Below are 288,358 nucleotides of genomic sequence, written 5' to 3'. Positions count from 1 at the left end.
GATGGAGGTATGACTACATGATGAGTGCCAGGCGCACTGTCTGGAGAATGAGAACAGATGCGCTTGGGACTCTGACTTGGGGGGATGGGTGGGACATGGAAAATGTATATAACCTAAACTTATGTACCCCCATGATGAGCTGAAATAAAAAGGAAAAAAAAAAAAAAAAAGAAGTGAGGGGTAAATAAGGAGAATTAGTTGTGTGTTTTATAAAAAGAAAAAATTCCCAACCCTCCTCCAATTTCTCTGCGGTAGGAACTCCCCCTTTCCCATCCCAACATGAGATAGGAGGTTTATTCCCTAGGCAGGTAAAACAGAGGGTCTCAGAACAGAATGAGGTGTCCAGGAATAGAGATGTGTATATCTGAATTTATGATTGGAGGGGACATTGCACTACAAATCCACTTTTGTCCATATGATAGGTGTAAAGTGGTATCTTACTGGAGGCTGAGCACCTTTTTCTAAGGTTATTGACATTTTTAATTCCTCTTTTGTAAAATGCTTATTCAAGTCTTTTGCTCATTTTTAAAATAGGTAGTCTGTCTTTTTCTTATTGATTTACAGTAGTTCTTTATATATTCTTGATGCACAGAGATTCCTTAAAATGTAGTTAAATTATTGTTTTTTCTGTATGAATAGAGCTTTTGGAGTCTTATATGAGAAATCTTTCCTTTCTGAGGTCATGAAGATTTTCTCCCAAATGAACTTGTAAATCCTTTACAAAGTTTTGTCTCTTTGTGTAAGTCCACATTCTACCTAGAATTTATTTAGATGGATGGTATGAGGTGAGAGGGTCAAATTTTATTTTATGGCCATGTGGATGCCCAACTGTTCTAAATCTGTTCTTTGAAAATATAGCACTTCCCTCACTGTTCTATGGTGCACTCTGTCACAATCAAAATGTCCATAGCTATGTTTCTGGGATTTTTTTTTTCTGTCCCATTTGTCTGTCTATCCTGGTACCAGTACTACACTGTTTTAATTACTTTTCTTTTAAATTAATAATAACAAATTTGATATTTGTGGAGATAAAGCCCAAGGCCCTAATCCTTGCCCAGTTACTTGTGTTGCAAACATCCTAAGGTCACATGGGCCTGCAGGACAGGACTCTTGTTGCTTTTTAGTAAATAATAGTAGCCACCAAAATGTTTGAAGTGGGTGAAGGTTACCTACAACATTGCTGCTAGAGTATAGTAAAAGCATGTCTCAAAACAGAGTCTTTCACACACGTATTGACTATATAAATATTAATTAGTAAGCACGTACAAAGCAGTTAGTGAAACCTCTTCTATAAGCTCCATGAAATCTCAAGTTGCTATCACCCTGCATAAAAAAGTTCACTTGAGGCAGACGCAACAATTTTTCAGTGTTCTGCTAACCCACAGGCAATTATGACACAGAACTGTGTATGGATCAAGCCTGGAATCTCATGTCCAAATGTACAGATTGCAGATCTCACTAGCTCTTATATCCTGTTTGTCCATGAGTAAGTTATCTCTAAAATACTTTAGCCCATCTATATATCTTGAAGACCTTTAATTTCACTGGTTACCTGGAGTTCAAGTCTACCAGTCTTATTCCTGCCTGGCCCCAATCAACCAGCCAAGCCATTTGCCACTGCCCAGGAATCTATGGCTACTTGTACCTCTGACCACTTCTCCACCCAAGGGAACAACTGAGAATACTGCTTGCAACTCCACCCACTGGAGGAATTTCTTTCACTCCTGTCCTTAAGGCCACTTCTGAACAGTAGCAGTAATCCACCCATGGCTAGCACCAAAATATCGTGGTAAACCGTCTGTGAACCAGACTTGAATTTTGTCCACCTCTGCCAGCTAATGAGGAGCCTCCCGCTGCAACCCTCAATGAAGCCACAGGTTCCAGTTGAAGCAGAGGCATCATTGCCACAGAGACTGTTGCCTTGGGGTTCTGGGCCACTTGTTTGTGTAATACTTGGATCTTCTGGGCCTGCTCGGAGCTGACCTTGAATGTAGCATTACCTTCTGAGCTTCTAACATGGCCCGTCTGAGAATCCCCAGCTCGTGGTCGGCTCCATCACAGGGGAACTTGGGGTCTCTGGAGAGGAATCAGTCCCTACTAGGGTCAGGACACACCAGGAGTTGTTTTTCAAAGGGCAAATCGTTCTCTACTGCAGAACGGCATCACTTCAGAACCGTAAGGACTCCTTCTCCACCGTGAGCATCAGTTCTGCCCATGGCCTGAATGGAAGGGCAGCCTGGACCCACTGCAGAGCCTTCTCTTACTCTGAGCCTTAGTTAAAACTGGTGACTTTCTGAGTCACCCACTAAATGGATCTGAGTAGTGTCCCCAAGTGCAGTATGTGGAATGGTCTTGCCAAGTGCCTTGTCTTTTTGCTCTGCTGCTAGAGGGTGTAAGCTGCCACCACTCCCCTTGTACCGCAAAGGGGGTTTCCCTTCTTCCCCAGACCATCAGATCCCTAAAATCTCTACCAAAGTGGCAGATCCTTGTAGCTTCATGGTATTTATCTCTCACCCTCGGCCACCCTCATATTTCACTAGGGCATCTAGAGTTCTTGCCACTTTATACTCAGTAGGTCCTCTTCACATGATGTCATCAACAGAGTGAACCAAGGCGGTTTGTGGAATGTCCAAATAATCAATGTTCCTGTAGATTCAAAATATCACAATAGAGAATAGGAGAGTTGACATAGCCCAGCTCAAGAAAGTCCTGGTGCACTTCCCAGTACAAGCAAGCTGCTTTTGATTCTTTTTATTGATGACAATTGAAAAACATTCATTCGCCAGATCAATAGCTGCATGCCAAGTGCCAAAAGAGAAGCTAATGTGCTCCATCCAATAACAATACTGCATCCAGCACAGCCGGTGCAATTGGCTACCATTTGTTTGTTTGCATAATCCACTGGCATCTGCCATGATCCATCTGGGGTGCACAAGAGCCACACAGAGAACTTACCGGGAAATGATGGACTCACACCCGATACATCCCTTGTCTTTAATGGGGGCACTAATCACTGCAAGATCTCCCAAGACGATTTACTGTCTTGGCCAAGCAATGAAAAAGGGAAGCTCTTGTCACCTGCTGGCCATGAGACCCCCAGGAGTTAACTCCTGCGTGTCCGGGTTACACATGCAGCAGTGCTAAGCAGATGCCCATGGACAGCATCCAAGCAGCCCTGAGGCACGAAGTGAGAGCTTCTTGACTGGGCCCATCAGAACATATGGCATCCCAGGCTGCGCCTCACAAAGCGCTTCAGAGCCTGCACTGTACGGTGGCTGCAGCTGTAGCTGGAGAATGACATGAGTGAGGCTGAGAGGGTCCGGATCATCCCCAGAGGCGTTCCATACCCTGACTCCTTAGCATGCTGGCAGGCAGGGACAGGCAGACCACATCTTCCGTGTTAACGGCTGCAGTTCTTTTACAGGCCCCTCCGTCAGCCGGCGCAAGGCTCACAGGGGTAGGAGCACGCAACACACATTTGTTGGATGAAAACACGAGGAAATGAATTCAACGGTAAATCGACAGTGTATTGATCCAAGTCACATTAAAAGGTGTGGCAAGTATGGATTTTCGCATGCCTAACACGCCTTAAAGGAAAGGTGCCCCTGGTAAACAAACCACGTGAGCGTGAGTGTGCCTGGATGCAGACTGTGAGAGGCGACGGCGGTGGGGATGTCCCCGACGTGGGCCTAGGCGGCAACATGGCCCTAAGGGGACTCCAGGGGACTCCAGGGCTGGAGGGTGTTGGCAGGCCCCACAGTGCTCACAGAGAAACCCATTTTCTCTGTCAGATCCCTTGCCTATGCAGTCAGAGCTAAGAAGTGGAGGAAGTCCCCAGGGTTTAGGTTAGCCGACTAAAGGTGACCCACGTCCTCAGAAAGGCTGGTGACTCGCTGTGGGAACTCCCCGTGGCTGGAGTGTCCGGGTGGGGTCCCGGGGGCCCTCTGTGCCTTGTGCCAGGCCTAAGGAGGAAGGACAGTTGGTAAGGTGGAGGACTTTGGCTTCTGACTGCCAACTCTGTCTCCTCACTGGGGCAAAAATGAAGGTTCAGCCGCCAGGCAAATGTGAAGATGGCTGCGGGCCGGCCTAAAGCCGGCGTGGACGGTTCGTGTAGGGAACAAAATAGAAAGAGACGGAGGGAAGGAGAGAGGGCAGAGGAGGAGCAGGAGGAGGAGGAGGAGGAGGAAGTGAGAAAGATGTTTTCTCATTGGCTTTTTTTTGTGTTCCATCATTAACAAGATGAGTAAAAAGATCAGCCCAGGGGGGAGCAATCGCTCTGGACTGTGCCCAGGAAATGAAGGCAGCAAGTCAAAGAAGCTGGCGTTGTCCGGGTCACGGACAAACACCCTACCTGGGGACCTCGCCTGGCCTGTGGCTGCCTGCGGGGAGCCCTTCTCGAGAGACAGCGTTGCCAGAACAGTCATTTCACGCCTCTCACGCCAGCGCACACGTGCAGTATTGAAATACCGCGTCATAATAGAGTGAATGTATTTAAAAGAGTGGAAGCATATAAATAAATAAAATATGTAAAGCAAACTGTTAAAAAATTTTAAAAATAAATAAAATAAAATACAACGTCGTTGGGTTAAATCTTCAAGTTTGAATGGATGCCTCCTTTCAGGGAAGAATAAGAAAAATTTGAATTTTTTTTCAACAGCGTGGCCATCAATGAGGAAATCCGGAGGAATATTTAAAATAAATAAAGACTGTCATCTTGATCAAGGCACACATCTTCTTCCCAAGTGCTAAACTCTTCTGTGAACTTTCTCACTTGCCTCCCTACTTGAGGGGGACACAAAGGGGTGCCTTATCCACAGCTCCATGACTTTCTAGCAGCTCTTTTATGTCTCCTCATTTTGAACAACTGGGTGTAGAAATAGGCAATTCGAAATCCCCCCTTTTGAACCCTAAAGTGTTACACAAACGAAAAGCATTTTCATTTCCAAGTTTAACTTCAAAGCAGAGGGTGATATAACCTCTCAAATGTCTAATTTCTTTAAATGAGAACAAAGTACAGTTGCATTTACTTTTAATTTTCCAAACAAAAAACAATTGTTGGAGGGGAGGCAATATTCTTTTTTTAAAAAATAAAATGAAGACAAAAAAGGGGGAGGCCTATGTACTACGTAATAGGATACAAAATGGGCATGTGGCGGAGACTCTAAGGTGAGACAGATCACATGCAGAACTGTGGTTCCGAGGACGGAGGCTAACTTCTAGGGGAAGTGGTCAGAAACTTTAACCCTCACCTACACTGCAGGCTGGAATGTGTGGAGACTGGAGGAATTTGTGCAGAGGTTTTTTAGAGAGAGCTATTGGTATGCTCCAAGTCCCCAAGGGGGAACAGTGGGGCTGCTTGTCCTCAACTCGAACTGCTAAGAGAGGCAGTGAGGGCACCATGTGCATGTCCCATGTGGGGGTACCCAGGAAACTTGAGAATGTCGAGTGGCTCTGCCGATAGCTGAGTGGAGGAGGTGGCTGGGGAGGGGGCTGCACCTCCAGGTCACTGGGGCAAAGAAGCTTGAATGCTTCCTGTGGACCAGATGGGGGCCACATCCATGCAGAAGCCATTATGGGTCACTTTAGGTCTTGTCCAGGAGGGCCACCCGGAGGGGCACAGAGCTGCAGCTATGGCTGGATTCCCACGGCCGTGGACAAATCACGACAATGAGTGTTGGGAGCGGTCTCTGATTACGGGTGAGCACACAGCCAATAGAATCATTGCTGGGAGCCTTGTCAGGGCCCTCTACCAATCACTTCCCGCCACGACTACCTGCAATGGTATATAAGCCCACTGTCCTTCCTGTTCGGGGTCTCTCGCCATGTAACTAGACTAGATGCCTCATTAAACTGCTGTTGGAAGAACTCCAGTTTATTGCGTCGTCCTTGCAGGCGAGTGCGGTGCGACAAATGAGCCAGAACATCACCCTCTGTTCGGGAACTGCCAGTGGGAGAGGCCCACTTGTGTGGGTGGCTGAAGGATGATCTCTGAGGAACCCACAAAACCTTCATGAGAGAAAGAACCAGCCTTGGATGGCTGCCAGGACCAGAGAGCAAGAAGACAACGCACGACAGTATCAACTCAGACCTGATGGGTCCTCTCTCATCTCCTTCTTACCCTCTACGAAATCGCCAATCCTGCAGGTGTCAAAAACCATGGCAAACTGGAGGGGTTTGGGGAGATGTAGCACGTTGGTTGGGGAACAGGAGAAAGACCCATTTCCCAGTCCCCCTCAGCTGCAGGCTGCCCACCTGCCACCGCCCTCCATGGTGGAGGAGGGTCACCTCTGCTTACATCAAATATTGCAGGGACTGGAAACGCCCATTTCTCTCCTGGAACAATTCATATTACTTAACAGTGACCTGAAAAGTTACAGGGCTGCCTGAGTTTTTATCCAGAGACAGGGAAAAACCAGCCCCAGTGAATAGGAAGGCTGTCACTATTTATAGGCTATCACATAGTTAACATCTGTCAGTATTTAAAGGAATACTGATAGATAAAATGACTTCATGATGGTCCCCCATAATCATGTCTGTTCAATGAAGACGTTAGGAGTGTTCAGAAAAGAGAAATAAAGCTCTGAAAAATTCAATGTCTCCTTAATTACCTCTATTATTACCTTTTAAATATGTTATTTTTTTCAAATGATACAAGCAAATTCATCGTAGAGAATTTAGAAAATACATTAAAATAGTAAAAGAAAATTTCAAAACACAACGTTACCACTATTTCTTTTTTAAAGTATATGAATAGAATGTGTCCTTCTTCCATGGGGAATAAAAAGGCATTCAAATGTTCCAAGGATTGTGTTTAATAGAGTAATTATGGGTTTGCCCTTCGTCATTGCTCGTACGTGGAAGCAGGCAGCTCTCATTTCCTCTCCCTAGCTCACTGCCCATGCCCTCTTGACCACCCCTCCCAGCTTTTCTGGAACCCGCTGCCCATGAATCCGCTTCTGCCATGGCTGCCGTGTTCTTTGAGATGCCACTTTGTTTGCCATTTTCCACAGGTCTGAAGGTGGAGCCAACTCAAGCCCGGCCAATCTGAGCCCTTCCCTGTGAGCGTGGAAACAGAACCAAGAGATGTCAGTTTATATTCTTTCCTTCTGGTAACTGGAGATGATAACATCCTTTTCCTCTTGTTGGAACTGGATTCAGAGAGAGAACAAGAGATGAACAATGACACCGACACCCCAAGAGAGGCAGAGATGAACGTGGGAGAAGATCCGACGGTGTTCAAGTCTCTGGGTCAGTTCCTCCCCGTGGTTCCCTGGCATTTCTCTCTGGTTTCCATGTGACACACCTAAAACAAATTTCCCCTTTTCCTAGAGCTTGTCACTGTTGAATTTCTGTAATCTGAAACCAACTACACTAGTTAATATCTTTACATTTTCTAATTTTCCTTTTAAAAAACATATTTACTTGCTTGATTGAGATTTTCCAAAGACATAGGACTAGCCCTACCTTTATGTGGGGTCTGGGTCCACCCTGACAGGACACAGGCAGAAAAAGCCCAGTGGATATTTCCTTTTTATTCTCTTCCCATGTGTGTGCATGTTATGTGTGTTTAAAATAAAATAACAGTATTAAACAGGGAAGAAAAATCACAAAACAGCAGCTGTATGTTTGTGTGTGTGTGTGTGTGTGTGAGAGAGAGAGAGAGAGAGAGAGAGAGAGAGAGAGAGAGAGAGAGAGAGAGAGAGGGACGCTCATTTCTACTCTTTCCCTGGTTGAGTGGTTAATGTCATCCCTGACTTCTTACATGGCTAATGGTCCCCAGGCTTTTTGGAATATGTTGCTGTCCATCTACCAGCTGAGAGGAAAGAGACAGAAGTTTGGTCCAGTCCCAGGGGCCATGTTGTGTTGGCTTTGTCTGACAGATATACTTTCATCTTTAAAGTTTGCTTAAAATAAGTGCGGTAGATCACTCCTCGGGATGCCCGCCCAGCCCCAACCTCCTCATCTCAGTCACTCACTACCCGCATCTCCAGCCGGTAGGATCAGGAAGGCCGGGTTTCCGTGTTTCTGTCACGTGACTCTCCTCTGCCAACAGCCACAGCTCTTGTTATACCAGGATGGACATTTGCCCCAACTGAGTTCATCAGATTCTCTCTTTGGGGAAGACTCCACATAGCAGGTGTGGAGGCACTAGGACTGAGAGGCCACCCGGGATCAATGCTGGGGAGACTGTTTTGCCATATGTGTACCGCGTCAGGGAAAGCCAGTTTGAGGATTAAGGTAAAGTAAAGCAAATGAGCCAAGAAAAGCAAAAAAGAAGGACCCTAGGCCCCACAGAGGGGGATCTGTGGCCTTGTAACCTGAACGTATTTGTTTGCTAGGGCTGCCATGACGAAGTGCCACCAACAGGATGGCTTAAACAACAGAACTGTGTGTTCTCGCAGTTCTGGAGGCTGAAGTCTACATCAAGGTGCCAACATGCTGGATTTCTCCTGAGGCCTCTCTCTTTGACTCACTTCAGATGGCTGTCTGCTCCCGGGTGTCCACGTGGTCCTCCCGCAGGGCACGTCGGTCTCCTAATCTCCTCTTCTTACAATGCCAGCCATGTTGGATTATGGCTCACCACATGATCTCATTGTACCTTAATTACCTCTTCAGAGGATCTATCACCAAATACGGTCACATTCTGAGGTACTAGGGGTTAGAACTTCAGCATATGAATTTGGGGGGTGAGGGCATAACTCAGCCCATAACACTCTTTTTCTGAATTTCCATTTCCTGATTGTAACACCTGGCTTGGAGGGCACTGCTATGGCCTAGGGGCAGGTGGAGGCTCAGCCAGGTTGGTTTCTGGGATTCCAAGGTGGTAACTGCCTGGTTTTATCCCAGGGGTGGGTCCTAAAAGCAGTACATTGACTGGAGTCTTTGCAGCGATTACTGAAAACCCTATAGGGGCAGAGAGAAAAGAACTTCAGTTCTGGAAAAACACGGCAAGCTGACAAGCCTATACCTGGAGCACGAGGAAACCAGATGCACAGAAAAAGAGGGATGGGGGAAGAATTTTAGAGAAATAAATTCATATTTCCCAAATGAAACACAAAGGCATTGACAGAACTCAGAATTTCTTTGCCCTTGCTATTAGTTTCCTAGCGCTGCTCCAGCAAAAGGCTGCACAGTGGACACGGCTGAGAACAGCAAAAATTTATTCCGTCTCAGTTCTGGAGGCCGGAAGTCCAAAACCAAGCTGTCAGCAGGACCACTCTTGCTCTAAAACCTGCAGGGGGGATCCTTCCTCTCCTCTCCTGCTTCCAGTGCCATGTTAGCAGCCTTCAGCATTTTCTCGGCTTGCAGCCTCGGCACTGCAGTCTGTGCCTCCATCATCACCTGGCGTTCTCCTTGCATGTGTCTCTGGGTCTCTTCTTTGCTTTTTCCATCTCAATAGATTTAAGGGGTACAAGCTGAATTCCTTACCTGCATATGTTGTATAGTGGTGAAGTCTGGGCTTTTGCACCCATCACCCAGATAATGTACATTGTACCCAACAGGTAATTTTTCACGCCTTGCCCCCTTCCCCCATTTGAATCTCCAATGTCCATTACGCCTCTCTGTGTGACCATACATAGCTATGGGTTAGCTGCCACTTTAAGTGAGAACATGCAGTATTTGTTTTTCCATTCCTGAGTTACTTCACTTAGGAAAATGGCCTCCAGTTCCATCCAAGTTGCTGCAAAAGACATTATTTAATTCTTTTTTATGGCTGAGTAGTATTCCATGGTGTGTGGGGTGTGTGTATGTGTGTGTGTGTATATGTGTGTGTGTGTGTATCTATATCTATATATATCTCACATTTTCTTTATCCACTCATTGGTTGATTCTTCTCCTCATCTTATAAGAACACCAGTCATGCAGGATTAGGAGCCCAACCTGCTCCAGTAGGACCTCATCCTAATTTAACACACTGACTGCCATGTGAGTTGTATTTAACTCAGGCTAGTTTTGAGCCCGGGGCCTCATGAAGAAAAACCCTGCAGTTGGTTTGTGAAAATCTTACTTGTTGATGTACTTATTGTTACAATTAATATTGACAATTCAATTCTAAAAACGTAGATTACATTGCCTATAACTCACACACAGAAAACTATAAAAAATAACAAATTAGAAAGGATCGTTTTTGTTTTAATAAAACACTGTGGCCCTGGGGAAAAAATCTTTCTTCTAGTGCGAAAGTCAATGTGTTAACTAATTATATCTGCAATGATTATATGCAGTCCCGTTCTGAAGTGCCAGGGGTTAGGACTTCAACATATCTTTTGAGGGCACACAATTTAACTCCTAACACCCTTATGAAGTTGATACTGAATTTTATCTGCTTTTTCTTTGGAATTACATCTGAGGGAAGGCCGCGGTGGGAGACATACTCTCCAGTGCTCAGGGCTTCTTGAGGTCTAGATCCACCTGGGGCTTCAAGACACACAACATAAGGACTGGGGAGGGGCTCTGGGCACCCTGAACACACAGTTCCTCCCCATTCCCTACAGACCTACTGACGACCACCCGTCACCCCTGTTTCTTTGAGGAAAGGGGCAGCTGTTTGTTTGCTCAGAGCCCTCCCATTTCTTCCAGGCTTTGGCTCTCTCATTTCTTCCCTCAAAACATTTCAAACTCTTTTTCATGTTTATGAATTCTTATATGAATCCCCCAGCACAAAACAGATGTTCTTTTTTTTTTTTTTTTTTTTGAGACAGAGTCTTGTTCTATTGCCCAGGCTAGAGTGAGTGCTGAGGCGTCAGCCTAGCTCACAGCAACCTCAAACTCCTGGGCTCAAGTGATCCTACTGCCTCAGCCTCTCTAGTAGCTGGGACTACAGGCGTGCACCACCATGCCCAGCTAATATTGTATATATATTTTTAGTTGTCCAGATAATTTCTTTCTATTTTTAGTAGAGATGGGGTCTCGCTCTTGCTCAGACTGGTCTCGAACTCCTGACCTCATGCGATCCTCCCGCCTAGGCCTCCCAGAGTGCTAAGATTACAGGCGTGAGCCACCTCACCCGGCCCAGATGTTCTTTTTTAGTGTCAATATACTTTGTACATTCATCTCTCAAACATTATTCATCTAAATTGAGTAATAAGGACACAAAGCTTACTTTGGTTTGGATTAACATACAATTGTGAGACTTGCATCCATGCAGCTGCAGATGTATTAATATCATAAGATTTATCATAGGCTTAGGCATCAGGACCCCTCATTTACAGAGGCCCCTCCAAGGCTGGGAAGGGTCCCAGTACTGTGTTCTCATGTACAAGTGTTGTTGTAAAACTTACAGGAGTATAACTTGACTGTGATGTTATGGCCACTGCCTCTTCTCGTGCCCTCTCTCTGCCCACCACGCTTCCCTTTGTGTCAGGTGGCATTTGAGTGGTCACACCTAAGGGGAAATTGAACTGGAGGGACTTTTAATTTAGCCTTAATAGGATATATTTATGTGGTTCTCAGTCACTTCTACACATAGTTAAATTACTGCTAATAATTCTTTGTAGGAATAAACTTTCTGCCCACTGTGCCAACTAACAAAAGGCTGTGACAAATGGTTGTGCTCAGAGGCTGAATTGCAATTAGAACCTGTCCTGCAGGCATGTGGGCAATGGAGGGGGCATGGTGCATGGAGCTGGAAGCTTATCTGTGGAAAATTCTTCCAATCATCAGACAAAAGCAGAAATTTTAAGTGGAGAATGAGTCTTCATCAATGCCTAAGCAAAGTGAGGTTCTCTCCTCTAAGGGATTCACTTAATAATGAAGTGTAGGCAATTGCACATTTTGGTTTCTTTTGGGATGCAAATGATGTGAAAAATCAATCAAAATTCCCACGTTTGCAGGACGCAAGCCTACAGCAGAGCTATAAACGTGTTTTACACATCCCAACTCTCAATGCCAAACAAGCTGATTCCAGTCAAGCATGCTAAAGGAAAGACTGCATTTCAGTTATCTCTACAAAAGATGACGTTACAAAGTCATTGTCATATGATCAAATGTATGTGGCCAATAAAAATTATAGAAATGATCACGGCAATTAATAAAAATACTAAGTTTTAAAATTATGTTTAGAGCATTTATCAGCTCTTTTAAATTATAAATCGTTATTTACTTTATCATTTGAAATAAATAATCATTTTATATCTAATGTTTTTGTTAGGAGATAGTTCTCCATGGGTCTCTCATGTTTCTGCCATCTGGTAAGCAGAGGCACTACAGCTTTTGTTCCAGGACGTATTTTTAAGAATGTTTGTGTAGAGAACACTTTGGAAGATAGAGATCCTGTCTCCTTCCAGGGTAGAGGGAGGGGTTGTTTGCTGACCAGTATAATAAAGACAATGTCTCCCTCTGGGGCAAGTTAGATGGCAATCCCTTTGCAAATTGGGGTTTCCTAAGCTTCAGATTTCTCAGCTGTGCTGCTAACCACTGTGTGCAGCGTCCACCTGGGTGCAGCTCCGCTTTCCCCGGTGGGACTTGGGGACAAAGGGAACTGAGGCAAATATGAAGCTCATGTCACTTGCTGTACTGGGAGTAATAAAGTAATCAAATAAAGGAGTAAAATGCATCCCAGCAAGAACAGATTGAGACCTGCTTGCTTCTCTGTGTCTCCATGTCTCTGACCCAGGGGTCTTGTGTTTTCTGCCTGCATCCATGAGACCTTGGGAGATGAGCCTTTTAGCTTGGGAGGAGGGGGCATCTCAGGCCCTTCACAGTTCTTGGCAGTTTTACATTTGTATTTTCAAGTTTCCTTTCTTAAAGAAGGACCCCAAAATTGTGAAAGCTTCAAGACCCATAAAACCTGGATCCATTCTGAGCTTATAGATAATGCTTTTTTATATCAGTCTTCATATCCACTAGATTTTACTTTGATTTCCAGCATTAGAAAATATATTGAATTCAGTAGTCTTCTCTCACTGCTCCCATCTGTTGCCTTCCCTCACAAGCTAGTACCCAGGACAGTTTTTAACTTAGTCCCATGAAACACTTGTGCATATGATCAGTTGTCACTGATCACTAAAGTAACAACGTTTGTGAATTATATTCTTTAAAAAAGGTTAGCGCTGATTCAGGCTTACCTCTATAATGCCATTATATTTGTAAGGATATACTCCTGTATTTGTTAGAATCTTTCAGCTCCAAATAATTAAATAGTGTAAGTCAAATGGAAAGATGCCTCCAGACAGGGGTCTTCATAGGTGGTGAATTCAACTACGTCACAACCACATCAAACTTCCATGTCTTTTCACCTTTCCATTCTGTCATCTACAGCATATCAGCTGGCCCTCCTCCAGGTTGCACGAAGGCAACAGCAACTATGGCCATTACACCCTTACACACAAACGTTCCCACGCAAAAAAGGTACTAACTCTCCCTTAGGTCTTTTTTTAAGAGCGCACAACCTTTTATCAGAAGAGAAAGAGTCCCTTCACGTCTCTTTGGCCAGAGTGTGGACATATGCCATTTCCTAAGCCACCAGCTGATAGAGAGAATAGAATCAGAATGATTGACTTGGAAAATCAACATTCAGCCCTTAGTCCTGATACTTGAGCAAGCTTTACCTGAAGTACGTAACTGCAGAGAGCAGTGTGGGGATCTGAGCAGAAGTCAGATTTCTGTCAGCATAGAGAAGCATAAGGGAGTGGTTATTGAGTGGATAATGCGATAGTCACTCACTAGCTTTCTGATGTGCTTTCTGGAGGGAGATCAAAGGGGTGAAGGCATAATTAGAGCATTAGGAATGGCACATAATGCTGTATGTCTCCAGGGAACACGTGCTGAGAATGGCTAAATTCCATCTCGGCAGGAGCCAGGTTGAGACCTGCTGGCTTCCTTGTGTCTCTGGTGTTCACTCTGCATGTGTTACTCAATCCAGTGCCCTCTTACTCCTACCCGCACCGTAATGAGTGTCTTAAATGCGGGCAGTCCTCTTTGCATGGCTCTGATAAGCAGAAGATTCAGTTACCACAGTTTAGTGTTAAATAACACTAGCTCTTCAACATTTCAGACTTCAGTTACCACGGTATATTAACTCTGAGTAACTTCAGAAAGTACAAACTTCCCAGCTAGCTCTTTAGCCCACAAATCACTACGTAAATAACATGAGTATCATAGTCAGTGACCAGTCATGTCTGTTGTGGACACTGTGAAGAACAGGATGGACTCCCACCAAAATGCCACACAGACGCCAAGAGGGTGTGTTTGTTATTTGCATCAGTTTGTTATCATAACTGAAACTTTCTGGGGAGACTAAGCAGCCCTCCCAAACGGGTTTGAAAATGGCTTGAACAGAGGAAAGAAGACTGGCTGGGTGTACTCGTGTGTTCGGGGGAGTGGACTAGGGTGAGGGCTCTGCATGCAGGCAGAGCTTGTGTGATTTGAATCTTTCACCAGCCCCAAAGGGGGAAGCACACAGACTTTCTTACCAGCTCACCCAGGCAGAGGGTGGAAGGCGAAGAGAGAGAGGTGATACTTCAGAGATGTCAGCAGCCAAACATCAAAGAATGCAGTCAGATTCTTTATCACAATGCCACTTGTTTCAAAGTCTGCTGGTGATGGTCATTCGGTTCACACACAGACAGCAAAGCATGTAGTAGTGTTGCTTCCTTGTCTCCCAGCGCTAAACCCGCATGACATTTTTCAAAAATGGACAAGTGAAAGAAGTTGTCCAACAAAGATAAAAGTGCACCAAAGACACAAAGAGTGATAATGCTGGAAGTGAAATTTGGATGTACTGGAAGTGGAATTATAGAAGACGGCAAAGGTGATTCTGCCACTGCCCTGTCTGAGGGACTCTTCACAGCTGCCTGCAGCCAGAGGAACTTTGTGACAGCAAGATTATCACCTCATAAAGGGGAAAGTGGCTGTGACCAAAAGGATGAAGGTGGCCCTGAGGCAGTGACACAGGAAAAACAAAAACACCCTGACATTAAAGGAAAACTCAGAGATATTACATGACATTGAAAGTACAAAGAATAAAATGGTGTACACTGATCCAAACTTAGAAAGGAGGATGACAATTCACCAAAGCATAAAAACGATGATCACTCCGTAATGTAAGTTATAAGACAAGAAGAAGGCAAGCACTGTTCACTATTCTTGATAAATTTTTTACCAAAAAAATAACTTAATTCTCAATGTTTCTGAGGTTTTAAATTACAGTGTCCTAAATAAATAATTTTGCTATTTTTTCATTTCTTTTTACACTTATAACTGACAATTGGAGTGTTCCCAATGTTTTGAAAAAATTTTTAAAAGTCATGAAAGAATAATAATTTTCCCCATTGATTATTGAGATCATTTTGCGCTGTTGAGCTTGCACGATCATTTTTATGGCCTTTCACTACCATGCAAATCAATGCCTGTACTTACTTTACCTGACTGTTCTGTGACACGGCTCTTTTAATCATTCCCCTTTGTGAAATGCAATTCTCTCCTGTTTTCCCATGACCCCACTATCTCCAACTTCCTAGCTCCCCTCCTTCCCATGTTTCTTCCCAGCTTCTCTTCCTTTGCCTGGATTTTGGGTATTGATGATCCCAGGGTTCTGTCCTGACTCTTTGCTTCCTGTGCTACATACACTTCTGGTTCTGGCCTTTGTAATAGTTACAACTTCTCTGCTTTAGGTGGTGAGGATGGTGTTAAGGTGAAGACAGTGAAGAAAGGCAACCTAACCAATGGGTAGGGAGGAATTTAGGAGGGAAAAAGGCAGGATGTGTGGTGTCCTCTTTATTTCACAATTTGGATTTAAGACAAGAGCCCAAGGAGCCAACTAACAGCATTAATGTGGATATCTATGGATATCTATGAAAATTTCATTAATTCATTCATTCCACCAATATTTACTGACTTGTACTATGCAGCAGGCATTGTTCTAGGTGCTGGAGTACTATGGACTGACACAGATAGTATAAAGTACAATTAAATATCTTGAGAGAGACAAGGACGACATTCACATAACTTTTTTTTTTTTTCTTTTTGAGACAGGGTCTAGCTCTGTTACCCAGGCTGGAGGGCAGTGGCATCATCATAGCTCACAGCAACCTCAAACTCCTCGTCTCCAATGACCCTCCTGCCTCAGGCTCCTGGGTAGCTGGACCACAGGTGAGCGCCACTAAGCCTGGTTAATTTTTTTTTTTAATTTTTTTGTAGAGATGGGGGTCTAGCTATGTTGCTCAGGCTGGTCTTGAACTCCTGGCCTCAAGTGATCCTCCTGCCTTGAACTCCCAAAGTGCTAGGATTACAGGCGTGAGTCACCAAGCCTGGCCCACATAACTTTTATTATAGCATATTGTTATAATTGTTGTACAGTTGACCCTTGAACAATATGGAATTAGGGAATCCAACACCCCATACAGTTGAAAATCCATGCATAACTTTTGACTCCCTCTAAACTTAACTACTAATAAGCCTACTGCTGACCAGAAGCCTTGCCCATAACATAAACAGTTAACATATTTTGTATGTTATATGTATTATATACTGTATTTTTATAATAAAGTAAGCTGGAGAAAAAAATGTTATTAAGTGGATTAATAAAATGTGGTATATGTATACCATTAAGTACCACTCAGCCATTAAAAAAAATGGTGAACTAATACTTCTTGTATTAACCTGTATGGAACTAGAGACCATTATTCCAAGTGAAGTATTGCAAGAATGGAAAAGCAAACACCACCTGTACTCACCACTAAATTGGAACAAATTGACCAACACTTATGTGCACATATGAAAATAACATTCATCTGAAATCAAGCAGGAGGGAGGGGGAAGAGGGGATGGGTAAATTCACACCGAACGGGTACAATACACATGAGCTGGGGGATGGGCATACTTACAACTTTGACTTAAACAGTACAAAAGCAATTTATGTAACCAAAACGTTTGTATCCCTGTAATATTCTGAAATTAAATAAATAAACAATGCCATAGACCAACTTGACTTAATTGACATGTACGAAAAAATTGGATAGCCATATGCAAAAAAAAACCACTTTGATTTATACCTCAAAAAAGAGAGAAAATGTTATTAAGAAAATCATAAAGAAAAGAAAATGTATTTGCTATTCATTAAGTGGAAGTAGATCATCATAAAGGTCTTCATCATTGTCGTCTTCACCTTCAGTAGGCTGAGGAGGAGGAAGAAGAAGAGGGATTGGTCTTGCTGCCTAAGACCAACCTTGCTGTCTTGGGGCAGAAGAGGAGAAATATCCCCATATAAGTGGACCCTCGCAGTTCAAACCTGCATTGTTCAAGGGTTAACTGTATTTTATTGTTAGCTATTGTTGTTAATCTCTTATTGTGACTAATTTCTAAATTAAACTTTATGTATGTATGTATGTATGCATAGTAAAAAACATAGTGTATATAGGGTTCTGTGCTTTCTCACATTCTCATGCATTCACTGGGGTCTTGCGATGTATCCCCCAAGGATAGGAGGAGACTACTGTAATTGGTTTACACAGCACATATGCATTTTAACTTCCCTCCAGAAGTACTACCCAACCTCTGTCATTTAGTCCATTAATTACTTTAGTGGAGGAAATTACAGATCTACCTTATGGGCAAGATATTTTATTTCGGGGCAAGAGGTTCCTAGCCCTAAAAGCCATGCCATATGCATCTGCCTTTTAGGATAGGCAGTGCTATAAGTCAGAACAGACTGAATTAAAAATCTTGAGATGACTCTTGCAGACATGTCTTGCTTTGTGAAATCGCAGTGTTCCTGAAAAGTTGCGCATAAATCAGTTTCTGTAATTCCTTACATTTATATAGTGTGTTATGATTTACAATAGATTACATAAATTGTTCATTCCCACAGAAGAGAAACCCACAGTTAAGAAATGTTCCATGATCGTAAGTAATGGAGCTGTGTTTAAAATAATAGAGATGGATCATGGTTTACATATTCTAATAACTACACACTGAAAAGATTCCTACTGTGATTGCTTTTGCAAAGCTAAGAATTCTCTCATAAATGCAAACTTCTTCCAATTTTCTCTGTGGGAATGCTAGATATTTACAAATTAGGTTTGTTGTGTAACATACACATGTTCTATGCATTACTAAACCTAGTTCTAAATACAGTACAGCTGAAATTTGGTGAGTAACGTGATCGTTCGGCAAATGTTGCCAGCTCCTATCATATTTAGAACCCTGTGTTCTGAGGTGCTCAAGTTCGCGCTGAGGAATTTGCTAAACAAATCTCTGGCAAGGAATCAGCACAGTAATTTTCTGTACCCTTAAATCCTTTCAAATAGAAATGGCAAACACATCACCTGAGTCCTCAATTACTGAACTTTCGGAGTTTGAATCTCTTACCACAGTTGGGAGTTTTAACTCGCTTGCTTCCCAAAGGAGCATGCCATTTACTTATATTAAAAATTAAACAGAAAAAAACTTTTGAACTCTGGGTGATACAGCAATCAGGGTTAAAAATGACTGATTTCGTGTGTTTCCGTGGAAAGATGAGAAAAGACGAAGCAGGGTGCCAGCCCCACCAGGGGTGCGCGGGGCTTCCACCAGCGAGTGGTGTTTGTGCGCGAGAGACGGTGTAGACGAGAACCCAGAGTTGCCGCGTGGACGGTGGAGGCCTGGCTTCGGGTACTTTCCAGCATCCCAGCAACTTTTTGAGTTTGCAGCAGCGATTCCGAAGACCATCTTGAAAGTGTAACAGGTTTGGGAAGAGACGGCTAATAAACGTGCGTGGGGTTTGGGGACTGTGCACAAGAAAAGGAGGAGTGGAAAGGGGGAAACGGGGAAGATGCAAGAGGAAAAAAGATAAAAGAGCCGGCAGAAGAAAGAGAGAAGCGAGGGCCGGTCCACGAGCAGGAAGAAGCCGGAAAGGAGCAGGAGCGGCTGGCGGGCGCCAGACAGCTGGGAGAGGACGCCCAGCGGCCGCGCAGGGCGAGCGGTCCTCCGGCCGACAGGGGGCGCCCACCCCGCCCCGCCCCGCGCGGGCCCCGCCTCCCCGCCCCGCGCCTGCGCTTCCTGCCCCTCCTCGTCCGGGATGCTGCTGCCGCTGCTGCGGAGTAGCTGCTTCCCTTCCTCGGCTCCCGGCGGCGGCGGCGGCGGCGGCGGCGGCAGCGGGGACGGGGACGCGGGGAACCGGCCGGCAGCGCAGTTTCAGAGCGGAGCCCGCGGGCCGCCGGAGCCGCTCGGGCGGGCGGACGCCGAGCCCGGGGCGGACCCCCCGCGCGCGGCGGAGGCCGAGGGGGCGCCGGGGCCCGGGGCGCGCGGCCGGGGGGCGGGCGGCGGCGGGCGGCGAGCCGAGCGGGAGCCGTATGCGTGCATGGATCCGGGCGCCGCGCTGCAGAGGCGGGCCGGGGGCGGCGGCGGCCTGGGCGCGGGCTCCCCGGCGCTGTCGGGCGGCCAGGGCCGCCGGAGGAAGCAGCCCCCCAGGCCGGCCGACTTCAAGCTGCAGGTCATCATCATCGGCTCCCGCGGCGTGGGCAAGACCAGCCTGATGGAGCGCTTCACGGACGACACCTTCTGCGAGGCCTGCAAGTCCACCGTGGGTAAGGGCGCAGGCCGGCCCCGGCCCGGGCTGGGCCTCCCGCCCCCGGCGCTGCGCTCCCGGCGCCAGGGCCGTGTCCTTGGCCTCGTCGGCCTGGTTTCTTCTCGCGCCTGGGAGCCTTTGCCCCTCTCCTGCTGTGTGCCTCCGGGTGGCCTTGCATTGGGGGGATGGGGTTTCCGTGGAACCCCTTCGATCCCATCCCTAAAGCCGGAGTTTTTCGTTCAGTCTCTACGCAGACTTGCCCTTGGGGCCTTGCGGCCTCCATCCTCCCCGGGCGCAAGCCTCTCGCGCCCTCCCGTCCCCGCTCGGAGCCGGGTCGCTGCCGTCCTCTCCCGCGCTCTCCACGGGCCAAGAGGTCAGGGTGGCGCATCGGGCCTGCGGAGCTCTGGTAGACACAGCTGGTAGAGAGAAACTTACGGCCTTTTACATACTCACCCAGCAAAAAGGGGGTGTGACGTGGGAAGCAGGCAGGCAGCGAAGTTAATACCAAAGGCCACTCACAACACCTGCGTGCCCCTGGTTTGGTGACCGACGCAGGTCATTTATGGCTAGTTTTGATCTTGCCTTGGGCGGAGGAGTATTTTCACTGTAAACCAGGACTTGTTTTCCCATTTTGAACCCATTTTTCATGATGCACTGAAATGACGAAGTGTAAAATTGCCTACGGAGAATATTAAGACTAAAACTACACCAAGTTTCTTCTTTTAACTGTAAACGCGGGGCAGAGGAACTTCAGCTGTATTTATCCATTATCTGGAATAACCCGGTAATTGGCAAACATGGGGATAATTCCTTACAGAGTGAAGTGAATACCTTAACCCCAGGTCAAGTGTAATAGCTTCGGTATCTGAAAGTGAAGATGCAGGGGAAATTTTTAATGAAGTCATACTTACAGGACGTTGGGTTTGTCAGGTGGATGTGGGCAACAGTTTCTGTGGAAAACCCCTTAAAAGCTGTCAAAACTAGGAGAACCCCATAAATGGGATGATTCTTCAAAATAAAGGGCAGTCACCTTCCCTGACAGGCAGGAAGGGATTTCCCTGGGGGGTGGTCCAACAAACACTGAGCAATATGGAGCTTTGATATACAGAATTAAAAGTATCATTGCATATCCTTACACAGATATTTAGTATTGTAACCAGCGGTAGTTCCAAAGCTGTTGGTATAATTTTGAGATGCATTGGTTTCACATTGTCATGTAACAAATTTACAATGTCTTGTTGGAAAATTTTTATATTGTTTTTGAGAAATTCCCTTAATGTTTTCTTGGAATAGATCATTTTGGAAATATTTGTGCTGTCTGTACCGTTTGTTTTTAAAATATTGGCCTTGGGGACATGATATTAAAATTCAGTAGCAGAGCTGTATATTTGTTTCAAATATCTAATCTTGGCTCAGAGTACAGAAAGTTATTAAATCATCAAATGAAGTTTATGCTGTTATTTTAGTACCTGACATAAATAAAGTAGGATTAGAAACAATTCAGAATTATCAATCTTTTGGGGCTCCACACACTTAAATCTATAAAAATGGAGGGTGATATGGTTGTACTGTCTACAAAAGATATCAGTACAGGTACCAATAGGTGGGTACCTGGGAGGGCTTAAGTGGATGAAGGGTGAGGTAGATGAGCAAAGCTATGCTTTAAAAGGAGGAAGAGGAAGGGTTTTCTAAACTGGGCGGCATTCCTCCAGAGTAGAGGAGGGAGAAAATAAATAAACTGGGCAGCAGTGGAGCAGCACCCCCACATTCTTAGATTCCTAAGGGGCCATGGGAATGGATGCTGCGGGACGTTGACTTCCATGCTAAGGAGGGTAGACACTATTTTGTGGGCACCTAGAACCATAATGGCTTCCAAGTAAGGCTTGGCATGATGACAGTGAAACTAATTTGGCGGAGCTGCATAGGATATTTGGGAATAAGGGAGAAACCAGGAGGCAGGGAGACCAGACAGTTTATTTCTCTGTCCCTTAACAAACACACATAACCCCACACACCAAGTGTGGTTGAAGTTTTTTTGGCTTGCTCATTTTTGTTTCTTCCCCACATAGCCTTTAGTACTATAATACTATAGTACTCAATAAATGCTTCTGACTTTGGGAAGTTTTAAGAGGAAGATGGTGACCCTCATCCTGCTCCAGAGCCTGAAGATGCTTTAGGAAAGCTAATTAGCCCCCTTCAGTTTCTGCCACAGATTTGCTTTTCACTTCCAGTTGTCAGGTCATTTGTTGAGCACCTACTGTGTGCGGCGTGTTATGCTATCCGCTGGGGATTCAGCGGTAAACAGGACATGGGCTCTGTCCAGAGTGAGTCAGCGTTCATGGGGCACAGTGTTACAGGTGTGCACAGAGTGTGGGGACACAGTGGGAGGGCCGCCACTGAAGGTAGGAGTGAGGGTTGGTCAGAGAAGCCTTCATCCTCATTGGAATGTTGCGAAGATTAGTTCATTCCTCTAGTTCCTTTATAAAAATGATATTTAAACATAGTGCTGGGTGTGGTGTAGAATTGTGGTTGCCTCACCTGAATGAGCTCATAGGGTCCTTATGAAGCTGGTTTTTCTAGTTTCATTTCCATGTAGTACAAGGAACACCGCATAGAGAAGATTCTTTTCCATGGTTGCAGTTTTCCCTTTCCCTGCCAGGGCTTGTAGATGTGTGCCTGCCACTCATGACAGCAGAGTCAGGAAAAGACCGTGAGCCCCACTGCATGACCAGGGGAGGGTCCGGGAGCATGCCTAGACCAAGTGGGTCCCCAAAGTGATAGTATTGTGTAATTCACAGGCTAGGAGAGTGTGTCCAGTAAGTGCCTTTTAAAAGCAAATCAGACTGACTTGGACTTTGTATAAAGGATCGTAGTAGAAATCCTTAGGGATTTGATATGATGAACCATTATGTAAAATTATAAATGAGTAAAATGTCAATTTTCTTTTTGTATCGTTAATCAGATCAGAAGCTGATTAGGTTAAAAGATACATAATTCACAAGGATATGAAAAGCTAAAAAGATTGTTTTTAATAATTGAACTATTTAATGGAAGTTGTCTAAGTGGAGTATTATTTTCAAAGGGACTGTGTATTCTTGAAATTGAATTACTTTGTTATAACTAGCATAATTTGACAAGTTCTTTAAATAAATACAGGGGCAGGTTTTTAGAGTTTGAGAAATGGAAAAAGTACTTGACTATAGAAATTTACAACTATCTAACATACCTGGACCACTGTTTTTCTCATAGTGACGCTTATATCACAAGCATACTTAATTATCTACTATGAATCTGTGGGTGCAAGTGTGTGTGTGCACATTTATACCATTACTTTCTGACTGGAAGCTGCAGAAACCATTTCGGTCTAGCAACAGTGAATTCTTGATCTGTCTTCCTCCTGTTTGACTCCCACTAGATTTAGCACAAACAGGAAAATGAGCTGTTAAAAAGTATATATCAAAAAGCAACCCCATAAAATTATGTATTTGTCAACCTTTGTTTTATTTTTATGTAACTGTTGCAAGTAGCTGTTAATTTTGTTTGGACTGAAATGGTTTTACCCGGTAGAAACCCACCCAGCCCTACTCATGCTCCAGCAACACTGCATTTTACAAAAAACACTAGAGTAAGGATACGAAACCTGGGCTCTTTAGGCTCTGCCACTAACTAGTTTGTGACTTTGAATAAGTAATTTAGTTTTATGTGCACATAAAATATAATATTCTATTAGTAGGCACTGCTGTTTGGTGGGCACTTACTGTATACCAGCAAAAGGCCTCACAGAAGCCCTGGAAGTGATCCCTATTTTACAGATGAGAATACAAAGTCTCAGAGAGGTCAAAACTTACCATCTATGGCACAGCTGGTTAGTAGGTGGTCAGGGTCAGGGCACTATCTTTCTGTCCCTTAGCTTGCTTTGAGATTTAAATTTACTTTGCTTTGTTGAAAATGCTGATGTCTCACACACGTAGAGGTCAGATGTGGTGAAGGCCCTCCCTGGTTTTCTAATTTGGTCCTCATAACAGCCCTATGAAGACAGTGGTATTCCATGGTATCAATGAAACCAACTTTCTTTAATGATGCCCATGTCACCACTTGTCACTTGCCTTTTGAATATTAAAATAATGCTCTAAGGATTGCATTTTTGACCTCTATATTCCATCATTCACATATCTTAAGCCTTTGACATATTTTAAAAAATTTTCCAAAATAGGTATATTTAAATATAGGAAAAGTCTAAGTAAGGCAGTCTAGATCAGGATTCTACTATTCTGGGCAGTAAAATTTTCCCCAAAATGCTGGAGGCCAGTATAGGATTGGCAGTTCTTTTCTTTTGCCAAGTAAGAACATTCAGCAATCACTGTCCTGAACTGAAAAAGAAGAAAAAATTAGGAAAGACAAGGTACTGGCTTTGTTTTTCTCGTTGTGTAGCAGCACGTTACAGTTCACAGCCTGGCCCCTGAGAATGCCTGGTCTTAGAAGATGACAGTACTTCTTCAGAAGTCATTTTAACTCAGTTACTGGCCCTATCCCTGTATTGTCTTTGCCTGACTCTCCCCCTTAGTCTGTGCTGAGATGAGGATGCACTCAGGGTCGGTGGGCCAGGCCTCAGTGGGAGGTGGAGTGTGCTGGGGGAGTGGGGTGGTGCAGGTGACTCCATTTCTTCCGAGCTGGCAATTGAGCCGGCAGCAGAATTGAAGGGTCCAAGAAACACAGGTGAGTGTAAATCACTGGCAGAGATGGCTATCTGGGAGCCTACCCTTGACTGTTTGGTGATAAGACAGGTGGCGTGTAGTCGGGAGTGTCTTTACCTGGAAACTGTGGTGTGGCTGTTGAGGGAAATTGACTACTTGCACTTTATTCTGGAAACTTAGGGTGGAAATTTTTGTTCGAAAACCTAGAATGAGCATTTAATATACTGGATTAAAATGCTTATCTCTGTATTTTATTTCACTCTTCTGTATTTATATGCAATCTTCCAAGCCATGACTGATCTGCCCAAGTATTTCACTTAAAAGAGAATTAGGGGAAATCATCCAGAATTCCTCTCCAAAAGCCCAGGCTCTGCAGCCCTCCAGTGTGGTTGCACTCCATCTGGAGAGAACCTGCTGCAGACGCCCCTGCCAGGATGATGTAACACAATGACTCAGGGAGATGCGAGTGTGCAAGAAACTAACATTCAGTTCTTAATTCCCACATATGCTGTGCATTATGTGATTAGGTTCATTTAATGAACTTATTGCAGGCTGATAGACTTGCACAGTGTCCCCTTTTGTGGAATAAAGTAGCTATCTTTCGGAGAAAGTATGCAGATTTAGTTGGCATTGGGCTGTTAAGGTTGAATAAAAATCTATTTAAAGAGGCTGAAGTGCTTTCAGCCCCTCCCCTGTCTGCACTCACACTGAAGAAGAAAGGTTTCATTATGCATGACAGAGATCCAGGTTCTTAGAGAACGCCTCTTTCCAGTCTGTAGAATCTGCCAGCAGCAATCTGTCAATAGATCTTGGAACTGGCTGTAGAAGGCGGAGTAGGTTCCTTTGAGAACTGATAGGTCCAAATTATTCTCTAGCCTTGGGTGCCAGATGCTGTTCCAAATCAGCATTGCTTTGAATTTGTAAAGAAAGCATAGCTCTGTACAGCGGTCACTCAGCACACGTTTTTGAGAGGCGCTGTGTGTCAGACACCACTCTCCTGGTCATTTTATAGGGTGCAAGGCTCAGGCCTGCTCAGCTGGCTTATCTTTCTCAGAAGGGGAAGCGAGTCCTGGGGGTGGGTGTACGCAGTGTTGAACAAGAGGTAAAATGCCACTGTGCTTCAACGAGGAAGAATCTGTCATTCTCCTTTTGTCCTTTATTGCACATCTTTGACATTTGGGAAGTATTTGGAAAACCAAAACTCAGACCAAAAATAGTGCCCTTAATTGAGTGTGATTATGTTTGTTTGTCTTTTAAAATCCCTATCCTTTAAAGCCAGGAAGCACCACACAGGCTTAACAGAAAACATTTTTCTACAGAAACGTTTTTGCCCCCAAATCTTACAAAGCCCACTGTTTGGTTTCTGTGCTTATGTAATACCTTCGTAGTTTACAGAACAAACAAAACAGCCTGCAGTGCCAACCCGGCCGGCTACGGCAGCTGACAGATAGGACTCCCCAGGCCCGGACTCGAGTGAAGGGACAGGCCCCTCTAAACAGGAGCTTTGCTGTTTTTCACAGGCTTTCTGTCTCCCTTCGTGCCTTGTGTGTGGTAGAACCTTAACGCTCTTGTTGATGGGCTACGGAATCACAGAAACCCAGTCAGCCTTCTCCTTGGTCAGCTCTCTTTCTAGCTGCTCCCCAGGTGGTGGTATGTGTGGAAAGAGTAGACATTGGAGGCAGAAAGCAGTCCTGGATTTAAGTTCCAGCTGCCACTGTGCCCTTAGACAAGCGACTTACCTCAGTTTCCTTGTTCATAAAAACAAAAACAAAATGGGACTTACACTCTTTTCGTATCTCATGGTACAGGAATAAGTGAGAATAAAGTATCTCAGGTGCCTGGCCCAGAAAAGGCAATTTATAATTCTCTTCTCTTCCTAATGTATCCTGTAGATGTGAAAACTCCAAAAAATTCTTTATCTGTAAATAGGTGAATATGAAATATCAAAATGTAAATGCATGACCTGGGTAAAATACACAATCCATTTGACAGTCCCTGTGTTTTTATGGATCTCTTCTGAGTGGTAGTAAAGTTAGTATTTTTTGCATGTGATCTTCTTGTGACCAAGAGCTCAAAATGACATGGTGGCCACAGCCTTTCAGATAGAGGTTTGTTTATAGCCCAGGAGCGGAGAAGGCCTCTTGGTGCAGGAATGAATCTGCCCCAGCCAGCCAGCTAGCGTACCTCACTCTTAATTTTCTAACACTTGCCTAGCAATGCAAAGGTTTTTTTTCAGCCTTAAATATGTGTTCGTACCTCCTTTCCAGCCACTCCCTCCTCTGCTTATTCATTAGGTGAGGCCGCATAGGGAGTGGGGAGGCGCACAGCCTGCAGCCAGACAGCCCAGGTTCAAGTGTGTGCTCTAATCAGCTAAGTGACCTTGGCATCTACTCTGACTTCAGTATTTTCATCTATAAAGTGGGGACAATAATGGTATCCATCTCATAAAATTAAGATGATCCACTACAGTGATTTAATGTACATAAAGCCCTTAGAATAGTACCTGAAATACAGCAAACACCAAAAAAGTTAGTTCTTAACTTTCTTTTTATTTGTGAAGAGAATAAACACCTTTCTATGGAATTCTCTCATGCATGCGTATTTCCATGAGAACGGAAATGTCCAACTCCTCTGACTGGCTCCGACTTTCCCCCCTCTGTCCCCGCCTGATGCAGTCTGTGCTGCTATAGTGTGTTCCAGTCAAGTGCAAGCCTGTCTCCTATGCTCCTGTGTACTGAGACATGGGGTGGTCTGTCGGTGCTGGGTAGAAGCATGCCAACTCTGGAATGCAAGAGAGGGGTAGATCTTATTAAACTTAGGATGGACATTTGATATCCTCAGGCCTGAATAAGCATTTTTTTTCTTTCTTTCTTGCTCTGCTGAATGCAGTGGCGCGATCATAGCTCACTGCAACCTCAAACCTCTGGGCTTAAGTGATCCTCTGGACTCAGCTTCCCCCGGGACTGCAGGCATGCACCACTGCGCCAGGCTAGTTTTTTTTTTTTTTTTTTTTTTTGGTAGAGATGAGGTCTGGCTATGTTGCCCAGGCTGGTTCCTGGCCTCAAGCAATCCTTCCACTCAGCTTCCCAAAACACTGGGATTACAGGTGTGAGCCACTGCACCCAACCCTGAATAAGCATATTTTAATGGCATATGGCAACGTTACTATTTTAATAGTACCTGCTTCTGAGATGATCAAAATGTTTTATAGTTACACTAGTTTCTATTTGATTGGATCTTCATAACACAGCTTTAATAGGAAAAGCCAGATAATATTAAATAACATTAATAGGATTTCACAAATTAGGGTACTTCCTGAGGACAGTACAGGAATTGTAAGAAAGTTCTAGCAGTGAGTTTGCATGGTATGGAGGTTCATTTTGAACTCTTCTCAGAGGTGGTATAGTTTGGGCAGAAGACTGACTTCGTGTTTAGGTTACTTGTTTTCTTTTTGTTTGTTTGTTTGTTCGAGACAGAGTCCTGCTCTGTTTCCTGGGCTAGAGTGCCATGGCGTCAGCCTAGCTCACAGCAACCTCAAACTTCTGGGCTCAAGCGATCCTCCTGCCTCAGCCTCCCAAGTAGCTGGGGCTACAGGCATGCGCCACCATGCCCGGCTAATTTTTTCTGTTCTTAGTAGAGACGGGGTCTCGCTTTTGCTCAGGCTGGTCTCAAACTCCTGAGCTTAAGCTGTCCTCCTGCCTTGGCCTCCCAGTGTGCTGGGATTACAGGCGTGAGCCACCGCGCCCAGCCTAGGTGACTTGTTTTCTAATGTTAGATTTGCCTCTATCTCTGTGACCTTGGAATATTTCTTAATTTATTTTCTCACAACTCACTGAAAATGTTTAAAATCCTCTCCCTCAGTAGGAATATTATGTCCCAAATTAGATGACATTGTATAAGATACATCCTTGGAAGAAAAGCCAGTGTACAAACTTAAGATAGTTACTGTAAATTGCAGTAGCATCACAACCACTGTTTGAATTGAGGCTTACTTCCAAGTCTGAAAATCCTTCAGTTTTGTGAAGGTGTTAGTAAAATCTATAGTTTGGCGCAAACTCAAGATCTTTGGTGGAGGGGGGGCGATGGAAATGAGCATGGAAAGAAAAAGGGTGCAGTCTGTTCGACTGCAATCCTAGACGTGGACCATAGCGTTATTTTTACTTTCTTGGAAAGAAGTGTGAAGAAAGCAATTTCTGTGTATTTGTGCTGTTTTCATTTTTGTAACTTCTCATGGCCCAGCAGAAGGAAACACAGTAGTGTTTTGGAAATGTTTTGCCTTAAGAGGAACTTACAAATCTTATGAGCACTGAGCAAGCACACTGAGTGCTCATGCCATTGCTAAGATTTATGGAAGGCAACTAAGAAGGCAAAGTGCAAAGTTAGGCTTTGTCTGTAACCACTTGATTATGGTGATTATGGGCCATTTGCAGAACGTTTCACACTTTTTTCTTTTTTCACCCATCTGACTTTTATTATAATAACCTTTCACAGTGGGCAGTGGTCTAAATTTGAATCTTGGTTCTGCTGCTCAAATAGCATGTGGCATGACCGTAGCGAAATTACCTCCCTCACTGTGCTCGGTGTCTTCTTCTATAAAATAGAAGTAACAGCGCCCACCTTGCTGGGCTGCTGCGAGGATTGGATGCCTTGGGTACAAGGCATGGAATGTTCGACAGATGTTTGCTATCATGTTATTACTAAAGGAAACGAGGGTCAAGGATAAGATACAGTGACTCAAATAGAGCAATCTAAGCTCATCGTTAATATATAGCCCTGTAACCTGTGTCCTTTTTGAAAGCTTCGCTAAAGTAAAAGACTTTCTAAATTGGTAAGCTTAAAGAAAGGTAAGCTCCTGTTACCAGAATCATCGACTTGGTGGAGCACTTCATCTAAGTGACTGGGTGAATAAACTGTTACTGTAATAATCCACGGGGATGAGGGTAGTAGGGAGAGGCTGCGAGCATGTTAAGACTGCCCCGTGCTTTGCGGACTTGTAGAAGTGAAACGCTCTGTTTCTGTGTGTGCACATATTTATTTCTCCCACGTGTGTCCTGGGCACTCCTGCATTCACTGCTCCCGTTCCACATCTGCCCGCCCTGTCGTCTACTTGAGTACTACTTAAGTGTCTTTTTTTTTTTTTAATTCATCAGTCCTGAATTTCCCTAACTTTTCCAAAAATAACCAATATTTCTCCTTACATGTACAGCACTTGGTGGAGAAGAAGGGGTGATATTCAGTCGTCAGATTCATTGAGCTGCTGTTGTGTGCCAGGCGATGTCCTGGACTTCAGGGGGCAAAGATGAGTTTGTCCTCAGAGGGCACATCGCCCGTGGGGGGTGACAAAGAAGGAGCAGTGTGATGTGGGCCGGAAGAGAGTCCAGGGCCAAGAATTGGGAACAGAGGTGAGGAGAGGGCGAGGGTGGTGCAGTCAGAGAAGGGTTCAGCTGGGAAATCTAGGATTTAAAAGATTTCTGGGCAGACAAGGAGGTTCTCTAAGAAGAGAAAACAGCAGAGAAAGACACTTCTTTGCCAAGTGCGTGGTGTGTTAATTTAATTTAGGTCAGTGTGACTGAGCTTTTCCAGGGCAGGGACTGTCCCCATGAACTGATGGGTGGTGGGGGCTGGCTGCCTCCTCCCTTAGTCCAGATACCTGCAGGGAACTGGGCCTACTGGGCTACTGATGGGAATGAAGTTGCTCCCCTTTTTGTCCCTTATTTGTTTGTAAACATTTCCTCCTTGGTGGGAGGAACTCTACTGACTTTTCCCAAAATTAATCTGCCAAATAGGCGAGGCTACTGGCAACTTGTTACCGTTTTTGAGGTCCATTTTCATTTCTATGAAGTGTGAATATTAAAAATAGACATTAAGAAATTTTTGACTTGATGTAAGAGGCTTTTTAGAAATGATTAGTTGTATACTTTTATAAAAATATATTTCTAAGCCATAAATTGGATTGTTTCCAGTCATTACCAGCTATGTAATGGCTATTAGATGATACAGGTATAGGATATTTCCTTTAAGAGAGAGGACTATTTTAATTAACTGTTTGCATACATGGAATTTTAGATTTAGCCACTTTGTATTTTTTTCTGTTGTTAGTGATTTTATTGACATTAATCTGCTCACTAAAACTAGATAGTCTTCGCTGTGGCTAAACAGATTGTTAATCCTATTTTGTTTTCCTATTAAGAATTAGTGATGTGTTTATGATCATGTGATAATAGCGCTTATTTTCTGATTTTGAATATCAGTGCCCTGTCCTTTCATTTTTATTCATTAAACTTTGTGGTTACAAAAATAGTCCTGGTGTGGGAATACTAACGTTGAATACGTTGCTCAGGTCTTTTGAAAAAAAACATCTGACATGCAGAGAAAACGGCATCATCAAAACAGAACTTGTCTGCTCTGGCTGCTTCAAGGGACTCTTGTAGTGGATTCGAAGCAGAGCTCAAGAGTGGTGTCATGCGCCAATTCTTTTCAGTCAAGTAGCAGCCATGTGACAGGTTTTTGTAGACGTTACATCCCCTAACTAAAAATTTTAAAACAAACTCATTTGAAGTAATTGGAAACAAAACTTGAAAACAGAATAGTAGTCAGGACAGAATGTGAATTTGGTTTGTAAATTCCATCACAGATTAGCCTGGCAGTGTTTTGTCATTAAGCTCTACCTTTTTAAAATCAGAACCTAGCAAGTATCTTCATGCCGTGTTTTGTATCTTGTAGAACATCACTGTAAGTTCTGCGGTTACCTTGTCGTTGAGTCATTAAAGAACTCCGCTTAAGGATCTTAGTCATGCACAACGCTGTTTCCTGTTTCAAGGCTATGTTCCAGTGTCATTTGACTTTGGAAAGGAAATCAGTTCCAGAACTGAAAGTGAAATTGAGTTAACCAGCTTTCCTTCAGGGATATTTGAAATTGTCTGATGTGAGAGGTTAAGAATTGAAATCTAACAGAGTGTTCTCCAAGCTTTGTTTTTTATGACATTTTCATGCAACATCTCTTTTATAGAAGGAGGGCCTCCCCCAGGGTTGTCAACATGCCTTTTGGTGTGCCATTGGTATCTGCCATCTACTGTGTGTTACTAATTATAAAATTCGGTCACGTCTTCCACTTCCCCTCAAGAACCTATCTGACTGCAAAGCTGCATCAGTTCCCAGTGACGGAGGGTCCTCCTGCTCTTTGCCCAAGGTGCCACCACAAATGTGGTGCCCGCCAGCCTGTGGGAGGCCAGGATCACCCACCTTGGGGCCCGGAGGCAGTCAGGAAGTAGTTCCTGTAGGGAAAGTATCTCTAGTTCTGAATTCAGCCAGCATCCCTTTCATTTTTCTTAGTTGTAAAAATTGTGTTAAAAAATACTGTCTTGGAATATGTAAGTTTTCTGTAACTGAAAAACATATAAGGTGACATACACAAATGAAAATTTGATTTTAAAAAATATATCTGAAGCGTTATGGGCTGAATTGAAAAGAAAAGATGATCATGATGGTTTGCTTAGTAATATTAAAATGAATAAAAATTAAAATTGGATATGTTAATTTGTGTTAGAGTACATTTTTAAAATAATTCCTCCCTCCCACTATTGATAATATAGTAAATGTCGTGTTTATATTTACCTGAATTTCTGTGAGTGCCAAAAATTTTAATACAGTAACTTCTAAATTCAGATTAAGGCTATTTCAAATCAAGGTTAAGTTTCCAGTGTTCCATATTAGAATTTTCCCCAAGATAACATCCTTTGCCAAGCCATCTTTTTGTTGATGTAATTATGAAATGTGATTTTAAGCCAGCTTCTCTGCTGAGCTGTGGTAGTAATAAATCGTGCTATGGACAACAGATCCTAGCTCCGTCCATCAGGGGAAGGCCTGGCGTGGGCTGGCATTCCCGTGTGCACTCAGGCAGGAGGGTGGCGTGGAGCCGCACATCTTGGTGTGCTTCTGCCTTGTCCTTGGAATTTATCCCTGATGCCGGTTTTCTGTGTGTTTGTTTTTCTGGTAATAATACAAAAACATACAAATAGAATTATTTTGTGTGACAAATTTCACCTTTATTGTTTTGCTTCATATTTATTTGTTTTATTTACAGGTGTTGACTTTAAAATCAAAACTGTTGAGCTAAGAGGAAAGAAAATCAGATTACAGATCTGGTAAGTGGAAGAGCCTGCATCCAGTATTGCACTGTATGTTTTTAATCATCCATACGCTTGTCTAATGAGATTAACTACTGAGCTGGTTCGCCTCTCCTACTTTTCTGCTCCTTTGCTTATTTTAAAATCAACAGTGCTTCCTTCAAAAGAGAATTTAGAAGAGGCTGTCATGTCATATTCCACTTGCATATGGGGAGTTGTGGAAAGAAGAATGGTCCTAAGGTCATTAGGTATGAAATGTCTGATTTAGAATGAAAAGTTTAGTTTATTCTATCTGAAACAAGAAACAGTACAATTAATCAGAGTATCAGCCTAAACTATTGATACAGTTTTACTATACTATCTTAACAGTAGCATGTTTATGGCTGCAGCGAAGAAGCCTGGAGAGTGAGTGGCAATGAAATTGCAAAAGGCGTTTTCCACAGTTTGTTGAGATTGAGTATTTTTCCTTGCAAGAAGTGGTCCAAGGTCTGGAAGAAGTGGTGGTCAGTTGGTGCAAGGTCTGGTAAATACAGTGGATGACAGAGAGTTTCCAAGTCCAGCCTCTATAGTTTGAACAGCATTGTTTGTGCAACACGTGGTCAAGTCTTATCTTGCTAGAAGATTGGCCTGTCTCTGCTGACCAGTCTCGGCTGCTTACTCACAAGCATCCTCATGATTTCATCCAGTTGGTTGCAGTAGAATCTGCTGTAATCGATTGACCAGGTTTCATGAAGCTGTAGTGGTTAATATCAGTGCTGCACCACCAAAGAGACACCATTAGTTTTTTTGATGAATATTCAGTTTTGGTGTTTCAGCATTTCATTTTTATTCAGCCATTGTGCCAAATGCTTGTGATTGTCAAAAAGAATCCATTTTTCATCACATGTAACAATATGGTGTAGAATGATTCACCTTTATGTCATGACAGCAAAGAAAGGCAAGCTCCGAGACAATTTCTCTTCTGACACTTGTTTAATTTGTGCGGAACCCATCTATCCAGCTTCTTTACCTTGCCCGTTTGTTTCAAATGGTCCAATATTGTTGGAATAGTAACATCAAAGCTTGCCGCTAATTCATGCATAGGCTGAAATGGATTCGCTTCCACTACAGCTTTTAGCTCATCATTATCCACCTTGGTCTCAGGTCACCCACATGGCTCGTTTTCAAAAATAAAATCACCAGAATGGAACTTCTCAAACCATCAACATACTGTGCATTCATTAGCCACATCCTTCCCAAACACTCTGTTGATATCTCGACCTGTCTGCACAGTATTGGTTCCACGACAGAACTCATATTAAAAAATAACATGAAGTTTTTACTTATCTGTGGTTGCACAAAAACTGCTCTAAAAATTTTTTGAAAGATAATCACAAGCCAATATGTGCATTTGAAAGACTGAGGATGTACCTTCACAATAAAAATAAAACAAGAAGTGTCAAAGTGAAATGTCAGCAACATCACCTGTCAAACTTAGTACTTAAGGAAATCAGACATTTCATACTTAATAACCTCCTACTTCAATGATAGCTAGTTTGGAACCTTTTTTGCCTCTATCTTCAAATCATTTGACATGGTATCAAAACTGTCATCACTAAAATGATTGCTCACATACCTGTCCTCATGTATTTAGCGTGATAGCATTCAAAGAAAGTCCAACATGTTCATAACCGGATTTGCCCCATCTGAAGGCAGATCCCCTGCAGACAGTTCCGGGGCCGTTCATGGTGGCACTTTGCTGCGGGGTGGCCTCCTCCTTCCAGCAGCACTGCTGACGCCACATGACTGGGGCCCCCATTAATGCCCACTGGAGATGAATCCAGGGGCCTCTTTCTAAAGAGAAGCCCTTTTGTCAGATCGTAATTGGAATGCGAAACTAAACCAGCTGTGTTAAAATTTCATTCAGCACTAATAGCTCTCCCTTAGCCATTAGCAGCCCACAGGTGGAAGGAAGGACAAGCTCGGGTCTGGTGGTGGTTTACGGTGGTGCTGTTGAGGTCTTCTGAGAATGCTGTTTTGTTTTTCATGACACAGATGCAGTGTACTCAGCTCACTAACTCCTCTCGGCAGGTCACCCTCAGCTCTGATTGTTTGTCCACCATGTGTGTGTTTGCTTTCATCTGCGTTAACCGCTGCTTCATCTGTGGCATCACCGGTCACCTAATGCTTGAATGTTAGTGCCGTGTCTTCATTCTTCATCCGTGTCCGTGTCTGGGCGCAGCTGCCGCTGAGCCAGCTTTGCTTACTTGCCTTCCGGAGGTGTCTGAGGTAATGTCTTCATTTGGTCGCCCTTGACTACATAACACACCTTAAGGATTTTTTGGTTTTGGGGTTTTTTGTTTTGTTTTGTGCTTTTGCTTTTTGTATTTTTATTTTTGGCTTGACTGTGAAACATCAAGCCTTGTCTAAATACTTGAATTAAAAAAAAATAGATATTTCCTATTTTAGTAGCCCATGATCAAAAAGGCAGCAAACTTTGTTTCATGCATTGCTGCCCATTTTTTAACTCTGAGTGGCAATAAAGTGTCTTGCACACAGCTGCTATTTCTGATTATAAGCTCTTTAAGGTAAAGGATTTGGGATGTGTCCATCTGTGTACGCAGCACCTGTGGGTGAGGTATATTTGGTGAGATTGCTTCACAAAAGGTAACGTAGGTACTACTGGAATACGTGTGACGCTTGCTTCCTCTACCTTAGAGGCCTGGGGACTGTGGCACACATCTTCACTGATGTGCGAATACTGTCTTCAGCCCTGATGGTAGTAATCGGGTTTATAAAAGTATGTTCAAATGTCCTGGTGCTTTCCTGGAACTCTGCCCACTAAGACTGTCTGTGCTGGTGAGGTGGATGCTTCTGGAATCTGACTGCAGTGCCTTTGACTCTGAGCTAAGGGCCCTACCTCGTGGAGTGCCCTCCGTGGAGGGAGTGTGAGTGTGGTTCCAGGAAGAGCACAGGTGCCCAGAAACTGCTTTCTTCTTGGATGTAAAAGCATCCTCCAAAAATAACTCCCCTGCTTCCACCTTGACTTCTCACCCCTCTGCCTTCGTTCTCTAAATTTTCACAACTGCATGACACTGGCGAGGGATGTAGCTGAGGGAGGGAAACGGAGGCACTGGACTCACTGACAGGTCCACTGCAAGTTTCCTACGTGGAATACTCCATGAATCACGAAGGAAGTAGAATTTGGCTTTGCCTGAAGGGGATTTCTACAGTGACTCATTTTCCACGATATGCCAGCCACTTTGTTAATCATATAATACTGAAGATAAGATTTGTATTTTCCGAAATATTTTATTTAGAAGATGAAAAAATGTTTTTCTTCATTATTGCTATCCAGTAGGTAAAAAGGAAGTATTGGAATCGTGATTGTAATTCTTACTACTTTTTTAAAGTTATGGGTGGTTTATTGTGGAGTCGCGGGCAGTCCTTGTGCTGTTGCTGCTGTGATCTGCTCTGTGGCGGGCACGCCGCCATGGTGTCACTCGTCCTGAGTCGAGGGCAGAGGGGCCAGCGTGGTTGGAAGCAGCCATTCACGGAGGCGTTGCGGACTCGCCGTGTGCTCTGCTCTGACTTTCCGGACTGTCCATCTGTGAAAGCATCGCCCAGTGGTTTTCACAGCGGGGTCTTGTTAGAAGAAGTGCATTTTTTCTCGATTTCTGGATATAACCAAACTAAAAATATTATTTGCTATAGATTCCTAAAAGTTTAAAGTACCAAAAGCTGCGGATGTCATCACATTTTTATGTCAGTATCACGCTTTTCAGGTCTTGATTATCTGTGGTCCGAAAAGGACCATTTTTTTCTTCTTTGTACTTAAGTATTTCTGCATGAGCGCATGTAAGAACTTTATGTAAGTGTAGCTAAAATAAAATGTGTTGACTAGGATACATAGTTTCGTGCATTTATATCCCAATGGTTATCCTGGAAATTAGTCACAGTGAACTAGTTGTCCTTGTGTTGAAATGGACTTGAAGCTATGAAATTTGTCTCCTACCTTTAGGCAAGCCCAGAATTAAAATGCTTCATTTAAGGGTCCCTTTGTTCTGTCCACTGGACCAGTCTTCACTGTGGGGGCTTTTGTTTTAACTGGTCCTCTTAGTTTGGCATCGTTCTTTCATTCTCTGCTTGGAAGAGGGGGAACATGCATACCCTGAAATTGGTTTATGCCCTGAAAATTAGTAATTGCACTATTTAAATGGACATATTAAGTACGTCAAATAAGAATCTTTGAATAGTCTAAGCATTGTTGTATTACCAGACTAGAAAAACAGAATTGAAGGAATTTTTCAATTTGCAACAAAAGCAAAGAGAGACATCAGAACAGATCACATGCTAACTGTAGTAAATGATGATTTATTAATAGCTGACCTTGATAAATTGGAAATCTCTAGAAATCAACTCTTTATGATTACTGAAAAATTCAAGTTTATGGAAATAAAGAGGGGAAATAATTAGGATTCTGCATCTTCAGAGAAAGGCAGAGCATGATCAGTGCATTGATACCATCGTCTAATTTTTTGAAAAATGGAGGCCGAGCGCAGTGGCTCACACCTGTAATCCTAGCCCTCTGGGAGGCCGAGGCAGGTGAATCGCTCAAGGTCAGGAGTTCAAGATCAGCCTGAGCGAGACCACGTCTCGACTAAAAATAGAAATAAATTATCTGGACAACTAAAAATATATATAGAAAAAATTAGCCGGGCATGGTGGCGTATACCTGTAGTCCCAGCTACTCGGGAGGCTGAGGCAGGAGGATCGCTTAAGCCCAGGAGTTTGAGGTTGCTGTGAGCTAGGCTGACGCCACGGCACTCACTCTAGCCCGGGCAACAAAGTGAGACTCTGTCTCAAAAAAAAAAAAAAAAAAAGATGGAGATTTATGTGTGATTTTTATGGTGCTGGCACATAGTAGGTGTTCAATGAATGCTTGAATGGAATCAACATTTCATTTACTCCGTTCTTCGAACATACATGATAGCAGATAAGTTAGTATGTAGGTAGGGAAAGTCATTTAGGCAGGGGCACTTTAGAGAATAGAAAATAAAACCTTTGTCAGCCCAAATATTTTGGGACTATGGTGTATTCTCTCAAAGGAACATGGTTTTCTACCTTCAGTTTTCAGAGCCAAGCCCAAAATAATGGAATTTAAGGAATGGTTTTTAAAGTCAGCAAAAAACAGTGAACTTTATAATGGCAAGCTTCTTAATGTTTCTAAGATTTCTAAGTATGTTATTTATTCAACATTTTTTTAAACTACATCAAAAATACCTTTTATTATCCCTATTCTTCGATTGTTTTTATTAAAAGTTGTATTATCTGTAATTTCTCTGGTTTTGAGCCCCCAGTTTCTGGTATCTAAATTTATTGAATATATACAGAAATGAATGTGAGTTGATTTACACTAAAAGCCAGATTAAAATTGCTTATGTGCACCGTCTAGGGGATAGACATGCTTGAAGCTCTGATTCAGGGGGGTGGGGCAAGGGCAATGTGTGTAACCTAAACTTTTGTACCCCCATAATATGCTGAAATTTTAAAAAATTGCTTAGAATGAAGATGTATCAAAGTACATAATTCTCAAAATGCTCAGTGAAGATCTTATATCTGATTGTTACTTAAATTTGCAGTTCAGCTATATTGTGCTAAGTACAGATTTCAGAGGAGGAAAAAATATGTGTTCTATTGACTTTTTAAAGAAATGGGAAATGTTTCTTAACAGTACTCAGCACAGAATTTTTTAAAAACATTAAAACATTTTGTCAGATCCTGATTTGGACAAGCCATGACTTGTGATAGGATGGCAAACTATGCTCTGAAGGATTTAATAACTCTTTACTGGTTTGAAAATATTAATGTATATTCCTGAATGCCGAGGACTAGAGAAATAATTTTATTCGTTTATTCCCTGTGGAAATCAAATGGTATATAAATCTCTTCTTTCTCAGCTGCCTTGAAGGTGCCTGTTAGTGTTGTCTTTTAGTTGTTTTTAGAAATCCTGAAGAATTCAGTCTCCTTCTGTCTGCCATATTCTTTAGATTTCTGATTTCCAATTTTTTTTGCAGTTCTGGGCCAAAATACAAAGTTTGCTTTGCCTTGAAGGGGCACCAGCTTTCTGAATTTTAAACATGTAACCTTCTGTTCAATACATGTTTTCTACTCGACCCTGGTGGACAAAAACAGACCAGCCTCTGCCCTCCTGGGGCTTCTAATCAGGGCCCCAGGGTATTCATAGCATCCTCTGGAACAAAGCAAATGGCATTGTTAGTGAGCTTTTTTTGTTTGTTTAACAATAAGGCATAGCGAACTGATTTGGTGGCAAGTCTAGTCTGAAGGAAGCTGTAAATTATAGTGGCATTGCCAGAGGGTGTGTTTGGGGACCCAGTCCTGCAAGGTGCCCAGGGAAGTGTTCTTCCCCTTGCAGAAACTCCTCTGCTGTGGTGTGACCTTGCATTGAAGAGCCTTGTTATTTGTGTACACGATTGCCCCCAGCTTACTCGACCCTGGCATACCTGGGTTAGGGTTCTTTGGGAAAAGCTAAATTATATGTGGTCTTTAAAGAAATTGTTTACCGGCCGGGCGCGGTGGCTCACGCCTGTAATCCTAGCACTCTGGGAGGCCAAGGCGGGCGGATTGTTTGAGCTCAGGAGTTCGAGACCAGCTTGAGCAAGAGCGAGACCCTGTCTCAACTAAAAATAGAAAGAAATTATATGGACAGCTAAAATATATAGAGAGAGAAAAAATTAGCCGGGCATGGTGGCACATGACTGTAGTCCCAGCTACTCGGGAGGCTGAGGCAGGAGGATCACTTGAGCCCAGGAGTTTGAGGTTGCTGTGAGCTAGGCTGATGCCACAGCACTCTAGCCTGGGCAACAGAATGAGACTCTGTCTCAAAAAAAAAAGGAAATTGTTTTCCTTGTTAAGTCCTTCCTGATCAGAACCTCCTCCATTGAGCATCGTTGTAATTAGAAGTATGTGATGGTTCTCCAGCGGTTTCTTGGCGTATCACATGGAGAACCAGGTCTCAGCAGCATCTGTGCCCTGTGAATGTGCTCACGTCTTCCTTCAGGTTGAAGTGGCCAGTGTCAGCCTGGAGGAACAAGAAAGTTTTTAGATTTCAAATTAGCAATCATGGAATAGTGAACTTCACTGTATTTGCAAATCTGTTTGGTAACTCTCCCGCCTTTTGCTTTGACCACCTTTTCTGTTTAGGATTAAGAAAATAACAAGATTATTTCTGTAGCTCTTTTTGTTAGTGGGGGACTATTGGTCATTTTATCAGCAAAATGAGATATTAACTATGTATGTTAAAGGAGAATTGTAGATTTAATAGTGTCAGTCATTGTCTCTGCATGTTCTCACTGCTGATAACTGCCTACCATAGAGGGTGTTAGAATTTCTACCACTTTACTGTGAGGCAACTAAAATATAAAATAGTTCAGGAAAGTTGTTCCTCAAAGAGGCCAAGTCATGGAGTCAGCAGTAGTGCCCAGGTGCCCTGGGCCTCTGTCCACTGCCCTGCCTGCCCACAGCAGAGTGTACCAAAAAATGACTGTCATCCACCCCAGGTAGGGTTTGAGACAGTGCTTTTAAGGAAACTGGGAAATAATAGCACATATACCTGTTATTGAACAAATTTATACAAGCAAAACACCTAGAAAAGCTGACTTGAGCATATTACGATTAAAAAAAAACAGTTTTGTTTCAGCCTAGTGCCTAACTCCCTGTACATCTTTGCTGTTCCTCTTGTTCCCTCCATTTCCTCAGTTTCCCTCACAGTCTAGTAGACTGGGGACTCAAAACCTTCTAGAACAAAGTTTATGGTTTGTGATGGGAAAAAGTGTGATCAAGTGAACTTGCATTATAATTTATAGTAGTAAATTTCCGTGTACTGTTATGCTTTATTCTAGAATGTCAAAAATTTATTACAAGCCTAATGTTAGTTTATGTTGACCCTTTGGGTATAAAGTAAGAGATCAAAAATTGCTTTTATGCTTTATTATTTCTGCCCAAATTGTCACATTGGGAAGACATTTTATTTGAAAACAAGATTTTGCTCTATACAGGATTTTAGCATCTTTAAACTGTTGTGGGATTGACCACTCTCCTCCCTTTTATTACGACTTTTTGCCATGAAAATTCTTATTTTCTTATTTTCAAAATCTTGGTTTGGAAGTAATTGTGACTTCTTTGTATTTTTGTCTGAACATAGCTAGTTCAGAGACGCTCCGCCGACTAACAGCAGTGCCTGTGCCCAGGTGTGAGCACAGACGTGAGGCGTCACCTGGTGCACAGCAGGGCTGGGCCTGCAGTGGGGATGCTGCTCTCCGCGTTGGCAGGACACGTTGGGGGCGATCCCAGACACGCTGGCCCTGCTTGTCCCCACAGGCCCAGGGCTGCTGACTTCAGGCCATGCCTGCTAGGATTGCAATTGTGAATCTTTTTCTTCTCTTGCTTGAAGTGGTAGTTGGTGATCCCAGCCCCACGCTCAGCACTAGCACTGGTGGCTAGTGAGTGGGAAATGTCTCTCTGACGTGGGGCCTTCATTCTTCGTAGGCTCGTACTGTGTGTGAGAGCGGGTGTGCATGTGTGTGAAATTCGCATTCCCTGTGCATCGTCATTGCTCTCAGGGATGATGAATGGTGTTGTAAACTACCTACAATGTGAACTCTTAGGAATTGCTTTGCAAATACTGCATTTTAAAAGCTTTTACCTCCTGTTTTATTTTGGAAAAACGTAATGATCATATATTTTGATGTTGTATTAGCATGATTTTCTATCTTTTAGGGGAAAAAGTTATTCTAGAATAGTATGTTGATTTTGGTTCATAATCCATCTCCACTCATCTAATTTAGTTAACCCATGTACAGAGATAGCTTGTATCTCATATAGTTTTAGTCAACCTGAATTTTTCCTACACTCTTTAACTGTAATCATCAGGGGAAGGAAAAAAAAGAAATGTTCATGTTATTCATGTTCTTTCGTAGTAGAAAAACAGAAGCATAGTGTTTGCATTGGATTATAGAGTTGCTTACTTTGGTTATTGTTTAGGAACTGATTTTTGCTGCTATTTCTTAGGGACACAGCAGGTCAGGAGAGATTCAACAGCATTACCTCAGCTTATTACAGAAGTGCCAAGGGGATCATATTAGTGTATGATATCACTAAGAAGGAGACGTTCGATGATTTGCCAAAATGGATGAAGATGATTGATAAGGTAAGTTGCATTTTTCTGTCCGATGTGAACACTCCGCTTGTGGATGTTAATCATTATAAAAGGAAGAAAGGGAAACACATTTACTGAACATGCTTTTGTACAAACTAAACCATCATTTAACCCACATGACAGCCTTCAGGGGAGTTGTATAATTCTGTGTTGTAGACGAGGCAAAGAAGAATAAAATTTATCCAGAGTCAGCTTATAAATAATAAAACCAGGATTTTTATTCTGGTACCCTGGACTACCTGACTTCATGGCCCAGACATGCTTAGTCCACCATATCCAGCTGCTGTCATGGAATTAGAGATAGGACATTCTCATTTCTGCAGAAAGGCCACTTGGACACCCATTTCCTGAGCATCCACAAAGCAGCCACCTGGGGAGGAGCCCTCCCCGCCCCCAGCCTGCTCTGCACTTGCCATTGGTCACGCCAGGGTCTACAGTGACACATCACAGGGTTCCGATGTCCCCTCATGCTGAAGCCAGCGTGTGCTCCTAAGGAAGTTAGAAAGGGACCGTTTTTTGTACTCTAAAAGGTTGGAACTAATGTGATGAATATAAAACCGTAAGAAATGGCCTAAATCCTAAGGCCTGGTTAGGTACTTGAATTTGTGACTCTGACAAGGTCTTGAGGTCTAATGCTGCCTCCTTCTTTGGGACTTGATGCTTGCTTTTCATCATTATTTGAGTGGGAGCATCGCTTCTTGAGTGCTTACTGCAGGTAGGTGCTGTCCCTGTTGCCCACACATCACTGGTAGGAGACTGACGCCCTGCTTGGCTGAGTAACTGAGCCACAGCCACACCATTCAGGTGTCTTTTGTTGCAGTCTGTTTCGAATAACTTTCTAGAAATACACAAAATTAAATGAGTTATTCAAGTGATTTTAACTTTTTTTAAAAGAGAGAAAGAGACAGGGTCTCGATCTTTTACCCAGGCTGGAGTACAGTGCGCTGACCCTATCTCACAGCAACCTCAAGCTCCTGGGCTCAAGCGATCCTCCTGCCTCAGCCTCCCGAGTAGCTGGGACTGCAGATGTGCACCCCACACCCAGCTGTGCCTGTACATTTTTAAAAAACTTAGAAATGTAGCATAACTTTTTTTCTTGATTGTAAAATCAATGATACTTTCATTGTAGAAATTTGGGAAATCAAGAAAAACACAAAAGAAAATTTAAAATTTATAGTTTTATTGTCCTGAAAAACCATACTGAGCTCAGTCCATTTATCTTGCTTAGTTCACTAAATATTTTATCATGAGGCTCTTCCTGTGTCATTAAATGTTCTTTAAAAAAATAAACAAAGCATGTTTTTGGTTTTTAATGGCTGTGTTTTTTAAGAAGTACTTTAACTTGATTCTTCATCTATTTTGTGGGACTTTTAGGTTTTTTTCAGTCGATGAAAGTTTTGAATATAGAGCTTTGCCTGTGTTTTGAATCATTTCATTAGGATGGAGTCTTAGGATTGGTTGGGTCAAAGGACAAGAGCATTGTGATTCTTAGTGCTGTGACCAGGCTTCTCTCTAGGACACGGTGAGCCCTGTCTCGCACACCCTGCGCCCACGGATGGTGGACATGACCACACAAATGTAAATGAGCGGAAAGCATTATCTATGTTTACCTCTCCTCTTCAGTACGTGACAGTGCCCGTCTGTGAAACGGCTTCTTTTAAATTCCACAGTATGCTTCAGAAGATGCAGAACTTCTCTTAGTTGGAAATAAGTTGGACTGTGAAACTGACAGAGAAATCACCAGGCAACAGGGTGAGAAGGTGAGAGGCAGGGGGGTCCCAGCCCCAAGCTCAATGCTTAGACTTGATGTTTTTTTCTTTTAATGAATCACCTATTATTTTATATTATGAAATAATTATCAATACAGTGATCACTCAAGTTATATCCTTCTCATTTGCTTACTTTTTTTTTTCCTGACTTCCTGCTTCTTTAAATTTTCATTTTGAAATGGAGGGAGAAAACATAAACAGATTAGTATACACAGCATTATTATCTAACCTGACATTTTATAGAGAAAGATTTTTTCAAGCCATGAAATTGCCTTCATGATTTGCTCTTGCTCTAATGTCTTTTAAGTTTCCTTCATTTTTGCTAAGAATTCAGTCATGGAGAAATGATGCTGCTCGCATGTTAAATGTCAGATGTGTCCTGACACCACCCTAGGGATTTTGTTGTGTTTTGTTTTGCTAGTTCTCATAATGTTAGAATTTGTTACACTTGGGAATTTTATATTTGGGCATAAATGGGACTTTCCAGCCCTTCAGTCCCACGGCTTCCCTGCAAGCTGAGCCCAGAGGCTGGGACTGTCCCCAGGAGCCAGGCCTTGCGCTCGCGCCTGGGTCCGGGGCAGCCCGCACAGAGGACGTAGGTGCGTGTCTTCTCTCAGTTTGCACAGCAGATAACTGGGATGCGGTTCTGTGAAGCAAGTGCCAAGGATAACTTCAATGTGGATGAGATATTCCTGAAACTCGTCGATGACATTTTGAAAAAGGTAAAAAAAGAATCTACATCATGAAAATATTTCATCTGAAAACTGTTGTTTCCTTTATCACTTAGTTGTTGAGAATTTTTTATTTAGATGCAAAAGTACAGTACTTACATTTAGGCTCGAGAACCAGCTGTAGTTGCCAACGCGGCCAGACCATCCACCTGCTGGAGTGACGCCGGTTTCCCGTCTCGGGCTTTAGTGTCCTTAGAGTGGATGTGCAGTGTATTTGCTTAGCCTTGAAATAGGGTTTGGTGGAGTGACTTAAGGTAAAGTAATGTGCCATGTTTATTTGACATTTATTTTTCTTTTTTCCTGTTTTCCCATGAGAAGTTTGATACAGACAGTAGAGGCCTAGCAAAGTGTGCCTGTCTCAGCGGAGAACAGAGCCCCTTGGAGCCGAGCTTGTCTCCCTCGGAGCTCTGCTCCCTGGTGGGAGCCACTTTGCAAAGGCCTTTCCATGTCGCTAAATCGCAGGAAAACTGCTGGACAGCTTCACTGAGCAGAGGAGTTTATTCAGGCATCTTTAGGCTTACATTCAAAGATTAGTAGTAGGAACTGAAGTTTATTTATACTACTATTAAGTGAAATTTGCTCAGTTCAAAAGGTTCTAATAAAGTGGTTGTTTATATAATTGCCAAGAGAGGTTATTTCTTTCTTAGGAAGCATATAAGTCCTTAGAATGCAGACCATTTTTTTCATTTGTTAATGTATTAAATTTTCATTATACTGGATACTATGAAAGTAAATGTTTATGAGGTTGGTCAGGTCTCTTCTACCATAGGGTATTAAATAGACTCTTCCTGACTATAGAGTACCTGGTGTTTGGTTGTGTGACATGCAGTGCCCTGAACCTGTTTTGTTTTGGTTTGGTTTGGTTTTTTGGCTTAATATTTTAATGTCTGATTAATCTTTGATGATCAGAGAGGTTTATATAACAATACTTTGTTTACTATATAACTGGACAATTTGCAAAGTATTTACAGTTGACCTTTGAACAGCACAGGGATTAGGGATACCCCACACAGTCAGAAATCTGCATATAACTTTTGACTCCCCAGAACTTAACTATTAACAGCCTGATGTTGACGGGAAGCCGTACCAGTAACATAAGCAGTTGATCAACACATATTTTGTATATTATGTGTGTTATATGCTGTATTCTTACAATAAAGTCAGTTAGAGAAAAATATTGAGCATCATAAAAAAGAGAAAATACATTTGTTATTTATTAAGTAGAAGTGGGTCATCATAAAAGTCTTCATCCTTGTCATTGTCACATTAGGTAGGCAGAGGAAGAGGGGGGGTTGGTCTTACTGTCTTGGGGGTAGGGAGGAGAGGTAGGCACACTTAGCATAACTTTTATTGAAAAAAAAATCACACATAAATGGGCCCGTGCACTTCAAACCCAGGTTGTTCAAGAGTCAACTGTAATGTACCTTAGAAGGTTAAAATGTGTTTGTCTTTTCTGTTTAACCTTTAGATGCCTCTGGATATCTTAAGGAATGAGTTGTCCAATAGTATCCTCTCATTACAACCAGAGCCTGAGATCCCACCAGAACTGCCTCCGCCAAGACCGCATGTCCGATGCTGTTGATTGGCTACTTAGAGACAAAGTGGAAACAGTTTCTGGAGAGGGGAAACGTTCTATTCTGCACTACAATCATTTTGACAATTTCCTTTCGCACTTTGTAATCCAAGTCAAAGCTATACACTAACTTGTAAATATGCAAATATGCAATCCTGGGTAAGTTTTGGTTATAAGTTACATATTTCCCTCCAAATTATTATATTTCATTCATTACCCCAGTGTCTAGTGTACATGCACTGGGAAACCTAGTACTTCTAATATGAAGAATGGGAGAATGAAAGGTGTAGTGTTTCTTGAAATAAATAATATAATTGTCCTTGTTAATTGTATTATGAGGACAGAAGATATTCTGATAAGAAGAGAGAATGTGGTGCTTTGCTTGCTGTTTTAAAGAAAATTTGTAAAACTAAAGACTTTTTGGAAAAAAGCTATCTTAAGTGCTTTTTCTTTACAAGACATTTCCCCCAGCTGTAGCATCTTTGAAGTATTGGAGTGTTTCTGCCACAAAGCGAAGCTCCATTCATGGTCATCATTGAAGGTTATTTATTATGTAATGTAACGGTAGAATATTACTAGTTAGAGGGTTGGATTTGACTTGGTCCTAAGGCCACAGAATCTCTCTCATGGTTTCCTGAGGGACATACCTTATCCTTTTAAGAACTACAAAGATTCAATAAAGAAAGAAATGTTTTTGAAACTATAGAAAAAGATTTTAAAACAACGCTGCTGTCCTAAACAAATCCTGTTTAAAGGAATTTTAGAGAGATACATTTTACTATATCAAAGAACATATGTGTATTTGCCTAAACATCCTGTATCTTTGTAATGAGAAAACTTCTCCCCTTTATGGTGAAGCTTACTCCAGTTACGCCTAGACCGTGTTCCTTTTTTTTTTCTTTTTCTTTTTTTTTTTTTTTGGTCTGATAATTTGTGAACTCTATCTTTGGTATATCTTTTATTAAACTGCACTGTTTTGTTTAGTCAAGGTAAATAAGTAATTATGTATTTGAATAACTTGGCGTGTCTCGAGTGTTGTGATATGAAAAGCATTGTGGTCTTTCTACACTAATGAAGTGCAAATAAAATTTTGTATTTATGAATGACAGTTGAGTTGCCATATTTATTTATGCAATTGTCTGTTGTATATATGACCATATTAACTCCACACCTTAATCTGTTGGGTGTTTTAAATAGGAAAAGTATAGTCTTCTTTACAATGGAAAATAGTTTGGTGGTTTCTCAAAGGGTTAAATATAAAACTACCATGATCCAGCAATTCAGCTTCTAGGTATGTGCTCAAAAAATGGAAAGCTGAGACTCCAGCAGATACTGTACACCGTGTTCACAGCAGGTTATTCACTGTAGCCAAAAGTGTAGCCATTTGGGAAATGACCCAAATGTCTATGAACAGAATAATGGGTAAAGAAAGCGTAGTTCAGCCTTAAAAAGGAAGGAAATCCTGACACATGCTACAACGTGCATGAACCTGGAAGACGTTCTGCCAAGTGAAATAAGCCAGTCACAAAAGGACAAACACTGCATGTCACTTACACGGTGTTTAGAGCAGTCAGATGCATAGCCCCAGGAAGTAGAATGGTGGTTGCCGGGGCCTGGGGAGAGGGAGGAGCCGGGAGTGGTGTTTGATGGGTACCGAGTTTGAGTTTGGGGTGGTGGGAGGTTTTGGAGATGGATGGCGGTGGTTGTCGCCCAGCGGTGTGAATGCGCTCTCATGCCACCGAATTGTACACTTGATGGGGTGAGGGGTGTGTGTGGTGTCCTCAAGAAAAGACTTCTATTTGATGTGTGTATTTTCATCACCCATGATTGATCATTGATGGTGCCAGCTACCCATTCTCCCACCTCCAAGCCTGCTCTTCTGTGTTCTGCTCTGTGATGCTGGGGCTGGGACTCTAGAATGTATTTGCCAGGCCCTCTTGCTCTTCCTCTTACGATCTACTGGTGGGAGAAACTCGAGGGAGGTGGACAGCAGCAGAAGGGGCCTGCTCGCCATTCCCATCAGCCTCCCTGCAGTAACAACAGACAGTCAGCTCTGACTGCCGGCTTCCTGCCGGACCCCAGCTCCAGCCTCGCTGGGCCCTGTCCGGGGTACTCATATGCGCTTGTCGGTGTCCTGCCTGGGGGTCCATCCCGGCACCTGCTGGGCTGCATCCTCAGCAGTCCGTGTACCCACTGCGTCCTGCCCTCGGTCTGGGCACCTTCCTCAGAAGCTCGGGCCCAGCCTGCAGGGGTCCTTCCTCTGAGCTCCAACGTTGTGGCAACACCCCCTTTTTTTGCTCCTCCAGCCCTAGGGGTAGTAGCTACTTCCATTATTAATTGCTAAGTTCCCTTTCTGTTGGTTTAGCATTTTAGCAACTGTGTAGCTAGTTCCCTGTATTAAATCCCTCGGTTTAGAAATACCTTATTTTTCCTGACAGATAGAGTACCTGGTACCAGGAGTAGTCTCAGGAAACAGAGCCTCAAAGATAAGTTTAAGAAAAAAAGTTTTGTCATGAGCATTTGTGGCTAATTCAGCAATCTGTGGTCTATTTAATATTTACAACCCAATCTTAGTTTTTGCGTTAGTGTCTGTCAACTGTAGTATTAACAAAGTGCATTCTCGTTCAGTAGGGTAGTTTAGGGGTTAAAGGTTGGAATTTGCAAGAAGTTTTAGAGTGGTTTATAGCTCTTGAGTTTGATTAAATTTTTGTTCCTTGGTTTTCCAGTGTACTTCTGGGTTTTTTCCCTCATGAGCACGGTTTTGTGAGAGTAGGACTAGGACTGATTGTTCTGTGCTCTTAGTCTCCGCGGTGGTGTCGGGGCTGGCCATTCCGCATCCGTTTTGCCAGTGTCCTCGTGACTAGTTCCGGCCTGTCTTGCCCACATGACGGCCCAGCAGACCATCATGTGATGAGCTGAAACTCAGTTTAGTCTCTCTAGATTTGTAAAGGAAACTGTCCTTTTGGAAAAGTGGCAAACAATATTTTACATTTTTATAGCTCATTGTCCTAGATTGGTGTCTCATTTGATTCTCACAGAAACTCTGAAACACATAGAGCCAGCGATAAAATGAATTTTCAGTTGTCCACATAGATGGAAAGGAACATAATACAAGAAAGTACAAATAACAATCACCTACAACCAGCTGGGTGCAGTGGCGTGGGTCTCAGTCCCGGCCGATCGGGAGGCTGAGGCTGGAGGATCACTTGAGTCCAGGAGCTGAGTTGAGACCAGCCTGGGCAATGTAGCAAGACTGTCAGAAAAAAAAACCCTAAGACCACACGATCTGTAGATTGTTATGGCCACGAAATCATATTTCTATTAATAGTCTATGAACTAGGTTTGAAATGTGGTTGGGCTGAGGATCTGCGTGGAGAATTACAGTGACTTCCCTGTGAAGCAGCAGGGATCATTCTCTGAACTGACCTCCACAGAGTGCTTCAACTTGGCACGTGGTCTTATTTGACTAATTGCTTAAAATTTGTGAAATGTGAGGGGTGAACACTAGTTGATGACACAACAAAACAAAGAGGTGAGTCTCGCTTGTCTCTGGCTGTAAAACAAGCTGCCTAAAATTAGTTTGTTTTTTTCCATGACTGACGTACATTATTACCAGGGAGAGAGAAAGTACTAGTAGGTCACTTGTTGCCTAGGATTTGTCACTAGGCCCACAACTGCAGTGAAGGGTGGGTCAGGACATGAGCTAAGGGCCTGTCACTTAGGCTGTTAACACTGTAGTCAGCCGACTGGCTGGTGGCAGGGCAGACGTGGGGCACAGTGCCCTGGAGCCCTGTCAGTCTGGAACCAGAAGGAACCTTTGGGAAAAGAAGACTGTACGTAGTAAAACGTGCACTGCTCACTATCCCGGGTGGTCTCAGCCTCTGAACACTCGGCAGCCTCTCCTAAGTGTTTGATGAAGCCTGTCCTCGTGACAGAGATGACGTAATTACTGGAAATGTAGCTGAACTTCTGCCCACACACGAAACCTAAAGCATGTCTCGTTCCAATAAACCTACAAGCGTGACCGAGAAGGGTCTGAGTTCTGCACTGGTGTTATTAGCGAGGGCAAGCTGGTAAGTTTGATCCTTTTGTGGGTCCGTCAGCTCTGTGCCGTAGGCTTAAATCAGAACCCTGACAGAGGAGAGTGAACCAGCCCAAATCCATCTGCCGCTGGCAGAAGCAACTCAGTGCACGTGCCCAGCGAGGTGGAAGGTTCCTGGGCACCATCACCCAGCAGAGACGTGGGAGCTGCCCAGGTGGTGAGAGCTCGGTCACTGCTCTTGACCCATGGCAGGGGCAGGGGGTTTAAATCCTGGCGGGCAAGGCAAACAAGGAATCCATAAGTCTTACTAGATTTCTCTCTTTAAAAAATTGCACACCTTTCTGGTGTTTGTCCAAATACGGTTCAACAACAAATGCTTGTGATTAAAATGTATGTTTCATTATATCAAGAATATGCTTTTTCAAAAGACCGAAATAAGGGGTGCTGCCTCGGCCAGGCCCTCTCTGCTTCTGAAGCTCCCCTGGGAAGACACTGTGGCCTTGAAGTCTGTCCCGGTCCCCTCCAGGCCTAAGGCACCTGTGGGGCCAGCCGAGGAAGCCTGCATTTATCTCAGGAGGCCCTTAAGGATCTCAACCCCAATTTGCCAAATTGCCTTTAAACTCAGGAAATGGCACAACGGGAATAAGGTCTGTAGTTCAGTGAAGAGTCCTGTACAGATGTCAAGTTGCTGGTTTTGACCTTCACACTATAGTTAGATGTTACCGTGAGGGACACTGGGGAAAGGGAACATGGCGACTCTGCACGACTTCTGCAATTTTTGGTCAGTCTGCACTTACCCCAGTGATAGCAACAGCGAATTATTATTTGTTTGCCAGGCATTGTTACTAGAAGTTTGCAGATACGCTCTCATTTAAGCCTCACAATCACCCTAGGAGGTAGCTAGCATCTAACATTATCCCCATTTCTCAGAAGAGGAAGTTGAGGCACAGAAGTTAAATCATCTGTCAAAAGATTATAAGACGGTAAGTGGTCAAGAGTCGAACCTACAATCTGGCTTTAGAGACCACATTCCTGACCACTGTGCTCATGGACAGTCTGACTGTGAGGACCAGCTGGGAGCCGAGGGTATTTCAGGGGTCCCTGGGCCCAGAGGACTCTCTGGTGCTCAGTGCTGTGGAGACATCACTGGGTTTAGCACAGAGAGGTCATTGGTGACTTAGCAGAGGGTTTTGCAGAGCTGTGCGTGGGAGTCAGACTGCAGTGCTCTGCGACGTGGCTCTGAGGTGTGAGCAGAGACAGCCGGTGTGAACGGCTTGTGCAAGAGGACTGGCTGCCCGGCCCAGAGAGGTGGGAGCTGCAGCTGGGGACAGGAGAGCTTCCCAGGGTGCGGAAACCCTCACTAGCTTAGGTCCAGGGGAAAGGGCTAGCAGCAGGGGAGAGCGCAAACACAGGAAGAGACGGAGGCTGGGTGGAGAAGGGGGTGTCCGTTCAGCGCACACTCAGGGCAGACGCTGTCGCAGCCCCCGACTGCTCTGTGCGGTGGGAGGCAAGTCGTCCTGGGGGGGGGGACCTTGAGAAGGCCACTGGCGCCGGCTGGACTAGCACAGTGGTCAAGAACAGGACACTGACACTGGTGTAAGACTGTCACTACAGACCTTGCTCCAGTTTCTCTGGTCAGTCTTTTCTTAACAATCATGCTCTCTTTCCAGATACCTTCCCCTGTGGCTTCTGCAGCCCCTAACGTCACTGTCCCCAGACTCCTCTAAGCATTTCTTCCTCCTTCCTCTGCCGTCTTTCAGGCTTTGCACTCCCAGGGAGTGGGAGGCTGCCAGCTTCCATCCAGCAAACAGTCGTTTCCTCACTGCTTTCATTTTGCTCAGGTGTCAGGTAGCCCGGTGCTCCTGGGGAGGCTGCAGCTTCCTGCGGCCCTAGGGGTGAATCCTGACTGCACACACCCCCAGGGCAACGGGGTGACACCATCCCTTTGCCAGCGATTGTTGGCGTGGGTGTGCGACCACATCTTGCCAACAAATGAGTTCAGTTCTGCTACAGAGTTTCTGGGAAAGGGTTTTTTTACTCCTGAGGACCCACGCACAGGTGCTTTGCTGCCTCTGGAGTGACCATCTTCGTGGGGATGCTTGAAACTGCGGCAGCCGTCTTGGAACTGTAAAGGAATTCCACCTTAAAAGACTCCAAAACATTGAGGAAGGCAGATGAAAACAATGAGGAGAATCCTGGTCCTTCATTTTCAGAGCCACTGAGTTAACCTGAGCCTTTAGTTTTCTAGCTATGTGAGACGGTAGCAGTCTACACCGGTTTCAGTTGGGATTTTCCTTATTAACAGCTGAAGCATTCCAGGTTCCATCCTCCCCCAGTGTTCAGTGTATACACTTGCCCACCCCTGTGGCTCAGCACCCACCTGGTATGCCGATAGCTTCCGAGTCTAGCGCAAAGCACTCCTCAGCTGCAAATACAGAGATCAAGCCACGTGCTGGCATCTCCATCTTGGCTTGTCACAGACGCCTCTAAATCAACTGACATTAATTTAAAACTGATATTCTTTGTATTTGTAAACCTGCCCCCTCCGATTTGTTCTCCTGTATTTCATATCTCAGTGAAAGGAACCACCAGCTACCTGGCTTCCCAAATCTGAAGCTTGAAAGTGATCCTAGACCTCTTCTTTTCTGTCCACGAATCCAACTGATCTTCAAGCCCCATTGAATTAAAGTCTTCTTGCCAACCTTCTGCATTAGTTGAAGCTCCTAGTTCCTCATTTCCATTTTTGCAACCGTCACTAATTTGTGTACATACTCTAATTATTCTCCCTGTTTACAAAAATACTCCCAATCTTACTGTGACTATTTATCAAATCCCCTTTTATCATCTATACACATTGAGAAATTCCATCTTCTCTGTGGAACTATCCCCAAATGGAGAGATTTTTTTTTCTCCCAATTCTACCCGATTCAAAGATATCTCCTCTACTTGCTTGTAGATGGTATTATTCTGTCTGTGTATTATACTGTGTCGCAGAGAGATAAGGTAACTTGCCCAAATCTGCACTTCTAGCAAGGGGTAGAGCTAGTCAGATTCCCCCGGCTTTAGACCCCCTGCTGTCTTCTCTCACAGTCTGAAAAGATGCACTAACCCTTTGGCTTAAGTATGTAGTGACATATTCCTTATTTATTTGTGACAACCTTTCAGTGGGCTATTGACTTCCTTCCAACTAGAAGATGGCCCAAAAAGGTGTGTTCTTATTGTCACTTGAATTTGTTAGAAATCACCAGTGTGATTACAGCACAGACACTGCCTTTAGATGGCTTTTAAAAGCAAACCTAAATAGAAAACAACGGGATGGTGAATTTAATTATTCATAATGGTTAATAGTTGCATTAACTGTAAACAGTTTAAACTTAATTAAAAGACAAAGATTGTCATATTGGATAAAAGAATGCTGTCTACAACAAACCCACTTTAATTACAAGGACAAAGATAAATTAAAAGGATGAAAAAAGACATATCATGAAAACACTAATCAAAAGAAAGCTGGGGTGGTTATTAGTATCAGACAAAGTAGACTTCAGAACAACAAATATTGCCAGGAAAAAGAGGAGCATTATATAATGATAAAGGTGTCAATTCACTAACAAGACAATAATCTCAAATGTGCAGTCACCTTACAACAGAGCTTCAAAACACATGAAGCAAAAATTGATAAAACTGAAAGAAGAAACAGATCCAGAGTTATAGCCGGAGATTTCAATGGTCATTTCTCAGTCATTAATAGAACAAGTAGATAGAAAATTAGTGAGGCTATAGAAGACCTAATTGACCTAGATAACCCAATTAAACCCAATTAAACTTGACCTATCCAACAGCAGAATATATTCTTTTTTTTCAAATACATATGAAACATTCACCGAGATAGATCATATTCTGAACCATAAAATAAACTTTAACAAATTTAAAAGAAATGAAATCATAAAAAGCATGTTATACCACAACTGAATTAAACTAGAATAATAAAAGAAAAAGATTAGGAAAACCTCCAAATATGTGGAAGATAAACAATACACTTTGAAATAACCCACATGTCAAAAACGAAGACAATATTTAAATTTAAAAATATTTTGAATGGAATGAAAATGCAAGCAAAACATAAAATTTGTGAGTTGCAGCTAAAGTAGTGCACAGAATAAAACTGATAGCATTAAGTGCTTATATTAGAAAAGGAAAAAGGTCTTGGATAACTTTAAGAAACTAGGAAAAGAGCAAATTAAACTCAGTGCAAGCAGAAGGAAGGAAATAATAAAGGTGAGGCATAAATCAATGAAATTAAGAATATACAAATAATAGAGAAAAGGCAATAAGCCAAAAACTCTATGCATACAGCTCAACACAAAAACCCCAAGTAAAAACTGTGCAAAGGACATGAATAGACATTTCTCCAAACAAATATACAGATGACCAACAAGCACATGAAAAGATGCTCAACATCACTAGTCATTAGGGAAATGGAAATCAAAACCATGAGATACCACTCCATAACCATCAGTATGGCTGTTATCTAAAAAAACAAAATCACAAGTGTTGCTGAGGATGTGAAGAAATTGGAACCCTCATGTACTGCTAATGAGAATGTAAAATAGTGCAGCCACTGTGGAATATAGTATGGTGATTCCTGAAAAAATGAAACATAGAATATGATGGAGCCATTCCACTTCGGGGTGTATATCCAAAAGATCTGAAAGCAGGTACTCAAACAGATATTGTATATCCATGTTCATTGCAGCATTATTCAAAATAGCCAAAAGGTGGAACAAGCCAAGTGTCCATTGATGGATGAATGGATAAACAAAATGTGCCATATATGTACAATGGATTATCAATTATTCAGCCTTAAAGAGGAAGTAAATTCTGACACATGGTACAACATGCATGAACCTTTGAGGACATTCTGCTAAGTGAACTAAACCAGTCAAAAAGGATAAATGATGTATGTGATTCCAATCATATGACGTACCTAGGGCAGTCAAATTCATAGAGGTAGAAAATAGAACGGTGGTTGCCAGGTGCTGCAGAAAAGAGGAATGGGATGTTAGTCATTAATGGGCAGAGTTTCAGCTGGGCAAGATGAGAAGGTTCTGAAGATGGATGGTGGTGATGGATGCACGACAATGTTAATTAATATCTTTATTAGCATTGAACTCTTTGCTTAAAATGGTTAAAATGGTAAATTTTGTGTTATGCATATTTTACCAAAATTAAAAAATAAATTGGAAAAATATAGATCTTTGAAAAAATTAACAAAATTGACAAACCCATAGCTACACTCACCAAGAAATAGAGAAGACTGTTACCCATAATTGAAATAAAAGAGAGGACATTACTACAGACACTAAAGACATTGAAAGAATAATAAAGAAGCAGCACAAACTATTATATGCCTATAAATTTAACAACTTAAATAAAATGGACAAATTCCTTGAAAAACACACTGCCAAAGCTCATTCAAAAAGGAGCAGGAGGCTGGGCGTGGTGGCTCATGCTTGTAATCCTAGCACTCTGGTAGGCCAAGGCGGGTGGATTGTTTGAGCTCAGGAGTTCAAGACCAGCCTGAGCAAGAGCGAGATCCCATCTCTACTAAAAATAGGAAAAAATTATATGGACAGCTAACACATATATATAGAAAAAAATTAGCCGGGCATGGTGGCACATGCCTGTAGTCCCAGCTACTCAGGAGGCTGAGGCAGGAGGATTGCTTGAGCCCAGGAGTTTGAGGTTGCTGTGAGCTAGGCTGATGCCACGGCACTCTAGCCCGGGCAACAGAGTGAGACTCTGTCTCAAAAAAAAAAAAATAAAAAAGGAATAGGAAACTTTCATAATCTGATAAAGGTCACCTACAAAATGCCAACAGCAAACCTCATACTTAATGGTGAAAGACCAATCACTTTTACTCTATGATTAGGAACAAGGCAAGGATATTTTTTTTTATTCAACATCATACTAAAGGTCTTAGCCTGCAATAAGGCAAGAAAAAGAAACAAAAGGAAACAAATAAAACTGTCTCTATTCACAGATGGCATGATTATCGACCTAGAAATTCACAAAGAATTTACAACAAAGCTGTTAGAAGTGGTAAGTGAGTTTAACTAGGTCAGGATACAAGGTCAATAGACAAAAATTAATTATATTTTTATTTATTAGTAATAAACATTTGAAGATTAATATTTTTAAAATACCATTTAAATGGCACACACATGCACTCTCACACACACATAAAATAACCCCAAGAAATTCTTACATACAAATCTAACAAAATATATGCAAGTCTGTATGCTGAAAACTACAAAATCCTGATGAAAGAAATTGACAAAGACCTAAATAAATGGACTGACATGCTCTTTGTATGGATTGGAAGACTCAAGATTGTTAAAGTATCCATTCTCCCCAAACTTATCTACAGATTCAACACCAATCCAATCAAAATCCCTACAGAATTGTTTGTAGAAATCAACAAGCTAATTCTAAACTTTATATGTAAAAGCAAATGAACTAGAACAGCCAAAGCAATTTTGAAGAACAACAGTGGGAAGACCCACACTATCTGATTTCACTATAAATCTACAGTAACCAAGACATAGAGGAGAAGCTGGGCACGGTGGCAGCACCTGTAGCCCCAGCTACTCAGGAGGTGGAGGCAGGAGGGTTGCTTGAGCCCAGGAGTTGGAGACCAGCCGGAGCAACACCCTGCCTCCAAAAAGAAAAAAAAAGTAGTGAAGAAATGACAGACATACAGATGTGTGGAACAGAATAGAGTTAAGAAATAGTCTATTCATCTATGGTGAATTGATTTTCAACAAATGTGGAAAGAGGCAATTCAACGGAGAAAGGATAGTTTTTTTCAATGAATAGTGCTGGAACGGTTAGCTATCCATATGCAAAAAATGAACCCATGCAAAGAACTAACTCAAAATAGATCCTGGACCTAAAAATAAAAATTCTCTATAAGAAAACTTAGGGGGAAATCTTCCTTTCTGCAAAGTCCTAACCCCTCTTGGCTTTGTGAGGTAGGGTGACAGAAATGTGACGATAAATGAGATAGCAAAATGAAGGTGGCTAGCACAGTGCCTGTTCTTGTAAATATTGAGCCCTTTGTCACTTTCGTTCTCTTTCCCCCCATGACTGATCCCAAAATAACTCACCACAGCCTATTTTACAAAAGCCAATAAGAGAATCAAGTGAGCATGAATACACTGAATACCAAGACCCGGGTGGCCATCTATTCAGTCTAGCATTTTCATTAGGTTGTTTATTTTCCACCAGAAATGAAGGCAGCTCTGTCATCTGTTTAGTGCTTTGAAAACATACGGATTGCTCTTAATCAGCTACACAAATTGCCCACGCTCCAAGCTGTTGAAATCGAATACAAGCTTCAAGTATCTGTGACTGAACTTTATTGAAAACTCTGTGGAGTAATAGGTCAAAAGTCACACTTTTCATTCCTCTCTTTAGTATTATTTACCAGGTCAAGATAGCTCATATGTGAGCTGGATAAAGAAACTCATGGTGGCAGGGCGTGGTGGCTCACGCCTGTAATCCTAGCACTTTGGGAAGCTGAGGCAGGAGGATTGCTTAAGGCCAGGAGTTTGAGACCAGCCTGAGCAAGAGCAAGACCTTGTCTCTACAAAAAAAAAGAAAAATAGAAAAATCAGCCTCATGTGGTGATGGCATGTGCCTATAGTCCCAGCTACTCGAGAGACTGAGGCAGGAGGATCATTTGAGCCCAGGAGTTCAATGTTGCACTGAGCTATGATGCCACTGAACTCCAGCCTGGGTGACAGAGAGAGAGAGACACTGTCTCAAAAAAAAAAAAAGAAAGAAAATAAAAGAGAAAAGAAAAGAAAAGAAATAAAAAAAGAAAAGAAATTCATGGTTTTGACTACCAGGATTGTCTTCACTGTGCTTTGGTGTCATGCCTTCATCTAAGATGAAACAACTTTGGGAAATCTCTCATGGAATCCATTATTACCTTCAGTGAAGGGATATTGTTGAATACACCGTAAAATTGAGTTCCAATTTTTTTACTTTATTATAGTGTCTATTAATTCACTGAGCCACCTTGAATTTCTTGGGCAAGTATATGAACTCCAAATACAATGAAAGATCTCGGTGCTGTAACCATCTCTGAAGAGCTGCTGCAATAATGCAAATGTTCCACTAGGAGGAGGTAGAGCACTAATGATAAAAATACTGCCAGTTTAACATTTATAAATTGTACAATTATTTCTAAATTAGAATCTTTATTATTTTAATGTTTTCCACTATATGCAAAAGGCATACATAATTAAAAGATATCATCTGAATATATGGTATAATTTGGAAGAAGAATATAAATTTTAAAAATTATGCCCTACATTTTAGCAGCAATTTAAACAGACCTAATAAATTCAGTCGGAACTCAGGGGAATTTTCCTAAATAGAAGGCTGAAGATTTTTAAGCATAAAGAAGCATTAGAAGTAGACAGCTCACAGTAATAGTTTTAAAGATAATTCTGTTTTTTGCTTTTTTCCTAGGTGCCCTTCAAGGAAGACAGACTGTATTTTATTCACAAATCTATTTGGCATTTGCTTTTCAGACTTTTGTCATGGAACACACTCAAAGATCATGCCTATGACCGTGGTATATATCTCCGGTAGCCAAGGGCCAGTGGTAACCAAAGAGCAGGTTCCACAAAGTGGCGCGGTACCGCCCCCCCGCCCCCGAGCCTGGGAAAGGTGCATGAAGGAGACACAGCACCCTCAGGTACCGTGGGAGGAGCAAAGCTGCTGGGAGTGTCAAAAGTTCTCTGAGAAGGAGAAAAGAGAGGAGGAACCAGTGGGTGCTACAATGAATTTTGTAAGAATTGGTGACACCACAAAACTGGGATCTAACTGGCACCTGCTAGAGCAAAGCATGATTTCCCCTGCTATGTGATTATAGGTGAGTAACAATTACATTTAGAATGTAAGAAAAGGACATCAATTTTGCTCCTGTTTCTCTCCTGAGCAATCAGGGTTAGGCAGAGACAGTGCTTGGGGCAGCTTTATGGGGTGCCCAGGAGGGACAGGTAAGACAGGGGAGTTGATGAGAAAAGGGGGATGCTCTCCTGTCCTCTCCAGTGGAGACTGATCATCAAGAGGAGGCAGCTGTGGCTCCCAGGGCTCTCGGGGTCTCTGGCCTGGAGGGCCAGGGCTCCTCAGGGTGCAGGTCCTCCTTCGGAGGGTGAGGATTGGTTTGGTTCTGTTTTGCTTTGGTAACTTTTATTGCAGTATAACATACATAAAGCGAAGAACACAGATCATGAGTTGTACAGCTGATAGATTTTTCCCCAAGGGACCACCCCGTGCCCAGAACAAGAAAGGGTCTTATCAAAACCTCTGACACTCCCTCCTGCCCACCCTCCTAACTTCTAACTGCATAGATTGGTTTGCTGTGTACTGGGCTTTATATGAATGAATCGTACACAAGGTGCTCTTCTCTGCCAGCTTCTTTCAATCAACATGATGTTTGTGAGATTTATCCGTGTTGTTGCAGGAAGTCGTAGCATGTTCAACCTCTGTGTATAGGACAGTTACGTGCCGCACAGTGGTGTTTCATTCAGCAATGGACTGCACATACAACAGCCGTCCTTAAGATTATAATACTGTATTTTTACCTTTTCTATGTTTAGATACACAAATACTCACCTTTGTGATACAATTGCCTATAGTATTCAGGACAGTAACATGCTGCACAGGTGTACAGGTGTGTAGCCTGGGAGCAACAGGACATACCGTACAGCCTAGGTGTGAAGCAGGCTCTACCATCTAGGTTTGTGTAAGCACACTCTAGGATGTTAGCACAACAACGAAACCGCCTAACAACACATTTTTCAGAACATATCCCTATTGTTAAGAGATGCATGACTCTGTTCCATTTTATGAATAAACTACAATGTATCCATCCTATGTAGATGGAAGTTGGAACAGTTTGGGGCTGATATGAGCATACTTGTTCTTTCTTCCAGTGGGCTTAGGTATGCATTTCTGTTGGGTATACCTAGAAGTAGAATTCTGGGTCGTAGGGTACACATATTCAGCTTCAGTATATACTGACAAATAAGTTTCCCACAATATTAGTGTCAATAGACAGTGTATAAATGCACTGTATACAATACCCTGTGTATAGTTCTATAATTAAGCTGCTGATAAATAATATTATTGAAATAATTTATTTTTTATAATAAAAATAATTGTAATTATTCAAATAACTAAATGTTTAGATTATTCAGATAATAAAATAAATATTTAAATTGTTTATTTAAATGATTCAATAAATGTTTATGCTATTTAAATAACTGAATATAATTATTAACCATAATTATATTAATATAATTTCTTAACAACTTGAAACTGCCCATCTTTTCCATTTTATCCATTCTGATGGGTATATGGTGGTATTTCATTTTGGTTTTAATGTTTTTTCCCCATCCTTTGCCCATCTTTCTATTGAGTTGTCTGCCTCTTCCTTATTGATTTGTAGGAGCTCTTTACATATACTGGATATTCTCCCAAAGTATTCCTATAAAGATATAAATGCTAACCAGGGGATGCCAGGGAAACCCAATGTCTTTGAGCAGACAGATCCTCAGGGAGAAAATCCTAGCGGATGAGCCTCAGTGGCGGCTGGGCTTCCCTGGGCTGTGGTTGGGAGAGAGCAGCAGAGGCCAACACCATCACTAGGATCAATTGAAGGAAGCAAAGGCAGAAGTTAAACTCAGTCCAAAGAATATGTGACTTTGTGTTTTACTGGACAACTTTCTGTAGCATCTTCTGAAGTGTTTGAAAGCAAGTTCTAGAATGGGGCATTCCTTCAAATTGTGATCTCCATGATTGATTGGCGTTACAAGAAAGGTTTACTTATCGCTAAGGATTTGCTATAAAATGAGCCCGACTGGACACTAAAAAGAATCTTGACATTGTTTTCACTCTTTTGGAAGTATTAACATTGGTTCTGTTCACTTTCCACTCAGATTAATTCATAGAGAAAGTTAATGTTGGCCTTGGTCACTCAAGACGTAGGGCTTTCCAGTTAGCCCAGGCAAGACAGCCAGGAAGGCCAGAGACCTTCTTAGCAGTGGCCCCTCTGACTAAGGTTATGATGTGTCTGCAGCTCCTGGCAGGCTGTGCCACGAGTGCTCGCGCCTCCACGGTGACAGCCCAGGGCACGTGCACACCACTGGCCGCTGAAGCTCTTATCGCTCCGCAGAGGGGCGAGAGGCACTTGTGAGCAGATTTCACCAGAGCCGGAACCCTTAGCAAGAAGGTATACCTGCTCGGAACCAGCCCCACACTTTTTTTTTTTTTTTTTTGCATTATGTGCCTGATGTGACTTGTGATGACTACTTGAAATTGCCACTTAAATCCATTTTCACATTACAGGAAAGGTCTGATTTCATAGGAAGAAAGAAATACTTTAATTCGAGGCAGTGCAAAATCTTTAGCCATCCGCCAGCACTGAATTTCAAGCTGTTGGCTCCTGGCTGCAGAGGGCGGCTGCTGCTATTCCATTTCCAGCACAAGCCTGGCTTTCTCATCGCCAAGGCCGCTCGCTGCCCCAGGCCACCGTGGAGGGAGCCTCCCAGACTCTTGAGTTTCCTTTCTCCCTGGGTTCCAAAGCAGGTGTTCCTTTCCTGCCCTACCTTTCCTCCTGCCTCAGGACCGTAAAATCCGCCGGGATATTGCTTTCTCACTCTCCCATGCCCTCATGGGATGAAGCTGGTCCCTTTCAGGATTTTATGATTTCCTTTTCTTTTCTCCGCCATCGTGCAATTATCTTCATCACCATTTATGACTTTTCCTTCATTAGAAAAAAAAAAAGTGTCATTAAGTCCCTCATGTACTTGAAGCTCTTTCCGGAATCCCTGGGCCCACCACGGCCCCACGCACAGCTCGGCCCCACCCTGCCTGTCTCTGTGGGCTGTCTTGTTGCCATGGCAACCAGCAACCAGCCAAGGCGGGAGCTCAGCTGTGCTTGCTGGGACCTTGGGCGTTGGTCCAGCCCGCTGACCTCCCCGTAGCTGACATGAAGTGACCCCATTCTGTGTCCTTGTGGTCCTGGGAGGAACCTATCAGCTCTGTTCTCTTTCTTGACACAGCTGCTGGTGGGGGTGAAGCTCATACCCAGGTGAGGGTCACCAGAAAACTCTGCGTACTTTCTCTGCAGAGACATCAGGCATCACTCTGTCCTCACAGCAGGTTTATTGGAAAGTCAAGAATGGATGTCTTCTAAGCTGAAATGATGGTCCCCGCTCGGTCTCAGTGTCTTCATTAGGAATCCGGCTGGGAGCAGAGAAGAGAGAAGGACTCTAAGACATTGGAGGGGAAAAAACCAGAAAGATTTTATATACCATTTGCAAATAGTTTTTATTATATTTTCAGCATCTTGCTGTTCTAAAACTGCCTGAGTAGCTTCCGCTTGTCCTAGGGAAGGTTCCTGTGGCACCCCGTGGAATTTCTCTCACAATTGCTTCTCTGTAAATGGGCTTGAATACAACATGGATGGATTCACAGTCGCTTGTAAACCACCTTGCACCAAAGGCTCATCAGGGGAGGGTCCCAGGAGAGACAGCTCCACGGGGGAGGGGAGGGAAGGGGAGGAGATGGCCCCGGGGAGGGGACCACTCTCAGCAGCCGGCAGGGCTGGTCCTGGATGACTCAGCTGCAGAGGCAGCCGCCAGTCTGACCTCAGGATGAAATCTCCATTGATCAGACGGTTGTCTGGGGACCTGCGGATCAGGACATTAAAGAAGGACTTGGTCTCATGTAACTTCACCACTCGCGATGCTGATACTCATAACCACACTCTGTCGGAAACTCGGCTCCCCCAGACGCTGTCTGTGACAGACGTGGCGACTGGAAACCGTGGGGTCCTCAGTGTCCACTGACCACCCTGCGAGAGGGCCTGGGCTCCAGCAGATTTTGATTTTTGTTCAAAGTCTGCCCCTTCCTTACTAACTATGAATTTGGAAAATTCCCTGGATTTCCTGAAGCCCCTTTTCCTCCCATCTGTAAAATGAGACTGTGAGGGGACAGGAGAGAACGTCCGGGAAGTCCGGAGGCACGCACGCTAGGAGTCTCCGAGGTGCCCTCCTCGGTGCCCGGGGACAGGCCTGCTCCCAGGCCAGGGGCTCCGGGCCGAGCCCGCAGTGCGGCGGGTCCGAGTCCTCCGCGGCCGCTCTGCGCAGCCCGGCGCCTGGGCAGCTTCTCCCCCGCCCTCCCGGCTCGCCAGAAGCCCCTCTTCTTGGAGAAATTGAGGCTCTCAAGGATTTATTATTGGCCATTCGGGAGTTCTTCAAAGCTGACACTGAGGTGTCAGAGGAGGGACAGCATGTGACCACTGGATTGGAACAGGAGCCCCGTGCTCAGCGGTGACTGCTTCTGAGAGCCTCCGCGGCGCGGCACGTCCTGACACGGGAGGGCCACTGAGTCCCGGAGGGCCTGTGGGCCGGTCTCACCTGCCCCGCCGCCGCAAGGAAACCCAGACCGCCCACACCCGTGAGAGAGCCCAGGTCCCCTCGCAGCTCCGCGGAAAGCTGGCTAGTCCGTCCAAGCTCCCTCTTCCATCCCGTTTGGCATTTCCCACACCTTTGGTTCTAGCACTTCACAAGCACCTCTGCTGAAGGTTAATCGTGTTCTGCTTTGAACAGCCCTTCCCTCCCCTCCAGAGATACCACCTGACTTCTGTCTCCACAGGCCGGTTTTGCAGTTTTCTGATATTAGTCGAGACTAACTTCTGGAAAGAGAAGCCTTAAAAACAAAAACAAAAACAAAACTCAAACTTTCCTACCAAGCGCCTGCTGCACAGTCAGGTGGCCTCTCTGACCTTGGTTTCTGACCGTGTGAAATGCTACAGGACTTCTTGAATGAGTCTCTTGAATACCATGAGACACGTGTACTCTAAGAAAAATCCCTCTGTGAAAATCCACACCAAATAAAGGTGGTTAATCATGATTATTACAAAGTGACGGTAATTTCCTTGCTTTACAAAATGATTCACTACCAAGTTGCTTTAAATAAAAAGCTCTCTTTCTGTATTTTAAAATAGATGATCTATATGAATTGAACCAATTTTTGGGAACATAGTCATACCTATTTCAAGGCATACCCAATTGGACCCTATTTAGTTTTTGTTAATTTCTTTATTTGTTCCTTTATTTGTCCATCCTGTTTTAGTGGTCAGCCACATGGACTCTGGAGACAAGGCCCTGGGGGGGAGGGAGGAGGGGTATGAACACAGCTTTGAGTTGTTAATGTTGAGGTGACAGCATGGCGAGAGAGACAGAGAGAGAGAGGAAGAGAAGGAAGGAAGGAGGTACGTGGATGGATACATAGATACATTTAAACCACAACCTTACAGAGTTATTCAAGAGTTGCTACTTCTCTATGATTCTAAGACAGGGAAAGAAAAGTCTTCATCTCGTACAAGCTGCATTGTTGTATTATAACTTGAGAATTTAGCATTAGTTGCTATGAAGCAGTATAACTGACTTTCGAAAATACATATTGCACTGCTGCTATTTTTTTGGCTTATGAATATGAATTGAAAAATAAACAGTGAACAATCAAATTTGTAATCCATGGCATTGATCGGAAGAAGGATTAGGAAGTTACAGAACAGGCTGAAATGTGGTCCGCAGTTCTGGGTGGAGGCCGGAGGTCAGCCTTCACTAGTGGAGCGGGTTAGTTCACGGCCTAGGCTCATTTTAATCCTTTCCCTTCCACTCCTCTCTGTGAATTTACCCAGGAAAACAGCACAGCCTGTCACCTAGGTAACTGGCTCCCCCGCTGACTGGTGGAGATTGGAAACCACACCCTTTCTCATTGCAAATTTGCATTTGCAGCTGGTGACCTCGAAGGAGGACAGAAAGCTAATCTGATCCCCCTGATGAATGAGGGTGCCCAGCCCTGCCTGATCCACTGGCTATGCTGGGAATGCAGCAGACAGCGTCTGCTCCTGTGAGGAGCCTGTTTAAGCGGTTACATGCCTGTTTCCTCCCTTAAGGAGCCTGGGAGGTGCTTGGATTTGAAAATGATAAAGAGGAACATGCTCTCTGGATGTCCACCTTGTGCGAGGCCCTGAGGTTTCTCACTTTGACCATTGTTTCTACCGTGTTTCCAAAGAGCCTGCAGGTTAGACCGGCTGAGATGAGGACAAAGATGTGGGTTCCCAGTTTCGTTATGTTAATTACAATAAAAAATTAAGAAGGGGGAGGTGAGAGAGTGTGCCTGGACAAAGAGGACCCCAGCATTTGTCAGCAGGCTAAGTCTTTATGCTGCGGCTTTGGCGACAGCCTCTCCTTTCTTTGCCCCATTGTGTGCCAGCGGCTGAGTGACTTCTGAGAGCTGGGCTGTGCTCCAGCTGTATGCAAAGCATGGAGGCCCGAGAAGGCAGGCGTTCCTGGGGAGGGGCTGTGTGCCAAGTCCTGGAAGGGGGAAAGGGACTCAGGAAGGGGCCGCAGTGAGGTGGGAGCTGAGGAAGGGATGCCAACTCAGCTGCTGTCTCCTCTTCATCTAAAACAGTGGTTCTCAAAGTGGAGTTCCTGAAACACCAGCAGCACCTGAGATCTTGCTGGAAATGCAAGTTCTCCCCAGACCTGCTGGCTCAAAAACTCTGGGAATGGCCCCAGCGATCAGTGTTTAGACAAACCCTCTGCGTGACTCTGATGCACACTTAAGTTTGAGAACCACTGCCCTGTAGTTCCAAGGAAAAGATTATTTTCAAATTCAGAAGACTGAATAGCTTCAGATGCCAGTTCAAAGCGGGAAAACAAAACATAGTAGAGAATAATGCTGGATAAAAGCTTTTCTTCCTAAAATACGTGAGAATTGATACATGAGGCAGGGAGGTCACAGCAAGTGCACAAATGTTATTATAACTAGTGGATAAACACTATTTTCCATAATTTGGTCAAACAATTTGAAAACTTATGGCTAATCTGAAAGAGAAAGTGCTACTTTTTAGTTAGAATTTTTCACTTTGAATTCTCCTGGTTTTGATTCTTCTAGAACTCACTGGTGTAATACAGGAAGCTACCTACTAAGTACAAACAGCGAAATACGTCTTCAGGACTTTCTTCCCTCCTGACATGAAAATGATTAAAAACAACAGTCAGAATTCCCGAAGGAGATAACTTCAATATAGTCTTACTTACGGTGACCGATCAGTCATTGGTTGATTTGACGTATGGCAAATAATAGTAGTTTATTCACAGCTAAGAAACCTGGGGAAGAAGTATTCTGTTTTTGACTTTTGGGAAATAAGAAATGCTAAATCAATATATGGTTTACTGTACTCCAGGTAGAAATGTAAGTATTTTGAAATGAAACTAAACCAGGCAACCTCTTCCTAGAGTCTGGCCCGGACCATAGCGAAGCCAGGGGCCCCCCTGAACTTGCAGGTACTTTCTTTCCCAAGTTGACACTGTTTTACTGGAGACTTGAAGTGAGGGGCTGCACGTCCACACAGAAGGACGAGACTGTCCTGCGTGACCTTCCACTGTGGCATGGGGTTCCCACCTTGTCTCTCAGATGAGATCGGGTTCGTCCAGGGTGGGATGGCCACAGATCTTACCTTGTCTTTCAGCACAACGTTACGCTGAGCCACAAACAGAAGGAAAGCAGGGAAGGGACTGTGGGGGAGGGGAGGAAAGGAAAGAAATCTCCCTGAAGTGAACATGCCTAGACAAGGACTGAATTAAATGTGATATCTTTGTAAACCCTTCATGCTAGGTTTTAAAAGCCACTGTCTCTGTTTTTGGGATCACAAAAGCTTCCTTTTTCACAAATTGGCACAAAACTACACACATGCTATTAAATCCACATATTTGAGCATTTGGATTACAGTTAATGATACGGTTTAGACCCTTGAGATCAAGGTGCAATTTTGCACATCCATAATTTTTCTGTCACTTTTTCTGTAAAAAGAAAATCTCTGACACAATGGTGACACTTCTGAGGAGTGAGAAGGAGGAGAAGTGTGACCATTCCCTGGTGTCCCTGGATCCCAGACCTGCGGATGCCACCTGTCCTACGGAGCAGAGGACCCTCCACCTGAATCCCTAAACTCCTGACAAATTTTTGGGAAGGAGAAAGAGGTGATGAAGAAACTAATCTTTACCAAGTATCCACCATGTGTCTGGAAATGTGCTCGGTGTCCTGCACACATAGTCCCGTGTAGGATGAAGGCCGAGTGACACCCCACTGCCACTGCTTCCCATCCAGACTCCAGGGAGGCTGAGCTGGCAGCTCCCACCTCTTCCCCCTGCTGACAGGGCCAGGAGCAGACACTCGGCCCAAGCTGGGTCAGCTGGACTTTTTCTCCTGGGAGCTTTGAAACACAAGTCCTGAGAAAAGGAGCCGGTCCTCCGGAGGGAGCAGAGCTGCAATGTCATGAATGGTCACAGTCAGCCGTCATTGCAGCAGACCAAAGCCACACGCAGAGAAATTACAAGAGCTGAGAGAAGCTGCGGGTGGGCAGGACACGTAGCTTGTGGAGAGAAGCGAAGGCAGGAGCTCCACTGCTGCACAGAGGACGGGGCTCTTGTTTTCTAGAGCAGTGTGGCCGCACGCCACTTCACGTCTTACAGGCCTGCGTCACTGTCCACGCATGCACAGCCCAGTCCCCTCTCCTTGGCTGCCAGGTTACATCTATGTCGCGCAAACCGTTCTTGTTATATTAATATTAACAATGGCCAGATATTTTCTGGACAGACCTCATATACCCCAAACCTAATCTAGGGACAGAAGCTAATTTTGGGTGCTATAATTCCTAATCTTCTTTTTTTTTTTTTGAGATGGGGTCTCATTCTGTCACCCAGGCTGTTGTATCCTTAGTAATATGATCAATATGATCTTTAACTTGGTGTTAACTTAAGTGGGTGATGTTCTTGGTGTGAAAGGACATACTCGGTCTGTCTGGAAAGTATACAGCTGTGTAATATGAAAAATAGAGACATTTGTTGAAGAAGATACAAGATACAAGAAACGTACATAGGACAAGGACAGCGCAGGCCCCTTCAAAGTAGGCACCCTGGGACCCCACACAGTTCTCCCAGCGTCTCCTAACCTAACCCGTACACAGTCAACATTCTCAGGTGTTCTGCTTGTTGCAGGCCTTCCAGAACATGGACCACTTTCAACAGAATCTCCATCTTTGAAGTGTTTGTGCCACACTTTTATTTGCGCTCCACTCATTGCACTGTCCCTGAAAGCCTTCTGAATCATCCAAATAGTTTCCTCAGAGGAATGTTCAAGCTTAATGCAAAATTTGATGCAGATTCATTGCTCTACTCACTCAGTCATTTTGAATGCGACATCCACACAGTGCACATGTTCACTCAACGGGGTCTAGCACCCACTGACTAGTACAGTGAAGTTGTCACTGTTCATGCATGGGTGTCCCAGTCTCCTATTCTTGGCTGCCAGGTTACATCTATGTTGCACAAACTGTTCTTGTTATATTAGTATTAACAATGGCCAGATATTTTCTGGACAGACCTCGCATAGTCCAAATCTAATCTAGGGACAGAACCTAATTTGGTGTGATATAATTCCCAATCTTCTTTCATTTTTTTGAGATAGGAGTCTCATTCTGTCACCCAGGCTAGAGTGCAGGGGTGTGATCATAGCTCACTGCAACCTTGAACTCTTGGGCTCAAGCAATCTTCCTACCTCAGCCTCCAGAGTAGCTGAGACTACAGTCACGTGCCACCATGCCTGGCTAATTTAAATTTTTTTTTTTTTTTGTAGAGACAGTGTCTCACTATGTTGCTCAGGCTGACCTTAAACTCCTGGCTTCAAGCAATCCTCCTGCCTTGGCCTCCCAAAATGCTGGCATTACAGGTGCAAGCCACTGTATCCGGCCTCCAATCTTCTTATGGGAAGAAATTAACATTCTTGACTTTAAAAACCTAAAGCAGTTTAATGTTAAACTTTAATGGGATTAAGATGTTCTGAGAAACTTGTTATTCACCCACCTAGTCAAGCAAGACAAAGATGATCTTTAATCAAACATCCTTTTCTGATTATATCTGGTCTCGAGATGATCATCTAATAATCTTTTTTCTTTTCCTGTAAAATGTCCCTGCTAAGAGGAAATTGCATTATTCTATTAGGGGCCTTTTCCTCTGAATGCAAATTGTATTAATTCCATACATAAATGGTCGGAAAGAGCTGGGCATGGTGGCACACGCCTGTAGTCCCAGCTACTCAGGAGAATGAGGCAGAAGGATCGCTTGAGGCTACAGCTCTGAACAGCAGGGATGAAAAAAACATGATACCTACATTTATGGGGCTTATAATCTCATGCAGAAAATGTTGTGAGCAGGGGAAAAGCTGCTGCTGCCTCCAGAGCTGCCCCTGCTGTCACGCAGCCCTGTGTTCCTAGGATCTAGCCTGGCCCTCCGAGCTGGGTCCTGTGTTTTCCTGTTCAGCATGAACCACTTCACAGAACCTCAACATTGCATGAGGTCACTCTGGGACCATGACAGATCAAGACAAAAACAAGACCATGATCTTTACGTTGTGCAATACTACTCTTAAATGCAAAAACATGAGCTTTAGCTCACATGTGAGATCACAGATATTATGCAATTTGTATTTTGAGTCTCACACATTTATGTTCTTACTAGAACAGTGGAAACACTGCCCCAAACTAACACAACTATTTTTGTTTTGCTTCTTGATATTTGTACATTTTACAAACATTCTCTTCCTCTAGCTTACTAAGGAGTAAGGAAGAACTGAAAGGAAAAGGAACTCTGGGGTTAGCTAATACAGGTACATAACACGAGTAAGAAAGGATAGGAAAGGGTTCCTTGGCTGTCCGTGGATCTTCCAACACCACTGCCTTCTTTCTGCGTTCAAAGCCAGTTCTGCGGTCATTCGCCTTGAGCCTCACTGAACTCCATGCATCATGGTCCACTGGGATGTGGTGCACAGGGGTCACCAGGTGGCAAGGGACAGCAGACATGCACCTTGCATGCTTCTACTGTGTTCATCCACAAGCTCCATTATCCCTTAAAAAACACAGGTTCAGAGATAAATGCATTAAGAATTTCAAGTTCAATGCAACAGCAGAGCATTAAACCGAGGGTGAAGCCCTTCCAAGCCCGGATCCTGTGGGAACGCACAGGTTGTAGGGCAGCCAGCCCTGCAGCACCGATGTGCATGATGAGGGCGCAGGGGAGAGCAGTACAGGGTCCACGCTGCAGGCTTCTCCCTAGAGAGAAAGCACAGAGCTGAGAGCTCGGGCTCCCGGGCAGACCCAGCATTGCCAAAGGTGTATCCTTAGATAAGTTACTTACTCTCTCTGTGCCTCAGTTTTCTTGTTTGTGAAATGGGGACGATAATGGCACCTAACTCATGAGGTTATTGTGAGGATTAAATTTTAATACATATAAACATTTAGAATCACATACTTGGCATCTGGCAAGACGTGAGTAAAGCTTGGCTATTGCTGGTGGAGATGAGCGTATGAGGCTGCCATCACTCCGCAACGCAGCTCCTCTGAGGCTATGCCCACCAGCCAACTTCCTGACCATGTCACTTCCTATATAAATCTGCTTACAGGCAAAGAATGTGCTTGGTAGCTCCATTTCTCATTGGAAAATACACAGGTATTCTCGTTTTCAGATGTCAAACACAAGAACAAAAACCTGCAAGGGAAATAATTAGGCTTGGCAGGGCTTTCTGGTGAAATAATGGATCCTAAGGTGGAGTCCACAGATATTGTTCTCTCAGTTGTGCAGAAACCAAGACACAAGGAAATTCGTCATTCATCAAACACCACAACACTGTTAAGTGCCGGGCCAGGCCTTGAACTCGGAAGTGCCATGGGAGGGCACATGCACTGCCCTACTCTGCTGCCGGGGAGCCGCCAGAGCCCCTGGGGCTATTTCCCAGGGATGTCACAGGGCCAACTTCACAAGACGCACAGAGAGGTGCGAGCCAGGTGGCTGGGAGAGAAGAGACATGGTCACCAGAGACACCCATAGATGTCTTGCTCTTCACGGGAAAGTTAATTCAAGGCATCTGCTCTCTGGGTGGTCAAAGCCAGGATGACAGTGAAAACAAAGTTTTATATTTATCAGAAATCTGAGGCCTTTGGGAGTACATGGAGTCCACAGGAAGAATGAGTTCTGCTCAAGTTAATTCTATATAAGTTAAAAATTGAAAAGGTAGGGAAGCAGTTTTTAAAATTTAATTTAATAGGGCCATTGTGTGTGGAGTAACACATTCCCCACACCGAGCTCCAAGGAAAGGCTGGCCTTGAGCTCCTGAATTAACTGGCTGTCTTTAGACCCCTCCAGGAGTTTAACTTTGGCCCTGGTAGAATGTTACTTGAGAGGAGCAAAAGAGGAAGCAGTTAGCTTCTTTGAAACTTTGGGAAAACAAAAACAATTAAAGCTCCAGGAAAACTGCTTGTGATTTTTCGACTTCCATTCCACAACACCACTGTGTTTAGACCAGTGTTCCTTTGTGCTACATGGGGAAATACACAGAGGACAAGTGCCCAGGAATGTGCTTGGGTTGTACTTAGGCGCTATAGGGTGAATAAGAAGCATGATCTTGATCCACGCCTTCAAAAATTATCTCAGTCTCAGACATTGATCTGAGCACAGACAGTGTGATTGGATCAAATGCCGATTTGATAAGATGTTTTAGGAGAAAACGCTTTTTTTTCTTTTTTTAGAGACAGGGTCTTGCTCTGTTGCCTAGGCTAGAATGCAGTGGCATGATCATAGCTCACAGCAACCTCAAACTCCTGGGCTCAAGTGATCCTCTTACCTCAGCCTTCTGAGTAGCTGAAACTATATAGTTGCGTGCCACCGTGCCTGGCTAATTTTTCTATTCTTTTGTAGAGATGGGATCTTGCTACGTTGCTCAAGGTGGTCTGGCATTCCTGGACTCAAGCGGTCCTCCTGCCTTGGCCTCCCATAGTGCTGGGATTACAGGCATGAGTCACTTCACCTGGCCTGGAAAGCCCTTGACAGTAATAATATTAGCATCATAGAAGCAAAACTCACATCATCAGGGTTCATGATGTTTTCATGATTATGCGTGTATGGGTCGGGGAGGGGGGGACGTTGACTTAGCTTTTTAGGTCACAGACTTAAACATTTTCAGCTACTCATCTGTCATGGCTGCTTTTCCACATTAATGAGCAGGGAGAGACTTGCCACAATCCCATCTTTCCCCCATTTGTCTGTTTTGGAGGCTGTTGAGGTCTCCCCGAAGCTATGTTCTGTCCAAAGCTCGGTTAGGGGGAAGGACAGCCAAGAGCATGACCTGAAACCCCGACGGGAAGGCACTTCTAGGGGACAGAGGAGCAGGCAGGTGCTTAGAGAAGAGGAGCATCCTTCTCTGCACTGCCTTTCTGCTTCTTTAAGTTGATCCTGGGTTCTGAAGATTCATCTTTGTCCTTGTCCTTCTCCTTCCCCAAAGACTTTCAAGCCCTCCATTCAGTGAGTGCGTTTTCACTGAGCATCTACTACATGCCAGGTGCAGCCAGCACCCATCTCCCTCTCCCTCCCTCTGCCCCTTCCTCAGCCGCTGAGACCTCCCCTTCACACCCACCCACACTTAAGGCCCTGGGCCATGACCGACTGGGAATGTGCTGGCACTGCACACTCGGCCTGTGTCAGGCACAGCACGGGGAGGGAGGAGGCCTAACCAGGGCTCAAGTGCCATGGGAATCACAACAGTGCCATATTTATCCTGCACAAACAATCAGTGTGCACAAATTTCAGGATAAGTCTGAGAGCTGCACTGTCAGTTGCTAAAAAATTCATTGAATAAAAGAAATATATGTATTTATTTATTTTGCTATGCAAAAGCATAAGTATTTCTCTCCAAATATGTCAACATGAATGTTTGCTTTTTTAATTTTTAAAATTAAGGACATACTTCCTGTTTACCAGGTCTGAAAAAAAAAAATTAAGGACAAAGAATATTCCGCATCAATTGCTATTAGGTACACTGCAAATTTCAAATGAGAGGGGAAATAAAAAAAAGACACATATATATATTTTGCTCCTAATTCACTAATGTTATTGCAAACTTTGTTGCTATTTGAGACAGCTTGTGAATGGAATGATATATAAACACCTTGATAATAGTAAATTTGGTCGAGGAACTAACTAAAAGGCTAACTTGAATGTATAGAATGCCTAACTTTATTCTGATTTAAGAAATGCAGCCTTTTATATATAATAATAGAACTAAGCAGCAGATATTCTTTGCTGACTTAAGAATTGAGATCCTAGGTCAGGCACAGTGGCTCACGCCTGTAATCCTAGCACTCTACGGGGCCGAGGTGGGAGGATCACTTGAGGTCAGGAGTTCAAGACCAGCCTGAGCAACAGTGAGATCCCATCTCCACTAAAAATAGAAAAATTAGCCGGCTGTGATGGTGTGTGCCTTGTAGTCCCAGCTACTCAGGAGGCTGAGGCAGGAGGGCTGCTTGAGCCCAGGAGTTGGAGGTTGCAGTGAACTATGATGATGCCACTGCACTCTAGCCTGGGCCACAGGGGGAGACCCTGTCTCAAAAAAGAATCAAGATCCTGTTGTTGCTGTCCACAGAAGATGCTGGGCCAGAATAGTGTCATCACTGCTGGTGTATTCAGGGTCCTTTTTGTGGGTACTGCATTTACTTTGACCAAAATAGATGAAGTGACCCCAACTTCAAGGATAGGCTGAGAGAATGAAGAAAGAAACAGAAGCCAGCCAGGGAGAGAGCTGGGCTTTCCAAGTTGCCTGACCTTAAGGAAGCTGAAGCTGTTCAGAAATCCTTCCTTGAAGAAACGCAGCTCAGTGGAGTTAGTGGCTCAAGGTGGATATGAGAATGCATGAGCCACCTGACAACTGCACAGCAAGTAGTTACTGCAAGGGTCACAGCAAACTCCGCCACCACCAGTGTTCCAGATGCTTCTGACTACGCTCCCCCAAAATTAGGGAATTGTAAGTGCTTAGAGCTTAGCTGACCATGATGTGGAGTGAGAAACAAATGTCAACACTACAAAATCTCAGTTAAAAATGTTTTTGAAGTCCTTAACTCTGAATTTGAGCAGCCTTGGAGGAATAAGGGCAAATATATTTGTTATGGACCATCTTACACTGAAATTTACTGGAGTTGATGCTTACTTTGTGTAGATCCATTTGTCTGTTTCATTTATTTTTCCCAGCAAAAAGTATATTTCTATAGAGAGCTTTTTATTTTATAAATACACTATGAGTTACCAAAATATCATGGATTTTGTTTATTCCTAAAACATGCAATTTAAATGTACATATACCATTACTTATGTTAAAAATACGCACTGCTCAGTTTTGAAAGATAGGCAAAAAGGTGTAGGAGAAAGCTGAAGAATGCATATTTTTTAAGCTAGTACATTTTGCTATGAATCAGAAAATCTGATAGAAACTTGATTGTGTTTGTGAAAACTGAGCACTAAAATCTTTGAGTCGTGAGAAAAAAGAATTGAGACAATCAATCAGAGCTCTGTCCCTGAAGAGTAAAGAATGCCCTTCAAACGTCCTTCTTTGGGACCAGACTGACCTCAGCCGAAAACACAACGGACCTTGGTTGACCTCTGACCTCAGTTGACCTCTTCCCTCATGTGCAGAGCAAGTCTGGGCAGATTGCAGCTCTGTGTGGTGTCTCTTATTCATCAGCAACATGGCGATAATAGCAAAAAAATACTCACCGGAGAGTTGTTGAAAGGATTAAATTAGATCTTGTATGTAAAGGTCTTTGCACGTTGCAAACACACAGAAAATTTCCCATTCATTGGCCAGGAGACATTTGGGCAAGTCACGTAACCTCACTAGGTTTCAGCTCTCTTCAATTCTAAATTCTCTTTCCAAAGAGCCTTCAAGGATTACAGAGAATTGTAATTAGCATATCAAGCACCAGCCTAATTTGTGCCAGCTCCTGCTATCCCTGCAATTATGATGTTTATATGTAAATGTCTGAGTCCCTGAATGGTGCTGCCTGGCTCTACTAAGAAAACAGTATCCTGGTCTTGTTGACACTCCTTATTTCCTCAGCAAACCCTTGTCCACGGAGAACACAAAGGTACACGTCTCACCAGCCCCTGAGGAACCGACAAGGTGGACAAAATGCGGCTTGATTTGTGAAGATTTTTCTTTGTATTCAGTGATGGAGACAGAAGTGACCCTGTGAGTGACAGCAGCCACCTTCCTGTGAGAAGTGTGTGTGGTTTGGGAAGCTACCTCTTCGATTTGGATGGGCTGTTGCAATTAGCCACGATAGCCACTTGAAGCTTTTTTAAACTGAAAGGGAATTTTAACTGACCTGAAATCACCACCAAGATGTGTGTGTGTGCGCGCGCGTGTGTGTGTGCGTGTGTGTGCGTGTGTGTGCGTGTGTGTGTGTGTGTGTGTGTGTGTCCAGAAGAAACGCGTACAGTCAGGAAGGTCTGGCTGAACAGTCTCAGATCTGCTAGCCGACTCTCTTTGGCATCCAAACATCTGCATCACCCCGACTTAAAGCTCATTCATTCGGCAAATAGATTTTGCCCAACAGAGAACACAAAGATGACTAATCACTGCTTTGTCCCTCAGAGAGCCTCAGTAAGGAGCCAGTCTCTAAGCAAGGATAACAGTATCCCACTATGTCAGGGAGATGGACGCCATGGAGGAAGGAGAAAACAGTTTGTCCTTGATGAAGGTGGGAAGGGCTGATGAGGAATGACCCTAGTGAGGAGGTGGCCATTTTTTCCTTTTCCAAATCTGTGTTCCTCCCATTATTAGGGCTTCTTCCCTGCTCCTCATTCTAAAGGAAGATGCTAGCTCATGCCATCTGTCAAGTTTTGAGGCCTCCCGTTTAGAGACATGACACTGTCCCAAGCTAAATGTGTCAGTGGGGGACCAGCTTGGCTGACAACTGCAAGCAAATCAGAGTTTTGCTGACTTGCCTGGGCACGTTCCCTGTAGGAGACCCCACAGTAACCTCCTCACTAACCTCCTCCTGCGTGGGGGGCTGCCCAGCCGATAGCTTGCAGCTACCCGGGGGCCAGGGGAAGCAGCCGTTGGTTATGTTCCCTGGACACAGCTCCACAGTCCACAGTGGAAAACATAGGTGGGCTTTGCACTAGGTCGGGGTCTCAGCCCCTGTCATTGGGGTAATTTATTTATTAGAATGAGGCCATTTTGAGCCAAGAAGAATATGGAAAACTGACATGTGGTTAAGTCCCCTCACTTGGTACAACACAACCCAAGGCCAGTATGTAAAGTTGTCCAACAACTATATGAGCTTTGGTGTCCTCAGAGCAGGGCTTCTTAAATTCACCAGGTGTCAGCATCACCTGGATCCCAGAGTTTCCTACTCAGTAGGTCTGGGGTGGGACATGAGAATTTGCATTTCTAGCATGTTCCCAGGTAAGGCTGCTGCTGCTGACCGCATTGAGACAACTGTTGCCTCAGAGAATGACTGATTGTCCTTGCCAAAACAAACTCTCCGACAATTTTTTTTTTTTTAAGAGATGGGATTCTTACTATACTACCTAGATTGGAGTGCAGTGGCTATTCGCTAGAGTGCCATGGCGTTAGCCTAGCTCACTGCAACCTCAAACTCCTGGGCTCAAGAGATCCTCCTGCCTCAGCCTCCGAGTAGCTGGTACTACAGGCATGTGCCACCATGCCCAGCTAATTTTTTCTATATATTTTTAGTTGTCCGGCTAGTTTATTTCTATTTTTAGTAGAAACAGGGTCTTGCTCTTGCTCAGGCTGGTCTCAAACTCCAGAGCTCAGGCGATCCTCCCGCCTCGGCCTCCCAGAGTGCTAGGGTCACAGGTGTGAGCCACTGCACCTGGCCATGACCTTCTTAATTATACTATTCTTCTATTAAAATTAGTTTACATTCTTTGGGTATATTTTGTCTAAGAATGAACAGAGGTGACCTACAATTTATTATGTATAATCCCATGCTTATAATTAAAATAACACTTATAACTTCATCTCAACCCTCAGTTTCATAAAGTTGGGAAGAATTTTAAAGCTTATTTAAGTTCAACTCCTTAATTTTATAGATAAGCCCTGAAAGGCCCAGGAAGACTGAGCTACTTAGTCCAAGGGAACTAAACAGATCACTGTGTCCAGGCATAGAATTCATATTGTTCTATCTCTTCACTGCTAAAATTTGCCTGATATAATTTTACAAACAAATGATACTTAAAATGTATTTTCAGGTGTGACCCCATGCAGCGTCCTACCTCCTGAGTCAATCGGAAAGCTTACTTCATAAGTACTGCTATCCTCTGTGGAACCTTCTACAGACCCATTGTTCTATTTTTGCTTTTCATGTAAACCTACCCTTATTTTATACATAAAGATGAGAATTAAAGTTGAGCTGGAATGCAAAATGTATCAGAAAGAAATGGTAATTGGCATCTTCTATTTCAAATCAGCATTTCTGTGTCAAAGGGCAGTAACTCTGTAGGTAGAGAAATCAGTAATGGTGAATTATAGTAAAAGCAAATATGGTGAAATGTGGAATGTTCTCGAATAAAGGGGTGATGACCACATGGCCCATTAATCTCTCTTAAGTTTTTGGAATACACATCCTGCTGACCAGGAAAGGTAAAGAACTTTGATTAGTTTTCCTTAAAAAACAACGTCTTTCCCCTGTGCATCAAGCTTAGACTCCCAGAATAATTTTTAAAATTTTAGCAGTTGTGTTGTGAGAGAGAAAGAGTTCAAATGTTTAATTTAAGGTTAGCAAACATGACAAATGCTTATTTAAGGGGATACTGCCTCCTTTGATGAAAACAGACTCTTAGAATCACCTGGAATCTGTTTTAAATTATACACACTCCCATCCCCTAGGGCTGACAAGTCTAGGTTCTCTCCTCTCCCTGTGGGGGAGGGGCTGCCATCCCAGCACCCACCGAGAGGGGGTGGTGTCCCAGCACCCTCCAAGACATCTCACTCTTTCTGGGCAGAAGCTGTGGTTCTCAGCCCTGCTGGCCCCCTTCTTACAAATGTCTTTTACTTTCTTTTCTTTCTTTTTCTTTTACTATGTTGCCCAGGCTGGTCTTGAACTTCTGGCCTCAAGTGATCCTCCCACCTTGGCCTCCCAAAGTGCTGGGATTACAGGCATGAGTCACCAAGGCCAGCCCTCTTTTACTTTCTTGAAATGAGAATCATAATGTGTGTGTGTATATATCACTCCCCTAATCATACATTTTTAAAAAAGTTGATATACAGTCCCAGTGGTAATATAAAAAAGAAATAATAAGAAAGCAATTTATAACAAAATAATTATGTATTTCAACATATAAAGCTTAGGTACAAATATACTATTTAATACAAATATTTAATGAAGTAGTCAGATTTTCTACATAGAAGCAACTACTAAAATTCAGACAAGTACAGGTGTGGTATATTGAGGCCTCCAAAACCTTAGGTGGCACTGCCTCAATAATGAAATGATCAAAGATGAAAAACACATTGAAAATCTCCAAATAAAATGAAGTAGACTCTTGATTTCTATTGTGGTTGCATCTCTAGAAAAATTCACTAGATATTAAAACAACCCTAAACAGTACTGTTTTAGTGTGCCTATATCAAAACATTACATTGTACTCCATAAATGTAATACAATTATCATCACATAATTTAATTATGAATGTCAATTAGATATAATAATTTTTATAAATTTTTACAAGAACTTAAAAAATACTGCTTTATATGTAAAAGTACTGTGTTTATGTATAAAACAGTTACTTCTAGAATCAGATAATGATAAGCAGATTTTTTACCCAGGTGAATGTTTCCAGGGACATTTGGAAGTCATGCAGTAAGTGGGACAATTCTTCTCTGGACACACTGCAAGACATCTAGGTCGCCTGACTCCCCCCTCACTTAAATGCCAGTAGTGCCCCACAAGGGGAGCTGGGAGGCACCCACGCCCCTAGTGCTGGACATAGGCCTCAGCTTCAAGCTGGGGCGGCGGGCTGACTTCAGGAGGTCCCTTTTTAACTATAACTTCCCTGCGGTGCCAAAATACTGCTCACTCTGTTAAAAATTTCACTTTCTTTCCACTCTTTTCAAAGAGGATGATTTCTCATGACTTAAACCAGGCATGATTTCATATTCTAAATGGGATTTTGTGTTAAACTAAGGGGTGGGGAAACTGGAAAACAGACAGATGCCTAGGTTGGACACGGTAGTGAGGGTGCAGAAATTCTGTGTATAATCCTACCTGTGAGTATAGAGCACTGTGGGATATGTAGTCCTGAGTAAACCATATTTTTTTCCTCTATGAGTCGAAGTAAAAATAAAATTCATTTCCCTTTATGTAACTGTAGAGACACAGAATAGATTTCTAACTCTCACCCAGAGTCTGGTTTGCCCAATTTTTAAAGAGTGTAGAAGACTATTCCACTGGTCTTAAATAATGATGCTGATGATACTGATAATAATATTAATACCTTACCCAAGGCCACACAGACAGCAAGTGACTTAGGCAGGATTTGAACTCAGATTTACCTGATGTCAAAGCCTGAGGTCTTGTTACCACACCACACTGCTCTTTGACAAAGGGTCACCAACACAGTCACACAAACATTACTTATCACACCAGTGCTGCCTGCAGTTCCCCAGGCCTGTACTTAGGCCTCTGCAGAAGAATGAGGACGTGGGACCCTGGAGCATGGTGCCAGTACTGGCAATGCAGGGACTGGCACAGAGGTGGTGGAGGAATCGAGGGTGGAACTGCGGCTGGTGAAGCAACACAGGTCTGCAAGCACAGGAGCCACTGCCACCCGTGACTGCAAGGCGATGGTGGGCAAAGAGTTACCAGCGGGAGAGCCCATCCAGCCAGAGCTGCAACCTCAGAAACCCACGCCACGGAGGAGACGGGGCCACTGCTGGAGAAGCCACCCGAGGCAGAGAGACAGGGAGGAAGAAATACCCTGGTCTTTCCCTTCCTGGCCCCCTCCAACCTCCGGACAGCTGGAGCCTGGCAAGCCACCCTGTAGGGGCTGTTCCCCAGCCATACAGAGCAGAGTAGCCGAAGGGCAAGGACTGCCTTTGAGGGCAGGCAGACCAAAACAGGCACACCCACACTGGGTTTTGTCGCTTCACAGAACAAGCACTTTGAGCCTCCTTCAAACAGTAAATGCCCTAATGCCTTTAGACTAATGTGATTTGACAAAATTTTTTTAAATCATATGCGACTTTAAAAACACCTATTATGCAAGCAGATATCTCTTTAGACCTGTAAGTCACTGAAAATTAGAAAACAAAGAAATCATTATTGGCTAGATGAATTGGTTCATGAAACTGTAATCCCAGCTGCTTGGGAGGCTGAGGTAGCAGGATCACTGAGGCGTTTGAATCCAGCCTGGGCAATATAGCCAGACCCCATCTCTGAAAAAAAATTAAGAAAAAAGATAGCAGGCATTATCGAACACTTCCTTGCCAAGGGCCAGTAGCTGCATCATGCTAGGCTAATAACGAGGGATAAAGAGGACGGATTTTGTTCGACTTACTCCCTGAAGGAAAGGGAAGCCGGCTACAAATCGTACAGTCATCTGGCTAATGTCTGTGTAAGACTAATTTGCTAGAACGCTTTTGGGACAGGCTTTTGCTTGAGCGTATGTGGTATGAGGAGCCATCAAGCTTGTGTTAAGAGTCCTGGCCATATTCTTCTGGAATGTGAGGGTGCTGGAGACGTCTGGGTCCCTGGAGGAAGTTGGAGGCAGAGGTCCTGGACCCTGGCTGCAGTCACCTGGGCTCTGGGTGCCGAGATCAGCCACCTTCCGACGGGGGGGGGGGGTGGGCGCCCTCTAGAGGAGGCCGGAGGGCGGGCGTGGCGGCGGGACCCTGCCCCGCCTCTGCGGTGTCGCCGTCCTCGCCCGCCAGCGGCCGCCGGCGTCCTTCTCCAAACGCTGGATGAGACGCGGCCGAGGTCTCATTAGACGCTGCACGGAAGGGGAGCCAGTGCGGATGACGTTCCGTGTGTGCTGTCTCCGAGTCGGGGGACCCCCGAGAACGACTCCCGAGACGGGCCGGCGGCGGGGCAGGCGGGGTTCTCGGCGCCCGCGGAGCGCGGCGGGCGAGGCGGGGTGTCTTCTGCGACGCGGCTCTCCTCGCTTACAGGATTAAAATAAATCGGTTCATCCTGTATTCTTTCTAGGTAGGGTACATCTGCGGTGAAGACCGCAGACTTCGGAGTCTGTTCTCCCCTTATTTTTGCGAGTCCGCCCCCTTCTCCCACAGGCGCTCCCACGGCCGCTCGGCCTGCTCCCCGCCGCCGCCGCGGGGGAGCGAATCACGCCCGGAGTCCTCCAGCCGCTCGCCCGGCCTCCGGGGTAACGTCCAAACGCCGGGGGAGGCTATTCGGTGCCACCGCCCTCCGGCCTCATCGCTAAACCCCACCCTGCCCCTGCTCGCCCGGCCAGCTCTCGCCACGCCCCGGCGCGTCCCGGGCACTCGGCCCCCAGGCCGAGCAGAGCTGCCGGGGAACTGCCACCCCCGGCTGGGCGAAGTGCCCCCAGCACCTAGGAGTGACCGCGTGCCCCTCTGCCGGGCGCAGGCTGGCCCCTACTCTTTTGAGTACTGCCCAACATCCAACGCCCGGGACATACACGGCGCGCCCAATGACCTGAGAACGTACTTTACAGTTTACACGGTGTAAACTGCTCATTTAACCCTCACGCACTCGGTGGCAGTATTTTCTAATTATACAGGTGAGGGGACGGGGGCTCAAAAAGGTCAAGTGCTTGCCGCGTTAGACTCAAGCCTCGGCTCCCCGAGCGGAAAGCACGGGGGACACAATCCCGCAGCCCTGGGTTTAAAGCCCGGCCAGCCATGGCTGGGTACGGCACCTCAGGCGAGCGACTTCGCCCTGCGCCTGTGTCCTCATCCTCAAAGAACAGAGCAATTCCTATCCGGGACTGTTGCGAGGTTTAAGTAAACAATGCCTATCCGGTGAGTCTGTCCGGCTGCAGGCTCCCCACCGAACTATAAACGCGAGTCCCTTTCTGACCCAAGCTCGGCCAGCTCCCGAGGCCGCCGGGGGTGCCAACTGTGGAGCACGTTTTGACAAGATAGCTGCGCCGGGACCAGCAATCCTTAAGGGAGCGCCGGGACTAGGGCGACAGCTTGGAGAGGACAGCGGGGGAGGGAAGCGAGGGGCCTGTGGGGGGCGTAGGTCAGCCGAGGGAGAGCTGGCGCCCCACGGCGCACGCCGCAGAGGGCCCAGCCACACCTCCGGGGCCCTCAGTCTCCCCCAAGTGGCCGGTGCCTGTCCCTTCCCCCTCTTCCCCTACACGTCTTCCCTCCCTCCCTCCCCTTGGCAGTGTCTGCAGAGCCTCAAACCCCAGGGAGGGTCCCAGGGCGGCCAGGGCGCGCAGACACAGCCGGCGCCGGTGCCCACCGGGCGCTCAGGCCACGCCCTCCTGTCCCCCATCGCTCCCGGCCGTCCCTCCCTCCGTCCCTCCCTCGCTCCCGGCCCCCGCCCGGCTCCGGCTGGCGGGAGGCGGGGCATGCGCACGGGGCGGCGGGCTCAGGGCGCGGGGCGGCGGGGGAGCGCGCGTGCAGTTTCTCTCCGCCGGGAGCGGCGGGGGCGGGCGCGGGCCGGAGCGGGCGGGCGGTGGGCGGGGAGCAGGACGCGGGAGCCGGGCGCGCGCCGCTAGCGCCGCCGCCGCCGCCGTACGAGAGACCGCGAGTCCGGAGCGCCGCGTCCAGGGGATGCTAGAGGCCGGCAGCCGCCGCACTGCTGAGCCCAAAGAACTCAAGCGGGGGTGATCTCAGCCAGGGAGAGCGCGGCGGCGGCGGCGGAGAGCCCCACGGGAATCCTCAAGGCCGGGGTGCGGGGAGGGGGGACGGCGAGAGCGCGGGGCGCAGACCGGGCGGGGCTGGGGGACAGTGATGAGCGAGCGCGCGGGGAGGCTGCACGCCGCCGCCGCCTGGAGCATCTGCCGCCCGAGCTGCTGCTGGCGGCCCCGGCCCCGGCCATGGAGACACTGAACGGTCCCGCGGGCGGCGGCGCCCCGGACGCAAAGCCGCAGCCAACGGGCCAGCACCACCGCCACCACCACCTCCACCCGCTGGCTGAGAGGCGGCGTCTGCACCGCGCACCCTCGCCCGCCAGACCCTTCCTCAAAGACCTGCACGCCCGGCCAGCCGCGCCGGGTCCGGCCGCGGCCGGCCCCTCCTCCGGCCGAGCCCCGGCGCCCGCCGCACCGCGCTCGCCCAACCTCGCGGGCAAGGCGCCGCCCTCGCCGGGGCCCCTGGCCGCGCCTGGCCGCCTCTCCCGGCGTAGCGGCGGCGTCCCCGGCGCGAAGGACAAGCCACCGCCGGGCGCCGGGGCCAGGGCGGCGGGCGGCGCCAAGGCTGCCTTGGGAACCAGGAGGGTGGCGCGCGCGGCGCCCGCCGAGCCGCTGCCCCGGGCGGGGAAGTCTCCCGGGGCTGAGCCGCCGCCCGCTGCTGCCAAGGGCCGCAAAGCCAAGCGCGGTTCCGGGGCGGCCCCCGCCCGCACTATTGGCCCCGCGACTCCGGCCGCCCGGATCCCCGCCGTGACCCTCGCCGTGACCTCGGCGGCCGGCTCCCCGGCTCGAGGCTCGCGCATCAGCCACACGGACAGTAGCTCCGACCTCTCCGACTGCCCCTCCGAACCCCTGTCCGACGAGCAGCGCCTGCTTCCGGCCGCCAGCAGCGACGCCGAGTCCGGCACGGGCTCCAGCGACAGAGAACCCCCGCGAGGAGCGCCCACGCCAAGCTCCGCAGCCCGGGGGGCGCCGCCGGGCAGCCCCGAGCCCCCAGCGCTCCTCGCCTTGCCCCCAGCCGCCGGCGCCTGTCTCGGGGGCCGGAGCAGCCCGGGCGGGGTTTCCGCGGGGTCCTCCGGGCCAGGCTCAGCGGAGGATGCCCGGGGACGCGGACCGCCCGAGCGACCGGTTCCCGGGACCCCCAAGGAGCCCAGCCCGGGCGAGCAGCCGCGGCTCGTGCCGGCGGTGGAGGAAGAGGAGCTACTACGGGAGATGGAGGAGCTGCGCTCGGAGAACGACTATCTCAAGGTGAGCGAGGGCTAGGCAGCATTTGTCCCGGAGGCGCCCCGGAGGGTCTGGCTGTGGCCGGGGACCCCCAGCCCCACCTTCTGGGGCCTGCACTTTACTGCCCAGGCACTCTTCAGGCATTGGGAACTTAAGCCAAAACTTCTGGAAGGGGCAGCAAAACCTGTGGGTCCCGGCGTGTTCCTAGCCCGCTTAGCTTCTCTTGTGTACAGAAGTCTTGCTTCTCTTGGCTGATGCCTTTTACTTTTGTTGACCTGTTGGGGGGAGAGGTGGCTGTAATCGTTTCGGACTCTTCTCTGACCCGCTCATACATGCCCAGCCTCACCTGTGTGAGCGGGTTGTCCCTCGCCGAGGAGCTCTGGCCTGGCCACGTGCAGCTGTGTGTCTGTCCTGGAAAGTGCCGTGGGTGGGTGGCCCAGGCTGCGGGGCGCCAGCCGCTGCACCTGCAGTTGCCCAAAGAGCTAGGGGCTCTCAGTTTCCTCAGGGCTTCGACAGCACAGGGGGTGGGGGCGCCGTTTGCGGTGATAAACAAGTTCAGGAGGGGTCCTTTGAATGTGGCCTGGGTTGAGGAACAGCAGTGATTCCCTGCGGGCCAGTCTTTTGTAAGTGTCCAGGAGCCGGTTTTCCAGTGTTAGGAGAGGCCGCGCCTGCACTGTCTAAGGAATCGCAGCCTCTGCCGCACTGTCTCCCAGTCTTCTCCGGCGGGGCCTGCCAGCAGTGGCCTTAGTCCTGTTAGCATTGGGGTGCTTAATCCGACTCCATCTTTTCCCCGAGGAGGGAGCTGGCGCTGCAGAAAAAAGGGTTTAGACAACGTTGGGGGAGGGGTCAAGACAGGGGACTTGAGAAAAAAGAAAGGGGCATCATATTGATGGCAGCTGTTTTATTTATCATAATCCTCAGGTTAATAACTCCAGTGGTATAAATCCATTCTTGTATGTGTTAAGTTCTTAGTCTATATCTTCCCAAACCAGTGGGGCAGCCCTGCTTTATCAGTGGGTTATGTGATTTGAGCTGTTTTCTCAGCAAATGATGAACCTACCCAACCGAAGCCCTGTAAAGGCCAGTGAGACCAAGGATTCACTTTTTAAGGTGAATGGTGGTGAAGCGTGCAGTTCAAACGGGAACCAGAGCATGTTAACTGCCGGGTAGCCCTAAAACCTAAACCTCTTATCAGGAGCTGCTCCAACCAACTGAGCCCAGGAGTTATTTTATCTTGTGCAGAGAGGTAGCAGTGAGGCAGAGAAAGAGAGGTGATAAAAGAGAGCAGATTGGGGCTGGAGTGAAATATTTCACATAGTACGTCTGCTCTTGTCACCTACTCTTATGTAACAGACAGCAGAGGGAATTCAAAGGTGTAGAAGAGAAAAGGTAGCTGTGCTGTGTGTGGCTCCGTCATGACAGGCACTTCTGTAAGTCCAGGACAAATGTAAGCTCCCTGCGGGTGAGAAAGATAATCTTGTTTGATTTTTGTGGCCCCAGTTTTTAGCATAATCTCTGACCTAAGGTGCTTCTGATTGAGTGGTGTTTATCCAAATGACTGCTGTGCAACAGAAAGTTGAGTTTCTTTAAAGAAAAGATGTTTCTCATTACACCTTAGATCTTAAGGGAGGCAGTCCCATGCCATTTCAGAGTTCATTCTTGGCTGACTGGTTGTTTGCTTCATCTTTTCACATTTTTACATTCTCAGGGAATGAAATAGGTGTCTGACCCTGGGGTCTGATCTAGTGTATTTGACATTTCAGTGGATCTTCACAACATAGGATGTTATTGTGATAATTCTCGTAAGTTCAATTTCACAGACACATGCTGAGAACCAAAAATCATAAATGACTTGCTGGAGGTCGCACAGCTAATAAGTGGAGGCACTTCTATTTTCCCTGCCATCAGAGCCTCTGCCCCTTTGCCTGCACCAGGCTGCACCCCTGTTTCCAGCAAGGCTGCTTGCTCAGAGCACGCTGCTTCAGACTTGTTTTATAAGCTCAAATTGTTCCCAGTGTTCAGTTTTCCTAGGGGACCTCTGTTTTCTTTTCAGGTGAAAGGACCATAATGAACACCTCTCCGCTAGCCTGTGCGTGAATGGTCATATAAATCCCACCGGCAATGTTTAATTTGTGGGACATGTTCAGTTGCCATTTCCTGTGGTGAAAGTGACACCTCTATCCATTTACTATGCCTGAGTTCACCCCGCAGCCCTTCCTCTGACAGCAGGAGAGAGCAGGGCCCGGAGGAGGTCTGAAGGAGGCTAGCAAACCAGAACGACTGCGTGTGTGTGAGAGGTACATGCTTGGTCACTTGAAAGCTTAAATTGCAGTAGTTCAATTTGGGACAGAAACATAGGCATCCTAGTGGACTTTTCCACAGGTCTTTGAGCCTGCCCACTTGTGCAAAATTGGGCTCAGAGCCTCAGTGACCCCATAGGGCAGAGACAGTAGTCATGCCTTTGCACTTGGTGTTTAGAGTATGCACATTATAAATCAAAACTTCTCTTGTCATTACTGTTGCTCAGGGGCACTTTTTTGAAGATGGTAGATAAAAGTACAATCTTGACCTGCTACTTTCTTAGGGGATGCTACACAGAACTCTCACAATTAGATATAGCATCTCTCTGTTCCAATGTTCTCTCTTCTAACAAGAGGAGACCCACAAATTTTACTTGGATATATTCTGGAAGATTGTGACCACATAAAGTGTTGCATTCTTTCCCGAGCGAGTGCTGTCAACATTGCTGTTACAAGACTGTCACAGTTTCTGAGCTAGAATGACCAAAGCCTATTTGAACAGAAAAATAAGACCTGCAAAACCAAAGGAGGATGTCTTATTGATCAGGAAATTTTAGTGGAATTCTCTTGGTTTTTAGCCAGACTGCTGTAGTTTTTGAAATTGCAAATGTCAACAGAGAAGTGCACACATTCCTTTGTGCCGTGTGGAGCGAATTCAGCCATCCCTGAGTCTGCCTTCTGTTCCTTCTCCACCTTCAGCAGAGGGCACCAGGGTGACTAGGTGAAAAATGTAAAATGACTCCATCCCTGTTGTTGGCTTTTGCATGAAAACACAGATAGAAAAGCACTCTTTTTTGTCCTTTGACCTCTGATGAATGCAAATGTATTTGGAAGTATTGAGGAGTTAAGGTGAGAGGTTGAGTTTAGTTATCCAGAGGCCTTCACTTCTTTCTCAGATAAAACCCAGGCACGTTTCTTAATGCTGAGGACTTCAACATGCTGGTGTGTCTCTTCCCTGCCAGGCGTCCAGCGCTGTGTTTTGCTCGAGTGCTCTGAGACAATCAGACAAGCTGGAGTGCTCATCATCAACATATTAATTATGTCCTCTGTTTCCACAGGCTTTTCAGAAGGATTTAATCATTTTGAGTTTATTGGCCTATTGTGAAAAATGCTTTTTGCATTCACACCCCACTCTTCTTCGCCCCCAAATAGTGTTCTCTCCTATGCTGATCTCTTGCAGGGTGGATGAGCATTGGGGTGGGAAGGACTGTTTCTTTTTGCTCTACTTTTTCATTTATTTCATAAGAATTATTTTTGGTTAAAAGAAAACAAGTCAGTGCTAGCTACAAGGGCAGATAAAATTGGCTTCTTGGAGAGGAGTGATTTGCGAAGGGAGATATAGGTTGGTTTTATAGGCTGCAGTGTCTCCTGGCTGATCCAACCTTACCACCCTCTCTCACTGGAGGTAGATTTTGAGTTTCAAGGTCTGACCTGGTTTTTTACGTTTGCTGCCCGGATGCCAGTGCTCAGCATGGCTGGAGGGGACACTGCAAGGTGGGTTTCAGCAGTTCTCAGCAGCTGAAGTGTTTCGGCTCCTCCTTCTCTGCCGTCCCCTCCTTCTTTTTCTTTTGGAAGGGTTTTTGATAGTATTCCCTATTTTTCTCTGACTTTCTGCTTTCCACACCCATTCTTTATTCCGCCAGTGAAACAGCAGCTGTACTAGTCTTAGGTGGCAAGCTGATGCAGAGGAAGGCTACCAGCCCATCAGCTGCTGGCCGAACTGTCACTTGGTAAACAATGGGAGCAGCCCCTGTGCCTCCTTAGCTCCAGCTGGGACTCTAGGAGAACATTGCCATTGTCCAGAGGGAAATGAGGTGGATTATTCCTGTATTACAAAAGACAATAGTTTCTGTCTGCACCTCCCAGAAGATGGAATTATTGCAGCAGTAGCCAGATGACTGCTGCTATGGTCCAAATTGGGTCTATTTATAGAGGAGTTAGTAAAATAGAAATAGTTATTGATTTCAGGTTGTTTAAAAAGAGATTAAGATTTGAATACAGTGATCAGTATGATCAAGAGTTTTCATTACTTATACTAAGAAACTATGGATTTGGGTTTTAGTATAAATTTGTGGATAAAATTATCCTCTAGAGGTTTTCATTGAAACATTTAATTTTAATCTTGGTTTATTCTAGTGTACACATGGTACCTCATTATTCCTCTAATTTTATATATACATAACATATATAAAATAAGGCTTTATTTGTTATCTATAAGCAAGGGGGAATATTTGGATAGCTTCACACTACTTCAAGATTTCATTTTATATAAAAAAATTAATTTGAAAAAGATATTAATTAAAACTAGATAAACTTTTCAGTGAGATAATGAACTAATATTTAAGTATCCTACAGACCTGATGTTAATTCGGTACAATACTGTTGATTAAGGACAGTTTTTTTCTTATTTATTTCTGTATATAAACAGACAACATCAATTTTCCACTTGTGTTTACTATCTTTATTTGGTACCTGCCAGAAACATTATATGTTCTGCTTGATTTGGTTTTCTTAAACATTTAAGTGGCGTACTTCTTCAAGGTTCTGCAGTACACTGTTTTCTAAATTGGAGCATGTTATCAGAAAATTAATGTAATATCAGTTCGAAAATCACTATCCGTCATGACCCTAATTCGGATAATCACAGTTTTGGCTTTAAATGGCTCCTGCCAGCGTACATGGTTTATACTTTGCTTCTCTTGTGACTTCTTTTTACTGAACTGAAAATTGCCTTTTTTCCAGGCATTATGGAAAGAGTTGAAACTCTGGTCTTGGTCCTGTTTCCCCAATAGACTAGTTGTGGGAAGCCATTTAAACTTTTAGAATCTCAATTTCCTCATTTAAAAAATGAGGGTGCTGATACCTGACAGTGTAGTATTTTCCTGAGGACCAATTGTTCTGGATATGCCTGTAAGTTGACAGTTGTCAAGCTCTAAATGTTAGGCTGCTTTTATTGGTTTATGTGGATGGTGGGCTTTTAAAAGTACAATTGAAGTTATGTTATTATTTCATTTGCCCAGGTTGTAGCAAAGAATTTGTAGTATTTACTGGAAAGAGTGTGTGCTTGGAAGCAGACAGCCCTGCGTTTGCAGTCTGGCTTCAGTTTACTAAATATGAGGCATTGCACATGTGACCGGGTACTGTTTGGTTTCCTTGTCCATAAGATGGGGGTAATACGTTCCTGACAGGGTTATTGTAGGGTTAGTAATGAGGGTAGAGTGCTTAATAAAGGTTGTTTTCTGTTCTATAAATTTAGATAAAATATGAGTTATAAAAGTTGTGATTTAAATACATGCAATTATGGTCTCTCCCTAATTTTCTTTTCAGCGCCACTAATGTTGGTTATTATTTATGCCAAAAATATTAGCTGTTTACATCTGGCCTGCTCAGTGATGTGGAGGTGTGGGTGCGTCTAGCCCTTAAACAGTTTTTGCAGCCTGTAATGATGCTTTACACATCTATATAACCATGCAGCATTTAACATTAGGGTGGGTAAGGGCCCTCCTGTTGCAAAGTCTGAAAACTAGAGAACATTTTTATACCTGGAAGCTGGATCTTACATCTTCTTACGGCTATATCACTTTTTTTTTTTTTTTTTTTTTTTTTGAGACAGAGTCTTGCTCTGTCGCCCTGGATGGAGTGCAATGGCATCATCATAGCTCACTGCAACCTCCAACTCCTGGGCTCAAGTGATCCTCCTGCCTCAGCCTCCTTAGTAGCTATATCACATTTTAAAAACTTTTGTTTGACTTACAGATAATTCCAGGCATTAATGACTTTGGCTTTAATAGACAAGCTTTCTAGAAGGAGAAGCAATCACAAACAATTCTTTTTATGAACACAATGGCCAGAGTCACTGTGTATTTTTATGTACAAGTGTACTATATCTGCATTGATTTAGTAGTAGATATATTGTGATTATTTCTTGTATCGAACTATTTTTAATTAATTACCCAGTGAAACAATTACCTTTTAACTGTGCTCAGAAGCAAGCATTGAGATGAGGCTCTTTCTCAAAGTCTGATCCATTAGATTCATGGACGGGATGTGAGTGAAACTTGACTTTGGTTTTTGAAGATTCAGGACTAGCTTTCTATTCTTTATGAAACAAGTGACCACTGCAAGGCCCGTTTTAAAGTTTGTCATCTGCGATTGGCCTTCTCTAGCATGAGTTGGGCCGGGGGGCACAGCTCCTACACGGCATCATCACAGCCCCAGTGACCACCTCCTCTTTGCGGAAGGTTGGCAGGCGCCTTTCTGAAAGAGCTGTGTTCTCTGTCCCCCGGAGAGCCCAAAGTGCGCATTCTGTTCACGTGTGTTCCATTGACCAGCTTTGATGCTCACTCCAATAACTCCCAGTCCCAGCAGATTTTCCTGCCAGGAATGAGATTTACAAGGAGAAATCTCCATGAAGGACAAAAGAAATGAAACTTGGATATATTTCACAACATTTTCAATGTTAAGATTTATCTTATAGGACATTTTATATTTTTAATGATGTTTTCATCGTTGGTGTAGAAATTTGGGGGGGATTATGGGATGGGGAAGCGGGGAGCCCCATATGTCTGTACTTAGGTCTTACGCAGCTGCCCCCCGCCCCCAGGGACGGAGGCAGGGAGTAGGGTGCTGGGCCCGAGAGAAAAAAGGGGCCCACCCGAGGTGAACACGGTGCTGGCTGATGAGTGGCCGTGGAGTGGGAGGGGCAGGGTGCCCAGGGACGGCTCCTTGGGCTGCCCTGTGCTCAGTGCCTTCCTGTGGATGGCAAATGAGAATGGAGGTGTGGGAAATAATGGATAGTGGAATGGGAAAAAACAGACCCAATATGTATTTGAAAAATGGAAAATGTTCCATTTTTAGACAGAGTCAATTAGTCAATGCTGAGATTTGTGTTGTGGAACAGAATTTTAGGGACGTTTGCAGGTATGTTCTAATTCCAGGGCAATTAACAGTTATTATTCCACTAAAGTTTATGGTCTTTGAAGGCTGAGTCTGTCTGGAACATGCCTTAGAGATACCGGGTTAGGTCAATGTGTGGTTTGAATCTAAAGTTTAATTATCTGCAGAGCTGATTTCATTTTGATTATGTAAGGAAACATTGGGAGTGGAAAAAGTTCCGAGAGGCCACAGTGAATAATCCAGGCTGCTTTTTAGTTTCTGGATCCATAAGATTTGCACAGACATTCAGTGATAGTACCTCACGGGTGAATGTCCAGAGACCCCTCTGCTGTGTCCCACAGGTGTGGCCATGAGCTGATGGGTAAGCGTGTAGGTAGTTAGTATTTGATATTGAGGAGCAGGGGTGGAGGGGAGAGACACTGCCCTTTTTTGACGTACTTGGCTCATAAACCTGCTCTGTTTGGTTTGCATAGGATGAGTTAGACGAACTCCGCGCTGAAATGGAAGAAATGAGAGACAGTTATTTAGAGGAAGATGTTTACCAGCTGCAGGAACTTCGGCGAGAACTGGACCGTGCTAATAAAAACTGCCGAATCCTGCAGTACCGTCTCCGGAAAGCAGAGCAGAAAAGCCTGAAAGTGGCCGAGACGGGGCAGGTGGACGGTGAGCTTATCCGAAGCCTGGAGCAGGACTTGAAGGTGAGCGAGCGGGGTTGGCGGTGTACGCGCAGCTGCCGAGCTGGGGTCGCCCATCTGACCATGTAACCTGAGACCCCAGTTGTCCTGTTCTTCCCTGCTTGTGTCTGTGTCAACAGAGTTCAGCATAAACAGTCTTGGTTTACTTTATGGCTTACAGAGTATGTGTAGTTGTAGGACTTTGGCCAGAATTTTAAATCTGTCATAATATGAATGTAAAGAATCGTAGTAATGGATCTGCGGCGAACAAGAATTAATATTTGCCAATTAATCTGACAATTACATAGAAATTGTGTAGAAACTCTAAAAGATCTGAACTATTTTTTAAAAAATCCATTGACTATCAATTTAGTTTAAGGCCACTCTTAAAAGTTGACCGACCATGTCACTTAACATTTTTATTGTTATTTAGGTTTCTAGGTCGCAGAAAACCTAAAATTCCCATAACCCAAGTGAGGCTTGTGTAGTGGTGATTTAACTGAAGGAAAAATAGGATCAAAACTAATTGTCTGAGTGTCTGTGAGAATGATTGGCGGAAATGGGAATGAGTAAAGAAATCCCAGACTTTATACAACACTTGCTTCCTCCATGGGCAGCAAAGCTTCTCTTATGACCCGATTATCAAATCATTTATCTAGAGGTGAATTATGTATAATGTCCTCCTTATTATGGGTATACTTGTGAGACCTCATGTAGCCGTTTGGTATGTTAACAGGAAAAGAAACTTTCTAATTCCACCAAAGGTATAAACCACTAAGAAAAATGTCATCCAGTGTGATATGGGGTGATTGATATGTTTCTTACAAAGTCTCTTTCCTCATTTGCTTTTAAGAAAGTAGAAATGTTTAACTGCTTAGAACATTCAGAGCCACAGTAGACAATTTAAAACTTGACTGCATTGAACATCTGCTGTGGACAGAATTATTTTATTTATTTTTTCAGCAGGCAGGTTCAGAATTACCTTAGGGAACAGAAATGTTTATTTGTCTATTATTGTTATTTTTAATTTCTCACTTAAAGCATACGAACTGGGCAGAGTTGGCATTGTTGATGATATTCTATGAAGGCATAGGACTATCCAGAGTGGTCTTTTTTAAAAAAAAAATTATTAAGCCAGTCAAATGTAGCAGTGGGGGGTTGTATACCAACTTTAGTGACACTAATGTTAGTAAGTTCTGATAACCCACTACCATCGGACCAGCCAGAGTAGCCTTTTAATCCAAATGCAAGTTATATTCTCCCTCATACTATTGATTTCATGTTTTAAACTAATGCCCTCCTCCTTTAGAAATAGATCTGCTAAATATTGCCAGGGTCTTTGCTATTTGGTATAATATCCTATTACTTAATGACTTTGCCTCTAATGCTGTCTGTGTGCACCCTTAGCACATAAAAAGCTCACGTCCTGACAGTTATCTCTGTGGGTCACTGCAGGTGGCCAAAGACGTGTCTGTCAGGTTGCACCATGAACTTGAGACCGTGGAGGAGAAGCGCACTAAAGCTGAGGATGAGAATGAAACTCTCCGACAGCAGATGATCGAAGTGGAAATATCCAAACAGGCGCTCCAGAACGAGCTGGAGAGACTGAAGGAGGTAACCCTGGGATTGCGGACATCTCCCCTCTGGTTTCTTAGTTAGACACTGGGGGCTCTGGGTGTCTCATTCTTACTGTGGGCAAAAGCAAGGTTGGCAAACCATGGCCTATTTGGCTCAGGAGCTAGGGATGGTTTTTCTAGCATGGTAAACAAACAAATAAACCCACGTGAAATAAACCCGCAAAAGCAAAGAAGACTATGAAATGAATACTGTGTGTTGCTTGCAAAGCCTACAGTATTTACTCTCTGGCCCTGTATGGAGAAGGCTGGTTGAGCCCTTGTCTAAAGCTATTTTTTGTAATTTCTGCTTAGATGAGCTGACAATTAATTCCTTTGATGTGTCCAAGTGGGGCCTGTTATTACTAGAATATAGAGTTAAGCAGGAGCTTTTTACTCAAGATCTTGTCTAATGAGCTGGAAAGCGTGTTGTAGTTGTCTGTCAAAGCTGTGTGAACAGATTATATTATGTATGCTATTTGTATATATTCTGTAGCCAATATGATTTATGTTTAGGCATTTTTTTAATTTTAGGGAGTGATTATTCTAGCAAAGTGGTCTAGAAAATGAATATATACTTTCTTCATTTGCACACTGCAGTGCAAATCCTGTTTCATTGTTGACTTCCATTATGAGATTAAAGCTAAGTATTTTCTTGGAAAATATCTTGCATAGTGATGAAATTAAAAACTACTGGCGAAGGCTTTGAGATGTGTTTGATGCTGGCATGTTACCTGTGCCTGCTGACAGGCTCACTTGGCAGTTGGTTTTTCCTCTGGTTAAGTTACTGGATTCACCCATCAATCCCTATCCGTCCAGCCGCCCACCCGCCGCGCTTTGCTCAGGCCCTGCGCCCGGGCCTGGGGTGGATCTGTGCACGTGCAGCACACGCCCTGTTCTCACGGTGCCTGTAGTTCAGTCTGGCCCAGGGACAGCAAAACAGACAAATTGCAGCAAAGTAGCAGGTGCTGTCCTCTCCGGGCCTCCCCTTCCCTCCGCTCACAGCCTCGCTGGCCTCCCGGCCCTCCCAGGTGCTCACACTGCCTGTGGCTCGCTCCTTCATCCTTTTCAGGTCTTTGCTGAGATTGACTCAGCCCCCCTCCCCTTGGCACCTGATGGAAGTTGTTGCCATTTCTACCCTGGCGTCCCCATCCTCCTTCCCACCCGACATATTGTATATTTTGGGAAATTACTGGTATATTGTCACCACTTATCTGACAATGTTACGTGTTTTCTTTCTCTGTCGTTCATCCACCCCCTCCTTCACTGATGCCACTCTGGAATGCGAGTCCATGGGACAGGGAGATGAGTTTGGGGACAGAGGTTTTGTCTGTCCCGTTTACTTTAGGGCCCCTGTGCCTAGAACAGGGCTGGCACCTGCCAGGTGAGGGGTGAGTGAAGGGGGCAGGGCATGGAGCTGTGGTGGTGCACGGGCTCCGCAGAGGAAGAGGTTAGCTTCTGAGAGCTTGCTTTCATTGGGTGACCCTTGCCCCTTAGCCTCCATTTGCATTTGGCCCACGATGGAGGAATTTGTCCTCTAATTGAGGATCCCTTGCCTCTGTTCTTATAGTTGCTAGTGCTGCATTCCCCCTTTCCCTGTGGTCTAAGTCTGCTGGAAGGTGTAGTGGTTTCCTTTCTCAGAATTTCCAGTTTGAGCCTGACCTTGTGGGTATGGAAAACAATTTATAGTTGGCCCTTGAATAACATGGGGCTTAGGGGCACTCACCCCATGCAGTAGAAAATCTGAGTATAGCCGGGTGCTGTGGCACATGCCTGTAGTTCTAGCTACTTGGGAGGCTGAGGCAGAAGCATCACTTGAGGCCAAGAGTTTGGGCCAGCCTGGGCAATATAGCAAGACCCTATCTCTTAAAAAAATAAAAAAAAGAGAAAAGAACATCCACGTATAAGTTTTGACTCCCACAAAACTTAACTACCAATAGCCTGCTGCTGACCAGAAGCCTTACTGATAACATAATAGTGGATTAACACATACTTTGTATGTTTTATGTATTTAATATTATGTACTGTATGCTTAAAATAAAGTAAGCTAGAGAAAAGAAAATGTTATTAAGAAAATCATAATGAAAATATATTTATATTCATTAAGTGGAAGTGGATCATCATAAAGGTCTTCATCCTCATCATCTTCATGTTGAGCAGGCTGAGGAGGAGGAGGGGGAGGAGAGGTTGATCCTGCTGTCTCGGGGGTGGCATAGGTAGAAGAAAATGCAGTTCAAACCCACATTGTTCAAGGGTCGACTGTAAACATACATTTTATAAAGTTTTACATGTGTATATGTGTGTAAATATATAAATATACATATAAAATGTGTACACATATATTTTTTAAGCAAGCAAAGATTGTTTTGCATACGCCTAAATGGATTTGTATAGGACGTGGCATCTGTTTGGAGGAAGTGGTGGTTACTGTTGCTCTGGACATCGAAGAGCAAGGCCAGGGTACAGTGAGGGTCTTCCAGAGCCTGGTCAAGGCTGATGAGAGGACAGAAGGCAGAGGGGTCAGCCCCTCCCTGTGGGCTAGAACTCCTTGGAGGAACTGCTCAGTTGGGATGAAATACGTGTTGCACTTCCAGAGTTGCCGACTGTGGGACTGCATATTTACCCCGAAATTCTAAAATGAATCGTGAAGCTGACAGGAGTCTCAGGAGGGTTGGATGCTGGTAGGTTATACCAGAAGCAAAGAGGGATGGAGACTGGTGATGCGAGGTTCAAAGGTGGTGGAGGGGATATTTATGGGAAATGCTAGCTGTTGTCTCTGCGAATGGGTTCTTTTTACAAAAGCCAGAGCAGATACGTATGAGTTTTGCTCTAGTGTGAGGACAGCAATTTGTCTACCTTGCCGTGCTCTTTGTTGTTCACCGCTGATGTTCTGTAACCGGGTGCGTGCATGCTGAAAAGGCAAGGGTGGTTCATGCGTCCTGTGCGTGTGGATAACAGGAGCTGCTCCAGATGTGCATGTGCCCCCTCGGCCTCAGAGGACAGGGACACACGGTATCTCTGTGCCTCTGAAGCTGCCTTCTCTTTTAAGCCCCTGACTGTTTTCAGCTGCCTGGTGGAGTCACCAATGTGAGTTTTTCCTGGCAGTTCAGGCTCTGTGTCCAGAGCAAACTCATCACCCCTTGCCCCAGCCTGTGCCACCTTCTGTCTTTCCTGTTTGTGTAAAGGTACCACTGTCCTGTCGTCTCCATGGCTGACGATGGCAATTACCTTTAACTCTTGCTCCCCATCTGCAGTTGCTTGCTAAGTGCTGCAGGTTGCTCTTCTGGCAGAAGAGGGCTGGCAGTGTGGGCTGACCATGTGCATCGAAGGTATGTGCTGTTTCCATTCCTCCGTTTTCTGTTCTCTCCTCTAATTCTGAGTGTGTCACCCTCTGCTTAAATAAACAGGCTTGCCTTGGCTCCTGCTTGTCTGACTCCATAGCATAACACGCAGGACTGTTCCCATGTGGCCCATCCCCACCTTCCTGCTGGGTTTTCCACCCTGCGCTGTAAACTCTGGAGTGAAACGGAGGAGCAGTTGGGAGGATGACTAGGGACCATGTCCCCTGTCTCTGAACTACTTAGAGGTGTGTCTTGGAAAAGTCACTTTGTCCCTTGATAAAGAGGGCTGACCTGTCTAGAACTGTCCCTCTGGCTAGCCAGCTTGCTTGCTCTCTTCCTGTGCCCGTTCACCCCATGGTCCGTGCCCCCAGGTGCCACACACCCCTGCACGTGTGCGAAGCTCAAACAATTTTTGAATTTTTTTTTTTTTTTTGGTGTATTTCTTCTATTCCTCAACTCTGTCTATAGTGGAATCTCTCAAAGGTTGAAAATGGTTAACTTTAGCTTAGTTCCCACTTCTTAACGATTACCAAATACTTTCACTGAAGATTATTTCATTCTGCCACAGTTTTTCTGAGTACCTGTTAAATGCTAGACACAAATAATAACCAGATGAGTTAGCCGGCACCTGCACGGGACAGAGACGTGTTAGAGATCACTCTCCTCCCCCCGAACAGTGCAAGCATCGTGGACAGCTGTGGACTCCTGTCTGTCGTATTGTTTAGTATCATTTTAGCTTCATCTTTTAAAAGTCATCTTCCCCCAGTTGACTAATTGAATAGTCAGTGCTTATTTAGATTAATTTACATGCTGGCCAGTTTCTTTACTCACCGTTGCTTCTCGCGTATTACTCTTTCTTCCTGGTCCTTTTGTAAAGAAGATAATTACTGTTTTATTCATCCATTAAGGTTTTCATTTCAATGAGTTTATCTTTCATTTCTAGAATTTTAAAAAATTTGCTTGTTCTTTTTCTGGAATTTTCTTCTTTATCATCTGTATTTCTTCTTTTACGTCTTTAAATGTTTTAAAGTCACCGTCTCTTTCAGGCTGTTGTGTGATCTCAGGTCCTTGGTGTTACCTGTCCTTCCGTTTGTCAGATCAGCCGACGCTCGCTGCTCACGGTGGGCACCCTGAGGCCTGCTGCGAGGTCCTGCTGGCGAGATGTCTACCTCGGTCTTTCCCAGAGGCCTCAGGGGCACTATGCCCTGGTTGGTGGCAGTCTGGCCGTCAGCCTGCACGTGGCACAGGCTTAGGGCATTTTACACGACTGAGGAGATTGTTTCCACCTGCTCCCCCCGCCATGAGGCGTGCGTTCTCGGAAGAGCCCTGTGGGTGTGTGAATTGGAGTCTCGTCTCGTGGTCATGGCTGTGAGGACCTATTTCTGGGTCTGGTGACTTCACCATTCCCCACCTCAGCCCCTAACACATATTCTTGGACTAACTGCTTGGCAATCCCTTGTTCATTTCTGACACTGGGAAATTTTCCTTTTTTGTTTTTTTATTTGCAAGTTCAGCTTCACGTCCATTTCTGTTTGTTATCTTTTATGTGGCATTTCTAGCTATGCTGGGAAGAGGCTCCTGGTGCTCAGTGTGCTGTGTTGCCATAGCTGGATGTGACCCTTCGGGGTTCGGCGGAAGTTCCCCAGTGGCAGTCCTGGAGCCCCCCCAGCAAGCACAGTTGTCGCCCTGTCCACTGTCCTGCCTCTCTCCACCTGCTGCTGCCCAGCGCCCGCGGTCTCGCGGCTGCTTTGTACTGATGGTTTCCGCTGTATCACATCTGCTCACTGTCCTCTCAGGGCATCTTTCTGCTTTTTTCTCAGCCAGCGAGTGGGACTTTCTCTGTGTCATTACATTCAAACTGTCAGATGGCTGGAGAGTCTGGAAACACAGGTGCACAAACATAATCGATGGTCTCCTGCTATTGTGCTACAGTGCGATAAAATAACATTGTCTGTTTCCAGACGATATGGTCCCCCTTGTAAGCATCTTTGGGCGGAGTCCTCGTGCCAGGGGACCTCCTAGGACACTAACCAGGTAGTGGGTGGCTACCTTGGGGTTAGGGCCTCACCCCTGGCCCAGCCAGCAGTGGCCCGCAGGGCCAGCAGGTCACGTGGTGTGTAGGCAGCATTCTGTGTGCTAACTTACACACCTTCCAAGGAGTAGAGCAGCTCCTGGTTTCATTTCCTAGTCATGATTTTGAGGGGTTGGGTGGGAAGTGGTGGGGAAGGAGGGAAATCTGGTGCCCTGAACGATACCCCAGCTATGCGGCCTGCTGGGTTAATACTGAGGCAAGTGGGATGGAGCAGGGGGAAGAATCAGGGCTGCCTGGTTGAGCCTTTCCACAAACACGGAGACTCAAGAAGAGTCATGTGTGTGTGTGTGTGTGTGTGTGTGTGTGTTCACGCACACACCTGTGCAGCGTCTGGGGCCTGGTGGGAAACCGCCTTCTTGTTGCTGCTTATTTGGGCATTTGTGTGTCCTTCGTCCAGGCCAGGAGGGCAGGGGTGCGGCCAGACTAGAGCTGAGTTGAGCCAGGGAACCTGCACCAGGTCCGAAATCCTGAGTTCGGAGGCTGTGGAGGGTCAGGAGCAGGGCAGCAGACGCAGACGGGTTTGTCATAAATATTTTTGATGCTTCCGCTGTAAATGGAACAGTTCTGGTGGCTGGGAAGAAGGAAGGTGTGTGTGCAGTTAAACAACCATAAATAGCACTAATGGCTGATTCCCACTCTGCTGCCGAGGAGGGGCAAGAGCGCATCACAGCTGCTCTGGCCACCCGGAACCTGTTCCCTCGGAGCTGGTTCTCATCAAAATCTGGACAGAATCGCAGGAAGTTCTTGCAAGAGGCTGGTAAAAGTCCCACCGCCCTCTTCCCAGCATGTCTGGGTTCTCTGCGGCCTGGGGCCGTCTGTCCTGGCCTCTGCGTGACCGTGCAGGGTGCAGGCAGGTTTATTTGCTTCCTCACCTGAGCCGAGGCTGAGGAAGGTCGGGGCTTGCCCAGGTTCAAGTACCTGAAACGCTTCAGTTTCTCAGGGTATGCTATTTCAGTTCTGTTGGCAAAAGAATATTTCACTGCCACTTTATGTGACTATTATGTTGGAAAAAAAGGAAATGGAGGTGAGGAGGAGACGGCGAAGGAGTGAGCACCGTCCCCGAGTGTGTGAGTCGCCAGCGGCCAAGGCCAGACCCGCATCGGCACCTCAGTGCACCAGGAGGGTCCCAGAGGTGCTGTGGCCCCTCTCAGTCCACCAACGTGGAGGCCAGGGTGTGGGTGGGCTGTGCGCCACCTGTAGCCGGGGAGGTGAGGTGCAGCCGGGCTCTCCCCGGTCCCCGACCCTTCCTCTGTCCTTTCCTCCAGACCTCGGCCCTAGCTGCCACCTTCCTTGTAGACCTGAAGGAAGCGGCTGGTGACTGGAGTCAGAGCTCCAGGTAAGCGCTCTGGAGCCAGCTTGAGCGCAGTGTCCCTCCAGGGAGCTGCAGGTGTCTGTGATGCTGGGGCTCAAGAGCCACCAGCAGCCCCTGGTGGGTGGGCCAGGAAAGAGCACCTGTATCTTTTCCTAACCCAGTAATACTTTTCTATAAAATTAATTTCTACTTTTGTAAGTATTTATTAAGCTTCCTCTCTCATCTCTCCTGAGAATATTACAGGAGGAGGGAGGAGGGTAGGATTTATTAATACCCTGGGGTGGGTGGGGCCTCTGCCTGCCCTGCCCCCTGCCCAGGCCCTTTCTCGACAGCCTGTCCCTACCTGTCCAGCCCCCGGGTTGGGGTCCTTCTTTCCCGAGGGTTGTTCCCCGAGTCCCACCCCTACCTGTTGGTACCCTGCCCATTCTTTAAGATTCTCCTGAAATGCCACCTCCTCATTGAAGCCTTCCAAACATACATTTTCACATGCTTACACCAGGACATGGTCATTGTGGGAAACTTGAAAGATAAAACTGTAGAGGGAGAAATTTCCCATGATTCTAACAACCCAGAGATGTGTCTGATTTTTCATATGAAATTGGAAACACACTATATTCTTCTGTGCGTGGAAATACGGAGAGGAGCCAAGTAGGATTTCGCAGATCACACGGTTTGTTGCCGCACGAGAGATTGTTTTTCCCCTTCGGTTCACACCAGGGAGGGGAGAACAGCGAGAGGCGCGGCAGCCACTTAGCCAAGTGGCCCAGACTGTTCGCGCCCAGCTGAGGGCGGAAGCTGGCTCCGTGCAGGTCTCGGGAGACCGGCCAGAGCAGTGCCCCGGGGCCCAGGGACGGGCCGGGTCGCTGGTGCTAGAGGGCGGTAGTGGTGGCTGGCGGGGCTTGGGAGCTGAGCCCTGAGGCTGACAAGGTGTGGCCTCGTCACAGCACAGGTTCTGGGTCCTGCTAGAAGGGGCTGACCGTGCAGCCCAGGGTCTCCCGGTGTCTGTCAAACTCGTAGGCTCACGTGTGTTTTGAAGTCGGCGGTTGAGGTCAGAGGCTCACGCGTGGGGTCTGATGAGGGAGGGGCGTTCACTCCGAGTTCTTGTCACAGCAAAACGTATGTCACTACTGAGCAAGCGATGTGAGTGTTTGCAATCATTGCAAAGCTCCGAAACGTATATATTTCTTAATGTATTGTTTTTTATTTTTAATTAAACTTTTTGTTTCCAGATGCTTGTAGGTTCACGTGCCGTTGTAAGAAATAATGCTGAGATCCCTGTACCTTGTGCCCAGTTTCTCCCAGTGGTAACACCTGGAAGACTCTAGGGTAGTATGTGGATTTGGTCCAGATACAGAGCGTTTCTGTCACCACCTGACCCCTCCTGTCACCCTCCCATGGCCACGGCCAGCTTCCCTCCCACCAACCCCCCTCCCTTGCCCCTGGCAGCCACTGCCCTGTTCTTCACTTCCATGATTTGTCAGTTTCAGGAATGTTACATACGTGGAATCATCCAGTATGTGACCTTTGGGCACTGGCTTTTTGGTGCTAAATAAAAGTTGTGGGAGGCGGTGGTTTGGACGATGCTCCTGCACTGGGCGCAGCAGGCGACGGGAAGTCAAACGGGGTCACTCGTGCTGAAGCTCCACTCTCCAGACCAAAACTGAGGGAGGGAGAACAGCCTGACTTCCCAGAGGAGCCGGTTTCAGTGGGCATGATCATGAGGCTCGCTGCTTTAATCCTTACAAGAAATAATAATAATAATATTAATAACCCAAGTAACCTGGTGCGAACTAATCAGTTTCCTGTTCTGTCTCCCTGTCCCTGCCTGACAAGAGAAAGTGCCTTTGAAATGACCAATCTGCTTTTTTTTTGAGACAGAGTCTCACTCTGTTGCCCAGGCTAGAGTGCCATGGCGTCAGCCTAGCTCACAGCAACCTCAAACTCCTGGGCTCAAGGGATCCTCCTGCCTCAGCCTCCCAAGTAGCTGGGACTACAGGCATGCGCCACCACTCTCGGCTAATTTTTTCTATATATTTTTAGTCGTCCAGCTAATTTCTTTTTATTTTTAGTAGAGATGGGATCTTGCTCTTGCTCAGGCTGGTCTCGAACTCCTGAGCTCAAACGATCCTCCCACCTCGGCCTCCCAGAGTGCTGGGATTACAGGTGTGAGCCACTGTGCCCGGCCCCAATCTGGTTTTTGTTCATGGTTTTTTCTGCCTTCTTCAGTCCTTCTCTGTATGTAAAACCAACCTCTTCTGCTCAGCTCCTGGCCGCACTTATTCTGTTTTAGGGAAACAAGTGTTGCCTAGAATTATAAATAAAGCCAATTGGTATCCTTAAATTTGTTGTAATTTTGTCCTTTGACACTGGAGATTCATCCAGGTTGCTGTCTGTATCCTTAGTTGTTCCTTTTATTGATGAGTAGTATTCCATGCTGCGGTGTACCACAGTTTATTTAACCATGCACTTGCTGAAGGATATCTGTGCTGTTTCCGTTTGGGGGCTGTGTGACATGGTAAATATGTTTGGTCCCTCTCCCCACCCCCTTTCCCGGCATACATTCCTAATACCCTTGGAGTTTCTGAAGTGCCGAATGTCTTTTTGTGTGTTAATGAGAGCTGGTGGGGGACGCTCCTGCGTGCTCTCAGGCCGGGGGGCTGTTTGTCAGAGGAACCAACCTGGGACTAGAGCCACCCCCCCTTGCTGGGAACTGCGGAGGAGAGGGGGCCGAGGGTTGCATTGACCACCAGTGGCCTGAGATGCATAATCATGCTGGTGTAATGAAGCCTCTGGAAAGACACCTGAGGACAGGGTTCCAGGTTGCTGAACACTGGAGGGGCTGGGAGGGTGGCCCACCCCTGAGAGGCATGGAAGCTCCCAGGGCTTTCCCACATACTTTGGCCCAGGTAGCTCTTCCATCTGCTTGTTGCTGAGTTATATCCTTTCATGATAAATGGGTAAATATAAGTAAAGTGCTTCCTTGAGTTCTGTGAGCCATTCCAACAAATGACTGAATGGGGGACAGGGAGGTCTGGGGGTGGTTGTGGGAACCTCTGATTTGTAACCAAGTCAGACAGAAGTTGTGGGTAACCTGGGGCCCACCTCTTGCAGTGAGCATCTGAAGTGGGAGGTAGTCCTGCGGGACTGCGTTCCTAGCCTCTGGGATCTGATGCTGTCTCTGAACAGCTAGTGTCAGAACTGCATTGACTTATAGGACACCCAGCAAGTGTTGGAGAATTGCTCGGTATGAGAAAACCCCACACATTTGATCGCAGAAGTGCTCTGTGTTGCATGTGAGTAGAGAAAGACAGAAAAGCAGTTTATTTTTCTTATTTCACAGGCTATTGAAAATAAAGTTGCTGTGAACGTTTGTGTGCAAGTTTTTGTGGGACATAAGTTCTCATGGGATAAATGCCCAGGAATACAGTTCCTGGGTCGTATAGCAGTTGCATATTTGGTTTTTTAAAGAAAATGATGAACTGTCTTCCAGAGTGGCTGTACTGTTTAACATTGCCACCGGTGATGTATGCGCACTCCAGTTTCTCTGCATCCTCACCAACATTTGGTGTCGTCACTTTTTAATTTTAGCCATTCTGATCAGTAATATCTTCTTGTGGGTTTAATTTGCATTTCCTAGTGGCTAATGATGTTGAACTTCTTTCATGTGCTATTTGCCATCTATAAATTCCTTTTTGGTAAAATAGCTCTTCATATCTTTTGCCCATTTTCTAATTGGATTGCTTGTTTATTGTATTGTTATTTTTTTAACTGTGAGTTTTGAGAATTCTTTGTATATTTCAGATACAAGTCCTTTGTCAGATACGTGGTTTGCAAATATTTTCTCCTACTCTGTAGCTTGTCTTTTCATCCTCTTAACAGGATTTTCTCAGGGCAAAAGTTTTTAGTTTTGATGGAGTCCAATTTATGAATATTTCCTTTTATGGTATCAATTTTAAGAGCTCTTTGCCTAACCCTAGATTCCGAATATTTTCTCTTGTGTTTTTCCTAAAAGTTTTATTATTTTATGTTTTACATTTAAGTCCAGGATCCATTTTGAGTTAATTTTTGTACAAGGTGTAAAACTTAGGTCGAGGTTCGCTTTTTAGCCTGTGGATGTCCAGCTGCTCCAGCACCATTTGTTGCTCCCTTTCCTCCAGTGAATTACTTTTGCACTTTTGTCAAAAATGAATTGGGGACGTGTATGTGAGCCTGTTTCCACTGATCTCTGCTGATACTACCCAGCCTTGATTACTTAGCTGTGTAAGTCTTTAAAGTGCTTTCTTGGTATGGTGTCTATGGCATTTTGGACTTTGCCTAATAGTATGTGTATGTGTGTCTACACATCCCTGTCCTTATCAAGCACGCGGTACATGTTTGTTGCACAGGTGAAGGTTTTATCATCTTTATTTTCGTTTGAGAAAGAGCCAAAACATTATTTAAAAGTCTTTTGCTGAGGAATGTCTGATTCTGTAAATGATTGCCTCAGGGCAGTTAATCCAAACTAGTAATTTCACTCTGGGTCAAGTTTTTTGATAATGACTGTGAGTCATAAAATCACTGTGTTTGGTTAGTGATAAGCAAAGCTGCTTCTGTCGGTCAACCTCCTGCACATCAGCCAGGCCCATTGCAGGGTCACGCAATGCTGGCTTGTCCCCTGTGAGCCGGACAGCCCCCTCCTCTCTCCTTGTTTCCCGTGGGGCCCCACCCGTGGTGCTGTGGTGCTAGGTGTCTCTCAGGGCAGGCAATGGCACCCTTTGGGACACACATCAGAAGCAATGATGCCTTGTGAGCCAACTCTTGGTTTGCAGACTTCCCCAGAGTCGCTATTTCTCCCCTTCTCCAACACAGCCTTTCTTGGGTGCCGGGACTCTGATAATGTGGAGGGCAGCCCCGCACCATGTCGCCCACTGGTAAGTGAGCACTGGGATGGAACTTCTGATTTTTAGTGAAATGGACACTGGGTTCAGGTTGCTTATCTTGAGCATAATTAAAATACAGGCAGCACACATTTCTGAATAATTTAGGCTTTCACTAGGCTGTTAGCTGCATCAAGTTTGTAGCATTGTTTGTGTTATGGAAATACAGACTTCTCACAATTTACCTTTGATTCCTGGGGGTCTTTTGAATTTATCTGCTGTAAATCATGCTATTGATGTAATACGATTTAGGTCAGTTTCATCCTCGGGCACAGAATCTAGAGTCAGAGAAATAGAAATGCCTAGAAAATACTCCATGGGATTGTCTGTTTCTGAGTGTGCTGTCTTGGTATTTCCCTGACGCGAGTGAGCCGTCACATTCATTGAGTGGTATGATTATGAGCTGAATAAGCAATTTTGTTGGCTTTTTTCCCCCTGCTAATCAAAAATTATTCAGCATTGAGAAGAGATCACGTTATATATGTAGTTACACAAGCAAACAAAATGTCTCACTGTTGAGCACTTAATCGAGCAGCGCTTGAATTTCTGACCCAAGGATGAGCCTCAGAGAGGGGAGAGGGGAGAGACCCTCCGCTCTCCCAGGGCCCTTTTCCTTGCGGTTTATTTGTACAGGGTGGTTAATTCTTTTACTGAAAGGATGTCTGTGTGGGATGGTTGTTCCCTCTCGTCGCAGACACGCTTTCTCTCCGGCCGTGGCAATTTGACTGCGACAAGGGAACGCAGGAAATGCGGGCGCGTTCATCCATCTGACAGCTGGCGCTGGGTGCAGGCGCTCCTCCGCCTGGGGTGCCCATGCGAGCGGTTGCCCAGGCAGAGCCGTGTTTATTCATCAAGCACACGTTTGTGTTTATTATTTACTGCTCCACACTTGGGGTCGACCCTTGGTTGCTTTCCCATCACACTTGGCTTCATCTCGTCTGGCGGGAGGAGTGAGAAAGCCGACGGTGCAGTTTGGGGGCCCCTGGTGCAGGGTTAGGGCGCAGGGCAGTGCCCGTGGGACTGTCGGAGACCTGGGGGAGTGGGAGTGAGAGGAGGCTCTCGAATGTTTGGTCACCTGTGTTTATTCACAGGGATTAGCAACAATTTTATTTTCGCAAATGTAAGATGTAAAATCATTGCTGAAAAATTCTCTGCATATTATTTTTGCAAATCATAGGAAACATTAAAATTTAAAGATGATATAATTTTATGCAACAAGTTCCTTTCTGTTTTGGTCTAACATGTGAGTTTAGCATGCTCTTAGCGACCAAGAGCGAGAGGAGGGCGGCAGGACGTTCTCGAGAGTGAACTAGCTGGCTGGGTGGGTGGAGGGGCTCGGCGGGGCCAGTCTTTTACTTTTCAACTTTGGATAACACTGAGGGTTTCTTGTTTGTTTCTAAGGGTTCTCGTGTGTAGGAATTTTGGTTTTGGTTTGGATTTATCGTCTTTATTTTCCCTTGGGAAAGTGCCATAACATTATTCTGGATTTATTTATAAACAAGGTAACTCACAGGTCACCTCTGTAATTAGGCCTGTATGTCATTTCATCCCATGGGGACGGCACCTGTGGTGGTTGCTGGAGGCACCACCTTTGAGTAATCTGCTCAGAGCTTACTTTCTCTACTGACATTTTGGGCTGAGGGCTGTCCTGTCATTATAGGATGTTTAACAACACCCTCAGCCTCTGCCCACTGGATGCCAGCAGCAACCCCAGCCCCCCCAATTTGTCACAATCAAAAATGTCTCCAGACATTGCCCGGTGTCCAGGGGTGGGGGCCGTCCCTCCCCCTTGAGAACTGCTGGCTGAGAGACCAGCAAATGCCAAAGCTGAGCAGGAGACCTCTTCCTCCAGCTCCCCTGGCGCTTTGGAGGGAAGAGTCCTAGTTCCACGCAGATGAGCACGTGGTGTTGTCGACCTGCCCTGGCCGTTGACACAGTGTCAGGTTCTTCGCTCGTGAAGGATTTGTGTGACTCGACTGTGAGGTGGCTGCACAAGGGCTGTTGCAGCACCTTGGGAACCCTCTCGTCTCCCTGCTTACTGTGTCTGGGTGCACATCCTACTCCTGAGCCACCCCTCTCTGAAGGGCAGGCTGCCCTGCGTTTTCTAACTCAGCGAAGAGACGGGTAGAAGGTGGTGCTGCATGTTCACCTCTGCTTTCGACCTCTTGCAAAACACCCTTAAAGGCAGCCTTCAAAATGATTGTGTAGCCATTTGGATCCTTCTCTGCTGGAGGATTAGAGAGCAGAGGTGCTGGGAGCAGGTTTTGACAAGTCGCCTCCTGTACCTCTGCTTTGTTGAGGCGATGAAAGGGAGTACATAGCACCCGCCGGGGACCAAGCCCTTTAGCCTGGTGATGCTCGTTCCTGCTGCCCAAGCCTCACCAAGGCGGTTACATCAGGTCCTGGCTGGGGCGGGGGGACCCTGGTATCTGTGGCTTTTTTACCTTCCCCTGGTGACTTCAGGTCAGCAGCGGTGTGTCTGCAGCATCTCCCTAATTATAGCTAAATATTCTCACCCAGGAGAGGTGCAGGGAGTTGGTCAGATTGATGAAGTATAAAAATAAGAGTTTCCCAAACTGGTGTTTTGTGAAGATGAGGCTTTGGAGTGACTTGGTTAGACAAATGACCTCTTTCCGTCAGAGCTACAATATAGCCTTACCCTAGTGAGTTAGTAAATTCACAGTCACGAGTTTTATATTGCCATGACTACAGAAGTTGTAGAGGAAAATAACTACATGGCTTCCTGTCCATTAATTATAGTTTTCCTAAAACAAAGCTAAGGCCAGATTCTAGTATACACATGCAGGTGGCCTTTGTCTAGACTAATTGAATCTGCCACTCGTCAGTTCAACTCCATTCCTCCCTGCCCCCTCAGGTTTGTTTTCTCTCTGTCCATTTCTTCTTCTGCTCACCGCAGGAGCACACTCCTCTAGCCGCTGTGGAAGACAGTGCTGGTTCTGTGTGGTTTGTCCTTCCAGGTGCTGTCCCAGGCCCCACGACTTGTAGGTGGCAGACAGGACCTTGCTCCAGTGCGTGACATTGTGGGGGACAGAGCAAATACTTTAATTTTTTTTGGTTAACCAAAATACCCTTCCCTTTCCTGAAGAGAAATGGGGAAATTCAGAGGTATTTGTGTGAAATGTATAAATGTGCCTACTCTCATATAGTAAAGCTGTGTGTGCAAAATAGAGACACAAAGACGACAAAGAATTGAACCCCCTGGTTTTGTAACCCTGTGTCACATAAACAGTCTGGGTATAACTGTATTAACAGAACAAAACAAACTCTCTAAAATAATTTAAAGAGGTTGATTTTGAGCGAACATGAGTGACTGTGACCCAGGGATACACAATCGCAAGAGCTCCTGAGAAAATGCGTGCCTGAGGTGGCCGGGCTGCGGTTTGGGATTACACGTTTCAGGGAGACGGGATTGCAGGTAAGATCATAAATCACTACGTGGAAGGTAGACATTGGTTCAGCCTGAAAGGCGGGATGTCTTGAAGTCACAGGGGGACTGAGAGATTCTTTAATTGGCGATTGATTGAGAGGGTTAAGCTTTGTCTAAATATTTGGAGTCGGCAGGAAGAATGCCCAAGTTGAGATAAGGGTACTTTATCTGTCATATGATACCGTGCCAGCCAAAAAGACCTATTTAACTAGATTTTAGGATTATAAGACATGACTTAAACCTTGCCTGGCATGGCCTTAGGTCTTGTGTGTGATTTGATATCTTAATGCCACAAAGTCTGTTCTGTCAGTCTTACGATATCTGTTTTAACATTAATGTCGGTCAGTTGTTATGTCTAAAGTCCAAAAGGGTGGGGGTAAAAGAAGGTGTGTCCAACCTCTCTTCTTGCCACGGCTGGGAACTCAGTTTTAGGGTTTTTAATGAGGTCCCCTTGGCCAAGACGGGGTTCATTCAGTCAGTGAGGGGTCTTAGGATTTTATTTTTAGTTTATAGCTACTTCCATGGACAAACCATATTTCACCAACTGTGCCATCAATTAAAAGATACACCATTAAGAGAAAGTAAAACATGCTGCCAATTAGATTGTGACATGACGTTGGTCATAACGTGCAGCCTGATTTTAGAGGTGTTGAAGTGTGACAATGTATATCTTAAAATCAATGAAATATGGTATGTACCAATGCTCCTCCACTTATGATGGGGTTACATCCTGATAAACTCATCGTAAATGGAAACTACCTTAGGTGAAAAATACATTTAATACACCTAACCTACCGAACATCATAGCTTACTTAGCCTGGCCTACCTTAAACGTGCTCAGAACCCTTGTGTTAGGCTGTAGTTGGGCAAAATCCTCTGACACAAAGCCTATTTTATAAAAAAGTATTGAATGTATTGAACACTGTACTGAAAGTGAAAAACAGAATGGTTGTATGGGTATTCAAAGTATGGTTTCTGCTGAATTTGGATCACTTTCACACCAGTGAAGTTGAAAAGTCATGAGTTAAACCATTTTAAGTTGGTGACTGTCAGTTTACATGTATTTTAAAAGTTCCCTTAGAAGCTCTGTTATATCCTGTGTCCAGAATACTTCCTACCTGAGTTAGCAACCTCAGGAAGCATGAAGGGATTTGAAAACATGCCTGGAACTATTTATTGCCACGTCTGACTAAGGGAGACTCTCTGAGGCACCATGTGGAGTAAGTAACCCGCACTGAATAGTGCTTGTGTTATAACTCTTCATCTTCCCTTCTACCAGGTCGTAAAGTCCAGGAAGGCAGGACATTCGCATACAGGATGCTGGGGCTGTCCTTTACTTTGATCTTGAAAACAACAAACAGGCCAGACATGGCGGCTCACACCTGTAACCCTAGTACTCTGGGAGGCCAAGGCGGGAGGGTCACTTGAGCTCAGGAGTTTGAAACCAGCTTGAGTAAGAGCGAGACCCTGTCTCTACAAAAAATAGAGAAAATCAGCCAGGCTTAGTGGTGCACCTGTATTCTCAGCTACTCGGGAGGCTGAGGCCGGAGGATCGCTTGAGCCCAGAAGTTGGAGGTTGGGAGGTTGCAGTGAGCTGTGATGACGCCACTGTACTCTAGCCAGGGCGACGAGCAAGACTCTGTCTAAAAACAAACAAACAGCAAACATACTAAACCAAACTTACAGAGTGGCTGACAGTAAATGTAAAGTTTTGTGGAGTTCTTCCACCAGGCTCTAGTTTGACATTTATTAAAGAGCTGAAACAGGGAAGTTTAAAGTTTAAAGAGTTTTAAGGATGGCTTTAGAGGAAGCAGTAAGAACTTTCCTATGGCAATGTCACCTGTATTTAGAGTGCCTGTATTTAGAGATTTCAGCCAGTTTCAGAGTCTTCCAGAATATTTACAAACGCCACGCCCAGCAGTGCGAGGGCCGCGTCATGGTCATGGGGGCCTGGGCTGGCCGTCGAGGTGGGTGTTCTTGGATCTCTTCTCAGAACCTAATCGACAGCAGGTGAAGTGAGCAGAACCATTGAAGATGCCAAGCCTGTGACTAATGTCTCCCTCAGTTTCCTCAGAGCGGAGAGGTGGCTAAAGGCATACTTTATTAATGATGCAGCCACGGGCGTTGAGTCCCATGTCACATGCAGGGGAGGAGCACGGCCCTTGGCTGCTTTCAGAACTGCTCGACTTGGGACCACACAGGGCTCCATAACCAGCTGCAGGACGGAATCTGCAACTGAATCGAGGCCACGGCCCCCCTAACCCGTGACTCCATCTGATCCACGTGCTGGCTTTCTTGTCTGCTGCTTTTTGGGGCCGTGTCAGGACAATAAATAAAAGTTTGGGTTGGGCAGCCATTGAGCAAATCTTACAGGAGTGTGTTGTCTAAAAGAATAAACAGATTTTTTCGTTTTCCTTATTTCTCCTTCAATACTATTTAAGAAATAACAGTTTATTCAATGATTTCATAGCTAACATCATTTCCCTCCAAAAATGTTTTCCCTGGTCTCCCATTTCCCACGGAAAGCCTTCCCTTCCTCCCGGGGAGCGGCCGGCCGGCGCCACCGGCTCACTGCAGAGCTCGGGAGCCCATTCCCACCTGTGTCTGAGCTCACTGGTGCAGTTCTTAAAAGATAATTTTGTGCATTAACCATTTACTAGATGGCAATATTGTTATTCTAGTTAAGTTACTCTATATATTAATATTCTTTGGACTTACGGGCGTTATAGATGTATTTTTATTTCCAGTTTACAGGTGGTAGAAAATGCAAACAATGAATAAGTGATTTCTGTCATCTCCTGCAAAGTTATTTCTTTATAGGTACTTTTAACGTGAAGCCCTGTGAGTTTACAGCATGATTTTTGAGGTCGTGTTCTTTGATATTTTGAGATGTGTTGGCCAATAAACGCAAATGATTAAAAAACTACCTTGGGTGGGAAGATTTGGAGGTCTCGTTGACCTCATACGATTAGCAGAGAACAAAGGCGTAGCATTTCTTTTGCTTTCAGAATAGAAAATAGACCCACTTCTTTTGAGTTTCCCCTCTTTTTTCTTCCTCACAATACACAGTTTTGCCCAAGAACTGCCTTTTAATGTCAGGTTAGACCTACCTGGTGCATTTCTAAGGCTACCCTGCTTTGAGAGTTGGAAGGGAGGCTCGCAGAATCCTCCTTGGCTAACTGCCACCCTGCAGCACATCCACAAATTGGGCTCAACAGAGTGAAAACCCACAAATTAAAACCTCAAACAGAAGATACTGTGTTGAAGTGAGAGTCCACTTAACTCAAAGGTGACATCACAGAAGTCTGGACCCAGTATATTTTGGTGCATGTCACTCGTTCACCTAGAAAGTATACTCTGAAATGCAGGGAGCTCAGGGGAGAGGACACTAGTTAGGAGCAGGTAGGGGGCTGTTCCACCAGGCAGCACGTCCCCCAGGCAGGACTGGGACATGTGTGCATGCGTGTGCACGGTGGGGGAGAGGCAGGACAGAAAGGGGTTCTGCTGGAAGTAGGAATATGCCTCCCCTAAAATTTCCTATGCATATGTGTGGTGTCTGTGAGAGATCCTACACTGCCCAGGATTTTTTCCATGTTAGTAAGAATGCATTTTTAAACATCAACGTCAACATCCCTCATATTCAGAAGGGTCGGAGTAATTCAAGGGCTGACAAATTCAGGGAAAACATCAACTTGGTGAGGCAGCACTGTCTCAGCACCACAACCCTCTGCTCAGAAGGGCGGTCTGGGGGCATGTGTAAGAGTTAACACAAAGAGGGTTGCCACCAATAGCTATGTTAAGGAGATCGTAAAGAGGAAATGAGAGTGATGTTTCTTTTCTGGAGGTAATTAAAACAACTGCTTTCTGCTTGTAAAACATGTTAATGTCTCCTCCAGCCCATTGTGCTGAGTGAGTTTGGAGGCAAATGTCTTAGCAATTGGTTAGTCAGGAAATAGCCGAATATTGGGCTTTTTACTCACCTATCTTTATCTGGGTTGTTTTTCCACCATCCAAAATCAGGTCTTTGGAGCTCTCTTACTTGTGTGCATTTAGGGAAACAAGAACCTGATTAAGCATTGGAAATCCTCGAGAAACAAGGTAATGGCCAAGCACTGGTTTTATTTGTGCTTTCTAGCCGCATGAGGCAGGCTCATTGATTGTTTTATCATCTGCATGGGACAGATACCCTGAGGCCCAAGGAGATTAAGGAACTTAATTTTAGATTCATTTAGAAAGCAATGTAGCTGTTGGACTGTAGGCTTCTTAGCGCAGGGGCTGTGGGGTCTTCATTGCTGTATCCATAGCAGTGCCTGGGATGTAGTGGTTACTCTTATATTTGTTGGGTTGAAAGGTAAACATCAAACCAGATCTTTTGCCCCTGGTTCTTCTCACCATAGATTCAGGGTTCTTTCCACAAAAGAGCCCTGAACCACCCCCTTTTACACAGGAGGTACCAGAGCCCAGGATGGGTGAGGGCTGGCAGGGTCTTCTTGAGTCCCAGTCGAGTATTCTTAGCACAGCTTCATGCATCTAGTTATGCGGTTACAGGCAACATTTTGAAGCGGGGTGAGTGGAAGGAGTTGGAGGGTGGTGTGCGTGAAGTCAGAGGTCTGGACCACGGGACTGAGGTTAGTCGCAGTGGTGTTAATTCGTCAGGAATAATGGCGCCTGCTTGTCCCTCTCCTGCCTTTTGTGTGTTGAGAACACTCTGGCTTCAGTCATTCGTCAGTGTTCTTTGTTTCAGCTTCTGCTTTCCTACCTGCAAATAAATGGCTCATAATAACAGCAAGTACCTTTTATTCCATTGTTATACCTGGGAATTTTTAAAGGCTGGGTTTCAACTGGCTTCATTAATAGAAGGATCTGGCAAACAGTATGTGAGCGGCAGCAGCAGACTGTGCAACTGAGTGAAAGATTATGGGATGGGAAGCGCAGAAGGAATAACAACAAAATAGAAAACTGCAGCCAAGGGCCCACGTGTGCACACACAAACCAGGAAGGACAGAAGGGAAAATCAGAAAACAAAAATCGTTTGCTTTCGTGCCAAGCAGTGCAGACGTGCTTGCCAGTTCATGGGAACGGTGAATGGCAACGTGCGTGCTGTTGGGGAGTTTACTTCTCAGTGCGCTTGGTGGCCATCCAGGAACTCATCAAATCAAGTTAATGGACAGTTAAATGGCCCTTGAAACAAGCTGGCTGGAGGCAGCTGGAAGCCAGGGCCTGTGTTCGCTTGGCTTGGCTTGGCTTGGCTGCAGGGTGGGCATTCTCTGGCAGGAGAGCTTGTTTTTCTTGGGGGAGGAGTGTGGCTAAGGGGAAGCTGCTGAGAAACTGTCACCTGTGTCTTCAGGGAAGCGCCTGCTTCCCTTGATCCTATGCAGAGCTGCCCTTGTTTTCTCAGGAGCTCTAAAGTGCTGGCAGAAAACAAACCACTCTGTGCTACCGAACCAAGCCTGGTGGCCTTCAGGGAGGCAGAAGCCATTTCTAAACAGAACGAACAATCCCAGTTTGGTGGGAGTATTTAGGCAGGTGGAAGCATACCTGATTTAATTTTTTGTTGTTGTTATGGAGAATTTACAACATAAACAGCATTTGAGATAATAGTATAATGAACCTCCAAATACGCATCACTGAGCTTCAGCTGGGATCAGCCTCTGCCAGGCTTCTGTATCTGTGCCCTCTCCCTCCCCCGCCCTCCCTTCCTTTGTATTGCCTTTTTTAAAGCAAATCCAAAATATCTACACACATGACATTTGGTACCTCTGAATTCCTTATTTTCCAAACGGAACATGTAGAGCATATAATAACAAACCAAGGGGCCCATACTTTATACGTTTTCCCTTAGTGAAGCTCACAAAACCTTGACTTCACAGGAAGTATGACAACAGCAGTGATGCCATGGATTTCAAAATGCACACACTTTTTTTTTTTTTTTTTTTGAGACAGAGTCTCACTTTGTTGCCCGGGCTAGAGTGAGTGCCGTGGCTTCAGCCTAGCTCACAGCAACCTCAAACTCCTGGGCTTAAGCGATCCTACTGCCTCAGCCTCCCGAGTAGCTGGGACTACAGGCATGCGCCACCATGCCCAGCTAATTTTTTCTATATATATTTTTAGTTGTCCAGATAATTTTTATTTCTATTTTTAGTAGAGTTGGGGTCTCGCTCAGGCTGGTCTCGAACTCCTGACCTCGAGCGATCCACCCGCCTCGGCCTCCCAGAGGGCTAGGATTACAGGTGTGAGCCACCATGCCCGGCCTCAAAATGCACACACATTGACCTGCATGCCTCTGACTTCTACTTTGAGGTTGGCAATATATTAGTATTATTTTCCTACTTATCACAAAACTGTATTGCCTTATTAAATTGAAACCATTTGGAAAATTTGAATGAGTTGTTTTAACCCTTTGGAAAATTGAGTAAGTTATTTTAAACTGCTTTGGGTGGAACCTACGCTGGAGAAGGTACTTTGATGGATATTTTCCTTGCTTCATGGAAATTTTCCCTTTCTTCAGTATAGAACATTGTTCTAGCAGTTTAGCAAGACCTAAACATTTTAAAAATTATATATCCATATGCAAATCTATAACATGCATAAATGAATTGATAAATGTAATCACATATGACATTATTGGTGTGTTACATTTTAGTTTTTATTTTCTTTTCCTTTTTTGCATGATTGTATCCTTCCCAGCACTGTGTAGGTCCTGTCCTAAGCATGGAAGGTCTTGGTAGTACTGATAGGTGAATTTGTTTTCTGTGGCTGCTATACCCAGTTACTACAAACTTAGTGGCTTTAAACAACACAAATTTATTGTCTTATAGCACTATAGTTCAGAAGTCTGAAATGGGTCTCACTGGGCTAAAATGAACGTTTCTGCAGGACTTTTTTCCTTCCAGAGGCTCTAGGGAAGAACTTCTTTGACCTTTCTGGCTTCCGGAGCCATCTACATTTCTTGGCTCAGCCCTTTCCCTCCATCTTGAAAGCAGCAGTGGCGGCTCAGGTCTTCTCTCCCTGCCATTCCTCTGGTGCTCTCTCCTGACTCCCTCTTTCATTTGTAAGAACACTGTAATTACACTGGCCCCATCTGGATAATCCAGGATAATCTCCCTACTTTAAGGTCAGCTGATTAGCAACCTAAATTCCCTTTGCGATGTGGCATAATACAGTCACATGTTCTGTGGATCAAGGATGTGGACATTTGGGGTGGGGGGCATTCTGCCTACCTCAGTAGGGAAACAACCGTTTAGAGCTGGTGAGGTTGGAGCTTGTTTATTCCTTCTTACATCTGCGTAGTTGGGACACTGAAGTCCAGGACATAACATTTATTATGCACTACTGGGTGCTAGGTGATTCCAAATCTTCATCTGATTTTCATGACAGCCCTTTGAAGTGGTCATTTTTATATCACTGTTTTAAAGATTAAAAACCTGAAGTTTGGAGTGGCTAACAAATCTGCCCCAGGTCACGTAGGTAGTAAGTGACAGAGAGCTGAGAGTCTCACGCCCAGGATGGCCCTGCGCCCGCAACCATCCATCCTCTTTGCACTGCTTGCTGGGTGCGTGTAGTGAGCTGTCAGCTCTCTGTTTCCGTCTGGCATTCTTCTCCTGTTCCACCATTCAGCTGGCTCACATTTTCCTCCCATGACATGAGCAATAATGTCTTTTCCAGAACTTCTTTGAATGATTTAAGTATCATTGGTGTTATCAAACCTTTTAAATTTTTATAGCTCCTGATTCCTTGTTTAAGGGACATAGTACTTTTGTCATCTTCTTGGAGAATGACTTTTATAGCAAATTACCCAGTTCAAACACCACAGGAGATTTTTGTGGAAATTCTAAGATAAGAACTTCACTTGGTTTTCATTCCTCCTCCTCCTTCCTGATGCTTCTTACAATGAAATCCCATATTTTTTTTTCTTTTTGTCTTCATTCCTTCAGTCTGTTTTAATTTCTTCCTTTAACAAGCTTGGATACCTTTTTTTAGAGTGTATGAACCTGATTCGTAGCTGTCCCATCTGAAGTATGGCATGGTGTCTGTTAGGTTTCGGGAATAGCTCTGGGAGTCGGTGGCCCCAAGCAATTGTCCAGCTGTGGTCTTCTGTGGTCTCCACAAACCCTGTGATCCACAAGATCACAGCGGGGGTCGGGGGCTGCCACTGTCAGGAAGAGCAGAGGAGGGGATGTGCCTCCTGCCTCCCAGCATCTGAGAGGCTCTGGGATGAGGAGATTCTCAGTTGTAAACAAAGTTCATGACCTCAGTATTTTTTATGATTAAAAAAATTATTAGCTAAATTGTATGTAAAAAGAATATATATTTTATAGCTACATATATAATTTAAAGAAATATAGTAAAAAGAATACCCATCTTAGCAAGTAGAACATTATTGGTTGGTTGGGAGATCCATGTATATCTGTCCCCACCCTCAAGTCATCATTATCTTGAATGGTGGCAATTTTTTTCTTGCTTTCCTTTATAGTTTACTATGTATGTATCCTTGAGATGTATATTGTTTAGTCCTGCTTATTTTTGAATAAGCAAAGAAATGGAGTCAGACTGTGAATATTCTTCTACTTAATCATTGACAGTATGTTTTTGAAATTCTCTTCCATACTGATATGTGTGGCTGTAGTTCATTCCTTTTTCCTACTTTTTATTATTCCATTGTTTGGACACACTACAAATTATATGTCTCTTCTCTTATCTTTTGGGTTGTTTGGTTGCTTCCAGGTTTTTGTTTTTATGCCACATTTCTGTGAACGTGCTTTGCTGTCTTTGGTGCTCATGTACGTTCTGTTCTCTAACATGTGTTCCTGGGAGTAGTGTGCTAGGCCAGCGGTCCCCAACCTGTTTGGCACCAGGGAAGACAATTTTTCCCTTGACTGGGGTGGGTGGCAGGGGTAGCTCAGGTGGTGATGCGAGCGATGGGGAGCGGCTGTAAATACAGATGAAGCTTCACATGCTTGCCTATCACTCACCTCCTGCTGTGCAGCTCGGTTCCTAACAGGTCCTTGGCCCCAGGGGTTGGGGACCGCAGTGCTAGGCCATAGGGTATGCCCATGGTCAACTTTTATCTTTTTATTTTTTAATTGTGGTAGAACATATATAACTAAAATGTTAACCATTTCTAAGTGTACAGTTCATTGGCATTAAGTACATTCATACTGTTGTTTTACCATCACCACCATCCATCTCCAGAGCTCTTTTCATCTTGCAGAACTGAAACTCTGTACACATTGAACAATAGTTCTCCTTTCCCTTCTCCTCCCAGCCCCTGGAAACCACTTTTCTACTTTCCATCACTTGTGAATTTGACTGTTCTAGGTACTTCTTATGATTAGAATCATACAATATTTGTCCTTTTGTTTTTGGCTTATTTCACTTAGCAGAATGTCCTCAAGTCCATGCTCAATCCATGTAGCATGTATCAGAATTTCCATCCTTTTTAAGGCTGAATAATTTTCTGTTTTGGCATATTACATATTATTCATACATATTGCAAGATGGCTCACACCTGTAATCCCAGCACTTTGGGAGGCTGAGGTGGAAAGATCCCTTGAGGCCTGGAGTTCAAGATCAGCCTGGGCAACATAGTGAAACCCTATCTCTACAGAAATAAAGAAAATGCATAGCTGGGTGTGGTGGTGTGCACCTGTAGTCCCAGCTACTTGGGAGGCTGAGACAGGAGGGTCACTTGAGCCCAGGAGTTCAAGGCTGCAGTGAGCTATGACTGTGCTACTACACTCCAGCCTGGGTGACAGAGTGGGACCTTGCCTCTTAAGAAAGTTAAAAAAATACATACATATGTTCCATTGTATATATACACCACATTTTGTTTATTTATTTATCCATCAATAAACACTTGGGTTGCTTTCATCTTTTGGCTATTATAAATACTGTTGTTATGAACATGGGTGTATAAATGTCTTTTCAATCCTACTTGAAGTTCTTTTGGGTATATACTTAGGAAGCAGGATTGCTGGATCATATGATAACTCTACTTTTAATTTTCTAGGGAACCACCGTACTGTTTCCCATAGTGGCTGCACCATTTTCCATTCCCACCTGCAGTGCACAAGCATTTCAGTTTCTGCACATCCTTGCCAACACTGCTTATTTTCTGGGTTGTTGTGAGGACTTGAGGTGAAATCACAGTGTTGAGGATACGTGAACCGGGGCCATCAGTGCTGATATCAGAGTTGTCATTCTTTGAGGTGTGGGGGGGACTACCCTGCAATGTTAATCCAGAAAACCCTGCATATGTTGAAGTGGGCACCTCCCTTGTCCTGTTTGGAGTGAAAATAAGGTCGGAGATAAACAGTGGTTTTCCCTCCTATGAGGAGGCGTTCCTCTCAGCTGTTTGCAGGGTCTGCACAGGCTGCCGGAGGGGCCCTTGCACCTGCTGCTGTCGCTTGATTTATGAAAGTGGGAGTCTTCACAGTGCAATGGAGCCCAGAGCCCTTGGAGTGGTGGGTGTGGGGTATTGACGTGGGATTATTCAACAGACAATTATCTCATCACATCTGTAGTAATGGATAATACCTGAGGATAGGGCGTACCTACAATGGGATCTTTTTTTTAATTGGGCTGACTTCTCCGGGCTTCCCATGGGAAAACTCTGTCCTTATGTGACTTAAGATGCGGAGTTCAGTGTAAATGCAAAAAAAGGGGGGTTCTATTCTTAGAGGAAGGAGACAAAGCCTGAATGGAGCAGGGAGCCAGTCTGAGATTCAGCCGGTTCCCTTCTCTCCACTCACACTGGGCACTGTCACCTGGGACCCATCTATAATCACAGGGCTCATTCTTCGCGAGTGTCCTGTGCTGGCCTGGCCCTTCCAGATGGAAATCTGAGAGGATGGTCAGCCTTTCCGAGCGGCAGGCGCAGGGCCCACACCTTCCCTCGCGTGGTCTTGGCGTGGCCGGTCCACACGGTCCTGCCTCTGTCTCTCTCCTGGGGCTGCTGCACAGAGACCACCGACGGGCGGCTTCAAAACCAGAAGCTGACTCTTTCTCGGTGCTGGAGGCTAGAAGTCCAAGGTCAAGGTGTCTGCAGGGCCTCGCTCCTCCTGAAGGCTCCGGGGAAGAATCTATTCTAGGCCTTTTTTTTTCGCTTCAGGTGTTGCCATCAATCCTTGGCATTCCCTGGCGTGTAGCTGCGTCATTGAAATTTCTGCTTCTGTCTTCACGTGGCTGCCTTCGCTCCGTGTGTCTGAGCCTTCAGGTGGTGGTGTGTGTGTGTGTCTTCTCCTCTTGTAAGGGCACTTGTCATATTGGATTAAGTCCACCCTACTCCAGGGTGGCCTCCTCTTAACTTGATTGCATCTGTAAAGACTCTATTCCCAAATAAGGTCATGTTTACCAATACAAGGGGTTAGGGCTTGAGCATATCTTTTTGGGGATACAGTTCAGCCCACGACACTGAGGTGAGCACAGAGATTGAGAGTCAGCCCTGAGAAATTCACGCAAGAATGTGACACACAGCCCTGACATACAAGCACCGGATCAGTGGGCTTGTGCTTTCTAGGTTTTTATTTTTTATTGTTATTTTTCTTAGCAATTCATTTGTGTCGTGTTTTCCCTAAATGGTCCCGGATGGCTAGCTTGAGCAGGGCTCCCGTCCTCACTGCAGCTTTCCGGCTGGCAGACGTGAGGAGAGCTGGTTGGACGTCACCTGCGTGCACCAGCTCCTCTTCCTCCCTCCAGGTCGTGTGGCTGGTGCCACTGGTCTTCTGTCCCAGAGCAGACCCCTCAGAGCTACCTTGGCCGCCTCTCCTGGGGCCCTGCACCCCCGTTGGCTCCCTCCGTGGGAAAGTTCCTGGTCCTGCCCCTTTTCTTTCTGTTCCCTCCACCCACACTGAGCCGAGGCACCCAGAACGGCACACCGGGCTGTGGCAGTGGTCTCAAGAGCCACCCCTGCACCCGTTCCTCCCCTGCAGTCAGCTTTGCATAAAGCTGCCAGGGGGTCTTCTTGAAGAGGCCCCACAGTAGCTCTCTCAGGCTCAGAAATCTCTGGGGACTCGCTTTCTAGTGAGTGTTAGGCCCCCACCACCGTGGCAGAGCTCTCCTCCCACGCTTGTCTTCCACCCCGTTCCCAGGAACCCCTGGCCACTTGCCAAACACTCCCGCTGTCCAGCCTCAGGGCGCCACGTGCGGCATCCACCCCCCCTGCTCTCCCCAGCTCCCATCACGTGCAGCCTGGTTTTGTTTGCGTAGCAGTCTCCGTATCTCTGCGAGACCCTCAGCTCCTGAAGGTGGCGGGCACTCTCCCTCACTTTTACCTCCAGCACAGTGGAGCAGTATTTACCACGTAGGAAGGCTCTGAGTATTTGTTGAATGCAGGAACTCATGAACGGGTGACTGACTAGCTGCATGCAAGCTAGAACTAGGCAGCTGAGACGAGTCATGGAGGCAACGGCCCGAGGCACACACATCCCAGGTGGGCAGGTCCCGGTCCTCATCCTTGGCAGAGAACGCAGGACCTTCACGGCATTGCCAGCAGATTAGCTGTTGGCTCAGACACACAGCATTGATCAAGAATAATTTTTTGGAATTCAAACATTTTTTCTACTTCAAATTTCTTAAAATTCCCCATGATTTCTGGTGGCTTTTTATTGACAGTGAATTATTTTATGACTGTGATACACTGTATATAATGAGCAAGGTAAACCCCCATTGGCAGCAAATATTAAACAAAAACCCCAACAAACTTAATGAAACCAAACATTTGTAACAAAGAAAAAAATAGTTGATGGAAAGGTATTTTGTGACTAAACGGGCATGAAATTCAGAGCTACAGAAAAATGACACTGATTCACAAATTTTCAGAAGCTAAGGGATGAGGTGTGTGTATATATATATCTGTTAGAGCTAGGGAAATGTATTAACCTATCAGTAGAGTCTTCAGAATCGTGTTTTTTTCCATCAGTTGGAGTCAGCCACTTCTGTCTTTCAGGACTGAAACAAGACTTGAGTGAAGGAAGCCACATGGTTCGTAAAATGGGAACGACGGGGGATCTTTGGGCCTCACAGCTGGGCGGTCTCGGCTCCTTCGCAGGGGTCATCGCAGTCACCTGAGAAGTTTCGTCCTTTCGAAGCAGTTTCTCGTGCACAAGGACAAACAGGGTGTCCTCTGTTAGCTCTGCTAGCACGTGGTGCCACCCTCAAAATGGCACACATCGTCTCCACTTTTAGTTCTGTTATAAATGGAGACCCTGCACTTGCCTCAGATGACCTTATGAGCTATTTGGCCACTTTCCTTCTTTGTTTGGCAGCAGTAAAAGGTGGAGCTTTCGAGCAGCCAGCAGTGTTGTTATTCCTGGGACATCCTTCCTTGTGCAGCATCCCGACACTCACGTCACAGGGGCAGAGCATCCCCCAGTGTCCCTGAGTGCAGCTGCCTGTGCCGCAGGCCCGACCGGGAACGACGCTACACTGGGGCCTGGAGGACTGTGGTGAGAGGTTCAGAGCCAGCCAGCCTGGGGCTGCAGCCCGCCGTGGCCCCACAGCAGGGGACGCCATATAGGGAGGGGCTGCGATATAGGGAGGGGCCGAGCCACATGGACCCAGGGCGGGGCTCAGGGTGTTGGGTGCTTTCTGGAGGCAGGGTGGTGCCACAGGAGCGTCTTAAAAGGGGAATGGCCTGGTCAGAATTGTATCTTTGGAGGATGAGGGGAGGTAGAGGGACGCAAGGGGAGAGAGGCCAGTTGGGAGCTGTGGCAGCGACAGAGCTGAGGCAGATGCAGGGCGCGGGGCCCGAGAGAGTGACCACCGTGTGCTGACAGGGTTCTGCCACCTGTGTGCACCGTGTCATCTGCTTGCCGTGGCGCTGGGCCTCCGTGGAGAGGGCTTAGGGGACATGGGATCCCACTCTGTTGTTTGGTGACTGTGACTACGGGCAGGTTGCTCAACGACTTGAACGGCAGTGGCTGCACCTGTAAGATCGAGACGTCAGTACCTACCTCATAAGCTTGTGACGTTTCATGAGATGAAGCTTTGGTCTAAGAGTGACAGAACTCTGCTACTAAGACCAACATAAAACTGGATTTTGAATTTGTTCCTGTTTACACATAGGAAATATTAAAGTTGTCATTAGCTGTGTCATTTTACGTTTGGTGTGACTGCCAAAGCCAAACAGGCCTGGAGGACGCCCTCCCTGAGGGCGGGCCCACCTGCCACTCCTTGTGACCTGGGACCCCAGGAGGCCTGGGCGTCCAGTGCCAGCGTGCTTGTTGCCTGGCTGCATCTGTGACGGGAGGAAGGAAGCTTCTCTCCCTGATCAGATGGGGGACAGGGAAATGCTGCCAACTCTTCCCTGGGGTTACAAACCTGGACCCCAAATGCCTACATCCAGAGGACACTGTCCTACAAACGGCTTGAGGACATTTTTCTAGGCATGGGAGACTTTGTAACAAGATTATTAATTTGCTTTTTGAATGCATTGCAATTATAATCAGATTTTTCATCTGATTTAAGGGAGTCTCGGCTTATGAGAATGCTTTATCTTCATTACAGTGAAGTGACGTGCTGGTACAACTGGCTTTATTTCAGGGAGTCACAAGATAGTCCCCTTTGCTTGGCTGGGATTGAGGCCTGCGGAATTACCTTCTATTTATACATTGATGAAGTTACTGGTGAGCTGGTGTGAGTGCCGGGGCCGGGCAGGTGGGTGTGCGGCAGGCATCGAGGCCAGGCCCTCTCGTGCTGCAAGGAAGAGGAAGGGGGGCAGGCAGGTGCTCTGGGCAGCCAGCCCCCAGGAGGACAAGTGGGGGTGGCCATCTGACCGCATGCACGATCCACGTGCGTGTCTTTTCTCAGCACATGGGCTGTATGTGTCTGGATTCTGTTGAGAAGAAGATATTTATGTAAAAAATATTTGTCAAACTTAGGCTGCTGCTGACTCTGCACTTTCACTTGAATGTTTATTCAGAATTTTCAACATGTTTGGACATAGCTTGCATGTATTCTGTCAAAAGAAGGCTCCAGAAGGATATTGCACCAGGCCCTTGGTTCTCTGTTCTAAGTTTTGTTATGTGTAGACATTACACACACCTCTGTCAGCGACCACCCAGGAGTGTAAAGGGATATTTGATCCACGCTTCTGCGGGTACAGAGCAGGCTGCCGCTACTGTTCTGGGCTGAGTGCAAAAGTGGGCCACCTAAATCCTTCCAGAATAGACCGGTGTTGTTTTTGGAACAAGATAACTTAAATTTTGTGCTATGATTTCTCCCTGGGATGCTATTTTTAACACTCCTGTCCCATGCATCAACACTTGCTTTTTTGTTCTTGAGGGTTTCACTCCATGCCCTTCCACAGTCAGGGAGACCCGAGGCGAACTCTCTCCCTGCTCCAAGTCACACGGGCCAAGAGCAGGGGGGCGATGTCGGGGCAGATACGGGGGTGCAGTTGAAGTGAGGTCGGCTGCTATTCTGGAAAAGGGGGCGTTGCAGTAAAAAAAATAATCCTTTTTTGTTGTTACAAAGACTAGAGCAGGTGAGAAATGCTCTGAGTTGGGACAGATGGAGTCATTGTGATTGTCTTTTGCAAGTTGTTTCATTGACCCAGGATGAGGTGTCAAAGACCTGGGTTAGGAGACCAATGCCAGAAATGAGGAAAGATGAACATGAGGGCATCTTGAGAGGAGGCTGTGGATGAATCTGTCAGGCTGAGAGGAAGGACAGGGGAGGGATGGAGAGGACTCCAGAGCTTGACTCGCAGACATCCTGGTGGCAGAAATGCAGACGGCTGTTTTGGGGAGAAAAAGACAGGTCAGGGTTGGCTTGCTAAGGATGAGATGAAGTTAAACATTACCTAATGTTTTAAGTGAGAATATTAAGTAGTTTTATTTTGAGTAAGATGTAAATATCAGGATTCTTTATAAAAGTTATCTGCATATTAGAAGTGCTGAGCAGTAACTTTGAAAATTTGTTTAAAGTTTTCTTTTATAATATTTAAACTCACACATACTAGCTGCATAATAACTGATAGTTATCAATATAACTTTTAAATAGATTTTTTTTTAAGTTTTATGGCTTTAGCACCTGTGACTTGTTTTTTCAAAAATGTTTGATTTGGAGGGAAGTTTAAGAAAGGCTTTGTCTGGCTCTTTGTCTCAGAGGAAAGCAGACTGAATGGCAAGTTAAACAAAGAGCGAAAATTTTTCCAGTCTTAGATATGCTGAGCTTTTGTGCCTCAGACACACAGAGTATTTCCAAGGTCCTTGGCGGTAGCCGTTTAGAAATCTTACGCATTAACCATCTCGATTGTTAAACCCAGTAGAATGGTATTGAAAAATATTGTCACAGATAAGGTCTAGAAATGATGATGAATTAATTGAATCACTTAGCAAGTATTAAGGAGTTGCTATTGGGGTGCAGATGCCCTGTTGCCAGGTACCCAGCAACAGCGTGGCCCCTGCCCCCGGGAGGCATAGCATGAGGTGGCTCTGGGCTTTGCACAGTGCACAGTGGACCGTAACGAGGCGTCCGTGCAGTGCCATGGAGAACTGGATGTGGGAAATGGCAGAGAACATGGGGGCAGACAGCCAGACGCATGGACACGTGGCCGTATCTAACGTGGCCTTTCTGACCGGCTACTGCAAAGAGAACGGGCGGGACTGGGCCAGCGTCGGAGGCTGATTTTTACGTTGATCTTGGGCTGTGAGACCAGCTGCCTTCAGCAAAGCCACAGGAGCCCTCAAAAAGGATGAGAGTAGAACAAATAAGCCAAACTCCTGGTCAGGCGCTGGCGTTGCCTGGCTGTGTTTGTGCATGTCACAGACAGAAGTCTCTGTGCAGCCTTGTCACTAGACATAGGGGAGCCCACCATGGTGAGAAAGTTTTCGTAAATGTTAAAATCATTTTTAAAAGTATCAAATGGGCCGGGCGCGGTGGCTCACGCCTGTAATCCTAGCTCTGGGAGGCCGAGGCGGGTGGATTGCTCAAGGTCAGGAGTTCGAGACCAGCCTGAGCAAGAGTGAGACCCCGTCTCTACTAAAGATAGAAAGAAATTATCTGGCCAACTAAAAATATATATACAAAAAATTAGCCGGGCATGGTGGCACATGCCTGTAGTCCCAGCTACTCGGGAGGCTGAGGCAGTAGGATTGCTTAAGCCCAGGAGTCTGAGGTTGCTGTGAGCCAGGCTGACGCCACGGCACTCACTCTAGCCCGGGCAACAGAGCGAGACTCTGTCTCAAAAAAAAAATAAATAAATAAATAAATAAAAGTATCAAATGTCCAATTCTATTATTAGAGGCATGGCCTTCTAATCCAGTGGTTTTCCTTTTACTCAACTATAAAGCCAATTTTTAAAAACATTGGAGACACTCATTGAAAATAAAGGCATTGCCAGATCTGGGATTTGATTTTACCCTACTCACAAGCTATTAAGCTAGCCTGTTACTCCTCATGGATGGTGGCAGAAGACAGGAGACTCCTGGGTCAGGGACAAAGGTCTTCATTACTCAGGGTACAGCAGGCAGCATCAGCACAGTCAGAGTCCCTTGTCCCCAAGTCTAACGAGCTGTGCACACAGTGAGCTAGTGTCACAACTGAGGAACAATGAGCTTGGAGGACCCATCATTTTATAGCCATTTTGTAGGAAGCAAGACTGCCCTTTGCTCCGGAGGGAGACATGGACTCACCCCCAAGGTCGCTCACTGTAAACACCGCCCTGAATGGTCTGGGCAAGGCCTGGTCCGAGCCGTGCGCTCCTGGCATGCCCAGCAAGATGTGTGGCAGTGTAAGAGACCCACAGAGACTGTCTCATGACATAAAAATATAAAACTCATGATATCATAGGTAGAAATCTGAGAGGAGTGTTACAATTTGTGACTATTTAATATAGGGCCATTTCATAGCATATAATTTTATATACTTCAAATTTAATATATATGTTAATTCTTATTTCAAGCTATTTAAAAATTTTACTGCTTTTCCTACAGACTTGTGTGATAAGCAACTGCTTGAAAGTTCTTTCTCCCCCACTTCCTTCATCTCTCCCGTATTTTAAACAAGCATCTATTAAATATAAAATAACTCCTATGTGCATAACACTCTACCAGGTTCTACTGGAAATATAGAAGAAGTAAATGATTTAGTCTTTGACCTTGGCTTTATAACATTAAATTGAGATAGCCTTACATGAAACAACCAAAAGTGAATCCATCAAGTGCTTGGTAATGAAATAACCAGTGACGTCAGAGAGAAAAGTGAACTGAATCATTTCATAAGATTTCTATCAGGAATGGTTGCATACTTTTAAACTTGCCAGCCTCCCTGGTTCTTACTAGCTGTAGTACAGATGCATGCAGTTTTGCAAAATGCTTGCTACCTGAAATTGCCTTTTTTTTGTCTTCAATTCTCTGTGTCTTATATTCTGTCTTGCTCTCCATTTCTGTCTCTGTCTCTCTGGTGTGTGAAGTGTAGGAGTATTAGCGGAAAGAGGGTTTAGTTCTTCAGGCTTTTTGATGGGAAGAAAATAGCTTGCAGGTGGAGTACACCTGAAAAACTCTCCCCAACTCTGCGCCGACCCTTTGATCCTTTCTACATTGCAGTATCAAAGAGACCCCCCAGCTGTGAGCAGCCTGGTGCTTAACCAGTGCGTATTTGCTCCTGCAAGGTTCATAGGCAGGGGGCACTTATCTTGAATCACTGGAAACATTGCTGTGGAGTCCCTGGGTAACTTTTCTGTGCAGATGGCTGCATTAATAATACAGCACGTTTGAGTAAAGCCGCACATCATACCAAATGCTTCCGTGCCACGGTCCTCATTGCCACCCCGTGAGTTAAATGGTAACCTCTCTCTGTGCACGGGATGACTATGGCTCAGGGTCCCCAGAGGACTTGCCCAAGGTCACACAAGCAACAGGGCAAGGGCCAGGACTCAGACCCTCTGATGCCAAGGTCACAAGTGCCCTTCGGTGTTTTGTTGTTTAACAAAAACAACAGAATTTACTGGAGATGAAAATGACCATATCAGCACAAAACGCCAGTGTTTAGTCCTTGATTCTGTTCCCTCAACAAGCTGGAGTTTAATCAGTGATGGAAGCAGTGGTGAGGTCATTCTCTAGCCCTGACCTTGTAACGTGTGCGATCTTTACTCTTTAAGAAAACGTGATGAACCAAGTCAGCGTCGTTTCTGCCAAGAACACTTCAAGGACATCTCACCCTCTTCTCATCCCTTTCCTTGGGACCAGCTCTGTCCCAGAAAACCTCCTTGATGCCAGTGCAGCTTCCGAGAGTTCCAGGACATCTCTTGGGGGCCCTTATGATAACTTGACCTATTTTGTGGAGATCGTGAGTATTTTTAATATCTAAGCCACCTTTAAAAGACAAACCACGGCTGGCACAGTGGCTCACGCCTGTAATCCCAGCATCTTGGGAGGCTGAGGCAGGAGGATTGCTTGAATCCAGGAGTTTGAGACCAGCCTGGGCAACATAGTAAGGTGCCATCTCTACAGAAAATAGAAAAATTAGCGTGATGTGCTTGTGTGTGGCTATAGTCTCAGCTACAGGCACGCTGAGGCAGGAGGATCGCCTGAGCCCAGGAGTTTGAGGTTTCAATGAGCTATGATGATGCCACTGCACACTATCCTGGGCAACAGAGCAAGACCCTGTCTCAAAAAACAAAAACAAACCATCATCCTGTTTGAAAGAACACAGTCTTTTAAAGTGAACAGAAAGCCTGTTCTCAGGGAGTGTGCTTGGAACAGGACTTGGTTATGGGGGTTATACAGTGAGTTATAAAACATGACTTGAATATGATTCTTTTCATCTCTTTTGTTAGGTTTGTATTCAAAATAAGAATTACCATGCATGAGCTTTGGCACATGTGTGCTGGGGTTTCTTTGGTAGGGTTGGGCCTTTCCTGAGGTCGTCAGACAATGTGGTGACTTCTAAACCTTGTCACATTTCCATTGCAGAACAGTGTGAGATTTCAGTCTTAGCCAATAAAAAGAGAAGTGTATATATCAAAGGCAAGAGGTTCAAATTCTCACTTAGTTGGAGTTTCAAGAATATTAAAGGAGAGAGACAAACTTTTTTGAGAAAAGAAAAATTTAAAGACTTTGCAAGGGTGGTAGAACGAGAAGCATGAAAGATGAGCGTGTGTCTTTGTGTCTTTCTGCGGTGACATCCCACTCATGGGATCCATGAGTCCAGGCATCGTCAGCTTCAAGCATGTGGGATGTGGCCGTGCACCGCACAGTGCTTAAAAAACCCGGAAAGAGCTGTAGTGAATCCCCAGTGATGTAGTCAGTGGGTGAGTTCTCCGCTTAGAGCCCTTCCGTGTGAAGTTAGCTGGATTTTTATCTACTTCTAGCGCTGTGGCTGTCTAGGATCCCAGCCCTTAATGGCTTTGCCACTAGCAGTGCCAAGGGGAGGTGCCACTGACACCCTAATGATGATGAGTGAGGGAAACAGCATTAGCACCGTGCAGTAGTCACCCAGAGAGCCACAAGGTAGGGTCCCCAGAGCCTTGTAAGGTGAGCCCCAGACGTGAGGAAAAGATGACCTACATCGTATCAATTCCATTTAAGAAGGCAGGAACAGCACAACGGCTTTTCTAAAATAGTAGCTGGGAATTAGAAATACCACCTGTCCCACTGTTGAGTGCCACGGGCCACCACAGTGTTTTCATCTTAGGTTTAAAACTTCCAGGAGTCTAGAACTTCATAGCCATCTCTAGTGATTGGCTCTATTCATTTAATTACTGTTTTAAGTTCTAGCTTCTTCAGGGAAACGTTTTACTTCCCCGGAAATTTGACGTGGACTCTGTGAGGAGAGGCAGCAGACAGTCACTGTGGGGACCGAAAGCTGTGTGCCCCAGGAGCCGGGAGGACTCCCAACAGGCTTTGTACCAGGCAATTCGCCCACAAAAAGGCTCTTTTAGGAACATTCCCATAATACATTTTATAGAAAATAAGGGTCAGAAACAAAAATAGAGAAAGCCAGGGAGCAGGGAAGCCTGTGGAAAGCTGAGGTGCAGTGTTGGCTGCCTGTAGAGGATAGGTCAGAAGCTACAAGAAAGGACTTGGGGTCCCGGGGGGGATTTAGAGCAGGAAGGAGGCGTGTGTGCCTCGGCGTCTAACGTGTCACCCTGCGGGGCTGCGTGTATGGCACATGCAGGGGTGTGTTTGGAGACACACACAGAGAAAAAGGAGGTCATTTGCATGTTTGGAATTTTTCAAGAAACAGTGTCTTCTATTAATAAAGGTGGTCTGATAAAGTTTCATAGTTCTTTAAAAGCAATAGGTTTTTACTGTGTTAAACACTATCATTGTCTTTCATTGTTGTTGGTGTCGTTAATAAAATGTGCGTGTTCTTTTCACATAAGTACTTTTTTCTTCCTTTAGTTTTAGAACTATGGGTTTGGCTATAAAAGATTTTAAAGACTGGCTTGTCAGCTTTTTTATCCAAGAAAGATAAAAGGAAATAGCACAAGCCTCTCCTTTGTTAAGTGTTTTCAGTAATGACTCATGAAGCTGACGGGCAGGCCAAATCCCTCAGGAATTACGGGGACACGCCACCTAGCCACTTTCCCCTTATCTAGCCGGGGCGCACCTCACCTTCCCTAGGCGGGACGTTTCCTTCTGTAGAGTTCAGCAAGCCCCCTCGCCTGGGGTTTCCTTCATCTGTAGGATTTGGGGGACTTAAAGGCAATGGTACATTTTTCAGGTCGATCCGTCTGATCTGCGATACACGTGGTGCTGCCGCCTTAGGATTCTAGTTAAACTCTAACCTGGTAAATCTGTGAAAGTCTCGTCTTGCACAAGCCGTCACGTTCCTCGGTGCTCCTGAAGTTCCCGAGGATTGTTACCGCTTATCACACATTCAGATGCTCTCTCATCTCCCAAGGCCAGGGGACCTCAGTGAACTGCCAGTTCTTGGTTATCAGGTGTTTGTGATCAGACAGTAGATAGACAAGGACGGGTGGCACAAGGGCACAAAACTGTACTGTTTGCAAATTGTGCTGATTACCCCAGAAACTGATGACAAGGTTTTCAAAATAGAGATGAAGAGGACTGAATATACCAACGTTGTGGATTTCTCTCAAAAATTTCTCCCTTTTCCCCTCCACTTACTGAATCTAGTAAAATACAGTTGAAATACCTCCTCCAACATTTCAGGGTAGTAACAGTAGAGGAACAGAAGAATAAAAGGACAGTGAGGGACACAGAGAGCTGTGGGGCCTGAGAGGGAGGCTGTTGCTGTTTTTTAATTCTGCATTTTGGGTCACTTTTTGAGGAAAATTGCCTTTGAATAGAAAGACTTAAGTAGCAGATTACATGCACAAATGATGCTGAATGCTTTTAAACTCGTGGGTAACATCTTAACAGGCCGCCAGGCATGCCCTCTGCAGAGTGCATGTGTATGGCCTAATGTCTGAAAGAGAAATGCTTGTTCTTCTCAAACCAGAAGAAAATTGCCAAGTATTCTCACGTCCTTCCTGGAGCTGCACATTTTTATCCATTCTTGGACTCTGGCTGGTGTCCAGCTGTGGGCAGGAGCTGAGTTCGGGAGGAACTCGGACAGAATGCTGTTGATTGCAAAGACTGTGTTGGAACATGGACTCTGAGGTTGGAGAGTTACCTACAGTTTCTTCCGTACAGCTAGGAATATGCAAGCTTAAACCTTTCTCTCAGTCCTTAATTCATTTGGGGACTGCTTTCCCCCAAGGGCACTCTGAGACCCTTCTAGCAGGGGAGTTGAGGAAGTCTCCTTTGCCCCAAACAGCATAAAAACAATCTTGTCGGGAGAAAACAGGTTTCAAAGGGCAGAAGGCAATGATGAGGCCCGGGATCTTTAGAGAAGCCTGTAATTGGCATACATTTCTAGAGAACAGTGCGGTGTTCACAGATGACAAACTGGCGTTATAATAGGTTTTCTGTTTCTACCAGTAGCCTAGAAAACACCAGACCCAGGTCTGCCGGGGGTCCCAGGGCTGGAAGAGCAAGAGCCTGGTACCCATCAGGGAGTGGTGGGTGTCTGTCCTGACCGAGAGGAGGGGTGTGGGTGGGGATTCCAGGTTTCTCCAGGGGCACCAAAGGGCTTATGCTCACAGGGCCTCGTGTCCTGGAGGGTTGGCTCGGCTCCACCCCAGCACGTTGGTCCCACTGCTGTAAAGTAGGCCCAGGAGCGACTCCACCTGTGCAAGGAGTGCTTGGGGGCCTATTCGCCCCCTTTGGGGCCACCAAATGGCAACGCCGCAGCACTGTGCCTTGCCGGGTGGACTTCTGGAATGCGGGCTAACCCCACACATCCGTGCGGAACAGGAGAGCAGTCAGCATGGAGACGTACGGTGTTTCTGACCCACTTTTCTCTCCCGCTCCCTCCTCTGATAGGCAGCACAGGCGAGAGTCTCAGGCTGTGCGGAAGAGACAGGGTTCAAGTCCCGGCGGGGGTGCTGCCCAGGTTCCTTTCCCTGAGCCTTTTCCCTCACACCTGAAACTCGAACATAACACCCACCTCACAGAGGTGCTGTTAGGGTTAGGGATCTTGGATATGTAGTGTTTGGCAATAATGGAACAAGTTATTAGATGCACAATGCAAGCAAAGTGTGTGCTAACTTACCTGACGTTCTTCAAGCTGATGCCCTGGGGGATGTATCTCCCCAGGGTTGGTGCACTCACCCACCAGAAAGGGTTAGGAATTTGACGTCTCAGTCCATACAGAGGCTCAGGTAAATGGTCAGCTAGAGCCATGTTAGGCACAGAACGTAATGCTTGGAATTTTCTCTTTTTTCCTTCCTTCCTTTCTTCCATTCTTTCCAAGTTCCTTTATTCCTTTCAGTTTATTTGTGTGTGTGTGTGCGCGTATGTACATAAAGCAAATGTAGGATATCGTAGAAGGCACTTCTACATTATTTCCAATAAGTTTTAAGATTTTACAACTCTATGGAAAATCAAAATTTCTCTCACTAGTATTTTCTGGTAAAGTTTAGAAATATTTTTCTACAAATACATTAAGGAATGAGAAATTAGTTTCTTCTTATGAGGAAACCATGCATGTAACAGTTGATTAACGTATACTGACTTGAAATGTCAACAGAGGAGAAACTACCTTTAGAGATATAATAAAATAAAAATTTTAAATGTGTGCTGTCATTTTTAAAAAAAAAGTAAGGTCTTTGGAGAAAAAAGTTGCCAAAGTTTTGGTCACTGTTTAAAAGCTACCTTCAAAACATTTATGAAAAGTATAAGTCTGCCTGAATGTGTATTTTACAGATTAAAAACAGTACAAACTAATCTTAGCTTCTTGGCCATAAAAGGAGAGGAAGGAGAATGTATAGAACTGTGCACATGGAAAGTGCGGTAAATCATGGGATTGCACAGTGACACCCAGAATATAAGCTATAGAAATCCATATGTAGAGCTTTGTTTGGGGTGCTTTTTATGACTCATAAAATAGACTATTTTGGATGTAATTAGCATTTTTTAAAAATTGTGGTAAATATACATTGCAGTCAAGTTGCCATATTAGCCCCTTCTAAGCATACAATTCAGTGGCATTAAATACATTTACAATGTTAGGGCAACCGTCACTATTTCAACAACTTTTTCATTATCCAGCAGAAGCTCTGTACCCATTAAACAATATCATCCCTTTCCCTCTTCCCACCTCTCAGCCCTGGTAACCTCTATTCTACTTTCTGTCTCTTTGAATGTATCTGTTCTGAGTATCTTATATAAGTGGAATCATACATATTTGTCCTTTTGTGACTGGCTTATTTCACTTCACATAATGTCCTCAAAGTTCATCCATGTTGTAACATGTGTTAGAATTTCCCTCCATTTTAAGGCTGAGTACTATTCCATTGTGTGGATACGCCTCTTTTTGTGTATCTGTTCATCTGTCCGTGAGCACTTGGCTGGTTTCCGTTCCGCCTTGTGACTGTGTGAATAGGGCTGCTGTGAGCAGTGGTGCACAGGTATCTGTTTGAGTCCCTGACAATTGTTTTAAAGAGGCATCTTTCTGTAGGTCGAGTTTTCAGAGAGAAGGCGTAAGGACTCTTGAATGAGTGGCAGCCACTGACCGTCATGAACACAAGCTCCTGGCATCATGTTGTGCCATCTCCATGGCTAAAGCTGGCCTGTGCCTGTGAGCGCTGCGTGCCACAGAATATGCGCATCACCCTGCAAGTGTGTAGGGACGTTTAAGCGAGGGGGAGCTCCCCCAACCCAAGACATTATTAAATAGCTCAGGGTGGATTGAGGGGAGCAACCCTGGGGTGTACCCCCTAAGAAGGCTCTCAAGTGATCACTCAAGGTGATAAGTCTTCCTGGGCTATGGGAGAGAAAGGGGATGGGTAGAGACAACAGCGTGGCGTGGATGGCAGGCTCTGGGCATGGGGTTAGGCAGGAGAGGAGTTGATGGGGACCACATGGCTTCCAGCCTTGAGGACAGACGGCACCTGCAGGGAACCCCCAGGGTGGAGGCGGGAGTGATGGTGACGGTGGCAGAGACGGATGGATGATGGAGCTCGGGGCCTGGTGAGGTGGAAGCAAGTGGGGACTTCCCTGGGTGGGGGCGAGCAGAGGGGAGATCTGGGGTTTTGGGGAAGAGGAGCATGAGAACTCGGAGGGCAGAGGGGGGCGGGCAGGATGCCCCTGAGCTCTGGAGGGTGCGCCTGTGCCCACCTGTCGTCACAGTGGCCGCTCTGGGCTGGGCTCGTTTCAGTCCCTGTGTATTCTCTCTCCTCTTTGTCAATTTCGGTCTTCATTATGTTTTAAGATCTGGAATGTCTGCTATATATCTTCATATAGCCTGAAATCACTTGCCAATTGCACATTCTCCACCCTCGGGTGCTAATTCACAACTGAGCCCATTCAAAGTGTCCTCATTTGTAACAAAATGTTCAGTGTTTGTCCAGTGTGAAGGAGGCCTTGACACAAGAGGTGCCGAGTTGTTCTGTCTGGTTTCGGTTGTGTGGAAGAAAACAGAACTGAAACCCAGAAGTGATCATGATGTTAGAAATAAAGGAAGAGGAAAAAAATGTCCAAGAGAAGAACAGCGCCGGGAGGGCTTGCCCGGGGACAGGTGCGGGGCAGGCTGGCTGGGGGTGCTCCCGGGGGGCCAGCCCAGGACACTGAGGTCTGACGTGGCATAAAGCCCACGTGGGACGGAATCCGAGTTTTCCGTCATTCATTACAGCTGCATGTTGGTCCACATCGATAGTTCACGTATTTGTGCATCAAGCTCACGCTGTGACCCAAGAGGAGAGTTTCCAGCCCGTCCACGTGGCTCTCTGTATGCTTCTCACTCTCCCTCTTGGACCGAAGGTAGAAGCTGTGGTGTGGAAGAGGCTTCCCAATCTCCGTTCTCTCTGTTTCCCTTTCCTCTTCTTCATGCTTTTACTTAGCCTTTGGCTCAGCCAATCTGTCTGGGCCTTATCGCTCATTTTATGTTAATATGTTGGAGAAAAGCCTTGTCAGTCACAGAGGAGTGTCTCTCCCTTGATAGCTGGGATCTAATAGTCGGAGAGAGAGTGCATCATCGTTTTTCTCCTGGTTTGACTCATCCTATACGTTGTGTGTGAAGCCATTTTTGCCGTTGGCTCTTGGCATCCTTAGTTAAACTGGAAAATCTGACCCACTTAGCTCCCTGACATGGTAGGAATAATTCCTCTTACTGGGGGAAACAGACAGTGGTAAGACATTTTCCTGACAGACCTTGTATGGCCTGTGATGTGAAGTTAGGGTTCTCAATTATCTAAATTCTGTTCCATATGCAGAAAAGAATATACGGAAATCATACAATTGGAAAAAGTTTATGCTTCAAACGCACATTTCCCATGCAGAGTGAAAAAGACTCTTTTCCTAAACATTGGTTTTCTCCCAGAGAGAGAAGAAAGCGAGAATGATTAATAATGGCTTTTTTTCTCTACTTGGCAACAAAGAGGATGATTAGCACTTGAAAAGATTATCCAGAAAAGAATCATAATTGCGTGGCAGGGTGATGTTTGTATTTTATGGTTGTCACTTATTAGCATATTGCCTCATTTAATCCTTAACGGGAGCCCTTTTTATAAGGTGCGTGTTACTGTTCTTCCCACTTGCAAATAGGGAAATTGCGGTTCCAGGTGCTCGAGGAGCTCTCCGGCAGCCACAGCGGAGCGTGTGCCTGGATTTGGATGTGCGTGTTCATGTTCTTAATTCATTTTCCCTTTTACCCTTGGGGCTTGTGCGCTTTCACGTGCTTGCTGGAAAACTGAGAATTTGGTGAAGATGTTGGGCCAATTTTGGAATAAAGTTTATTATCCAGTGCAAAACAAGCTATAATTTGAATTTTCAGTTTTTTCTAAAGGCATACTGCAGTAGCTTTTAAAAAACAGTTGAAATTATACACTCTCACCTCTGTTAGATGGATTACAGGTGCCATTTCTCCCAGTGATTCACAAAAAGAAAAAAGAGATAAAGTGCCCAAGAGAGGAGTCAAAGCAAAATAGTGGCCTTTGGAGGTGTGGGACCAAAGCACTGTGGGGCAGCCTCGAAGCTTGACTTGTGGCAAGGACAAGTGATTGACACCCGCTAGGACGAAGAAAGCCCCCCCCCCCCCCCCCCCCCCGCCTTTGCCTATTTGCAGGCCATTCACTACTTAGTCTCCAAGGGGTTATTTTCCTGAAGCCATTTGCATCCCCAGGTGGGTGTTGCAGACACCAAGTGTGTGCACCTGGGTGAGGCTGAGGCTAGCGGGAGGCCTGCTGGCTCACTGAGCCTCTTGCTTCGTGGAAACCCAGGGCGAGGTGCACCACATGCACACTTCGCTCTGCTTTGGTGAACCTCCAAGAGATGACTGGACAGTTAACTGACTAGCAAAGCAGTGACACCTTGCTGCTCAGTGGCTGTGCTATGGGCAGCCAGGTCAAGTGAGCTGTAGAGGCAGCGTGATGTGGGCAAGCAGAACAGAGTGAGGCCCCACTTCCCCCGACGGGTCCTTGGCCTTTATGAGCCTCAGATTTCTCATGGGTTAGGGACTCATGCTGCCCATTCTTGAGGTAAGTGAACTGAGCTGCCCCGGGGTGGGACGTGCCCATGTGAGGTGCTGCAGGCAGCTGGCATCCCTGCCCCTCCCACACTTCCTCCAGGGCAAGTGCCACTCTTCTGTTTTGGGTGGGAGCGATTTTGCTGAATAATAAAGTAAGAGGATCTAAGGGTTAAAAGAGCCTGGGACATGTATTTTCATCCTTGGACAGGTGATAGCTGAGAAGTAGGCGGCATGCAGGCTCCTCAGAGGCTGGAGGTCTGTCCCAGCAGGGAGCGGCCACGTGGGCCACATCAGAGAAGGAAGCTGGAGGGGCTTGCAGCCAGACGGCACTTCCTGATTAAGCCTCTTTCCTCCTGTCAGCTCAGGAGCCATTAGAGTCCAGCCAGATTGCGCAAGTGGATTTACAGATCACCCCAGGAAGAGCCATCCTAATAACATGCAGCCGCAAGTCTGAGTAATGCACATTCTTGCCCTTCCGTACCTACTCGAGGTCTTCCAGATTTTTATAGTTTGAAGATAAAGATCCAACAACACCTGGATTTTCTCAGACCAGAATTTCACATAAGAAGCTGGTTATAGATTTGGTGTCATTTAGCAGACAAAAAGCTAGACTGATGTGGTTTTAAAAGCATGAAACAGATTGTGCACATCAGAAAGGCACAGTTAATAAGCAATCAGGCCACCTTTCAGCAGGGGCAAGCTGTGAAAGATGATGCCTAATGAAGCCACCTCCATGATTCTCCCTGTATCGGCGCCTGTCCTGTGAGCTGATCCACCATGCCCTGTCCTCAGGGAGGCATGAGCTGTCAGAGCTCTTTGGGAGAGGAGCAGCTCTCTCTCCCTGGCTACTGGAGCACCACTCCATGGGCTCTGGGCTCTGGTCACTCTGCATCAGAGGCCAGGGCTTGGGGCACCCCTGTAGGGACTTGCAGACGATGGCTTTAGCTGTTGAGGGGCTGCAGTGGAAATACCGGATCTGGCAACTGATCATGCCTTTAAACACTGTCTGCAATGTTCTGTCTCATACATACAAATCTAATATGCTAGCAGAAGTGTTTGCAGTTTGGGGTGTCAGGCTTCTTAGCACATGGGACAGCACCGGGGATAATCAAACTTATTTGGCTTATTTGGTTTTTATCACATGAAACTAGGGCTGTTTTCACTCTTCTGCAGAAGGCCTGCTGCAGCTGCAGCCCTGCCCCAGCCGCCTCCCAGCCAGGGCTGGGCAGGACAGAGCTGTGGGTGAGCAGGTACAGCCAGGCCACCCCTCCCTCCGTACTGTGCTGGGCCCACCCTTAGTCCCAGGACTGGGGATTGTTCTGCTCCCAGGTTCCCTCTTATTTATTGGAAGTGTATTTATACTGACCCAGCCTCAGAACAGCTCTCTGGCCTCCAGGGCTTTCTCACTCTGCGGGAGCAGCTAGCATCCTGCGCCTCCCCCTGCAGCTCAGTCTGCTCTTGCCTAATTGAATCATCTGCAATTCCCTGGGCAGTGGTGGAGGCTAAAGGAGGCAGGAGAGAGTGCACTTTTGCTGCATAAGAATCATGAAGCCGTGGGGCAAAAATCTGCCCCTTCCTCTTAAACCACTAATGAGTGTGCTCTAGTCGGTGCTTAGAGGTAGAAATCCAAGCCGCCAATGCTTGGAGATGAGAATTGCTGAAGATTTACCCAAGGGACATGAGTGGCTTTTATGCAGAATGCTATCCAGGGACACTTTTGATGTATGAGAGCAGTTTGCAGTGGCTCCAGACAGCAAGGATCCTAGGCAGACACAGGTCAGCAAGTTGGACAGGGTATTACTAGGCCTCACCTAGTGGGAGAGCCTCTGGATAGGAAGCCTTCGGCCTGGGAAGGCAATTAGAGTTTCAGAGTTGCATTTGTTGTCCTCAGATGTCCATTAGGCCCTACTTTTTGTCCTCTGTTTGGAACTGTATCTGATGATCCCTGGAGCACTGAGCTAATCCTGCCTGGGGTTAATCCTCCAGTCTAATCTCCTGTTCCATTCTGTCTGGCCTGAGCACCGCTCCGCTTCACCCATTGCTTCAGGTGAGGCAGAGCACAGGTTTAATGGGGGTGTGTGGATGTTTGCATTATGCCGGGTCAGTCCCATTCCCCTTAAAAAATGACATCATTTCTGATTTGAAAAATTAATATATATTAATTTTTACTGTCTGGGGGAATACAAAAAAAATCTATAAACAAAAACATAAAGTCGCCCATAATTCTATTCCCCATTGATAAGACTGTTACATCATAGTGTATTTGCCTCCAAATATTTCGAAGACCAAAAATATTTAATCTTGTCAAGATTATATTAAGTGTATGTTTTTATCGTACATTTAAAAGATTGATGTTTTATGAAAAATTTCCCATCATTAAAAATTTTTAGTAATCATAATTTTAATGGGTATATATTAACTATTTTTAGTGAAAATTAAAACTTACCTGCCTAATGTTTTTCTTCCCAACATTTTATTATGAAAAATTTCAAACATATAGCAAACTTTAAAGAATTTACAATGAATGCATCAGATACCCACCACTTATATTCTGTGTTGACATTTTACCATACTTGTTTTATCACGTGTCTGCTTGTCTAACCATCTGTTTACCTATTCACCCATCTTATTTTTGGTGCATTTGAAAATAGGTTATTGACACCCATTCACTCTCCCCAAAATACACATTGTTAACTAGAGCTCAGTTTTTGTTTATACTTTTTTTTGAGTTATTTACATCTACTGAAAAGCACAGATCTTAAGTTTACATTCTCTGAGTTTTGACAACTGTGTATAAAGTTTTACTAGTGTAATGGTGCACTCTGTCATTTAGGGTGATACTCAAAGTCAAATTAGAAGGTCTGTAGGGTGTGATTATTATAAAATAGCATCAGGCATAACTCAAAGCTTTTTCATGTGCTCTTTTCTTTGACAGTTAAACTACAATTTTTCATATTCAATGCATCTGAAAAAAATGGGTGATGCATTTTCTCTGAAAAGAGGCCAACATTTTAATATATTATCTATTTGTATGATATTTTTGGTTTTGTTTTCATTATTTTGTTAGATTAGGAAATAATTTGTCTGTCCTTATGGGCTGGTAGATTTCTTTACAGACCAGTGGGAGGGCCAGAAACAGATTATCTTTAAAAAGATACAATGTTATCTCCAGTTCTGACAAGCACATGGCATAATTTCTACAGTTTTTCAACTTTGATGAATGCCCCAGGGCCATGTACTGGTTACCTACTAAGTGAGTTAGTAGGAGCTTCTGAAATGTGCATTCTGTTAACTAGTTCCATATTTCATACAACGCTTGGTGGTGTTGCTGAGTGCCTACATGTCTGTGCACATTCAGAGTTGGGATTCTTAGAATTTGGGGGACGGATACTTTGTTTTTGGTACAGTCATTATTATGATTCTGTGATGGTTGTCAGTTTCAATTTTTCTTTGTGTATTTATTATAATTTACAGTTTTACTTTATCATCTTCAGTTTAGTTTATTTTGTGCTGGTCAGTTCAGATGACTGTGTGGTAGTTTTAGCCAGCAATTTTCCAATGACTAGGCTTCAAGATATATGTCCCCAAGGCTTAAAATGAATCGACCAGCCCTACTGCAAGCAAATGTATGTCATGTTCCCCGAATTTGCATGTGCAATGACCTGTCATTTTTATCATTGTGTTCTCTTCCCTGGAGAAAGTGGCGTTTGATAGATTGGGTGTGCTGGTGTCTCTGTCTGTCCCTCTGTCCCAGCAGGCTCTGAACCTTGCACTTCCTGGCTGTGCTGTTGCCCTTGGCCCTTCCCCTCTTGGTCATGGCTGCAGGAAATCCCCAGCCATGCTCTGACTTCTGACTGTGCCTTTCTTCAGCCAGAGTGTCTCAATGTAACTTTCCTTCTCTTTTCCTCATTTACTTTGTGGTATTTTGTCCTCCAATAATAGTTTTCTGTCTTACTTTTCCAAATAAGGACTTCTGCTGTCTGCAGCCTCAGATCTTCTCAGAAGGCATCAGAGTGCCAGCACATACGATTTCATAGCCATGAGGTACCTCATGAATGCAGCAGTTTGCAACCGTTCCTATAATAGTTCTTTGTGCTCTTTTGCTAAAGAAAGGCAGAGATTTTTTTGGATGAGAAAACTCAGCAATTTGGGGCTGAAAAACCTGAAGAAAACAAAAAAGGAAAACGGCCATACGCTGGGAGATGGGGCTGTGCGGGCCCTGGAAGGCAGCTCTGCGCGTCCGAGGGCCCTGACCGCAAGAGAGCACAGGCCTGGGGGTGGGCTGAGGTTGGTGTCCCATCTCCAAATTTGGGGGACCTTGAAACATTACCTCTTTTTTCCCTGGAGCCACCTGAACAAGACGTTACCTAACTTTTTGCTGTGTTTTGTTTTTCTTGTCTATTAATGACTGTTACTAATATATGCCTTTCCGGCTCTTGTAAGAATTGAACTAGATTAGATGTTGCCTCAGTCAGCGCAGGCTGCTGTAACAAAATGCCACAGGCTGGGGGCCCAAACAACACACATTCATTTCTCACAGTTCTGGAGGCTGCAGAGTCCAAGATCAAGGTGTCAGAACCACTGGGTTCTGGTGAGGACCCTCTTCCTGGCTTGCAGAAAGCGACCTTCCTGCTGAATCCTAACCTGGTGGACAAAGGAGGCTCTGGGGTCTCTTCCTTTTCTTATGAGGACACTGATCCCATCGTGGGGGCTCTGCCCTTGGGCCCTCATCTAAACCTAATTATCTCCCCATGGCCTCACCTCCTAATGCCATCACATCAGGGCTTCAACATATGAGTTTTGGGGAGACACAACTCGGCCATAAGAGATGTTTATGTAAAGAAGAGTTTAGCATCGTGCCTGGCATGTGTAAGTGCCCAGCACATGGTGGTTGTTAATGTCATTGCTGCCCTCTTTACAGGGCCAAGGAAAAAGGGTTTCCTTTGCATTGTGGCCATGGAGGGTTTTCTGCTGAGTCTGAGAGGGGACTATATTTATTGGGTCCTGCAGCAGAACTTCAGTGCAAGGTGCAGCAACTGCTTGGTGCCAAGGGACCAGTCTGCCTGGGAGCTGTTGAAGGGCTGAGTGAAGAGAAGTGGGGAGGCTCCTGCAGCCAGGACCTAGTGCTTTTGTCTGAATGAGAAGCTATTAATAATAATTTTCGTCCTTCACATCTCATGGAACTCAGATGAGAACTTTGATATGAGTGAAAGAATCTTGATAACTCCCTCCCAAAAGGAAAAAGACCTCTGCGTCTTCATTGCCTTGATCTGATTTTATACCTGTGTGTGCTATAAACCAGCCAAAAACTACAAACTTTCTAAATAATAAGAATCTGTAAGAATTCTGCAAATTACCAGCTTACATCTATGTTCTCTTTCCCATACTGACTTACGATTTACAGTGTCCTAATTTTTATTTGCCTCCTTTTATTACCAATCTAAATTAAATAAAAAAATTTAGACTTCCAGAGTCTGTCTCTGAGACACTTTAGCAATTGAGAGCTTGTCCGTTTTTCTGAAATTACTCAGAAGAAATTGGCTAACTTAAAATAGGAACCATTAAGAATTGACATGAAAGTATAAGTTGCCTATCTTCATATTTTATTTAATTATATGCAATACTCAGCAAATGCATCAGCCTTAGAGGGACTCTGTTTGGATTCACAAACTTAATTTTTTTTCTTTCAGTAGGAATGTGGGGTTGATTTGCTGGCAGTTGATCAGACTAGAGTTAATCACCAGGCAAAGCTGCGTTCTGGGTTTAGTTTATTTGATCGTCTGCATTGACCCTTCATTGTTCCTTGGAAGAGACTCTCCACTGGATCTGTGAGTCATCCAAAGGAATAAGTGGGGCATGAATAATGCTCACACAAATTGTCCTCCCTCCAGGGTCCCTTTGCCCAGGGTCTCTTGGCACCCAGCACTCTCCACTAGACAAGGCTCTGGCAGGTGGCCAGTGAGGAGACTATGTGGCCCGTGCTGGAGGGCGGTGGCTGTTCTCAAGATTGCTTGATGCGTGGCCAGGGGACCATATGCCTGGAGACCTTTAGTGCAGTGGGGTACCTGGCCAGTTTCCCCAACCCTCAGGGGGCTTCCTGGCCTTTTTGACCAACTATATATGTACCGGTTATATTTGAAGGACCAAGAAATTGGTGAATAGCTTCCAGTGAATTGCCATTGCAGTCCTATGTGAGAGATTGGTGATAATCTCTTTTCTCCAACATCTTTAAAATACAAATTTGATTTCCTGGCTTTCATTTCTTTTTTTTTTTTTTTCATTTTAAAGGAAATAGTACTCACTGTAGATAATTTAGGGACTGAAAAGCCATAAAAAAAGAACACTAAAATCACGTATCATTCTATCACCTGAAGATGACCACTATTTCACATTTTCATGTATGCCCCTCCAGTCCACTTTCCTAACTGTGTTAGTCTGTTTTGTGCTGCTATGAAGAAATACCTGAGGCTGAATAATTTATAAACAAAAGAGGTTTTTTGACTCACGGTTCTGTAGGCTGTACAAGAAGCATGGCTCCTGGTGAGGGCTGCAGGGAGCTTCCAACCAAGGCAGAAGGCGAAGGGGGAGGTGGCGTGTCACAGGGGGAGAGAAGGAGCAGAGAGGGAGGAGGTGGTGCCAGGCTCTTTCAACAGCCAGCTCTTGGGGAACTAATGAATCGAGGACTCAGTCATTACCATGGGAAGGCACTGAGCCATTCATGAGGGATCTGCCCCATGACTCAAACACCTCCCCCCTGCCCCCACCTCCAACATTGGGGACCAGATTTCAACATGGGATTTGGAGCTGCCAGACATCCAAACTATATCACCGTAACTATATATCTATATCACATATAATACATATATTTATATTTTAGCTGTCTTGAGATCATAAAATACATGCTGTTTGTAACGTGCATTTTCCTTTTAATGTATTGTGAGCATTTCTTGTATCTTTAAATATTCTTCAAAACCATCATTGTATCTAGAGATCTAGTGTACAACGTGAAGACTGTAATTAATAATATAGTGTAGTATTGTGGTAATTTGTCAAGAGAGTGGATTTTAGGGTCTCTAACCACAAAAAAAAAGAAAGATAAAGAAAAAAGAAAGATAACTATGTGAGTATGTTAATTTGCTTAGCTATAGTAATCACTCCATTGTGTATATGCATATCAGGATAAGTATATCAAAACATCATGTTGTACACCTTAAATATATGCTGCAAAGGAAAGGGAAAAATTGTTGTAATACCTCCATGGTACTCGAGTACTGTCATAAAAGGTGCTGTGATGAGCATTACCCATAAGTCTTGGCACACATGTCTGCGTTTGTCCTCAGGGCACATTCAGAGGTGGAATTACTGCCTCAGGACCTATGCCTGTGTGTGGCAGAGTTGCCCCCGAGTTGCCCCCGAAACGCCAGGTGGAGTGCCACACCCAGTCATCAGCCTGGAAGTGGCTGCCTCCGTCCGCTCTTGCCAACACTATGTGTCCTGCCTTTTTTGAGTCTGTAAATCTCTAAGTGAAAAAAAATGATGTTTTAACACATACTAGTAATCATATTTATTGGCCATTTGTTTATTTTCTTACTAAGATGATTTTTCTATTGCTGTCAAGATATTACTCTTACGTTTGTCATGTGTTAGAAAAATGTTTTTCCAGTTTATCATTTGCCTTTTAATACTGTAAGTGGTTTCTTTTGATATGTTTTTTAAGAAGTTAAAAATGTCACCAATCTGTCCATCTTTTCCCTGGATGTTTCTGTTTTTCCTGTGTTTATAAAGACCATGCCCCAAGAACAAACAGAAATTCGTCTTTTTTTTTCCTAGTTCCTTTATAGTTTTTGCATCTAAAGTTTACTTCACCTAGGATTTATTTTGATACGTAGTATGAATTGGATCTCACTTTCTTCTGGATCATGTAATTTTTGTACAGTTGTTTCACCAACATATACCAGATAGCTCATTCTTTCCTCACTAGTTTAAAATGCTATCTGTGTTGATTGTTAAAATCTCATATATTCTTGAATCTATTTCTGAGCTCTCTATTTTGTTCCACTAATCTGTTTATTCTTATACCAGCACCAAACCATTATAGTATTTCTGTGTTTAGTACAAACCTACTGTCATTGTACTTCCTTTTCAAAGTGTTCTTGGCTATTTTCACTAATTTTATTTTTCTAGATCAGGGATCAGCAAACTTTTTCTGAAAAGGGCCAGACAGTAAATACTGCAGGCATTACAGGCCTTAATGGTCTGTCACTGGTGTTCAGCTCTGTCCCTGCAGTGCAAAGCAGCCACTGACAATAGTAAATGGGGCTGTGTTCTAATTAAGCCTTGTTTACAAAACAGACCATGGGTTGATTTGTCCTGAGAGCCATAGTTTGCCAACTCCTGTTCTTGATGACTCTCTCTCTCTCTCTCTCTCTATATATATATACACACACACACACATTTATTTATTTATTTATTATTGAGACAAGGTCTGGCTATGATGCCCAGGCTGGACTCGAATTCTTGGGCTTACACGATCCTCCCGCCTCAGCCTCCCGAGTAGCTGGAACTATAGGCACATGCCACTGGGCCTGGCAGATTTTTTACTTTGTCATATCCTTCCATCTTCTTATCACCCTTACAAACAGTAAAAGTGTGTGTATATTTGTTTGTGTGTTACATTTTATGTACATGTATATGTAGAGAGAGAGGAATTGGGTTAAAATGATACCTCGCTTACAAGGTGGTTTGGGAGAAACGTGACGGGTGTCTGTCTAAGTCACATGAGCCTTCCCATCACACAGCATCAGGCTTTCCTTTGTGTTGCTCCCCACGGTTTTGTGGTTTCCCTCATGCAGGTCCTGCAAATTTCCGGTTAGCTTTAATCCTTGCAGCGTTTCTCATTCTAATTCTCATCGTGAGTGGGGTCTGTGTCGGGGGTTCCACGGCTCCTGCATGTTCTGTGATTTGCTGGAGGGTCACAGGGCGGGGGCCGCAGGTGACAGCCCACTAGCAGGGGACATGAGGCAGGGCAGAGGCTCCTGTCTTCACCCCCTCCCCACCCAGAACGTGCTCCCACCTCCAGCATCAAGTGCAGCAGCCCGGGGTTCTGCAGAGATTTTAAGAAACTTTTGTCTCCACTTCTAGCTTTTGTTTCACTTCCACATACGTAGCTTTCTCTCCGCACGTACAGACTGCTCGGTCCCGTGGGAGATGGCAATGACATCTGGGCGGCTCGTGGACCGCAGGCTCCGCACTTGCCATTACAGTCCTGGAATCCAGTCCCTTAGGTGACACTTGGGAACAGGCTGTCCTGACTTCTTTTTTGTAACTCTTCTGCGTGACGGATCATCAGGGATGTTCACCTCACTCAGCTCGTTCAAATAAAAGACACTCACTCCCTAACTGAAGCGCGAGGGTGAAAACCCCTGTTACGGCGCGAGAACTCAGGCCGCTCTCAAGACAGGCTTCCTTCACCTGCTGGAGGACCCTGGCTCTCTGTGTTTGACTCACTTTGCCAAAGGGACTAAAGGAAATAAGGCCGCTTCCGCAGCTGGGGCTCCAGCCCCCTTTGTTAGCCAGGTCTCCGCCTCCTAGAGGCTGAGGGGCAGCTAGAATTTTAATTGTTTCTTAACCTAGAATTCTTCCACTAAGTGCCAAGGCCTGGCATTCTAAGAGTGAGACTCTTAAGACATGAACTGAGCTACGGCACTTAAACTCTAACTGTGATACAGGTGACTTGCATGAGAGCCTCCTTTCCACACTGTCCCGATATGGTGGCAGCACAGAAGACAGCCGCGAGTCGGGGCTGGGCCCACCCAAGGCGAGGTCTGGGGGGACGGGCGGGAGCTGCAGCGTCAGGAGAACCTCTTTACCCGCCAAGATCTGAATGGGACCAACAGAGCTTTCCTTTCCTTCCCCCTGCTTGCTTCCAGCTTGCCTCAGGATTAATTTAATCTTTTCAGATTAAGAGGCTACAACATCCCTTCATATGCCTCTAGGATGCTTCTCACTCATCTTCCGGTCATTTCTTTCTGTCTTCACACTTCCCCTTAGCAGGCACTGTCCTGGATTCCTGCTAGAATGTTGCAGACATCCTGGGCCCTTTTATTCATGCTCATGCTTGTATTTCAGACACATTTGCAGTTTCTTGCCCGGACCAGGCAGTGGTGCACCTGTAATTAAAACTAGGCAGGGACCCTCCCCTCCCCCCGTAGGACACAGCTAGGCCACTTCATGTGAGAATAGATTATAAACTCTGTGAGAACTTTAAGATGGAGGCTTAAACATGAATGGCCATGGATTTTTCCAGAATTCTGCAACCTCGATTAAGTTTTCCCCATAAACAAGGGCCATCCTTCTCTCCCTATCACTTTTTTATCTGGCCACGAAGGAATCAACAATTAATTTTGATATTAGCTCAAACAAAGCATAATTTGGAAGGTAAACCAGCTCTGGAAATATTAAATATCTGTTTCCAAAACTTGCTAGCTTACTCCTCTTCTTGCCTTCTCTGCACTGGTACAAATTATCCAGCCACCTGCTTTGACATTAAACTGAATGAGTGAGGAATACCCCAAATGCAATAATTAGGATTCAAACTTCTCACCAGACTTACCCAACTGCATATAAATGTTGGCTCTAAGTTGCTTCTTGATTCTAGAAGAAAACAGCCTTCGTCAATTGTGTGTGTTCCCACCTGTGGGGACGACGTCCGCCTATGGTGGCTGTCACGTGTGACCACCTTGGTAACAGAATGTCACTTGCATCTATTTCAGAGTTCCCTGAAAAGAAGAGGCAGTCGGGAAATGTACAAAGAGAAGAAAACTTTTAACCAGGTAAGCAGAGGTTTTCATGCCAATGTTATATCTCCTAAAGAGGAAATGGTCTCATTTTGAATTTCCTCAAAACGTATTAGTTTTGCCTTTAAAACATTCAAAGAAACATTACCTGCCGAAACATCTGGACTCATTGAAAACCTCCATGGGGTGAACATTTCTTTGCAAACCCACAGCTCCTCCCTTTTGTTCCTCTCTTGCACTGATAAGCTGGTGATTTCTTCAGGAAAGAGAAGAACAAACCGGCTTTGTGTAAAACAGATTTAGGTGTCGTTCAGGGGGTTGGCAGTCCTCCTAACTGGTAAAAAGTGTCGTGGCCTTCAAAGTCATGCACACAGTAAAAATAATACAGCTGCTGAAGTGTTGGGCTGTTCATAAGCCATTGTTTTGAGTGTTGTTTTTTTCTTAATGTGCAAGCTGAAAATATCTTAAATTGTCCTAATTGAAAGTAAAATATTCTAGCTGAGAAATGTTATAAAAAGCTTAGCTCTTTCCATGTACATGGTATGTGTTCTTCAAAACTTTCTTAGTTTTTCTGAAAAGTTGTTTTACTAGATTCCTTTCTTCTTTTTTAAAAAAATCGCTGCTAGTATTAGGTGTTGGGGAGAACAAAGGTGTCATTGGGATATCAGGTCACTGAACCCTGAGAGCAAGTAGTAATTAGAGAGACGCAGTTCGTCAGGGTAACCGGGAGAGCTCAAAGCCTGTCCCTGGGAACTCTCTTCTTAAGGATCCCACCTGGTTTCTCCATTCTCCAAACTCACTGATGCCCAGAATGTCATTCCAGGAGGGCCAGGCCCGTGTGAGCAGCAGAAATGCCAAAGATTAACTTTTCTTTTCCATCCTCTCTACCCCCCACATCTCACTTTAGAATCCACTAATCACAGGGAAATGAAAGTCTGCCGCCCACTGCTGGGCGCTTACACCCTCCTGGGCCCTTCTCATTAACTGGCTCTTGACCAAGGGAGATCTTTTCCTTAAAAGGGGGATTTCTGCCCCGTTGTGAAATGACCAACATGGAATTGCATTCGCCTGCGGGTGAAACGGGCCAAGGACAGGCGCAGCAGCTCCTGGGGCAGCGTCGCATCGCGGTGCCTGGGGTGTGTCAGGCCGCCCCCTTAGCCCGCGGGGTTATTGAGAAAGGAGTTTCTGTTCAGCAGAATGGTGGACTGGAACGCCTGGGGAACTGCAGGTCTGCGACCAAAACTCAAAGGAAACTGGCGCCCTGGCGCAAGGTAGGCACGTGGGCAGACAGCCGCTCGGGCCGCTGGCTAGATGGCAGACTTGCAAGCCAGAGAATATATGCAGACAGAATATATTTCTGACGCTTGACAAGGCCTTTCCCACTGGTGGCGATGGTGGTGGGCCCCGTGCGTCTCCCCCCACGCAGTGCTTGCCCTCTCTGTCCGCAGCAGGAATTGCGTCCTGGGGAAAGTCTGACTTGATCTTCTGCTTTCCTGCTGCATTCCTGGCGCCAGCTGACGAGCTCCCGAAACCAGAGCTTGACATCCTTAAGTTTAGGATTCGGCCTGGACCCCGCCCTAGAGTCTTGGCAGAGTTTTAGAAAGTCTCTGTTGCGAGATAAGATGAGTGTCCAGCCTCCTGCACTGAGGCTGTGATTCCCCATCTTATTGGAAGGAGTCCTCCCCCCAGACCCCAAGAATAGGCCAAGCTCAGCTTCCCTGGGGCCTCCGCCTCCCACACACCGCCTGGCAGGCCCAGCGGGCCCTGCTCCAGCCTCCTCAGGAGCAAGTCTGACGCCTTCATTGAATACAACCCCCCCCCCAGCTTCAGGATTTTCTTTATTTCACAAACTGCTTTAGTCTTGGCGGCAGCCTCGCCATGCATGCATGGGTGTCGCGTCGATGGCAGCATGTTCTAATCACGTGTTAGAATCTCGGTGTCTGTGTAGCTTCTTTCTTTAAAGAACAAGAAGACTTTTTGGACATTTCATCAATCCTCAGGTAATATACAAACCGGTCACTCATTAGGGTGTGTCGTAGAACCTTGCTGTTTCACTGACCTGGGTTTAGGTTCCCGGCGACGGAGGAGTATTGTTCTGGTTATAGTGAGACTTGCAGGGGATGGTGGTTGGCGGGGAACGGTGTGAAGTTAAAGGTTTCCTGAAATCGAGGTGATTTGAGGGCTCCATGGGATCTCCTACTGGCATAAGAGTCCAGATAAGCACTTAAAACCCTTCTCAGAGATCCTACCTCCCTCTCCCAACCTCTCAGTTCAGCCTTTGGGGAAAACTCTCAGGGAGACGGCCCAAGAGTCCTTGATCGAGACTCTTGTTTGAGATGAGACTGCTCAACTGTGCAGGCCGCTGTGCCCGGATCTACCCCTCCCGGCCTGGCCTCCGCCACTTCAGGGCCTCACCGGCCACAAGTCTGCATGGAAGTGGAGTCAGGACACTGGTCACAGTGGCCCTGCCCACCCCGTGGTCTGGCCCAGTCCTGAGCTCCAGGCTGGAGGTGGGTAGATGGTGGGGCCGAGTTGTTCTCATAGTTGGACGACGTTCTCTCCGGTGATACCTGCTGCTGTGGCTTTCCCTGCTGCACAGGTGAAGATGGGGCGATTGAGGCGATTGGGACTGAGGCTACACTCTGGCTCCCAAGTTCACGATGGGGTTGATGGCATGCCCTATCTTCCAGCTTTTAACTTCCAACCTAATTTATTTGCAAAGTATTTACATTCATTTCTCCACTGATTATGTTTTTTGGCTTAAACTCCGTTCCTTCATGTGAACAAAAAAGACCTGTCTTGTGTTTTTGGATTTTTTGCAAATGTATATTTAATGAAAAATGGAAAAGGTGCTTTTGATTCTTTTACTTTTGAAAGTTCTAAGAAGCTGGGGTTGTTTAAAGTAGCATGCCAATATCTGGTACATAGTAGGTACTCAATAAATATGTACTGAAAGAATGAATGAACAAAGAAACATTCATGCTTTTCCTTTAGTATTAGGGTTAAACACAGGATATGTCTTGTATAACCCTTGTAGTCTATGTAGAGCCTTGTTTAAAAATTTCCCCAGAAGCAAAGATGACCTGTTTGCTCAGTAGTTGAGTAGGGCAGATAGCCTTGCTTTGAGTTAGTCACAGAAGTGCTTTTTATGTCTGCATAATCAAAACCAAACCAAATCCTTAATGCGATAAGTTTTTAGAACTCAAAGACCATGTGACACATATTATTCTCCTAATGTACAAGGAGGGGAAAAATAAAGACAGAGTTACTAGCCTCTTTCCCCAATATTAATTGTGTTTCAGACAAAGAACAAAGTTAATTTCGGCAAGCTAGAGTATGATAATGTATCATATACAAACCAGTTTGCTGTACATTATGTTGTTTGACCTTCACAATGACTTTGTGGTTGGACAAGCATCCTGCTTTAGACATAAAGAGACAGGTTCACCAGGGCTCTGTGATGAGCCCAAGTCCCCTGGACAATGTCAGGGCAAAGCTAGGACTCCAGGCGGCAGGTTTGACCCCAAGTCCAGCAGGACTCGCTTTAACCTTGGCCAAGTAGATGCCAACGGGCATGTTGTCCCTCGGAGGTTGCACAGACAGTGCCAGAGCGTGCTTCCCATGTGGCACTGCTGCACACTGGCTCTGGGTCTTTCCGTGAGTCTTCTTTTTTTTTTTTTGAGACAAAGTCTCACTCTGTTGCGCGGGCTAGAGTGCCATGGTGTCAGCCTAGCTCACAGCAACCTCAAACTCCTGGGCTCAAGCGATCCTTCTGCCTCAGCCTCCCGAGCAGCTGGGACCACAGGCAGGCGCCACCATGCCTGGCTAATTTTTTTTCTATATATATTTTTAGTTGTCCATACAATTTCTTTTCCACTTTCAGTAGAGACGGGGTCTCACTCTTGCTCAGGCTGGTCTCGAACTCCTGAGCCCAAACGATCCACCCGCCTCGGCCTCCCAGAGTGCTAGGATTACAGGCGTGAGCCACCGTGCCTGGCCCCGTGAGTCTTCTTGTCATGGCATTTTATCCCCTTCCATGGGGTTCATGGTGAGGGAGGAGGGATCAAGGCAGGGCGGGAGGGGGAAAGTTGAGGGGCGCCAAGGGAGGGGTTTCTGTATCTTCCTGCCACGTGAGTGTGTGACAAGAATATGGCAGAGAACGAGCCACGTTCTCTGAGTGTAAAAGCTGCATCGTGAGCACAAATGCTGATGTGAAAGCGTTAATCTTGTTCCAGAGCACGGCGGACAGGCCTGGAGAGCAGTTTGATGGATCTGCCTGCACCCCTGGGGCCGACGGGGCTCGACTCCCGCAGTTCCTCTGTGTGATGGGGAAGCCCCTGGGGAAGCCTTTTGGAGCTTCCGATAGCCAGTGGAAGAGCAGTGATTAGTGAAGTAGTCATTTTCCCATTCCCTGAATGTGAATAGCAAAACATTTCCATGAGACCAAGGCGGCGAGTTCACATAGCTTCAAAGCATGGAGACCAGCGCTGGCACAGCGGACTTGACTTTCCAGTTGATCCAAAAGGTGCCTTCTTGACCTCAGCCAGCACTGTGGCTGTGAGCAGCAGGGTCAGTGTCGGGGACCCTCGAGAACCCGCTGGTATCCCCTGGTGTCCCGATGAGGACCCCTTCTCGGGTCTTAAAACACTTGATTCCATCTAACACTTAACTCCTGGCCTTTGGTCTCTGAGTGTAATTTCCTGCTGTGTTACAGTGGCTAACGGGACAGGGACGCAGGCAAAGCTCTGAGGTTGCACTTGTGTGGTGAAGGCGTGAGGAGACAGGGGTCTGGGACTGCAGCAGCTGTCAGAGCTGGGGACCGATGCAGCAAGCACCTGGGCTTCCAAAGCACCCTCCTGCTCGTCACTCATCACCTCATATTTTTGTCATCATGTCATTCTTGTGGGACTTTGGGGCTGGGGAGACCAGGAGGGAGAGAGGCAGATTGCCCTGTCTCCCATACCTCAGCAGGTCAGGGAAAGCTGGGCTCTGACTTGGGGTCTCCTGGCCCTCCCATCCTGGTGATACCTGTCCCAGTGCTGCTGGCCACTTTGGATGGGGAGAGAGTGAGGGCAGCAGGGAGGACGTGGCCCGAGTCACTTGCCTGCGCCGGGCTCCGGCCAGGGTCCTGGTCTCTCTCACCCGTGCTGGTGACTGACCACAAGGACCCACGATACCGAAGGGTCACGTGTTACTGATGGGTGTTAGGTTTCACTTCATTTTCTGCTTCTTCACTCACAACGTGTATGATGGTTTTCATGTGCACGTTTTTTCCCCAACCAGTGTCTGGGTTTCTTCTGTCTCCGTGACAAAGCAACAAGCTGCAGGCCCTTCCCAGGCCCCACCTGCACCCCTGCTTGTGTCGGCTCTTTCTCCGGGTAACCAGACGGCACCGACGGAAAGATCGGTGTTGTGTGTTTGCGTGTGTACTGGGGGCGAGGTGCGAGGGGAATCGTCAAAAACACGAACATTTGGTATTTCCAAATAACCCTTCTCCCGGGCTGTTCTCTCTGGCAGGATGACAGTGCCGATTTGAAGTGCCAGCTTCAGTTTGCCAAAGAGGAAGCCTCCCTGATGCGCAAGAAAATGGCCAAGCTAGGACGGGAGAAGGACGAGCTGGAACAGGAGCTCCAGAAGTACAAGTCCCTGTACGGTGACGTGGACAGCCCTCTCCCCACTGGGGAAGCGGGCGGGCCCCCCAGTACCCGGGAGGCCGAGCTGAAGCTGCGGCTGAAGCTGGTGGAGGAGGAAGCCAACATCTTGGGCCGGAAGATCGTGGAGCTGGAGGTGGAGAACCGCGGCCTCAAAGCGGAGATGGAGGACGTGCGAGGCCAGCACGAGCGAGAGGGGCTGGGCCGGGACCCCGCGCCCGGCATTCCTACCTCACCCTTCGGCGACTCCGTGGAGTCCTCCGCAGAGCTGCGCCGCCACTTGCAGTTTGTGGAGGAGGAAGCGGAGCTGCTCCGCAGGTCCATATCCGAGATCGAGGACCACAACCGGCAGCTGACACATGAGCTGAGCAAGTTCAAGTTTGAGCCTCGCCAGGAGCCGGGGTGGCTCGGGGAGGGTAAGGGGGCTGGGGCTGGCGCGCCCCTGCAGGAGGAGCTGAAGTCGGCCAGGCTGCAGATCAGCGAGCTGAGCGGGAAGGTGCTGAAGCTGCAGCACGAGAACCGCGTGCTGCAGTCCAACGTCCAGCGCTGCGACCTGGCCGTGCACCTGGGGCCACGTGCCCCGAGCCCCCGGGACAGCGATGCGGAGAGTGATGCGGGCAAGAAGGAGAGCGACGGGGAGGAGGGCCGCCTGCCCCAGCCCAAGCGGGAGGGCCCTGTAGGTGGAGAGAGCGACTCAGAGGAGACGTTCGAGAAGACGTCGGGCTTTGGGAGCGGGAAGCCGTCGGAGGCCAGCGAGCCGTGCCCCGTGGAGCTCCTGAAGGCCCAGGAGGACTCTGAGTGCCTGGTGACCATAAAGCACGAGGCCCAGCGGCTTGAGCGGACCGTGGAGCGGCTTATCACAGACACTGACAGCTTCCTCTGTGACACGGGGGCCACCCTGGAGCCTGGCGTCCAGGGCGAGGACGCCCAGGACGAGCCCCACTTGCTGGGGACCATCAATGCGAAGATGAAGGCTTTCAGGAAGGAGCTGCAGGCCTTCCTGGAGCAGGTGAACCGGCTGGGGGACGGCCTGTCCCCCTTGCCCCACCTCACAGAGTCCTCCAGCTTCCTGTCCACTGTGACCTCCGTGTCCCGGGACTCCCCCATCGGGACCCTGGGGAAGGAGCTGGGCCCAGACTTGCAGGTAAGGGGGCTCCTGGCTTCGCCTCCCTGCTCCGTCTTGCTCTTCCTGCTCCTGGCTGGCCTTGCTGCCCTCGGGCTCGTGCTGCTCACCGCTGCTTGGTTATGATTTCAAGCCTGCATTGTACTAAAGCCTCGAGGGCCAACCAAATCCTTTCTATTGGTTGGGTTTCTTTTTTTTTTTTTTTTTAAGTTCTCTTTTATTTCCTTGTTTCTTTTTCCTTTTTCCTCTCTTACTTTTCCCTGCGCCGCTGCCCGTGGCTCACAGGCCCTCCCAGACGCAAGGCTGGCCACGGAGGCGCAGGGATCGACGCGGCCGGCCTTGCCCCTTTCTTGGTGTCTCAGACCACCGGCTGCCCGAGGAAGAAGCAATGCGGAGTTTAAGACCAAGTACAAACTCGCGGCTCAGTCAGGATAATTAGCAGACTCGCTAACGAGCGTGCGCATCCCTAGCTGGGCTTGCTGCCGGAGGGACACGGCGCGGCCTCGGCCCTAGGCAGCCCAGGCCCACGTCCTGCTGGAGGACAGGCCAGCAGGGCGAGAGCACAGTTCCCAGAGGAGGATGTTTCTCCCGGAGAATCTCCCTGCCGCTCGCTCCCGCCCTCCCGAGCCGAGCGGCCTCCCGAGGACTGCTCCCCGTGCCTCGCTGGGGCGCAGGGCCCAGCTGCTGCCGGAGTGTGGCTTTTGCTGCTCGACCCACAAGTAAGGAAGGAGGAGCCTTGTTTTCTGTCCCTTCACGGGTAGTGTGCTTGCCGTGGGGTTCCGACTCCGCGCCCCTGCATGTGCCCCTTGCCCGGCGTCCCGCTCTCCGCCCTGTCTGCTCTCCGCGAGTGTCCGCCCCCCCTTCCGCTCCTCCCCCTCCGGTCCGCTCTCCTCTCTCCCGCGCCACGGCCTCAAGCTGGTGTTTCTAGTCATGCTCTTCTTCGTCTGGTAGTTTCTTCAGTCGTCTCCCTTACCCATTTTTGTTTCTTTCTCCTCCCTCCCAACCCCTTTGTCCTGTGTTTTTTGTTTAAAATTAAAACAAAACAAAACAAAATCCCTCCCATGCACCTCACAGTCCAGACTGAGAGAGCAGCTAGAGTGGCAGCTCGGTCCGGCCCGGGGGGACGAGCGGGACAGCTTGCGCCTTCGAGCCACACGGGAGCTGCACCGCCGCGCCGACGGGGACGCCGGGAGCCACGGGCCGGGAGGCCAGAGCTGCTTCAGCCTGGAGGTCAGCAAGCTGGTGGCCCCAGGTCCCACCCCACCCTCCCGCCCCTCCTGCCATGTGGCTGGCTGTGTGGGGTTTCCCCACGGGGACGAGGCCCTGAGGGAACATGGCAGGAGGATGTGGAGCTAGGTGGCACTTCCCCAGCATCACAGCCCATTGCATGGAACTGGAGGGTGTACACAGGTGCATGTGGGCAAACTGCCACACTTGCCGGATGGGAGTGATAGTCATGGCAGGCACTGTCCCCCTTCCTGTTTCCCCAGGCCCTGGGGGCACCTGGAGGTGGGACTGACTGGGGAGTGTACAGTGGCTTCCTGTCCAAAAGCAGAGAAAGTAGGAATGGAAACCAAGCACGAGCTCTCCTAGTTTGGAGGAAACTCTCTTTGGGGTTTCCTTTTTCAGCTCTTCATTGCCTGTGTGTCGTGTGAGCATCCATGGTCTCTGGTTGACACTGTTCTGGCCTGTTGGCAGAATCGGGGAGGTTCACTCCCAGCCAGTGGCGTCCTCAGCAGTCTCTGTTGCCATGGTAACCCCATGTACACAGAGCTGCAGCCACCACAGGGACCTGCATGGTTGAAACGGTTGTCAACGGTCCTGTAAGAGTGAAAGATCTTAGACGCAAGCCGTCCTCGCAGGGCAGGAAGACGGGTGTTCCCGAGGAAGAAGGGCTAGGGCAACACAGTCCTCATTAGAGGAGGACAGTGACTTCTCCAAGACACCGATGAAGATTCCTAATGTCTCTGCCCCTGTGGGGAGGTTACCACTTAGCTGCGAGGCAGGGGAGAGGAGGAGACTGCGCCAGCTGAGACACACAGAAGTGCACGCAGCAGAAAGCCCTGCCCTTCCTTGAGGAAGGGAAGTGAGCAGAGGCACAGGGTGGGGCAGAGCAGGAGCCGCTGTGACTTGAAGAGGCCACTGGCCCGTCGTCAGAGACAGGGATGGCAGGGCTGCAGCCTCACCCAGGGGAGCTCAAGTATCTCCAGTGTCAGGCCTTTTCCCCTGGCCCTGCAGGAGAGGGTGGCACGTCTCTCCCCCTGTGACGGGGCCCACACCAACATGAACACCACCTCCACAAAGCCTGAATAAGACAAGCACTGTCTTTGGAGATGAAGTTAGACATGTATTACCACCGTATCGACTTCAGTGTGTTCTCGTTTGAAAATCGCAAGTAAGGCCGGGTGCAGTGGCTCACACCCGTAAACCTAGCACTCTGGGAGGCTGAGGCGGGTGGATCACTCAAGGTCAGGAGTTCGAGACCAGCCTGAGCAAGAGCGAGACCCCGTCTCTACTAAAAAATAGAAAGAAATTATCTGGCCAACTAAAAATATACATAGAAAAAATTAGCCGGGCATGGTGGCACATGCCTGTAGTCCCAGCTACTCGGGAGGCTGAGGCAGGAGGATTGCTTAAGCCCAGGAGTCTGAGGTTGCTGTGAGCTAGGCTGACGCCACAGCACTCACTCTAGCCCAGGCAACAAAGAGAGACTGAGAAAAGAAAATCGCAAGTAAGATGTCCCTAGGTTTTATACCACAATAGAACAGAACAGGCAAATACTTGGGGAACTCCCATTGTCCCCATGGATGTAGTGACTTAGTGCCTTGGGACTCTATAGAACTTTCACAGGAAGCACCTTCGTTGGCCTGGGCTGCACACAGGGCTTCTCCGAGAATGCTGGTTGCTGGGGCATTAGCACACTCCCCATGCTGTACATTTCACATGGCTTGAGTGATCCACCTCCAGGATGGAACCCTCTGGAACACACGTTGCCCAGCCTTCAGTTAGCTCTGCACCACTAAGCTAGTTCTGGCAGGATGTCATACTGCACTGGAATCAAACTCAGAGTGGGCACCAGGGCCCCTGGGCTCTAGCCCAGCTGTGTCCTTTAGTAGCTCAATTTTTTCACTTATCTCTGGGCCTCTGTTTTCTCATCTGTAAAATGGGAGTAAACTGCCCAACCTGCTTCCAGGTGCTATGTGTGGTTGATTCTCAGAGTATAGGAGCTGTTGAATGAGGAAATACCTTAAAAAATGCCAAATGCAGTGTCCATGTGAGGTATGAGTAACAATAGGGCAGCACGTCCTACCATTGGGGACGGCAGGAGGGAAAGGGCTCACGGCTCCCCTGGACGTGGTGCCAGTTTCTCTGCCCACGCAGCCCCTTCTTATTTGCCACTGGCTGTTTCCAGAACCACAACTCTGGCTGCACGGGGCAGCTGTCTTCCCTTTGATGGCCTGTTTTACAAGAACTGCATCTCCCCTCCAGGTGCTCCATCATTCAAGGCCTGTCACACGTGCAGAGCCCTTCTGGGTGCTTCCTAGGTCCTCCCTGTTTCACTGGGGCGATGATACGTTGCCACGTACACGAATGCATTGCATGGCTTCAAAATGGCCCATGATTTGAGAGAGAGAAAAATACTTCGTTGATTCAAGCTGCATGTCGAGGGACAATAAAACTCTCGTAATAGGTACACTTTCAGAGTTAGTTGGTGCCAGGTGGCAATATAGGATCATGGAACAATTATAGCTCAGCAGGGAACGTCAGAGCCTTAGACCGATTTTCTCCTTCTGCAAATGAGAACAAAGGAGGTCTGAGGAGCACGCGCCTTGCCAGTGAGTCCCCAGCTGCTCGGTGGCAACTGGGTGTAGAACAGTCTCCTGGAGCCACTTCCGTCCTCCGTGCCCCGCCCGTGTCCCGCGAGCGCTGTGGCAGCAGCAGGGGTGCCCAGCGCTGACCCCAGCACTGTCCCGGTGTGTTTCTGATCATGGTCACTCAAGTGACTTAAACGGCCGGCTATCTTGCCGTGGGACGGTTCTTTTAGACATTTGTCCAGTTTTCTTTAATTTTGTATATTTTAACGAGAAGGTTAAAGAAAATAAAACTCAATAGTGAAAGGCCAGATCTAGGGAGCATCATTTCCTAGAAGGGGAAATGAATGGCATTAATCAGGAGTTAAACATCCTCTGTTCTGATGTTTTTATTCACAAAAGCTTTTCACACAGAAGAGAAAACTCAATTAATTATGCTGCAAACACTCTATTTAAAATTTTTTTTACAAAAACAAATACATTCTGGAACCACTTTGATACCTTCAAAGTGTTTCCTTTCATTAGAGGAGCTGTATGTAGGTCCCTCGTAGAGCCTGGGCCGGGAGAGCCCGCCCATCCCTGGTGTGGACGTCACTCTGACAGCCTCATTAGTTTGGTCTTTGAGTATTACACTGTGTCAAGGAATTGTACAATGGCCAATTCTGGCGAGCAGAGCTCTTTTAATGAAAACATCCGTGAACTCACTGCCAGCAACTGCTGTCCTGTGAGGCTGGCCTGGGAGCAGGGCACAGAGCCCCCGTGAGTTAGCTGGCAGCCTGGCCACAAAGGCTGCTCCACGCTGAAGACTCAACAGGCCCCACCGAGAGACAGACAGGGACGCTGCCGTGGGTGAAGCGGGATGTGCCGTGGCCGGCCTTCTCCAGCAGTTTGCCTTCAGTGCCTCAGGGGTGAGAGACAGCCAGTATCAGAGGCATAAACGAAGAAACAGCTTTCTGAATTTAAGCAGAAGTTTTAAAAGAGGATCAGTTTCTCAAGTTGCATTTATAAAATGCATCTGTGGATTTTTGCCTTATGGATTTTTCTATTTGCAGAACAGGGAAAGAAGATAAGTTGTTATTCTGGAAGATTGGGGTATTTTGGCCAGGTTAAAACTATGACTACCACTGGCAGTAGCAGCAGCAGCAGTAATAACAAGAAGGAGAAAAAGAAGTACATTCTTTTTTTTTGAGACAGTGTCACTCTGTCACCCAGGCTGGAGTGCAGTGGCGTCAGCCTAGCTCACAGCAACCTCAGACTCCTGGGCTCAAGTGATCCTCCTGCCTCAGCCTCCCAAGTAGCTGGCACTACAGGCATGCAGCACCATGCCGGGCTAATATTTCTATTTTTAATAGAGACAGGGTCTTGCTCTTGCTCAGGCTGGTCTCGAACTCCTGAGCTCAAGCGATCCTCCTGCCTTGGCCTGCCAGAGTGCTGGGATTACAGGCGTGAGCCACCGCGCCCGGCCTGCAGCACATTCTTACACATCGCACATTTCCAGCAGATAACAAACCTGTGTGGTGCGGGAGGCCTGCCACTCAGATGGCACCGTTCTCTAAACCTATGGCAGGAGTGGCATCTCCCAGCCCCGCATTGTTACAAACAGCCACGGCCAGGGCAAAGTACAGTCAGAACCTACTAAAACCCACTAACTTATTAAGGCAACCACACAAAAATTAACTGCTAAAAAAACCCCAGGCTCCAGAATGACAAATACTCCTTTTGCCTACTGTTAGTATTAGCCAGATTCTTAGTCTAGGTTCTGGAATCTTCCCGACTCTGCTCCCTAGGGTTCCCATGAAACCTGCCGAGAGCTTTGCTTCATCAGGCAAGAGCAGTGTGTAGGATATAGTTTGGAATGTGCAAGGCGCCTTAAAAATAGTTCTGAATGAGAGGGAGCTGAGCATGGACACTGGTCAGATTTCACATGCACCACGCCTGGCCCAGAGGATTCCGTTTCTAAGTCAGAAATCTCAGGGCTCTTCTGCTTAGCTCTTCCTCTTACCCTTTCATCAAAGGAGCACAAAGCATTTGCCATCCCTCATGCTGCAGCCGTGAAATACCAGCCACAGTAAAATTATGTGGGGTCTTATGCCAAGGACTTGTACACGTGTTGCCCTCATATCCCACTTTTGAAAGAAGTAAGTGGTAGCAAAACTTGTCAGGACAAAAATGGAACTCACCAGAAAATGAAGTCATGGGAATGGAGGTCATTGCTAGACATTATGGTGACTGCAGTGAAAAGCATTCTCTTGTTTGTTTATTGAGATGGTGAAATAATCTTAAGTGTGGAAGGTAATTTATAACCCCTTTTTCTGGAGATGTTCGGGAAATCAGAGGTGTAAATCGGTGTGGAACACGGCCTCAGAACACTGACATGGGGGGGCGGTGATGTCAAGAATAATGTCTCAGCAGCCTCGGAAACATGTGAGGATGGTATTTGTTTAAATAAGATGAATTTGTTTGGTGTATAATCAGAATCTTAGGTAAGTGAGCAAAGGATGGTTTTTAGAATCAAACCTTTGGGGATTGGGTGATGAAGGGAAGTCTTTATTTTTCTAGAGGAAGTTCTATGTGTCATGTGAAAACTTTCTGCACACGTATGTGGTTGTTTGTAGTTGTGTGGCAGTAGAATAATTCTGGACTGAAACTTTTGTCATAGCATGTTTGTATTTTGTTCTTTGTAACACTGGAGTGACGGTGGCATCCCAGCTAGGAGCAGTTGTCTGCGGGGGTTTTAATATTCCATTAGCAAAAATGGATGAAAAAGGAAACTTCTAGCAGATCAGGACTATCTGTTTCTGCTGCTGACCAGGTGGCCACAGCGTACACAGACGTCCTGGAGTCACTGTGGGTAAATCAGGTACCTCTGGTGAACAACCTCATGGGACCTCAAGTCCTTTTCTGTGACCCTTCAAAGGTGTGGTTCAGACAGAGGAGCACGTTTTTAATGAAACAATGCTGAAATATGAGGCTCACATATTTACTTAAAATAAAATAGTTTATATATTATTTATTAAGACTAAAACCAAACTAAACAGTTTAATGTAGTATGTAGAAAATAAATTGATGGATCTTTGCTTTTTTTAAATGATAAGCTTGATCAGGACATCTGTTTTAGCATCTAATGTATCAGGCTTTTGGCTAGTATATAATGCATTAAAATAGGAGGATTTTTACATTCTAAATATACAAAGTAATGTATAACTGGAAAGTGAAGCAGGCAGCAGAGCAGCCCAGGTGACGTGCAGATGCTCCTGCACGAGCCCCGAGGGCCAGGGGGAGCCCAGGGCAGGGCTGGCAGCTACATCGCTGCCTTCTCCCCACTGTAGGTGCTCCGTAAATATTTATTGAATAAAATGCTGCATAAAATATAAGCATCCTTTAAAGTTTTTAGCTGAATTCTCAAGAAAGTTAGGGAAATCTTCAAGGGTTGGAATTGATTTCAGAATTGAAAACCAGAGGAGTATCCGAGGCCTTTAGGTGGGCGGATTAGGGGATCGTTGCCGGCATTAGTAACCGGGAGCCCTGGGTTTCAGTACCTGCAAGGGAACCAGAGACAGGGCCCAACTCGGCAGGGAAGGGAGTTTACAAACAGAAGGTCCATCTGCCTGCTGGTCCCAGGGTGGGGAGGGGGAGGCAGCAGGACAGTTGTCCGCCAGCGTGGGCTCCGGCTCAGGAGAAGGCTACACCAGCCTTCGGCGAGGACCAGGCTTTGAATTGGTGTTACCTGTTCAGTCTAAGAATCCACAAGGAAAGGGATTTATGTTAAATTGCTGGCTTCAGCAAACACAAAACCAACCTGGAGGCACCTTCTCAACCCAGATCTCATACGAGATCCACAGCTAACTGCCCCTTGAAAATGAACTCACAATGCAAAACTTCAGACATACAGGCCAGAAACATGCACCAGGAGCAAGAGTCTGCAGACATGGCAGATAGCGGGATTCAGCTCTACGACCTTCTGGTGATAGAATTGTCAGACGCTGTAAAAGATGTGTTCGAAATTATTAGAGGCAAGCAAACATGAGAAAAAAAGAGTAAGTCACTGTCATAAAAGACCACACATATTTAAAAAATAAAACTTTCAGAAATGAAAAATTAGTCATTGCAGTAAATTTGACATGTAGAGAGAGAAGTGCCTCTTTTCAAAGAAAACCCTAAACACTGCATATAATACACTAATACATACAAAAGACTGTGATAATAGTCTCTAACTAGCAAATCAGAGAAGCATTTAATGCTCTCAGAAATTCTTAAATTCCCAGAAGTAGGGTAAATTTAAATCTCTGGCTTTCAAATTTTATCCCAAAGTTGGTTTTGATTTTCTGTCTCTGTTCTTCTAAGCTAAGCTACTCTCCCCTCCCCCTCCTCCCTCTCCTTCCCCCTCCTCCCCCTCTTTCCTCCCCCTCCTCTCCCCCTTCCTCTTCATCCTCCCTTTCCCTCTCCCTCCCATTCTCCGTGCTAAGGGAAGTACTTTGCTCTTTAATTTTCTTCATCTCTTGTTTTTGGGGTATGGTCTTCACTCATGGCAACACAGGCCCCATCTCTGAGAAGTAATAGATGCATTGTAAAGGAAATCAGAATGAACCAGTGAAATGACACACATTTTTATTGCAACAATCCACTTGAATTCCCAGTTTTATAAATCACCTACCTTCAAGTAGCATAAACCAGTGGGTAAAATGACACACTTAAATTTTAATGATGCCTGGGATTTTTAGTATAACAGGGTTTCCATCGCTAAAGAATACATTTCATTTCAAGAGTAGTGACTCTGCCTTCTCATATCATTACCATTTAGACGTAAAAGGTAGACTTTACTAAAAAAAAATCATAATACAGATTCGGGTACCTATTTTTAACCTAAAGTGTAGTGAGTGGATCTTTGTTCAATCGTTGCTGAAGCCACCGGTCTCTGCTAATTGAAAGAGCCCCAGCCCACTGCCCTGAGCATCCAGGGTCAGATTTCGGGATGAAAGAATGGCACCCTTAGTTGAGCAAGGGAAAACTCTATAAGAAAGCATATGACAGAATTAATTATTCACCATGGGCCCGTATGGCTCAGAGAATCTAAGAGGCTGCCGACGTGTGATGGTGGCCATGCCTGCCTCCATCCCGACTGCCAACCCCTGACCACTTCGGCATGTCTCAAAACCTAGAAGCCACTGTGGGAACGAGGACACCTCTGGGGTCCCCCAGCTTCCTTCTCAGCCTGGTTGGCAGTTATCGTGGTGGCTGAGGTTCAGGGCCAGATGCCCACTTGCCCTCGCCTCCTGGGTGAGACGCAGGGCAGGTGGAGCCGTCTCGGCGTCCGGGCGCCAGGGCTCAGGTGGCGAGTGTTGCCGCAGTCACTCCACTGCTGCAGCTCCCGAGCGTGCTGTGTCGCTCCGTGTGTGTCCCCAGCTTGTGCAGATGTCTGTCCTGCGTTGTCACCTCAGGCAGAGGTCTCGTTTCCACTAAACCCCTTCCTTTATCCCACCAATCAGCTCAGGGGCCCCCCTGTTTTACCCGAGCAGAGTGTATCCATAGAGGAGCTACAGGGCCAGCTCGTGCAGGCGGCCAGACTGCATCAAGAGGAGACAGAGACATTTACAAACAAGATCCGTAAGGTAAATATTTAACACAGATTTCAGCACGGCTGCTGCTTGGACGGCACAGCCCCTACGGAGAAATGCCAAGATGCATTTTCAAAGGATTGCTGTCTGTCGCACCCAGGCTGCTGGACTCATGGGCACATACGTGGAAACCCAGTAGGGCTGCCCCCGCTCGGACGCCCCGTAAAGATAACTGTCTACCTTCCTGCTCTGTAACGTGCTGTTCAGTACTTCCATTGTGGTCTAGGGAGGTCTTCCTCGTATCTAATCTGAGCTTTCCTGCAGCGTGCTAACATAAATAAGGGCCTAACTGCAACTGGACAGGGAAGTGTGTCTGTCACCTTTGTCAACGTTAGGTGAATTTTCTGATAGAAACCTCAACAACTCACCTTAAACAATTGTCTTCAAAAAACTGCCACTACTTCAGCTGTAGCCTGATTAACTTATATTATTCCAGAGTAGCCAGTGTCTGGCTAATTACTCTTTATCCATCAGATCCTTTCCCAGAGTGCCTAGTAGAAGGATTCACAGATGCTGACACTCATCGCCACAGGCCTCCCTGAGGACGGTCCAGTCCCCGCCACCCCAAATCTAATTAAGTTGTAAACAGATATCTGGGTTCAGAATTGGCTGTAGCTGCACTTCCCCCCTTGTATTTGTTCTTGAAAGACAATGATGTCTTTAAAACAAAACAAAGCAGTTGATCTTGAATTGGACGCCACCTTAGTGTTTTAAAATGCATATCCTATGCAAGTAAGATACTGAGTGTATCCAAGATTTATTTTGGCAAGGACATTGACCATGGCCATGTGATCCAAGTGGGTCACAAACTGATTAAGGGAGCATCTTCTGCACCTGGCAGCTCAGGGAAGGCAGAGTTGAATGTCAAGGTCTAAATATTTTCTGCCTGCTTCTACCATTAGATGCACACCCCTTTTTAAGTGTTTGGTTTGTAGGTCAAATTTCACATATCATTACCAAAGGAAAATAATTTAATATTACTTGAATGATAAATTTCTAAGTAAAAAAAAAAAAATCTTTTTTTGCATTGCACCAAATATTGTTTGAAAAGTGAATTTATCACTGGGTATACTGATAACAAAATGGCAGGGTCCCACGTGTTTCTGGTAGTTGGATTCGTAGCAAAGGTGTGTGTTGAAGAGGCTTTGGAGGTGGAGATATGTCCTCCAGCCTTGTTCAGAAGGGAAGAGAAGGTGTCCCTTAACATAAGAGGGCAGAGACTGAGCTCTGAGACTTGGGAAGCAACTGGAGCGGTGGAACAGAAGGCAGCAGAAAAGGCAGTGGAGGAGAAGTCAGAGAGAGGAGGGAGCCTTCCAGGAGGGCCTGGACGGTGCTGCAGAGGGAAGGACCCAGTGTCTCAGTGCCTGCCCGTCGCAGCATGGGGAAGGAGCAGGAGTGATCTTCATGTTGCCCCTGGGAAGGCTTACCTTGTCTAGTGAGAGTCAGTTGGCTAAAACATGCAAAAGAAAATAAAATGTTAGGACTCTAAGTGCATCATATCAAGGGAGAAGTTAAATCCTAAAGACCAAGTCATGGAACATGTTTGCAATTTTGTTTCTTGGATTATAGATTAAGTCCTTCCTCATGATTCTTGTTCTGTAAAGGAGAGACTAGAGACCAGACCTCCTCTCTTTTAATTACTGATCTTTGTTGCAGAGTAACTGCCTCCTTTATTATCCTGTAGCTAACTCAGACCAGATGGTGCAAAAGACCCCAGGACTGTTACATCTTGAGTGTGAAATTTTATGTGTACCTTTCTCCCCCAAAAGGACCACCTGGCCATATCAGTAAGAAATTGCAGACACTGAATGTCCAGGGTGCCCGGCCGCCCTCCCCACTGGTGCTCCCTTGAGTCCGCAGGGGAGAACCAGTGGTGGCACCCCGAGGGCTGCTGAGATGGCGAATAAAATCGCCCGTTTTCTGTTGTTTCAGCCAAAGTACAGTAAAGAGCAGGTATTACCAGCAGCCCTGCAAGTCATTGCCCAGACAGACCCATGGGCCTTTCCAGAGCTGCCTCTGACTCCTCACCGGCCTCAGGCAGCACAGTCCTGTTCCCATGGTTTCTGAGAATTAATCTAGTACTTTAAGGGAAAAAAAAAATCCCTGCCTTGGTTTTTGGCATAAAAGAGAGTGTTAAATTGGGAGAGGGACAGCTGCTAGCCACTGTAAGGCTGGCATTCGAACTTTTTATTTTGGTCTGTGGAACACGAAGTTTTGATCCATGTATCACTTTAGCTACTATAGGTATTAGTCTTTTGCCCTTATCTGCAAAATAAGATTTTATTCGCCCTTTTGCGTGGTTAGTTGCTTGTTGCTTGGAAGACTGCCTATACCCATGATGTTTATAACACGGGAGCTTAACGTGGAGATGTAAGACATTTCTTTTCAGCAGTGCTTTTATTTCCCTAAGAGATACCCAGATCTGATAGGAATGTTTAGTCTTTACTTGTGGAAGTAGGTTATCAAACTTACTTTCCTGTTTGCTCCCCACTGTGTGCAGTCCAGTCTCGCATAGTCGGGAAGAATTCCTTCCGGCCTACCTGGGTGCTCCCCGTCAGCTGCTGTGCTCCTCTGTCAGGGCAGCGGGGAGCCAGGAGCTCAGCAGGTAAAAGGGAAGGATTTCCACTTCCTTTCTTCTCTATAATTGTCATGTGCCTTTGAGTGCCAGGCCTTGTGCAGAGAGGAAATGGAATCCACTTGAATGGAACTCAAGTCAGCTGTAAGCCCTGCATCCAAGAAACAGTTTTCCTGAAGGAGTCTTAGAGACATCTAAAAACACCATGAGAGACACAAGATGAAAAATGATTATAATACCTTACTTTGAAATGGCACTTGCTTCTGAAGCACAAAACTTACGAGGTTTTATAAATAGTAAACAGCTCAAGTCTTTAATCAAACTGAACGTACGGGGGCTTCACATCCCATATGCAACGTGCTATAGATTGAATGGCAATTTGCAGAGACGCTTGGCTTGGTTTGGGTGGCCAATTAGAATAGCTGCTTGTCACAGTTTCTCTTTCCTTCCGTTCAAGATGGAGGAGGAGCACCTCTATGCCTTGAGGTGGAAAGAACTGGAAATGCACAGCCTGGCCTTGCAGAACACCCTCCATGAGCGAACCTGGAGTGATGAGAAGAATCTGATGCAGCAGGAGCTCAGGTCACTGAAGCAGAACATTTTCCTCTTCTACGTCAAACTCAGGTGGCTGCTGAAACACTGGCGGCAAGGCACGCAGATGGAGGAGGAAGGGGAGGATCTGACCGAGGTAACGGCCCACAGAGTTGGTTGTACTTGCAGCTGTTTTGTTCTTGACCCCAAGCTCTGCTGTTCCCCCACCCATCCTGCACATAGCCAGGTCCTATTATTTTAAATTATTTTGTGTCAGTTTCAGTGCAAGCAACAGAAATGCAATGGCTTGGCCAGTTACGTAGCAAAGCAAGAAATCCATGCAGTACTCCGACCTAGTTTCGGGTCTGCAACTCCATCCTGCAGCCGTTCTGCCGCCACCTCCTTTGCTGCTGGTTTATCCACTGAAGTCCTCACCCCGAGGCCCTTCACCACCGCACCCAGCCCTGCGGGTTTGAAGGAGCTGGTCCTGAAACTTCTGCTCTTCTTTCCATTCAGTTTTTGTTCCCAGATGTGAGAGCCCATTCTGCCCACACAGGATAGAAGGGTCTTTTCTAAGCTTCAGATGTGTCACTTTGCCACCTCTGAAATTTGTATTTATTCTTCTTATGTCACAGTTCCCAGATTTGTAACAAACAGAACAGAGTTGTTTGCTTTCTGCTTGATTGGTATTGATTAAGTGAGGGTGGCCCCTCACTCTGCAGGCCCCCAGCCTGGCTGCCTGGCGAGCCCAGGGCAGGAGCTACTGTGCTCGGTGTGCCCAGTACACCCACACCCCGCTACTGGGTCAGCTGCTTAAAGGGACTGAGAACACTTGGTTTCTCTCTACAGTGATTCTCTTTCCTCAGGGTGAAGAAATTGATCAAAAATTAATTGCACCAGCTTCCAAGTGTCCATGACACACAAAACCACTGTTAAGCAAAGCCTAGAAATAGTTGCAAAATTTCTTGTTGATCAGTATTCTGGAGTTCCTCCTCCTCTAATTTATAAAACCATAGCTATAAGCAATACTGGTTTATAAATAGTAAAATTTCTTATTAATCTTTTCTAATAAATTGAGCACTTACTCTGTGCTATTTAAATGGAGCAATTGCCAGTGAGTGAAATGACCGAAATGAGCATTTTAGGGCAAAGCACTGAGAAGTACAGGACGTGATGATCCATAAGTGGATAATTATCCTCAAACGATAAAAATCAGGCTGTACAGCAAAAGGATTTGGGCGAAGCTGTGACCATCATCTCCTGCCGGTTTCAGGGCGAGCATCCAGAGACCCTCCCTGGGCTGGGTGAGCTTGGAGTCCAGGGGGGTCAGCAGGCAGGCGGCCCAGACCGGGATGACGGCGATCGCGGCTGTGGCTTCCCGGCGGGGGAGCATTCGCCACACTCCCCGGTGCAGACTGGAGACCACGGGGCGCGGCTGCAGACTGTGGACAGGGGACAGCTCCACAGGCAGGTGGGTGCCTAATCCGAGCCGTTGTTCTGCCCACACCTGGGGGAAGAGCCCCAGTCCATGTCTGTGTCGTCTTATTTCAAGTGCTGCTGTCCCAGGTGGCAGGAGACCCCTCCGCCCAGCTGTGGCCGCCGGTGCCATCTGTATTGCTGGATTTTTGCTAGAAATCGTATCATTAAGCCTTTTATTTGGTTTACCCGTATAAATAGGGACCACACTAAGATCAGATCAATGGAGTGTGTCCCTCTTGGGGCCAGTGGATTTACCTCAGAAGGAATGCCATCAGCAGCAGCATTAATTTGTCAACATAACATATATGGAGAAAAGAACAAGTATTTTTTTTAAAATCCTCAAACATGTGTAAAATATTTCTGGTTCTCTTTGGCCCAGGTGAAACATAATCCCCCAAATAAAAGTATTTGATGACAATTTGAAAAAATAAAGCATGTATAAAGAGAGGTTGGATTTCAATGTTATTGAGTAATTATTAGTGTTGCCAAACACCACAGAAATAGACCCTGCTAATAAATTGAAAGATACTATTGATAACATCCAGATTTTTTGCATTTTTATACAAAATGGCAGCTGTGGTGGGGACTTTGGTGTATGAACTCCTGAGAGGGACTCTGTATTAAAGTTTTCTCGCTCGCTGACCCTGCTTTGCTCTCAGAGGGCTCCTGAGGCCCTGGGAGGCCTGTGTTCAGGGGTGAGGGCACAGGGCCTTGGGGACATGGTGCAGCCGTCATCTGGGCGCGGCTTTAGCCGCTCACCCACAGCCATTGTGGGGCACTCCCTCTGCGCCGGCCGCTGCAGCTGCCGCTCCTCCCGCTCCCGGCGCCCTCGGTGCAGAGCCTGCGGAGCCTCGTGTCAAGTGGGAGAGGGCTGTCATCAGAACGCTGGCTCACATCCAGATGGGGACAAGCGGCGGCGGGGCCCTGAGTGCAGGCTAAGGGGAAGTCTGCCCAGCCCCAGCCCGGCTCCCTGCTTTCTCTCTCTATATACAAACCAGAGTTTAATACCTAAACAGCTGTTTTCTATGTACACTCATCCACCCTTCATGTTCCCCGAATAACATGACTCAGGAAGGAGAATACTTTCAAAGGAACTTTTACTCAGTCGTTAGGAAGTGTGTCATCATGCCAGTGTCCACGGGGAGACTTCAGGGCATGGAATAGGTTTTCCAGCAGTGATCTAGCTAGAAACTAAAATGTTACTTTGCAAATAGTGCTTTAAAATCTGCTAATTTTATTATTTCAAAAAGAGATGTTGTCAGTCAGTCCCATAAAATGTCTGTGCTTAACTCAAATAGGGTCCCGATGGCCTCTTCGCACAGACCTGCCGCGTCTGAGAAAGCGTGTTGGGTGTTTCCCACGCATGCATCCAAATGCTTTGGACAAGGAAAACCACGAAACACATCTGGTTTTCTAAACACCAGTCCTGGAAAATGTTACCCATGGGTGGAAAATAATGTAAAGTCACTCAGCTGGAACCTCACATTCAGCATATTTTAATGTCATTTCCCTTTACTTCCCGCTCCTTCCAACAATAGTTTTTAGTGATTACCCATAAGAGGGGACCTGTGAGTTTCCACTCTGTGCTGTATGCAGTGGAAGCACGTGGATGGGCTGCTGGAGAGGGGCCCAACAGTCAGAACCCAGCCCGCCTCTCGTGGGCCCGCATGTCCACGGTGCGGACGCAGCGCGCTGTGTGCACGGCGCTGTCTGCCCGAGGCCCAAGGATTGATGAGCTCTACTGTAAGCGACAGCTGGCTCTCTGAGAGGGAACATTCCCCTTTAGAGGAGTCACCTCTCCATTAGGGGCACGAGTGTTAGCCAGGCAGCTGGGACGCAAGAGCCGGGGCACGTGTCCCGCAGAGCTGCCGGGCAGAGCCGGGCTGTCTCAGAAATGCTGAGCCCCTCACAAGGCGATTAGCAGCATGGGAAACGTGGCCACACCGCTTTCCCAAGGACAAATTCACAAGTAACAAAATTTCTCAGGCCTTGGCCTTTGCTTTGTGTCATATTGAACATTCTCACAGTTGAACACAGTAGATGGCAACATTTATCATGTCCAGTGAGGTCTAAAAAAAATTGCATGTACTGACCCCTTGGGAATAGTTCATAAAAAGTCAGGTTGGCGAGAGTCTGGTGCTGCAGACATTCCCTGCTTCCCGATCGTCAGTCCCGCGATCTCGTGGCAGCAGCCTGGGTGCTGTCGGGCACAGCGAGCTTGCAGCTCACCCAGCGTCTGCAAGAGCAGAGCCGCGCTCGTGCGAGAGCGGCTTGTTTAGTTCTCCTTGAGCTCCAAGACACTTGCCAACACGTTAAGCATTTGAGGCCAGCATTCCTCAGGCTGTTTATGCGTTTTATACTGATTAGTAATTCCTGAAATCAAGTGTTTTTTTTTTTTAACACAAGGTGATTAATGATGCAGGAATTATGACCCTGTGGTGCCAGCAGCTAGTCTTGCCAGCATTGGATTAATTAAAAGAGAAGTTACTTTTTTACTCAGAGATGTAACATAATTCTCATTATTAAAACAACTAAGTGCAAATGTGAAGAACTTACTATAAAATTCACAGCAAGAGCTAGTCTCCACCTGCTACTGGTCACTGACGAGTCCCACTCTGTCCAGCCTCAGGGCCGAGTAGAATTGACTCCCTGGACCTTTGTTCCTTGTCCAGGGCGCACGTGCAGCGTTGGGGCCTGCAGGGGCTGCCGTCAGGGTCAGCCTTTCTCTGCAGACAGGGCCCTGGCTCCCTGTGCTTCCTCACCGGTGCAGCAGCCTTGCTCTCTGGATGTCCAGGCTGCCCTCCTTCTGCTTTGCCCACGGTACAGAAATTTCCAGAAAGAACACCTTTGCCCGAGGAGGCTTGTACATCAGAACTGTGGACCACCACGCTTTTTTTTTTTTAAAGTTTTTCTCTTGAGCCTACATAGCGTTTACATTTCAGTGTTGCATGTTGTACCGTGGCGTATTCTCAGACCCTGCAACTGCGCAGCTTCACCTGTGACACATGCTACTCTTAACGTAAAAGGAACCAGACCAGAGCTTATGATCGTGAGATGTTTCTCTTGGCTGTGTATTTATTGTGGTGGTTGTTTCTATTGCTCTGGAGATAACACATGCAGGAGAAGGTAAAAAGTGTACGGAGGGATACTTAGCACAAGGACTGTCTCCGCCCTGTCCTACACGGCAGAGCTAACCAGGGTCGGCAGCCACCGCGTCCCTCCAGCGTGGCAAAGCCGAGACCTCGCTGTGAGGTGATTTCCTCACAGAATGGCCACCTGATGCTCATCCGGCCTGCCCTGGTTTCGTAAGCCCTTGGGCTGATAACTCTGTGTTTATTAAATACGTGCCTCATTAATTCTTCCACACACCCGTATTCGCTCTTGGGAAGCTGTCGGTGACAACATGGAGACCAAGCACAGAGCCCTCCTGCACAAGACCACGTGGCATCGTCTTGGCCAGAGGGCAAAGGACTTCTGTGTGTAACTGAATCTAACTTCTATCATATGTTATATTTTCAGGGCCACCTTCAATGGCCCATTCTCTTTTATCTGTAGGGCAGATAATGGTTTTAGAAAAGAATCTTAAAACGTATCTGAATGTAACAATGAAGGTGAGAATGACAAATGGCTTATTTATAAAAATGTTGCTGGACATGGCAATGTATCATTTCTGGCTAGTGTCACGGTGAAGGACCTGTCTCGGGACTCCTGCTGGAGTTGTTACTTGTGAGGAACGCAGCGTGGGGCCTCCCTCTGCTGTGTCTCAACTAGGAACTACGCCTCCGTGTGTTGGGGCTCAGGACAGCCACTGTGGCTGGAATTCCCTGCCTCCTAAATAAATAGGAGGTGGAGGCCATCACCTCTGTTTGTGACTGGGTTTTTGTGGGTCAACCCATAGTAGCAGGTCAATATATGTCCCAACTTTTGATTAAACCAGTCTCCAAAGGTAGTGGCTCCAAGGCAAGCACAGTAGTTGATGGTGGTTCAGCTCCTTCATGGAGCTATTTCACCCAATGCGCACATCTTAGACATCTTTGCAGGCAAGAATAATTTTGAGAGATAGCCAGCATTGCATCACAAACATCTTAGTACATTACCTTATCCATAAACTGCCTTTTCACTTTCTAGTAATGATATTGGCTGTAGACGTGGACAGCAATCTGAACCTGTCATAAAGTTTGACACTTCATAGCATGGTCAAGCCCCCGATCCCTGTTTAAAGCCTCACTCAAGAGGGATGAGCTAGGAAAGGCTGCAATGCCCCTAGACTGAGGAGAAGGAAATGGTGGTGCCATTTCATCCTGCTGCTTTGCAAGAATCAAACCAACTGATCCCTGAAGAGATTGAAAAGTTGGGTTTTTGTGTTGAAACTGACCTATACTTAACAAATGTGCAAGCTAAAGTTTCATAACTGGGCCCCTGGCAAAAAAGATCCAGAAAGCTCTAAATGGATCAGATTCTTTTTTTTTTTTTTTTTTTTTTTTTGAGACAGAGTCTCACTTTGTTGCCCGGGCTAGAGTGAGTGCCGTGGCGTCAGCCTCACTCACGGCAACCTCAAACTCCTGGGCTTAAGCGATCCTACTGCCTCAGCCTCCCAAGTAGCTGGGACTACAGGCATGTGCCACCATGCCCGGCTAATTTTTTGCTATATATATTTTTAGTTGGCCAGATAATTTCTTTCTATTTTTAGTAGAGACGGGGTCTCGCTCTTGCTCAGGCTGGTCTCGAACTCCTGACCTCGAGAGATCCACCCGCCTCGGCCTCCCAGAGGGCTAGGATTACAGGCGTGAGCCACCGCGCCCGGCCTGGATCAGATTCTTAATTTGATCTCTTGACTTGATTTGGGTCTTTTGTTTTGGGGGGGGAATTTTGTTTTTTTAACCAAAACTGTAGCCCAGCAAGGGGTGCTACCAGGAGAAGAAGAGAGAGAAGTTAACTTTTAGGTATTCTTTCAGGATGGCTCACTATAATTATTTCCCTTGACACAAGAGATGAAATTAGTTTCACAGGGCTTACATGGTTTCTCTAAGGCAAAGTTTAAAAAAAAAAAAAAAAGCCTGAGCAGAGTATAATGTCAGAATTCGAGTATTCCTGGCTTGGTTTGTCTTCGAGGGGCAGAGCTAGACTGCAGTCCGGGCTCTCACTTCCTTACTAGCGGGACCTTGGCAGTCCCTCAGCTGCTCCACACTGTACTTCCGCCTCTAAATGGGGAGCATAACAGTACCCGAGATTGCTGTGAAATATAAATAAGGTCATATAATTGAGTACACCCCCAGCCCATAGGAAACAACTTACATTAGTGATTATCAGCACTTGTTTTTTCCCATTTAGGAGACTCATGCCCTCTATAGCTCATTCTGGGTCTTCAGAAATGTTGACATGGACCTGCAGTCCCGCTGCTGTGCTCTCCTGGCAGAAACTGGCCTGGCTTCCTGCCGTGCCACTCTCTGCGCTCGGGCGACTGTGATGACAAGTACCAGCAGCGTTGGCTCTGGGCTCTCTTGCTCCCTTTGGCCACCTCCACCCCAGAGCAATTCTGGAGCCCATTCCGTGATATTATTATCCTGGTTTAATGGAACCCCACATTGACTACTCTGCCCAAAATGTGCACGAAAACGTTAAGGCTTAATTTTATTTAATCTGGTATCTGCTAATGCCAAAAAGTACTTATTTCCAGAAAAACCAAATTTCCACTTTGCAAAAGGACTGTCAAGTTCTGATTCTAATGTTGTTAGCAGTCATGTGGTGTATAGGCTAAGAACAGCACAGGCTGATACTGTATGCAGCTTGGGATTCATAGAAAGCTACTGATTACATATAAGAATGTATTCAGTGGTTTTCTGCTTTCTTTTCAGTGAAAATGAGATGACTATGCCAAAGACTGAACCAAAATTATTACAATTATTTTATGCTTGAAATGCTCTTGACGCAAAAAGTAGTGATTTTTTACTTAAAATCCAGATGAAAATACCAAATTTTATGGTAGATTTCTACCATAAATATATACAGTTTTTTGGCAAACAAATTCTGTATGAAGATGTGTATTTCTGAAGATTGTCGTGACACCTCACTCAACTGCACTTATATAATTTTTAGATATTTTTGAAGTGGGACTTTAAAAAACTTCTGCATTTGTTACAACTTCACACATTTTATGAGCATCTCTTTGAGTATGGTGATAATTTATTATTCGGGTGGTTGGAAAGAATGTGTAAGATTTGTAGATGGTTCCCTATCTGCTGAGTTTTTCAAGTGTTAACTGAATTATACTCTTAATGCCTTTTGTCCCAGAGTTATTAAAGTAAAATTTGGAGTTTAAGGTGAGAAAAGTCAAAGAGCAATAAATGCTAATAGGCCATTCTGTTCCATCAGAAGTCTACTGTATCTAATATTATAACTTCTCAATTAAATTATGAGGACAGCTAAGGGGTTTTCAGTAATAAGTCAGCTCATGTTAAAGAATTTCTCTTTTCTAAGAGAAACTGTATTTAAATCTAAACATATATCCAAAGTATCTTAAATTCTTCCCACATATGTTTAGCCATTTTCATTTAGGTTTAGTGGATTAACTAGATGGTTGGTTTTTTTGTTTGCTTGGTTTATTTTTTTATTTTATTTTTTTAGAGACAGGCTCTCGCTCTGTTATCTAGTCTAGAGTACAGTGGCATCATCACAGCTCATTGTAACCTCACACTACTGGGCTCAAGCGATCCTCCCACCTCAGACTCCTGAGCAACTGGGACTATAGGTGCGAGCCACCATGCCTGGCTAATTTTTAAAAATTTTTTTGTAGAGACAGGGTCTCGCTATGTTGCTCAGGCTGGTCTTGAACTCCTGGCCTCAAGCAAGCCTCCTGCCTTGGCCTCCTAAAGTGCTGGCATTATATGTGTGAGCCGCCACACCCGGCCACTAGATGGTTTTAGCAGCATGACTGAGGAGTGCAGGCTGACGTGCGGGCAGGACGCGAGTGAGGGGTCCCCGGTGCACTTGCTGAACCAGGCAGGAGTGGGGGGACGGGGAAGGGAATTCTGTGTGAGAGTGTGGGGCTCTCTCTTCCCAGAGTGGAGCTTTTATTCCACCTGCTTCATACATGTCCAAGCAAGAGTGCTCTGAGCCTGCCCTGAGAGACGTGATGTGCTCTTAGTGCTGTCTGATAAGAAGAGTGTCACTCGCACGGTTAGCGAACCACGTGCAGGGCCCTGAGAGGTGAGGGCTGGTAATTCCATCTCAGAGGACCACAGTGAAACCTTCATGAACATACATACATATTCAGCATTTCACTTTTGGCTTTAATTGTTAAACCTCACCCCCCGCCCCAATGGCCATGCTTGTCGTGTATATGGTCTCTTAGTCACTATAAGTCAGAGTATGACTGCCCTATGTTTATAAAAGTCCCCAGGCCTTTATTAATTCCTTCTAGCTCAACAGCTGGCACTAGCGTGACAGCACATGTGTAGGTGAGTGCATAGGTCATCATATCTGTAATCTCAGGACAGTCCAGTCAGCCCAACTCAGAGCTCTGGATGCCTGAAGTCACAGAGTGTCCTGGCAGCCGTGGCTTTGGGGGCTCCCTGTGGCCTCCTGCAGTTTCCTCGCCTCTGCTCCGCGGGCCCAGCACACCTCTACTGCAGGCTCCCACGGCGCCAGCCCAAGGGCCGCCTCTGCATGCAGCTGCCACGGTCAGCATTCCTCCTGACGGCACAGGCCTCAGTCTCAGCCGCAGGAGGCCGATGCCAGTAATGGGGACCTTCTTGCCCCCTCCCCCTAACTGCAGACTCCCCACCTGCCCTGCGCCCGGGCCAGTGGCACCTGGAAACAGCCCCAGCACTGCCTTGAGTGCCAGATCCTTTCTTCCGACCTAAAGATACTCTTAAATCAGGTGGCGGGGCCTGACTCAGTGTTCCCACAGGTGGTGGAAAACCAGCAGCTGTTCGGCGCCCTCAAGGCCTTGCTGGAGGACTTCCGCTCGGAGCTGCGGGAGGACGAGCGTGCCCGGCTGCGGCTGCAGCAGCAATACGCCAGCGACAGGGCGGCCTGGGACGTGGAGTGGGCCGTGCTCAAGTGCCGCCTGGAACAGGTACTACCCTGCCAGCATCCTGGCGCCTGACCACTGCGTCCTTCCTGTGCGGGACCGGCAGGGAGGGGCGCGGGCCCCTGGTCCAGGAGGAAGGAGAGCAGCGGCTGCGTCTCTCCCTAAAATGCCAGCCTTCCCAGGGCCCCTTTTCCCTGCTATTCCCTCTCCCAAGTATGAAACAGCCTCCACCAAGCAGCATTTTAAAAGTCGCATTTTTTTCCCCATTCTGCATTAAACAAGGTTGTATTTAGCCCCAGCAAAGGTTGGCTGGCATGAAGCATCATCAGACTGAGATGACACATTCTAGATGGAGCAAGCAGCAGCAGACTGTGGTTTATTATCTCTGAAAAAGGCAAACACATGCTTTCCTTTAGATTTTTCAAAGTATTGAAAAGAACTTGTAGACCTTCCACTGCACGCCCAAGAAGCCTTATCAGTTTCAGTCGCCTTATTTACACCAGAGGAAACTGAGGCCCACAGACGCAGCTCGTCCCAGGGCACAGCGCCGTTTGGCGTCAGGGTGAGAAGCGCGCCCAGGAGCGAAGCGTCCTCTGAGGTCTCACCCCACGGCCGCAGGAGTTCAGATCAGACATAGCGAGAAACATCCTTTCCTACATCTCTCTTCCTTGGAAATCCTTAAAAGGAATGTGACTTCCTGCACAGTTTTGCTGCCCAGGTCATCTCCCAGGGTTCTTCCCACCCCTTGACATGAAGCAGGAGGGAAGGTCTGTGTATTTTGGATCATCTGTTTTCTAGGCTCTGTCTTGAGGCAAACTATAAAGTAATTAAAATTTTATAGGAATTGGCCTGGACATGAAAGAAAAATGTTGCCCAGAAAGGAGACCTCTTCCAAATGGCCTTTCGAAAGGCTTGTCACGTCAAAAGTAAACAGCTCTCCCGGTACCCACAAGTTCCCCTGTGCTGCCCCCTGGCCCCAGCAAGCAGTGGTGTCAGGCCAGCAGCCCTGGGTAGACAGCGGGGACACAGCCTTCCAGCCCAGGCCCATCAAATGACGGAGCAGCCGACCCAGTCTCGGGTCCTGCCCACTGCCTGGCGGGGGACTCGCACCAGACGCTGTGCGTCGTCCTCAGCCTGCAGAGCCGGCAGTGGAGGGGGATGAGTAAGGACACTGACGAGCTGCCTTCAGACCTATTTAAAAATATGTTTGGGGGGAGGGGGAGCTAAATATTTTCAAAGATGTGACTGTAGCTACAGTCTTTGATGCAAGCCAGTCTTAAAACATTTCATGTTTGTTTTAGGAGAACATAGTATCCACCCACATGTTTGCTACAAATGTATGACTCTCTCAAGGAGAGTCATAAATACTAACAAATAAAGCTAGGATTTCAAACCTGGAAGCCAGGTAGTAGGTAAAGAGTTCATCTTCTGCCCAAAAGTTTCTTAAACATTTACAGCCCAGGAAGCAATGCATGTGGGCTGATGCTAGTCCATCTGTAATAGTCCTATATTTGCCCTCTTCAACTTAGATGCAAAACAGTTTAATTCTGCTAAAAGTTAAATATCTTTCTTCAGTGGAGCCCATGTTTTGTCACTCCCCAAATCTGTGATCCTTTCAGTAGACTGCAAAGTCAGACCTTATTCTAAATACTTAGCAGATACAACATTCCTTGAAGGGGCTCTCAGTGCAGTAGGGACCCAGAAAACGGCTGGCATTTATAACAGGGTAGAAGGTGCCACCAGGCTTGTACCCAGGACGATCAGGGATGGGAGTGTGTAGGACACATGCGTCAGCTTGAGGGATCAGGGAGAGCTGTTTGTGGAAGTCTTGCTAGAACTAATCTCAAAGGATGGATGGGAGTTAGTACGTGGAAGAGGAAAGGAAGTTTCAGGCAAAAAAGGACCATGATGAAGAGAGGAACATGGCCCATTTCAGAGTTCAGGTGTGAGGGGAAAGCAGAGGGTTTAAAGAATTGATACTTCGATCCTGATCTTGTCATGCAAGTTTAGATTCCCTTTTTGAAAAGATTATTCTGGCTTCAAGGTAGAAATGGATTAGGAACCATTAGAATTAAATGGATCATCTTGGGGACTGTACATTGAAATCAGGAGACTTCAGAAATAGAATAGGAAAAAGTGCATCTTCATGTTCGCTACATTTTCACTGAAATTTAGCAGGTCCTCCAGTTATAAAGTAGGCAACAAGCCCAAAAGAAATCACAGACTTTGTCATTTCCCATTACAATTGTTGTGGGTATCCCAAAATGAACATTGAGGAGCCTTTGGCTCCCGCAGACTGCCACAGGGGTCCACGCTAAGAAGGTGCAGGAGCCCTGGGCCGCAGGGAGAAGCTGGAGATGGAAAGGCCACTGCGGCGGCGCAGGCGAGAAAGGGTGATGCTGCGGGAAAGCAGCAGCAGTGGAAATGGAGGGGACACAGCTGAGAAACCACAAGTACAGAGTGGCAGGCCCGGCGGCCAGCAGTGAGATGCTGTGGAGCAGCAGGTACCTCGCGTGGCTCTCGGGTTTCTAGTCTGGGTGCCTCAGCGATGGTGCCATCACTAAGCTAGGAACACAGGGAGAGGCCAGTAGGGATGGAGAGGGCTGGATTTGAGGTGTCTGTCATCACAGGCACTGGGCTGAAGATGTGAACGAGGAGGTGGAAGACAAGGCTGTGGGTGGAATCTCTGTGACTGCATTGAGTAAGAGGAGCTCAAAGAAGGAACTTGAAATATTCATTTTCAAGAAATTAGTAGAGGAAGAGGAGGTTGGAAAGGAGCAACCAGAGAAATTAATGACAATCCAGAAGCAAATGTCTCAGAAGCCAAAGGGAGCGATACCATGCTATGCCAAGTGGAGTTCAGCATTATCAGAAGCTTTTGAGAGGCTAAGACAGATACGGGATGAAAAGTTTTGCTGAACTTGGCAATGAGGAAGTCACTGGAAAACTTGACAGGAACAGTTTTCACTGGGGTGTGGGTGAAGCAAACAAACTGCTGTGCCGAGAGTGAGAGGAGCGAGTTTGATGGTGGAAGGGAACGAAGGAGGGGCAGGGGCTAAAGGAACAGGGGCCACAGGGTCATGGGAGGCGTCCGCCTTGTTTTTAGATGTCAAGTGAGACCTGAACTGTGTAGGGTCACTGGCGACACAGGATCCCTGAGTAGGCAGAGGGACTGGGCTCCAGGCATGGGGAGGGGGTGACCCTGACCATGAGAGACCTGAGGAGTGTGGATGAGGAGTTTGTGGGTAGGAGAAGGAATTCACCTGCACATCTTAACGAAGCAGGGTGACAGAGGCCATCTGCTGCCAAGGCAGGGGCAGGCTGCCTGGGGAGGAGATTCTAGAGAGAGAAGGTGCTGGGAAAGCATCTACAGGGGGACGGACAGAACTGCAAGAGGCTCAGCACCCCATCTCACACCCCATCTTCCACTCTGGCTTAGGGGGATTGCCAGGAGCTGTTTGAAATTGGATTTTTTTGTTTTTGTAATTTTAATGGTTGCCCTAGGGTTTATAATATATATTTAATCAAAGTCTACCTTGAAATCGTATTAGACTTCACAGGCTGTGTGAGGCTCTTATATCCCCAGTTTCTTTTTCCCATCCTGTGTGCTATTGCTGCCGCAGTTTACGTCTACATATTCTGTGAACACACAATACACTGCAAATATTTTTGCTTTTTTTTTTTTTTTTTTTGAGAAAGAGTCTTACTCTGTCACCTGGGCTAGAGTGCCCTGGCGTCATCCTCACTCACAGCAACCTCAAACTCCTGGGCTCAAGCAATCCTCCTGCCTCAGCCTCCCCAGTAGCTGGGACTACAGGCATGCGCCACCATGCCCAGCTAATTTTTTCTGTATATATTTTTAGTTGTCCATATAATTTCTTTCTATTTTTAGTAGCGAGGGGGTCTCGCTCTTGCTCAGGCTGGTATTTTTGCTTTAAATAGTCAATTATATTTAAAGGCAACTAAGAAATAGGAAAAAATAGTATATTATTCCATTGTTTATTTTTGTGCAAATCAAAGTGTCTGTTGGTATCATATTCCTTCTGCCTGCAGAATTTCCTGTGTCATTTCTTAAACTGAAGTTCTGCTGGCAAGAATTTTTTTCAATTTTTGTTTGTTGAAAAGTGTTTTTCCTTCATTTTTGAGAGATACTGTTGCCGGGTGTAGAATTCCATCTAGATTGACATCTTTCTTTCAGCACTGTAGTTGTCCCTCCATCATCTTCTGACTTGCATAGTTTCTGATGCGAAGTCTTCTGTTATTCTGATCTTTGTGCCTCTATGTAATGTGACATTTTTCTCTTGTCTGCCTTCAAGATTTTCTCTTTGGTTTTTACCACATTGAATACATAAGGTGTAAGATTTTGTTTGTTCTTGATATTTAACTTCCTGGGTGTTTGACAAGTATTTATTGAAAACCATTAGGTTCTATCACTGTCCCATCCCTTGGTTCCACACAGGGGCTAAGGATATGGGAACAGATGTGGTACCTGCCTTCAAGGCGCTACGTGGAAGTACAGGCAAGAGATAGTGGTGACTTGGACTAGGAAGGTGGGGCTGGGAAGCTGGCCATGGGAAGCTAAGTGGATTCATTGCTTAACACTCTGTGTGACTGTCTGTGTCCAATGTTCTTAATTAGGACATTAAAAATGAAATGTATTTCTTCCATGGGATTGGCCAAATATTGGTGTAAACATGTTTCCGGGGATCATATGTAAATGTGCTGAGATTTTCTTCATCTTCAAATGCAAGATTTGTCAGGGAGGGGGGTCCTAAGTCTTTTCTCTTTGACAGCTGGAAGAGAAGACGGAGAACAACTTGGGAGAACTAGGCTCTTCTGAGAGCAAGGGAATCTTGAAGAAGGAGAGGGAGGTGCACCAGAAGCTCCTGGCCGACAGCCACAGCCTGGTCATGGACCTGCGCTGGCAGATCCATCACAGCGAGAAGAACTGGAACCGGGAGAAGGTGGAACTTCTCGACCGCCTGGACAGAGACCGGCAGGAGTGGGAGCGGCAGAAGAAGGAACTCCTGTGGAAGATAGAGCAGGTAAGGCCGCGCCCCAGTGCTGGAGCACAGGGAGAGCGTGCAGCTACTAAACTGACCTGGAAGGCAAGAACACTTAGGGAGAAAAATCAGGTTGCTGTATGGCCCTTGCTGCCTCAGGATGTTTCGTGGGCATCCAGAGGAGAGGGAGAAACACTAGAATTGCTAGTGTTGGAGACCTAGGCTCGCGCCCCTCCATTGCACAGAGGTTGGCTTTGCGAAGTTTGCAGGTGACTTTCCTGGGAGTGTTCATGTGGGGAAGGGGGAGCTGTGGGAGGGGAATAGCTTTTTAAAGGAATTTAAAAACTAAACTTGAAACAGGAGGTAATTTCAGGTCTTATTCAGTGATTTCTGCTAAAAAGCAAGCTACCTTTTAAGTTTGCCACTAAAGATGTTGTCACAGTGACTGCTCCAGCTTACATGGAATTGTCATTAGTAAAGAAATTGCTGAATTAAGTTGAAGTCAGATTGTTTGCTGGTGATTGTACCTGCTGTGGATATTGCTGAGCTGTGGTTAGATAGGGCCATAGTCAAGGGAGGTAGCTCATCAGCTTCAGCTAAACAAAGGATTCAGAAACTCAGATGAGTTTAGGGGGGAGTTGTTTTTCTATTGCCTGGACAACCATACTCCGCACTGCATCAGACACAGAACAGTTTGCACAGGTGCAGTAGTTCCTGAGTGATGCACAAATTAAATTGACCAATATTTGGAATTCTTCCCTGGCTAGATTTTTATATAGCATACATTTTGTTTATTTCAGCCTGTCATCCTTTATAAATTCATGAGGCCTCAAGGAAATGTATTAATCAGTAAGAAACTGAGTTCAGGAAAAATAACCTCAGTACTCCACTTTAAATACCCATACTGCCTGCACTTATGTGGGAGCCTTTTGAAAAATGTGCTCTGTTATCCACATACATGGTACCCGTTATTATGCAGGTACAACGACAAAGGTGAGTTTAAGCATCATGTGGGATAGGGAGGGAGGAAGAACAAACTAAATGGTAAAAGAGACCAAGAGCCTTTGGTTTGGAAACCACTGAGAAGAAAGTACACTGCAGATAGAAAGGAGCTGAAGTTTCTCCTAGGTTTGATCACTCACATAGATGAGTCACATTGCTGATCTTTGATATGGCTCCATTTCAAGATTCCCCAAATCCTATCAAGAGGAAAGTTGGCCATTTCCTGTTTGGCTTGGAAATGCAGCACTTGTGAAGAGTCTCCCATATTAGATCCCCTGTGTGTCTGTGCTCTATTGAATGGGTCAGTTGGTAGGTGGAAATTTTAGGGGTAGAAGTAGCATGGATTCTTATGAAAATGGTCAGGAATTTGTCATATCCAACTTTAGTGGACCAGTGTCACAGAAACTCCAGGAAACTTGTCATCAGGGGACTTCTTTCTTGGCCTTTGCTTTAGAATCAGTCACTTTGTGTGTCCCTCCCATACCACATGAGGCCATCATGACCCCTGCCATGGCCCTTCTAGGGTCCCCTTTGCCTATCAGCCATCTTGTTGGTCTTGTCACAAGCTTCTTTCGTTTTGAAAGTCACACCTTGGATATAAGTTAAGCAAGTATTTTAGTTTCTTGTTTCACTTTTGGGAATGAGGAATTTCTAGCAAAGGAAAAATTAGTAAGACACATCTGATGACACTCAACTTTTGGAGAGTCAGAGACTTAAAGATGACCCGTCACCTCATTTTAAGACTGAATTTTGGAAAGGTAACAGCAGTCAGGAGCTGACCTCCATTTCCAGATTGTCAGTGTTGAGACATTTCTACCACACTGACAGCCTCAGAAGCTCAATCCTCAAGGCTGACATCTTTGAGCATCATGGATCTGAAACACGTGCGTTTCGGGCATCATCTGTTCCTGAAATCTGTGTGGTGGGTGACTTCATTGCTGTTTTTAGAAGAGGACTGGTTACCAGTGAACTGATGCTTCAGATGTGCAGTTATGGCTTTCAAAAATAAATCTGGCCTTTTCCCAAAAATATTCACAGCATTTTTAAAGAAGACTATAAATCTTGGTGCCCAATCCTGAAAATTAAATAAAGCAGTCACAGGCATTCTCTAGAATGTCTGAAAAGAGGTAATTGGCTCAAGTGTGTACGAGTGTATAGATTTTGTTTGTTTATCAGTTATTGGGTTGTCCATTCATTTAACTATTAGCTGCACATTCCATAGATAAATGAGATGTAACTGAACATTCTTCCCAATGTATACTCTTGACATTTGACTACTTGGTAAGCCACGTAACCTTGACGATAACCTAATACAGACGGTGAAAGAAGTAACACTAAATCCATTTTCCACTTTCAGAACACATGCTTCATACTTGTCCGGTGTCACTAAATTCCTACATAATTTCTACACCGCATGAGGCATTTTATGTGATGTACGACTGTGGGAACTTGGCTAAGGTCATATAACATGTTCCATCTGTCTTATCAGCGTCTCTCGTCTCAATCCAACTCTGATTGCAGGCGTACGAAGCTTTCATAGAGTCACTCTACTGTTCTCCTAGAGCCGTTAGTTCCCGGTTAACATGCAGATACTGTCGGACTTGCTATACTTGCCGACTTAGACAGCAAACTGTCATCCGTCCTCCTTCCAGCAACTTTCTTAAATCAGCTGCCTTTACCACATGAAAGGCCATTCTCTTAAAGCCTATTTACAAAGTGACGTTTTTTTCTTTCCACCAGTCTGGGTAAGGGGACACTCTTGAGGGTTTATTGTTTCCTATATTATTTGAAATGCAAATCTTTAAAATTTCCTATTTGCATTAAAAGTTGTTCTGTGGGACTGCAAGTACAGTAGGTGCTGACGCTGGTTTGAAATGAGTCCCCCCGGAAACACTGTCTGCCTAAGGACCCTTGCTATGACAGCACCCCAGAGGCGTCCTAGCAGCAGAACCCAGCTACGGCCACTCCAGCGCATTTTTAAGAAACCTGACACTTGCCAGCTTGAGTGCAAGTTGCTCCTGGCTGCCTGGGTTTATTTTTGAAATTCCACTTGACTGAGTTAGAGCGCTGGTTCGTAGCTCTCTGCTTTAGTCATTCTTTTCCCTTGTCACTCATACCCTCGGTGCACGTTTACAGCTTCAAATGGGATTCTTGCATTCTAATTCCTTGCCCAGAATAGCTTGGAGATGATCATGTGTTGAAACTAAATTGTGCCGACATGTATTAAATGAACATGTAAAAAGCTTTGCTTTTAATTTTTTTAAAGAAAGCGTGTAGCATCTTTAAGAAAACTGCAAAGAGTTGTGTCATGGGGAGGGGAGGAGGGAGCAGAGGGGCTGGGCTCACACCCGGGGTGATCTGCTTCTTTCCTAACTTGACTGGGAACAGCCTCGAACTCTTCAGATTTAAGCTCTGGCTGCTGGAATCTCCATCTTTTTCATAAAATAAAGATAATACTCGAGACTTCTGTTCCACTACCTCAGAAATCACTGGAAACAAGTGACAGCCCTGTTGTCCTCATTATCTCACGCGGCTTTCCTCCCGGCTGCACACAAGCCGTGCTGACATCCAACTTGTGGACGAAGCTCAAATTAGGACACAAAGATGCAGTTTGTAATGATGTCTTTTAAAAACCAATTGGTCTGCATTCAAGGGAGTTTTAGAATTTCCTGGCACCAGCTCAGCACTTGAGGACTTTAAATCTTTTTTTGGCCACCCTTTCAGGTCAAATCCAAACGTCACTTTCGGCATTCAGATAATTCACTTATTCAAAAGAGCAGCCCGTCCAGGAGTGTGAGCTTGTCGTCCAGGAAGGACCCCGGTACAGCTTGTCGTAGGTCAGAGCTGCGGGGCTCAGCCGTGCTTTCTGTGCATGTTTACAGAGGGAGGCAACGAGGAGGGCTCGGGAGTGGCGGGGAAGCGCTGAGGGCTCCTCTGAGGAGCGTGTTCCCTGCGAGCGTTTGCCTGCGGCCTCAGCAGTTCCCTGTGACTTTGGCAGGCCCCTCCTGGACCACCTCTGTGGAGCTGCCAGTGCTGCAGGAGGGCGAGTGGGAGGCCCCTGCCGGCGCGGCTGCCTGTGGGCCACTGTGTGCACGTCCCCATTTTACAGACGCAGAAACTAAGCTGAGGAGAGTTGGGAACTTACCCCTGCCAGCGAACCAGCAAGCCACAAATCAGTGGCTCCAATTCATGTCTTCTAACTCCAAGAGGTCCTGTGTTTTCCCACCACCATTTCTTGAGTTTACCAAATTAGACAAGAGCGGTACAACTGTAAAGCATGTGGCTTTTCTTCCCTAAGCCATACTTAGCCTTCATAGCTAAGTTCTTTTTTTTAATTTCAGAATATTACAGGGGTACAAATGTTTGGTTACATAAATTGCTTTTGTACCGTTTGAGTCAAAGTTATAATTATACCCATCCTCCCGATAGTGTACATTGTACCCATTAGGTGTGAATTTACCCAACTCCCTTGCCCCCTTCTCACCTGCTTGATTTCTGATTAATGCTATTTCCATATGTGCACATTAGTGTTGATCAATTAGTTCCTATTTAATGGTGAGTGCATGTGGTGTTCTTCCATTCTTGTGATACTTCACTTAGAAAAATGGTCTCCAATTCCACCCAGTATAATACAAGAGGTATTAGTTCACCACTGTTTTTTGTGGCTGAGTAGAACTCCATGGTACACATATACCACATTTTGTTAATCCACTCATGGATTGATGGGCAGTTGGGTTGTTTCCACATCTTTGCAATTGTGAATTATGCTGCTATAAACATTGGAGTACAGGTGTCTTTTTTATAGAATGTCTTTTTTTTTTCTTTGGGTAGATACCCAGTAGTGGGATTGCTGGATCAAGTGGTAGTTCTACTTTTCATTCTTTGGGGTATCTCCATACTACTTTCCATAGAGGTTGTACTAGTTTGCAGTCCCACCAGCAGTATATGAGTGTTCCCATCTCTCTGCATCCTTGCCAACATTTGTTGTTTTGGGACTTTTTGATAAAAGTCATTCTCACTGGAGTTAGGTGATATCTCATTGTGGTTTTGATTTGCATTTCCCTGATGATTAGAGATGTTGAGCATTTTTTCATGTTTGTTGGCCATTAGTCTGTCTTCTTTTGAAAAGTTTCTGTTCATGTCTTTTGCTTCCTTTTTAATGCGGTTGTTTGATTTTTTCCTGCTGATTTTCTTGAGCTCTTTATAGATTCTCGTTACCAGCCTTTTATCTTTATTGGGTGTATAGCTAAGTTTTAATCCTCTCAAGCAAAGTATAAGTTTTTTTAACACCAAATGGTTATAGCCCAGTTTGATCGCTGGGGTTATTTATAAGACCTGTTCCAAATGGTTTGGGCCAGTCAGGAAGGTCAGATTCACCCTCAGAAGTCTGCTGCCACTTGATGGCCTCCCATTTAGTATGCTTTACGTTCTGAAGGTAATTTCACAAAAGAGTTTTGAACATGTAGTTTTAATATTAAGATTTTTAAAGCATAAGTATAGAATTTCCCATGAGCACAGCACTCAGAGTTACATACAGTAACTTATATATTGGCATCAGAAAGAGTTGGCCATACTTGTGTGTGGTTAATGCAGATTTTCTAATCCAGATAAAACTGAGGGTTTTTTTTAAAGCATTTGTAATGTTGTGTTATATTATAAAATTAAGGTCAGAACTTGAAGAACATTTGCTTCTCACGGAGTCTTTCAAATTTTTGTGGAGAAAAGACGGTCTTAGGGAGACCATTAAAAAAGCGAGGCTAATTATTTTCATTTTAAAACTCTTAAGTTGCAGAAAGAGAACAGTCCCCAGAGAGGTGGCAGTTTCCTCTGTGATCAAAGCGAAGGCAGCAGTCGCCCCTTTCCCCACCAGGGAAGCCTCCGCATGCCCCATCCTGTGGCACTGTGGCCATGCGCAGACGCCGACTCCGTCCCGTTTGAAGACCGGCCACTGTCCAAGCTAAAGGAATCAGACAGGTGCTCGGCCAGTGAGAACCTCTACCTGGATGCCTTGTCCCTGGATGACGAGCCAGAGGAGCCACCACCCTGCCGGCCTGAGAGGGAATTCAGGAACTGCCTCCCCGAGGTCAGCCTGGGTCTTGTCCGTCCTGGGTAACTACTTCACAGTGAGGGAGCTGTGAAACCCAGCCGGCATCTGTCACATTCCCCTCCTCACAGGCTCCAGTGGCTTTTGCATATGGCAGCCTCTGAATTATTATAAGTTAAAATGAAATCTTCACAATTCTAAGGGTTTCCCTTGGTGGCCCTGACCCTAAACTCCCAGTGTGCTCTGCGGTAAGTTTAGTTTTGCCACCTTGTTTTGGGTTTAGAAATACTGGACTAGTGTCCTTTGTGAAAGAAAGGTCTCACGAATAAATGCATCCAACAAAACACACAAGAGGAAGTAAATAACTCTGCTAAGTGTGTATGTTGAACTTCTCTTGAAATCATAGTGTAGTCTTCTGATTCTAGAAAACCAATAACCAAAAAAATTCTGTTTTAGAGAAATTTCCTAACATTTAGAAATAACAAATATCACTAAACAATGACATACTGTAAACATCTTATTCTGGGGAAAGGGGAAAAATCCAGCACTTAGGACTCTTACGTTCGTTGGATGACCAAATGAATGAGCTAGGCTATGTACCAAAATTTCCATGGTACAGTGTTAGTTATGTTTTTCTGGTTTTAACATTTTTAAAACCTCATTTTAAAAATTGATTTTAGGAATCATTACCTGTTAATCATATTTAACAACTGCTGTACCTGTCATTTGGTCTCCCAAACAATTAATACTTAGAAGAGTTCATGTCAAATAGCGTTGTTGAAATATGGGGAAATTATACTTCAGTCACATGTCAGTGAGGTCAGGTGCCTCATTCTCAGCAATATCTGTCAGGTTGATAGGACGTCGCCACGGTTCCACCCTGTTTGACCTAAGGCAATCTTGCACGATCATTCTCATAGCAGAGAAAACACAGGACTGGGTTCGGGAGACTGTGTCTGGGTTCCAGCTCTGCAGTGGCTGGGACTGCCACACTTATCTGCATGGCAGAGACCAGGGGCACACTCGCCAAGGGGAAGTGTCCTGAGGAGTATGTTTGCATTCCTACCAGCGGCTTGCGTCTGGAACTGTGGCAGCACAAGGGCGTTTTCGCAATAGATAACCTTGTGCTGATGTTGTTCTCTGCCTGCACGGCTGCCATTCTCCTCTTAAAGGGAAGGCACCGTAACGTCGCCCCTGGTTCCAAATGGGAATGTTTAAAACCAAGCAAGTACCCAAGTCACCTCAACTTTATAGCAAGATTTGGAGCAAGGGACATCAGTCTCCTGTTAGTCTATCCTTCTACCTCTCCCTCTCCCTCTCTCTCTCTCTCTCTCACACACACACACACACACACACACACACACACACGCATGTGCACGCACATACACTCAGACTTACTCAGGTTGTTACAAGAGTCAGCTTTGAAATTCGTGTACTTAGTGAGGTCCTTTGAAGAGGCACAGAAGAGCTCTTCTTCCATGACAAAGTTTATAGCCCATTTTTCCCACTCCTGTGGGCTTCTCCCTGGCCTGCAGAAGCTCCAGCCCCCTCGTCACGCTGTGGGTGCTGCTTTGATGACTGTGCCTCAAAGGACGTGGGGCAGCAGCTCCCCTGACCAGCGCTGGCCTCCGCGCGCTTCCAAAGGCGTCTTCCCAGGGGAGCCCAGCCATCAATCACTCAAGCACGTTCAGGGCCCCTAGGGAACCAAAATTACCTGATTCAGACCGAGTTATTTCTTCTTTATAGGAAGAAGAAAATCACAAGGGAAATCTTCAAAGGTAAGTAAGATTGATGAAAATAATAGAATACTGAAATAAAAATCTCTTGGTCTTTAAGCTCCATCTTATCAATGTTGTCTATTTTAACTCTCTCTTCAAAATGACTTAAAATTAAGACTTCTGAATAAGTGGTTGCTTTATTATTCTTCATTTCATAAATATGGCATTTGATTACTAGTAACAAAGAGGCTAGACATGCTGTATCCATGTGTGTATTAGTTTTATGACAAGGATGTTCTGCTTGCAGCGTTGTCACATTTATAAAGGAGTGCTGTGTTTAGTGGTTTTGGAAAAGTCCATGGAAACCTCTCTCTCCTCGTTCGAAGTCTGGAAAAACTCCCTCTTGATTGCTATGAGACACTTTATATACTATATTTCAAAGCTCCACTAGGATGATTTATTAAAATATTTTGACAATAGTCCTTAAGAAAATATACAGTGATTGATGTTGACGTTAATTATATACCAATTTTTTCCTTCCCAGTCTAATTTCCTCTAGTTTTACTTCTTCTTTATTCGTCTCCTCTGTCCAATCCCGGCAGCACCTGGAGGTGCCTGTGGCACGCTTCTGTCCTTCTCGGGCGGCACACGCAGGACTTGAGAGCTCAGGCCCTATGGCCAAGCTGCCTGGGTTCCAGCTGCTTTTGCCTCTCACTAGCCACATGCCCTTGGGTAGTTACCTAACTGCTTGGTGCCTCAGTTTCCCCATCCATAATCAGGAATTAGCTTCCATGTGTCACTATACATTAAATAATCAGGTCAGCCCCTGGCACCGAGCAAAGAGCAAGCAGAGGTCGGCCCCCACTTGGCCTCCACTGTCAGCGGCACCCACACCCGTGTCCGAGTCAGGGTCTGTAGCGACTCTCCTTCACCACCCAAGCCATCAGCCTTTTCGTTTCCTCCCTGCACTGTAGCTATTTTTAAAAATCTTACTTGCTTCTGTTAATTTCAGAAGTAATCCATGCTTGTTGTAAAATAAATCATATCAAAATACCGAAAGTGAAAACTGAACGGGCCCTTCCTACTGTCCCCTTTACCCCGGCTTCTGACCGCTGGCTGTGTCTGCCCCAGTATCTCTCCTCTGCCCCTGCAAGCGCCCGCACCTGTTCACATGCGTCCTGGTTCTTGTCATTATTGTCCTGTTTGCTTTGGCCACTGCTAAGGTTGATGCCTCTCCTTCCTCTGTCCTCATCATATCTGTTCCGTTCTGTCCATCCAAGCCCCAGAGGCACAGAGTCCCCACCCATGTAGGTGCCACTGATTGAGAGCAGTTCCTTGGTGGGCGACAGTGGGAGTGAGGTGAGCTACAGCCACAGAGACGTGGAAAGGACTAGGCCTTCAGCGTCTGTCCAGCACTTACAGTGCCCAGTGCATAGCTGCCTAAGACTCGTTACTAATTCAGTGACTACTTGAATTGACCAGAAGCAAAGGAGGAGATTCATATTTGCTGGAAAACTTAAGACCTTGTGAAAAACCAATCCATCCCTTCAATTTCCTTTCATTTCCAGCACTCGTCATAGCCAGCGTGCTGTTATTCAAAGCACCGTTACACAGTTGGCAGGTTGTTTTTAGATGGACTGCCTGACAGTGCCACTTTCAGTCTGCTCTTTCACCCCATGGTGGCAACCACAAGAGTGCATGTCTTGCCCTGGGGTGAAGGCGGTTGTCATCAAAGCCACTCTGAACTTTGCTGGGTTTGTGCACCAGTCCACACAGTGCACAGACTTGCTCAGAGCAGGACCCCAACTCTGGCCTCATCGCCATTAATGGGTCCCACATAGGAGTGGTCCACGCACTCAATCTGAGACTCCTTCAGCAGGGCCAGCGCCAGTCTAGAACTCTAGGTATTGAAACTGTGCTTTGCAGGGCAAGGGGAGTATTAACATGTCCTGTGAGAAACTGGTCTAGTGAGACAGTGAGTCTACAGACACCTCACCTCTCCCCTCCGTGCCGGAAGGATTCCGGGCCACAGAAGTTCTCCTGCCTGAGCTGCAGGCACAGCCGGCCCAGCCTCCTTCTTGACCTCGCTCCATTGCCCTGCGCGGCTGGCGGCTGCCCGGGCCCTCCAGCCACCTCCTGCCGTGGCGTAGGAGCATCCCCAGGGCCCCTTCAGTGCCTGCTGTGGGTCTGGCCCACCCGTCTTCCCCCTTCAGTGTGTTCATGCGTCTCAGGGAGTTTTTCTCTTGACTAGGAATAAAGGAGGAAAACAAACAAACAGTTGGTGATACGGAACTGAGCCCATTGGGGAATTTGGGCCGGGCCAGGCGAGCTTTTGTTTGGCCCGTAATTTCCAGCCTGATGAGGATGTCCACTTGCTCCTTTCTTCTACAACCTGCACGCGGCCTTTGGAGGTTGTTAGTACTTCAGCCCCACAGAGGCTGGCTGGTGGAGAGGCCTGAGATGACAGCTGTTCTGTTGCCGTGTCTCTCGCCCTTATACCTTGGCCCACTGTAGGTGGGGACGGTGGGGTGTCCCTCTGCATGGAACGGGCACTGTGATGGCGCCTGGCGCTCCTCACTCCCAGCGGGGCTGTCACTGAAGGTGCTCGTCTTGGTGGAGATGTCGAGCCACGGTCTGGAGCTCAGCCATGACTGCCGTGTAGCCCCCTCTTCCGCTCGTTTCCACGGGATGTGAGGGTTGGCGGGTTTGCTGGATTCCGTTCTGCCGGAGCCATAGAAAGTCCAGTGAGCACGCCCGGGGCCAGCTTGTGTGCAGGGCCCAGCAGGCGGCTGGCAGGCGCCCTCACAGGTCCGCACACGGGCGGGACGCAGGTGCTGTGGTGTGCGGGGCTCCCTGGCGGGTGCTGACACCTCTTCTCTTCCACTTCTCCCAGGGCGGTGTCTGTGTCCTCCATGTCCGAGTTTCAGCGCCTGATGGACGTCTCCCCCTTCCTGCCTGAGAAGGGGCTGCCGTCCACCAGCGGCAAGGAGGATGTCACCCCACCGCTGTCGCCCGACGACCTCAAGTACATCGAGGAGTTCAACAGCAAGAGCTGGGACTACACGCCCCCCAGGGGCCATGGCGGGGCTGGGACCGAGAGGCCCCCAGACCTCTGGGCAGACAGGACCGAGGTAGGGCGGACAGGGCATGAGGCCACCACGGAGCCTTTCCCTGACTCCTCCTGGTACCTGACCACGAGCGTCACCATGACGACGGACACCATGACCAGCCCGGAGCACTGCCAGAAGCAGCCGCTGAGGAGCCACGTGCTCACTGAGCAGTCCGGGGTGCGCGTGCTGCACAGCCCCCCTGCCGTGCGCAGGGTCGACAGCATCGCCTCGGTGGGCAACGAGGGTCCCTTTCCCACAAGCAGAGCCAGAGGGAGCCTGGGAGATGCCAAGGGGGGCCCTCTGGAACCTATGCTCAGCAGGTGGCCTTGCACTCCCCCCAGACACCCCCGAGACTATGTGGAGGGGCCATGGCGCCCCCTCGATACCCCCCTCTGTGCCTCCCTGGGCTTTGCCTCCCCTCTGCATAGCCTGGAGATGTCCAAGAACATGAGTGATGACATGAAGGAGGTGGCCTTCTCCGTCAGGAATGCCATCTGCTCTGGTTCCACCAAGCCTCAAGTCAAGGACATGGCCTGCCAGACCAACGGGTCCCGGACGACGGGGACACAGACCACCCAGACCATCAGCGTGGGCCTGCAGACTGAAGCCCTGCGTGGCAGTGGTGTCACCAGCAGCCCCCACAAGTGTCTCACGCCAAAGGCAGGGGGCGGTACCACGCCCGTGTCGTCTCCTTCCCGCAGCCTTAGGAGCAGGCAGGTGGCCCCTGCCATCGAAAAGGTACAGGCCAAGTTTGAACGCACATGCTGCTCCCCCAAGTATGGTTCCCCCAAGCTGCAGAGGAAGCCCCTCCCCAAAGCTGACCAGCCAAATAACAGGACTTCACCAGGGATGGCCCAGAAAGGGTACAGCGAGTCGGCCTGGGCCCGCTCCACCACCACGAGGGAGAGCCCCGTGCACACCACCATCAACGACGGCCTCTCCAGCCTCTTCAATATCATCGACCACAGCCCCGTGGTGCAGGACCCCTTCCAGAAGGGGACGCGGGCCGGCAGTCGGTCTCGCTCGGCAGAACCCCAACCGGAGCTGGGCCCAGGCCAGGAAACAGGCACTAGTTCCCCAGGGAGGTCGCCCAGCCCCAGCGGGGTGGGCTCAGAGACGTGCAGGGAGGACGGGGGAGAGGGCACGCCTGTGAGGCAGGACTTATCCGCACCGCCTGGCTACACGCTTGCGGAGAACGTGGCCCGGATCCTCAACAAGAAGCTGCTGGAGCACGCCTTAAAGGAGGAGAGGAGGCAGGCCGCCCACGGCCCCCCAGGTCTTAACAGCGACAGCCACTCGCTGGGGGACACGGCTGAGCCAGGGTCCATGGAGGTAATGAATGCCGAGTGTCCCACACCCTCCCCCACCAGCGCGTCCACTTAGCTGTCAGGCATGCTGGGGCCTGGAATTGTGCCCGGTCATGTAATTTCAGGAATCACTGTCCTAACTGGTCGTTGGGAGCTGGGGAGGTGTTGGGTTTATGGGAGAATGGAATAGGCAGAAACACAAACCCTGAACGACTTCTTAAAGAAAATTTCATTTTCTTGGCCTCACTGAGGACATGGTTTGAGGCAGGTTTTGTCCTCTGGTCTGAGTGATTGATCCTTATTTACTTATCTGGGCTTTTCATTTGGGGGCCTAATTTGCCCTCTTCTGTGTGGATTTGTGCATGTGTGCAGACTCCGTACGCATTGTCGGGCTCTCTGCACGCTCCAGACTTTGTAGGTAACAGTGTGAGAGCTGAGCTGGAGAGGCGTGGGCCGCGTGGACACGAGGACGGCTCTCATCAGGAACCACGAGGGCACCTGCACACCCAGGCTGGCTCAGCACCAACTGGCCGTCTGGCGTCCCACAGCTCGCTCACCCTCTCTGTGCCCATGAGTCCCCCAGCAATAAAAGCAGGTGAAACAAATGGATAAAATCAAAATCCTGCCTTAAAACAGTGTGGTGATTATCAGTACCCCCCTTGACATTATTCATAAACCAGTCAACTGTAGATTTGGTCACAGGGCAGGACAGTGTGTTCCTGTCACCTGGTCTGAATTTCCCACAGGAGGGTAGATGATGGTTAGATTCCCGGTCTAAGCCACCAAGGAATATTTAACTCAAAATAGAGAGTTTAAATCTGAATCGATCAAACCTTATGGAATGGCCAGTGACTCACAGAAATGGCCATTCCACATGGTTCAACTTAAAACAATATTGATAGTATTTGGCCTGCACGTTCCAAAGATCTGAGTCTTTGTGCTAACATTGTTGGCATGCTCTGAGAAGGACCCCCACTGCTGGCTCAGTGTTCTCAGGTGACAAATTGTATCTTCTTTGAGCTTCTGTTACCCCCAGCCCCCTGGGCCCTCAGGTTAGTACTCCTGCCGTGGGAAGATCTGTCGTATGTGAATGCTCTGCCTTCTGAGGCAGCTGAAATTAGGGCTTAGTCCCAGAGCATTAACTGGCCATGTCTATAGTGTCCATTTACATTAGAGACTAAATAGAAATTAATTTGGGGGAACAAAAAATTGCTTTGAGTTACTAACAGTGAATGCTGCAAGCAGTCTGTGAGAATATAAACAAAATGGTTTAATGACAGAATTCCAGCACTGTGGCATGAAAATGGTTTCATCCTACAAAGCTCTGCCTCCCTCGCCCCCTTTGTCCTCTGTAAAGTAAGTATTTAGATTTTCTCCTCACTTGGTGTTTGCTACCAAAAGAGGTGATCTGAAGGAAGCACAGACAGTCTCAGGGACTCAGAACCTGCGTGGAGCACTCAGTGGCAGCGTCCGTGTGCCACGGGCTCTTTTTTCCCTTTCTGTTGGTGTTCTGCTTGTTCTACGTTCCAGTGGAATTATCTGTTTGAATTGATGTACTTAATTAGCCCCATTGATGACTCCTTCCCATCTCTCTATAAATTATGTAGTCGTTGTAGGTTTTCATTCCAGAATCACCAGGGCTGCTTCTGGTTTCCCAGCCTATTCTGAGCATCCTCTTGTGGAATCTTTCCCCGAATGTTCTAGACACAGGGGTGACTTAGGCAACAGGAAATCTCCCTTTCTCACGTCACTCTCACCCCACAAGCAACTAGGGCCTCTTTTTCTCTCAGTTCCATGGCACCAGTTCAGCAGTGCAGAGCAAAGCTGTGAGAAGGCGTTCTGGTGCACAGAGAAAGAGAATTATCTGAAAATGGAATGCTATTCTTTCCTCCTGCCTCTAAGTGGAAAATGTGAGGGGAAATTTTTAGTATAAGCAGCAACCGTTTGATTATTGTGACCAAAACAAAACTGGCCATATAATGGCCTCTGTTTCAGATGCAATAGTCATGTGATTTCCATCTCTTTTTTTTTTGCCAAAATGCCGTTTGAAATGTTAAATGCTAAAGGGCAACTCCGGGAAGCACAGAAACCAGAAGTGGCTCCTCTATGGTGGTTCCTTCTTTGCTCTGTGGCAGATGACAGAGGACAGACCTGTGCCGAGTGCCAGCCACTTCCCCACACGCACCACAGGGTGAATGTGCTGGACCTGAGAGCCCTCCAGTCTCTCCTGGTGGCCGTCCCCAACCGGGAGGGATAGACCTCTGCCAGTGGGCTTGTTGACTTTTAAATCTTTACTGTTCTCCTGTTTGAAAAATACTTTCCAACCTACTTGCTTTTCTTTTCTTTCTCTGTCTGTTCTGTCCAGAACCAAACTGTCTTACTAACTGCCCCCTGGGGACTCTAGCCCTGCCTGCCTCATGCTGTAAGTGCCTTGTTCCTTGTTTCCCAACTGTCTGGAGAGGTTGTGTGACTCACGGATGGCACCTGACACTCATCATCTGAGGAAGCTGGGCCGGAGGAGGCGCTCCCTTGCTCACCCCAGGCTCTGGGGGCTGGCTCATCCCCAGGAACAGACCCGCAAGGCTGGACGCTCCCATCTGTCCTACTCAAGGGGTGACCACTCAGTGCAGAGAAAGGTTTTTAGGCTATAGAGATTCTGCTGAGATTTCCTCTCTTGTGCAGTTTGCAACCAATGTGCTTTCAGAGAAGTGAGATATTGGCCAAGAAGGGACATCTCAGGCAGAGGGGTCTCACCTGAGGGGGACTTTGAGCCCAGTACACCTGCTCACCAGCATTTCAGTCACATATGTGCAGTGCCACATGCTGAAATGAGGCGTGATCATAATGTGATTAGGTTTTTCTCATTTTCTCAACAACCATACCCCAAGAATAAACCCAAATATATCTGTCCTTCCAAGTGAGCACTGTAGGTGACAGAGTAAGTGCTTGATAAATATTTGTTGAATCAGTAAACAGCAATGCCATCCCCACTCCAAATATTTGGAGAACTGCTTTCAGAACTGCTTTCACAGCCTGAATCAAACCACATGAGAAAATACATACTTTGTTTTTGATCAAGGATATAGTCACCCACCCACCTCATCCACTGGCCTTAACTGGAAGTATGAGTCGGCTGCAGAAGACAACAGATGTGTCCCCATGAAAAAATGACAACATGTGGGGCGGGCCATTTCCAAGACAGGTGCTACAGGGGCAGCATCCAGGATGAGGTGCCCACGTAGCCCACTGCGGTGGCTTCTTGGGAAAACACCGCATGGTTTGCTTGTGATGTGCTGGTGTGTTACTGAGGAAAAGGCTCATTCCATTGAACTCAGGGTCACATGACATTTCTTCCTTCACAAGGAGGTGCTGGTGAAGAGGTTGCAAACTGGTCTCATAAAAAGCTGTCCTTGTTCAGCAACAGCCAGGTGGAAACAGGGGCTATAGTGTTGTCCAATAAACCTACAGCAGCAGCCTCTCTGACATGCAACACACACCAACACGTACACACATCAGATGCGCTACACAGCACACGCTGCCCTTACAGTAAGGGGAGCAGAGACACAAACTGTCGCAGATTTCCCAAACCCTGTGTGCCCTCCAAGTACTGTGGGCTGAGGTGAGGTGAGGACATAGTGGCACCTGGGCTGGTTCATACCTCAGTGGTGCTGATGGTGTTTTCACTGGAGGGTATTTCTGGTTGTCAGGGTACCCACTAGCATGCTTTGCTAATGGAGGCTTCTCCCATGGGCATACAAAGTGCCAGCCACGACAGAGGCAGGGAACGTTAAGACGTAGTCTGCAGGATCAATGCTTCTTTTCTGCTGACCCCACAGGGAGTCAAGGAAACCACTCGTCCCCATTGCTCGTCTAGTCTGGAAGCCTGTGGGTCCCACACTGCCTGCAGACTGTTCTGCCTCCATCGTGTTCCATCATCTCCCGAGTGACATTGCCCATTCACATAGTCATCTGTCCCTTCCCTCCCCCTGCAGCCCTCCCCCCCCCCACTCCCCCGTACCACTGGCTAATCTCTCTTCATTCTGGTCTTTTCAGTTGCTTGTCACATCTCTTTAAATCCTCCAACTCACTTTCTGACTTTCTTTGAGGGTCCTTGTTCTGTGTTGTTCTGTGCTTTCCATCACAGTGGTTCACCTTCTTGGCTTCCGGTGTCTGAGTGTCATCAGGTCACGCTGTGTAACTCAGTTTCTCATGCCACAGCTTTTTACATTTCTGTGTGCCAGCAAATTCCAAGTCTGGGCGTCCTGGTTTCCTCACATGCAGACTAAGGACAAGGAGTTCAACATTCTTCACAGATAAAAAAAGGACCTTGAGAGAAAGGATTGTAGGTGACTTGCACGTGGTTGAGTGTGTCCTTCATCACCTGTTCTCAGAACGTTAGGAAACCTGTAACACAAAACCACGAGTGCACTCGAATTCTACTTTTTTTTTTTTTTTTTTCTTGAGACAGAGTCTCACTCCTGTTGCCCGGGCTAGAGTGCCGTGGCATCAGCCTAGCTCACAGCAACCTCAAACTCCTGGGCTCAGGTGATCCTTCTGCCTCAGCCTCCCAAGTAGCTGGGACTATAGGTGTGCAGCACCACGCCCAGCTAATCTTTTCTATTTTTAGTTGCCCAGCTAAATTTTTTTCCTATTTTTAGTAGAGGTAGGGTCTCTTGCTCAGGCTGGTCTCTAACTCCTGAGCTCAAGCAATCCTCCTGCCTTGGCCTCCCAGAGTGCTAGGATTACAGAAATGAGCCACCGTGCTTGGCCTCTAATTCTACTTTTTAAAAATGCTGCTACAATAAAGTCATTAAAAAAAACTAGACCTAAATAAAATTTCTGCCTGCAGCACTTTTTTTTCCATGTTGTGGGAGTTTGTTTAGCCTCCTGCCAGTCAGTTTGGAATAAACAGTAGCAGAGTTTGTTTTAAGACGAATCTCATTGCTAATACAACTGGATGAAACCACAGGGACCAGTTAACTGGGTTCACTGTAGCTAAATAGATCACTCAAGACAGCCAAATGGTGGGTCACCTGGGTTGAAATATAGTGAAGGGCCCTGTGGAGACCACAGTCACTGTCCCCTGTCTTCTGTATGTCCCAGCCCAATTCTGAAGGAGCTCTGGAAACAGCCCCATCTCACAGTATTGCCATATTTTGATCATAATTTGATACCTTCCCATCCATGTCACTGATCTTTTGTGTTGAACACTTTACTGATCATTTTAAGTTATTCTCCATGAGCAAAATATTAATTAATACTCAGACATTGCCCATGGTCTATCCATTTCATTTGAGTCTGTTGAGAAGTGTGTTGGGGGAACTGTCCTCTGGTGAAACTGCAGGTCTGAGTAACCCTGTCTTCCCTTTCTCGGCCCCGAAGGAACTACCTTGTTCTGCACTAGCTCCATCCCTAGAGCCCTGCTTCTCCAGGCCCGAGAGACCAGCAAACCGTCGCCCTCCTTCACGTTGGGCCCTACATTCCCCCAATGCCTCACAGCTTCATTCACCCGGAGACCCGGCGTCCTTGGAGGAGCATGGTGACGAGGAGCCACCAGAGGAGAAGCCATGCCGCGACTCGAGCTTGCACGGAGTGTCACAGAGTAGCTCACTGTAACCGCATAACCACACCATCGTCACGAACCAAACTCTGCCCCAAAGGAGAGATCCAGTTTTCTCAAGGTCAAAGAATGTTTTTAAAAAACACACAGCTGCTGAATGTTCAACCTGTGAAACTGAGATGTTTCTAGAATGAAACAGTAAATGTGCCTGTAATAACTTAATTTTTTTCATAGCTCAGAAAACTATTTTTGTCTCCATCTTTTTTACACACAGTATATTAAACAAAAAGGTAAATAAGGTATAAATAGATTTAAAAATAAAAGTTTTAAAAATGTACATTTTAAGAGATTCCGAACACCCTCACTCTCGATACCTGACTGCCTCTCTGTTAAATTTGCACTGTTACGTTTTGGGTTGGTTTATTTCCATGTTGCATTAGAGTGTTTTAAGTTCATTTCATTTTGTCAGTGTTACTGTTTTTTAAAAAATTTTTTAAATGCTTCAGACTGTCTGATTCGGTGAACTTTTTGTAGTGAAAAAGCCATGAAGCCAGTAGACAAGACAGATATTCTGTACACTGGATAGGATACAGGACAACATTTTTGAAAAGGTACAGAGTCCTCAGGTGGACTTGGAAAAGTCGCTGCATAATCCACATACTATTCTACTTGACTTGCACGTCTTCGGGTGCATGTACATACTGCTACCGTGTCCTCACCATCACCTAAATGTGACTCAGTCTGTTCCACTGTAATACATTGTGAATTTCCTTGTACTGTACTTTTATTGTTGGTCTTCTTGCATTGATAATACAACAGCAACAATATTTTTAAATTATTGTTAAAAGATTAACTGGCAATGTACAGAGTTTACTCAAAATTTTGTTGTTTAAGGAAGAACACTACAAAAAGTCACGAGGATACCAAATTGAAACAAATGCTGGTGCCTCTGAGTCTGTATGAGACCACGAGAAAGTAGAAATAAAGCCTTTCTGAGATGGCAGCATGTTCTTGAATCTCTCTCGGCACATGCCCTCCGCCTTTCCCTGTGGGCGCAGATGGAAAGAGTTCCCTGGCTAGGGAGGGAGGGAAGGAGGAGGAGAGCGTGTAAAAAGGCAGCAGCTGCTAACACAGCACACGGGGCACGCACTCCTGGGGACCCCTGGGAACATGATCATGCTGTGGTTTCCTGTACTCTGTAAGAGGGTCCTGGGATAGAGAGACGCCTTATTCAAAAGCCAAAACTGGGGTAGGTGCAGAGTATGAGGACACGTCAGAGTGTGCCTGTCCTCTACCTGCTCTGCTCACGAGGAAAGAGGGAGTGGCCAGTGTCTGTGGAAGAGGCGTTTCCACCTCTGACACTGAGGCGTGGCCCAGCCTGGTGGCATCTGGTGGAGCGGGAGTCCACAGGGAAGATGTGCTACTTCAGGCCGAAGCTCTGGCTTTAATGTTTCATTAACCCAACCATTTTCTTCTTACTCTAGCATTACCACAGTTCCCTCTTTAAACTTAAATATTTTCAAAAAATAAAAACCAGCAAGTGTTAGTGAGGATGTGGAGAAACCGGAACGCTCGCACACTGCTGGCGGGAAGGTAAAACGCAGCCACTGTGGAAGACAGTTGGCTGCCTCAAAAGGTAAACATAGAATTACCACATGACCCCAGGGTTCCACTTGTAGATGTATTAGAACTGAAAGCAGGGACTCAACCGTACCTGTACACCCGTGTTCACAGCAGCATGATTCGCAGTAGTCAAAAGGTAGGAACAACCCAAATGTCCATCAGCAGATGAATGGATCAATACAATGTGATCTATACAAACCAGGGATGAATATTCAGCCTTAAAAAAGAGGGAAATGTGGTTTGTTTTTTTTTGTTTTTTTTTTTTAGTTTTAAAATGAGTTTACTAAAGAATGTTCTTAGGAAGGCAACAACTTTTGATTTGTCATTTAATAAAGTTATGTTTTTTCATGCTGTATAATAAAGGTAAGAGGCTACAGAGATAAGCTTATTTCTACTGGAATTTTCATATAACACAGTGTAGTCCTTTCTGCAATGCTAGAATAAATTTTAAAGAAAGTCTCTTCTATACTTCTCTTCAAAAAGTGATGAATAATAACAGAAGATGGCATAAAAAAGCCATGTTTTCTATTCATTCTGTAGTATTGGAGCCAGTATTTTTGCCATCACAGGCTACAATTTTCACTTTGTCCACTTTGACAAGTTCTGTCACCTCTCTGAATTCAACATCATTCAATACAAAAGTACATGCATTATGGCAGAATCTGTACGTATTTAGAGAGCCCCTGAAATTGACTCTGTTCAGGACCCTCTGAGCCAGTGCTGAATTTATAGCCTTATCAGACTGAAGCAGAAATTGCAGGGCAAGGTGGGGGTGATTTGTTGAGACTGCATGAGCTCATCTCAGCTCTCCTGAAGACTGTTTCCCAAAGTGCTGTTTCTGTATAACTGATATGCCATGGCTTTAGGAGGAAGAAACTGTCATTCTCACTCAGCCTTGCACTGATGTCCTGTGGGAAAGGCGCCTCCTGCAGCGGAGCGGACAGAAGTGGCCAGGAGCCCAGCAGGACGTCCCTACTCCCCGGCCACCTCTTCACCCGCGGCAGATCCGCAGAGCTGGGTCAACGACCAACAAAGAGGGAAATTCTGACACATGCTACAACATGGATGAACCTTGAGGACATTATGTTAAGTAAATAAGGCAGTCACAAAATGACAGTTATTGTATGATTCCATTTATATGAGATCCCTAGAGTAGTCAAATTCATAAAGACAGAAAGTGAAACGGTGGTCACCAAGGGTCGCGGGGAAGAGGGAATGGGAACTGGCGTGTGATGGTGCAGAGTTTCGGTTTGGGATGATGAAACAGCCCTGGAAGTGGGCAGTGGAGATGGCTCCACATGTGACTGTTTGATGCCGCTGAGTTGTATACTTAAAAATGGTTGAAATTGTTAAGTGCTATGCATATTTTGCCACAGTAAAAACTTTTTTATGCCAAATATAAATATTTTCACTTAACCACTCCAGACGTAGCGGCAAACTATCGGCAAGTCAATAACTATCGTGCCTACTCCGTGCCCATGGCGCACGCTGGGAGGAACAGTGGCATTCTTTCATTCGGAAGCAACCAGCAGAACAAGGGAAGCTGTGGCTCACAAAACCGGGACCCTCGACCCATGCCATCAAGATTCTTCTCTCCTCTGCGTGCCATTCTTCAGACAAGCATCCCCAGAGTTGGCAGCGATGGTCCCCAGCAGCTCCCACGAGGCTGGCAACTCCTAGAGAAAAACGGCCTCTTACCGCGAGCTCCAGCAAAAGCCCAGGCTGATGATTCTCATTGGTCAAGACTAAGTCACATGCCTGGCCCTGAGCCAATCACGGTGACAGGTAGGCCCCGCAAAGGAAAACGGGGTGTGGTGGGAGCGGCGGGGAGAGGGTGTCGGGAAGGCGGGGGAAGCCGTATGCCACCATGGGACAGCCCAGCGCAAGGGGCAGCTCTGGCCACCACGGAACTTGCCATCTGGTTGGGAGAGAGAGGATACCCACGCACGAAAACAATGGAAGGCAAACTGGTGTGGTGGGAATGCTAGGCACAGTGTGGCCTGAGTGGCCCCGCGGGCTGAGCCGCGCCCCCCGGGAAGGAGCAAAGCGGGTGCGAGGTCGGGGAGCGGGTGCGGGGAGGCGTCCGGGCCCAGGTCACACTGGCAGCGACGCAGGAACCGAGCAGAGCCTTCAGTGGGCTGTGCCCCACCAGGCAGTGGCCGGGGCCTTGAAAGCCGGTTTGGACCTTCCCCCGTCACCCCATTTCCTAATCGCGGGGAAATGTACTCTGGAGTCTGCGCCGTGGAAACGCTCCCGCTTTCAGCGGCGAGGCGGGACAGCAGGGTGACGTCATCCTAGACGCTGCTGTCCCCGGAACGCCAGGAGCGCCCGGTCCCGCTCAGCCGCAGGAGGGGAGCAGCTGCCCGGAGGGAGCAGCTCCACAAGCCACCATGAATGCGCCAGTTGCTCTCACGTCCTAAAGAAAGAAGCAGTAGATTCCTCCGACACGGCCACCAGCCTCCCGCTGGGCACACCCTGCCCCTGGGTGGTGGCCAACACCAGCAGCCAGCAGACCTCACGCCCAACGCAGCCAAACCCCGTGGCCACGTCTCGGCCCTCCTTTCTTCTCCTTACCGGGAGGTGACATATTAAGGTTTTCAATATTGTGCATCTACTTTTTCATATCTGTACACATCATAATTCTAATTCTTATTTGACACATTTGTTTTACCATTTTTTTCTGTAGAATGAATGTGAGGTTTACAAATTCTTAACTTTTTTAAATTTATTTTTATTATATATGTTTAAGGTGTACATGATGTTTTGATATGCATATATGTAGTGAAATGATTACTGTAGTCAAGCCAACGAACATATCCATCATCTCACATAGTAACCTCCTCATATTTTGTGGTAAAAGCACCTAAAATCTACTCTTTCGGCAAAAATCCCAAATATAATACAATATTATTAACTATAGCCCTTATGTGGTATATTAGATATCTGGATTTTATTAAGCTTGACAGAATTATGCATATTTATTCATTCAAAATGCAACTGAAGTACAACTACCGTTTTCTGTTTTCTAATTCATTGCTTTCTAAAATTGTGGTAAAATACATATAACACAAAATTTAAATTGTAGCCATGTTAACATGTATCATTCAGTGGCATTTTGTACCTTCACAACGTTGTGCAGCCGCTGCCACTGTCCACCTCCAGAACACGGGCATCCCTGAGAGGAAGCTCCATGTGCATTAAGTCGTCGCCCCCCTGCCCCGCACCCGCTCACCTTTCCGCCTGCATGGATTTGCCTATTCCGGATATTTCACAAGCGGAGCCATAGACTATGTGGCCTTTTGTGTCTGGCTTCCTTTACTTCGCATGAGGTTTGTGAGGTTCGCCCATGTTGTAGCAAAGTAGTACTTCCTTTCTTTCTATGGCTGAGTAACATGCCACTGTGCAGACAGTAGCACGTTCTTTTTACGCATTCGTCAGTTGACAGTATGTATCCATTCTTAAAAGAAAACCTTTGGCTACCTTACTTTAACCAGACTTGAGCATCTCCCCTGAGAGGCAATTCACAAACCACCAGTAGATACTTTATACTTGTCATGCTTTTCTTCGATTGCGTTTCGTCCTGTCAGCATCATTCTTTGAGTGCAGTGTGCATCAGAATCCCGTATGGCAAGAAATCAGGCTCTGAACCCTAAAGAAGGGCCATATAAATGAATTTGATGACACTGAGTCTTCGACACACTCTGGGTCACAAGAATCAGTGTGTGGCACTGAGTGAAAAATACAGATTCGAATCCTGGTTCAGACACTTAAAGTCAGGCCATCTCTTTAAGACTCATTTGAAAAATAGCAACAATAATACTTCCCAGGGTTATTGTAAGGATTAAGGTTTGTTGAGTACCTACTGTGTGCAAGATACCGTGCTAAGAATTACAAACACCGGCAATGAACAGAAAAGACAAACTCCCTGATTTGTGGGGCTCAGTGCTGGGAAACTCACAGCAATCAGGCTAAGGGACAGGGAGTGAGCAGGCGGCTTCCCTGGGGAGACACTGTTCCCGCTGAGGCCCGAACAAGACACGCTGTCCCCAAGGCAGAGGGAGAGCTGGTGCAAAGCTGGGGGTGGGAGGTGGCAGGAACGCGGTGTGTTCCAGGAAGTGGACGAAGGCCACTGTGACCAGAGCAAGCTGGGCAAGGGCTCCAGAGAGGGGCAGGAGGGGAGGCCAGGGGGCTTAAAAGAGGCCTAGTGGTTCAGAGTTAAGGGTTTGGACTTTATTCTAAGTGGAGGGCGGGGGCAGATGACAAGGGACTTACATAATGTGATTTGCATTTTTAGAAGACTCCTGTGTTAAGGACTAGAAGGGGGCAAGACAGGAAGATTTCCAGATCAAAGACTGCCGTGCAGACCTAGGGAAGCACTGGTGGCATCTTGAACAGGTTTTCTGTTGTTGTCACCAGCCTCACCACCACCAGGCCGGCCATGTGCTGCTCGTAAGAACTATGTTTTAGGACTCTCAGGCCCCGCTGCCAAGCTCTAGAATCCACCCCAGTTGTTCAGCAAGAAACTGAAGGAAGCCCTCATTTATTCTTCTGCCACCTCTCAGGCCAGCCAGCCCTCCTGCCAATGGCTTTGGGCCAGGAAGAACGGCTCCCTTCTAAACCCCATTCCCTTCAGGGCACAAGATTACACAGCAAGGCTCTCAGGTTTTTGCTTTGTTTTTTTAAGGTTCAATCCTTTCCCAAAAGAAGTTGGCACTTCTAAGCTATTATCAGTCATTGATAATTCAGTAAAAGTGAGTTCTTGCTCTTTGAATTTTTTTTTATCAGGGGACAACTGAGGTCTCTGGGTGTGGGGCTGGTGGGGTAGGGCTTGGGAAGCCCAGTTCTCGATGCTGCTCAACCTAATCTTAGAGAATGAAACAGGAACACAAACAGTGCCCACTGCCTGTTTTTCCTAGGCCCAGTTCTGTCTATTAGCTTGAAAGAACCCACCCCATTTCAAAGATAGAAGCTTCTATAACTTCCCAGTGAGCTAATAAACTTCAGCAGGGCTCCAAGAATCCAAATAAAAGCTCATAATTCCCTTGGTAATCCTAGAATGACTTCATCACTCATCAGTGGCCCCAGGTCTGCAGGCCAACCCTGGCCCACACTGGTTCTCTACAAATACCATTTTAAATTGATTAAAAGAAAAGCAAAGCTCTAAGCATACAATGATGAAATAAGTGCACCTAAAAGTAGGTGTTGGAATTATAAATTATAAATTCCAAATTTCTGGAGAGTGACTAAGCAATAAGCAATTATCTATAAAACTGTTTATGTTTTGTGAATCATTTCATTTAGAGGAATTCACCCAAAATAACCCCAGTGAAATCCAAGTAATTTGTAGCCGCACAGATCATACAGTGAAATTTGGAAACAGGCTAATCAAGTTATGGTCTGTCAACAGGTTTGACTGTTGTGCTCCTTCACCCTAATAAACATCCTAGTGCCTGGACACTGAGCTAGACCCGTGGGAATGCAAAGCTAACCTCACCTGCTCCCCAGGGGCTCCTGGCCAAGTCAGGGGAGCCCAATTCCCCTGGGTCCGACACTGCTGCGTTCTTTCCTGCTGAGCACCTTCGCCCTCGGGGCCTGAGTTTCCCTTATGCAACATAGAAATCATAATAGGAATCATGTAATAGGTTATGAGGATTAAACAAAATAATACTGGCTAAGCACAAAGAATAGTGTCTACTATTATCTAAGTTTGTTAAAATGATTATATAAATGGCAAATTATAACACAATATAAGTGCTACCATATGTGTAAGTGATGATGTACAGTGGACATCGTGTGGGACACTAGCTTATTCCTTCCTGGGCACACCAGCTTCTAGGGCATTTTGTAGGAACAGTCACTTTTCATCTTGTTCCTATAAAGAACTCTCTCCCTACCCCATCAATTCATGCTAACTTCCTCCGGTGTATCCTAGTGACACCGGCAGCCACATCCACACTGTCTTACTGCGGGTTTGTGCCTGTTTGCTTGTGAATTAGACTCTATACAGGTGCCAAAGTTCCCAGGGTAGTGCTAATAAAACAGATATATATGAATTTTGTTGTGTTGGTCATTAGAGCTGTTCGTGAATATTCTATTTACTCCCTCTGAGCACATAGTAAAATCACACTTCACCACCTCCCTTTGAAGTCGAGTGCAGCTCTTTGACCAATAACATGTGAACAACAGCCAGGTATGGCACTTCCCGCAGGAAGTTTTAAGAGCCAATGCCCACTTCCCATGCTCCTTTTCTGCCTCGGCAACTGTGGGGCCAAGTGAGCCCCACATCAGCGGGCCCCAAGTGACTGAGATACACAGACCCGCTTTGGATACGTGGCGTGAGTGGAAAAGGAGCCCTTGTGTTAAGCCACTGAGATTTGGGAATTGTTCATTAATGCAGCTTCACTTTGCCAATTCTGACTGGAATAACTGTCTACAAAATGGAAATGCATATGTAAATAATATCAAGGAAAGGAATCAAAACAGAAGATAGAATTTTCACAGCATATAAAAATGCCACTTCATGTTAACAAAGAGATAATAGAATTTAAATCTGTGCAAACAGTTCTTTTTTTTCTTTATTCAATTCTTTGACTCCATGATAAAACTTCCATTTCCTTTAGCGAAGAGGGTAGCTGAAAGTAGAAGTAGCGAACTAAGTGACTACATGTATGAAGCACAAGTGACAGGGCTAAATATCCCAAGGCTGTGTTCCTACCCTGGGTCCCTCCTCCTCAGCTCACTTGCAAAAGTACAGACTGAGGTCCTCCCTTGAGCCAGTGAACTGAGACAAAGGTGAACAGTAATTTTCCTAGGGAATTACAAATGCAAGTTGGAAGGGACCTTAAGAACAACCTCACCAAGGCTTCATTTTGTACACAATTTCAATATCGGCACCCACTGTCTGAGTGCTTGGTAGTGCCAGGCGCTTTCCCCACAACATGGCATAGCCGTCTTGCCTGACTGCATCTTAGACTCAGCCAGAGTGACTTAAGGCCCTGCCCCAGACCGAATAAATGAGAATCTCTTGGGTTTGGCCACTGGTCTATTTTAAATGCTTCCCCTGGTGACTCTAATGAGCACCAGGATTGATTGAGACCCACCAACAGAGCAGAATTTTTTAAGCTAGCAGTTCCCAGACTGTACTGCCCACTGCAATCACCTGGGGAGCTGAAAAATCCCTGATGCCTGGCTCCCTGATGTCATCGGTCTGGGGTGAGACCTGGGCACCAGAACTTTTTAAAGTTCCCAGGTGCTTCTGCTTGGAGCAGTGTTTGGGAGCCACGGTGGTAAGCAGAAATAACAGCTGGAGGTCTGGTCAGACAGACACGGGTACAAATCCTGCCCACCACACTGTGTGATCTTGAGAATGTTCCTTGCCCTCTCTGGGGTTCAGTTTTCTCATTATGCCAAGTGGGGAATGACAGCACCTACTTCCCAGGGCGGCTGTGAGGGCCAAATAAGGCCATGAGTCAGCGCAGGGCCGGTCACAGGAGAACCGCTCGACAAGCCCAAGTTATCGTTGGCTCATTGAATTCTCCCGATCATCCTGCCAGTCAAGGCAACTGTCCTAATTTCACAGCTACAGCAACCGAGGATCAGAAAGGGTGTTGGCTGTCTCAAGATTACACAGTAATAACTAGCAAAGTGGGCTTCACGCCAAGGGTGTCCCGACCAGGCACTTGCAGCTGTCCCAAACCCACTCCATTAACCAGCCCGCTGGGTGAACGTATCGAGCCAGGCCCCACATTGCTGACTCGGCCCCACATTTAGGCCGCCATGGTAGACCCTGGCCCATCTCAGGTTACCTACTTCTGCCCTGGAGCTCACTGGGCTAAATCATGCCTTGAATTCCACTGACTTCATTTCATCTCTTTCAAAGTTGTAAAATAGCCTCAAATGACCTATTTGACCAGAATCCTTTTCTCAAAGTGTTCTAGAAAAGCAATAGCTACTGACAAGTGTATCTTTCATTAATGCAGTATCATTTCTAAAGGGATCGTGGCCTTTAGAATCCTCACAGAACTCATGACACAGAAGGATGAACTCATGAACTGGGGACACATTATTTATATTTGCTGAATGGATTATGGAGAAGATAGGAATTTGCCTAAGGTACTTCTACACCTTGAATTGTAATACTTTGACCCAATGTGTGAAAAAAAGAATAAAACCATAGGACTAGGCAGGCCACCCAGCACCCTCAAATAGGACCATAGGTTTATTTTGTTTACTTAAAAAATGTGTTCATCACTAGGGAGGGATCATCAGTGCACTGCCCCAGGTGCCCCCAGCCCCACCCTGGGTGATGACTAAAACTTGACACTGGCGAAGGCAGCAGCACCAGGGCTGGCTGGAGTGGGCTGGGGAGGGGGAGCCAGATTTATCCCACCTCTCTCATCTCCATCATCCTCTCACTCCTGCACTTGGATACAAACAATTGACTTTCATTGCTTTATAAAAGTGGCATGACCATTTCCAGATGTTTCCTAGTCACCATTCAATTAGAATGAAGCCCCTAAGCTGCTCCTACATAGGAATTTTGGATCAGCTACAACTGTGCTAAGGCAGAATTTCTCCTGCAGAAGTGATGGGCTGCAGGGTTGCAGGACCTGCCATCTGTGCTGGCAATCTCCATGTCCCCAAAAATGCAGAAGGAATTTCTGCATGTGAAAGCCACCATTCTCCTAGCTACAGAAGGGATTTTGCCTTGTTGGCTCCACCTCAAACTTGAACAAGGTCATTCCCAGACCATAATGTTTAAAGTAAAGCCTCAAAATAACAAGGCAGGAGCATCTTCCCCATGAGAACACTGTGACCCTAAAAGTCAAGTCCAAATTGAATCGACTCCTCAGAGCCACTAAAGATCTTGTCTAAATTTACGCTGACCCACTTAGGGGAGGAGCCAAAACCAAGTCAATTCTTAAAGAATGAAATTTGGGACATCATACTCAAGGCAGAGATGCCCCATAAAGCAGCCTCAAAACTAGTAGTTTCCAGGTTAAATCCAATTACTAGTTCAGGCAGCGGAGCGCATCTGTGGCAGTCAAGGCAAGGGCTTCTGGTAGCACCTTAGTGCAGCATCAGTACCAGGGGGCCGTGAGCAGGGTGGTGACATGAAGAGCAGCGCAGTGACCGGTGGAGCAGCCCAGTGAGGCACAGGAAGCCACCTTGTTGCCTAGAGACACCATGCAGATGTCACTCTTAGAGGCATCAGTAGCCACAACTGGTTAGCACATTACCCTGGCATTTCAACAAAGCGCAAAACAGGTTTTAAATCACTGCTCCAGAAGGGAGATGAAATGCAGTGGATAGGGCCTGTGTGTCAGAGGGTAGAACCCCTACCCCTGCCTCTGCATTTAAAATGACACAATCTCCTTTCCCCAGGCAGAAGCGCACCTTGTGTGCGTCTGGGCAGGTGGTGCAGCCCAGCGGGCGGCTGTGCACCGGCCAGGGAAGACTGGTTTCTGTTTCCAGCTCCCACCAGCCTGACTCTGCCCTGCCATGTGCAGGGTGAGGAACGGGAAGACGACTCACCAGACTTGTTGGAACCATGAACTAAAGAATTATGGCTTCACAGGCACATGGGATTGTGGGCCCCATGGAAGCAGCGGGGTTTCTTCCTTGTAACCCTATAGTGTTGTGATCTCCAGCCCCCCGGCTGCACACCAGTACTGGTCCGTGGCCCGTTAGGAACCGGGCCGCACAGCAGGAGGTGAGTGGCGGGCGAGCGAGTGAGCTTCATCTGTACTTGCAGCCGCTCCCCATCACTCGCATCACCGCACAAGCTCCACCTCCTGTCAGATCAGCAGCGGCATCAGAATCTCATAGGAGCACAAACCCTACTGTCAACTGTGCATGCGAGGGCTCTAGGTTGCGGCTCCTTATGAGAATCTAATGCCTGGTGATCTGAGGAGCAGCTGCAAATACAGATTATCACTGGCAGAGAGGTTTGACTGCATGATAAATGTAATGTGCCTGAATCATCCCAAAACCATACCCCACTCCCCATCCCTGGTCTGTGGAAAAATTGTCTTCCATGAAACCAGTCCCTGATGCCAAAAAGGTTGGGGACCACTGATACAGTGCTTGGCACAAATTTAGTAGGCCCCCATAAATGCTTGTTGGATCTAATACTTTCACTTCTAATTTTGGTGGGGGGGCGCATACATTAAAATGGAAGGAATATGTAAAAAAGAAGGAAATCCTGTCACTGAGACAACATGGATGATCCTGGTGGGCATTATGTTAAGTGAAATAAGCCAGACATAGAAAGACAAATACTGCATGATCTCACTATATGCAGAATCTAAAAAAGTTGAACTCACAGAAGCAGAGAGTAGAATGGCGGTTTGCAGGGACTGGAGGGGGAAGCGGAGGGGGCCCTGGGGAGGGGTCAGTCAAAGGATAATTTCAGTTAGGAGAAATGAGTTCAGGAGATCTATTGTACAACATGGTGATTATAGTTAATAACAATGTATCGTATAATTGAAAATAGCTAAGATAATAAATTTTAAATGTTCTCACCACACACACACAAAAGTATGTGAGGTAATGGATATGTTATTGAGCTTGATTTAGTCATTCTACAATGTATGCATAGATCAAAACATGTTGTACAACATAAATATATATAATTTTTATTTGTCAGTTTAAAAATAAAAAGTAAATAAAATGTAAGGAATATAGCCTAAGTTACATAACCTGAAAGACTCGCCGAGCATAAACACACACATACTAAGCACATTGCAACGCTAATATCTACAGTTTGTCTCCTAATTGATGGTTTCAAAAAGGGCTTCTACACACATCATTCCTTTACCATATTTAGGACTCAGGGACGCAAATGAAGTGTCTTTTCCCCGTTAGCCACTTTCTCAACCCTGTCTCCAACTCGTCCTCGCTCACGTCTTCTGGTCACTTGGGTACCCCGCAGACCACTAACTGCCCTGCCTGGGAGGCTCTCAGAGAACTCTGCCCTTCTCGGATTCCCCTTGAGGGGCTCCTAAGAGACCCTGAAGCGGGTCCTGAGCTGTTTCAGACTGAGGGGAAAAGGGCTAATAGGCAGAGGGAGGAGTCAGAAACACACCTCTCCCCTCTGGCTCCAGTGAGCTGCCTCAACCGAGTCCCAGGATTCCTGGCTGGGCCGAATGTAAAAGAAAATAAAATTTCAGGACCCTCCTCTATTGTCCTGTTCCTAACTCAGACCAGATGGCACAAAAGACCCCATGACTATTACATCTTCAGTGTAGAATGTTAAATATACCTTTCCTGAAAGAAAAAGACTACCTTGACTAATCAGATCATTCTAACTATGCATTAAGCCTTATGCAGAAAGATGTTGAAATTCTGTTACGCTTCCCTAACTTTGTCTACATAAACAATCCCAAACTGCTATACTTTGGAACGCTGACTTCCATTCTTTGGAATCTGTTTTTCCCAGGTTGTCATCCTTAAATTTGCCACTTGAATAAACTCTAGATTCTGACACTTTTGATTATTTCAGGTTGACACTAATATGTCCAACTATTTTAATTAATAATAAACATAACAATCATTTACTGAGCACCTGATCACACGCCAGGTATTATTCAATACAACAGTCCTAGGCATCTCGTAGATGAGGAAATGGTGCTTGGGGAGGTGAGGTCATTTATAGGCAGTAAGAGAAGAACCAGTGGTTCAGATCCTGGATCATGAGACCCAAAGCCCATGATCACAGCCAGCAGCCAACACACACTCCTTCTGCATGGCTCAGCCTCTCTGCCTTAACTCCATGCAGAAATCTTCCAGTAGCAGTTCGGAGTAGCTCCAAAAACACACCGTTACTACTACTGTTCCCTACCCAGGCCCCAACTGGGGAGCCATCTGTGAAAGGCAGTGGTGAGATTTTGTGTCCATTTGTGCATTCATTCAGCAAACACATCATAAGTACCCACCCCTACTGGCCACTCTCACGCACTGTGGGCACAGAGTCAAATGAAACCTGGTTCCTGTCCTCAAGAGAAGGAGACACATACACAGGCAAATACATTCAGAATAGTGTGTTAGTTAAGACAGGGATAAACCCAAGAGCCATGAGGCTCAGGGAAAGGTGTGGCCACTCTACTGGTGGCTAAGCAATGATATCCCAGAGGAGATGAGACATTCAAACCCTGTCATCCACTTTAAGTAAGACCAATTAAGCCCCACAGGTGGTAGGTCAGGGCTTTATACCCAGAGACCCATAAATAGACACCCCTCTTAGTCCGAGAGAAACAAATCCTATCCTAGTCTTCACACAGTGGCCCTTTTCATTCAATCAGTTGGCACATACTTGAGCTCCACCCTGTGTTTGGTGCTCTGCTAGGCCTGGACACACTGCAGGAACCAGAAGAGACCAGGTTCTTGCTCTCGCGGAGCTGACAGCTTTGTCACCAGACCTGTCACACACCGGAAAACTGCCCAGACATTTGCTTTGTCTCTTATTGGGAATTTTTGTAGTGCAATTTGAAATGCTGGTACGTGCACAGTTGCCAACAAAGCTGGTTTAAGTCAGAGCCCTTGCACCGTGGGTGGTGTGAGAACAGAGACACGGCCAGAGTCTGCAGTGGCATGGGGCATTAATGAGCTGACATCTGCCAGGTAGTGTGTTTCAGTGAAATGATATTTTGTTAAAAATAGGTGATCACGTGTATAAGCTCATTTCTCAAAACCTTATGATATATACATATTTCATTTTCATTGCTGCCCTCATCACTGCCCTCCAACATGCACACTTCCATTACCGGTGCAGGTTAAGCCATCACGAAGAGCTCACAATGAGTGGATAATGAGCAGTGCTTGGACTAGGGTGTGCGTAAAATCCCAATAGTGTTTTTTTGTTTGTTTTGTTTTGTTTTGTTTTTGAGACAGAATCTCACTCTGTTGCCCAGGCTAGAGTGCTGTGGTGTCAGCCTAGCTCACACAACCTCAAACTCCTGGGCTCAAGCAATCCTCCTGCCTCAGCCTCCCGAGTAGCTGGGACTACAGGCATGTGCCACCATGCCCGGCTAAGTTTTTCTATATATTTTTAGTTGTCCAAATCAGTTCTTTCTATTTTTAGTAGAGACAGGGTCTCGCTCTTGCTCAGGCTGGTCTCGAACTCCGGAGCTCAAACAGTCCACCCGCCTCGGCCTCCCAGAGTGCTAGGATTACAGGTGTGAGCCACCGCGCCCAGCCCCCAATAGTGTTTTAAGCTATTGTTGAACTCTGATAACTCTAGGTGCCTCTTCTGCCAGCCAAGCCAGATGATAAAAAGATGTTCAATGTTTCTGCCTCAATTCCTTGTTTAACTCTCATTATTATTATTATTATTATTGCTATTCATTTCTTCCTGTTTGTCCAATCCTCTCTCTGTCCACCTCCGACCCCCATGTCCATCCACCTGTCTATCCTCTGCTCATTTCACTCCATTCTTCATACCAGGCACCGGCTATTGAGAGATCCCCGATGTGTCCTCCCAGCTCAGAATAAGGATTGATCTTGCAGAGGAAGAAAGGAGAAGGTTGTGGTGAGGAAGCTTGTGTGAGTAATAAAAGAATGGTGATGTGGCTTATATAAGAAGATATTTTCTGGAAAGCCTTGTCTGATAATAGATCCATGGCTCCCACAAGGGAAGAGTGGCGTGGTGAGCCTCCACTTGGGTATTAACAGTTGTCCCCCACTTCAGATGTTCCCCAGAGACTGTGTCACCCCCCAAGCCATACTTCCTTCCTGAGTGAGCCAGCCCCATCTCTGAGGAATCACAGCTCTGGACCAGGTGGCTACCCTACACTAAGCAGCTAGCGGAAACCATCCTCCTGTCTCTAAGCGGCTCTTGTTCTTGGGCTGTACACCAAGATCTCCAGAACAAGGAGTGGTGCTATTTTGTACCACTGGCTGTTTCTCACATGCCTGAGTACAAGAGAGTGAGCCATGAGTGCAGCCCACACAGGCCTGTTGTGCCATCCTATTCGTCACGATACAATTCTAGTGGAACCCAAATCTCACAGCGTTCCTACCTTCCTTCCCACTTCTGCTGCTAAACTCCTCCCGGAAGCTTATGTCGCACCAGGCACCCACCTTGTGTGTGCGTGGCCTCCCTTTTCAATCAGTCCAGTGTACCCTGTTATCATGGGACTGTGTCTCCAGCTTAAAGTCTAATTACAGACCCACACTGTAGCCAGGATTCTTTCACTCAGTGATCAACAAAGGTTTATTAACTATCCACCACGTCTCAGTCTTGGTTCCAGGGATACAGAAATGAGTAAGTAGAGCACTGTCTCAAGGGACTCCTCAGAGTCCAGTGGGAGAAAAGGCATAAATCCGCTCACTGTAGCACAGACTACCACGGGTGCATGGAGGGCATGGGCCTAATTCTACCTTGCGGGTAGCAAACGCAAACAAAAGGGAATCCCATGAAGACATCATATTCTCAGGGATGTTAGCTAGTTTAGTCTCCTTTGGGGATGAGACCCTTGACTCATGGCCTACCCTTCTCATTCACTTTTTATATACGAAAGATATCTAGCTAGGTTATTTAATTCAGAACTTTATGAGGGGGACAAAATGACTGAAGAAATATTATAATATAGCACCCACATTAGAGTCAATGAGTGAATCACAGACTCTGGCTGGATTGCAGCCTCCTGCTCATGAGGAGCGGTGGCGCCTCCTAACCGGCACGGCCCGGGCCAGCAGGAAGGCCCATCTCATTCTCTGAGTGCTGCCCTGTCTGGGCTGCCAGGGCTGACTCATCGGAGCCTTCTGCTCACACAACTACTAAAAGAACCGTCTTCACCCGCTGGCCTCTCTGAATGGGCATGAGTCCCTTCAGTGAGCTCTATGGCACCGTCTAGAAAGCTGCAGGCAGCCCCCGTCTCTCAAACCCAAGTGCTCTGCCTGGTGTCACTGCTCCTTCTGCAGAGTCCATGGTCTTAGTAAATTGGTGTCTTCTGGGCTGTAGCTGTAGTGATGAGAAGGAAATTTGATATGTTTGAAATGTGATATGCAAATAGCTCCCCTTTTGCACAGACACAAAGACAGAAGAGATTTCTGTGTACTCTGTGAAATCATAGGCCACCATGTAACTCTGAATCACCTTATGATGCAGATTGCCTGGGCTACAGAGGCTGGAAAGAAGTATGCATAAAGAAGGAAATAATACCAAGAGAGAATCTGGAAGAAACAGGACTGAGGTCTCAATGAGACTGAAATGCAAACAAAATGAGAAAAAGAGTTTGAGAGGAGGTTGTGGCTGTAAACATTAGCATTGAGAATAGCTATACAAGACAGAAAACTAAAAAGAACAGCGCCTTAAACAATATTGAAGTGTATTTCTCTCTCACAGAAACACAGGCAACACAGGGCTGTTACGGAATGCCATGATCATAAAGGAACCCAGGTTCCTTCAGTATTACAGCTCTATCACCCTCAACATGATAGCTTCTAACTCATGGTCCAAAATGGCTGCTCAAGCCCCAGTCATCACATCCTTATTCCACCTAGAGAGAAGGAGGAAGGAATAAAGAATAAATTGCTCTCCTTCCTATGGAGACAGTTCTCAAAGCTGCATATACCACTTCTGCTTGCATCCCATTGAGCTAGAACTTAGTGGCATCACCACACACACCTGATAGGGAGGTTGGAAAATACAGGATTTCTTCTGAACAACCTTGTGACCTTCAATGGCAATTGGTGGCTTTCTAGTAGTCTCTGAAAATGGCCTGAGTAAAACATTGACATTTAAAATCTCAGAAATGGAGCACTTCCAAGTGATGACATAATGAAGAATGCGACCCCTGGAATAGGTAGTTGAAAGGCAGTCAAAGTGAAGCTCATTAACATATTGAAGCCAAGTGACAGTGAGGCTTATTTATCAGATGAATCATTAACAACACAGAAGATGAAGCCACACAGGCTAATGAAGAGTTAGGGTGGAGAAGAAGATTCTGAGGCCACTGATGAAATCTACATGGTAGACCTTGCAGCCACATGCACAAATGACTTCACTTTATTCTAGAATTATTTCAACACAAGGAACCAGGAACCTCCTCTGCTATCACCCCTTTGATTTCCCATGGTATTAGAGACAGTGAACACACTTACTAAATACACAGTCAGCGGGTGAGTCAAACACTCCCTATATCCCAGAAGATAACCAACTATGTCCTCGTCCCCAAAAGCTCTTGCTGACTCAGCATTAGGAAAATAACAAATATTCTTTCTGCTGTCCTGCAGCATTTTGGTAAATTGCCGAGCTTTCCAGACAGCCCATTTGAAATGCACTACCTGTTGTTTGAAGATTGAAAATAGTCTAGGGAAAAATATATATAAAACAAGAAAAAATAAGGAAGTTTTATGTGTGCTGTGTTACCACAGGAGACTGAGAATAAGCCCAAGAGTTAGAGTGCAACATCTATTTCCAGAATAGCCAAATGGAAGGGAATTCTCTGCAATATTCTCTACTGCATACTAGAAAGAATCACTGGTTTGGGGACAGAGGGACAGGGCAACTTCTTTCTCCTCCCTGCAAAGATGAAACGCAAGCCTGTTGGTTCCATACGAACCCTGCACTTAAAGGGCAACCATCTAAGCAGCTCAGAGGAACTGAGGGTCCTGCCCTTTGGGGGCACATTAAGCAGGGGCTCATTCTGGCTGACTTCTCTCTTCCTCCCTCCAGACGCCGGTTCCAAGCAGCTTTCCCTGCTGGCTGTTAGGGTGAAGAATCAAGCCGGTGAAGTCTGGCCAGCTAAGGCAGAGTCAGAAGCCTGGAATGGCCCCGTGCGAATCTCAACACAGACCGTAAAGCAAGTGGGGTCCAGGCCTCATGAGCCGGACACAGATGGAGAAAAAGCCTTTCAATGTCCATGCGGTGCTGCAGATAAGCCCCTCAGCAATCTTGTCCCTTGAAATTCCTGATTGGGAAACCCCTGCCTGCCCCCTTTTTGGTGAGAATTATAAATGTATATATCAAGCTAATAGCCATAGGAGGACAAAAAAAAAAATTCCTAAGTTATCTTAAGCTTACATTCCAAAGCAAACTATTTCTTTTCTTTTCAACAACAAAATATAGATAATAACAAAGAATAATATAACACTACCCATGTGGTCACCATTCAAAATGAATAGTTAAGATTTGTTAACATTCATGTTACATAAATCACAACTGGTTCTTACTACTTGTGGTATTTATGTTCTATAGAGTTGCCGCAAACACTGAACTAGCAAATACCAAGTCACTGTTCCTAGGGGAAACGCAGGGTTAGTTTCCTGGGAGCTGCTGGTGTACGCATCCATAAACAATGTGGTTTAGTTCTGTAGGGTCTACAAATGTTTTATGTAAACAATATCATACTGTTCTAATGTTCTGCACCTTGTTTCATCCACTTAATTGTATGTTTTCAAGATTTATATTGAAACATAAAGATCTAATTCATTCATTAAAACTTTAGTACAGTAATTGCAGACTCAACAATCAGATATCAGTCATCAAGGGTTTCAGGCACTTCCAGTGAAAAGCTCTTCTTCATCCTACACCAGAATAGCTGTCTTAAACAAATCTGGTCATGGTATTCATTTGTTAAATGGAATATGATATAGAATATAATCAGAACCCCTCAGCATACCAATGTCGTCTTCATTATATCTGACCCCAGGACCATTTCTCTGACATCATCTCCCATCGTTCAACCCGTGCAATGAACGCTATGATATCCTTATCATGTCTTTAGCCGTTGTGAATACTATTAGCTTTGCCAAGTGGGTTATTCCCTTCTTTGTCTGTCAAACTCCCAGACAACCTTCAAAATCCAATTCAAGGCTGGGCAAGGTGGCTCATGCCTGTATTCCTAGCACTTTGGGAGGCCAAAGTGGGAGGATTGCTTGAGGCCAGGAGTTGAAGACCACCCTGAACAATATGGTGAGATCCCGTCTGTATAACAAGCAGAAAAATTAGCCAGTCATGGGGGCACATGCCTGTAGTCCCAGCTACTCAGAAGCTGAGGCAAGAGGCTCACTTAAGCCCAGGACTTCAAGGTTGTAGTGAGCTATGATGCCACTGCACTCTAGCCAAGGTGACAGAGCAAGATCCTGTCTCCAAAAAAAAAAAAAAAAAAAAAAACCAAACCCAATTCATTTCCAGAGGCAGATTTACTTTGAAGCCAATGAAATTTATGCATCAGGCTTCTCATGTGCACAGGCCTCTACTAAGAGCATGGGAGGGGTTTTAGCAATCACATGGACATTTGTTGCTTTTGTAAAATTGTAGGATTAAGACATTTTTTGTTAAAAGGCCATTCAAATTATATAATCTTGTCAAACTAAATAACAAACAGAGAAAAAAAGACTCTTAAAACACATAATGTTGATTCAGGAGTAGCACTGCAATGGGAATATACAAGCTATAGTAAACTATGTGTGTATTCGAGGAGGTTGGGGGCAAGGGGATGTTTTTAAGGGCAAAATGAGGAAGCAAACATCAATTATTTTGAATCAATTACCCTTAGCTACAAGAATCAATAACAAGTTGTGGACAGATATCCTTGCAGAAGTATTTTCTATGTAAGGTTACAGTGGGCTCTGTACAAGGTTGTGGATTTTGTAGTCTTTTGTGATTGTTCTTGTCATCAAGCACGTGTGTGTGTGTGTGTGTGTGTGTGTGAGAACCCTCCCTCTATGGCCTTCCCCAGCTCCATTTGTCAGGGTTTTAACAGAAGTGACTCCATTTTGACTGTGACAACTCCCACAACCTCTCTAAACCCAGCTCTGCCATGATCACTACTCCTGTGTAGCTTTCCATGATTTCCTGCAAAGGAAGCCCCCTAAGGTCCCAGAGCACTTTATTCTTATGTGTGATACTTAACATCCAGTGGCATGACTTACTCAGCTCACATGTGATTTGACAAGACATTAGAGACTTTCTGTTCATATGTCTGTCTCAACAGATATTCAATAAACACTTGTTAAATGTGCATTAGTGACAAAAATATAAACAGAGGTTTGTGCATGAATTTGCTAACTGTTCCACCATTTTCAGACCCTGCCACCTTCTATCTTCAGAAGGAGTCTTCCAACCTCTTGCTCACTGCACGCCCGCAGACAGGGAGGGGCGAGATGGCGCAGATGCCAGCAAGAGGGGAAAGAGGATCTCAGGAGGATTGTGGGAAGGGATGTGAAGCAAAATCACAAAACGAATAGGAATAAAATAGAAACAAGACTGAGTGTTTATATAGGAAAGAAGACAATAACCTGGACCTATAATATGGAAAGAGTTCGTGTTTTAGGCAGTGGGATTGTTTCATTTAAAAACAAAAGGGAAAATTCAGGGTACATAGAAAAGAGTTACAAAGAAAATAGGTATTTAGTTATAATTGGGTGGATTAAATTTGAGATACCAGCTAATCCTGCACCCTAGCACTTGGTGTTTTTTCCTGCTGGAAGCTTTCTCCTGACAGCTCTCATTCATCCTTCGGGAACGAGTTTCCCTGTGAATTCTCTGAAGCCATTCCTGATCCGTCCTTCCCGGATGTTCCAGATTTCACATCTCCCTCAGCTCTGCAACCAAAACTATAAATATAACTACAAGTGTGTGTTGTTTTACTTATTTTAAACATCAGCAATTACTGAACTATGTTTATGTAAACTATTCTTCATATTTTCATCTGATAACCGTAACTTTCCCACAATTAACTACTAGATAGAAAATTTTAGTCTTTTATATTTCAAGTATCCTTTTATCTCATGTGTCCAAGATTGAGCTATGTTCTGGAAAAAAATATGACATTGTTCTGCTGGTGAGAGGCAAAGAGGCAGGCAAAAACAAAAGGCAGAACCAAAACACATTTGAAAGCACTTCCCATGGGAAAAAATGTCACATTTGGAAACAGATTCCTCCACTGTTTCCTCGATTTAAGCGGAAGCTACTTGCTTTGTAAAATTACAGTTGAAACCATTGTTGCAGAGCAAGCGATTCTTTATCCTCCTATTCCAGTTATTACTGTGTCTGAGGCAGTCTCAAATAGAATCTGAGATCATTCAAAATTTAAACAGTGAATGCAGCAATCAAAATGTCACTGGGGTAGAGGAATGAATGAATAATTTAGCTCACTAAAAGTTAACATTTAGAAAAGACCAGACTTGCAAATTCCAGGAGGTAGTGACAGCCTGGAATAAGATGGGCTCCCCTCTTCAATTACAAACAAACAAACCAACCACAGAATCTGTATGTTGTCCTCCCAGACACCCCACTTATTTTGCAGGAGTACATTCACATCTGAGGGCAGCAGCCAGACACTAGTCCCACCACCCTGATGGAGCATAAAGGAACATTATTTGATTTCAGTTCATCCAACATTTATTGAGCTTCTACCAAGCCATGCACTGGGCTGGGTGCAGGGAATGCAGAGGTGTGTAAAACCTTGAGGAGCTCATGGTCTGGTGGGGCTGATGAGAAAGACTCGGGGGTCATGCATTATGGGAGTGTATCATAGACTACGGCAAGGACAATGGAAGCCTGGCAGGCCCATTTGTGTAGGCTTGTGTTTGTGGTGGGGAGTCAGCTGGTAGAAAAATCTAGACTGTCAAGGTGCTCCAGCAGCCTGCTGCAAACCTGAGGTTCAGGGCCAGTACCTCATGAGGACAGCTTTGCCCTTTCATCCCACTGAGTACAGGCATGGGGTTTTCTCTGCCTTGGGTGGTCTCACCTCCTTTGTCCATGAGAAATATCTGTCCTCTGCGAGACATCAGCACGAGGTGTGAATCCAGGTGAAGCCTCCTTTGGCCGCCCCAGACAGACTTGGATGTCTGACTGTCCTACACAACAGCAATGATCACATCCTACAGTGATTGCTCCTGGTCTGATTCAGCAGACGCTCCGCTAGCAGACAGCAAAGACCATATGTCAGCTTGTCTGCAATGTACAGAGCCTGACAAGCAAGGCACTCAGCAAATGTTTGTTAAAATGAATGAGGCATACTTGGCTTGGCTTAGCAAAAGAATGTGGCTTCCACCCCAACAAGAAAAAGCCTGACCCTTCAAATAAAAAAGATCGTTAGATTTTCTTGAGCCCATCAGTGAAGTGAGGCCACAAAACAATGAAGTGAACATAATTCCAAAGAGTGACAAGCCCCTCTGAGGAAAGGCAGGACACACGGTTGTTTTGCCTTTGTCCAGAGGTGGAGGAAGACATGGCTGCACAAAAAAGCTGGTGGGAAGAGGAAACAGCTAAATTTTTTTTTTTTTTTTTTTTTTTTTTTTTTAGACAGAGTCTCACTCTGTTGCCCAGGCTAGAGTGCTGTGACGTCAGCCTAGCTCACAGCAACCTCAAACTCCTGGGCTCAAGTGATCCTCCTGACTCAGCCTCCCAAGTAGCTGGGACGACAGACACATGCCACCATGCCCAGCTAATTTTTTCTATATATTTTTAGTTGTCCAGCTAATTTATTTCTATTTTTAGTAGAGACGGGGTCTCGTTCTTGCTCAGACTGGTCTCCAACTCCTGACCTCGAGCGATCCTCTCACCTCGGCCTCCCAAAGAGCTAGGATTACAGGTGTGAGCCACCATGCCTGGCCAAAAACAGTTAAAATTTTAACAAATGCTTAAGTGTGCCCAAGTACAACAATTTGGAAGCCCCAGACACAAGGACAGCGGCGTCTGTACTCACGTGCCAGCTCTGTCCCGAGGGCCTCCACCGGGGCTGTGAGAAGCCTGGGCCAGGCAGGATCCGGCCGCCACTGAGGCGGACAGAAGATGCATAGTGACAAGCAGTGCAGATGGAGAGAGGCCGGATGAAGGCCAACGTGGGGAAGGGACACTGAGAAAGCCCTTGATGGCGCAGGTCCCACACCAAGCACCAGACCCTGCCTACAGGCACTCGGCTCCCCAGTCACAGCCTGACGGAAGTGACTTCCGGCTCACTCTGGGTCACTTCCGGGTATGGCCGCAGCTCTTCACTCTGCATTGTGCCTTGGCCGGCCGGCGTCCTCCTCCATCTGTGCTCCTCCACTTCGGGGGCCACCAGGCACCGTGTGGGTCTCCCCTCCCTGCGCTGCAGCTGGGAGACTCTCAGGCAGTCAGCTGGGGCCGTCGCGGGGCTCTCTTCACTTGTCCCCTTTCTCACAGGGATGACTTTCCTGTGTTGTGGGTTGTCCGGGGCGAAGCCATTGTTCCATACGTTTTTGTCCAGGTTTTTAGTTTTCTAAGGCTCAGTGGTGGATCTGGTACTGTTACACCATCTGGGCCAGAAGCAAAAGTTCATTTGATTTTTCAACAAAGGTGCCAGAGCAGTACAATAAAGAAAAGAAAGCCTTTTCAACAAATGGCGTAGAAACAACTGGATTCTCACATGGAAAAAAATAAACCTCAACATTTACCTCCAACAGAAAATGTTACTTGAGATGAGGCATAAACCTAAACAAAACAGTGAACATAAACATAAGAAAGCTTTTAAAGGAAAACATTTATCTTTATGATTTGAAAGTAGGAAAACAATTCTTAGGCAGGAAACAGAAAATAATAACCATTAAATGAAAAATGGATAAATTAGATTCCATCAAAATTAAAAACTTTTGCTCTTCAAGTGACTATTAAGAAAACAAACAGAGGCCAGGTGCAGTGGCTCATGCCTGTAGTCCCAGCTACTCAGGAGGATGAGGAGGGAGGATGGCTTGAGGCCAGGAGTTCAAGAGTTCAAGGTTGTAGTGAGCTGTGATGGCACTACTGCACTCCAGCCTGGGCAACAGAGTGAGACCCTGTCTTTAAAAAAAGAGAAAGAAAGAAAACAAATAGAGGAGCCACCAACTGAGATAAAACATTCACGAAACTAAAGACCAATATCTAGGATGAATAAAGGACTCCTTGAGCATTGCATTGCTTATAAAATTTCCCTCAAAAGAAAAGAAAAAGAAAGACATAAAAAATGTAAATGGATCTATGGATGGATAAATATGTGATAAAACAAAGATAGTAAAATATTAATAGCAAAATCTAGGTGTTTGGTACATGGGTGTAAAATTTCTTCAATATTTCTTTGTGTCTGAAAATTTCATAATATAAACTGATGAGAAAATTTTTGTTAACTTAGTAGAATAAGATGCTAGTCTCTGATAAGCCAGGGTACTAAGGCAGACACTCAAGCACCTGGGTTATAGGACAAGACCAGTTAAACAAACACAGGGGAATCATACCAATAATGGCCATGATTAATTGGATACTCATTGTGCTGGGCCTGAATGGGGCACTTCCCAAATTCAGCTGAAGCCTCCAACAAACCCATTTTACAGACCAGATACTAAAGCTTAGAGAACTTATGTATTAATAACTCACCCTAAGCCCACCCCACAGCTAGTAAGATGGTGAGCCAAGGTTCAGGCTCTGTCAGATCCCAGGGGGCTTATCCATCGTGCTGGTCCTCGTTTGCTGCACTCCAAAGGGAAGACCGGAGCCTGCTTGCTCATACCAGCATTCAAGATTAGAGCAAGGTTGATTTGATGAGTCATCGAGATATTAGAGTACGGTCAGGTGTTGCCTAACGAAGGGAATTCATTCTGAGAATTGCATCGTTAGATGCTTTTGTCATTATGCAAACATCATAGAGTATATTTACACAGACCTAGATGGCATAGCATAGCCTACACACCTAGGCTACTTGATATGGCCTATTGCTCCTAGGCTACAAAAGCTGTGCAGCATGTTACTGTACTGAATACTGTAGGCAATTGTATCACAGTGGTAACTATCTAAACATATCTAAACATAGAAAAGGTACGGTAAAAATACCATGTAAAAGATAAAGATGGTACACCTGTAGACACTTAATGTGAATGGAGCTTGCGGGACTGGAAGCTGCTATGGGTGTGTCAGTGAGTGAGGGTGAGTGAATGGGAAGGCCTAGGGCATTACTGTACACTACTGTAGGCTTTATAAACACTGCATACTTAGCCTACACTAAATACATTTTTAAAATAAAGTAAGTGCTCTCTGACTTTATTATGCTTATGACGTCACTAGGTGATAGGAATTTTTTAGCTCCATGTAATCTTATGGGACCACTGTCGTGTATATGCGGTCTGTCATTGACCAAAGAATTGATATTTTAAATTCCTTCTGGTTGGGCAAAGAATGGATGGATGCTAGAGTTTAGGAGAGGGCTGTCAGAGCCGAGGTTCTAAAGGAGAAGCTCTATGAGGCAGAGACCATATCCCTCTCACATTCAGATCAATTTTATTTCTCTCAAACTGTACCTCTGAGATTCCCCAAAAGAATGTAATGTCTTTTGAGTGACTTATTCTTAGAAAGTTTTTCGGTTTTTTTTTTTTTGCTGACACTGGAGTATTCTTTGCACATTCTAATGTATGCCAGGAAATCTGTAAGAGTTCTGAAACATTCTCAGAATCTTAACCTTTTGACTTTTGGAAGATCTTTAGAGGTTGTTCAGGCTATCAACTTACCAAATACAGGGTAGAAAAAAAGTCATGTCATCATTTTTCTCTTTCTTTGCTGGAGAAAGAGCAAAAATTCCAACCTGTCAGCTATAGCACAAATGACGACCACAAAAACCTCCTCTTGAAAGATTCGAAACCTGTGGGGAGAAAGCTGCTAAGGGGAACTTTATGAGGGGCCAGAGGGCAGGAGGGGAGGGTCCAATTTCTGAGCATTTCAGTGAAGACAGGTCTGCCTGATCCACCTCTATGTTTTTTGTTTGTTTGGCTTTTGTTTTTACTTTTTTTAGAGATGGGGCCCAAGTGGGTCTTGAACTCCTGGCCTCAAGCGATCCTCCCACCTTAGCCTCTGGAGTACCCGGCGCAGTGTGATTTCCTTAGTGCTCTAAAGACAGTGCATTATGGAAGGCCAGGTCACGGAAAAGAATGCCTCACCTACAGGAGGAGGCAGGACTCATCCTCATGCCCAGGTGAGATGTAGGATTGTCAGGGTGGTCTTTTGACAACAGAACTTGAGTTTCTGTTTCACCCCAGGTACCAGCCATCAAAGCACTCCTGCTAATACTCCTCGGAAGAATAGCCTAGGAGTCTGAACTCAGCATTTTAGGTTGTTGCTATTTAGATTCATGACTTACTTTGGAACTATCAGGCATGCCCTGAGATCTCATGCCAGATTCGTGATTAAGGAGAACCATGACCTAACTCCTGAATATCCCCTGTGAGTCTGAGTGGGACAGAAGCGATAGATCCCTGTGTCTTCACTAAGTTCTTAGAGCATTTGGAAGGGCCGGTGCTTACATCCTTTCGACCATTCCTCCATCACTCTTTGGGAAGGTGATACAAGGTCACCAATGAAACAGGCCCCTGGGAAGAGGTGGAAAGGAGTCAGGCTTTGGGTGGGACAGGCCATGATTTCCTTGCCTCTTGTTTCTTCAGCATTGACGAGTCAGGAAAGACCCAAAGCAGGAGAATTCACAGACACTTCAGACAAATGTAGCTTTTGTGTTTTTTTTCTAACCTTGAATTATTGTAACAAAGTCTGGCATATGGACACCTAGCCTAAAGTGGCAACCCAGACAGGATAGAAGGGCCCATAACCATTGCAAGAATTCAATAATAGCTGGTCACGTCTTCAATCTCTAATGCTGGGGGCTGATAAATTATTCAAACAACATAATCTTAGCTTCCACTCACTGTTGCACAGGAGTATTGATCCTACCCTTACTAACCTACGGAGGCCTTCGTGATAGACGCCAATGTGAAATGGAGGTCTGACGCCATTTCTGCTGTGGATTTTTTACCCCTTCCTACCCTAGATTTCATTTGCTCCTCAGCAGTCCTCCTGGAAGGAATTGTTCTTCCAGTGAGGTCAAATGGCAACATGAAGATCCGTTACCTACATATGTTCCCTGGTGTGCTCAGGGTTTCAGGTAGTGAAGGACAAATTCAGAATCCCCTGCCCAGACGCAAGACCACTATCCATTTTCTAACTTCTAGACTAGTCCTTTTTAAACTTTGATGTGCACAAAAATTACCCAAGGTCTTGTCAAAATGCAGATAAGTCTGATTCATTAGATATTCCGCCTTCCTAAGAAGTTCCCAGGTGATGCTGATGTTCCTGGCCCATGGATCACTCTTTGGATAGCAAGACACTGCATGGCTGTACGAACCAGGCTCCACCTCCAGACCCTCCCTACCGAGTCTAACCTGTGCATTACACCAGCATCAAATCCCTGCTCAAATCCCCTCGATTGCCTCCTGATAAAATCCAGACTCTTTTGCCTGACATTCAAGGCTCTGTACAAACTGATCCTACCTACTTTCTAATCTTTTTTTTTTTCCACAGCTCTCTTCTCATGAACTGCATCTCAACCAAATTGAACTGTTTACTGCTTTCCATCCATTCTGCCACTCTACCTTTATTTTATCATTTCTTCTACCTGGAATGTTCTTGCCCAACTCGTTCAAAGTTCAGCTCAGGCACTGCCTCCTCTATGAAGCCTAACTAGTTCTTCCATCCAGAAGTCACCTTCCTTCCTCTGACCTCTGATGTCCTTTTGCCCCTACCTGTCTTGGGGACATGATTGCTATCTATGTTGAACTGTGACTTGGGAACCATGTCTTTTCTCTTGTCTATACTATTATCCTTTCTATACTTCCTTAGGGAAGGTTCTGGTTTGATTTATGCTTGTAGCTTATAGACACTTATCACAATGCTTTGTACATAGCAGATGCTTAGAAGTTGTGTAGCAGTTAATTCTATTGGGGTATAATTTAAATCAGTAAAGTGCATAGATTTCAAGTGTACTGTGCATTGAGTTTTGCACCCAGTCAAAATAGAAAACGTTGACATCGCCCCTATTCCCCTCCACCCCCTGCAGCAGCTCCCCTCCCTAGCTAGAAAATAACTGTTCTGACTTCTACCACAGACTGGCTGCCTCTTCTTGAACTTTATGTAAGTGGAATTATGCAGAATGTACTCTTTTGTCTGGCCTCTTCCTCTCGTCGTAACGTCCGTGTTGCCACATGTTGGAGATCGCTCCTTAAATAGCTCACTGATGGTTTACTGAGATCAGACCAGCCTGGGGGGCTTTCCTGAATTTAAGGGCATTTTGGACTTTCCTGCTGGCTTCCTGCCTGCTGTCCAATTGTTCACAAAATGACTGAAGACACTTGAAGCCCTGTTGCTCTTTGCTGGCATTTCTGCCTCCTCCGCGGAGCCCCTGTACCTTCCGGCAGCCGTCCCAAGGAGCCGTCTCCGGACCGACTTCTCTACCGTCTCCCTCAGATCCATGGCTGGGCTCCAGGGCTCTGTGATCCCAGGGAGGGTCTCTGTCTGTCGGGGAAGACGGGATCTTCACTCTTTCTTTGCAACTCAGCTTTTCTGCTTTGAGGATGGGGGTGGGTCATCCTTTGAGAGTCAACCAGAGTGACCTGTCCAGGGGCCTTCATGCCCAAGAGGCAAGTGTGACAGGAGCCACCATCAAGGGAGGGCTGCAGGCTGGGAGTGCCCACCTGCTGGCTGCATCCTGGAAACTCGCACCTGACCTCACGCGAAGCCGGCCTGCTTCCCCTGGCAGTCCACATGGCCTGACAGTGGCAGATCCGCCCTGGGTCTCTGTGCACCTGCATTGACGGGACCAGGCTGCCTCCCTCCCCCAGCCCCGTCACAGTGGCCACAAAGGGCTTGTTCTCATCCCTTTACTAACTCTACCATCATCTAGGTCAGAGTCACCTCTCTGGGCCTTGGTGTGTTTGGGGAGAATGAGTGCTAGACTGGACAACCCTAAATCACTGCCCCAGAGCAGAAGAGCTGGGCCCACACAGGGCTTGTGGCTAAGACGTGAGGGAGGGAGCTGGGCACCACCCCCAGGGAATTACCTGAATCTGGGACCAACAAGAGAAGACGGCCAGAGGGTCAGCGTTGTGCCATTTTGCACTTTTGGGGGTGTCACTTTTTGATTGCTTCTCAAGGACATATGCTACTACTATTATGGTATGGAGTACTCCCTTAATCCTTGCAGCTGTGTGGGGCAGGCATTAGTATTCCTGTCTCAAGAAACCACAGCCCAGAGACAGCAATGACTTGCCCCTGCACCAACGGCAGACCTTGGACTTTACACATGTCTGGCTTCATGCTGTTCCTACCGCTCCGTCCCTCTGCCTTTCTGTCTGGCTCCTGAAGGTGATTTCAATGTCTCTGAGCTCATATATCCCGTCAAAGTGCTTAGAGCACTGACCACAAAGCCCTAGCCAGCCCATTACGGCACTTACTGATGGGGAGCCGGGAAGGGGATGGTGCCTTTCCCTCCCCCACGGGGGGGGGGGGGGGGGCGGCTGGGCCGCCGCCCTCATCCCCGGTCCCCACCAGAGTGCACTGGCCTCTGTTGTGTGAGCTGAGATTTACAGTATATTGACAAGGCCTGTTCCATTTCTTTGCCACGGGCTGTCATAACAGAGTAGCACAGACTGGGTGGCTTAAACAACAGAAATTTGTTTTCCCCCAGTTCTGGAGGCTGGAAAGTCCAAGATGAAGGTGGCCGCAGGGTTGGTTTCCCCTGAGGCCTCTCTGCCTTGCAGACTGCTGCCTGCTCCCTATGCCTTCACATTGTCTTCCCTCTGTGCCGTCCGTGTCCTGATAGCCTCTCCTTATAAGGACACCAGTCATATTGGACCAGGGCTCACCCTAAGGACTCTCATTTTAAATTAATTACCTCCATAAATACAAATATCGCCACATTCTGAGGTATCGGGGGTTAGGAACTCAACATATGAATTTTGGGGAACACAGTTTGGCCTATAACACATAACGAAAAATATTTTACATTCCAAGGTTGCTACATGTTTCAAATTCCTACCATTGGTCCTCTGAGCTAGAGTTTTGTTAAAGTGTAAATATTTGAATAAAAGGGAAGGCATATGGAGTCGTTGTCTCTTATTAACATTGCAGTCATTTTGTCTTAAGAATTACCCAGCCCAGTGCCAAGCCTGCTGGGGTGGCCTCAGCACAAATTATGTGAGAATGAGGGGAAATGACGGAATAAACTATAACGTAGGATTCTGCCTAAGAGCCCAGGACAAAATGCAGCATTGCGCTGAACCGTGGCTTCTCGGGTGGGGTGGAGACAGCGAGGAGAGATGCTGAAAACAACAAAGATGAGATCTACCTGCTTCAGAATTTTGCTGGCACTCTGTTTCGGAGTGTTAAGAATGTGAATTTTGGAATCAGGCAGAACAGGGTTTGCCGGTAGCCAGCTGTGAGCCCCTGGGCAAGCTGCTCAAGCTCTCTGGATCGGTTTCCACCAACCACAGGAGAGACCTTAGTGCCACCCTCCAGGGGTTGTGCCGATGAGCCGACGTCCATCGTGTGGGTGAAGTACTGAGGACAGCGACGGCGCACAGAGATGTTTAAGAAATAGTACCTCGTGTGCTGTTCAAAATTCCATCAGGAGGTTTGTGGACACTGGAGATGTGGCAGGACGACAGATGTCCCAACTCTCCCTGGAGCCTAGTGGGTCTTTGTTCCTCTCAGCTGTGTCCTTCTTCAGCTCCCCCACCAGCTCTGGAGGTGGACAATATGTGTACTTTATTATTATTTTTTTACTTTTTTATTTTTTGAGACAGCGTCTCGCTCTTTTGCCCTGGCTGGAGTGCCGTGGCGTCAGCCTAGCTCACAGCAACCTCCAACTCCTGGGCTCAAGCAGTCCTTCTGCCTCAGCCTCCCAAGTAGCTGGGACTACAGGCATGTGCTACCATGCCTGGCTAATTTTTTCTATATATTTTTAGTTCTACAGATAATTTCTTTCTATTTTTTAGTAGAGATGGGGTCTCGCTCTTGCTCAGGCTGGTTTCGAACTCCTAGGCTCAAACAATCCTCCCGCCTCGGCCTCCCAGAGTGCTAGGATTACAGGCGTGAGCCACCGTGCCTGGCCGATATGTGTAGATATGTGTAATAGAAGGTCCAGTCTCAGCGTTGGGAGAAATAATTCTGACCTCTTGGTGTGGAAAACATTGTTACGGTTTATTTTTGTTGTTGTCTGGTTTGGTTGGGTTTGCTTTGCTTTGCTTTAGTTTCCTGCTGCAAACTGGTGGTGATAGGACCATGGAAAATCTCTTCCTAGGAGTTACCCGAGCAAGGCACCGTCACCCTAGAGAACCTCAAGGCAATGGCCAGAGCTGGGAACGGCAAGTCGCTGATGGGACGCAGGACCAAAGAGTCTTCCCTGCAGAGCCAACTACAACCTTTAACTAGTAAGCACACTTGAGATAGATGAAGAACAAAGGGAAATTAGAATTGAGGATACATTTTCAGATACTCAAAGTGATACAGCATCCAGAGAAGAGTGAAGGAGGTAGTTTCAGGGTCCACAAGTGACAACCTAATAGAGACCAGATGTTTCAAAGTGATACAGAAAATTTCCTTCCTCGCTTAGGAGGGACCAGATATCCCAGAAAAAGAGCAGCCCATCCCCAGACCCGAGATTCCAAGCAATATCCAAGGCAAAACCAAGAAGCAGATTCCAGAAGAACGAGAGCCCAATGTCAAGGGTGGGGCAGGTAATAAAGGTCCCTGCTGGGAGGTGGCCTGGCACACAGAGGCACGGGGGCCAGGGCAGGCACTGCAATTCTGAACGTGAGCCCCAAAGTCCAGCAGTCCAAACTGAGAAGTTAATCCAAAAGCAAACCAAGCCTCAAAAGACAACAATGTAAAAACTAAGGAGTTCCAACAATTCAGAAGCCAAATCACTTGGAGTAGTTGATTCAGGAGTAAAGCCAAGGTCAAAGTCACACTGAGGTCAGAAAGCCAAGGTACTCTTAACCAGCAGGGCCCAAAGAGGAATAAGACAGAGGTAGACCAGAAGTGATCCTGGAACCAGCAGGAAAACCAGCTGCCCGGCAGCCTGTGGCTTACAGTGGAGCGCAGTATATGCCCCTTAACAGTTAACGTGCTAATTAAACCTGTTCGTATCTACAGAGAATAAGAAAACACCGTGTCATAGCGCCAGCTGCCCACCTCCTGTACCCAGTGGGCTCGTGTCCTGGAGCAAGCAGGGGTGGGCTGGGGCTCTGCTGCTCCCAAGGACAATCTCAGCATCTGGGACAGCCCACCTGGTGAGCATCTTACCATCCTGAAAGTGATTTTGTTAATATAGATTCATATTTTTTATATAAAATAGCCCTTTAATGCAAGCCAACCACTGTATCTGATGCTTAACTCAGGGAAAACATAAAAAGCAGTGAGTTGCATCATAGGTGGGGAAACTGGTTGTGATTGACTCACCGAGTGGTGTCACTCAATGTAATTTTAGGGTGATTTAAGGATTTTCAAGGGTATTTTGACTGTGTGCAATTTTTACCATATGTTCTGACTAGACGATCTAAATCCTATATAAGTCCACTCTATATTTGGTTCCTACGAATATGGGGTTGGGGAAGATCCCAAAGGTTAAAAGCACAGTCAGGCCAGTGGCAGGGAACATTTAAATCTACCATGAGCTACATGAGATTTGAGGGTTTGGGGGAGTAAAATCTGCCAAAGTAAAAAAAGAATGAATACTACCATTCAATGGGGAAAGGATAGACTTTGCAACAAACGGTGTTAGGAAAACTGGATATCCATGTGCAAAAGAATGAACTTAGAGCCTTACCATGCATCATATATGAGAATTAGCTCAAAATGAATCAAACACCTAATCATAAGAGCTAAAACTGTAAAACCTTTAGAAGAAAACATAGGGAAAAGCTTTATTACATTAGATTTGGCAATGATTTCTTGCATGTGACACCAAAAACACAAGCAACATAAGAAAAACTAGATAAATTATAGTTCATCAAAATTAAAAACTTTTGTGTATTAAAGGACACTATCACCAGAGTGAAAAAGCAACTCACAGGATGGGAAAAATATTTTCAAATCACCTATCTGCTAAAGGATGAATATCCAGAATATGTAAAGAACCCCTACAATTCAACAACAACAAAATAACTTGTTAAAAAATGAACAAAGGATTTAAATACACATTTTCTCTAAAGAGACACAGATGGCCAATAAGCACATCAAAAGGTGCACAACATTATGAGTCATTAGAGAAATGCAACTCAAAACCACAATGAGGTACCACTTCATACCCATTTGGATGGCTATTGTTAAGAAAAGAAAAAGTAAAAGAAAGAAAAATAAAATTGTTGGCAACTATGTGGAGAACTTGAAATCCTTGTGCACTCTTGGTGGGAATGTAAAATAGTATAAGTGCTACAGAAAACAGAATTGCAGGTTCTCAAAAGTTAAATGAAAAATTGCCATACAATCTAGCAACCCCACTTCTGGGCATACAGTCAAAAAAATTAAAAGTAAGGTTTCAGGGAGATATTTGCACATCCATGTTCACAACAGCATTATTTACAAAATCCAAAAGGGAGAAACAACCTAAATGTCCATCAGTGGATAAATGGATAAACACACGATGGAGTATCATTCAGCTTTACAAAGGAATGAAATTCTGACACCTGCTACAACAAGAATGAACCTTGAGGACATTATGCTAAGTGACATGAGCCAGACACAAAAAGGCAAATATTGTATGATTACGGTTATATGATGCTATGGACTGCACATTTGTGCCCCCTAAAATTCATATGTTGAAATCCTAACCCACAATGTGATGGTATTTGGAGGTAGGGCCTTTGGGAGGTTATTAGGTTTAGACGAGGGCATGAGGATGGAGCCCCCACTATGGGATTAGTGTTCTCGTAAGCAGAGAAAGAGAATAGAGCTCTCTCTCCCTGCCATGTGAGGATACAACAGGATGCTTACAAACCATGGACGGGCTCTCCCCAGGCACCAAATCTGCCAGCACCTTGATGTTGGACTTCCCAGCCCCCAGAACTGTGAGAAATAAATGTTTATTGTTTAACACATTGACTGCCACACTAGAAAAAAATTTTTTCCTTGAGGCCATGATGTTTTATTGCAAAAATAGAATAAAAACTTCTAAAACAAAACAATCCTTTTTAATTTAATGAAAAATCTGTTATTTGTTACTGTTTTCTGAGTATGAGTTATATGCAACTTGAAAAATAGTTCTCGTGGCTCCCAAGGTGAAGAGACATGAGTTACATACACTTCCCAAGGCCTCAGAGTCAAAACTGATGTGAGTTAAATACACCTCACATGGCAGTTAATGCATTAAGCTACCCATAGTCTATAGTATTTTTGTTATAGCAGCCCAATCTGACTCAGATATATGAGTAGTCAAGTTCATAGAGACTGAAAATGCAATAGTGGTTACCAGTAGCTGAGGGGGAGGGAATGGGAGTTGGTGCTTAACGAGGACACAGTTTTAGTTTGTAAAGATGAAAATGGTCTGGAGATGGATGGTGATAGTTGCACAAGAATGTGAATGTATTTATTGCCACTGAACTAACTATACACTTAAAAATGGCTAAAACGATAAACTTTATGTTATATATATATTTTTTACTTCAGTGTATATTTAAAAAAAAAAAGAATTGGTGCTATGCGGCCTATAGGCCTCCCCAGCTCAGGACATCCGCGACAACACTTAGCGCAAAGAGGGTAAGAGCCACGTGCCTCGGCAAGCTTATCCCTTTGTGTGCTTCGTGTGTTCAGTTCGGCTTTCCCTCCACTGCAGCCGGTCTCAGCTGAGCTGCGGTGGGATGGTGTGTCCCCCCTTTGGGGGTCGGCTGGGCAAGACTCCGTGTCCAAGGCTGGCTGGGGACAGCAGGGCTTTTCCACTGTACCAAAGACAACGATGTCGGGGGAGATGCCTCTTTGCTCCTGGTAGTTTGCCCAGCAAAACAAGCTTAACGAGTAGACTGTTCTGGCCTCTGTTCTCCCCCTCACTTCCACCCGGTGGGGATGGGGTGGCCTCTGCCATGGGGACCCCTCATGCACACAGCCCCTGGCTCTCGCGGTCCGTCTGCTCCTGCGTTCTGCTCCTGCGGGGAAGGGCTGCCCCAGGCGTGCTGCCCGGGCCGGGCCTGCGTGGGGCTGGGCTGCAGGGTTAGGAGGCCCCGGTGCCCGCACACCTAACCCTCTTCCTCCAACACCATCCTCATCGGTAACAAAGGTACCAGGCTGGTCTCTGTTTGCCAGCTCCTTTGATGTTCTCTATCAGTTTAGAGCTTGGGTTACCAGAGCTGACGAGGCCAGAGGGAGGCCCAGAGCGCTGGGCACCGCAGAGCACACCACTCACCGTGTTCCTGAATCCACCAGTGTGTGAGTTGCTACCTTCCCCCAAGGACACCGTCATGCTCGGACACATCTCAGCCTACTCGGAGGGAGAGGCAGCTCGGGAAGCAGAGCTCTCAGCCTGAAGCTGAGTCACCCACGGAGCTGTGCAAGTCCCGTGGGCCAGACTCGGGAGCAGGCGCTGGAGGGGTTTCCACCCTGGAAGGACGGACTGTGACAGGCAAACAGGACAGCCTGGCCAGCGGGAGGCAGCGGCAAGTTCAAAGGCGGTGGTTAGTTTTCCATTGCTGGCTAACAAATTATCACAAATTTAGCAGCTGAAAATAACCTACATTTGTTATCTCACAGCTTCCACGGGTCAGGATTCTGGGGACTCAGCTGGGCCCCCAGCTCAGGGTGTCACGGGCTGCTAGCCATGCAGGCTGCACCCCTCAGCACATACCACCACCACCACCGTCATGACGTCTGCCCACCCAGGGGTCTACGGGGCGGGCATGCTACCTGGGGCAGGAAGGCTGGCAGGAGGGAGCAGGTCGCAAGCCCCCAGCAGGGAAGGATGCAGAGGCCTTGGGTGGCACCATGAGGCAGAAGGTCGGAAGGCAGGCACAGCACCCGGGGCGGGGCCAGTTCAGCAGCATAGAGCACACTTCTGCTGGGACCCCAGCAAAGGAGAGTCACAGCCAGGAGGCAGAGAGGGCAGGCCAGGGCCACAGGGGCCTACCCGTTGTGACAAGCCCTCTGCATCCCCGGTCAGTGACTTAATTATAAATCCCCTGGGTCAGGGGCTGAGAAACGCAGTCTGTCCGGTGAGGACCGACGTAGGGACTGCACAGGGCTAGTGCTGAAGCTGACGGGCGAGCCCTCATCTGGAAGGAGGGGCGGGCAGAGGCCACAGGGAGCCTTGCAGCTTGTACCCCAATCCTGACTCGTGCAGACCCGAGCTGCTCAGCTGAACGTTTGCCCCCGTCCCACCAGCCTTGCTCTCCTAAACCGCTAGGTCACTTTTCCACACCTGCTGCCTCGGACCATCCACTGACACCAAAGTGTCAGCCTCAACTGCTCTGCTTTTTGTTTTTCATCTTCACTTCTGAGGGCTCCGCTCCTGATGAAAGGCTCGTGTTGAAAGGGTTCCAGCCTCGGCCTGGACCCGCCCTGGAAGCCAGTCTGTGCTGCTGCTGGCCCGGCCCCCTTGTCGTCAATCAGCCACGGAGGGGCTCCGCCTGCATCCTGGCTTCTGGCCCGTTCCAGGTGGAAGAGTCCCAGCCTGTGCACGTTCGCAGTGAATTGTGCGTCAGCCCTGCCAGGCAGAGGTTTGGGGAGTGTTGCTTGGTCATTCCCTAAGCACCCAGGACAGGGCATAAGGGAAAGAAAAAACTTGTCCCTGGGCTCTCTGAAGCAAGGCTCTGTCTTATGCCAAATTCCTCATCCTTCCTGGTCCTGAGGACACAACCCCTCGCACAATCACCCCATGAAAAGGCCTTCTTGGCTGTTCCTGTAGAACTGTGTGTGTAGACAGTCGTCTTCTCCCAAGATTGCAGGCTGCTCTGTGAATTCCCTTCACAAAGCACTTTAAGCCCAACCACTCTGAGGATGAGGACCTGGAGAAGCATGTGGGTGGATACAGCCACACATGCTGCGACACACGGCTCGTCCCAGTGTGGTTCCAGGATCATGGCTCTTGGGAATCCCAGTCGGAGTGTCTCGTTCCACAGAATAACTCTATAGTCAGCAAAGATGACTGTGTTTCCCTTGTTAATGGGCACCACCGGGAGATAATGCATCCCTGGACCTACTCACTGGGTCACTTCCATAGACAGCAGTCGCTCAGGAGACAGTGTCACTCAGGAGCACCTCATATTATCCAGGAAGCAAGATGATGTGTCATGTTGCATTCGCTTAAGTCCGTCTTTTGGCAGCTGTGATTTATGCAAATCTTCATCTTCAGTGCTGTCAAAATCCAAGACCTCTAAATCAAATGTGGGCGATGGCCAGAATTTCCCCATCCTGTGGTCAGGAACTTTCGGGGACAATGACAGAACAGAATGAGAAAGAGGCTGGATTGTTTGCATCTTAAAACCAACAGCTGAATGAAGCCCTGACTCCCCATTTTCATGTGCTGCCAAGTTTCAAGTGTTAGCCCATCCCCCATCTGTCAGGGAGAATAATGGGGTTCTGAGTGGTTTGATCGTAGCTCAAGGATGAAAGCCCAGCTGAGTAACTTGGTGTTAAGTCATGCCCACCATGAAGAGACTGTTCTTCTCCGCCTAAACCGAAGCATAGACGGAGTTCTTTCTGCTAATGGTGGCTCCTATCTGCAGATCTGCTGCTAAAAGGGGAACAAGCCCTTCTCCTGTTTGTTCTTTAATAGCCTCATGTGTGCTGTCGAAACTCAGCATTAAAGGGACATCACTGAAATGTGCCATAAATACTGCAAATATTTTTTTTAATGATGTAGATTATGAGTAGGGTAATATAGCAGCAACAACCACCCCTTACAATACCCACTGATTATATTTGAAATAGCTTTTCCACTATTTCATCCCAGGGCTCTCACCCCCTCCTACTTGAAATGAAAAACAGAATTCTTAAGACTTTGAATTCTAGAATCTAACATACTCAGATGCAATCTCACCTCTGAAAATTACTATGGGGTGTGGCAGTTATAAAACATTTTATCAAAATTTTAATACTCCTCCCATCAAGAATTGCTCCCTATCCTTGAATCTGGGCTCTGTGACTACTTCACCAATGAAATACAACAGAAGTAACGTACAAGTTAGCTTCCAGACCCAGACCTTAAGAAACTAGCAGATTCTACTTCCTGTCTCTTGGTATGGTCCTTCTTCTTGGAACCAGTCACCATGCTGTGAGGAAGCTCAACAGCTCATGGAGAGGCCTGAGAGAGCACCCCAGTTCTCAGGCCCACAGCCCCAGCTGATCTCCCAGCCAACAGCCAGCACAGACACGCCAGCCTCGCAAGTGAGCCATCTTAGAAGTGGTCATCCAGCCCTCAGGCTGTGATGAATAATGCTGCTATGAACATTCATGTACAAGTTTTTGTGTAGACATATGTTTTCATTTCTCTTGGATATATTTCTATGAGTGGGCGCATTGCTGGGCCATATGGTAACTCTATGTTTGACCATTTGTGGAACCGCCAACCTGTTTTCCGCAGCAGCTGCACCATTTTACATTCCTACTAACAAAGTATGAAGGTTCCAATTCTCTATATCCTAGCCAACACTTTATTATCTGTCTTTGTGACTATAGCTACCCTAGTGTGTGTGAAGTGGCATTTCATTGTGGTTTTGATCTGCATCTCTCTGATAGCTAATGATACTGAGCATCTTTTCATGCACTTATTGGCCATTGCATATTTTCTTTGGAGAATGTCTATTCATATCCTTTGCTCTTTTTTTTTCCTTTGGTTGAGACAGAGTCTTGCTCTGTCTCCCTGAGCAGAGTGCAGCAGCATCATCATAGCTCACTGTAACCTCCAACTCCTGGGCTCAAGTGATCCTGCCTCAGCCTCACAAGTAGCTGGGACTGCAGATGTGCACCATGATGCCCAGCTAATTTTTCTTTGCTCATTTTTTAGATTGGATTATATGTCTTTTTATTGTTGCTTTGTACCAGTTCTTTACATATTCTAGATATCAATCCTTTATCAAATATATGATTTGTAAATATTTTCTCCTATTCTGTGGAGTTTCTTTTTTTTTTTTACTTTCTTGATGGTATCCTTTGAACCACAAAAGTTTTTAATTGTGATGAAGTTCAATTTACCTATATTTCTTTGGTTATTTATAAGTCAGGTGTTCTTTGTATATAAGAAACTATTGCCTAATTCAAGGTCTTAAAGATTTACATGTATTTTTTTCTACAAGTGTTATAGTTTTACCTTTTATAATTGGGTCTTTGATCAATTTGGGATTAATTTTTGTATAGTGGTGTGAGGTAGGGCATCCAATTTCATTTTTTTACATGTATGTATCCTGTTGTCCCAGAACCATTTGTTGAAAAGACTATTCTTTTCCCCATTGAATGGTCTAGGCACCCTTGTTGAATATCAATTGACTGTTAATTTGAAGGTTTATTTCTGACTTCAATTCTATTCCGTTGGTCTGTACATCTATCCTTATGCCAATAACACACTGTCTTGATTACTATAACTTTATAGTAAGTTTTGATATCAGGAAATTGAGTCCTCCAACTTTGTTCTTCTTTTTCAAGATTACTTTGGCTATTCTGAGTCCCTTGTATTCCACATGAATTTTAGGACAGTCTTATCAATGTCTGCAAATAGCCCAGCTGGAATTCTGATGGAGGTTGCACTGCATGGCTCTGTTGATCACTCTGGGGCATGTCGCCATCTTAATAATATTAAGTACTCTGATCTTTGAACATGAGATACCTTTTCGTTTATTTAGGTCTTCTTTAATTTCTTTCAACAATGTTTTATAGTTTTCAGAGTATAAATTTTGCACTTTTCGTTAAATTTATACCCAAGTATTTTATTCTTTTTGGTGCTGCTGTAATGGAAACTTTTTGCGCCTTTGCTGCACTGAGAAGCCCTTCCTTGCTAAGAACTCTGTCTCACACAGGTATGTCAGTATCTAGACCTCTCTGGGTAAATCCTAGCTATTTCACAATTAATCAACTGGAATAAACTCCATAATGAAGATCTTCCTTTGGCCGAGTCTAATTGGATGTAATAATTTAAATTTACACTTTCAAGGGGCTTATTTTTTATTTTACTTAATTAATTAATTTATTTATTTTGAGACAGAGTCTCACTCTGTTGCCCTGAGTAGAGTGCCGTGGCGTCAGCCTAGCTCACAGCAACCTCAAACTCCTGGGCTCAAGTGATCCTCCTGCCTCAGCCTCCTAAGTACCTGGGACTACAGGCAGGTGCCATGACGCCCAGCTAACTTTTCTATTTTTAGTAGAGATGGGTTTTACTCTTGCTCAGGCTGGTCTTGAACGCCTGGCCTCAAGTGATTCTCCAGCCTTGGCCTCCCAGAGTGCTAGTATTACAGGCATGAGCCACCACGTATTTTTTATTTTAGAAAGTGCTTTTTACTTCTGTTTCTCAGCTAAACTAAATGTGGCTCACTGCGCTTTACTCAGACCTATGGAAAGCAAAACCTTATTTTAAAGAAAAATAAGGCAGAAGTCCTTCCCCAGCTGCTTTCCTCGGGAAGAATTCTACTCCTCGGGCTATTTCTGTATGCCCTTTCAGCAACAAGATTTTCAGTTGCAACATATGTGAATTTCAAGTTTTTTCTCTCTTGGGAATAATTAGAAAAAGCATGACATGGAGCTCAGAAATAGAAGAGAGGGATGATATAAAAGAACGGCAGTGGGAATTTTGCCAAGAAACCTTGGCGGCGGTGAAGGGGACTGTGGGAAAGGCACCTGCCCGGCGCGGAGGGGCCTACCGGGTGCCCTGGTGCCCAGCAGGGCACAGCCTGGCTGCAGCTTCAGTCTCAAAACCAGAAAGGAGCCAAAGTGGGTTTTTTTATTTTTTAATGAAAATTTTCAAATATATAAAATTTAAAAAGAGTACCTCTAGGTGTGGTGGTTCACACCTGGAATCCCAGCACTTTGGGAGGCCGAGGAGGGAGGAATTCTTGAGGCCAGGTGTTTGAGGCCAGCCTGGGCAACATAGTGAGACCCAGTCTCTAGAAAACATATAAAAATTAGCCTGGTGGTGTGCACCTGTCGTCCCAGCTACCCTGGAGGCTGAGGCAGGAGGATCACCGGAGCCCAGGAGTTTGGTTTATAAATAAAATACATATTATAATATAAATATATATTTTTATTAGTATATAAAATCATACCTTTGAAAATTAACAATTCCTTAACATAAAATATTCAACCAGGTTCAAATTTTCCCATTATCTCATAATTTTTTTCTTGACAGATTGAATCAGGAGCCACGTAAGTTTCACGTGTTGCAGTTGGTAGATGTTTGCCTAAGAATCTTTCAATCCATGTTCCAGTGAAGGTCCAGGTAAGGGGAAAATGCATGTGAATCATCTGCAACAAAACAAAATAAACGTATCATTGTCCTATGGAAACGCAGGGTAAGGACATTCTTAAACACTTTCAGCAACCAAGTGAAAATAACAGTAAGTATGAAGTGCACAGGTCATAGAGTCAGAAGTATAAATTGTAACTGTGTTTTACTAATTTTTACCTTGAGCCCCCTATTCTGTCTCCTGCTGGAAACTCAATCTAGTCTCAGATGAATTTGGTCAAATGCAGTGAGCCTTCATTTCAGTCACACTCAGAACACACCTCCCCGCTTCCTCCTTGGAGCTGACGTGATCAAATGGATCCACTAAAATGCAGTTTGTGTCGGTGGGGAGGAGCGTATAGGAGCCTCTTTTATTTCATTTTTCCCTCCACATTAATTTCCCATTGCTGTGTAACAAACTACCATAAACTTAGCAGCCTAAAAGAACACTCATTTATTGGCGTCCAGTTCTATGCTATATGTCAGAAGTCCAGCACAGCACGGCTGGGTTCCCTGCTCAGGAGGCAAAGTTCTCCTGTGGAGGCTCTAGGAAAAAATCCCCTTTCAGGCTCATTCTTGTTGTTGGCAGAATTAAATTCCCTTTGGTCGTGGGACTGAGGTCCTGGTTTCCTTTCTGGCTGTTAGCTGGGAGCTGCTTGCAGCATCTAGAGGTCACTGGCATCCTTGCCACGTGACCCCATCCATCTTCAAGCCAGCAAGGGCATGTCAAATCCTCCTGGGCTTCAAATTCTGACTCCCTATCTGTAGCCAGATGGAGAAAACCCTGCTTTTAAAGGGCTCATGTGACTAGGTTAGTTCCCCACCCTTAGATAATCTCCCTATCTCTGTACCAACTGATGTGGAAACTTCATTGCATCTGCAGAATGCAATTGCAGCAGTTCCTAGATGGCTACTTGATTGAGTAACTGGGAGAAGGTGCATGTCCCCCAGGGACCAGGAATCGGAGAGGAGAGGGATTCTCAGAATTCTGCCTATGACACCCTCCATGAGAAGCAGTTGCGTCCTCAACTGCCCACACCGTGTCTTCTGATGGTGAGTCTCATCCTGCCTTGAGCCCTGGGCAGGTCCTTGGCCTTGGCACAGATCTCTCTCTCTCTCTCCCTCTCCCTCTCTCTCTATCTCTCTCTCTCTCCCTCTCCCTCCCTCTCCCCCCACTCCCCTCTCTCAGCACTAACCCCCAGAAGCGAGAAAGGCAAGACTAGGGACTGAAGGAGAAGCTGAGCCTCCACGTGTTGGAAACTGCACCTCCAGCCTGTCCCAAGGGCAGCTGGGTGGCCCTTCAGAGTCAGCCAAACTGAGACAAGAAGGCTGGGCTTTTGTATCCTCATATCAGCCAGTCGTTGGCCAAGCCTCTTCTTGGGGGAAAGGGGTGATGCCTAATCTTGAGGGAGGCAGTTCCCTGCGGCTAAGGGCAGTTTCTGGTGAGGGACCCGGCTGAGAAGCACCTGCTGCTCCCAGCTGCCACGAGATGGGTACCCTGGCCCAGAGGAGGGGACACCAGCAAGTGCTACAACAATATCCACTACACCAACTTTTCTCCTTTCCACTTTTTTCTATAGCACACCTGGGCCTTTCCTTTTGAATTTATAAGCCAAGAACATTGGCGTATTCATTCTCTAGCTTTTCAATGCCTGGGCTAGCAAAAAGCCTCTGTATTTTACATAGTCTGTCACAGCAAAATGGATGTTCAGATGTGTAATATACACTATTGCTAATTTAATGTAAAATGGCATTTTATTGCTATTTTTAGTTGTGAGTATACTGTTATCCTGGGGGGGTTTTAGGTCAATAAAAATTCCAAGCCACCTCAAATCCTTTCTCAAACCAAGTGAGAAATAAAAACATGAAACGTTTATGTGTTCTCATGGGTTCACTCACAGTCTGAGTTCTACCAACTCAGTTCTTCCCATAAAATACTATAGGGATCGTAGTCCACATGCTGAGTCCCCATCAGTCCACCCTGGTTGATCCCAGGCTTTCTGAAACCTGAGGGCCCCTCTGTCTTACCACCCCTCCATCTCCAGCACGTGACTTATAGCAAGTGCTCGGCAGTGAATGAATCTGACCCTAGTCTGATGTAAATAAATACATGCACACATAAATAAAACTACCATACTTTTCTGTTGAAGAGCAAATTTCATGGCCTTTAAATATTAATGGATATAAAAATTAAATAAGATGGAAATATAGAATAAAGCAAGCATTTGACACTGGTGTTGGGGGAAATAGGGCCAGGTGTGTAACTCCCAAAGTTCCCCTACTAAGCACAGCTGAGGCAGGTTCTGGAATCCACGCTCTGTTCACAGACAAGCTTGCAAGGCTACATTTTTCCCTGTGAGAGCCACAGATATGTGGTATATTCCACAAGTGTTCTTTGCTCAATCTGAAGGAAAAGTTCAATATGAAGATGATAATTCCTCCCAGAGTCAGCAACCAAAGAACTAGGTTCTGCCGACACTGGCCATGGGTTAAACTGGCAGATGCAGACTCATCTTGGTCAGGGGCGGGGGGGGGGGGGGCCCCATTTGATTCGCTGGGAGAAAGCGAGTGACTTCCCTGCAGGTCAGGATGGACAGGAGGTGTCACTGAGGAAAGCATGTGCCCCACTCACTCAGCAGCTGACCACCGAGAAGGGCAGACACGTAAAATGTTCTTGTTGAATTTGAGGAGTTGGCTGGGCTATTTCCAGTGCAGTGAAAAATTTCCATTTGGTTCTGAATAACTCTTAGAAAAGACAAATGAATGGAGCACGGATCTGTGTGTTCCCTTCAATTCTCGCATATAAAGTAACGGAATTCACTGGAAGCAGTTCCTCCTCTAAGCTGCTAACCAGCGCACAAGCCAGATCAGTAGGATGCTGTCTACTCATCTGACAGCTATATTTGTGTCTTGCTCCTAACTGGCATTTGACTTTAAATCTAGTTCCAAAATAATGTTTTTTAAAGCTTAAAAAATTTACTATTAGTATTCACTTGAAGTAATAAATTATAACAATTAACAATGCAGCATAAATGTAATAACAGATCAATAGAAAAGATAAAGTTTAGAAATAGATCCATATACACATAGGAATAAAATATGTGATAAGGTTGGCATTTCTATCAGTAGAAGAAAAATAGCTTATTCAATAATTGGTTAGGGGACATTTATCAAGGAAAACAGTTGAATCGGTAATCATATTTTTATGTTGGAAAAAAAGGGAATCATTCAAGTACTAGGCAATCATGGGCAATTCATTTTTGTAATATCTTAGAAAAAAGAAGAACTTTCCATGTGAGACACAAAATCCAGAATCTGCATCCTGTGTGATAAGGGATTGACTGGCCTTTGCTTCTGGTTCCTGGGAGGTAACTTCTAAACCAGCGGGGTTTCCTGGGTGGTAGGAGCGTCTTTGTTAGTCATGGTGGCCCAGGCAGTTTATACTGAGGAGAGGGCTCGGGACAGGGCTGGCCATGACAGAGGGACCAAGCATGTGATTGGAAGGTTGGAGCTTTGAGTCAAGTGATGTCAGCCTGACCTCCAGGGACCTGTAGATGGAGTTTAACACATGGCCGATGTTTCAGTCAATCATGCCCAAGTAATGAAACCCAATAAAAACTCTGGACACCAAAGCTCATGTGCTGATCACTAATTTGCAATACGCTGCATACTGTTACAGGTGGATGTGCCAAGAGGGTGCCAGGCCCTGACTCTGCAGGAAGGGACACCAGAACTTCACATTTAGGACCCTCTCGGACCTCATCCTGTGCATCTCTTCTTTTTTTTGGTTCTGATTGTGACTATTTTGCTATAATAAAAATGAAATTTAAAAAACTGTATAGCTCTTTCCTGAGTCCTATCAGTCATCCTAGTGAATTATTGAACTTGAGAGTGTTGTGGGAACCCCCGAACTTGCAGCCAGTTGGTCAGAAGTAAGAGTGGCCAGGGGACCTGTGACTTGGCCTCTCTCCTTGGCTTGCAGGTGGCTGTCTTCTTCCTGTGTCCTCACGTGGTCTTCCCTCTGTGTGTATCTGTGTCCTAATGGCCTCTTCTTATAAGTACACTAGTCCTTATAAGATTGGATTGGGGTCTACCCATATGACTTCATGTTACCTTAGTTACCTCTTTAAAGGCCCTGTCTCCAAATACAGTCACATTCTGAGGTACCGGTGTTGAGGACTTCAGCATATGAATCTGGGGGACACAAATTTAGTCCAAAACGGGGGCCAAAAAGGAAGATAGATATATAGATCTATGCCTGTATATGCATAAAATATCTGTGGGATATGCACAAGAAACCATTAGCAACATTTGCCTCCAAGGGCGGCTGGAAGATGGGGAGGAGGGGGGACATTTCATTACATACACTTTTGAAGCTTCTGAATTTTTGTATCATTATGTATATTATGTATTTAAAATATACAAATTAAAAATTTTTTCTAAATCAAGAAGTTGAATGTGAGTCTAAGACCCAGACAGCATCTGGCATGGAACGGCAAGACTGTTTCTCTGCTGATGAAGTAGCGAGTCCTTGCATTCTCCCAGGACAATAACTGCCTGCCTGGCACTTCTGCAATGGAAATAAAGCTACTGGAAGACAATACTACCACAAGATGAATGCTTCCTGTTTTAAAAATAAGCACTTGGACATTTATCTGTTTTCAGAATCCAATTTTCTGTGACAACAGCACTTTCCCATTACTACCCTAAGTGTATAGGATAATGTGTTTGTAGCTGACAACCTTTACAAACGGCAAAGAACGTAGCATAATGATGTATGTTCACCTGGGCTAAGATAATGTAATTGAACATTTTTATAAGTTAGCTGTAGCTGAAATAATACATCCTTTATTGCCACAAGATGGGGAAATAATTGCTGTGCCCTAATACGTTAAGAATGAATTTCCCATTATCTCTTGAAAAGTTGAAAGATGTATAGACAAAAGGACTGGAAATACTACACCACAGGATATTTTCAGGGATAATAATAATAACTAGTGGTGCAATTATTATGTATTATGCATTTGCAAAGTGCTCTTACACATAGCTCATTTATTCCAACCACTCTTTGAAGCATAAATTTTGACTCATATTTTATAGATGAAAAAATGTGAGGTAGTGTAGCAGGAAAGCTCTGTGTAGCCAGTCTCAATTCTGAGTCCTCGTACAATTCAAAGGCTGTGCGGTATTAGTATCTAGAAATATTGCCAATTTGCAGAAATCAGACCATCTTCAAATTAGTTGATAGGTCTGTCCAAGTACCAAGAAAATGTGATCCAGGGACCAAACCTAAAGTTGAAAATCATACAAGAGAAGACAAGACCTCCTACACAGTACATGGTCCCTTATTTATTGAGTGATGATTAGTGATAACTGCCATATGCAGAGCAACTGCATACCTCGGCTCCTTCATCCTTACCATGGCAGACATGCAGAACAATTCTTACTATCACAAACTCTCAGACAAGCACTGTGTTAATAACATAACGTCTTCAATAATATAAAGCCTGTGTTACTTTCTGCCTGTGCCACTGAATACTTCAATACATATCCACACGTGACCCTAAACCCTGCAAAGCACAAAACCGAAGTATGTGAGAATTCCAGTGGCAGATGGTAACTGAACATAAAAAAGATCTTCTTCTCCCCCCAAAATTAACTCCAGTGATCAGCTGTGTAGCGTGTTGGAAGTCAGGACCACCTCTCTCCAAGGTTTAAGGGCATGACAGGACCCCAGTTCACCCTCCCGGCACAGCACAATGGGTAGATTTGCAGATTGAGAATAAGACAAGAATGAGATGAGGAGTCTGCTCAGGAAATAATTAAATGCACCAAAGCAATTCTACTTCCAGGCTTAGCCCAGACGCAAGCTCTGAAACAGCAGGTAGTTTGGATCTTTTCTCTAAGAACCGAATCTCTGTAGCCCCCAAATCTCTGAGAGCCAGCAGATGGGACCCTAGAGCACATCTGTGTGTACTCTCTCATTTTTCCACACTAGAAAGTCATGACTAATACCCAGACATCATGTCACTTTTCTTAATACCAGCAAAATGGAGTTTTTAAAATATTATGTGTGTGTTCCGTTTTTGGTCCTAAAACTATGCCTCATTTTGCCTGTCAGTGACAAGTATAGCATCATGGTAATTTATTTTGGAAATGACATTGATGAACTTACTTGTTGATGAAAGTATCTGAAAGATTTAACATTCATTCATTTAAGTCTTTAACTTGTATTCAGGATGCCACCTAATACAAGCATCCTTCCGAACAAGGATGACTATTGACAGCCAGTGAAAATCATTACATAGCAGAATAGTAGGAGGATAGGGAAAGCTCCATGCCAGAGTCAGATAGACTTGCCACATTAGACCTGTGTGTGATCTTGAGAAAATTACATCACTTCCCTGTGCCTCAGTTTCCTCATTGGTGAAATGGTGATATGTCATCTATTCCAATAGAGTTGTTATAGTGCTCAATGTGATGATGCACATAAAGCTCTTGCTAAATAGTCTCTCCCTATCTCTCCCCACCCCACCTCCCTTGCTGTACATGAGCGTGTGTAAGAGTGTGTGTGTGTGTGTATGTGTTACTATGGTCAACATAAAAGCAGCAATGGGGGCCTGGCAGTGTGGCTCACGCCTGTGATCTTAGCACTCTGGGAGGCTAAGGTGAAAGGATCACTTGAGGGCAGGAGTTCAAGACCCCATCTCTACTAAAAATAGAAAAAATTAGCCAGGCATGGTGATGCATGCCTGTAGTCCCAGCTACTCAGGAGGCTGAGGCAGGAGGATCACTTGAGCCCAGGAGTTTGAGGTTGCAGTGAGCTAGGCTGTCGCCACGGCACTCTACTCGGGGTGACAGAGTGAGATTCTGTCTCAAAAAAAAAAAAAAAAAAAAGAAGCCATGGGGTGGACCAGGAATAAGAATATTTTGACACACTTGACACTTATGTTATCTTCTACAGTTCATCTAATTTCACTGAGCCTGAGTTTCTACATCTGCAAAAGCTTTCCTGTGTTCCTTGAAAAGTTGGTGTAAGTTCAAAATGGGATAATACACGTGACAGTTCCCTGTACACGATCATGTGCTAGACAAATGTAGAGGATTATTAGAGTATTACTCAGAAGAGATTCAGGACCCCTGACCTAATACCTCATTACAGTGTTTAGCAGTCACAGGGATTCATAAAGGGAAGACATTAGTGAAACTTATTAAGGATCCTGGAATGGTAGAATCTTTTCTTACCCTCGCACCAATTGCACCCATCTGTGTCACTAAATAGAGATTACAGCTGCATGAATATAAGCATCCTTCTGAAAGAGAGGCAGATATCCTTGCCTTGTAGCTCACTTACAGCAAATAAAAATTATTTTCTATTTCGGGAGAGAGAGAGAATACCAATTCTACTTCTAAGTGTCTGCCCTAAAGACACTGCCTCACATGTACACAGAGACACATAGTAGAATGTTGATTCCAGCTTTCTTTGAAATAACAAAAAAGTGAAAACATAACCTTTCCTTAGGAAGAAAAAATAATCAACTGGTTTATTTATACAATGTATTCAACCGTTAATATGAATCAACTGGAAAACAGGTCAGGCAAACAATGGCCCATAAGCCAGAGCTTGGCCCTCTGTTTGGTTTTGTAAAATAAAGTTTTACTGGAACATGACCACACCATTTGTTACTGTATTGTCCATGGCTGCTTTCTTGCTACAACAGAGCTGAGTAGTTGCAACAGACACTGAATGAGTACCAAAGCAGAAAATATTTACCTTCTGATCCTTTACAGAAAAAATTCACTGTCTCCTGAACTAGATCAACATTTATCAACATGAATAAATCTCAAAAGCATAATGCTTAGTAAAAAGAAAGGTTAAAAAAATATGTATAGCGTGACTTCATTTATATAACCTATTTAAATACACTAAACAATAACATAGTGTTTAGTAAATGTATAAAATATTGTGTATTAATTAGTGCACGTACAAAAACATAGAAATGACTAGGAGAATGTGGTAGAAATGACACTATGCCAATTCCAGCCCTAGCCTTATGAGGCTTGGCAGCATGTGCTTCAAATTTTTTGGATCACATGCCTTTAGGAGCCTTTAACTATCACGTGAGAGAGGCTACATGGAGTGACTTTGTAGCAATACCATGTGGAAAGAGAAAAGCTTCAAGACTGGAGGGAGAGAGAGAGAGACAGGGAGAAGAGGCCCAGCTAAGCTCAGACTTCCAGCTGTCCCCTCCAAGGCTGCAAGTGAGGGAACCATCTTGGACCTCTTTAGCCCAAGAAAGCCCCTGGAAGACCCCCCTGAGCAGACCTCACATGGAACGGAAGAGCCTCCCAGCTGAGCTCAGTCAGAATCGTGGGAGATAACAAAATGGTGGTTGTTTTAAACCACTGAGTTGTGAGGTGGTTTATAACCCAGAAATATGTAACTGAGACACTGACACAGACCAGTTCCATCAGAAAGGTACTGGGCCTGTGTGCCTAATTGCCCACTAACATTATAAATTCAGCTTGTCTACAATGGAACGAATCATTTTCCCCAAGCCCTCCCTGCTCCTGCACTCCTCACCGCAATGTTGCCCAGGGGCCCCCTGGATGGCCAGGGGGAAACTCATGAGGTTCCAAGCTGTGATGATAGGGATATTCTACTGCCAGCACTCAGCCCAGGCCTGGTGATAGGACCTGCTCAAGAACCACTTGTTGAATGAATGAATAGATGTGGTTCCACAAATCGTTCTTCACTCTCACATTCCCATTTCCCATGCTGCCTCTTTTACCCCCAACACTATCCCCCTCATAATTGACCAGCTTGGCTCTTCACCTTGAAGACCAAGCTAGAAGCCCCCCTTTCCTGGTGCTTCCTGCTCCCCCACGCCCACCTTCTCCTCTGCGCTCCCAGAACGGTCCTGCACATGGAGAGGGCTACGGCACAACCACACAGCACAGACACACAGGCTGCAGATCGGCCTCTGCTGCACGTCATGGGGTTGCCTGTCTTTGTTGTGCCTCCTGGTGTTTCTCCCCTTCATCCCCACACAGGTCTGCACCCCACCACTGGCACCCAGTGGGAGCATTCTCACCCTTGGAAAATGGTCAAGCAGGTACTCCCCAAAACAGAGAAGTCCTTGTTCTGCCTTGAGCCTCAAGGCTGACTTTCTGGAGCATGTCAAGAGATAACAGTCAGACAATTCAGACCTGTGGAGAGAGAAAGAATTTCCTAAATTCCAAAAACTCCTGTTACAGATCTATAGCCAGGCTTGGGCCGGGTGCAGTGGCTCATGCTTGTCACCTAAGCACTTTGGGAGGCCAAGATAGGAGGATTGCTTAGGCCCAGGAGTTGGAGGCTGCTGTGAGCTATGATCACTCCATTGCACTGCTGCCTGGGTGACAGAGTAAGACCCTGTATTAAAAAAAAGTAAAAGTAGACAGCCTTGGCTGATCTGAACTAGACAGTTTGGGGTCCAGATTGTCCCAGTGACTTTTCAGGGAGCCTGGTGGGGAGCTGGAGATGGAGCCATTGGCCTGGATGGAGCTTCCACATAAGGGTGGGCTGACCAGGAGCCGGGGAGCAGGACAGTACAGTCCCCACCCCTAGGGCAGATGGAGGTCAGGTCAACACCTGGAACCCCTATACCTCCCCAGAGGTGGGATAGAGTGAAGCAGGGGAGGGGGGAGCTGTAGAAGCCCCTGAGAAAGTGGACCTGAAATTAGATCAGCTTCAGACATGTCAGCACCCAGGGTTTGTGCAGCTACCAAAAGAATCAGGTCAGGCCACCCATGCCCGGCAGGGACCACAGCCCATCATCCCAGTACTGGGGCCAGTTGGAGCCAACAGCGACGAGCAAGCCAGGAGGAAACGTGAGCTCTTCCTTGAACTCAGATGCATCTTAGGAAGGAGGAGAAGGATGAAGAAAAGAGGCTAGCTAGAGAGTTGCACTTCAAATTGACTATTTTAAACTGAAAAGGGCTGGAAGAAGTAGAGATATATTTAAGGGACACCTTTAAGTTTGTCCTACCATCGGCAAGAATCTCATCTAGTATCCGATGAGCTCAGTCTCAGATAAAAGGTGTGTTGGTTTTGCACATCCGAGTGTAGTGTGTAAATCTCAACTCCCACCACACTCAGGCAGTTACCCCCTCCTCATTGTAGCTTCCCATCCGCACAGCGAGGGTGCTGGAACCTTCATCAGGGCGACGTGGAGAGGGCTCAGTGACATGAGATCTTCCAGGCACAGTGCTGGAAGCAGAGTCAGCCTTGCATGCGTCCCCATTCCTTCTCTGACCACAGTGCTACCCTCCCGTCACTGTCTTCCCTGTCCTGCTGTCTAGACATCCTGCTCTCTAGACCACGAGCAACTCAAGGGCAGGGACTCTACCTTCCTCAGTTCTGTGTCTTTGGTACCAAGCATAGTGCTGGCCCCGTCGTGGTAGGTGCTCAAATATGTTTGTTGAATGAATTACCCTGAAAGACAAAGATAAAACAGGCTCAGGGCCTGGCAGCCTGGAGACCAAGACTCTCAGGGCTGTCAGGAGCCTCCTCCCTCCCCTGGGCCCACCCCGGTGAGGGAGCTGCCACTAGAAACCCTTAATGCTCTGGGTCACGCCGGTCTGAGCTGCTGCTGTTCACAAAGGCTGTCAGACGCTAATGACATGAGGACGCTGGCCATCTGCCACTGGAACCTGAACAGCTGCCTAGCAGGGAGAGGCATGACATCCATCTACTGAGAGCCTGAAGGGGAAGCTCCAGGTCTCAGAAATGATGAGTGACACGTCGGAAGGAGCGATGGGGATTTGCTTGATTAATGAGCGCGACTAACGCTGCTGCGCACTCACTCTGTGCTGGGCCGCCGGCCAGACTTCCTAGGTGTTGCCCCATCGGGTCTTCAAAACAGCCCTCCAAAGAGGATACAGCATTATTAATCCCAATTTGTGGTTGAGAAAATGAAAGTCGCAGAGTTCAAGTGCTTTTCCCGGGAACACAGAGCTAGCAAGAGGCGGGGGACTTGGAGCAGCCGCCCAGGGGGAGAAGCGCCGCGGAGCGAAGGCAGGTGAGAAGCAGCAGGTGCAGGACGGCTCTCTGCCTTCCATTTGCCTAAAGCAGGTCACAGATTTCCAAAGACAAAAGGGGCCCTGCTCCCCCACCCCACTTCCACCAGGGACAGCACGGTTAACCTCTGAGGACAGCTGGGCCCTCTGGGCCTGGAGATGGCACCAGAGGAATCTACGTCAGCGAGCTTTGCCAACGAGCCTTTATCTGCCAGTGTTTGCCTTCCCCACGCGGCCAGCCGCAGAGACTCAAAGTCCTTCTCCTTTGACTCGTCATTTCTGCAGAGGTTCACCGATCTTTGTTGAAGATGTGTGAAAGCTGGAGTTCAAAGCCACCTCTTTGAAAGCTGCTCGTGATCTGGGTGACTCCCATGTGCGCGTGAAACCTGTATGTTAACACGCTTGGTTTTTCCTCGTTAATCTGTGGGGCTTCCCACTGCTCCCCTCCCGAGCCCACAGGGGGCTCCCAGGGGAGGGGACCACACGGTGCCCCAGGTTGTCTCAGCAGCCTCAGCACGCTCCGCAGCCGGGACAGAGTCCAGTGCCTCATCTTTCCGGCTAGACCAGAAGGTGCCACATCTACTCTCTTTTTAGTCTCCCACCCCCCATACGTGCACTGCCCATGGCAAACATCTCAATATTAAATTAGACTGCGAGGACTCTGGGGTAGAAGGAGCCGCCAGGACTCCAGGCCTGGCTCTGCCTCTGAGCACAGTTTGCTTGTCTACCAAAAGTGGCGCAATGTCCCCGAAAGCCCCCACTTCTGGCAGTCTATAACTCAGTGACTTGCCCCCCAGTGATTCTGTTTCACAGGACTGTATCCAGCCTATGAGAGAGATGACCGACCCCCAACTAGGCCCCGTTTAAAAATATCACACGAGAAAGGTGTCCTTAGCAATAAGTGTGTGTGACGAACGGCAGAGTCTGGCTCTCAGGTGTGGAACGATTAAAATAAGCGTGGCTACATCAAAGGCAGGAAGCTCAAAGTTGGCTACTGACATCACAAAAGCTCAGAAAGGAAGACATCAGCCGTGGAACTGGCAGCCGCTGAGGCTGTGATTCATATAAACAGGGACTGGTGTGGCTTCAAAGTGTGTGTCCCTGTTAGCAGCCTCTCGCCAGGCATCTCAGACCTCACTAAGCAGCGAATGATAACAGCTTTATCTGTCACACAAAATCCAGGACAGCCCATGGGCAGCAAAAGATAGGGAAGATTTATTAAGGGATAAGGGAATAAAACATCCAAAAACTACAGACCTTATGCCACAGGCAAACCGAACCCTTTTCCTGAACACAGCTCAGGTTTCTTCCAAAGCATTTCCATACTTCCCAGTGCCATCTCCGTAATTCCTGGTGTCCTGATGGCAAAGCTACATCCTAAGCAGTTTCCTCAACTTGCAGCCTCCAGGTCCCCTGGAGAGACGGTGTTGTTGACAACAGCTCATGATGTTGGTGCTCAAATCAATGTTTTTAACTTCTACCCCCAAAATGAGCAAGAACCTAAGGAAAATAATCAGCTCAATTTCTACACCTTCAGTCTTTGAACAAAAGCAAACCAGATCTTCTGGCCAAATTCTCAGATTCTTAGCAGAGCAACAAGAATTCCGACACTCAATAACTTCTAAAGAACCCACGGGAATTACTCAGCAACACCAGGGTGAATGTGGATGACATACGGGTAAACCGAGGGCCTGGGACACACCTTTCCTCCAGCTCTCATTCGTCATCACCCAGGCGCCACCTCCCGACATCAATGCGTTTTCGGCCCTTGACAGCACCTGTCTGGTGGCCTGACCGATGTGTCAGCTGCCCTCCTGTCCCTCTGGCTGAGCACAGCCCCCATGGAATTTTCCAACCCACGTCCTTCTCCGCCTCGCACCCCAGCATACACACAGCCCCGAGGTGACAGATGAGCCATCAGTTTAGTTCCTGCACCAGCGAGAGGGCACACCAGATGGAGGCCACCGAAAGCGCCGAGGAGGGCCCCTTACAGGGGGAGGTGGGTTGCTGGGGGGATGTCACCATAACGACGGGAAAAGCACTGCTGAAGTTTCTATTTTGGTGCAACCACTAATTACTACGACTGTTGTGTTCGGCCCTGTGAGCAGCCTGTTGCTAGCAGATGGCTTGTTTGCTTTGCTCTAGAAAGTTAGCCAAAGACCACAGTTGTGTTTGGTTGTTTCATTCTTTTTTAAAACACTGACAGGCTTCGGAATGCTTTGTTTTTATATTTTATTGTAAGAGCTCAGATGCCTCTAGATTTTCTGCAAACAAACACTATTCTGGGAATAAAAGGCAGGCCCAGTAGCATTAACTAATCTAGTGTTTAAATGTATGTATGAGGGAGAAAAAAGCCACTAAAGGTTAGAAATACTTAATAGACGGAAGTGGATCAATATGAGGTTATTTTTGTAAGGTCAGTTTTCGCTTTTTATACATTAAAAGTTTTACCCACTGAGATTCTCCTGGAAAAGCTTAGAACTGACATGTAGCCCGCTTTCAAACCTACACATAACTGAACGGATTTGCTGTGGCTGTAGAGGCAGAGCCAGACCAAGTTTCAGTGAGGATGACAACAGCTCAAACTATTTTCAAAGATCTATGTCTATTAATCATTGTAAGGTGGAGGGTGATCCTCCCCTCCACCCTCTGCAGGCTCAGTGCTGAAATGAACTGACAGCAGACAGATTAGCAGGAGAAAAAGCACGCAAGTTTATCAGTGTGGGTAAACACAGAGCCATACAAAATCCCAGACTCAAGAAGGGCTGGGTGGCTGGAACTTAACAGCACCCATGGGGAAGAGGCTGAGGGGGTGCAAGCAATTTAGAGAGGCAATACGTGACTTTTTAGGGGAAATGAATGAGCCCAAAGAACAGACAACTGGCCTGGGAGAAGTTCCCCTGAGCTGGGGAGGGGGAGGTGGTGAGGGACAGAGCTTCACAGTGAACAAAGGTTGTTTCCTATGCGGATGAAGTCTCCCAGGTAATCTTTCAAACCTGCCCTCAGAAGAACAGAGGAAAACCCTGTCTAGGTGTGGTGACAACTTTTAGTCCTTTCTCCTCTCTGGTGGCTAACCTTCCTGGATATTTGATGAGATTTCTAGGGAGGGAGTTTAAAGATAATCACATTCTTCTGGAGGAAGTTCCCTCAATCAGGTAAGGGAACTTCAGAGAAAGCCCCTCCAGATGCTTTGGGAAAGAAAAAGGATCAGAGGGACAGGGGAGTAGGGGAAGGTCAGAGAGAGAGAGACCTTAGTTTTGAGGCTCATTTCTGAAGCCTTTCAATTTCCTTTAACTTGAAGCTCTCGGCATGTCAAAGCACCGTATTTGAGGGCATCATTTTCTGAGTCCCAGCACTATGCTCCATAAAGGTTTGAGGCAGTTTATAAAATATATGTATATATATATAATATTTAAGATAAATATTTGAGGCGACTGATGTCAGAAAAACAATAGGCAGGAAATGAATAAAACTACAATGAAACTAACACAAAGAAATGCATGCCATGTAGTTCTGTACACTTGTTAGAGGAAGAAAATGCCACCCTGCAAGATATTTATTTCTCCTAGAAACAAAAGCAAGACAGATATTCACAAGAAGCACAAATGTCCCTGACACTGGGACCCGAGGAAAGGCCTCAAGGTGGCCTTCCAGCTGGTGCCATGTCTGGCCAGCCTGTGTCTGACAGAGAACCACAATGTCACTGAGTCAGAACCAAAGGGGAGTCATTTTAAAAGCCTCTTCATTATTATAATATAGTTTCCTATTTAAAAATCAGAAAAATATTTTCAAGATAGGAATAAAAAAAATAGCCCACAAAAACCTTCTAGGCTCTAGAGATACAGAGACGGCAGCGATTCCCAGTCAGAAGGGTACAGTATCACCTTTGGGGTGTGTGACATTTCTCTGTTAATTAAAAGGAGGCGGCAGCGAAAGCCGTGCAATAGACAACTAGGGGAGAGCAAGTAACATCTGTTCTCACTCCTGGCAAGGGTCGTAGCCAACGACCTGTAACAAAAGACAGATTAACAAGAGAAAAGCATAACAAATTTATTTAACAATGTTTTATGTGACACCCGAGCCTTCAGAAATGAAGACTCAAAGACCAGGGAAAAGCTATGCATATTCATGCTATGGTTCAATGAAGAATGGAGAGTCAGGTAGAAATGGGATTGGACCAAAGGAGGATGTGACCCAACAGGAATAAACTGGGGGACTCAGCTAGGCCTGTCGGCTCAGCCTCTTCTCAGCCTCTGTGCAGCACTCCCTTCCTCCAGGTGTAGCGCACGAGCATCTGGTGACCAACCTTAGGGAAGGTAGGCAGAGGATTCCTCTACGGCCATCTCTCTCGCAGAAAGGCAGGGCGGGTCAGTGACCTTCTGCTTCTGAGGCCTTTCCAGTCTTCTTCAGTTCAAAGTACTTTGGGGTAGCATTTTATTTTATTTTATTTTTATTTATTTATTTATTTTGGAGACAGAGTCTCACTCTGTTGCCCTGCCGTGGCGTCAGCCTAGCTCACAGCAACCTCAAACTCCTGGGCTCAAGTGATCCTCCTGCCTCAGCCTCCCGGGTAGCTGGGACTACAGGCATGCACCACCATGCCCGGCTAATATATATGTATGTATACATTTTAGTTGTCCAGCTAATTTCTTTTTTTTTTTTTTTTTTTTTAAGTAGAGACGGGGTCTCGCTCTTGCTCAGGCTGGTCTCGAACTCCTGAGCTCAAACGATCCGCCTGTCTCGGCCTCCCAGAGTGCTAGGATTACAGGCGTGAGCCACTGCACCCAGCCTAGGGGTAGCATTTTCTGAGTCCTGACAATGACTTAGTAGAGAATTCAAAGCATCAAATGGAAGCTAAACTTTTGAATACCAGAAAGTACCCTAGGATTTATGCCATTAAAACCAGTAGTGGTACCCATTCTAAACTTCAATACAAGGAGTCCCTTGTGGAAATACAAGGGACTCAGAATAGCCAAAGTTATCTTGAAAAAGCAGAACAAATTTGGAGGATTCACACTTCCTAATTTCAAAATTTACTACAAACCTATAATAATCAAAACAGTGTGATAGGGCCGGGTGCAGCAGCTCATGGCTGTAATCCTAGCACTTTGGGAGGCTGAGGTGGGAGGATCACTTGAGGCTATGAGTACAAGACCAGCATGAGCAAGAGCAAGACCCTGTCTCTACAAAAAATAGAAAAAATTAACCAGGCATGGTAGCACGTGCCTATAGTCCCAGCTACTCAGGAGGCTGAGGCAGAAGGATCGCTTGAGCCTCAGATTTGGAGGTTGCAGTGCACTAGGATGATGCCCAGGGTGACAGGGTGACAGAGCACTTTATCCAGGGTGACAGAGCAAGACCCTGTCTTAAGAAAACACACAAAAAACCAGTATGGTACTGGATAAGGATAGACACATAGACCAGTGGAGGAGAAGAGAGCCCAGGAATAAATCCATGCATACATGGTCCATTGATTTTTTGACAAGCGTGCCAAGATCATTACAAGGGAGAAGGACAGTCTTTCAACAAATGGTGCTGGAAAGGCTGGATGCTAAAGGGCAAAACATACCTTTTCAGCCTGTGGATTCTTTTGAGTTAAGTTCATTGAGAACACGTACAAAACAGGGTACAAAAACAGGGTACAAGTTTTCCTTTTATAAAGGAAATTTCCATTTGTGGAGATGGCACCCTCTCCCATACCAGGAAGAGGAGGACTCTTAACAGCTTCTATTAATTGAGAAGACACCAACTTAAATCTGCATAATAACCATTACTAAGCAACCATTCTTTCACCTTTTCATAACTTGCCTCCCCCACCAAGAATCCCCAAACCTTTTTCTTTTGTTTTAGCCTGAGAAGATATATAAACCCAGGTGGTGACCACGCCTTTGGGTCAGTCATCTCTGGGTGCGCCCATGTGTACACACACAATGCACGTGCATGTGTTAATAAACTTCTGTTTGGTTTTTGCTTGTTAATCTGTCTTTGGCCAGTCTAATTTGCAGAACTCCAACCAGAGAACACAGATGGGTAGCGGAAAAGAATTTTTTCCTCCCCTACGATATCCACATACAAAAGAGTGAAGTTGGACCCTTACCTTACACCATAAATGAAAATTAACTAAAAATAGATTCAAGGCCTAAACGTAAGAGCTAAAACTATAAAACTCCTTTAAAAGAAATATTTAAGAAAAGCTTCATGACATTGGACTTGGCAACAGCTTCATGGATATGACATCAAAAGAACAGGCAACAAAAAATAAATAAATAAATTGGACTACATCAAAATTAAAAACCTGTGCATCAAAGGACACTATCAAAAGAGTGAAACAACAACCCATAGGATAAGGGAAAACATTTGCAAATCATCTATCTGATAAGGGATTAATATTCAGACTATGTAAAATACTCCTACAAACCAACAACATCAACAAATAAACAACCCAATTAAAAAATAGGCAAATAGCCTTGAACGGACATTTCACCAAAGCTATGCAGATGGTTGATAACCACATGAAAAGATGTTCAACATCACTAGCCATTAGGGAAATGCAAATGGAAACTACAATGAGATACCACTTCACATCCATTAGGTGGCTATTATCAAAAAAATGGAAAATAAATGTTGGCTGGGATATAGAGAAATTGGAACCCAAGTTCATTACTGGTGGGGATATAAATTTGTGCAGCTTCTGTGGAAAGCAGTTTGGTGGTTACTGAGCATATGACCTAGCAATTCCGTTTGGGGTATATACCCAAAAGGACTGAAAGCAGGAACTCAAACAGAGACTTGTACATCAATGTTTATTGCAGCATTATTCACCATAGACCCAATCCCACCACCAGAAACTTTGAGTTATGCAACTGACACATAAAATGGAGGACAGGAAATGGACTTTCAAATGGCAAAAACCTGAAAGAGCTGAAGCCTAGTTTTAAATCCACAGTGCAGGGGTCTTAAGCCCATGGAGATGCCCTGTAAATGTTTGATGAATGAGTCCAAGTACACAACGGCTCATGCTTCAAGGCCCAGCTCAAATGTCCCCTCCTTCATGAAGCTGTCCTCTCTTCTGCCCGCTCTGTGCCTGGTGCTGTGACTGTGTGTCTATTACAGCACTTAGCAGAGGGCTTCAGGGAGGTGTAAGGCTGGGGGAGGGCACTCCTCCCCTCCCTAATGAAAAAAAGAAGAAGCCCACGAGACCTGCCGAAAACAATGCCTGCAAGGCCCAGCTAAGTTAAAGAATAGCCACACCTGGATGGTTACCCTGATAAGGGTCTCGGTTCCTGGAATCTATACATACCACCAGCCCCTCCTAGTTCTCAATACCCACCCTAAAACCATAATGGAAAATTCCTAACTCTTCGTGCCAAAAATCTTCCCGCCAAAGAAACCCCCATCCCCCAGCTCTAAAACATATATAAGCTCACACAAAACTTCTGGGCGGCGTGACTTCTCGGGCCCTCTCCTGTGACCGGTGAACCTCGCCGGGGTCCCTCTCTTGGGACCCGTTACCCTTGCCTGGGAGTGCTCAAATAAAGCCTCATTGCTTACCCCTTTCTACTCTGCTTGTCTTTCTCTCTCTGGCGCCAACCATCCAAAAATCTTACAGGAGGCAGCATGTCAATATAGGGACGGCTGGATTCTGTCCCTTTGGGCAAGTTACTTAGCTTTCTCAAGTTTCCTTGTTTAGAAAGCAGAATAATCATTACCGCCTCTTAGAAGTATCATGAGCATTGTATGAAAAGAGGTGTACAATGGCTATGATGACATCTCCTTTCTACTAGCAGCAGATCGAATCCTCCGTGAAGGGACATATCTCCAGCCTCTCTACCCTTTCTACCCTCCCCCAGGACACCCAACTCCTGGCCCATGGTGGAGGGTCGGTGAACAAATGAGTGAGCAGACGAGTGAATGAATGAATGCATGCTAAGTCAACCTGCTGTCCAGAGGGCCCTCCCAGGTGGGAAATGCCTGGAGACAGAGCAGCGGAGGTGAGTCACCCACAGCACCAGCCTCAGGCATTCAGTCTCTTTAATTCCAAGTAAGCCCGAAAACAAACACTCACCTTCTCTTGGCAGCCGATGGCCTCCCCAGCCAGGACCTCAGGGTGCTGAAACCTCCCAAGTTGCCCTTAAGTCAAAAGCTTCTGCCAGAAAAAGACATGTCCTGGCTTATGTTTTGGATTTCAGTGATGTGTGATTTTCCCTATGTGCTCATGACCTTTCATAACGTCTGAAACATGATATTCCCAGCAGATTTGCTCATCCCTCTACTTTTAGGAAAATATCAAAAGAATAATGTGCTACTCTATCACTGCTTTCTGTGTCCGTTCAGTAGTGCTGAGACATGTGTTCTCTTGTTTATCAACTATCAACTCGTGTTTCTCATCTGGGGAGTGGGTGGGTGATTTTGCCCTCCGCCTTGGGGGACATTTAACAATGTCCAAGAGACATTTGGGGGAGGGGATTGCTAAGAGCCCCTGCTGGGTAGGAGGGAGCAGGGAGGCTGCTAAACATCCTACAATGCACCTGACAGGCCCCACAGCAAAGAATGTTCTGGCTCAAAATGGCAACAGTGCTGAGGTCGAGGAGCCTGCTGTAACTTCAGAGAAGAAAGGTTGTCATCATTAAAAGATAATTTTCAGAAAAAGATAAAACCGCAACTCTCATACAGATGTAAAAATGGACCCAGGATAAAGATTTTCTATAGCTCATGGGGGAAGCAGACAGGTAACATAGCCTGTTCAAGAGAGAATCCCAAGAACAAGTGTATAGATGAGGTGTATTGAAATTAACATGCAAATCGAGGTGAGCAGGTTTTCCCATAGCCGGGCAGGGAAGTAGATTGAACCTCCAGCAGACAGGACATAATTTGCCTTTCTGTCGGTTACCTGAACCGCACAGAATTGCACAAAATAGCCCCCAGGGAGCCAGAATCACAGGGCAGCATGCGCTATTGTGGACGGAAAAATCCAAACTCTGAAATATTTGAAAGAAGTTTATTCTGAGCCAAATTTGAGGACCATGACCCGGAGCCACGCCCAAGAGGCCTTGCGCAAGTGGACTTGCTGTGGCTGGGTTACAGTTTGGTTTTATACATTTCAGGGAGGCAGGGGTTACAGGTAAAGTCATAAATCAATACATGGGAATTACACATTGGTTTGGCCCAAAAAAGTGGGACATCTCGGAGGGGGGGCTTACAGCTTATAGGTGGGTTTGAAGATTCTTTGGCTGACAATGGGCTGAGAGAGTTAGGCTTTCTCTAAAAGACCAGAAAGGAAATGCTTAATTTAAGATAAAGGTGCAAGCACTCTCGGAGGTCCAGACAGGAGAATCTCTCAAGTTAAGATAAGGATCTGCTGGGATGCTTGAGTTAAGATGGGGGCTTTCTATCTTTTAGGTGATGCTAATGCTATACTGGAATCAGGTTGGGAAGTAAACCACACTGTATTTGGTTAACAAAAACCTGCTTAGTGGTATTTTAGCGTTTGTGAGCCTGACTCATCTGGCCTCCTTAGGAAGGAATTTGAGCAAAAGGAAAAAAATCAGAGTTCAGTCCTCACTATGAACTATGTCAAGTTGAAATACTGATGCTTGTCAGAATTAGATGGTTGCTCCATCAAGGTCAGTGTAGAAGCATTTGGGGATTAAGGGCTAACTCGAAGAGAAGTTTCAACATGAGAGTGTCAACGGAAAAGAAACCAAACTCTGTAAAGTAATTTTAAAGAGATTTATTCTGAGCCAAATTTGAGGATCATGACCCAGAGCCATGCCCAAGAGGCCTTGAGCAAGTGGACTCGGTGTGGCTGGGTTACAGTTTGGTTTTATACATTTCAGGAAGACAGGGGTTACAGGTAAAGTCATAAATCAATACGTGGGACTCATACATTGGTTTGGCCCAAAAAGGTGGGCAGACATCTGGAAGTGGGGGCTTGCAGGTTATAAGTGGGTTTAAAGATTCTTTGGCTTGTAATTGGTTAAAGACATGAAGCTTTGTCTAAGGGCTTGGAATGTTTTAACATAGTTGCTGTTTATCAGAGATAAGCCACTGGACATAGATTTATTGTGTAAATTGAGGGCCTGTAGGTTTGTCTTGCATACCCTTAGGCTTGTTAATGGGTTATAAAGGATGTCCCCAATAAGGAGGGGGTCATGATGAGGCATGTCTGACCTCCCTCCTCCTGGCAGGCAATTTAGTTTTAGCATATTCCTTTGGCCATGAGGGGGTCCATTCAGTCAGCCGGTGGGGGGTGAGCCTCAGAATTTTATTTTAGTTCACAAGAGTATTGAATCCAACAAGCCCATGGCCCCAAAGCAGGGGCTAGATGTGTGAGACTTTCAAGTTCACAGCCTGATAGAGATGACGCTTGCTGAAGGGCTCGTGCAGTTCAGGATGGGGGGGAGCAGTTTATTTAAAGGCTGCAGGCTGGGGAGTTCTGTATTAATTTCTTTCCAGTCTTGCTACTCTGTGCCTCCTCTGGTTGTTTAGAGGAGAATTTCTCAAGCTTTGGGGTGTATATGATCTCCTGAGATCTTGTTAAGATGCAAATTCTGATTCTATAGGGAGGGGATGGAGTTTGAGCCATGGCATTTGAACAAGCTCCCAGGGAGGCCAGACAGTGTTGCTAGTGTGTGGACACACTTCCCATTGCAAGGGTTAGAAAGAAGAAAGGTCTTTATTAAAGGTGAAGAAACCAAAGACACACATGCTACAAACAGGTGTGTTTACAGATCTTACCTATCTCTTGAGTTGAGAAATAAGCCTTTGAAATTCTGCAAACACCTGAAGTGTCAGAATTTGCAGGACATGGACCAGACCAGGGTACTAGGATGTCCTTTCTGCATGGAATACTATTAGGTCATTAAATATGAAATGTCTGATTTTGAATCAAAAGTTTAGTTTATTATATCTCAAACAAGAAGCAGTGCAATTGATTAAAGTATGCACCTAAACTATTGACACAGTTTTGCCATCTTCACAGTAGCTTGTTTATGCCAGCAGCAAAGAAGCCTGGAAAGTAAGTGGTGATGAAATCTTGAAAGGCGTTTTCCACAGCTTGTTGAGAATTGAATATTTTTCCTTGCAAGAAGTGGTCCAAGGCCTGGAAGAAGTGGTAGTCAGTTGGTACAAAGTCTGGTGGATGACAGAGAGTTTCCAAGTCCAGCTTCTGTAGTTTGAGTAGCATTGTTATTTGCAACATGTGGTCTTGCAAGAGAATTGGCCTGTCTCTATTGACCAATCTTGGCTGCTTAATTGCAAGCATCCTCATCATTTCATCCAGTTGGTTGCAGTAGACATCTGCTGTAATCTATTGACCAGGTTACATGAAGCTGTAGTGGATGACACCAAACAGACACTAATAGCTTTTTTTGATGAATAATCAGTTTTGGACTGTTGTTTTGCCACTTGATCTTTATCCAACCATTCTACCAAATGAACACTTGTAATTGTCAAAAAGAATCCATTTGTCGTCACATGTAACAACAAGGTGTAGAAATGGTTTGCCTTTATGTCTTGACAGCAAAGAAAGGCAAGCTTTAAGACAATTTCTTTTCTGATGCTGGTTTAATTCATGTGGTACCCATCTATCCAGCTTCTTTACCTTGTCCATTTGTTTCCAGTGGTCCAGTATTGTTGGAACAGTACTGTCAAATCTTGCTGCTAATTCACGCGTAGGTTGAGATGGATTCGATTCCACTATAGCTTTCAGTTCATCATTATCCACGTTGGTCTCAGGTCACCCACATGGCTCATTTTCAAGATTAAAATCACCAGAACCGAACTTCTCAAACACGTACTGTGTGTTCATTAGCCACATCCTTCCCAAACCCTTAGGCTGTGTTGCCTTGGTTCCACAATGGAACACATATTCAAAAATAACCCAAATTTTTGACTTATCCATGGTTTCACAAAAATTGCTCTAAAAAAAAAACCACAATAGATAAGCATAAGCCAAAACATGTGTTTGAAAGAATGAGGATGTACCTTCACAATAAAAAAAAAAAAAGAAGTGTCAACGTGAAATGTCAGAGATCAACTGTCAAACTTAGTACTTACGGAATCAGATATTTCATACTTAATAACCTAATAGTGTTGCCAGGGAAGAGGGGAGTGAGGAATGTTGGACAGAGGGTGAGTCTTAAAAGTGTCGGAAAATATGATATAGAATCTACTCAAGCTATTAAATTAAGTTTAGCTGAAAGCTTCTTCCTTACATAATTTAAGTTTGGTCTATAGGTGTGAGTATAAAGGGAGGGTCTGCAGGGACTACAGGAGTTCAACCAGCTTGAGCAATCAGCCTGTTTCGCAGTTTCTTGTTTTGCAGCTTGTTTTTCAGGACACTGTGAGGCCTGTGGGCACCCAGCTGGCAGGCCCTGGCGGCTTAAAGATGAACCTCTTCCCATGAGTCTCTGCCCCTGGAGGAGCCATAGCTTCATTACCGTACCATGTGACCCAAGACCGCCCACTGCGCCTGCGCAGCTGGAACCCCACCCCTACCTGTGATGACGCATCTTCTTTCTCTGTTGTCCCATAATAAACTCTAAGGCCACTTCCACTCTGGGAGAGACTGCTTTGGAGGACACTCCGGCTGCTCTCCTCACTTGTTGCAAGTTACAAAACTCCTGATCAAAACCCACACTCGTGGAGAGTCGTCTGTTACTCACCAGGTGAACAAACCCCTATTTTTCAGGTAACAAAGGTTTCTCTGTACTTAGTGAACTGTAACCTAACTGGATGTGTAGACAGGCTGTAACCTACTCCTGCACCAGTCACTGAGTTTCAGCAAGTCTCAGGCCGCCGACTCTTCAAACCATGTCGAAATAAGGCAAAGGCCAGGCTATTGCCAACACGATGTTTCTGTACCTGACGTGCAATTTCTGTACGTCACGTTCCTTTTTCTCTCCATAAATCCTCTCTGACCACGTGGCAGCCCCAGAGTTGCTCTAAACCTCTTCTCCTTTGAGGGGCTGCCCAATTTGAAAATTATTCTTTGTTCTATTACACTGTTAAGTTTAATTTGTCTATAATTTTCCTTTTAACAGAGCACAAAGCTTAAGGACAGCCACCCGGGATACACTGACTCCAGACAAGTGGGATCAGTGTCCCAAAGTGGAGAAGTTAAGGTTTCACTTACACAGAGACAGAGAAATTGTAGCAGGATTACAACACTCCAAACTGGAGACCAGTGCGACGTTACAGTGATTTGATTGTTCACAGATTGCTACGTGCTGAGGAAGATTATTGCTCCATGAGGAGGGGTAAAGATCTGTGGGGGTCTTATCTTTGGCACTGCTTGTTTTTCCTCATTATTTACAGGAAAAAAAGGCAGAAGTTGCGGCTGCACACCACGTGACTCGGGCCACATAGTCACATTCCTCTCAAGGCTCAGAATAACTTAAAGTTCCAACAGCTTTGAGTTTGAATCATTTAATTTTACAGAAGGAAAGGACTTCAGAAAGCAGCGAGGGGAAGACGGAGTGTTCTGGAGAGAGGCACGGGGCTGCAGGCTCAGCCTGGGAGGTCTGGCTCCTTTTTGCAGAGCACCAGACCCTGGAGTCAAACCAGAGCAGGGTTGGCTTTGCGACAGTTACCTGGGGAAGGAAACCAGAATTTTCACCCCAAAATATATCTCTTTGACATACTTCAAGATGGCTATTCAGAAGGGCTAGAAATATAAGAAAAGCTGAAAAATTGCTTTTTTTTTTTTTTTTTTTGTGGGAGAGATTTACAGCTGTAGAGAAATCAGCCAGGCTTCTCAGAGGGCCTTCTTTGTCAGAGGTCTAGGAAAGGTTAACTGAGAGTCTGACAGCTTTAAAGGTCTGAGAGAAACATTTACCGTCTATTCTCCCTGAGGGCAGCCACTGTGAGGTTCCACCTGGGTGAAAAGACCACCTTGCTAACCGGGCCTCCTCTTCTCTCCCTCCCATAACCCGTGCGCTGATCCAAGCCCTTATTCTGTTTGTAATCTCAAGACGGTCTAAAAGCATCAACTCTCTGGCCATTTCTTTGAGATCTTTGTAAGACTCCTGTGCACTTACACATGAAAAGACATGACTTCTGGGACTTGCTCTAAAATATTCTGAAGAATGTGCACTTTCGAAACTTTTTCATAATAAATGGTTTAAAAACAACAGTGTATCCCCAGCCCCCGCCTGTCTAAGTGTCTGGCTCCTTATTATGCAAAGTAACATTTGGTTTTTCTTGCCTTTTGTTCTCTTTGTTACCCCTCAAAACCGCTAGGGATCAGCCCTCTGCAATGTTACTAATTTCTTTCTTTGTGCTGGAAAACCTGCTTTAGATAGCACAATTTATTTTAAAATTTTATATTTATGTATTACATGTTCATTGATATTTGTATGTATAATAAATTAAGTGATAATTTTAAAGGATATTTAATTTAAAATGAGACTATTGACACTTCTGGAGGTGTTTTATCACCACTGGGCCTCAGTGCCAGCCAGGCCAGGCCAACGTTGCCAGCAGAGACCTGTGTCCTCGGCACACCCTTGAAGGTCCGGCAGAGCCTCTTCCCTGGATGCCTTCCCTGCTCCTCGGAGAGCCCCATCCATAGCACAGCCCAAGGACGCGGTCAGTGCTGTGGCTCTCACAGGGGACCCACTCCACGGGGGCTACTGAGGAGCCACTCGTATTCTGATGATAATCGCAGGGATGCAGATTTTCAATGTACTCATCTTTCAGTCAGCCTAATTCCAGACAAGAGCTTCCTGGAGAAACTTCCTGAAGCTGAAAATGATTCTTTTTATGTCCACAAATTATAGTTCTCTATTCCTACGTCCAACACGATTACCTTCCAAAGAGGCACACGTGCTGACATGCCCTGGGCATCAGCCAGCTCACATCTGACTTACTTTAAGGAAAACAGTGCACTTAAATGAATTGATCTGCACCCTCCCGCCGCGCCAGGGGAAGGTGAAGCTAATTCACTTGTCAAAGGAAGATGTGGAACTTTTCATAATGGTAGGACCACATTGTCAACCTCAACTCACAAGTTTTATAAGTCTTATTGTACGGTCTCTCTCAATCTTAACAGTACTGCAGACCACCCTCAGCCCCTGGTTCATGGATTACAGGACAGAACTTTGTCATTTGAATCATAGGCACAAACTGCCTTCTAGGTGAGTGGGAGGGATGGTAGGGCAAGCTGTCCGTTACTAGATAGAAATCCCAGGCTCATCCTTAACAAGCTGTATAAGCTAGGAAAAGTCTGTTAACACTCCTGAATCCCTTTTCTCTTATACATAAGTGAGAGACTGAATATATAAATGGACAATTGCCAGATCATATATGGAACTAGAACTCGGTCCCACAATCTGCGGCAAGCAGCCCAGAAAAGCAACCCGTTATCTACAGTAGCCAGCCAGGAAGCCAACATACTGCCTGTAAGTCAGACTTAAAGGAAATCAGATCGATGCCTCTAGCAGACAATCCAGGAAGCCAAACAATAACCCTGTAACAACTGGCCCCAAATGTCCAGGACTTGATCAATAACTGACAGTCTCCCTAGTTTTTGTCCCTGCTTCCAACTTAGGGCCAATCAGAGAAAGCCATATCTGCCTCTGCAACCAATCACACGGGATGCCCTCCTGCCAGTTAGCCACCTACAGCTTCCATGGCAACAGGCTCCGAGCAGGGTACACCCAAAGCCTTCCTCTTTCCTACTGGAAAGTTTTTCCACCTCTCTGCCTGCCTTTGAGTCCCTGCCAAAAGGCGAGTGATGGTGGCTGACTCCCTTGCTGGTCCTAAGTAGCCTTTGCTCATTCCCATTTGGGTGGTCTTTATTTATTTCCACATGAGAAAGGGGTAGACCAGATGGTTGATCTATCATCCTAAGATTTTTGGGTTTGTGAAAATAAATAATTCAAAATCTAAGCTGTTGGAACTCTACATCATTTTGAGCTTTAAAGAAATATGACCATGGGGCCTGAGTTACTTGATAGGCAGCTATAAGCTTTTGTTTGTCTGAATTAGGTCTTTTCCCTCATGTGCCTTATTTTGTAAAATGTTGTAAATGACTGAAGGACACCAGGGAAGACCCTTCCCTCTCCACTGTTGATTTTCATTATAGATTAACCTCCCTCTTACCTTTCTCACACAAAGACTACATGGCTATTGCATTGTCTTAAGATGGAATGTTAAATGCATTCTTTTTAATTATAAAAGAAAGGAAAACCAGCTATAAAGAAACGAAAACAAGATACAGAGAAAAGAAAACAAACTGTAAGGACTTAATTTGTTGTAACTCTTAAACCAGCCTTGTATAGAAAATGCTGTAATCCTGTTAAATTTCTTTATCTTTTTCCTACAGAGGCAAGAACTTGACCTTTAACTTTGGAACACTGACCTGATTTCTCTGGAGTCCTTGTGTCCTGGAATGGTCATTCTCAGATTTTTGCTTGAATAAACTCTTCCAAACTGGATTCTGATCCTTTTGATTATTTCAGGTTGACAGATTCTACAAGAATTTACATTTATTCAACAAGTATTTACTGAGCAGCTAGTTAAATGTCAATCACTGTGCTAAATGCTAGAGATATTTGGTAAGTTTCCAGTCTAGTGAAGGAGAAGGTCATAAGTAAAATAATTAGACAAACGAATGTAAAATTGCAGCTCTGACGAGGAGCTGCGTGCCATGCTATGAAAGTAGTCAGTCTGGTCAAGGAGGCCAGGGAGGATTTCTCAGAGGAGGTGGAACTTACTCTGAGATTTGAAGAGCGTTGAGAGTTTACCAGGTGGAGAAGAGGAAAGAGAAGGGAGGTCCAGGCCAAGGTCACAGGGCATACGAGGGCCAGCAGGAGGGTGAGCTTGGACAATGACAAATGAAGTTGGGGATAGAGTGAGAGGCCAGACCACATAGTGTCTCCCAGGCACTGTTAAGAAATTTTGTCTCTACCCAGAAGCTAACAACAACAGCAGCATACTAGCTAACCCTTACTGAAAGCTAACTATGTATCAGGCATGCTAATGAAGGCGTTAGTAATATGTTATCGTTTCAGTAATATCTGTTAATTATTAAGTCAGAAAAACTAGTAAGTGCTGGATAAGAGTGGTGGAAGTGGAAGAAAGCAGCATATAGGTGTGAAATTTAGGAGGCAAAGATCAGGGGACTTGGAATGAACAGGGTATAGAAAGTGAGAATGAAGATTTCAAAGATGACTTTGAAAATTTTGGCTTTTGAAAGGATAGATGATATCCTTCAGTAGGGTAATAAACACCAGAAGAGGACATACTGTCAATGTGTTGAATCAGAAGAGCTTGCGACACCTGAAAGGAGATGTCAGAGTGCGCTGGTTGTGGTAGGCAGAACAGCCCCAGTGATGTCCAGGTCCTGATCCCTGGATCCTATGAATATGTTACCTTACTTGGCAAAGGGGACTTTGCAGCCGTGATTAAGGTTAGGAGCCTTAAGGGATGTTTCTGGATTATCTGAGTGGGCCCAATATAATCACATGAGCCCTAAAAAACAGAGAATTTTTCTTGAATATGACACCAAAATGCAAGCAACCAAAGAAAAAACAGATTAAGTAGACTTAATCTAAGTTAAAGCTTTTGTGCATCATTGGACCCTATCATGAAAGTGAAAAGACAACCCACAGAGTGGGAAGAAATATTTGCAGATTACATATCTGACAAGGGTCTAGTATCCTGAATATATAAAGAACTCTTACAACTCAACAATAAAAAGACAAAAACCTAATTTAAACTGGGGCAAAGGACTTGAAAAGACATTTCTCTGAAGAAGATATACAAATAGTAAGCACATCAAAAGATGTTTACGTTATCAGTCATTAGAGAAATGCAAATTAAAACCACAATGATATACCACTAGGATGACTATCAGCTTTTTTTTTAAAGGAAATTAACAAGTGTTGGCAAAGATGTGCAGAAATTGGAATCCTCACACGTTTCTGGTAAGAGTGTAAAATGATGCAACTGCTGGGAACAGTTTGGCAGATCCTCACAAAGTTAAACATAGATTACCACATCACCCAGCACATGCATCCCTAAGTATATACTCAAAAGAATTGCAAACATGAGTTTACACAACAATCTGCACACAAATGTCTGGCAGCATTATTCACAATAGCCAAAAGCATGAACAACCCAAATATCCATCAACAGATGAGTGGATAAACAAAATGTGGTACATTCACACAACGGAATATTATTCAGCCATAAATGGAAAGAAGTGTGGATAGATACTGCAACATGGGTGAACACTGAAAACATGCTCAGTGAAAGTCACAGAAGACATATGATTCCATTTATATGAAATGTCCCCAATGGGCAAATACACAGAGACCAAAAATAAATGAGCAGTTGGCCGGGCGCTGTAGCTCATGCCTGTAATCCTAGCACTCTGGGAGGCTGAGGCGGGTGGATGGCTCGAGGTCAGGAGTTCGAGACCAGCCTGAGCAAGAGTAAGACTCCGTCTCTACTAAAAATAGAAATAAATTATCTGGCCAACTAAAAATATATATACAAAAAAAAAAAAATTAGCCGGGCATGGTGGCACATGCCTGTAGTCCCAGCCACTTGGGAGGCTGAGGCAGGAGGATCGCTTAAGCCGAGAAGTCTGAGGTTGCTGTGAGCTAGGCTGATGCCACGGCACTCACTCTAGCCCAGGCAACAGAGCGAGACTCTGTCTCAAAAAAAAAAAATAAAAACTAAATAAATAAATGAGCAGTTGCCAGGGAAAAGAGAGAGGAGTAAAGGGGGAATGACTGCTAATGGGTACCTGGTTCCCTTTAGGGTGATGGAAATGTTCTGGAATCAGTGGTGATAGTTGTGCAGCATTGTGAATGTACTAGAAACCACTGGATTATATACTTCAACATGGTGAATTTTATGTTATGTGAATTTTATCTGAATTTTTAAAATTAAAAATATTTTAAAAAGCAAAACAGCAGAGAACTTTCTGCAACTGCAATCAGAAAACAAATGAAGCTTAAGGAGAAGCCAGAGAGATTCCTGGCATGGGAAAGACTCGACACAACACTGCCATCTGAAGAAGGAGAGGGCAAGGTGGTGAGGTGTGGCCTTAGGGGACTGAGGAGTCTCCAGCTGACAGCCAGCAAAGGCACGGGGACCTCAGTCCTACCACAGGAGCTGACTTCCACCAACAACCTGCCTGAGCTTGGAAGTGGATTCTCCCAGAGCCCCAGGTGGATCGCTGCCCGCCGACACCTCGACGCAGCTTCGTGACACCCTAAGCTGAGGCCCCGCTGGGCCACACTGTGCCCACACTTCCAACCTACAGCACCGTGAGATAACACATGTATATTGTTTCAAGCCACTAAATTTGTGGAAATGTGTTAGGGCAGCAATAGAAAATGAATACGTTGGTGACATACAGAAACGTGGTTTGGCTGGACACACCTGTGCCTCGTTTTTCCTAGGTGCTGACTGCAGCCGTGGACGGGGTAAGAGTGTGCAGGGAGGGAAGGGGACGAGAGAGGAAGGAGGCTAGGACCAGCTGTGGGGACTGTCTCATCGCACCGCCTGATGGAGCCACCAGAGGGAACAGGAGGAGGCTGGAGGCTCAAGGAAGCCGAGGACAGTGCTGGGTAACTGTCCCTGCGTGGCCAGAGTTCTCAGACGGCAGAATCTACTCTAGCAAATTTACATAGAAGACACTTATTAAAAGTCATCAGCAACTTGCAGAGTTGTTAGGAAAGGCAAGCACACAGATGCTAGGCTGAGCTGCCAGGAATAACTCCCAAAGGAGCTGCTGCCTCTGCCATCACAGGGAGTGGTTGATCTGGAAGCTACGACCGGGGTGCTGGCTCCAGAACCTTCCTACCGCGTCTGCAATGCACACCAGCAAAAAGGCTGCCTCCAGCCCTGCCCCTGCCCTTGGTCTCAGTTTCAAACGACAGTCCCAGAGAGGACGTCAGATGGATGAAACTGAAACCTCATCTGGAAACAGTGGCAAGGGAATATGGAAAATGTCGTTTTTAGCTTTCTCCCCTCTGCCAAGAAGGCATGTGCAGAGGGGAATGGAATGACTGCTGAATGCGCCAACCCACGGCGTCTTCCACAGAAGGCAAGGAAGGCCGGCGCTGCGAGGGGAGTGGCTAGGCCAGCGGCGTCGGGTGCGCGAGAGAACAGGGACGATGAAAGCCAAGAAACACTTCTGGAATGTAGTGATCACAGAGCACCTAAACAAAGCCAACTGGTGCATTCACGGGATCGGAGCAGTTGAAGAGTGAATGCAAAGTTAGAAAATGCAGACTGCAAGTATAGTGAAGTATTTTGAGAAATGGGGCTGCAGCGAGGTGGAAAGAGATAGGCGGCCGCTGCAGGGGACCAGGGGGTGAGGGGGGCGACTTAGTCATTTGCACTTGGATTGGTTTGGTTTCCAGATATTTAAAAACTGATGAGAAAGCTCTTGGAGAGGGAGGGCTTGAACATAAAGGATAAAATCGATCATTCAAAGGAAAAAGGGGTAATCCCCAGTGTGCAGTTTCTGGGATGGCGCACAGGGCCGGGGCAGCCTGGTGGAGGGAGGCGGGTCCCTGGAGGAAGCTGGGGGGCGAGGGGAGCAGTGGGCGAGCAGGCGCGGAGAGAGCGTCAGGGCACGTCCATCTGGCGGCTGCTATTTTCTCTGCAAAGTGGGATGCGCAGGCATCTGCCGAAGGGAGGAGGAGGAGTGGGCAGCTGAGACCAAGCGGAGGCACCGTTTGGCACGTTCATCTGGAAAGCAGAGAGTGCGGCGACCTGAGAGGCAGAAAGGAGCGCGAGGCAGCGCTCGACTGCAGGGCCGATGCTCACGATGATCACCTGAGCACGGTGGGACCCCAGCAGTCTGCTGTGATTCTTCTAGAGCAGAGAGAAAGTGCGTGTGCGTGTGTGTGCGCACACACATATATGTAATGTTTCTTGTCTCATCTATGATTGGGGCTTTGCTAGATGAGCACAACACACACACACACACACACACACACACGCACGAGCTGGGAGGTGGTTCTGTGAAAGCCTCACTGGTCTGAGAGGAAGGAGGGGAAGGAGAGAGCCGGGGGAGGGGGAGCAGCAGAGGCGACTGGGAACCAGGTGGGCCAAGGGCCCTCATGTAGGGTCGGGGGAGGGCAGGTGAACAGGCCAACTACAAAGACAAGGTCATGCTCAGAGAGTACCTCTGCTGATCTAGGGATGTGCAATATTTTTGAATCACTGCTGTTTCCTGGACCCTGTAATCGGCTCAAAGACAAACAGGCCCAGTGAAAGCCTAATGACAGTCAAGACAGGCAACCCGAGCTGCAAGGCCTCACCTGCAGGCCCTGGGAGGGGGCTTGGCAATTTTTGTATCTATTTTGCATTTATGTACAAGCTTCAGGGCCCACAAAACTTGGATCCACCCATCCCCCCACACACACAAGGCTTTGGAAAAGGACATGCAAATGAGGAACATCAAAACTGAAGCTTCCTTAGCATCACAGTGTCCCCACCCCTTCATGACATCTAACTATAGAGAAAGGAATGACTGAGTGTAAGTTTCTACGTATGAGTGGCATAGACTTTAAGGTGGCCCCATGGTTCCTGTGACTTTCTCCTAACCAACAGTGATGACAAAGGTGAGGGCTGTCACTCCTAGCATTCCACTGCTATACAAGACTCAGGCTCGTTGGCAGACCTGACCTAGAGTCTTGCTCTCCCTGGAAGGTCGGGAGCCAGACACCACGAGTTCCACATGCACCGCAGCCCGGGCGAGTGTGGAAGCGGCCCCTTCCCCACCGGAGCCTCCAGATGAGAACTCAGCCCCAGCCGAGACCTTGGTTGCAGTTTTGCTGAGGACCCAACGGGCTGTGCCCAGACACCTGCCCCGCAGAAACTGAGATGATACGTGTGTGTTGTTTTAAGCCACTGAGTCTGTGGTTAGTTGCTATGCAGCATAGAAAACTAACGCAGTATGTAAGCATGAGGAAAACAGCGTTAGCTCTGCTGGGTTGCTGTGAGGACTACACAAAATACGTGAAAGTGGCTGGTATGGTCTGAATGTCTGTGTCCCTCTGAAACGCGTGTGTTGGAACCTAATCCCCAGTGTGACAGTACCAAGAGGTGGGACCTTTGGGGAAGTGATTAAGCCCTGAGGGTTCTGCCCTCACGAGTGGATTAGTGTTCTTATAAAAGAGGTGAAAAGAGTTCCCTTTTGTCCTTTTTGCCCTTCCACTGCGAGAGGATGCAGCGAGAAGGCACCACCTTTGAACAGAGAGCCGCCCTCACCACACACTGAACCTATCGGCACCTTGACCTTGGACCTCCAGCCTCCAGAACGGTGAGAAATCAATTTCCGTTCTTTATAAATTACCCATTTCTGGTGTTTTGTTACAGCAGCAGGAACAGACCGAGACAGTGGCCAGCGCAGGCCCAGCGAGCGCCTCCCTCTGCCCTCCCAGGGACATGCCTTTCCCGGTAGGAAGTGACTCGTCCCAACTCAGGGGTCACAGGAGCCGGAGAGCAGCACCTCATCCAGATCTCGAGTAATCAGTGGGATGTGGCCGGTGGTGGGAGGGGGAGGGGAAAGGACTCCACAGGGAAGAAGAGCCCGGCGAAGGTAGCGGCACGAGGTGACTACCACGGTCGGTGACCACGGTCAGACCGTGTGGCTTCACAGTGGGGGTGTCACAGGCCAGTGTCATAAGAAAATGGACAAGTGGTTTGGGACCAGCTTATGGAGAGCCTTGAACATTAAACTAAGGAAATTTTAATATTTTAAATTAATAATCTGCACATTTTGTTTCCAAATTGAATTTGGAACTAGGAGGATTTACTCATATTTCAGTACCAATTTAGCAACTGTCGGGTACATTCTCAGAAAAGCTTAAATCTGATGCTTTTTACTCAGGTAAAAACGTTATTTAAATAACAGCAAGGGCTGGGCACGGTGGCTCACGCCTGTAATCCTAGCACTCTGGGAGGCCGAGGCGGGAGGATCACTCGAGGTCAGGAGTTCGAGACCAGCCTGAGCAAGAGTGAGACCCCGTCTCTACTAAAAATAGAAAGAAATTATCTGGCCAACTAAAACTATATATATAGAAAAAATTAGCTGGGTATGGTGGCGCATGCCTGTAGTTCCAGCTACTCGGGAGGCTGAGGCAGTAGGATCCCTTAAGCCCAGGAGTTTGAGGTTGCTGTGAGCTGGGCTGACGCCACGGCACTCACTTTAGCCTGGGCAACAGAGCGAGACTCTGTCTCAAAATAAATAAATAAATAACAGCAAGAAAGCAAAAGAAAACCCTCTCACATATCCATCTACCCATTGTGAGTCTGTGTGTATGCATGAGTGTCTGTGTCTGAGTGCTTGGGGTGGTGTGTGGAGTCTGGTGTGTGTGCTGGGGAGTGTGGTGTGTGTGTGCATCTGTGTGTGGTCTGTGTGGGTGTGTGTGTTATGCTGTGTGGGGCTGTGTGTATGGTGTGTATGTGTGTGGTGTCTGTGTGTGTGTGGTGTATATGGTGTCTGTGTGTGTATCTGGGTGGAGGGTGTGTGTATGTGTGGGATGGTGTGGTGTGCGTGTTTATGGTGCCTGTGTGTGTGTATCTGTGTTGTGTGTATTGGGGGTGTGGTGTGTGTGGTGTCTGTGTTGGGGGCGATGTGTGTGGTATTGTGTGTGTTTGGTGTATGTGTGTGGTGTGTGTGGTGTGTGTGGTGTCTGTGTGGGCAGGGCGTGGTATGGTGTGTGTGTGGTGTGTGTGTGCTGTGTGTCTGTGTGTGTTTATCTGTGTGTGTGTCTGTGTGTATCTGTGTGTGTGCTCGTGGCAGCCGTGGGAAGGTATCCCTCCCGTCTCCAGCTGCAGGAGTGTGACAGCAATCACTCCCTGCTGTGCTCTGAAGTCCATCCCTGCATCTGCGCCCAGACCCTATTGTCCAGACCTGCCCGTGACCGAGGGCTGCAGGGCACGAGGCAGGCCCTTGCTGGTGGTCTGATGGCACCTCTGGCGCAAGGATTCGAGCGCAGCCTCGCCGAGCTTCCCCGAGTGCCGCAGAGCAGGTGGAAGCATCTGTCCCCACTCCCCTCTGTCCTCCTTCACACGGGGCCAGGCTGGCCTTGCAGCCTGGTGGCTCTTCCTTTCTGCCCGGCTCCCTACTCACTGTCTCTCACAGGCCTGTCCCCTAATACATTCCTGGCACTCTTCATCCTGTCTTGACAGCTGCTTCAGGGAGGACCCGGAACAACACAGTGGGGGGAGGAACGGTTTGAGAAAACAGGCGCTAAGTGGGGGGCTTGGAACTGGCCCCCCACCTCCCAGCGGGTGCAGTGGCTGCTGTCCCGGCTGGTAGCTGGAGCACCGAGAGTCCCGGGCACAAAGCAGCAGCTCAGTTGCTTGAGACGTTACCAGTAGTGACGTGGAAAACGCTCCGGTGGAGGGAACGAAGTGGCAGTGCCGTGACACAGGCATTTGAGGAACACAGGTGGAAAGACGCCTGCGGAACCCACCACGCTGCCCGGGTGCGCAGCAGAGGGAGAGACAGATGCAGGCCTGTTCGCGTGGGCTCCGCGACAGCTGACAAAGGGGCTTCATCTCCCGCAGAGGACGAACAGACACACGGCCGAGACGCAGGCTGCAGACCCGAGTCTTAGGGTCACAGAGCTCCTGTGGTTTGAATGCTCAGCGAAGGCAGGTGTGTTATGCAAAGGTCAGGGCCCTTGTGGGCATAACCTGGGACCCTAAATATGGGACAGGGACATGTAGACGTTTGCCCCTGAGGATATTGACTCCACGGTCCCCTCAGACCCTCTGGGCTGGTGGAGGTGGCCCACCCCGCCCTAGTACAATCCAGCACTTCCGCCACGCTGGCAGGTGCTGCGACGTCCCCCACCTCCCAAGGCAGCAGGTGCTCCCCGAGAAGCCACCCCTCGTCCTCTCCTGGCTGCAGGCGTCTGTGTTGGCAAAGACTTTCAGCCTTAGAAGAGGAAATGGAGGAATGGAGTCTGGAAGTGAGAACAGCCCCTGCATTAGACAGTACTGGGAGCGACACTGAGCCAGCTGCTCCGTCAAGTTCTTGCTCCTGGGAGAGAAAGAAGACTGTCGTTTATCAAAAGCAACAGCTTGCTCACCTCCTTGTGGTCAGCACTTTACACCTATCACGTCTGGTTTTGCCCAGGCTCATCCCATTTCCCGACTTGCGAGACATACCTTAACCTCGCCCAATCCAGGCCACAGCACCCTCCGTACGCCCTTTCCTGACTTCCCTGTTTCCAGACACTTGTAAGACGCTGGCAGTGTGGTGTTCTCTCTCACTGCTGTGGGCTTAATGTTCTCAGCTTCGCTTCATCATCAGGTTTTCTGGTGGTCTCTTGGGAACGACAACAATCAACACAAAATAGACAGGGATAATAGTAACATAGAATAACATATCAGACATTTCTCACATGGCGCTGACCTGTTCTTTTACTTTCCTCACCTGTGATGTGTCTGACCTGAATCGGTTCCAATCCGTCCCCTTTCTCAACAGAGAAAATGTAAGAAATGTTTAAGAAACAGCTACCAGAGAATGAAATCTAGTCAGGAAATACAGAAATGGATGCTCTTCACATGTCAAGTTTAAGGAAATAGTTGTTGCCTCACCTGAGGGAGGAAATAATGATTATTAGTAATATTAATGATTTTTTATTCCTGTAAGAGTTCCTTGTTGACTCTACCTTGTTTATTTTGCTTCAGATGTTGTTAATATATATCCTGCATTTATTCAGTTGACTAAGATTTATCTTGGTTAGTTAATGGCTAACTTCTGGCTGGCATTTCCAGGTACTGAAATAGTTGCCAAATCTGTATTGCCTGCTTTGGAGATATGAGAACAGTGTCTACTATGCCTGGGCTGTTAGGACATTCAGAGGAAAGATCAGATTTTGATAGAAATGTCCCCACCAATGGGTGCAGACTTTGGCCCCATTAAAAAGAGGCTTCATTGTTCAAGTTGGTCATTTGGGAATCATTGTATTTATTCTGACAAATGAACCAGATAAACCTACCAAAAGATTTTTATAGTTGTTGCTATTCATGATCAGATTTTAAAATGTACTTTTATGGGTTTAAAAATATGCTCATAATATAAACAGGCACACCTTTTCATATATACAGCTTCTGTCTCAAATGCAAATTCTGCACAAATATGTGCAAATTATGCACAAATTCTACTCACTCCTCTATAGACACTCCCTTAAAATTGAGTACAAATCAAAGGTTCACAAATCTGGGTTTTTTCCTGCTAGTTTCCATTATAATTTCCCTTCTTGTCATCATTTCTAATGAGAAATAAGCCCTGAGCATTTACCATTCATTATCCATGACTCCACCCCAGAGTTGATAATCTAGTTGTCTGCCCCAGCTCTCGGTGCACGTGGGAAGGTAATTATAATCCCCAAGCGTGGGTGATCTACGAAAATGCGCAGCCGGTCAACAAGGGGCCTCATAGTAGTTGCTGATCCTTTAGCTTTGACTATTTGCCTCTTTCTTGCCAACCTGAGACTTTCTGCCCAGTACTTAATCTATAAATAAATGCTTAAATGTACTCAGGGCGTTCCTATTGTAAAAGCACTATTTCGATTTTTTTTACTCCCCGGATCAAAACTTTCCATTGACTATTGAGGAAAGTCCAAAGTCCTTAAGCCGCAATTTCAAGTTTTCTAAACTCAGATCCCTATTTATCCTTCCAGCCTTATCTTCTGCTCTTCTCTTCTGCACTCGACTTTTTGCAGGTGTTTTTCTGCCCCCGGCCCTTACTTATCTCTTTTGATATTTCAGCACCGTCCTCCCTGCGCTGGGAGGCTCATCGGGTGGAATGTTTCGGAAGAACCAACTTGATGTGAGGTGAGCACAAGGAAGTGGTGAGTCCCGCACTTCGGCTGGGGTGGGAAAGTGAACATAAAAGCACATCTCTCTTAAAGACTTGTCTCTTTCGCCTCACCCTCCTATTTTCTTACCCTTGCAGTTAACATCTTTGTATAGGATTTTCACGATGGCCCCGGGAGCATACCTTCAAGACGCTTTCAGTGTGCTTAGGGAGAATCACGCTCCTCTCACCTTCCTCCCTCCAGCAGCACCTGGTGTGTCCAGCCTGCTCTGTCTCTGATTGATGTCACCCCTCCTCAACCCCAGCTCCTGTTCCCACTGGATCTCCGTGGGCTTCCTTTGGTGATAGGGTCCTTCACAGATACAAATATTCCATAGGTATTTGGGTTCCACTCTCATCTGTTCTTTGATCATCTCTGCCCCATATCTCCTAGCAGAAGGCTTTGCCTATGGTACACAGCACTAAGTCAATAAAAAAAAAAAAAAGGCAACAGACCAGCCTGAGTAAGAGCAAGACCCCATCTCTACAAAAAATAGAAAAATCAGCCAGATGGGGTGGCACATGCCTGTAGTCCCAGCTACTCTGGGAGGCTGAGGCAGAAGGATGGCTTGAGCCCAGGAGTTGGAGGTTGCTGTGAGCTATGATTATGATGAGGTCACTACACTCCAGCCTGGGTGACAGAGTGAGACCCTGTCTCGAAAAAAAGAAAAAGAAAAAAGAAAGAAAAGCAACAAAAGAGCAAAATATTTTTGCAATCTGAAGAATACATTTGTACCTCCCTGTGGTATGTGTGGGACGCTGCTGGGCTGAGCCACCCGACACAGGAGCAAATCTCTCTCCTGTCTGTCACTCCCACTCCAGTGTGACCTAAGGCTGGAAGAAGGCAAGTGTCCAGTTTGGGCCCATTTCATCTATGAAGTGGTAGAAGTGGTCTATAAGTAGGTTGTTTTCCTCTGTATGGTGCCAAATAATTGCTATGACTTGTTTTTCTTAATTATTGAATCAACTTCAGCAAGCAATAGTTTGGGTATCTCAAAACAGCTTGAATCTGACCAAAGAGAAAGAGCCATAGAAAAACAAAGGGATTTCAAGTAGCATGTGAGATTTTATCTCTGAACAGGAAGGCTTCCAAGACTGCAAGGCAAAAGCACTGAAGTGTAGGTGTAGAAACGTCAGCAGCATCAAATTTTTGTCCTCATTGTCACCCTGAAGCTCTTGGACCCTCATGGAAGGCGCCCTTTGAAGTCTCTTCTTTGCACAGGCAGTTGCTAGCAGGTCGCCTACTTGTGACTGCTTTGCCCTGAAAAGGATACTTCAGTAGGCCACGTCACCGAGATCGGGGCCTCCCAGGGAACAAGCCAGGCCAACATCAAATGGTTTATTAGCTTCCTGCACCTGTGTTTGTTACCCTCCAAGGCCCTGGAGAACCAAGGGCAGCCTTTCTGCTGCTCTGAGAAATTATTCTGTCTAGAATATTTGATCGCACACCGGAACAGGCGCCAAATGGAAAGTAATATGCCAGATGTCCACCCGGCAGCAGAAAGTTGGCCAGAACACTGCATCTCCTAATTTAAAAGCCCCAAAACCTCACATTCATCCTGAGCAGTCTTCTCACACCCACCATTCCCAGCTCACAGCATCCCAGAGTGCTGAGCAGACAGAGCCTGCAGCTCACTGCACTCATTCTCAGACTGAGATTCAGACTGTCTGGGACCCTGACAGGTTAAATGACGTCCCCATCAATTACGAGCAGACTGGTGGCAGATCCAGTTTAGAAGGAACCCAGGGAACTCCAGCTGTTCTACCTGCAGACTGTAACAAAAAACTGATCTCTACTTATTATAATTCTTTGTGTTACTTCAGAGCACAGGATGAAGACATTTTATTTCAGAAACAATGACCCTCCCAGCCAATTTCAATAGATAACATGCGTAAGACTTAAACCAGCTAAATCTATTGTAGAAAAATACATGGTATTTGTCAAACACAAAAAAGGGAGAGGGTTTGAATACTCATTAAGTCAGACTCCAAATTTTTCACCCTAAGAAGTTAGTTGAGAATAAAGAGTGACATGTTTTACAGTCACATATCCCAGAACTGTCTATTATGATAACACCTAACGACTACTTGGCTATCTTTAAGCAGTTAATCACATGAGCAGGCTTTCATGAGCAGTTGGATTTTTCTCCAGATGCATTTGTGAACAAGCCACTTGCAGCTCAGTGAGCCTTTTGCAAGGAAGCATATCAGTTGTAGAAGAGAGATTTCTGAGCTGGCCCATCAAGGGCCATTTGACTATAAGGTCAGAGAACTCTGTTCTTGGAGGGCTGTCCTGAGTCATCTCTGGACACCAAGAGGCCACGATGATGGGGGTGAAGGGGTCAGTGAGGGGAAGGAAAGTGGCATCCAGGAAAGAGCATGGAGCCTTCAACTCCAACTGTGACTCTTATCAGCCCTGTTATGAGCTGAATGTTTACATTCCCCAAAAATTCCTGTTGAAATCCTAACCCTCAATGTGACTCATGGTCCTAGGAGGTGGGGCCTTTGGGAGGTAAGTAGATCATGAAGGTAGAGCCCTCATGAATGAGATTAATGCTCCTATAGGAAGAGACACGAGAGCTTGCTCATTCTCCTGCTCTTTGCCAGGTGACAATACAATGAGGAGGAGCCACCTGCAAGCCAGGAAGTGGCCTGGAAAGTCCAAGATCAAGATGCTGCAGACCTGGTCCCTGGTGAGGGCCACTTCCTGGCCATCCATGGATTAGAGTGTTTCTTTCTCAGGTCCCCAGTCCACTAGTTGTGCCCTACACCCTTCACTGGGGTGCTTGATCTAGTCCTGCCATCCTCTGGCCCACAGTAAAACTCTTATCCCCAAGTTTGGCTGGGTGTTAGAGGGGAAAATATCTGATTGAAGGGTCCACACTCAAGGGCTATTATCTTCAACATCCTCTGGGCAATGTGCATGTTTTTGAAAGAAGCTGCTCAATAACCAAGATTGATCTCAAATCACTTGCACTTCAGGCACAATAATGAAATCAAAGGCACTGTCCAGAGAAGCCATAGCCATAGCAGATCCAGCCTACCTCAGAGCTGCACGATACATCATAACCCAGGAATCCTTGCTTTTCACATCCTCCTCTTCTCCTCTTCCAACACTTCTCTGAACACTGCACCCCCATCCCACTTTGGTTGCCAGGGCACAGGGGTGGAGCTCTGGCAGATACAGGGAGAGGGTGGTGGTTAAGTCCTTTGACAGTGGGGGTCATTTGTAATTCCTGGATTTGCATGTCAGGGACTGCCTCGTCTGCCCTTCCTCTAGGCAACCATTCCGCATCTTTTAGGAGAAAGATATACCAAATGGTGTAATGGAATGTGGGTTGTCAAAGCCTCAAACCTCACCATTTGCAGCCTGAGATATGGTATCTTCTGATTTTGAGGGCAATGAATGTACTTTATATGCACCTACATCCACCACAAGGTCTAGAATTGCATTTAGTACAGGCTCATCACATGAATGAATGAAAGAATGAATGAATGAAATGTTAAAATCTGGTCAACGTTCCTAGGATTCACATCCAGGCCTCCTCTCCTCCAGGCATATGAAAGAGGACATGTCAAACCTCCCTGCCATTAAATGGGACCATGTGACTCATCCTGGCCAATGGACTGCAAGAAGTGATATGTGGCACTTTTGATCTGAACCATAGATGTGAGATGTTCTTCTCTTGCCTGGGCCACCTGCCACACTACAGATGGCAAAACCTCTGCTAGCCTGGGCTCCTGAGTGACTGTGTGGAGCAGATTACTCCCCAACACCTGCTGACTGTGCTGGAGGAATACCAGGAACAGGAAATGTACCTTTGTCGAAGGATTCCAGGGTCTCTTTGTTATGCAGCATAACTTAGCCTGTCCTGACTAACACAGCCAATGACCATTGAAAGGTGAAGGCAAAGAGGCTGCATATTTTGTAAAATTTATAAATGCTCTTGAGAATATTTTCTTGTCCTAACTTTGGTTATTGTGTGGCTTCACTATATGAGTGAGGCAGGATCTAAAATTTTAAAGCCCCTGAAGAAGGCTACCCAATCCGCAGCATCCCACCTGTGTGAGGCAAAAGGCATGGTGCCCGGCAAGGACCGCGATTCAGTTCCCCGGCTGCACGGCCAGCTAGACTAAGCTAAGACTGTCAAGGCGAGATGCAAGACACGCTCTGACCACAGCTTCATGGCACCATACTCACATCCGTGGAGCCATATTCTTGACTGATCTGTGCATAAATGTTTAAAATGCACTTATTTCATTTTTAGCTTTCGACACGAGGATTTGACATTTGTGGGAATGAGCACCATATGTGCCTTGTCATGTCTGCTCTGCAGGCACACCCGCCCCGCTGCATGGTGCCATCTACTGAGCACCCTCCTGGGAGACCTTGTTTTTCATCCATGGGCAGCATTTGGCCAGGGACTGCAGGTGGCAGGGGCAGAGACAGGAAGAGTCCATTTTCTGGCAGTGTCTCCAAATTTACCTCACCAAAAATGCCAACTGTTTTTGGTTCCGGTGTTGGCAATGAATTTCACAAGGACAGATAACATATGTTCTAGCATTTCTGAAACCGTCCTAGTTTCTATTATTTTACTTGTCTCTGGAGTACATCAAAAGGCCTCAGAAATTCCAATATTTTAGTATATAAACTATACCTATCAGACAACTTTTCAGACTAGGAAGCAACACAAAGACTCATTTTGAGAAACTGTGCCTCATCATTTGGTTGAAACGAATTCACGTACCCACAAACTATGCAACGAGACAGTTTATTTCTGCCCCAGCATATTCTGGCCAAAAGGGCAGCATGTCGAGTCACCTTAGTCTGGAGTATCCATTTCAGAATGTGATCTCCCCGGGTCACTTAGTGGTGTCGTTGTTCTCAGGCAGAAAGGTTTTGGCGCAGTTTATCAGTAATTAGCATATTTTGAGGGTTTGGGGAGATGAACATTTCAGACCTGGAAATATCACTTTGCCTCCGAGCAGTTCGCTCAGAAATGTGCGTCACCTCTCAGTTTCCGCCCATGGACAGGACGTGTTAAGTGTCTCAGGTTTGCTCTCTCGTCCCCCGGCGCTATCCCCAACCCGGGAAGGAAGGCGGTGGGGCTGGAGTAGGTAAAACATGCACAGTGAAGGTCAACTCTCAATCACTACCCCGGTGTCTGTCGCAGGGTCTGAAGCACTGTCATTACAGGTCCATCCTCAGGTTGAAAGCTTGAGTCCGGTGAACAGCCAAATGCCCCAGGGAGCCCCACGCATTAGATTATGGACTGCTAACCCCTCGGCTGGCATGCACTGAGGAGCTCCTGTCCAAAGGCCGTCTTCCGAGAAGGAGCCCTGGAAAGAAAGAAAACGGGCGCAGGCAGGTGGGTTTTCTAGAGAAGAGTAGAGGACAGGCACTGTGGGGGTGTGGGGGAGGGGTGGACGTCTGTGGCCATGAAATGCAAGAGGCTAAGGGGACTGGCCTTTGTGGAGCCCTTCTTGTATGCCAGGCGCCACACAAGATGCCTTCTGTGTATTTTCGTCTGCATTCGTTCCCTCAGCGACCCTGGGAGGTGAAGCTTCTGCTACTTTGCAGGTGAGGAGAGCACTGGTCAGGTGGCCAAGTGACTTCCCCAGGATCAGCCAGCTGGGATGTCGTGGACCCGTGGTCTGAACCCAAGTCTGTTCTAAAACACTTACTCTCCCACTCTCTAAATTGGCCTGGGCCTCTAGGTCAATGCCAACGGTAGCCTAACTACCCCTATGATCAGACTCCGAGACGTAGACTTTAAAAAGTTAGGATCCAGGAAAACAGTTTCTCCCTTCCTTGAAAAATTGAGCGTAGAATTACAATGTGACCTAGCAATTCCACTTCTAAGTATATGCCTCAAAGAATTCCAAGCAGGGACACTTCGACACTAGTGTTCATAGCAGCGTTATCCACAATAACCAAAAAATAGAAACCACACAAATGTCCACTGGCAGATAAATAAACGAAATGTGGCATGTCCACACAATGGAATATTGTTCAGTCTTAAAATGAGTGACACATGCTACAATATGGATGAACCTTGAGGACATTATACTAAATGAAATAAGCCAGACACCAAAGGACAAATATTATATGATTCCACTCATATAAGGTACCTAGAGTAGTCAAATACATAGAGACAGAAAGTAGAATCATGGCTGCCAGGGGGCAGGGGGAGGAGGGAATGGGGATTTAGTGTTTCGTAGGCATAGAGTTTCAGTTTCCCAAGACGAAAAGAGTTCTAGACACGGATGGTGGTGATGGTTGTGCAACAATGTGAACGTACTTAATGCTGCTGAACTGTAGCATGAAAACTTTTAAAAACTATTAAAATGGGGGCTGGGGGCTGTGGTTCATGCCTATAATCCTAGCACTCTAGGAGGCCGAGGTAGGAGGATAGCTTGAGGTCAGGAGTTCGAGATCAGCCTTAGCAAGAACAAGATTCCGTCTCTAGTAAAAAGAGAAAAATTAGCTGGGCGTGGTGGCACATGCCTGTAGTCTCAGCTACTTGGGAGACTGAGGCAGGATCCCAGGAACTGGGGTTGCAGTGAGATAGAATGATGCCACTGCACTCTACCCAGGGCAACAGAGCGAGACCCTGTCTCAGAAAAAAATATATATATATTAAAATGATAAATTTTATGTTATGTATATTTTACTACAATAAAAAATTTTCAGATTAGGATCCCAACCTTCTGTTAATGAATGTGGCTGATGTTACAGCTCCTCTTGGCATCGTCAGGAATTCCAGGCCCAGAGTTTTAGTTACAATCATGGAACCAGATGCAGCTCTTAGCGGCTCCGCCTAGCACAGGACTGTGGGCTGCTCGGCAGAGGGTTGCCTTAGCCTATTTGGGTCAAACCCTTCCCAGAAGCCTAGAAAAATACACCTGACTGAGCCGCAGGGCACGTGCACACTTGCAGGTACCCTGGGCATTATGTATTACAGAGGCATTAAATTAAGAAAAAAACCTGCAAACGTTCGCCCATGTGTGTAAGTTATGACCTGTGGACGACAAGCTCTCTCTGCAGGGGGACCTGCGCGGGCTGAGACACCACTGTCCTCTGCCAGCCATTCTCCCAGACCAGCGTGTCAGGACTGTGCACCTGACCTCCCAACCCAAGACCCTCCACAGCTCCACCCTTCAATGCCCTTCCACTCAACCTTGTGACTACAGTGGCAGTTAGAATGTCCCCACTGTCCCAAAATTGCCTGACTCTGATACCCACCCCTCACTGCAAGGTTCTCTCTGTGGCCATTGCTCAGGGGTCCACTCAGTGGTATCCCCTCCCTCCTTCCCCGAGCGCTGCCTTTCTGACAGTGTCTCTCCGCGGCTCTCCTCCCACCGAGTGTCCCTAAGCATCCTGCACTAAGTGAAGAGTCTCTGGAACAGACCAGGGCTGCGGTCCCAGCCCCACTCACCACCTGAGGCGTGGTCGTCACGTTTCCAAGTGCACAAGAGTCACAGGGGCACTTGCAAACAACCTGCAGCAGCTCCTGGTCCCCACATTTGCACAACAAACTTCCCGAGGTTTTGAGAAACAACACATTTGAATCTCATTCTTCTCTCTTATAAATGAGACTAACCATTCTTTAACAAGAGAATTCCTTGCGATAATATATACGACATCATCTAGCATAGTGTTTGGTCCAAAGTAGGCATTCGGCATATTTGTTTAAATTTGAAAGGAAATGTAGAGGAAATAGTGTTGTGCAAACCGTGTCCCCTTGTCAGGAGGATTAAGACCAACAACGAGCCACTGAAGTAGAGGGCTTGATTCCACTGCTTCCACTGAAATATAAATATAAATGAATTTGACTTCCAAATGCATTTCTGAGAATAGAGCAACTATCTTTTATCTGAGATCCACTGTGTGAACAGCTGCAGGTTGTCATGGCTCACACAATGACTAACAAGCCAGGAAAAGATGAGCGTGTGACTAAGAAGGTGGTTCTAGCAAAGACGAAAAACAGGAGCTGCAGCCAGTCCGAGAGGGGTGTGCGAAAGACCCTCCAGCAAGCAGTCGGGCTTCGGAGAGCCGTGGTTTGCTTGACCTTGACTGCTCAGCTTTGTTCCTATCTCTGGAAACTTAGGAGTATCTCAGAATTTAAAAAGAAAAAAACTAACTTCACACCCACTGGGATAGCTATGATCAAAACACCAGAAACTAACAAGTGTTGATGAGAATGTTAAAAAATTGGAACTCTCATACATTGCTGATGGGAATATAAAATGGTCCAGCCACTGTGAGAAACAGTATGGCAGTTCCTTAAAGAAATTAAACATACAGGCCGGGTGCAATGGCCCACGCCTGTAATCCTGGCACTCTGGGAGGCCCAGGCAGGAGGATCACTTGGGCTCAGGAGTTCGAGACCAGCCTAAGCAAGAGTGAGACCCTGTCTCTACCAAAAAGAGAAAAAAATTAATCAAGCATAGTGGTGCATGCCTGTAGTCCCAGCTACTCAGGAGGCTGAGGTGACAGAGAGAGATTCTGTCTTATACACACACAAAAATTAAACATAGGATTACTGTATGATTCAGCAATCCTGCTTCTGGTTACATACCCAGGAGAATTCAAAGCAAGGACTCAAACATATTTGCACACGCATGCCCATGGCAGCATTATTCACAGGATCCAAAAGGGGGAAGCAGCTCGCCTGGCCATTGAGGGATGAATGGAAAAACAAAATATGGTGTACACACACAATGGAACATTATGTAGCCTCAAAAAGGAAGGAAATCTGACGCACATTACAAAGTAGCCTTGAAGACATTGTGCTAAGTGAACTAAACCAGTCACAAAAAGACAAATGCTGTATGATTCCACTTATACAAGGTACCTAGAGTGGTCAGATGCAAAGGGACAGAAAGTAGAATGGAGTTTCTGGTGGAGGGGGGAGGCAATGGGGAGTTAGTGTTCAATGGGTACAGAGTTTTCCCTTGGAATAATGAGAAATTTCTGGAGATAGATGGTGATGATGGTTGTGTAACAGTGTGGATGTACTTAATGCCACTGAACTGTGCACTTAACAATGATTAAAATGGTAGGTTTTATGCTGTGAATATTTTACCATAATAAAAAGGAGAAAAACTCACAACAGCAGGAATTTAGACTTTGCCCTCAAATATTCTCTTTTATTCGTTAGCGCAAAGCATTTTTATCACGTTATTCTGCTGGGTGGGCATGGTGGGTGGGTAGAAGAGTCCAGCCTGAAGAAATAAATATAGACTCTCTGGTGGCAGAAGCAGCAAGTCCTAAGCCATATCAGAAATCTACTGGTTCTATCTGATCATTTTGCAAAAGCAGAAACTGAGAGCTCAAGTTGCCTGAGTGACGCCACAGGACGAAGTCAGGTTCCAGTGGCTCCTGACGCCCAAACTCTGCTTGCCGGCTGAGATGTATCCTCTATAATGCGCTTCAGGAGCAGAGAGCCAAACAGGCGAAACAATTACTTGCCCAATGGTAGAAGTGTGGGAATAATTTCTGCATGAGATTCTAGTACAATAAAATGATTTAAGCCATTTTAGTTTGCCAAAAGCTTCCAGAACTAAATGCTTACTTCAGAACCACAATTGCCACACTTCAACCTTTTCACCCTGTGTGTGCACAAGAAATGAGCCTGTTTTCCGGCTCCTAACTGTCAGAACAAATTCCTACTGAACAAGGGAAAAAAAGACTCAATAGAAACAGAACTTCAGTTTTTTGTGCATCAAATGTTTATTGAGCATCTATTATATGCCAGGGACTGTGTTGGACCAGGGGCTACAGCAGAGAACAGGCCAAGTGTCATTCCTGCCTGCATGAGCGCTGCCCCCAGACAAGGAAGCAGGATGCCATGCTAAGGGACAGTTCAAGGGCGCAGTGAGCACAGGAATGGCGGGAAGTGGCAGCCCAGCGTTGCAAAGTCTGTGACAGGGAGGGTTGGATCGCTGAGAAGGCAGTTAGGATGGCGTATCAGGCACCAGTCAGAGGAGGACCAAGAGAAGACAGAGAGAGAGGTACGTA

General features: G+C 46.1%; 2 protein-coding genes and 2 pseudogenes across 3 annotated transcripts; 3 read left to right on the top strand and 1 right to left on the bottom strand.

Moving 5' to 3' along the window:
- Positions 1-18,994: 18,994 nt before the first annotated feature.
- RAB12 (RAB12, member RAS oncogene family) lies at positions 18,995-46,704 on the top strand. Its single transcript, XM_045527571.1, has 6 exons — positions 18,995-19,505; positions 32,264-32,324; positions 41,376-41,514; positions 43,194-43,283; positions 43,910-44,014; positions 45,492-46,704. Exons 1-6 carry the CDS (start codon positions 18,998-19,000, stop codon positions 45,603-45,605), a joined length of 1,017 nt encoding a protein of 338 aa, XP_045383527.1. The 5' UTR covers positions 18,995-18,997; the 3' UTR covers positions 45,606-46,704.
- A 26,562-nt stretch (positions 46,705-73,266) lies between these two features.
- LOC123621749 lies at positions 73,267-73,680 on the top strand (annotated as a pseudogene).
- An 8,897-nt stretch (positions 73,681-82,577) lies between these two features.
- MTCL1 (microtubule crosslinking factor 1) lies at positions 82,578-199,633 on the top strand. Of its 2 annotated transcripts, XM_045527264.1 has the most exons (15): positions 82,612-83,726; positions 91,372-91,596; positions 93,028-93,186; positions 147,045-147,104; positions 152,586-153,863; positions 154,917-155,072; positions 163,141-163,263; positions 166,302-166,532; positions 167,649-167,846; positions 175,764-175,931; positions 180,680-180,931; positions 186,678-186,974; positions 188,682-188,713; positions 191,547-193,095; positions 198,453-199,633. In XM_045527264.1, exons 1-15 carry the CDS (start codon positions 82,668-82,670, stop codon positions 198,684-198,686), a joined length of 6,021 nt encoding a protein of 2,006 aa, XP_045383220.1. In that variant the 5' UTR covers positions 82,612-82,667; the 3' UTR covers positions 198,687-199,633. The 2 variants fall into 2 exon arrangements, with proteins under 2 accessions (XP_045383218.1, XP_045383220.1); XM_045527262.1 differs by lacking the exon at positions 163,141-163,263 and having other exon boundaries at positions 82,578-83,726.
- A 1,149-nt stretch (positions 199,634-200,782) lies between these two features.
- LOC123621510 lies at positions 200,783-201,111 on the bottom strand (annotated as a pseudogene).
- Positions 201,112-288,358: the final 87,247 nt, after the last annotated feature.

This window comes from Lemur catta, chromosome 16 (genome assembly GCF_020740605.2).
Source record: "Lemur catta isolate mLemCat1 chromosome 16, mLemCat1.pri, whole genome shotgun sequence".
Classification (NCBI taxonomy): Eukaryota; Metazoa; Chordata; class Mammalia; order Primates; family Lemuridae; genus Lemur; species Lemur catta.
This window is presented reverse-complemented; position numbering and strand designations above follow the sequence as displayed.

What these genes read in the sequence shown, in the direction of transcription:
- RAB12 (XM_045527571.1), top strand. Translation starts at nt 18,998, where the DNA reads ATGCTGCTGCCGCTGCTGCGGAGTAGCTGCTTCCCTTCCTCGGCTCCC. An exon ending in GGCCTGCAAGTCCACCGTGG is followed by an intron (nt 19,506 to 32,263) that starts GTAAGGGCGCAG and finishes TTTTATTTACAG; the next exon opens with GTGTTGACTTTAAAATCAAA. An exon ending in GGATGAAGATGATTGATAAG is followed by an intron (nt 41,515 to 43,193) that starts GTAAGTTGCATT and finishes TAAATTCCACAG; the next exon opens with TATGCTTCAGAAGATGCAGA.
- MTCL1 (XM_045527264.1), top strand. Translation starts at nt 82,668, where the DNA reads ATGGAGACACTGAACGGTCCCGCGGGCGGCGGCGCCCCGGACGCAAAG. An exon ending in GCCTGGAGCAGGACTTGAAG is followed by an intron (nt 91,597 to 93,027) that starts GTGAGCGAGCGG and finishes GGGTCACTGCAG; the next exon opens with GTGGCCAAAGACGTGTCTGT. An exon ending in AGCTGGAGAGACTGAAGGAG is followed by an intron (nt 93,187 to 147,044) that starts GTAACCCTGGGA and finishes CATCTATTTCAG; the next exon opens with AGTTCCCTGAAAAGAAGAGG.